Here is a 217,972-nt window from a genome sequence, read left to right as displayed (position 1 = left end):
AGGATAACAGTTTAGCTAACTATCCACTAAATAATGTCATCGAGAAAATAAGGTCTGTAGCATTTAACTACGCTAGGCTTGAGGCTTATAGAATCGATAGCGAAATCGACAAATGTACTCTATTCTTGGAAATATTCAACGAAACGTTCGATGCCAGGTGACATTTTTAGAGAAACAGACATACCTTAACCACAATAGCTCTTGCAGTGAACTTTAGCACTCAAAACAGAAGAAACGCGGGCTCCCAGGGATTCTAGGCCGTGAAAAGCGTACAATAGTGGCCTAGAAGTAAGTGTTACTTCTTGGCACACAGCTGCCCGCCCAAACCGGATCAAGCAGTACACGTCTCTGTGTAGCCAGCCTCACATCATTTCACTTATTCTCACCAGTGCTTTCCCAGACGAGCCGCAAGCCCATCATCTATTAGAAGCAGACACCGAGGCATCCCTGTGTTCGAGAGCTGGCATGAAGAGGGCCGACAGATAGAGCTCGACATTTTTGCCTTCTTATTATGTCTCCTTGACCCTGGCAGGAATACTTTTTGTCGACTGTCTGAGCACCACATGCAGCCAAGGAGATGATCAGGGTTCAAATCCATACCACGAAATCCACATATGGATCCACAATATGGATCCATGTCCATTCCATTCCATTCCACGTAGGCTTCAGCCTTTCCATATTCACGCCACAGAACCCCTTCCATATGTTCCATATGTGGAAATTGTGGATTGTTGTTGTTGTTGTATTTAACGCCATGGCGGCAAGGTTGGAACCCTTGTCGCAGACCTCCCGAAGGGTATGTGGCGTGGAGAGCCGTGGGCTAGGACTATGTACTTCATACATCGCCCTTCCTTTCGTCCTCCAAATCCTGCCTGATGGCTACTATGCCTTCTATCTGTCCCTGGTTCCCGCTGGTTCCCCAGTTTCATTGCTTCCCGTCTATTTCCCTTTAGGGGTTGAGTTGGCTGTCTAGATCCCGTGCCGAAGCCCGTTCCCTAGTAGCGTGGACAGATCTTCCGGAAGAAGTTTGTCACGTGCAGGAAGGCCTCAAAGCCTTTTGGGTCAGTCATTAGTCCCTTGAAGTATCGTTCAAGAGACCCCATAGGTCCTATGGGGTCGAGCGGACCAGTTGGGTAGAGGGTGGGCCACTGCTGCCTCCTCGCCAGGGTCGCTGGGCAGTAGACCAGATGATCTACTTCCTTTGCCTCCCCGCAGGAGCAGGTTAGCAAAGCTTCGGTGTGGTTAAAGCGTCGGTGATAGTGTTCAAAGTCCCCGTGGCCCGACCGGGCCGCTAAGAGGTGGTGAAGGGTGCTCCGTGGTAGGGCGAGTTCGGGAGGGCAGGAGAAGTGTAAGCTCAGTCCAAGCTGGGTGTAGCGTTCTGTCGCCTCTTTACCCCACCACTGTCTGTACTGGTTTCGCAATCGTTCTCTACCAAGCCTCTTGATCCCGGAGAGTGTAGCTAGTTGGCCTAGCGGGACTGGCAGCGCTGTGCCCTCCTTGGCTAGCCGGTCCGCCTCTTCGTTGCCCTTAATCCCCTCGTGCCCTGGCGCCCAGTGGGTGTGGATGTTGTATATCCTAGCAGCAGCTTGGATCTCGAGAACCGCTGCTTGCGAGGTGTCTGGGGCCTCGCCCCGTATTCCTTGGATGACACTGGTGTTGTCGATGCAGATGTGTATGGGTTGGCCTTGGGAGGTTAAGAGGGCCCGCCGGAGTCCTATCCTCGCCCCTTCAGCCTCAGCGTCGAACACCTCTGCTAGACCGAGTCGGCCGCAGCCCTGGGCCACGCGCCTGTTGCTGCGGTAGATGACAAACCCATATCCTGTGGCTCCGTTCGTCGCTTTGGAGCCATCGGAAAAGACAACCATGTGGCTGTCTGGTACGGTCTTTAGCCAGGCCTGGAAAGCTTTGGCTGCTTCTTTCTTAGTCTGCAGGACTATGAGGTCTTGTGAGCCTGGGAGGTGCTGCGGTTGGATGAGTGCTGGTCTCGGGCATTTTGGTGCAAGGTCTGCAGTCCGTTGGAGCTTCGTCTGCTGCCGCCCTCGTTGGGAGAGCCTCGGGACAAGAGGGTGTTGTAGATCGACCTTCTTTAGACGTGCTGCAAAGCGTAGGCGGACTCCTTCTAGAGCCACCTTGCTTGGTGGTAGTCCAGCATCCCTAAGGAGGCTGCGCGTTGGGGTTGTTTTCCAGGCCGGCAGGATAGCCCTTGCTGCCGTCGTGATGACCCTTTCGAGCTTGATTGCAAGACCCTTCTGGCCTGTAGTGACTTCATCTATCGGGAGAGAAACATTGCGGCCGCTATCGATGGCTCTGCCAGGGGCTGGCTTGGTCATGCCTCCATACCAGGTCTCAGCCCCGTAGAGGGCGATTGGCAGGACGCAGGAGATCACAGCCTTGCGTACAGCAGCGGCTGGGAGCCCGCCTTTTGTGTTTGTCAGGTGTCTAAGATGTTGGGCCGCCTTCGTCGCCGCAGCCAGCTTTGTTTCAACATGGTGTCGGAAAGAAAGCCTCTTGTCGAACCAGACCCCTAGCCAACGTATGGGCTTCGTTGATGCTACGATTCTAAGGTGTCTCGCCTTGATCTCTGGCAGATCTCTTTGCTGATTATGTTTCCTTGTGAAGTGGATAGCCTCGGACTTCTTTGGGTCAAAAGCGACCTTGTTCTCCGTTCCCCAGTCGAGGATACGTGTGATCTCTTGGCCGAGGCTCGCAGCATTACTCTCAAGGGAAGGGCCCATAGCCAGAAGGCCGATGTCGTCTGCGTACCCGAACCGAAGCTTCGGGTCTTCTGCTAAGATGTCTGCGATGTAAAGCAGGAAGAGAATAGGAGACAGCGGGGAGCCCTGGGGCAGCCCGCAAGCCAGGGGGAAGTCCTCTGTTGTTGCGTCCTCCAGCCTGACTCTGGCTGTTCGGTTTGAAGCAAAGTGGAATATCAGTTTGGCCAGGCTGTGAGGCCAGCCTTGTTGGCGTAGCCGGACAATCAGCCGGTTCCGAAGGACAGAGTCAAAAGCCCCTTGGACGTCCATCGTCACCAATGTAGCTGTGAGCCCTTTGTCAAGGGCCATTTCGATGTCGTGGGCGAGGCAGGTGGTTAGGTCAACCGCTGACCTGCCAAGTAGAGCCCCTATTTGTTGTGGGCTGGTCACCCCTTCTAGGATGGTAAGGTAGGACATTCTTCTGGCTATCAGCCTCTCGAGACCTTTCCCAAGACAAGATAGCAGGGCTATTGGCCGCCAAGATCCGGCTTTTGAGAAGTCTGCTTTCCCTACTTTCTGGATCATAGCGACCTCTGCTCTGCGGAAAGGCTGGGGGAAGTAACCCGTCTGTATGCAGGCCTGGAACAGTTGTCTGACAGGCTCGGATACAAGGTTCCAGCAAGCCTGAAGCAGCCGTGTTGTGATCCCGTCGATGCCAGGGGTCGTGGTCTTTGTCAGGGTAGCCTCCCTCAGCTCTTCTTTACTGATGGCATCATGCCAGGGTATCCGTCGTCGAGAGACCGTAGGGACGTCGAACGGGTCTCCGGGCAGGTCATCCTGTGCACTGAACCTCTGTAGGAGGGCTCTTCGGAGTGCCTGGGCCTTAGCCTGAGTGTCGTTGATCGTCTGGCCCTCCACTACCAGAGGGGGGGCTTTGAGCCCTAGGCTAGCCTTTCGCCAGCCCATAATCTTGTAGAGTTCTTGGTCCGAGGTAACTCCTTCGATCTTAGCAGCCCAGTAGGCCCGCTTAGCTTTCCTGACTGTACTCAAGAAGACCTTCTGCTCTTCGAGGGTAGCGAGACGTGGGGTCTGCTCTAGTTCTTGGGCTTGTCGGCAGCAGGCCTCGCGGTACGTTCGGTGGGCTTCTGCGCACTCTTGTGTCCACCAAGGGGCCCCCTTCCCATGCTTTCCTCGATTCTTTCCTACAGCCTGGACAGCCGTGGAGAGAAGGTCGACTAGTCGTTCCGCTTGGGTGTCCAACTCGGCAGGGGTAGGTGCGTTCTGGAGGGTAGGTAAGACTAAGACTCCTGCTCTGATCAGGTCTCTAAACCGGGGTAGGGCCGAGTCTGGGACTGATAGTGACCGTGGTTGATCTGTCTGTTGTTGTCGGTGCCTATGAAGCGGGATTGTTGAGACAATTGCTTGATGATCGGCCCCTGGGTGAAGGTGTGGGCTGACCACTGCGTGTGCGAGCGGAATGTTCGAGAAGGTAAGGTCAAGTACATGGCCTTGGGCATGGGTCGCAGTCCCTGTCTCGCCGATGAAAGACAGGCCGTGGCCATCTGCCCAGTCTGCTATGTCGTCCCCCCTATTCCTGTTCCTCGATCCGGGCTCCCAGGAGTAGTGATGAGCGTTCACGTCCCCTGCCACAAGGACTCTTTCTGGCGGCCTGTATCCTAGGAGGGTTGTGGTCGTGTGACTGTGGGGATCTCCTGGTTGCCTGTATACGTTAACCACAGTAATTTCGTTGTTAACTGTGATCCATAAGATGTCCCTTGTCTGTGCGGGCCTCTGCTGCTGGGCCTTCCACTTCCTCCCTTTCCGTATGTAGGTCATTACCCTAGGTCTGGTCTCCCTGTCCTTCCAGGAATCCACTGGGACGTAGGAATCGAACCCTGGGTGTGTGTTGATTTGCATTTTGTCAACATAGCCTATCCAGGGTTCCTGGACCAGTATAATGTCGATCAGCTCAGCCCAGCAGAGCTCCAGGAAAGCTGTATGTGCTGGCGACTGCTTCCCTACGTTGCACTGAGCTATGCGTAGCACCTGTGGAGAGGCCTGCTTCGGCCTACGTCTCCGAGTCGAGTTCCAGGTGGGTGTAGGCATTAGCAACGTTGTAATCCGGTTTCTGGGCTACCCTCTGACTCCTGCTCAAGAGAGGTAGGATAGCGCGGTTAGTCTGGTTAGTCTGGGGAGGACCCTCGGCATCCTCGGGCTCATCCTCACTCATGCTGCTACTATCGGTGTCCCTGTCCCCGAGGCACACAATTGAGCTCTCGGAAGGTGTCCTTTTGCGTGGCCGCTTGGAGCCGGGCGGTTGATCCTGGTCGGTGGGAGGGAGATCCCCAGGCTGTTGGGTGCTGTTCCGAGAGGCGCTTAGGCCGGCCTCATAGAGGGCGTCATAGGCCTTCTGTCCAACCTTGCGGATCCGAGCCCGCTCCTTCCGGTCTGGGAGGGCAGGGATGCCGTTCATCGTCATAGGCCTGGCTGGGCAATTCTTGTGGCTAGCCTGGAACGGGCCGCAACAGTTCGCACACTTCGGTTTAGCTGTACAGGGCCCAGTCTCGTGCGAGTCTGAAGGTCTGCTGCAGTTGTTGCAGAGCGGCTGTCGGTTGCAGTAGCTGTTTGAGTGGTAGCCCTGGCAGCCGGGGTCGTGTCTGATGAGCGTCTTCCTCTTCTGAATGAGTTGGGACCTGCTGCTTTGGTTGAACAGTCTGAAGGGCTGTACCTCTGTTAGGAATGAGATGACCCAAGAGACTTCGTTCGTAATGGGGTTCGGCCCAAGGCGGGATTGCCGGGCCCGGGTGGGCTTCAGTCTTGTCTGGGCAAAGACCTCGTCTTCGATCAAGGTGGCTGGGTCCAGGGCGTCCCCATCAACGCTCCACAGTTTGGCTGGGCAGCGCGGGACGACGTAGGTAAACCACTTTATCGGGGTCTCTATCTTGTAAGCCCCTAAGCAGCCCGCTAGTTTTTGCTTGTCCGCGAGGAGGCCTTGCTGGATCTGCTTGTTTGACGGCCTCAGTGAGTATCCGGTCGCAATGTGGTAGATATGAGGGATATCTGCCAGTTGGAGGTCGAAGGTTCGGCAAACTGTCTGGCGGAGGGCAAAGGGAGCGTTCTTTCGGGCAGCCGACAGGCCCTCCTCCGGGATGCGGGCGAAGACCCGGAGGTCCTCTTTCGGTTGAGGTTGGGGCTGGGGTGGGGCCTGGGATCTTGTCTGGGGTCTGGCCTGCGGGCGGGTCGGAGCCCGGTGGGGGTCTGGAGCTGTACCTGGTGCCGAGGCCGTGACGGCGGCCCAGCTCCGGCTCAGTGGCGGAGCATGTTCCTTGTTGATGAGCTTCTTTAGGGCTTGGATCACATAGGCCGTAGCCTCTTTCGCGATCTGCTTCCTGGGGCCCTCAAAGCTGGAGACGACATTATCAACAGACTGCGCGATGGTTAAGAAGACGTCCTTGCGGGCCTCATAGTGCCTGGCCTCCTCGTCCAGGGCGGACAAGACAGAGCCAGTGGCGGTCCTACCAGTGGCTGGAGTTGAGATCGGAGTCCCCTTTGCCGTTGGGGGGGCTGGATTGAAGGTGTTAGGCTGGCTTCCCGCGAGACTGGGCCGGAGTGGCTGAGTCTCGGTATTGCGGCGGCGTTTAGCCCTTGGTGGAGAGGTTGGCTCTGGAGGTGGCCCAGAGCCCCGATCGGGGCCGGCCGGTGAGGCCGGCAGCGGTCCGATGCCCGCCGGAGGCTGTGAGGCCATCGCGGAAGGGCTCCGGAGCAGAGAAGTGAAGAGTTTTCGGCTGTTAAGGATTCTAGTGGTTCATCACCTGATTCACTAACAGCGGATGCCAAGAAAAATTAGGCGAGAGAGAAGTTGTTGTGGAAATTGTGGAAATTGTGGAAAGGATTGAAGATTTAGGTGGGGGCTGAAAAAACCTGGATTTCCTTGTGAAATAGCGCATACCCCAAGTACTTTCTATCGCCAACGACAACGCAATAGCAACAATTTTCCACCCCGTTTTACCCGTACACGAAGTTCAAACAAGTCTATTCTAGGGGGGTTACTACTACTCACGCCCTTATTTCCCCAAATCGAAATGGCCGCCCTCCATCCTACCAAGTCAACCACACCCGTTCCAGAACGTACAGAAGAAGACAATCAACGACTCTTTCAGCTCTACAAAGGCTGGACCTTGACGGAGAGAGACGGCCAAGTGCGTCAATGGGTATATCAGTTCGGCTACGATATCCAGCATGCCCAGAAAGGGGAACGCCGATGGGTGTGTTGCCTTTGCATCAAGCAAAAGCGGCCGAGGCCAAAGAGTTATGCCATCAAAGGGTTGCAGAATGCGGAGGGTCACCTGTACGCGGACCACAATGGCATTATGGATCCGACAGGCAAGAGGCAAAAGCCTGCCAAGGCATCTGAGAAAGCACATCAGTCCATTGCAACAATTCTACAGTTGAACCCGAAGGAGCCGAAGGAACAAGATTTGATCAATACCTTGATCAAACGTTTTGACAAAACTGTATTCCAGCAGAAACTTGTCAACTGGATTGTCAATTCTAACCAATCCTTCTCGATCGTTAACGATCAAGATCTTCGAGACATCTTCAACTACCTCAATCCATCGGTGGAGATCACAAAAGCCAACATTACTGACGTGACCGTGCGTGCCATCGCAGAGCGAGAATTTACTAACAACATGGAAAGAGTGAAGGACGCTTTGCGAAAGAGTCCGGGACAGATCCATATCCAGTACGATGGCTGGAAGTCTGGTAACCGACACGCCTTATACGGCATCACATGTGTTTTTCGGGATTCAAACAATCGGCCACAGAAGTGTGTCCTCGGACTGCCTGAGCTTACAGAGAGGCACACAGGCGAGAATATCGCCGGGCAGATCATCGAGATCATTCGAGAGTACGAGATCAGCGATAAAGTCGGATATTTCACACTGGATAATGCCGGTAACAATAAAACTTCGATGGGGGAGCTTGGATTAGAATTCGGCTTCGAGTGGGAGAAGCGATGGGTTCGCTGCGTTGGTCACGTTGTCAACATAGTAGTGAAACAGATGCTGTATGGCAAGAACCCGGATGCTTTCGAGAAAGAGGTCTTCGAAGGACTTCATACGGCAGCGAAGGAGCATGAAGTCTGGAGGAGGCGAGGCTCTGTTGGAAAATGGCATAACTTTGCTGTTGTAGGTGGCTGAATCCCCGGCTTTATTTGTTATACTCACGAATACCTAGGAGGTGAGCAGATCGGACACGTGGACCGATATGCTCAAGAAGGTACAGGCTATCGAGAGCCAACTCTCTGATGACGCTCAGCTCAAGAAACACCGTCCAGTTGGAGTTGTGGTCGACAATGCTACCCGGTGGCTTTCTCAATTCTCGATGATTGAGCGCGCTCTCGTCTTAAGGCCATTTTATAATTCTTTTGTCCAGAGAGCGTCAAACGAGTGGGAGAAGGTCAACTTGACGAGAGCTGGCCACATCAAAAAGGGCTCCAAGCTGCCCTTCTTCCTGAAGGAAGAGAATCACATGACACCTGATGATTGGCATGTGCTCGGGACTCTTTACGACATTTTGCTTGACTTCCAGCTGGTTGTGAGAGGCCTTGAGGGTGATGGGCAGGGAAAACACCGGAGAAAGGTCGAGGAAAACGAGATCGACCCTCCACTGTCTGGTAAGCCTTAATTATACTTCTCAAAAGCGGCCCGATTCTTATTCTAACAGCTGATTTGTACAGGAACAAGCTGGGATCTTATTCACGCGTATGAATTTCTTCTCGAAACCCTCGAATCCGCGAAAAGAGCAGTCGCCAATTTTCCGGACGGCCATCACCTCGCTGTCAACATCAATCTGGGCTGGCTCAAATTGAACGAATACTACGAGCATCTGAACGATAGCCCCTTGATCTATGGCGCCGCAGTTCTTCATCCTGCCTACCGGTGGGCACTGTTTGACGATTTGTGGGGAGACGACGACGAAAGACAGTTATGGATTACCAAGGCGAAGGAGATGGTCCAGGATCTCTGGGAGAGAGAGTATAGGGACCTGGAGGTCGATGACCCAGAGATTGAGTTGCCTGCCAATAAGCGGCTGAAGACCTCAAGAAACAAGTTCACAGCGTGGCGCACAAAGAAGCGAGGACTGACGGCCGGGGGGGTTTCTGTTACCGAGTCGCCAATTCAATCCCCTGCTCAATCGCCTAGGTCCTCAGTTGGCGGTCTGGATCTTGATGAATACGGGCAGTGGCAGCGTGATATCGAGGATGCTGATGCTTCTGTCACAGATCCCTACGAATACTGGCACATGAGGCGGCTTAAATACCCCCGGTTGTCTAGGATGGCCTTGGATCTGCTTACTGTGCCACCAATGTCAGCCGAGTGCGAGAGGTTATTCTCGACCACTGGCCGCATGGTGACCAAGAGCCGCAATAGGCTAGATGCCAGCACAATTGGGCTTTGTCAGACACTACGGAGTTGGTTGCGTGCCGGTTTGATCGGGTCGCTAGATAGGATTCTGATGGACGAGTGACAATAACATCGACGTCACCAAGGCATGGATGCGGCCCACTAATTACCATTGTTAGACAAAGTAGGTTTCCATTCCACCCATTCCACAATATGGATCCATTTCCATAATGGATCCATTTCCACCCATTCCACATCGAAGTTATTAGTCAGCATCCATATCCACGCCATATTCACGAATGTGTCGTGGAGTGTCGTGGATTTGAACCCTGGAGATGATTCTGGCCACGCGACGGTGTCGTCACCTTCATTAACGTTTTGCTGCTCAAGCTCCGTTTACGCTTTCCTAATCTTATGCGGCTCTCCTAATATAAGCCGAAACTCATTGCCTTGGGCTACTTGGTGTTTGTTAATATAAGTCTAGGGCTGTGCCTAGCTTGGTAGTCTGACGAAGTCAATGGGTGCGGTCTTGCGAGCCAATCGCTCGAACACACCAATATCCACTGCTAGCTGATATCAGTCAAATATCCTTACATACAAGCTTAACAGATCGGACGCGATCATCTCTGGCAGGTGAGAAATAGCCGTGTTCAGACCGGTTCATGTGATTGTGTCCACTTGCTTGAGATTACTGCAGAATCATCTTGTCCAACTCCTGTAACGAAATACCTTGAAGACGCCCGTTTCCATGATAACCTCCGACAGAAGTAGTGCTCAGCTCCAAATCCTCTTCCAAGTTTCACTACAAAGGCTTGGTTGGATGATCAGTATCAAACCTAGGTTGGCTCTTGACAAATTAATCTTTGAGCCGGAACACGCTGCGAAGCAACTGTCGCTCAATAGGGGCCAATGATCACCTCATCGGCTCATGATCTGCCAAAATTCTTCAAAATCTTTTTTTCTGAAGATTCTCCTCCTTGAACAATTCACCTCCTTCTTCTTTTCTTTATTGTCCTTGCCCAGCCGTATCCCCAAGACGCAATCTTTCTGTGTGCCACGTCAGGATCCTTTTTAGACACTGATCTGTCTCTTGAACCATGAATCAACAATGTGCATCCTAATCTCTTAATCTGTCTGTTTTGAGACTGCCAAGACTTAGTTTCCTCCAAATAGTCACTCGAGGATATCAGGGGGGTTGCGGCGGAGTTACGGAGGTGTGATTCGGCCGGCAGCACAACAACAGCCGCCCAGGAATGCAAATAGGCTTGCGGCGAAGGTGCGGAGGTGCGACGGCAATGTGCCGACAGTCCAACAATAGTTGCTCCAAAAATGCAGGAGGAGTTGCGGCGGAGTTACGGAGGTGCGATGCAGACGTGTTAGCGGTGACTGGTGTCTAAGCCCCTGTGGGAGACGTACACTCAGCCAAGTCATCCATTCTCAGAAGGCCTTCTCCGCCACTTTGTATCGCACCGCAGTTATCATCTTTCTTTGGAGACCGGCTTGTGCTTTCCTTCTCTTCTTTGCCAAGATCTAGAGCAGAAGGGGTTCTGCGGAATTGCGGAAGTGCAATGCAAACGTGTCGGCAACTTCGCTGCTACTTTACCCAAGTTGGCCTATGGATTATCCACACTCAACCGGCCATCCGTTAGGCATACTGTCATTGAACACGTGATACGAACCGTGCTTCGGCGTCATACAGAGAAGTCACCTACAGAATAATGGTATATATATGCGTTGTATCATCCCCTCATTGAACGTAAGACATATGCAGCCTTCATCTTCTTCTGCATCATCGCAATTCCTCAGCACACTCTCCGAAAACTGAAAGTCTCGACCAGCTTTCCTATCCAACTATTTAGCATCATGGCATCTACAATCGAATCCCTCTCAACTGGCTTTACCTTTACAAAGACCATCCATACAGATCCATACCCTGAAATCTCGCCTTCCCGAGCAGAACTTTCTCAGGTGGGAAAATCAGTTCTCATCACAGGTGGTCATTCGGGGATTGGATTCGCAATCGCACGAGCTTTCGCTCAAGCCAACGCAAAAAGGATCATCCTCGTCGCACGACGCTCCAGCGTTGTTGCAGCGGCCGCTTCTCGCCTTGGAACCGAGTTCCCCAAGACAGAGGTTCTAGGACGAGAATGCGACGTGTCCGATCTAGCATCCGTTGAGGTTTTGTGGCAGGGTCTTGCCAAAGAAGACATCTTTGTCGACGTCGTTGTGCTGAATGCAGCGACGTCCTCGGTTCGACCTATTCTTGAAGCGGGCAGAGACACGGTCTGGGGTGAATATCTGCTCAATGCACGGGCAAACCTTGATTTCGCTGAGCGGCTCTATAAGCAGCCGAACTCCGACGGGCGCCAGAGGGTATGATTTCTGACGCAGATTCCATTGATCTTTCTAAGCTAACTGTCCACCAGGCCCTGGTTCAGTTGAGTACAATGGCCATTCATGACACTCGATTGACTGGCAACCAACCCAGTTATGGGTCAAGCAAGAGCGCCGGAACTATGCTTTTACAACGCATTGCCAAGGACATCTCGGCAGATGACCTACAGATTGTTAGCTACCACCCTGGCGGTGTCTACACTGATCTGGCGGCAAGCCTTGGCATCCCCAAGGATGCTTACCCGTGGGACGATGGTACGCTGCCGATCCCCTTTTTCAAGATGAAACTGTAGAGTCGGCTCTAATGACGACATAGAAAACCTGCCAGGCCAGTTTGCTGTCTGGGCTGCATCAAACGAGGCGAAATTTCTTCACGGCAGATTTGTGTGGGCAAAGTGGGATGTGACCGAGCTGCGTGAAGGCCCTATTCGGGAGCGCCTTGACAATGATGAACAGTTTCTCCGAGTCGGTGTCGTTGGCATTGAAAACTTCAAAAACTAGTAAAAGTGTAAAAAGGGACGGAATGAGGAGAGATACTGAATATGATTAAGACCTAGCCAAGACATAGGCAGCAATTGCCATTGAAGTCTAGTTCAAACACAACAAGGGTTTTGAATGAATGCATTGCATTTTTACTTCCTGACTCAGCGGACCCGGACTGATTGTGTTTCATGTATCAAGACTACATTTGTTGTGTATCAGCCACTTGATTGATTGTCCTCTACCTTATAGCAGGACGACGTCTATCGAAGACGAGACACGATGGCTTGATGAGATAAAATATATCCAACGCTGCAGTGACAACCCAAGTTGATACTGGGTGATTGATTTGATTAATGACATCATTCTGCAGGCAGCATCCCTGTCAATATCAGATAAGGAAATAAGGAGATAACATCACGGCCCAGCCACTCAAAGACACAGATACATATCTACTGCAAAGTTTTCATAACACACCTCCTGATGCACCAGTCTCAGAGCCACACGACCACCTGTACCATTCAATCCGGCTCCCTTCAATCAAGCCTGCCACACATATCTTATGCATATGCACATGTCAACCCATGCATCGTGAAGGCAACGACCCTGCAACTCCGCAGCGCCCCCACCCGGCCCCGCTGGACGATGCCACCGTCACGCCATCTCCATCGCGGCTCGGCCTCCTGCAGACTCCGCCGCGACGGCCCGGTCGGGGTCTCAAACGGGCTATGGAGGCAGAGGCCGAGGTCCCCGAGCACCACGAAGCAAACCCTCGTGGACTCCTCCAAACGCCGCCACTTCGTCCCCCGCGCCGTGCACGGTTTTCCACCGGACCCATCGACTTGACCACTGCTGGTACAGACGCAACGTCTGACGCAGACCGTCCCGTCTCGCGTAAAGAAGAGGCTCAAAGTCTTGCTTCTAATCCCCATCAGGGAGGGAAACATCATGGAGAGAGCGTGGATGATGACGGTGCAGTGGGGCGGGGTGAGAACACATTGGAGCACTTAGTTGAGAGCACAGAACAACTGCAGGACAACACCACGAACGGAAAATCTGATGGGTTTCAGGTAATAGATAGCAGCAAGAAGGAACAGAAGAAACAGTGTGAGAAGGAACAGAGAGATGAACATATTGCGCATGAGGTGGAGAATGGGGATAGGCACACTGATGACCCCGATCAGCTGCATTATGTGGACAATGAGACGTACGACGAGGATTCTTTGGAACACTTGTAACTTGTCGGCATTTACGAACCGGACAACTGTTACAGGTTGTATAAAAATGGCTGAAATATAGATGAACACAATCAGACGTATAACAGAGAACACTAGGACAAACGTAATTAAGAGGGCTCTAGACAGGCAATCTTGAAGTACTGAAAAGAAAGGGTTTTATTTTTACGCTAGTTTCCATCCTCGCGCACGCAAAGTCGTCCTTAGACTAACACCACGCATTCATAAACAACGCCAAAAAAAACTGTTAATTCCCATTCCTCCGGCTAGTCTGGGTGCCATTTGGGATGAGAAGCACAGGCCTTGACACGCAGCTAATCTTATTTTTGAAACGTCTTGCTATCTACTAAAACCTGGGCTCCTCCTAAATGTAGCAATACAACCTTTGTGGATAAGAAAACTATGAAGCCTCGCGCGCTGATTCTTTGTTATTTTCATCTTACAATAGTATCATTATAACAACTCTGACTTTATTCTCTATGCGTGGTAGTAAAAAGACTGTCTGCAGCCCTCCTTCTGCTCTTCTTACCTAGATGGAACCCACCAGCTCCCGCCCTAGCTTCTGCTAAAGAGACCATCGCAATCTTTCGAAATGAAGCCCGAGATAACCAGAAGATATATAGAATATCCACCAATCTTTACCCACCAACGCCTTTCGCCGTGTCCAAAGACGACATGACACAGGTTTGCGCGAGGTGAGAATAATTGGTAGCCACAAGGACACCATCGCGAGGGAAGAATCACCAAGTCCTAATACCCTTTTCCTAATGCAAGAAAGGGTCCTCAAGGCTTAGAATTCTTGTACTCCTGTACCCATACAGGAAGGACCCCTGAAGTCGAGACATCCTCTGCCTCAACCCAAGAAGGGACATTGAATTGGGGCTGAGCAGTACGATACAAGTGGAAGAAGGCATGTCTTTGATGATCTTAAGCGGCTAATTGCAGTATCCTTCTAATGGAACTACACGCTTCGGAGCTGTGGTAAAGAAAAAGGGCCTCTGGCTTGGATCTCAATAGTGATTAAGAAAGGGGCATGTTGTACGGTTTGTTGCCATCTTCGCTTGATTCTGTGGCCTTGAGAAGAATTACGCGGTTCAAGTGTAATTATCTCAGATAGCTGTTTAACTTGTTGTTTCTGCTCCATTGACTCCTAGTGTGATAAATTTCTGAGGTGTATGAATAAGTAGGGAGAGCAAATGTAAAGCGCATATTAGCATGGTCAGCGTCAGCGCACTCACCGCCATCACTCAATACAACAACAGTTGTAAAACAAGGAGATGACTAACATATGTATAGAGTAAGAGTAAGAATGAAATTGGGATCCGGAAACGGCGTTAGTCTGCACTCAAGGGGATTTTCCAGTGAGCCCTTGAACCTAATGGCGGTACAGACGTCTAAACATAGAACCGGGTGACTCCAGCAGTGCCCGGGGTTGCCCACTCTCTACCAACCTCCCTTGGTCCATCACAAAGACCAGATCAAAGTCTATTATAGTGTTCAGCCGGTGGACCACAGCTATTACAGTGTGCATCGAGAATGACTCCATCACTACTCGCATAATGACTTCTTCCGCAACAGAGTCCACTGACGAAGTAACCTCGTCCATAACCAAAAGCAATGCGCCCTCGTGGCGCCGAAGCACTGCCCTTGCCAACGCAAACAATTGCAGCTCTCCTCGAGAGAGCGACACGGAGGTTGATTGTGTCATCGTCGCGTCTAGGCCGCGCGGGGACGATAGAATGTGAGATAAACCAACACGGTCCAGCTCTTTCTTGATCTCGGCATCTGAGTGTCGACGTTGCGGGTCGAGGTTGTAGCGAATGCTTCCCGGGAACACGGTGGGATCTTGCGGCATGACTGTTACGGAACTTCGGATGTGGTCCCTCCGGGACAGGGCGATGTCGACGTTGTCGATGGTGATGCGTCCATCCAGGACCTCTGCAAGACGAAGAAGCGTTAGAAGCATGGTGCTTTTCCCACTGTAGTTGCAGTAGATCAGCATGGATAGCACAGTTCACTCTTGTTCTAATTAGTTGCAGCAACTCACCTCCCCGTTCGGCCACAAACTCCAACCTTCTGCCCTGGCGTGATATGAAATGTTACGCCATCCAAGATGATATCGGAGCAATCGCTAAATGTATGGTGAGCCTCAATTATCATCGCTGGAAGCCCTTCATCTCACCTATATGCCGACTTGACTCCGTCAAATCTTACGGATGCATGTGTCAAACCCCACCCAGGAGGCAGTTCTCTGTTTTCTGCGGGTTTGTTTTCAGATAGCGTCTGGTTGGTGAAATCCTGTATCCGTTGGATAGCTCCCATTGAAGTTTCCAGCTGTGCCCAACCCTGTATAACGTAGGTCAACGTGGCGCTAAACGTGACAATGTTTGTTAAAGACACGCCAAGCGCACCACCATCCGTCGTCCAGCTTGGCAGCTGCGTTACTAACGCCATTACAGTCACACCAACGCCTGCAACAACGAGGTCCAAGACGAGGTTCAGCCATCTTTGCAGGCAGTAAGTCATGTACAGCGCCCGCTGAGATCGGTCCAGTGCGTCGCGTTGGCGCTTCACCCAGTACCGCTGCCACCCGAACGCGCGAATAGTAGCCAGCCCTGCCAGCGTCTCGATGAAGTGTGACAACAGCGGGGAGCGGGCTTCGATCTCTAGGGTTCGGATCCGACGGGAGGTGCGCAAATAGACCTTCTGTAAAAGGTACAACACCCCGAGGAGTGGCGGGAACGAGAGCGCGGTTAAAGCGGAGGCGTATGCTATAAGGGATGCTTCGGCAACGATTGTGAAGAACCCGTCGATGGACTTCGCAAGGGCGAGAGTAAGTTGCAAGTCAACGATGGCCAAATCCTCACTGAACCGGTTGACAATGCTGCCGGATCCGGCGGCCACCAAGAAATAATAAGGAGCGGCGATGGTCGTGGAGAGCAAATCTTGATGCAACCTGGCTGCTGCCCGAGGAACAGCAACAAGTTTCAAGGACCACGAGAATGAGACCAGTACTATGAGGGCAACGGCAGCCAGGAGTACATACACCGTCATGTACAACGTAGTGTTGGTCTCCTGTTGGCGGCTCTCAGATTCGGTCCACCACTTCAACCATAGATCAGGAAACTTGAAACAAAACACGAAGGTGGCGCTCGAGGCAAATACCAAGAACGTGGACCCCCAGCCCATCGTCGAGAAGTAGTACTTGTATAAGGGTAAACCGGTACCGCTGGAAGTCTGCGTTGTAGGGGGTGTGGCTTCGACCGCCCCCACGACGCGCCCATCTCCACTCGGTCGACTCTCGTGTTCTGTCTCCTCTGCTGGATCTTTTTCCTTGTTCAAGTCGTGCTCTACAGTAAGTGATGGATTGTTCAATGAGTTTTCGGAGAGATTTCCCAGTTCCAAGACGAAAGTTGAGTCGAAATATGCGGCGTACTTAGTGTTGGGCGCTGCCATCATGACTGTGATGCCAAGTCGCCTGCAGAGGCCGTTTGGCCCTAACACGTTATGGGCCACCGCTCTTTCGGTAGACAAGTCCAGCCCACTGAGCACGTCGTCGAGAAGCAAAATCTTCTTCCGCGAGTAGAGTGCTCTTGCTAAGCTCACTCTCTGCTTCTGGCCGCCACTTAGCCGGGAACCATTACTTCCCACAAGCGTGTTTTCCCTCTGAGACAGCTGGGATATATCCCGACCTAGATCACAGGCCGCAATTACCTCGGACAGCCAGGTGTTGTCAAAGGTCGATGGTCCAGTGATGACATCACGAACAGAAAGGTTGGGCAGCCATGGCTCCTGTGTGCAAAAGGCGATGTCAAGGGACGGCTTTCGAAAGGTCGAACCTCGGCACTGGCGTAGCTCACCGAGAACAGAGAGCAGAAGCGAGCTTTTCCCGCTTCCTGTAGGACCGGAAACCAGCAGATATTTCCCCTGGCGAACTGTAAGGGAGATGTTATGGAGCACACTCGATGAGTCTGCCGAGAAAGCGAAGTCCGCATCCTCAATACGAACTAGCTCCCCAGCTGTATGGTCGGCCGCAAAAACTGGCGATGTTACGCCCCCGACTTCCATCCAGCCTAGCTTGGATGACTTGATGAAAGTGCCCTTGGGAAGAAGCGACTCCAGCTCGACTTGTTCACATTCGTTGGAGAAGGGTGTTCCAAATTCGCTTTCTGTCTCTTCATCCTCCTCGGACCACTGAACGTCCCGATCTTGACTTAGTATGTATGTTTGGATTCGATCGTAGCAGCCGATTGACCCTATGAACCTGGGTACGGCGAAGACGAAGTAGACGATTGGATAGCTGAGCAAGACGATTAGCGACAGCGAGGTAAAGGCTTTGGCTGGATCTAGACTTTCTCCGCCGCGTTGGTGTATCAGGAAGTAGTAAAGAAGGAAAGTAAGAACCGGCGTCAACACTAGGGTTGCATTACCCAAAGCCTGCTGTGCTGTATCGACTTTTCGGTATGCTCGAGAGTGGTCAATTTCCCTCTGTCGCTTTTTCTGAATATTCTCGGCCAGAGGCGCGGTCATTCCCATCATCTTGATCGATTTGATGTTGTTCAAAAGATGAGTTGTGTCCGCAACTCTCTCCTGGATTGACTCAATCCATATTTTTTGATATTTCGTCGCCAGTTTACCCAGATAAACACTTCCTATGGCGCATGCTGGAGTCAAATGAGTTGGATGAAATCCCCTTTTAAGACGCAGCAGACTTACCGATCGAGACTACCAGCGGAGGGAAGCAAGCCCAACCAAGCTCCCGACCCAGCATGATGATAGCCAGGCTTGCTTCGATTGGTGTTGCCCAAATAACATCCAACATCTCGATGCCCGCCATGATTCGGTCAACGTCGGTGCTCATGAGTGTAACCGCAGCAGTATCCTTTGCCGTGGCCAGGTCAAGCAGCAGTGAAGACTCATGAATGACACCTATCAAACCACTCCGAAATACGAGCATGGTTCTATAGATCATGTGCTTGTATGCCGCAGTAGAAAAGGCGATCCCAGCATAAATCAAAGCAGCTGCGCCTGTAAGAAGAACACCAGCGTCTCGCTTGTCAATGCCATCATCCCTGCTCAAGAGTTTCACGGCCGCATTGATGAGCAGCGGTTGTGAGAATTTACAGGCAATCAAGACAACACGGGCAGGTACAATGGCCAAGAACTGCCATCGGAAGCATGAAAAGGTTGCGAACAAGAGTGAATGCCCGCTTCTTGGTGGACGCCAGTCCTTCCAGACTTGAGCCAATCGAGTCTGTTGTCGTGCCACTGAGAGCTTGGGGTCTAGGCATGGAAGATGGTCGACCTCCAGGGAGACGCGGTAACCGCGCTGGATAGTCGGCGTAAGCCACAAAAACAAACTGCGGTTCACTATACCTCCAAGTGCCTCAGGCGAGGTTTGGCTGTAGGGGACCTCAAGATAGTCCCTCTTGCTCGTGGACTCTAGCAAGAAGACAATAGCCTTGGCAAGCAGGGCCGCTGCTCGTGCCAGCGGAACAAAAACGTTGTCTTGGCGTACCCACAGGGTTCGTAGTATCGGAATATCGCACAGGCCGGAACCCAAGAGGTATAACGTAACAACAGGTGATGGAGCAATGGAACGATCATGCTCTAGATAGGATAGAAAGCAAAGGCAAGTTGTAGCAGTGACTGCAGATAGTGATGCACTTAGAGATAGATAACTCGGCTCGTTGTCAAGTGATATCCACTGCAACAGGTGGACTGCTTGGAAGAAAGCCAGAGTACATATAGCGAGCTATTGGGAAATTAGCAGTAATTCTCATCGCTGTGTTCAGTTCAAAAAAACAAGCGTCTAGCACGTACAATCTTGACATACTGATAAATGACCGTGGTTGAGATTGATTGTGTCTTTCTCGATTGCCTCAATAGGTATGGAGTCCGATATAGCGTTGCCAGCGTCAATATGGCTGACGGCACAATCGTCAAGGCCAGGTCCTCAAAGACTAGAGTGAAATCATTGCCGTTCCGGCAAGGAGGTCGAACGAGAGGCCCCAAGTCGTTGTCAACACCAAGCGGACAGACACTATGAAACATTGACCTCATCCTTGGGAGGTGATAGCCCATGCTAAGTTTTGTGTAATACGCAAGTGAGGGGCGAGTGAAAAAGGCAGAATTGCAAGCTGCGGAGCAACGAAGAGACAGTTTGGCAGCCGTCACGTTCTTATGATAACTTTACGGCTGCGAATCGGAGAAGGGCCTTTTGTCTGCTCTAGGAAGGGAGTTCGTTGGGCAAAATACAGACTTAGACAGGAGAATGACTTGAGCTGTGCTAGGGCTAGATAAAGCCGTATGAGGCGGGTTTCCACTTGAGAACCCTAAGAATTCTGTCTGCCTAGAACCTTTCAATTGTGTGAAGCATGCAGGAAGTTTTAGTATGCAGGAAGCTTTGCCAGCTGGTTTGGCATTGCGCAAGGTTGGGCTGACTAGTCCTGCCCTTGCCAGATCGGAATGTTGACGCGTCCGAGAACTAGGTACGTGCGTGAGTATCTGGATGTACTGCTATTAAGTTACGCGTTGAACTGTTGGCTAAGTCCGTGAAAAAAGGGTGATTTTCGGCGATGAATCATCCCGTTACTCGCGCCACGCCCCCACTTATTCGGGTTCGATTTCACCTCACCCGCGTATGGTTGGGGCCCTTAAAGGTCAAGCGTGCATTAAGTTAAGTGTTGCCACACCTCTGCAAACCTACACTGCGGGAAAAATCATGAATGGAACTACGGTACAGATAGAGTCTTGAATGTTCTCCGAAAGCTTGGAGTGTTAAGAAGTAACCCTTGTTTGCGTACAATTTTGTGTATCTTTTTCTGTACCCACAAGAAGATAAACACGTGCCTGCAAACTGTAATGAACCACCATCGGAGCCCATTGGCAAACTCGCAATTTCACAAACTTTGATTTTGTCTCATGTAGGAGCTTAGAGACAGCTGTCAACCCCATTGTTTCGACTGCCCTGATCACAAGCTTTTGTTATCGCTGATCCTACCGGTAGGCAACATTTTCAAGGTTACCCAGCCACACGCAGCGACCAATGCCCGGAGTGATGGTGTCCTTTTTCTCAGGGCTCCTGGCATCCCCCTCAATTATCACTTTGTTGCAGTGCCAGACATGCTCGGGGCTGGCAGCTTTGTAATAGACCCCAACATCCCGCTTGCCTTCGGACAGCCGCTGCAACGCGCTCGCAGCAAGCCTCCACAAGTGCAGGCAATGCGCCCGGTGATATTCCCACACGGTGTGAAAACGAACGTTGTAGCCGTCTTCGCCATTCTCAAACGCGGCAAGCATGACATCTTCGAGAGTTGCCGGCTCGGTCATACCCTCGTCCCAGTAGACGGGAAACGTCGTCCTCCCTGTTGCGGAAGTATGTAGATCGCTGGAGTTGGATTCGGACTGCTCCGCAACCGCACGGTCGTAACATGCAGCGGGAAGCCAGCCACTTGTAGAAGTAGAGTTCTATTAGCGACATGTTTGCCAAGCTTGAAGACAAAACAAAAAACAAAAAAGGCTTGAAGTCAGCATAGGGTGGTTTACTTAACGTAAACATCAAAAGTACAGCCTATTGCACGAGCTTCCTCTGGCGAGGAACCGCACAGCGGGCTCGGTCCGTCGGAAGGGGGCAGATAAGAGCGGAGGTGATGTTGAGAGGTGAATTGGATTATGCAGACGCTGAGAATCAGGAGGATTGTGATCGAGTAGTAGAAGTGTGGTGACGTGTAAAAGCAGTGCAGTTTGTGGCGGCTTGCCTGCCAATCCTCTCCGGTAGTTACGGCATCGTCATCGTTCTGGAACCAAAAAGTGCGAGAGAGATGACTAGATATGTAAGGAGTTACAGGGTGACGTTTCTCTTCGTCCTCTGTTAAGTTGTTGTAGTCTGACATTTTTGATTTCTTTTGTCACGTAGGAGCAATCAACAACTACAGTGTAGTAAGGATCTTATATCCAATTGGTTGCTGTTTGTAATATCATGATTAAAGAACAGATCACAAGGATTACGCGGACGCCTTTATTACCTTCCGCTAAAAAAATCCTTTCTGTTAAGAAAGGTAACATTAGAGAATGCAAGCAACAGTGCTTGTCAGTCGGTTGGGCAGGCTCATCCAGGCTGCACCTATCCACACAAGTCATTCTTGCTCTTCGATTGACTTTTTTTCCCCTCAACTCGCCTCACTTACATCTTGACTGATCCTTGGTTCTGCAAGCGAAATCCCTAACAGCCACTGACCTGATTAGGTGAAGGAGAAGTCGGGCCTAGGTTTGAAAGGCACGCACAGTATATTTAAATTCAGAAGCAGCTTCTCCCTCACCACTTGGATATTTGAACGTCTTCTTTACCAGAATTAGCTAGCTGCAACATTAGACAAATGAAGATCTGTGTAGTCCAGACCTCGTACGAGGGATCTAACTCCCCTGTAGAAAAGGTGAACATTCGGTAGAGACCCCTTACGTATCTCATGCACAATCCTCTAATAATGCTGCTTTCACAATAGCTCGATCCGTTCTGCGATCCAGGCCGATATATCTCCACGGCAGTTCACCAGTTTGAGCATCGCTTCATCCGAAAGAGTTCGTTCAAAGAAGATATTGACCGAATTTGCGAGGATGAGACGTACGAAATGTATTTTAGCTGCTTGGTAGGTAACGTTCCCTCTCGCTGCATTTGGTCTTAAGTACCTACTGAGCTGACGTAGATTTTCTTCCCTTAGTGGGGAGGACCGCGAGACAACGTTGCAGGTCAAGACGCGGCGGCGTATCTCGAGAGCAAAGGGGTAGAAGTCTTGACCAACACAGCCAGTGCTATGCGACTATGCAATGACAAACTCGAATTCTACGCTAAAGTCGAGCCCGCCGGCATCCGAGTGCCCGGAAACGAATCAGGCTGCTTTCCTAAAATCGTGAAACTGAGAGACGGGGCCAACTCGGAGACATTGGATTTTGACTCCATCTGCCACGATGAACGCCAGCTGAAAAAAAGAGTAACTCTGGTGAAGACACTGAAGCCAGATGCGGAGTGTCTCGTTCAAGACTACATCGTTGGCAGCGAGGTCAACGTAGTTGTGGTTGAAATGGGTCATGCTGTGGTTGCTTTAGAGCCTGTCGAATATGTGTTCCCACCAGACACCCCGACGGGTCGGGCATTTCTAACGTTCGAAAACAAGTTTGCGAATGTTGGTAAAGGCGTTGTACGAACGAGGATAGTCATCGACGAGCCACGAAGGTCGCGCATTCGCGAAACGTCACAAAACGCTTTCAAGGCGGCCGGTATGCAAGGTGGCAGTGGTTGGTGCCGCGTCGACATGCGAATCGATGCAAAAACAGGCGAGATTTACGTCCTCGAGATAAACGCGTTCCCGACCGTCTTTTACCCCCGCGGGGCATTCACCAGCGACAAGGTTATAGAACGGACATATCCGGGAGGGCACGCAGCCCTCTTTGACATGCTTCTTGCCACGAAATTGATCCAGACCAAGGCCTACTGTCAAGCTCATAGGACCGTCAGCACTTTCTTTGACGATTTTTCCAAGAAATACGAGATTGCCTGGGAGATGCCTAGTATCAAGACGGTCCGCAATGTCATGGCTGTAGACTTTGATTGGGCGGGCAGCGTACTGGACCTTGCTTGCGGGTCTGGATTCCTCGGTAACGCGCTTTTTGATGCCGGTTGGACATCCTCAGTCGTGGTAGGCGTCGATATTTCCCCGGAGATGGCTGCTTCGGAGCGCACAAGAAAGTATTACAAACAACCCATCCATCTTGAGCCGATTGAAGAGTTCATCATGACCGCCGACCCATTCGACCATATAGCTTGTTTCAACGGCTTGCAGTACCTGTCGCCGGTATTGTTCACCGCCGTCTTATCCCGAATGTTCATGCTTGCTCGCAAGTCCGTCTCGTTTGAGGTGGATGACATGCCTCGGGAGCATGTCCAGAGCACTAACGAGAGGATTGGGTCCAGCGCTATTTACAACAATACGCAGACGATGGCTCGGTTCCCGACTCCACCGGACTGGAAGAGAGTGCTGGAGAAGAAGCAGTTCTTGTTCCGTTCCCCAAACACCAGTGTCGATGTGCAAGGCACTTTTTATCGTTTTGAGAAGATAGAGGATTGCTTGTGTGTGAACAGCTATGATAACAAAGCTTTCAATAGCTCTTGCAATGGATTTTTGTAGTAGATAAACAAGGGCTCAAGCAAGAGAGTCTTCAAAAGATACCTGCATTAAGTTACATAATAGTAGAAAGCTATTGTTGAAAGCCTTAGTGAGCTGCGACGATTGATGATGCGTAAAGATTGCGAACATTAGCACAACGAAGCGTCACCAAGGTTCCATACATAAACAAATTATGATACCCAAATTATCACATACGACCATACCTACTGGAAAACTCGGGATCCCGTCCGCTCTCCCATAGATAAGCCAGTGAGGGCCGGATTAGTAGTTGGGTCGGTGACGACCAGCGAATACCTGGTGTTGTATGTTCCCTTTTGCCTTTTTTTGCTTCTCATTACCAGGCTGTGCTGATTTTGGCTGGTAGGTGTGTGACAGAGACAACATGAAACGGTTCACCGGTTTCAATATATTGTAGTTAAAGGCAGTGGGTATAAGCAGCTGTGGGACTTTCTGTCTCCCTTGCCCTAGAGATGTTTTGTGACATCTTTGCTGACAGAGATGCGCTCCCATATCTTGTCACATGCATTGGGGAAGTGTTTGATATTTGAGAGTTGATGATGAGGGTGCACTAGTACCAAAAGGCCGCAACGCTGTGTTTAGCTTTCGAGAGAAACCGACTTCGAGTTCGTTGTTGTCTCTCCTGGCTTGAACATTTCAACGGACCACGAGAAGTGGATTGAGAAAGTAGTTGGGCACTCGGACTTCGCAGACATGCCGGCATTCCGCGTCATCTGGCCCATCTGCCCTAGGATCATCATTGATGGTGCAGCCCTCTTCTCGTGACTAGATGGGTTGCAATGGCACGCCATGATCGTCTGTCGTGTCTGGATGTACCTGTTTTGGAGCTGCAGCAATAGACTTGGAGCTTATCGGATTCATCCAGAACCCTTATCCTTACATAGGTACCTAAGTCGGAAGCATCCAGTGTCCTCGGAACCCCGACTTCATCCCAGGAAGCTTGGCACCCTCCACTTCAGTTAAACCATCCCTGTACCATACCTCGACACATCACCCCCTGCCCGGCATCGTATCGTACCGCACCACACCACACCACACCACAACCCGTTCGTCCTCGTGGACCGGGTCGAGAACGCCTTTGCCGACTTTGTCGACTCCCACAACCACGGTCTCGGGCAAATTCAACCACCTTCGTTGACCGCTTCTTCCAACTCGAAGAAGAGCTCGGCTGTCTCATTGACCCTGTTGGTTTTCTAGCACGGCTTCCAACGCCCATCCTCGATTCCATCAACCTCAGCTGCGACTCGAAACACGTTACTTCAGTCTGTCGACCTTCAGCCGTCTGCACCGCCCTACTTCAAACTGCCTCAAGGATCTAGGGCATATCGCCGTCCTTCTGCGTCTTCTCCCTCTACACTACACACCACGGCCGACCCTTCTTCGAAGCTCTGCCTAAGCTCGCTCACGCTTGTGCCCGCTGGAACACAACCAGGGACTCCGTCCGCGAGGCAGCCAATCGCTGCCGTTCTTCCGAAGACCATAGACCAGGCGTCAGCCAATTGCCCGGCATCGTAACCGGTGATCTCAACAAGGTCGTGAATGGCTATCGTTGCATGACACCTGCAACCAAACCGCAGCAACTATCGGAGAGTCCCCAGACGTTAAAAGTCGCTCAGCCATCCAGCCAGAGACAACGTCTCAGGACAGTCTCTAAGTCTTCAAAGTCTCATCCAGCCATGCCAGGAACATACCCTCAACCCATCGTGCCCAATGCGGCTGTCAAGAGTAGGCACCAACATCTACCCGACACAAACATCGCCAACGTTAGTGAGTCTCTGGACCTGTCTCAGCCAACAGTCGTCCCACCGTCCAATCCCACTGCTAACAATATTTGCTTTCAGGTCGAACAGGGAGACAACATGAACGACTCTTGCTACCTGAGCGGCGCTACCAAAGTTACTGAACTCACTGAAGGCTAGAAGCCATCTGAAACCGAGCAACGCTCCGCAGCTCCCATCAGCCAGCAGAGGGAGTTGCGGAAGAGAAGCAGTCTCCAGACCGAGACCGAGACCAAACCCTACGATTGTTGTGCAAAGAAGCTTCGTTTTTCCGAAACTTTACTAGAATAGGTGGTAAGCTTTGCCTTCGGGTTAGGTATTGCGCAAGGCTAGCCTGGCTAGCCCTGCCCTTGTCAGATCTAACTGGCGACATTTGTGAAAACCGAACAGAGGACGTCTGTGAGTAGCCAGATGTACTTGTACGATGTACTAAAGCTGTTAAGTGTAGCTGCACCTTTACAGTCTACCAACCCCACGAGGAAAACCTTTGCCTGCTACCACAGTAGGGAGCCCACTGTTCGGCCCTAGGCTACAGCTGGAGAGTCTCCTGCCCCAGAGTCGGGCTTGAGGCAACATGGTTTCTACGACTCTGTCTGCCCTGCGTAGCCTACACTATGATTCCGCCCTTGTTTTCAAAAGAATACTCCGACGGGGGGTGGAAACAAGACTGCCGTCGGAAAGCTTGGGTCCTGGTGGAATCGGTTCCGGAGGGCAGCGTCTTGTAATCATGCTCGCGTGTATCAGATCTCATTGGACTATACAGGTATCCGTGGCATATATCGAGAGAGGATGCGGGACACTTTGCAACTATGACTCCAAGAACGAGTCTGGCCCATCCCGGACGCAGCACTCGACCGGCCGTACACGAGACTGGAGGTAACGACTAGGTCACAACCCCTCCCGCAGGCAGCACAGCAGGACGGGGACAACGATTGTTGCATCGCTGTGCTTCTCCAGGTTTTCCACGCGCTTGCCGGTGTTCCCGTCCCGCGGTCGACTCACTGGTTTTTGTGGCAGCTCTTCCTTGCTTCCTTGCAGCGTTCCTCGATCATCCTGACCTTCATTTTCATTTTGGCGATAGCGTCGGGCGAGTTGATCCAATCTTGTTCGAGCTGAGTTCGCACCACAACCGTCTCCGGCACTAGCCATGGCGAATACATTCTCACATCCTACTCGGCCAACCTTTCGACGTGCAAGCTTCTCGGAAATGCGACTGGCCAATGACACCAAAGCGTGCGGGAGTCTGTCGCCTGGCTGGAGAACAAGCGCGAAGCTGCCAGTAAGAAGACCCTGGATGCAGTAGTCAAAGCTCGCTACCTGGTCAGTGGTGGCGTCAAGCGCCAAGGGAAAGATGATGACACGGCCCATATACTTGAGCAACGCATCGCGGCTATCCAAGCAGAGAACCATCGGCACAAGTATTTTTGCAATCGATAAACAGGCTGGCATTAGTGTGCCGCGAGCCTTTTGATGCTCAGAGACTTTGAGGTAGAGCCGGACCTCGTCGAGGGTTCCTTGTCTGAGAGTACAGAGAGTGAAGGCCGAGGATCTCACTGACGGACGGCCTTGGCCCAAATGGGAGCGGAAGTGAAGGACAGGCAGACTTTTGCCCCGGAATCCAACCTGCCATACCTTGCGGGAGTATGCTTACGCTCCATGATTAAACAGAAGTCCTAGACATTGACAATCAACATCCCTATGTTGGACACTTGTGGATTGCTTCGTAATATGTTCAACAGCAATGCTCAAGAATCATGACGTATTTTCTACTGCTGCCCAGAAAATGGTGGATTTTACCCGCGTTCTGGTCTCGATGAGTGCCATCGATACACTATAATACCGTTAGCCAGCATACTTATTCGATCTTGGCTGCTCACAGAGTCCGACTTGGTCACAGACTCAGATACGGCCTTGCGATATTTAGGTCGAGTACTAAGTGGTAACGGATGCCGTGCTGTTCCATCATGCACTAAATGCCCATCATCCGAGTCATTGCTTGGTGTTTCTCTCCCTTTTTGTGCTCGGCCCCGGTACTGCATTGGTTTCTGGTACTTTCCCCCATGATTCTGTATTGTTACCCCTCTGACGAGTAGCTCGTCCGCATCAAGCATTTTTGGAAAGCTGCAAGGGGCGGCAACTGAGGATGGGGCGCAGTTGAACGTCGCGTACGCACAACTGTCGGTGTCGTGTTAGGTGACTGAGGGCACTAGACGTTGTGGACCTATAGTCTTTACTGGGCGCCGTGTGAGTCGAGGGACCCAATGACCTTGTCCCAGCCGTACTGACTCATGGTGACGACATACACAAGCCCAGGCCGGCCTCATATGCCAGTTGTGACTGCCAGGCCGACTGGCGTCCGATATATCAGCTATTTCTCCAGACATCACGGCTCGTGGATGATGGATCATCACGGCTGCCATGTGCTCAAACGCGTCATGCTTACTGTAGAAGGGAGTCGCTTCGAGAAGGGGCACGATGAGCTTAAGGCACTACCGACCTCACTTGCGAACGGATTTATCTATGTCAAACCCAGTACCGCCAATTCAACGTCATGGTCACAGATAAGGATTATCAAGTGCTGCGACTTTGCCTTTGGCCAAGGTCTTCTCGCATCAGAACCCCAGGACTTTTTTTTTTCTTGGGAGTGTCATGCATAACATTGCAAGTTCAGGTCCAACCGCTTGCTGGAAATGCCAACTTACTCTGACCTCGGCACCTAAGCAAGAAGCAGGTACACAAGGTAAACGAAAACATAACATTCCCTTATGCCCTCCTTCAAACCTTTACAGATTCCTTCTGTCACTCTCTCGATCAAACTCAACGTGGCAACGCAGCTCCTTGCCTCTATTTTCCTTATCAACAATACGCTCGTTTCTTACATCATGTTGCCTGCCTCATGCCTTGGAAATCAGCAGACGAGGCTCAACGTGCAATGCCTGCCGAGTCCATCCTTAAGCCTCAGTCTGCTGGGTTGGCATGGTGCGTTATCATTGTCTATGTGGACGAAAGAGAGATATAAGAGACGACCTTTTGCATGCACGATCTGGGCAGGATGTCATCGGAGGGAATCGACGCCAAGAACGACCATGCAAGAACTTCAGCGCATGGAAAGCATTGAAACGGGGTGGCTCAAAGATAAGTCACTCAAGTGTGAATAACCTGACTAAGAGATTTAGACGCAAAAACAGGGCACCCATTTGTAGGTTAGTTACCTATCAAAGCTGCAAGCAGCGGCAGCACATTTTTGTGTATCTGATCGCAGGGCATATGTGCCTACCCAACCTTCCGCCACTGCATTTCAGTCAGTGGGCAACGCTATACAAAAAACAAAGTGTCAAAACATACAACACCAGGTATTCGCTGGTCGTCACCGACCCAACTACTAATCCGGCCCTCACTGGCTTATCTATGGGAGAGCGGACGGGATCCCGAGTTCTCCAGTGGGTATGGTCGTATGTGACAGAAACGTGCGCTGAAAATACTTATAATGGTATAATGGGGGAACGAAAAGAGTACAGTAGCTGATGCGCCCGCCGTCTGAGCCATGACTTCCGATGAACTTTCTTTCAAGTACACTGAACTCGTACAAGAAGCCGTGGTAGTGTTAAGGTCACTATTTTCATAGTAGGTGTGCGATCCATGTCAAGCACTTCGGCACGTCGGTACCCACGAGAGTTCTCAAGTAACACGTCGCCGGTCTCATTTCAGGCCAGGCAAGAATGACTCGAACTGCCCATCTTCATCATCCTACTAAGACCACTAACCATCAGGCAACTGATGAGGCTTTTCTGCTGGAACTGGACCGGTGGAGAGAAGGATGTTTGACGTTGGTATCAGCAGTGGTCTTCTGGCAGGCGTCCATGGCAAGAGGGGGTATTTGTGTGCGTGTGTGTGCGTAGGCGTTCAGGCGCAAGCGATTAAAACCAGCTAATACCCTCCTCGGTGGCTTCTCCTTCATGAGTCGCGACTCGTCCTCGGTCTTCATTAGTAAGTCCCAGTACGGTATGTACCCTCGTGACCTCCTTTCAGACTGGCTTTTAACCGACCAATGCAAGTTTCATCTTGGCAATGCGCTCTTCTGTTGGAACGGACTGTCGACAAGTACCAAGGGTATGATTATGAGGGAAACTGCGGTCTATTGCAGCCACGAACGGAACGGCGTGATTTGCTGGTGCGCGGTCGCTTTGTTCAAGTCTTCGAGGGGATGAACAAAAAGACGAGAAAATGTCTGGGTCAGCGTTTTTAGTGCTTGCAATTCGCAATTCCCCCGTATGCAGCAGCTAAAACCCGATCGGACTGTGCTTCAGAAAGGATGAGGGCCAGACGAGTCTGTGGCCGTTGATCAGATGTATTGGAACGTCCTTAAAGATACTATGCACTTTTTGCTTCCACATCCAACACGAGATGGGTTGCAAGGTGACTATACAAATGCTCTTTAGTTTTTGTCTTTTCCTATGCCGTGGAGGGCAGTCTGACTGCGCACATGTGCAGTGAACGCTCGGTGAAGCGTGTGGTAGCAGCGCAGGGGAATAGAGCATGTAATTTGTGTGGTTAATAACGGTTCAGTGCTGGCCCGGGCGCAAAGCTTGTGTGCTAATGTTCACTAGGCGCGGGCCGATCCGCTCTTCGCTGGCGGCTGTCTAGCCCTTAAGTGGACTTGAGCCTAGTGACTTTGTATCCAAACGTTCACCATCTTACGCCAGTGGAAGCCTCGAAAACAACGCCCAAGTCGACACTAATTTCAGACTACAATATCTAAGTTGTTGTTCAAAAGTTCTAATGTGACATTGGATAATAGAGGTTGAAAGTGTAGCAGACACCTCGCACTATGACTTGAATATGGAAATTCAGCGCCGCAGCGCTGTCTTCACATCATGTGGCTAACAGGCCCAGGTTTCAAGCGCAAAGAGAATGTTAAAACAGAGAAACACCGACTACTAACAACATTCAACATGAGTAGGAAGGGCTAACCATTTGAATTCTCTCTCTGTATCTCTCTCTAGACCACTGGTGTGTGGAGCACAATGAATGGATCTGTCATGGTGCAGACTTGGCAACATTGTTGCCAACGGTCTGAACGACAAGACTTACAGTCTTACATCCAAGTAAAAGCGTCGTGTAATACCAATGGCTGCGATTCTTCCCAAACAGCAATTAGGGGTCGAGATATGAAATTGAACTTGTCAGTGGATTGGCGAGCATGAACACGGGAACGCGAAGAAGAATTATCACTCGTGTACACAAAATCGTGGGACTGGGCGGACGACCCAAACCGCATTCCCATTCCTCGTCCGACAAAGTGGAAATACAGGCGTAACAATGAGTTCTAACCAGTGACTTCAGCAGTAACAGACAGGACTAGTCTTTCTAGGTGTCTGGCTGCTGCCTCTGTGCGAAACGTGACTTTATGTGTTTCTCTCTTGGGGTTGAGAACGACACACAACTTAGGTAAGTAAATATCGTGTGTACGTTCTCTCTGAAGCTCTTAGCAAGCACCAACCCAACCTTGAACGCTGGGTCCAAGAATGGCTTCTATGCGGAGGGTCATTCCATTGTCACCTGGTATTTCCTTGCCAACCTTGAGAGATGAGCTGTTCTTAAAACACTTGTCCCCCAGCAACAGCCGTGGCTCAACCCGTCATGGCTCCTTAGAAGCAGAAGTTCGTTGCTCTGCCGACTTGGAGACGTCGGGCTGCTGCCAAGTACCGTCGTGACGCAAGTTTACGCTTCCATCAGGCTGTCCACCACTCGCAGGAATTGTTCAATCATAGTGCCAAGTTCGAGAAGGAGAAATCACATACGACCATACCCATCGGAGAACTCGGGATCCCGTCCGCTCTCCCATAGATAAGCCGATGAGGGCCGGATTAGTAGTTGGGTCGGTGACGACCAGCGAATACCTGGTGTTGTATGTCTTTTTGTCCAGTTAGTAAACTAGAGGCCTCTCAGTGCGATTGCAGGCATGTACTGGAACTGGTCATGTTGTCGTGACCAGCCAGTCGCGACCGATATTTTGGTTTGCGACTCTTAATTCACTAGAATCAAGAGAGAGTTTGGCTTGAGTTGATAGTGAACTAAACGCCTACCAGACTCCAGGTCATTCTATAGATTAAGGTCCCATTTTGCCATCTCCTATCTCCTGTTTGCTTTGCTAGCCCAAAAGCCTCACACAAATGACTACTATCCTGTGAGTCGGCTCTAACAAGGAGCTTGTTGTCTAGTGACGCAGCCTGGCTGTGGAGAATATCGTTAGTCACATCTCTAACCTGACCTGGCTCTGGAAACCGTTGTTGGGGAGAGAAGGCGAATGAAACTAGCGTTTGGCTTGCGGCGGATAGGCCCAATTCGCTTGGCGGGGATGTAGATGGATGGGATGGGCTGGATATTGCCTTCACCTGCGCTGCGCTTTGTCGAACTGAAGCTTTCCTAGGGCTGGCTAGAGGAAGCCCTTGGATAACTCGGCTACGTCCGTGGCTAATCACTCTTTTTGAGCTGCGACAAGGTGGAGATTGATTGCATCCCTTACAAAAAAGTGAGGCGAGAAGAGACGGACTGGCCACGGACGAGATAGATGTGGGTGGCGAAGACGGGCCAGTGGATGATGAAGAGATTGAAAGTCACGGGACTAGGCTTCACATACTGTTCCGAAGAGTGCATTGTTTCTCCCAAGTCCTATTTGTGGAAAATAGGGCCAGGTCCATAAGAATGTCATCGCATTCGCCAATGCATAGCGCTCCGAGATCGAGGTCCGGATGCCTTTTCCTGTGACACACTTCCATCGACGCGCGAGTCGTAACTATCCTCCCCCACCGATCGTCTCGTTGTCTAACGGCCGACGTCAACAATGCCTCTGTCCGAACGTTTGACACGCGTCATGGCTTCCAACGTGGCTGCTGCTCTCGGCGCAACCTCTCTCACAAACAGGTCCACCAATTCGGCCTTTGTCTTTGCAGACCTGTAGGCTACGTCGTGCGCTAGGAAAATGTTGCGAAGTTTCGGGACTGGGAGGCTGTTGGGGTCGAAGTCCGGTTGGAGATAGGAGACGTCATCCTCGATAGAAGGGATGTTCTTCAGCGCCTTGGCGGCACTGCTGTTTCTGTTGCTAGCCTTTCGCGCAACGATGATTGACTCTGTCTCGGATCCTGAAGGCGGATCATTATCCATCTCTGCGCCTATCACGCTGCTGTCGAACTCTGCCGCGTTCTTGTTGATGTGATGAGATGGATGAGTTCGGGCTTACGGGTTCTCTTGAGGGCGCTAATTTGCATCTGATGGAGAATCCGGTGAAGCTGAATGACTAACGTTCGCTCAGGGGGGGCGGGCAGAGCGACAGTTGATTCGGAGCGTCGTCCGGATGGGGCAATCCTAGCCAAAGGGAAAGCACGGAAAAACTATTATTCCAGAGCCGAAGCGATCGGATGGTTTCTGACGGTTTGTCAGGGTGGCCAGCGGAATATGCATATATAAGTGAGCAGAAAAGAGTGTCTATTTGTACTAAAGAGTGGATGGGATCACTATAGGCTTGTGGGCCTAATGCTATCCTAATAACTGTTCTAGAGCTAGGGCTAGGTGGAAATAACAGGCTAGCCTGTTTAAGTATAGTTAGACTATTCTAGATAGGTTATATCTATAACTTGCATAGAAGCATGCAAGGATTCTATTACACCCCCTTAGAGAGGTAACTATTAAAGTTGTATCTCTAGATAAAGTAGAGCTTTTAATAACTAAAGATTAGCAAGAGCAATAGAAGGTAGGGTAATATAGTATTAAAGACCTAAGATTAGGATTACCTTAAATTAAGTTGTGTAGTATTATAACTAATGCTATCTAGTCTGCAGATTACCTTACCTAAGCATCTATGCTGCCTAAGCTATCTTAGCTTCTTTAAGAGCCTTAACTTATTGCTTAATGTTTGCTATACCTAGCTAAGCTAGAAATTAGTAGTGCTTTTAAGCTAGCAGTGCTTTAGTAAGTCTATCTACAACTATCTTATTAGTTTTAATCTAGTTAAAGTTAATAAGACTATCCCTAACTTCCTAATAAAGCTAAAGATTAGTAATATTAATATAATAAAGCTTGCTAGTTACTTAAGGTCTTTTAGTAGTAAGAAGTCTTAAGGTTGCTTAGTTGTTGCACTAGAGAGAGTAGTTACTATCTAGATTAAGCTAAAGTTGTTTAACTAGTTAGATAGTAGCTTTATATTCCTTTATAGCTTAAGTAAGAGTAACTAGCTTAGCCTTAGTACTTAAGGTAATAATGCAACGTTGCTTAAATAACCTCTAGCTAATAGGGCTACTAAACATTATTATTATATACCCTTAGGTGCTTTTGTAAGTAGTAAGGTTGTTAGCAAAGAAGGCATTTAAGGTATAAAAGAGAGTTTTTAGTCCTTAAGAGTTATATTTAATTATAAGATAGTAAGTATAATTAAGGTATTTAAGGTAAGCGTTAGCTGCCTTCTTGTAATTAGCTAATAGGTTATTAAGGAATTTAGAGAGTTTAGATAAAGTTCTTAAGATGTCTAGTCTTCTAATAACTTCTGTATAGTTAAGGGATCTAATAAGTTGCTAGTAGTAATAGATTTCTGCTGTAGTTGCTTGCTAATTATTAGGAATAAGATTATTAGCAGCTATTAGCATCCTAGTTACCTTCTTCCTCTTGTTAGCTCTAAATTTGTTATAGATCTTAGTAATGTAGTTATTAAGGCTTAGCTAAAGCTTATTAGCCTTATAGTCTCTAATAACTTATATGCTTAGAAAGATGTTTATTTCTCCTATAATCTTTATCTTATAGATCTCTTAAAGTCTTTTAATAACTTACTTAGCTATCTTTTTGTTTTTCTTGCAATAAATTACAGCAATATTGTCTATAAAGAAGAAGACTAGGACTTTCTTACTAATAAGGATACAGTTATCCTTATTAAGGGGAGTAAGTCTAAGTTTCTTAAGAGTATTAGAGAGGCTCTTCTGCTACAAAAGGGGGCTTCTCTTTAGACTATAGAGTGCCTTACAAAGGATAAGGTAGGATCTTAGCCTGCTGTAGCCTAAAGGGAACTAGATATAAACTAGTTTATTAAGGGTAGCGTTAGTAAAGGTATTTACAGCATTAAGCTGCATTATCTTTAGGTTAAAACGTGCTATAAGGGCTATTACGCTGCAAAATAATCTTTTAGTAAGTATTAATGTATAGGTTTCTAGCCTATTAATTAGCTAAAGATCTCTTTTAATACAGATCCTTACTTTAAATTGCTTAAGAAATCTATGCTTGTTAAATTTATAGGTATATACCTACTTAAGAAAAAGAATTTAATAGATCTTCTAATTAACGTCTTTTAGTCTAGTAAGCTTAAAGGTGCTCTTCTTCTAGACTGTTTAATATTCTACGTTTATTACTACTAGCTACTTAGGCTAGAACTTATGCTCTTTTGCTTTAGAGTATTTCTAAGGAGGTAAGAGGAGGTCTCTGCAATAAATTTAACCTAAATTATAAGCAAAGTCGTCCTATCTATCCTTTTCCTTAGTTAAATCTATTAACTAAAAGAAGGAAGATCTAATTAATAAAGATCTATCCTTAAGTTAGCAAGAGGATCTTGTAGCTGCCTCTAGTTAGTAATTAGTTTAACTAATTAGCGTTTCCTAATTGTAAATAGGGTTATTGCAACTTCCTCTTAGTTGTCCTCTTAGTCTCCCTATACCTATAGTAGAAGGTAGAGCATCTAAAGAATTAGCAATGTAGATTGTTAACTTAGTAGTTGTAGCTAAGGATAATAATAAGGTAGAAGGTAAGCAATCCTAAATTGCAGTATCTAGAGTAGGTAACTCTTTATAGGTTGTTAACTTAAGAGTAGGAGGGTCCTAAATAAAAGGTTAATCTAAGTCTAAAGTTGTTTGTAGTAACAGTTACTAAGTTACTATCTCTTCTTCTAGGTCTATATAGGTTAAAACATGCTCTTCTACCCCCTTAACTAAAGGAGTATATAACTCCTAAAGTTGTATTCCTAGAGAACTAGTAGGAGTAGGCAGTTAAGGCTTTTGCTGTTAGTTAAAGCACTGTTCCCTAGCATCCCTTAATCTAACTGCAGCAGCTAAGTAATGCTAGAGATCTTTATTATTCTACAGTTGTAAATCTATAGGGAGATCTTTACTCTAAGGATTAGAAATTAGAATCTCTAGGATAGAGAAGACCCTCTCTAGCTCTGTTTAATAAAGGAGACTAGTATCCTCTTAGCTGGGGTTGTATAGCTTTGTTTTATTAAATGTAACATCTCTAGTCTTTATAACCTTATTAATAGCTAAAACCTAAATGCAATAGATGTTAGTACTATTATAACTATAGAGATACCTAATGTAGGCTTTAGGCTTAGTCTTATTTGCCTTCTCTTCCCCTCTAAGGTATGTTGCAGTAAGTAGGTAGGCTGTTACGGTCGGCTTTCCGTGGTAGTGTCTATTAGCAGAAGCTGAGGCCGCGAAGCTGGTGAACAGTGCTGTAAGTCGTGCTGAAAGGATCAGGTCGTTAGAGGATACGGTGATCAGTCGTACACTCAACAAGGGGTTGTAACGTTGGTCACTAGTGAAGGGTGCCGAGAGTATCCGAGGGGATAATCACAAAGTTGATTGCTGAAGAGCTATAGAAGGTAGTCTATCTATGTAGAATAAATGTCCTTATATCCTTAAGTGTTGTTGCTAGATTACTTCTTGCTGTTAGTAATCCTTAGTGTTAGGTTAGTTTAGTGGCTTACTGATCCTTAGTGTAGGATTATGTTGGATCACTAGTGATCCAAACTGATCTATTACGTAACCTTCCCTAGTTCTTCTGTTCCGTCGTTTGGCCTGCGCCGTGCGCCTGCATACATGAGTGTCCTTCTGCCCTGCTGTTCGCGCTGGGGGTTGTTCCAGGCTGCATTAGTCACCAACCAAATTCAGGTCGTAACATTAGGTCTCCTCTCCAAAGGTCTAAGTCCTGCAGACCGCTATAAGTAGGTTGTCTCTCCTAGGTTAGGGAGGCGTTAATTGTGCTTCCTTAATAATGCTAATACTATGTCTAGTTGCATAGTTAAACAAAAGGCAGATTCTAAAATCTCTTAGAAAACACGCAAGCGTTGTTCTCTTACTAAAGCAGTTAAGCGCCACAGAGTTAACATTATGCCTTACACTTATTGTTTTAAGTCTAATAAGTGTAACGGGCTGGGCCCGTATGAGGCCTTGCTGGATATCGCGGCCACGGGCGACCCCGGGTCAGGCCCACCACGGAATCCACGATGCCGACAATCCGATGGCCAGTGCGGCATGGGCCGCATGGCCCTGATCAGGCCGCTGCGAGGCGGAGATTTGTTGTTCTTCCCTTCTAATCCTCATCTGAGGATACTCGTAGTAGTCGCCATAGCCTGTTGCAAATACACACGCCTTGGACCGTTACAATAAGGTCTATAAAATAGCTAAAGAGTTGTTGCAATGCAGTAAGTGCATTTATACTAGTTGCAGCTAGTGCAATAGGAATAATGTTGCAAATGCCTATAAGTTTTTCTTTCCTAATTTTGTTGTTTTTAGCTAACTTCTGTAGTAAGTTGTTGTATGTTGGAGCAGCGCAAGATTAAGAAAGAGGAACGTAAGGTAGAGGAGGAAATAGAGGTTCTTTAGGTGCAGTTGTCTACTGCCCTAGGTTGTTTATCTTACTTGCAGAAGCAGAAGCAATTTCTAAAGGATTGTAGGTCTAAGTTAATTCATTAGGGTCTTTAATCCTTAGACAAGCTGGAGGCTCAGGATCAGGAGGTAGCAGAGGCTAAGGCTAGGGTCAAGCAGGATCTCATCTCCTAGGGTGCTAGTAAGGTATTTAACTAGAGTTCTCTAGGCGTAGGGTTGGATTTTGCAGAGCTAGGTCCCTTAAGTCCTTCTTGTAGTACTACTAAAGGGCCTGCTAGGAATATTAGAGGTTCTTAACTAGTTCCTATAAATTATCTTTATATCTATAGTTTTTCTATTTAATAAGGTACTGTTCTTATCTATCCTCTATTTAGTAGTTAATAATTCGTTTGACTTTGTATTCTGGTTCGTTAGGTTTAATGATGATGCAGTCTTTGGTGTGTGATCCGCGTGGTGCTGGTTCAAGAAGTGCGATGTAAAAGACTGGATGGATTTTCATTGTATTAGGTAGTTTTAGCTTGTAGTTAACTGCTAAAACTTTCTAAACGATTTCAAAAGGTCTAAGTTTTTTGTAGTCTAACTTATTACTTAGTTGCTTAGTCTTAATGTTTTGCTATATAAGATAGGCGCTATCTCCCTCTTCTAAGGATGGTCCTTTAATCCTTGAAGTGTTAGCGTATTTCTTTATTCTGTTCCTAACGAATTCTAAATCTTTGGAGACGTTGTCTTAGATTTTACGCATTTTGTTAATGTCTGCTACAGCTTTTAGGGCCTATGGTCCTTTGCGTGGTTCTCTGTGTGCTGTAGGTTTAAATCTGTAGTTTAGGTAGAATAGGGAGTAGAGAGTGCTTTCTCCAACTGCGCTGTTGTAGGCAAACTAGGCTGTAGGTAATAGTAGTACTTAGTTATCTTGGTTGTAGTTAACATAGCATTGTAGATACTGTTCTAGTATCTAGTTAATTTATTTAGTCTAACTATTAGTCTGTAGGTAAAAAGAGGTTAATAGTTTGTAGTCTGCACTAAGTTGCAAAATTAGTAATTTCTAAAACTTTAAAGTAAACAGCTTGTCTCTATCTAACATAATTTCGTTAGGTAGTCTGTAGTTGCTGATAATATACTTTAAAAACGTGTACGTAAGGTCTTCTACTGTGCTTGCTTCTAGGTATAGAATGAAGTAAGCGTATTTAGTAAGTCGGTCTACAATAACCAAAACGCTGTTGTAATAGACCTTTGTAAGTGGTTCTCTTAACTTTAGTAGTTTAATAATAAAGTCTAAAGAGATTAAGTGCTATGCTGCTAGAGGTGCTGGCAGTAGTTGAATTAGTCTGTAGGGCTTGTGTGGGCTGTTCTTGCTTTTCCTGCAGAGGTTATAATCCTGGATTGCGTCTGTTACGTCTTGTTGCGTTACTTGCTAGTTGTAGTATTGTTAAATTTGTTTCTAGGTCTTAGTAACTCCTTAGTGACTGTATGCTTAAGCACTGTAAATCTCTCTAATTATCTTATGCGTTATTTTGTTGGTTGTGCTAATTATAACTTGTCTAGCGATTATAAGTAGTTTCTGTGCTAGGATAAGGTCTCTGTTTTTGTCTGTTTTAAGGATAACTTATGTTTCCTCTAGGATAGGGACTTTGTGATCCGTCCTTTTGCTGAGAGCGTTAGCTCTGCTGTTGTCAGTTCCTTTCCTGTAGATAATCTAGAAGTTGTATTCTGAAAGGAATTCTAACTATCTGACTTGTCGTTTGTTTAGGTTCTTAGAGGTTGTGAAATGTGCTAGGTTCTTGTGGTCTGTGTACACAAGAACTTTGTGTTTTGTACTAGATAGTTGTAGTCTCCACTTATAGAATGCTTTAATAATTGCCATAAGTTCTTTGTTGTGGATCTAGTAGTTTAATTCTGGTCTGTGGAATGCTTTAGAGAAGAAGGCATAAGGGTGTAGTCTTCCTTCTTTGTTGCGTTGTCTAAGTTATCTGCCTATAGCGAAGTCTGAGGCGTTAGTCTTGACTTTGAAAGGTTTGCTTGGGTTGGGGATTTAAGTGACAGGTTCTAAGGTGACTTGTTGCTTGACTCCTTTGAATGCATTGTTGCGTTCTTTGGTCTATTTAAATAGGGTGTCTTTTTGTGTAAGGTTCTAGATGCACTAAACTTTTCCTGCGTAACCTTTAAGGAATTGTTGATAAAAGTTGATGAATCTTAGGAACAACTAGACGTCCTTGACGTTCTAGGGTGTAGGCTAGTCCTTAACTGCCTGTACTTTCTTTGCTTCTATCTTGATTTGTCCTAGTGTGATGGTGTATCCTAGAAAATCGACTTTCTTGCTGTGGAATTCACATTTCTCTGCTTCTACCAGTAGCTTAGCGTTTTAGAGCTTCTAAAGGACTTTGTGTATATGTTCCTTGTGTAGCTTGAGGGTAGGTAAGAAGATGAGGATGTTGTTAAGGTAGACAACAACAAAGATGTTAATAAATTTGCTAAGGATGTAGTTGATTATTGTCTGAAAGGTAGTAGGTACGTTAGTAAGTCTGAAGGGTATAATAAGGTACTTAAAAAGTCCTTTGCGTGTTTGGAACGCTGTTTTTTATTCTTTGCCTACCTTTATTCTAATTAAGTTGTAGGCTCCTTTAAGGTCTAGGGCTGTGAACTACATTGCTTTGTGTAGCAAATCTTAGAGTTCTAAGATAAGTAGTAGCAGGTAGCAATTTTTCTTTATAATGCTGTTAAGCTGTTAGTAGTTAACATATAGTTGTAGCTTGCTATTCTTTTTTAGTATAAACAGGATTAGATATCCTGCTAATAATTCAGAGGGTCTAATGTATTCCTTCTTAAGGTTCTCCTTAAGGTACTTGTTAAGTGCTTTGCGTTCTGTTTTATTAAGTCTATATATTAGATAGAACTTTAGGTAGGAGCCTTTAATAAGAGGGATCTTGTGATTATAAGGTCTATGTTCTAGTAAGCCTGTTTCTAACTCTAGGGCAAACAGCTTTTTGTACTTCTAGTACTCCTCTAGAATAGCTAGGAGTAGGTCTAATCCCTGATCTGACGCTGCTGGGGCTACTATCTTAGAAGGCTGTATCTCCTGGAGATAGGCAATGTATTGTGTTTGTCTCTATTGTAGTGTATTGTTAAGAGGTGCTCTAAAAGATTTATTTAAGGTCTAACTCTTGCAGTGCTGCTTAGTAACTAAATCTAACTATTAGAGTTAGCTAGTTCTCTAATCTATTTGTAGGTTGTGTTTTTGTAACTATATAATTCCTAGGATGATATTAATATCTCCTATCTCTGTAATGTTAAGTTGGAGTTCTTCTTTCTGGCTATGAACTTGCAAAGGGAGGTGCACTGTCTCCAAAACAATGAGTCTGCCGCCGTACTCAACTTGTTCTCCTTCGACCGTCTGTAACGCGTACGGGCGTTCCTTCTTTTGCCATGGTATCTGTCGTTCATTCACCAATCGGGGTGAGATGAAGTTTCCTTGGGCGCCGCTGTCAATGATTGCGCGCGTCCGTTGTCCTTGGATCTCGATGTCTAGGTCGAAATGTGCTGCGTCGTAGGTTGCGCATAGGGTCTTATGGGTTGTCGCCGTACGTTGCCCTTCTGTCGTAGGCGTCATTAGTTTTTTGACTGTTAAGCTTCTTTCTTTTGTGCCTTTCGCTAGGCCTTTGCCTTAGCTTTGGAGTAGATAAGGCATTCATTGTATTTGCATTCTTGCTATCCCTTGTCGTTGTTGTAGCACGACATAGGGTATTCAGGGTCTAAGGCAAAGGTTGCAATGTTTCCTTCCTTATAGTATTGCATTATCTAGAATAGGAGTTGTCTGCATAAGTAGACATCCTAAATAGGTTCTTTTGTGTATTGTTAAGGGTAGAAGTAGAACTTCTTCTTGCCCTTTCTGTGTGTCTTGCAGTTGTTGTCTAGACATTCTGCCTAAAAGAGGTCTGTGTAGTCCCTGTAGTTGGGGTTTAGTAGGGGGTAGTCTTTAGGTATAAGTAGTGTAGGTAGATAGTTCTTCTTATATGCTGTCCTATAGAACTAAACTAATTAGTTATCCTTCTTAGGGTAGATGATTTAGTATTCTAGTTGTTTTTAGGGTTCTAGGCTCTCTTCTTTAGAGCTGGATGCAATGTAGGTTTTGTAGTACTAACTAGGCATGATCCTGTAGTTAGGGGCTTCTTTAGAGTTGTAATCTAAGCCGTCTAGCCCTTTCAGGTAGTTGCTTGCAGCGCGTTCGTACGTTTTTCTCTGTTGGGGGGTCTATGTTTGTGGGTCTTGAGGGTTGTCTGCTGCGACTTGGTTGAGCGTGGTGATCTTAATCCCTCCTCCTGATGTTACTAGTCCTTAGAGTGCAGGTCTCTTAACTTCTTCAAGTTGTCCTGTCTGGAGCATTTTGTTGAGTTGCTTGTTGATTTTGCGTGTGAGCTTCTGACTAGGGCCCCTGCGCATTATCGCAAGGGTCTTTGGTTGTTCTTGGGTTTTCTTAGGGGTGTTGTCCTTCTTAAGTCCTTTCCTTGCATTAGGGATCTTTTAGTAAATAGCAATCCTGCAGGCTTGTTGTAGAACGTTAACACATTGTTGTTAGTATTCCTTAGGGGTTTTATATATCCTTATCTTCTTGTAGCCTAACTAGGTTATAGCTAGAGTCTAGGGGGTCTTAGGGTACTATCCTAATTGTTTTTTGCTATCTTAGTAAGTAAGGCAGTTGTTGTTGTAGCATGCAGTCTATAAGAGTAAGGCGTAGGGGATGTCTTTATTAGCAATATTAATTTATCAGCCTTTCTTAGGTACTAGTTAGAACTGCTGTTTCTTAGGTTGTCAGCATTCTCTAGCTATATATCCTAGCTTGTTGCAGTTGTAGCACTTGAAGTCTTATGCTTTGTTGTCTTTCTAGGCTACGCTAAGGTCTATTAGGCTACTGTAGTGTCTATAGGCAGTGCTGTTGCAATTCTGGTTGTTTTGCTAATAGTTTCCTCTAGGGCGCTCAGCTTGTCTGTTGCGCTAAGGGTAGTTCTGCTGGAATTGTTGTTAGGGTTGCTATTAGTACTTCTTAGCTAAGTTAGCTAGTGCTTGCCTCTTGCCTCTTTCTTTGCATTGTTTGTAGAGGCAGTTGTTAATCTTAATAGCAAGTTTGGCGTACTAGAGGAAGTCTTCTGGGCGATTAAGCTTAACGATCTTATCCTTGACTTCATCCTTTAAGTTGCTGTAGAACATAAAGATCTTAGTGTCTTCAGTAAGCTTAAGCTAAGTGCAGAGTCTTCTGAATTCTGCAGCGTAGGTAGTGGCAGACTTGGTCTAGTGTAGGTAAGCTAAGTCTCTTTCTGCTTATCGTAATTCATCAGGATCCTAGAATAGGGATTTTAAGGCGTCTTTAAATCCTTAGAAATTGGCAAATATGTCCCTGACTTTGCTGGAATAATAGTTAAGGGTCTTACTATTAAGGTATTCTTTTAGGAAAGGTTTAAACTATTAAAGGGCTTATCCTTACAAGAAGGTTGCAGCATGAATAACTCTTTTAGTTCTACTACAAAAGTTTCCTTAATAGAAATTCTAATAGTTCTTAACCTAGATAAGGAATCCCTTAAGTGTTCCTAGGGTTCTGTTATAGGTAATAGGTAAGTTAAGCTTGAGTTTCTTACGTCTATCTACAGGGGTCTAGATAATGTTGGCTATAGCTTGTAGGGTCTAAACCTCCTGCTAAAGGGATGTAGCCTAGTCTGCTTTGTTCTTTAGAATCTTAGTTTGTTCTATAAGTTTATTAATAAGTTTCTAAGTAGTGGCTAGGTTGTTGTCGTTTTGTCCTAGCTTGGCGCAAATCTGGTTGTAGACTTTGCTAGTAAGAGAGACTTCTCTGTTAGTGTCTAGCTGGAGTTTAGGCAGACGGAAGTCCTCTATAGTCTAGTTCTTGGCTAATTCCTAGGTGAGGTTCCTAGCCTGTTGCTAGCCCTAGGAGCTGGGGCTTGAAGAAGTGGGAGTGTGACAAGTGGCCATCTTGTTAATACTGTTTGTTAGCTTTGTAGGGTTAACTTACTGAACAGGAGCAATTAAAGTGTTACAGTCGGCTTTCTGTGGTAGTGTCTATTAGCAGAAGCTAAGGCCGCGAAGCTGGTGAACAGTGCTGTAAGTCGTGCTGAAAGGATCAGGTCGTCAGAGGATACAGTGATCAGTCGTACACTCAACAAGGGGTTGTAACGTTGGTCACTAGTAAAGGGTGCCAAGAGTATCCAAGGGGATAATCACAAAGTTGATTGCTGAAGAGCTATAGAAGGTAGTCTATCTATGTAGAATAAATATCCTTATATCCTTAAGTGTTGTTGCTAGATCACTTCTTGCTGTTAGTGATCCTTAGTGTTAGGTTAGTTTAGTGGCTTACTGATCCTTAGTGCAGGATCATGTTGGATCACTAGTGATCTAAACTAATCTATTACGTGACCTTCCCTAGTTCTTCTGTTCTGTCGTTTGGCCTGCGCCGTGCGCCTGCATACATGAGTGTCCTTCTGCCCTGCTGTTCGCGCCGGGGGTCGTTCCAGGCTGCATCAGTCACCAACCAAATTCGGGTCGTAACATAGGCTTTGCAGCTGTATTATTGTAGATAGGTAAGTTAAGGGAGCTTAGCTCTCTAATAAGTAGTCTAGGGCCTAGAGTTAAGCTAAGTATTAATTAATCCTTCTAGGGTTTACTAAGCATACCTCTTATAGGGTATTCTATTGCTAAGGTAATTTGCAGCTCTTATAAGTTTAGGGGCTAATTCCTCTAGGAATTGTAATTAATATTGTAGGGCCTTAGTAATCTTAAAAAGGATCTTACTAGCCTTCTCTGCTGGATTTTAAGCCCTAGTATAGGCTGCAGACCTCTTAATAAGCTTGCTGTTATCTGCTGCCTACATGTTAAAGGCATTTTAAAGAGCTATTTCCTAATTAAGGTAAAGGATTAAGAGTTTAAAGTAGTATTGTTGCTTAAGAAATGTAGCTATCTAAACAATTGCCTAAAGCCCCTCCTTATAAGACTTAAGGAATTAAACCTATGTAAATCTACTCTATTTGTTATGTATAAGCAGGACAATCTTCTCCCTATTGTATATCCTTTTTAGTGTAAAGAAGTCTATAGAGATGTAATCTCTTAGGGCAGTTAGGTTGTAGTTAGGCTTCCTTCTTAAGATTTTGCAAATTGCCTTGCTTATGCTGCAAGCCTTGTATTTAATAGTTGTTACCCTCTAAATCTTAATTCCTTAGCTAGTCTTTAGGAGATGCTTAAGGGCGTTAGCGCTTAGATAGCTAAGCCGTTTATACTAGATTACAGCTTCTGCCTTAGAGGCTGTAAGAGGATCTTTAGAATTAGGCTAACCTTACTTTACAGCAGGCTAGGCATCTAAAAGAATAAAGCTAACATGTTTATTAGGGGTTAAATTTATTAGGATTAACGTTAAGGTGTTATTATTATTAACGTACATGCATAGCAAGTGGCCTATCATAGCAAGTGGCCTACCTCTACCTACCCTCCAGCCATTTATATAAGTCAATTAAGCAGCATTGTATGAAATTAATTAAAACTACTTATTATCCTCTTCTTTAGAGGTCTCCTATACTACCTAACATGTTCGTACGTTATGTCTAGTCTTTCTGCAATTGCTACATTGCCAACTGCGCAATTCACCCCCCTCTATATAAGCCCCCTCCTAATGTGTATTTTTGCCTCTAGCATTAATAACCCCCTTCTCTACCTAGATTGCCTCTACTTTAGCTGCATTAAGGGACCCTCTAAGATGCAGTTAGGTTTTTTTAGCCCTCTAACGCTTGCTTAGTATCTTATTTGCTGTATAAAGCCTACAGCATTTAGCTTTAACAAGAGCTAGTTTGTGTGCTAACTTGCTAATACCTTTAGCTTGTAAGTTAACTACTTTATATAAATAGGTTAGTAAGCTATATTAATAACTAGTAATCCTTTTCTTAAGTAATGCAGAGCTTTATATAGCGTTATGTGCTGTAGTTAGTGTCTTTAGGTTTTAGGAGCCCTAGCTGCTTAGGCGTAAGTTAGATAGTGTTAGCGTCTTTAGCTTAAAATCTAGGCAGGAAATAACTACTTCTAGGTTAAAAGGGATAAGGCTAGCCTATCTAAAGCCAGCTTATACGTTTTCTTTACCTATTAAAGTAAAAAAGGCTGCCTTAAAGGCAGGAAAGAAGTCGTCCTTAGTAATGTGCGTAATCTGCATCTGCATCATTTTCTTAATTTCCTTGCTGTACAACGCCTTTAGCAGACTAAAACAGCTAACATTAAGAGGCTAGAGCTTGTGTAATAAATAGGGAGGTATGCAAAGAGCAATAATGCTGTGTTCCTTGCAGTAATTATTAAACTTAGTAGACTTATAGCTGTTGTAGTTATTAAGGATTAGGAGCTGCTTAACACCCTTTGTATAAGACTTTATATACTTTTTAAAATGCTGTAGCTAATTTAGGCTAATCTTGTTTGTAGTTTATCTATTTTTGCTAGGGTGGATGCGCTATTAGGGTAGGAATTAGCTATTAGTATACTATAAGAGGAGTTAATATTTGCCTTTAATAATAACATATAGAGGTAGCGCCTAGCTATCTGCATATACGCCCTAAATAATAGAAACCTATTTGCAATTATTAGGCTGCTTTATATAAAGCCTTCTACAGCAATTAGAGGTTGTAACAACCTTTGCGTGCAACAGCATTCCTATTAAGAAGCCTGTCTTATTAAAATTGTAGATATTATTATTATAGATTTTATACTTTGCGATTGTGTTTTATATAAGGGCAAACTAGGCCTGCATAATTGTAGGATCTTTAGCTAACGCCCTCTAATAGTTAATTCTACGTTAAAAACGCGTCTTTAGTTGTAGTTAGCGTTGTATAAAGTTCTCTGCCTATTAGGGTCTAACATGCGTTGCGTTGCGTTTGTTAAGGAGGCAATTAGCTATATCTTATATGTTGTTAAGTTGCAGTAGAAATCCTTAATTAATTAGGTTAATAACTTATTTAAGAATTACTATTTCTTCTAGCTTAGTTATCTTTATTAATTTTGTATAAGTCTTGTAGTGTAGTAATTATCTAGCGCATTAGTATTAAAGTGTTGTTCTTAAGACGTTGTAGATAGAGGCTGCTTTTTATACAAATAGATTTAGGTCTTTTTTAATAGCTTTAATTGCAAGGATAATACAACTTTTGTTTAAAGAAGAACTTATTATCGTATGTAGAGGAATGTTAATGTAAAGTTGAAGTTTAAGGAGGAAGGAGGAAGTAGGCCACTTGCTATAATAGGCCACTTGCTATGCATGTACGTTAAAGGATAAAGCTTAAGTAATAGTTAAGTTATAATTATAGTACTTTAGGAGATATTAACTATGTTTCTAAGGTGTGTAGTATAGGATCTCTTCTGTTTTAGTCTTAAGTCCTAGATAGTAAACTATAAAGATTAGGCCTTTCTCCTTTAGGGGCTTAGCTTTAATAAGGGTTATAGGGTAGTCTAGGTAATACTAGGCATCCTATACAATAAACCCTTTCTTCTTAAGACTACTTTAGTTAGGGTAGATCTTTATAGTCTTGCAAGCAATAGCTGTTATTCTTCCTCCTCTAGTAGTAAACTCTATTGACTAGCTGAAGTCTAGATCCTTTATTCTAGAGCAATTGTTGTAGATGTAGAATCTAGTTCTAAAGTTAATAATAATACTATTTTAGAGTAGAAAACTAGCATATAGACTTATTGCTAGAGCGCTGTTTAGGGTAGCATAGAAGGATAAGGAATTAGAGCTATATTTAGTATCCCTATTAGAGTCTAACTGCTCTTAGTTAAAGTAGGAAGAACTTTAACCTAAGTTCTCCTTATATAGTAGAGAGGAAGATTAAGTAGCTAGCTTATCTAATAAGGCTAATAAGGAGATTTTAGCGTTGTTAAGTTGCTTGTTACGACCCGAATTCGGTTGGTGACTGATGCAGCCTGGAACGACCCCTGGCGCGAACAGCAGGGCAGAAGGACACTCATGTATGCAGGCGCACGGCGCAGGTCGAACGACGGAACAGAAGAACTAGGGAAGGTCACGTGATGGATCAGTTTGGATCACTAGTGATCCAACATGATCCTGCACCAAGGATCAGTAAGCTACTAAACTAATCTAACACTAAGGATTACTAACAGCAAGAAGTAATCTAGTAATAACACTTAAGGATATAAGGACATTTATTCTATATAGATAAACTACCTTCTATAGCTCTTTAGCAATTAACTTTGTAATTATCCCCTTAGATACTCTTAGCACCCTTTACTAGTGACTAACGTTACAACCCCTTGTTGAGTATACAACTGATCACTGTATCCTCTGAAGACCTAATCCTTTTAGCACAACTTATAGCACTATTCCCTAGCTTCATTACCTCAGCTTCTGCTAATAGACACTACTACAGAAAGCTAACTGTAACACTTTAATTGCTCTTGTTTAGTAAGTTAACCCTACAAAGCTAACAAATAGTATTAACAAGATGGCCACTCGTCACACTCCCACTTCCAGCTCCAGCTCCTAAGGCTAGCAACAAGCCTAGAACCTTACCTAGGAGTTAGCAGAGAACTAGACTATAAAGGACTTCTATCTGCCTAAACTTTAACCTAACACTAACAGAGAAGTCTCTCTTACTAGCAAAGTCTATAACTAGATTTGCGCTAAGCTAGGATAAAACAACAACAACCTAGCTACTACTTAGAAACTTATTAACAAACTTATAAAACAAACTAAGATTCTAAAGAACAAAGCAGACCAAGCTACATCCCTTTAGCAGGAGGTCTAGACCCTCCAAGCTATAGCCAACATCATCCAGACTCTAGTAGATAGACGTAAGAAACTTAAGCTTAACTTACCTATCACCTATAATAGAACTCTAGGGACACTTAAGGGATTCCTTATCTAAGTTAAGAACTATTAGAATTTCTACTAGGGAAACTTTTGCAGTAGAACTAAAAGAGTCATCCATGCTGCAACCTTCTTGCAAGGATAAGCCCTTTAGTGGTTTAAACCCTTCCTTAAAGAATATCTCAACAATAAGACCCTTAACTATTGTTCCAGCAAAGTTAGGGACATATTTGCCAATTTCTAGGGATTTAAAGACGCCCTAAAATCCCTATTCTAGGATCCTAATAAATCACAACAAGCAGAAAGAGACTTAGCTTACCTACACTAGACTAAGTCTGCTACTACCTACGCAGCAGAATTTAGAAGACTTTACACCTAGCTTAAGCTTACTAAAGACACTAAGATCTTTATGTTCTACAGCAACTTAAAGGATGAAGTTAAGGACGAGATTGTTAAGCTTAATTACCTAGAAGACTTCCTCTAGTACGCTAAACTTGCTATTAAGATTAACAACTACCTCTACAAACAACGCAAAGAAAGAGGCAAGAGATAAGCACTAGCTAACTTAGCTAAGAAGTACTAATAGCAACCCTAACAACAATTCCAGCAGAACTACCCTTAGCGCAACAGACAAGCCAAGCGCCCTAGAGGAAACTACTAGCAGAACAACCAGAATTGCAACAGCACTGCCTATAGACACTACAGCAGGCCTATAGACCTTAGCGTAGCCTAGAAAGACAATAAGGCACAAGACTTCAAGTGCTACAATTACAACAGGCCAGGATATATAGCTAGAGAATGCTAATAACCTAAAAGACAGCAGTTCTAACTAGTACCTAAGAAAGGCTAACAAATTAATATTGCTAACAAAGACATCCCCTACACCTTACTCTTATAGACTGCATGCTACAACAACAACTACCTTACTTACTAAGATAGCAAAAAACAATTAGGATAGTACCCTAAGACCCCCTAGACTCTAGCTATAACCTAGTTAGGCTACAAGAAGACAGGGATATATAAAACCCCTAAGGAACACTAACAACAATGTATTAACATTCTATAACAAGCCTGCAGGATTGCTATTTACTAAAAGATCCCTAACGCAAGGAAAGGACTTAAGAAGGATGACACCCCTAAGAAAAAGGAAACCCTCTAAGAACAACTAAGAACCCTTGCTATAATACAAAGGGGCCCTAGTTAGAAGCTTACATGCAAAATCAATAAGCAACTTAACAAAATGCTCCAGACAGAACAACTTAAAGAAGTTAAGAGACCTATACTCTAAGGACTAGTAACACCAGGAGGAGGGATTAAGATCACTACGCTTAACCAAGTTGCAGCAGACGACCCTCAAGACCCACAAACATAGACCTCCTAACAGAGAAAAGCGTACGAACGCGCTGCAAGCGACTACCTGCAAGGGCCAGACGGCTTGAACTACAACTCTAAAGAAGCCCCTAACTACAGGATCATGCCTAGTTAGTACTACAAAACCTACATTGCATCCAGCTCTAAAGAAGAGAGCCTAAAACCCTAAAAACAACTAGAATACTAGATTATCTACCCTAAGGATAACAATTAGTTAGTCTAGTTTTATAGGACAGCATACAAGAAGAACTATCTACCTACACTACTTATACCTAGAGACTACCCCCTACTAAACCCTAACTATAAGGACTATGTAGACCTCTTTTAGGTAGAATGTCTAGACAACAACTGCAAAACATACAGAAAGGGTAAGAAGAAGTTCTACTTCTACCCTTAATAATACACTAAAGAACCTATTTAGGATGTCTACCTATGCAGACAACTCCTATTCTAGATAATGCAATACTACAAGGAAGGAAACATTGCAACCTTTACTTTAGACCCTAAATACCCTATATCGTGCTACAACAACAACAAGGGATAGCAAGAATGCAAACACAATAAATGCCTTATCCACTCCAAAGCTAAGGCAAAGGCCTGGCAGAAGGCACAGAAGAAAGGAACTCAACAGTCAAAAAACTAAAGACGCCTACAATAGAAGGGCAACGTACGGCGACAACCCATAAGACCCTATGTGCAACCTACAATGCAGCACATTTTGACCTAGACATCGAGATCCAAGGACGACGGACGCGCGCAATCATCGACAGCGGCGCCCAAGGAAACTTCATCTCGCCTAGATTAGTGAATAAACGACAGATACTATGGCAGAAGAAAGAACGCCTGTACGCGTTACGGACGGTCGAAGGAGAACAAGTCGAGTACAGTGGCGGACTCATTGTTTTAGAGACAGTGCACCTCCCTTTGCAAGTTCATAACCAGAAAGAAGAACTCTAATTTAACATTACAGAAATAGGAGACATTAACGTCATCCTAGGAATTACATAATTACAGAAGCACAACCTACAAATAGATTAGAGAACCAGCCAACTCCAATAGTCAGATTTAGTTACTAAGCAGCGCTACAAGAGTTAAGCCTTAAACAAATCCTTTAGAGCACCTCTTAATAACATAAGAAACACAAAGAACATACAATACATTACCTATCTTAGGGAGATACAGCCTCCTAAGACGGTAGCCCTAGCAGCATCAGATCAGGGATCAGATCCACTCCTAGCTATTCTAGAGGAGTACTAGAAGTACAAAAAGCTGTTTGCCCCAGAATTAGAAACAGGCTTACTAAAGCATAGACCTTACAATCACAAGATCTCTCTTATTAAAGGCTCCTACCTAAAGTTCTATCTAATATATAGACTTAACAAAATAGAACGTAAGGTACTTAACAAGTACCTTAATAAGAACCTTAAGAAAGGATACATTAGGCCCTCTAAGTTATTAGCAGGATACCCTATCCTGTTTGTGCTAAAAAAGAATAGCAAGCTACAACTATATATTGACTACTAACAGCTTAACAGCATTACAAAGAAGAATTGCTACCTGCTACTACTTATCTTAGAACTCCAAGATTTGCTACACAGAGCAATGTAGTTTACAGCCCTAGACCTTAAAAGAGCCTACAACTTAATCCAAATAAAGGCAGGCAAAGAATAGAAGACAGCATTCCAAATACGCAAAAGACTCTTTAAGTACCTTATTATGCCTTTTAGACTTACTAACGCACCTACCACCTTTTAGACAATAATTAACTACATTCTCAGCAAATTCATTAACATATTTATTATTATCTACCTCAACAATATCCTCATCTTCTCACCTACCCTTAAGCTACACAAGGAACACATACACAAAGTCCTTCAGAAGCTCTAAAATGCTAAGCTACTAGTAGAAGCAGAGAAATACAAATTCTACAGCAAGAAAGTCAATTTTCTAAGATACACTATTACACTAGGACAAATTAAGATAGAAGCAAAGAAAGTACAGGCAGTTAGGGACTAGCCTACACCCTAGAACGTCAAAGACATCTAGTTGTTCCTAGGATTTATTAATTTCTATTAACAATTCCTAAAAGGTTACGCAGGAAACGTGTAGTGCATCTAAAACCTTACACAAAAAGACACCCCATTCAAGTGGACAAAAGAACGCAACAACGCATTCAAGAAAGTCAAGCAATAGGTCAGCTTAGAACCTATTACTTAAATCCCTAACCTAAACAAACCTTTTAAAGTTAAGACTAATACCTTAGACTTTGCTATAGGCAAACAACTCAGACAACGCAACAAAGAAGGAAGACTACACCCTTATGCCTTCTTCTTAAAAGCATTTCACAGACCAGAATTAAACTACTAGATCTACAACAAAGAACTCATAGCAATTATTAAAGCATTCCATAAATAAAGACCACAACTATCCAGTATAAAACACAAAGTTCTTATGTATACAGATCATAAGAACCTTACACATTTCACAACCTCCAAGAACCTAAACAAACAATAAGTCAGATAGTCAGAATTCCTCTCAGAATACAACTTTTAGATTATCTACAGGAAAGGAACTAACAATAGCAGAGCTAACGCTCTTAGCAGAAGGACAGATCACAAAGTTCCTATCCCTAAGGAAACACAGGTCATCCTTAAAACAGATAAGAATAAAGACCTTATCCTAGTATAGAAACTACTTATAATCGCCAGACAAGTTATAGTTAGCACAACTAACAAAATGACGCATAAGATAATTAGAGAGATTCACAGTGCTTAAGCACACAGTTACTAAGGAGTTACTAAAACCTAGAAACAAATATAATAACACTACAACCAGCAAGTAATACAATAAGATGTAGCAGACGCAATCTAGGATTGCAACCTCTACAAGAAAAGCAAGAACAGCCTGCACAAACCTTACAGACTAATTCAACTATTGCCAGCACCTCTAGCAGCATGGCACTTAATCTCTTTAGACTTTATTATTAAACTACCTAAGTTAAGAGAACTACTTACAAAGGTTTATTACAACAGCGTTTTAGTTATTATAAACTAACTTACTAAATACGCTTACTTTATTCTATACCTAGAAGCAAGCACAGCAGAAGACCTTGCATATACGTTTTTAAAATACATTATTAGTAACTACAGACTACCTAACAAAATTGTGTTAGATAGAGATAAGCTGTTTACTTTAAAGTTTTAGAAATCTCTAATTTTGCAACTTAGTGCAGACTACAAACTATCTACCTCTTTCCACCTGCAAACCAATAGTCAGACTAAACAAATTAACTAGATACTTAAACAGTACCTACAATGCTATATCAACTACAACCAAAACAACTAGGTACTACTGTTACCTACAGCCTAGTTTGCCTACAACAGCGCAGTTAGAGAAAGCACTCTCTACTCCCTATTCTACTTAAACTACAGATTTAAACCTACAGCACATAGAGAACTACGCAAAGGACTACAGGCCCTAAAGGCTGTAGCTAAAATCAACAAAATACGCAAAATCTAGACAAACGTCTCCTAAGATTTAGAATTTGTTAGAAAACAAATAAAAAAGTATGCTAACACTTTAAGGATTAGAGGACCACCCTTAGAAAAGGGAGATAGCACCTACCTTATACAACAAAATATTAAAACCAAGCAACCTAGCAACAAATTAGACTACAAAAAACTTAGACCTTTTAAAGTTATCTAAAAGGTTTTAATAGTTAACTACAGACTTAAGCTACCTAATACAATAAAAATCCACCTAGTCTTTCACATTGCACTTCTTGAACTAGCACCACGCAGATCACACACTAAAGACTGCATTATTGTAGAACCTAACGAACTAGAGTATAAAGTCAAACAAATTATTAACTATAGGAACAAAGATAATTATAATAAATATCTTATTAAATAGAAAGGCTATAGCAACAAAGACAACTTATAGGAACTAGTCAAGAACCTCTAACATTCTTAGCAGGCCCTTTAGCAGTACTATAAGAAGGACTTAAGGGACCTAGCTCTGCAAAATCCAACCCTACGCCTAGAGAACTCTAGTTAAACACCTTACTAGCACCCCAGGAGACAAGATCCTGCTCAACCCTAGCCTTAGCCTCTGCTACCTCCTAATCCTAAGCCTCCAGCTCATCCAAGGATTAAAGACCCTAATAAATCAACTTAGACCTACAATCCTTTAGAAATTGCTTCTGCTTCTGCAAGCAAGATAAACAACCTAAGGCAGTAGACAACTGCACCTAAAGAACCTCTATTTCCTCCTCTGCCTTATGTTCCTTTTTCTTAATCTTACGCTGCTCCAACATACAACAACTTACTACAGAAGTTAGCTAAAGACAACAAAATCAGGAAAGAAAAACTTACAGGCGTTTGCAACATTATTCCTATTGCACTAGCTGCAACTAGTATAAATGCACTTACTGCATTGCAACAACTCTTTAGCTATTTTATAGACCTTATTAGACTTAAAACAATAAGTGTAAGGCATAATGTTAACTCTATAGCGCTTAACTGCTTTAGCAAGAGAACAACGCTTGCGTGTTTTCTAAGAGATTTTAGAATCTACCTTTTGTTTAACTACACAACCAAACATAGTATTAGCATTATTAAGGAAGCATAATTAACGCCTCCCTAACCTAGGAGAGACAACCTACTTATAGCAGTCTGCAGGACTTAGACCTTTAGAGAGGAGACCTGATGTTACAACCTGAATTCAGTTGGTGACTGATGCAGCCTGGAACAACCCCTGGCGCAAACAGCAGGGCAGAAGGACACTCATGTATGCAGGCGCACGGCGCAGGTCGAACAACAGAACAGAAGAACTAGGGAAGGTTACGTAATAGATCAGTTTAGATCACTAGTAATCCAACATAATCCTGCACCAAGGATCAGTAAGCTACTAAACTAATCTAATACTAAGGATTACTAACAGCAAGAAGTAATCTAGTAATAACACTTAAGGATATAAGGACATTTATTCTATATAGATAGACTACCTTCTATAGCTCTTTAGCAATTAACTTTATAATTATTTCCTTAAATACTCTTAGCACCCTTTACTAGTAACTAACGTTACAACCCCTTGTTAAGTATACAACTGATTACTGTATCCTCTGAAGACCTGATCCTTTTAGCACAACTTATAGCACTGTTCCCCAGCTTCGTTGCCTCAGCTTCTGCTAATAGACACTACCACAGAAAGCCGACCGTAACATTGCTTTTGTGCCCTTAGGTTCTTCTTAAGCTAGGCCTAACCTTATTTAATAGCCTTCTTGTTCTAAGGATAGTTTAGGTTGTAATTAGGCTTCCTCTTCTTTAGGTTAAAGTAAGGGTAGTTAATAACCTAGTGTTTTATAGGACTAAGGCAGGTAGGATACTTAGGAACTATTATCTTGTTTCCTTTCTCTTGTGACTCTATTAGATTGCCCTTCTTATCTTCTTCTTACTAAGTAGCAAAGCTGGATGCTTTAGCGTCTCTAAAGAGCTAGTTAGGATAGAAGGACCTAACCTATTAACAGAAGAAGTTAGCTTGTTGAATTCTAGTATATTTCTCTCCTATCTTAGGAGGCTTCTTTATGCTGTTTTAGTTAAAAGAGAAGGTAGCAGTTGTGTAATAGCTAGAAGTAAGTAGCTTAACTGCCTTAAGGAAGTTAGTAACTTAAGTAGTTAGGTTAAGAAGCGCTAGAAGTCTAACGTTAACAACCTTATCTATAATATTAATGTAGTTGCTAAGCTAATTAAATAGCTTAGACTGCTTAATTAAGCCTATATAAGCTTAGTAGCTATAAAGGATAAGTTGTTACCTTACGTAGTTATCTAGGGTAAGCTTGTCTTTAAGAGCAATAATTATTTCTTTAAGACTCTTTTTACTACTAATGTAGTTAATGTACTAGGCTTTAACTGTAGAGGTAACCTAAGAGAAGATAGCAATAATGCCTTTATTAGCCCTTTTGTAATCTTCTATTTAATTAGTATGCCTAGCCTTAGCTAAAGTAAGTTTGTTAGTAAAGTTTTTAGCTTTAAGGCTTAGTTTAGTAAGACAAAGCCTATTATTTACTAATTATTAGTCTAAATCTATATAGTTCTAGACCTTATAGATCCTAGCTACTAGCTTAAGGTTTCTATACTATTTAGTCTAATTAGCATTAGAAGTAAGCTTTTAAGTAACCTTAGATAACTCTATAGTTAAGGAGGAGGCAATTATAGCCTAGTAGGATTATATTAATATTATTAGGATTAATTAATTGCCTATAGAGAGGTAGAGTTGTTGCTTCTATTAAAGCTAAAGATCCTAGCCTTTGTAGCTGCAGGATTAGCGCTAGCTATAGGAGACTAAATAGTCCTAAGAGTTGCAATGCACTTAATTAATTAATGCTGTCTAACTAATAGGTCCTTACCTCTTAGCTAAAGGAATTAATTAAGACAATAGTTGCTAAAGTTAACTAGGCTTATAACTAATAGTTTGTTAGGGTGGCTAGCAGAATATGCATATATAAGTAAGCAGAAAAGAGTGTCTATTTGTACTAAAGAGTAGATAGGATCACTACAGGCTTGTAGGCCTAATGCTATCCTAATAACTGTTCTAGAGCTAGGGCTAGGTGGAAATAACAGGCTGGCCTGTTTAAGTACAGTTAGACCATTCTGGATAGGTTATGTCCATGACTCGCATAGAAGCATGCAAGGATTCTGTCAGTTTCCTTCTCAATCCGGAGTGGAGCCATGACGGTTGCAAGCAGGTTCCCGCATGGCACGGGTGTCTGTACAGTATTAATCACCGGCAACGCAGCACACTGATGCATTTCCCCATTCTCAGCGAACAAACCTACGATACCGCCGTCAGAAGTCTACTTCGCCGTGACAACGATCCTGCAGCTGAAGCAGTCTCCTCCGCTGACAGAAATTATAGGTTTCTCGCAGTGTCTTCTCATTGAACTGTCTTTTTTTGAGTGCAGTTATTGCGATTTTGGGTAGTCAACATTACGACTGGCATTGTCATAGAGCCAGCCGCAGCCACAGCCACAGCCACAGCTGAACTAGGGCCACACCCAGTTCCCCGATCGAGACACTGCAAAGCGGTGCTTGACCCCCACCCATCCCCACCCCTTCACCATCTCGTTCGAAACTCAGTTGATGCATAAAAATATCACTACAATGACCTGTGTTGATGTACGATGCCACTTTCTGCCCTCTTATCATCTTTCAATTCTTTGACCAATTCACCCCCACTACAGCGGCGATGGATATGACTTGGGCTCGGCAACGGCAGTGGCAGCGGCAACATCGTGAGCGGGATACCCAACTGGTGAAAGTCCCCTTACAGATACGTTGGCACCAAACAACCTGGTCACTGCACTGAAACTGCTCAACGGCCTCGCCCTTTAGCTGGTGAAGCCATCTATCTGAAGGGCTTGTAGGCGCATGCGGACTGGCTTCTGACCTCTGGGGCCACCTCGACGACATGGAAGACGAACTGCATCCCGTGCAGTGAACGGCTTCTACGCGCGACGTCAACGCGAAATGGTGGGTTGGCAAGAGAGACACCGCACACAGGTTCAAGCCACACGCGTCGATGTCAATGTGACGCGGACGCGGCTTAAACCCGCGCGTGTTACTGAAGCGAAGCTATTCGCCTTTCGCCAGCTCCTGCATTATATCCCAGTGCCACATACGCGCTGTTGGCTGCAACCTCGGGCGTTGACGCATAAGCAAGCATAAATTTGCACACTTCTGGAAGCACTGTAGCCTCCAATGCCAGGCAGGATCTTTGGTTTCCCAGGCCAATCTGTCTTTGACAGCGCAACATTATGCTCTCAAGCTCGATTTCAACTCCGTGACTCAGCCTTTTGGATCACGTTTGTTACAGTTCCAATACCTTTATCTCCAACAGATTCTACGACACCTTTGAAGTATGGATCTCTCCGTGTACCGTCAGACGATGATCGTCTTGCCGTATTGAAGGTTACCATCAGATAGGTGAATGACGATCTAGTTCAACTCAAGCTATCTGTAGCAAGGCGCAACAATCCTGAGTCTAACCCTTAAGTCAGTATTTTGATCTTCACTATGAAAAAGGTTTCAAGCTGGATTTTTGTTTCCACGTCACTGACGCATACGGACTCTCAAAATGTGCCATCTTGTGCGCCGTCAGCGTTCGTTTAGCCTGTCCTGACGACGCGATCAGTATTGGGGCTTGAATGCACGCCATGGCTTCGAGATGCGTTAGATATCTTCCGAGTTGCACCAGTAGGTGCTATTTGTGAAATGGTTATCGAACGTCTGATTGACGGAGTGTGCTATCTACGAAACGACGATATGACAAACCAGACACATTTTCAGATTTCAATAGTGGCATTTGACGGCCCAGGCAGAGGTAGCAGGTCTGGTCGATTGAGGGCTGTCAACCAAAATGGAAGACTTTGCCCGGTATGCCTCTGATAATAACCTTGAGTCCCGGGCAGGGCGAACAGCCAGTGCGTTCTCAACAAAAGTCTTTCGTTCTTCCTTGTCAACCCTGGACTTTGCATCGCTTTGTTTCTGGACGATATAGTCAGATTGTGATATGCATACCTGAGAATCTCTAATTGTAGGTGCAGCGACCAATAGACTCTGCTGCAAGTGATTAAAATGAATTGTTGTTTAATGAATCAAAATGTAGGCCAACTGCAACAAAAAAGATAGATTTCCTCTCCCTTCTCGTTGTTTTTGTTTCATCCAATCTATGCTTATAGCTCTGAATGACCAGCAAATCGACCTCATGAACTGATCCAACTTTGGCCAAGGCATCCTCTACTCAAAGCCCAAACCATCTCGAACCAGCAAGTTTTCTCTCAACCCTCTTATCACTCATCAACTTGTTGGTCGAAAAGTCTCAAGCAATGTGCCCCATTGCCACAGGGCAAAAACTGGATTGGCGCCAGCTTTTCCATAGTTCTCTTGCTTTTCTTTGGTTCTGAATCCCATTGCATAAAAGTTTGTTTAGTCAGAGAAACCGAGGATCGTCCAGGCGTGTGTTTACATCTACACCTGCTGGTTGAAAGCGATGTACGACCAGACGTTGAGGTTGCCGAGGTTGACGCACTTAGTACCGGTACCAATGACGGAGAACATGTAGCTGCCGCAGCCGCTGCCACTGTAATAGTTGACCTTGGGGGAATATCCAGCCGTGTTGCTGTAGACAATAGCTTGGCTTGCGCTGCATTGGAATGTTAGGTTTCTGTGACAACACGCCTCATTTCGGGGATACTGTACGCATAGATCGGTCTGAACATTGGTTAGCCCTGCTATTGTATAGATGAATTTGAAGAGTTCTTACACGCTGGTGTCGGAAAGACAAGCAGACTATGTCAGTATCGACTGTGTTGAGGAGGTTCTACTTCATGAAGGAATGGGGTGCCTACGTGCTGGGTGATGTTAGCGGAGCTTGGAAACTGCCCTGGGATTTCAAGAACTTACTCAAAACTGGAAAACACAGAGGGTTTGTGATTAGCGACAGTGTGATTAGTGGATTTCAAATTCAAGACAGTAAACTCACTCGTTAGGTTGCCTGATGCAAACTCGTTAGTAAGTTCGTTCAAATGCCACACGACTTTATTCCGACAGGAAATACGTACGTGATGCAAACGTCTCGGTTGATGGTTCTGGTTTGGCTTGGGCAAGATGACTTTCCGAAGCCGATTTTCCACTGGTTGCTGATGGTGCGCTCTTCGATGCCGCGAGCGGCCAGCTCTGGCTCCACGGTGACAGGGACGGTGCTGTAGCGCGACTCGTGCACCCAGACCAAGTTGTCTTCACGGTTAGCGACGGACCAAGATGCGTTGCCGAGGAAGTTCCAGGCGCCAATTGAGTAGTCTTGCGAGATATCGATGTCGACGGGGGGCGGCGCGGCGGCAGCAGCAATGTCCACGTCGAAGATGGCCTCGGTGGCGGCAGCGACGCTTGCAGGGGCTGCAAGAACGCTGACAGAGCCGAGGATAACGAGGGCAATTTGAGAATGCATTTTGATGTTCTGGGTTTAAGTTAATTTAGTCTAAAAGGTATTGAAGTTACTGGATGTTGCTGTCTAGTGCTGACGGAGGGCTGCTGGTGATCTAGTAGTGGTTCACCCTCCAAGTGCATTCACAAAGGTCTTATATGCTTTCCCTCTTCGTGCTCGCTCGCTCATTTGCCTGACAACGATGTATTCAACCCTACTGGTGTGTAGCTGAGAAGGCAGACTGCGAACTGAGACTTCTCCTGATACGACTTTGCTGAGGTGACTTACTGTACTCGTGCAGGAGCTCGTATTAGCTGATCCGCTATTGTTACCCCGTTCATGGTGACAAGAGCAGGTCTCAAGAAGTCCCGCTAGTTGAGATACATCAAATTGAAAACCGAGCCGAGTACAGTAGTCAGCCTGGTTAAGATACCTTCCCGTCTCGTACTAGGCCAAAGTCCAGCATCCGGGGCCTTTCAAAGCCTTCCTCGGCTACATGAGTCCCTTCTCGGCCTTCGTCCAAAGGTTGCGTCCCACGTTTTAAAAATAGGTGCGGTACAGTGGGCCGTGCCGCTGAGTAAGTACGAAACCCAAGCTTTTGTGCCTACTGCAAGGTTCGCTGAAGGGCGGACCGGCCCTCCCCGGCATGCATGCTGCAAACTAGATCAAGCTGAATTAGTAGCGGAATTCCGCTGGTATTGAACGACTCCGCTTTCAAATTTCTCTATCGGCAGAGGCCCTTCATCTAAAGATCCGTGCGAGGGAATAACTGAGTTCTTCGCATCAACTCACTAATCTATCATGTTCCATTGAGTAAATTCGACGCCATTTCTATAACCGAACAGCACAGGTAGTGTGATAGACTTTTCGTGGTCAGTCTCAGGAACTCAGTACCGAAACCTTTCCCATGATAAATACCTCCGCCATTTGAAAATTTGCACCTTGATTATCATTGCGATTTGGGACGATATGTGCACGGAATGGAACCTTATTCACAGTTATGTCTACCTTGTCAGGGAGGGCTCTGTGTAGCATACATATAGTCAGTCACATTTCTGGCCCTAACAACTAGCATCTCCTGTCAAATCATCTCTCAAAGTTCTACACCGTTGGTCTATTCAAGCAGCTTCATTGTTTTGCGCCAAGATGCAAACGTACATGGGTCAAAAGACCCTCCCAAAAGCTTTTAGTCTTGGTGTCCATCAACATCCAACATTTATCTCCTTTTCCAAGTCCTTGCCCAAAGAGTATTTGAAACTGCTCTAGCAGAGACCGACTTTGCCGCAGGTGTTGGTGACCCAGTTGAAGGTCAACTCGCCCTGGCTCACATCGTTGATGCCGGGATAGAAATAAGGAACACTGCCGCAGACCTTGCAGCTGTGCTCGGGGATAAAGTGCGCAAGACCTTTGATGTTCCGTCCGGGGGCGCCTCCAGTGTTTTGAAGGAAGGCGCAGATATTGGTGGAAGTGCACGCGATCTGCTGGCCATTATTGTACCAACGGTTTTCGTCGATGCCGTTGATCCATTTGGCCAACGAGGCGGCTTCATCCCCGCGGATGTTGCCGGGCTGGCCGTTGCCGCCGCATCTGACGCTTCCGCGGCAGTTGATTCCAAGTGCGGTGGCGGGCGAGGCCGCGGCGAGGACAATGGCGAAGAAGGAAGAAAACTGCATTTTGGGTTTGCTGGGATTGTGTTCTAACCAGGGCGGAGCAGAGTAACGTTAGAACACAGTCTCATAGAACATTGAGCTCGAGATCGTAACCACTGGAACTTACTCAGTATGTGTGTTTAAGGGACAGTTGGAGACTTGGACGAACTTGTTGCCGATGATGTATTGGTCTACAATCAGGAAAATGGCTCCAAGAGAGGCACGTCTCTCTTATAGTCCCCAGGCCGGACGAAACACACAAGTCAAAGATTGCAACAGCTCTTTCTAGTACAACTGCATTCGAAGCTACTGACCAACGAATGTGTTCTACGATGAACAGGGGGGGGGGGGGGGGTATGGGGACGGAAGGCCCAGGCTTTCCTGAATCGATTTCGCTGAGTGGAACCTAGGAGTGGAACTCACTCCGGAGGGCACTTACTCAGCGCCTTTAGGCCTCTTCTTCTGGGCGCGAGAGGAATAGAACTAGCTTTTTCTCGGTAAATCAAGCGGCCTCGGCCGGTCGGATGCCTTACGCACCGGTCCCAGTAAGCAACATTGGGCCTTCAAGGGTTTATGGTTCGTGAAGCTATCCACGTGCCGACTTGACATGTTGAATTAGGAAGGTGCCTGTGCCAATATGTACCAATTTTGCGGATCTAGCCGAGTCGGTTGAGCCCGAATTGCGCCAACGCGAGATGCAGGAGGAGGAGTAAACGGATCCATGCCCAATCGAGCAGACGGACGTACTCATGCGGGCCAATTTCCCACCTTTCTTGGACTGCTGTTTGTCACCCAGAGTGTCTAAGAAAGGAACGAACGATGCCCCGCAGCATCTTGAACATATGTGAAATACGAGGTCTAGTACGATATTAGGTGCGTTGCTTACGCATCGATCGCTTGTCCGGGAAGCTTGTTTATTGGACTCAATATCTAGATGGATTCTAGGTCTGCGTTTGGGTGCTTGCGGATCCTCGCCGCACCCAACCTTGGCACCAGCCTAAAGATGGCCAGAGAAGCCGGTGTTGCCCATCTTGTAGATCATTCCCGTACAGGAAGTATTACTGTCCCCCTGGTTATGTTCTGGTGTTTACTCACAACCTTCCAGAACACAGGTCTCGGCAAGAGCGCATCCTACACTCATTCATGCTGCATCTTACAAGGAATCAACTTTATCACAATTTCGAAAAATCTGTAGTTTAGGCAGCAAGCCAAAGTCGAAGTGAGGTTTAACAAACTATTGAAGCAACAAGACTAGTGACAACTTCAGTGTGCTTACACAGCGGCGCACATGTATTGTGGCGCAAGCCCTTGCATCTGTCAATGTAACGCATAGTGCTACGTCAAGACTTGTTTCCAATTTCAATCGACCGCCATACATCTAGTATGTTCTTGCATGCATTATGGACGGGTATCCAGCTGAGGGAACTGTGAAGAGCAAATTGTTAGCTTGCCCAATGGTTACGTCTTCTGCAACAGGCAACAAGGGTCTTCGTGTCACACCGCTTCCTCGACTTGCACTGTCTCGTCTGGCGCTCATTACTGAGTAAGTCAACATATATTTATAATTGGATGTTTTCCCAGCTCTGTAGATATTGCTGCTTCTCTGCTTAAGACACACACACACACACACACACACACAAACAGCAACATTTTTCAAGCTGCATCACCGCATCTCTCGGACCACATCTCACAATAAGACGAACATGGTTTCCACCAAATACTCTCTGCTTGCCGCCATTTTTGGCTCATCTGTCCTTGCGGCGGACTGCTATCCCAGCAACAAGCCCGATGGGCTTACGCTCGCTCAATATAGACAGGTTGCGAACCAGGTCTGCAACAGCGGACCAAGCGCCAGCGTTGTCTTTGACTACGGCTCATGGCCCAGTTACACCAAGAAAGTCATTGAAGCAAACTATAGCGGTAATGCTAAGCTTCACTGCAAGGTAAGCTTAACTCCCTGCTCTTCCCTAACGTCAAGGTCATCCAAAGTATCTAAACACCGACGGTCAACAGGAAGCATTCGACAACATTATTTCGCAATGTGTGAGTGGAAACAACAAGAACGGTGGATCTTGGACATGGAACTATAACGGCGTGAACGAGAAGTACTACATTCAAGGGTACCAAAGTTCTTGAGGCTGGAAGATGAGAGCCTAGCAATCGGCTTCTGATAGCAATATACTTGATCCCCCGACATCTATGGAACAGACTGCTCCATTATATCTAATCACCATGGGAAGTTCGTTTCTGAAGTAGAGCTTACTTTAGAGGCGCATTTGACTGGACTGAAGCAGGCACAAGCGACCTTCTCACAGCAGCGAGCCTCAATGCAGTGGCAAGTTGTCTCCATAAATCAGAACAATGATGATGACGAATATGCACGTGTAGCTCTCAGTGTTGTGGTGGATATGGGAGACTCAGGCCACGTACAAAATGGTCCCTCAAGGCGGTCAACATCTCACTCAAGTTCTTACTCCTCATAGCTTTGAAGATCGGCCACCAAATCGGGGAACATGACGCGTTTGGAATCTTAGTGCCGCATCCGATTATGCTCTCCACCAAGTGGACGTGGTCGAAGCACGAGCCGTAGTGAGCGGTCAGAAACGCTTCGGGCTCGCTTTTGTTCTTTTGTTTTCTTTTGCCTTTGGGGAACTTTGGAAAACTCGGTTCAATGCTTGGAATCCAGGAGGACCTGCGAAGGGGCTACTGCACAGCATGTTTTAGATATCGGCTGTGATATTTGTGAGAATTGATTAAAAGCGGCACTAGAAGTCATGTTGATTGTGGCCAAGAAGCTAATCGTCCAGATCTGTTTATTATCGTCACAGCTGGGTGTGTTGTTTGCCTGGGTCATCGTCATCAACCTTTCTTGCGTCTCAATATTTGTCTTGTTATAGGTCCACGGTGTTGGTTTCGATGTGAGCCATGAACGGGCATCAAAAACATGCCTGTACGCGTCAGTCAATCAGAAGCAGCACTGTTGCTCCACTCAACACATGGACAGGCGTGGGCGAACACGTGCGCAATGTCTCGTTCAACTACACCTTTCACACATATGCACTTACGCGGACGATTTCGACACCGTGGTGAAGGAGTGGCCAGTCGCTCTATGCACCGTGATCTGGACGACCCCGGACGGCCACGCACAAAGACAGGCCTGGTTTTGGAGATGGGACCGAGGTGGACGGGTGGCTGGCCGGTGTTAGCAAGGCAACGGAAGAGGTGGCCAAGCGATAGGAGTCAGAGAGGCAAGAGATATGAAAGTCGGATTGACGGGGAACAGTGAGCGAGCTTTTCTGCATCAGAAACTAGGTATAATGCAGTTGTAGGCCGCAGTTAGCACTTAGTCAGATATGATATTAGCCTCGATGTAAACATGAAGACGTTTGCAAATACGGAGACCTTGACAAGAGGGACGCTGAGGGCACGCGTGCTCTCGATTATCTCTCCGCTGCCAGCGATGGTTCGGACATCCGTGTTATTTTCCGCCTTCTCGTCTCGCAAGGCAGCGTCGTATGGCCTACTAGCCCCTTATCTCTAAAAATGCCGCCTCTCGTCGCTGAGGCTTGGAAATCACTTCCCAAGAAGCATCCCAACGTCGATTGAGATGGCAACACCTTACACATTCCTGCCAACTTTCAGAACAACTCATTGATTGAAGAACTGATGCGCGTCATGAAGACTCTTTGATCTTCAGCGTACCATACGAAATGAGCTGGGCTTCCAGTACAACCGAGCTCGCATGGATAGAGAAAATGACATGTAAGTAATTGTTATTGCTATACGCGGAAGTAAAGCTTGACATGAGGGTGACTGCCAAGAAGCAGCACTTTTATAGCATGGCTCTGGCTGTCATAAAAGACTAGGAAAATCCCCCTAGATAGGTCGTCTATCAAAATATATACAACAAGAGATTAGGCCTGCTTGGTTCAAGCTATGTGCTTGCGAATTTAGCAAATTCGCATCAGTTTGTGGCGAGGTCTAGCATGCCTTCAAGTAACGCTCACAACCACCATGCAGCACTGCACTCTCTGCCCGTTCTATGGTTTTATCGCGGCGCTCGTGATGTATGTATTCAACCACAAGCATTGTAGTTCGCAGTCAGCAAACGGCCACAACTCATGATGGCCTCCCCTGCTTCTCACGTAGCCTATGAAAGGCTACTCCGCCGAGGCTGCTCGGCACATCACCGCAAGACCTTGAGTCCGTGACTAGGTGGTCGCCGTGAAAACCCCTTTGGAAACTGATGAACGTCTGGTTATTCTTTTTTCGGAAATACTTGAATACAGTCAGTATCTTGTCGCAGCAAGAAATAAAGCTCCGGGAGAGAATTGACGATTGGGAGGGAGATTGTCAGGGCCGCTATACAGAGTGAAGAAGTCAACGACAAGATAGGGGAGACTTGGTGACAAAATTCATCTATACCCTCCCTCTTCCTAGCTATAGGAAGCTAGAGGCCTATATATAAGAATACCAATCCCCCAGACAGAGCTCCAAGGGAGCATCAGTGTCCTAAGGGCCTATCCTTAGGGGGCTGTCGAGGCCGTCCGTCGAGGGTGTCATCCACTCCGATAGCCGAATCCATCAAGATCTAGGCAACCGGCGGTACCCTCCTGAGCTCATGACAGAGATTCACTGACACTTGGAAAGTGTGTTGCTGCCAGATGAACTACGACAGTCTCCAGAGACGGTGATAAAAGGGAGTGATCAACAGCGTTTTATCTGTTTCTGTTGATCTAATCCACTCCAAGTACTTCCTTCTCGATCAGATCAGATAGGCTATGGCTTCTTTCCAGTACGGTCGCTGCCGCTTGGTGAGATTTGTTGGATCGAGAACCGGGAGACTCAGGGTCAGAGTGGCGCCGAGTGAGAACTAACGAGAATAAATATAAGACAAGGGATAGCAGTACGGGTTCCCAGGGATATCCCCGTTAACTCCGCTCCCGCTCCCCCGCCATTAACTCCGCGGCTCGCCCTCTTTAAGTATTACCTGAGGTGCCGCCGATTTGAAGGCGTCCTCAGATAACACATTAAAACCTCTTAAATCGAGACAACAGTCCCCTTCCCCAAAAGTCACTTCTTCAACGTTTTGCAACATGGCAGCAGTCAAGACCGCTTATAACCTGCCCGAAGATGCAGTGTGGTTTAGTAAGTGTCACTGAGCTCCTACCAAGCTGGCCACCTTTGCCCAACACTTCCTTGACTTACTCTTGAATCTTTGACTAACATACTCCGCTTTAGTCACCGGCTGTTCATCTGGCATCGGTTTGGCCTTGGCACAAATTGTTGCTTCAACGTCGACCCAGCGCGTAGTTGCCACAGCACGCAACGTATCCAAGTTGACCAGCAACCTTCCGAAAGACAGCCCTCGGGTTCACTTGACGAGCCTTGACGTCAGCAACACCGATTCTATCAAGGCAGCTTTTGACTCCGCGATCGCCAAATTTGGCCGCATCGATGTTGTTGTTAACAACGCAGGCTATGGCCTGATGGGTGACACAGAGTCATTTGTTACTAACGCTGAGGACATGGACAAAGCTCGCAAGATCGTTGAGACCAACTTTTGGGGCACTGCCCAGGTATCTGCGCACGCTGTACGCGTCTTTCGTGACGAGAACCCCAAATCAGGCCAAATTGGCGGTGTGGTCCTGAACGTCACGTCCATTGGTGGTTTCGCTGGATTCCCGGGCAGTGCTTTCTACCACGCTTCCAAGTTTGCTGTCGAAGGCTATACCGAATCTTTGAGTAAGGAAGTGCGACCTGAATGGAATAGTAAGTTTCAAGTTTCTTCACACTGTTTCGAAGCGTTAGTTCCTCTTCTACATACCCGAGGCTGACCCGTTTCCTCAAAAGTCCACTTTTGCATCATTGAACCCGGTGGCACAAAGACCAACTTTGCAGGCGACAGTATGTCGTGGCTCTCTCCACACCCCGCCTACACTGCGCCAGACACACCTACAAGGCTGCTTGAAGGCTACGTCAAGAGCCCAGATATGCAGTCGACCTGGGCTCCGAGCGAGCATGTTGCCGCTGCTATGTACGAGGTCGTTAGTCGAAAGCAGGCCATTCCCCTTCGATTTCCCACTGGCGCACCAGCGTGGACGGTAATCAAGACCGAATGTGAAGAGGTGGACAAGGCACTGCTTGAAATCAAGGAACTAAGCTTCTCAGTAGACGATGGCTCGATCAACAAGAGTGGCGACTTCTTGAAAGCTTTGTAAAGAAAAGACAGTGCGCCAGTTGTGTTCTAGCTATTGCAGCAGTATCCTCTACACTTTGATTAATGAGAAACAGGCGTTTAATGTTGCTACCATGCTATCTGCATCACCCCAGACTTTGTGGCTATTCAATTCAGTAAAGGCTACATCGAGTCGCTGCATGTCCCCTGTAACCCTGGCAAAGTCGGATTGGATGGTAGACAGGCTGGTGACTGGAACTTATGGCACGTAGAGTTATGTACTGTACTGTGTACTGACTTATACAAATCTCCCACCAGCTGTCGAAGAGTATAGCTGGTTTCAACCAATTAGTTTATGCATGCTTAACGTTATGGCCCAATTGAGCAATTCTAGAAGTGAATCCTACATCAGAGAAGTGTTCCAAGCCAGGAAGATCATTTTACGCGCTGCACAGCATGTATCTATGTCAACGTCAAGCAGTTGTGACGTCAATGGGGCCAGCAAACTGTTAGATCAACAATGGAGTTTACGGACATGTAAGCAGAAATGACCATGTTGAGAGACAGTGTCAGCCGCGGATTTTAATTTGCCTCCAACGGTGATGCAATTCTCATCAACGAAACCAAATAAATTCTCCCAAAGGATAATTGTATAGACTCATCAAAGTCTTCATCAACACGCCTCATCTTGACATTGTTGTCGGTTTCAGCGTCGAAATCTTGGGAGTTGTGTTTGTAAACTGCTCTGGAGCTTGAATACGCCACTGCCTTCGAACCCTCGGATATCGTCGAGTTAACTACACTATTGACTTTGACACGCCGCTCTTCGCCATCAAGGCCTGGGATGCCGCCCGGGATGGTCACTAAGAACCTCGACCACAAACATCCCGCTGCGTTATTAGCAAGCCCAATTGTCTTGGTTGAACAGGGGCGTGGAACCAAAGGTGTACCAACAAGTCTTAAACGCCCACGCACGGCGAAGCGTTACCGAACATATATAAACAAGCCACGATGTGGACGTTGGCGCGGCCTTTGCCTTTTCATGTTGGGTTTAATAGGGTTTGGTTTAATCCGATTCCGGGTCAGATCGTTCGCTCTCGGTCTCGGGGCTTCAAAAAAGTCCGCAGGCCGCACCTCTCCCTTGGGAGGTTTCACAATGATCTCGCAGGAGCCTTTCTGTGTACCCAGCGGTACATCCCAAGGCTAAAACCTCGCACTGGGAACCGTCCCCGCGGGTCTGTTGCCACACTCTAAATAACTTAGTTGCCGTCTAAGTTAAGGTTCTCCCTGTGGCTAATTTTTTCCCCTAAAGGCCTTGCTTGGAAGGTGTCAGCCTTCTGCCTTTCCACTTGGGGTTACGATCCTTTTGTGCAGCAACACAACCGATGCCTTGTCTTCAACCTCTCCAAAACTTGCTCTTGCTTGCAGCCAGAGGACCTGCTAGCTGCGTGGCTCTAGAGAATAATTGTGCTATTACCCTTTCCATCATTCATGCCCTCATGTTTCAATCGGCAATTCACTGGCAACCGCAAGTCAAGCTGTTGGCTGTCGAAGTACGGGACAAGTACTCTTCATGTACCTGATGTTTTGAATGTGAATGGGGAGTCCTTGTCCTGGCCTTCGGCTTGTGGGGTGAAGGTTGCACGTGTGCCCTTGGTATCAGCCCGGTTTAGCCGTCCCAGTTATGCTCTCGGGATTGCCTACCGCGTTGACAGCTGTCAATTGCAACCGTTTCAGCAGCCTTAGAGTACTCATTCATGACTGTTGTGATTAGTTCTGTGAAAGACTAGGCTGAAGCAGCTGGTCCCTGTCCTAGTACGTACAGATTAATTCAACATTCATGATTTACCTACACAAGAATAGCCACTGACCTGGCTTTCTCGCCTTCCCCTCCAAGAGCCTCGTCCTTGGTTGATTACGTACCCCGCGTTGTCTGCTGATCCCTACAAGGCTTCTGCTTGACTGCGGGCCTTGTTGCAACTCTCAAACATCCCAGCCAGAGTCTCTTGAAAAGCATGGTGGCCCCACTTAGGGAAGAGCCGAGTACACCGCAACAGCTGAACTACCCCTGACTTCTACATAAAGTTGAAACTCATTGCCTCGCTATCAACAGGGAACGCTTGTTACAAATGGGATAAGCGACTCTTGTAAACTTTAATTAACAGACTTGTGATGGGGAAATGTGGGAAATGTGGCTACGTGGAAAAGTGTATTTTAAAACCGCCTGAGATCGCCGTGGCGCCGTCGAAAAGCATGGTTTCTGAGACCATTCAAACCTTGTGTGATTGCCTGTTCAGTCTAACCAATACTCAGGAAACCAGGATGTTCATTGGCATGATCTCATGATGTTGCTCTGCACAATGAGATCAGATTAAGTTGAATACGTCAACAAAGTCAAACCGTGTTCAGATTTCCCTGCTAGTCAGTCCGCGCCACGGGCAGACTTCTACTGTAGTTGCAGGCAAAGATTTGCCTATAGATCGGATAAACTGGAGCTGAGCAGCCACACTTCACTCAGGGCCAGTACATCTAGCTACTTGCGCACTTAGTCAGTCGACTTCACAGCCGCGTTGCCGAAATCCGATCTGACAGAGACAAGGGCTTGTCAGCCTAACCCTGCGTAACACCTGAGCCGCAGGCGGCGCCTACAGCATACCACAATAGTCAGTGATCGGCAGGAAAAAGGGGTCTGTCTCAAAGGAACTAGGTGTTTCCTTACGAACAAAGCACGGCACTGCCGATTCAGCTGGCAAGGCGGACGGTTTGTGAATACGATCAGATGAACTCGAGCCGGTTTCTCTTTTTGGTCTCGCTCTAGGCCCGGTTGTGGCCAAGAGATGGAGCCCTCCGTCCAAACTTAGATCCAGATGCCGAGTTCCAGACCTAAGGACACCTTTTGTTGTATTCCCACAGTATCAGCTAGTCAGTTAATGCCCGCTCTTATCTCGGTTCTCAGACACTCTTATCCTGTAAATTATCAGTCTGAGATTGATAACACGAGGTGCAAAAGACAATACCAACTGGAAAATGGTGCAAAAGGTCGCGCCTGTTAGTATCTCTCGGCTCGTATGTTGCAATATCTGTTTCTCTCTTTCGGACCGTGACTGAATCTGAAATGGCACCGGTACGGCGCGCTCACGATGGCCTGGTCTTTGCCGCTATCACGGGCCGTCGCCTCGGGGGATTTTGCCTCGTCATGGCCGTGGTGCTCGCCGGACGAACCGGCGAGTTGCTGGCTGTTGTGCTGGGACAACACTGTGATCCGGCCGGGTTGGCAGGAGTCTGGAACACGTCGATCATCCGCTATAGCCACCTAGATATTGAAGAGGGTATATTGCATAAGACGTTATACGCCCCAAGAGCTGCACTGCCTGGGCCGCGTGTCATGTACATCAGGCAACCGGCAACGGAGAACTAGGCACACCGAGTGATCCGATGAACCCTTCGTTTGACTCTAATCCAACAGACCCGAACATACGATCCTTGGATGCCGAAAGTCGGCTTATGAGTCGAAATGTGGTTTCACCTTACCCCTTCATTTCATGCGTCGTTGATTAAAGAACTTTCCACTTTGGAACAGTATCTTGCTGATCATGGTCTTAGGCCGTATGCGAGACATCTAAACATACCGCACTTGAGTGCCTAGCTAGGTCTCATGACTACCAACATCGCTTAACAAAGTTCGAACTAGGGGCCTGGTGTTGATCTTTCTCACGCTCATCATGAAGAGACTCATGCCTAAAAATACGACCTGTAGTCGCTTCAGAGTGAAGGGCAAAAGATTATAAATACCCTCTCTTTCTTCTTCAGGATTCCAACTCTTCTCCTCATCACTCTCAACAACATCTTCATTCAAACATCTTCAGTTCATTACCTTCCAGCTCCAACGCTCTTTTTCTCCAACTTCAATTTCCAACTCCAACTTCCAACTCACCGCAACAATGCAGTTCACTACCATCCTCATTGCTCTCCTTCCGGCACTGGCTGCCGCCCAGAACCCGCTTTCTAATACTGCATGCCCTGCCGGTCAGCGCGATACCTGCCCTCAGAGCAGCGATGGCGTCAAGCGATGCGCAGTACTGTAAGCTGTTCCATTCAAGGCCAACATGCAAGAAGTGATACTAACATACTGTTTGAATTGTAGGAACGGGGCAAACCTTTGCGTTATTGACTGCCAGTCGCAGTCTGTCTGCCGCACCCAGTGCCAGCAGCAGGGCCATGTTAACGGATTCTGCACCACCGGGTATGTATGGTTTCTTCTAGTTAGACATTCAATGATCTAACCTTTGGTACCTTTTTAGCGACAACCCTTGCATCTGCAGCGACATCGACCCTGGCTTCTAAGCCAACCATTGGCGCCAACGGCCCTTACTCAGTTTGGGCTATCCCTATATCTGGGATAGGCAAATCAAGGGACCTTAGGCTTTTTTTTTTTTTTGGGGATATTTTACCTGTTGTTTCATTTTGTCTGCTGCTGTACAGAGGAGGTTTTTGGAACTTTGGCTAGCCCTAACTTATCAAGCTTCTAGATGCAGGGGTCGACGCCTGAAGCCCCTGCCACTGTTAGTCTTGCAAGGTTTTAACAGCTTCCTTTAGTTGTAGACAATAAGAACAGTTCACTTTAACATGACCCTAGCCTAAACACATGATGCTAATCAAAGGCTGAATTCTATTGGAGTCCTTAATTGCACGCATCTCTAAGCGTTTGCTTTACATCAGCAGAGTGTAGTAGCTCCCTAGTCCCTATAAAAAGGTAACCCGGTGGCAGCAGTCATTGACAGTGATTTAGATGAGAGGTCGCTTAGCAATAATCAAGGCTTGCACCTTAATAATAAGGGATTTAAAAGGCGCTAAGTAGGCTGGAGATACAAAATTAATAGGATGTTAGTCGTTGCATACAAGGAGTTATATAACTACTCCTTAGACAGTGTAGATTACAACTAGCTGCTACTAATCTCGCCTAATATAGTTAAGTCTATGCCTTTTTAAGGGTAAGCTAGCTCTGTAAAAGCATAGCAAGGCCTTTTATCTATAGGATAGAATCTTACAGAGTTGTATACTTACTACTTATTTCAGTTTCTATTGCAAGTTTGTAACTACTAGCGACAGCTCCTAGATACCTAGCAGTGGTTGAATGCAATGGATCTAATTTGCAAACGTACCTAATTTGTCTCAAAAAACAGCGGCCTTGCAGGCTAAGGTGTTGTCCTACTCAAGTCGGCCGAATTACAAACGTAGTTCCGTGTGCGCGCTGTCACTCAATCTCGCAGTCTATCGGCGGCATCATGATACCAATTGCTAGCAAGTTTCCATGAGCAGCAGGCATCGCGTAGGGAAGTGACAGCCGTCCACGGTTCTCTACCGTTGAACCGTAGGCAGCACGTCAGAATGGTTAATGTAACAGAAAGCGGCAATGGCCATCCGAATAACACTGAATCATTCATTTTGAGCCGTCACATCACGCTGCACTGTCAAATCTAGCAGTTCTTCAACCCGGTCTCCACCAATAGGATTCGGACGGTTTCTCTACGAGTCATTGTTGGACCCGTCCAGTCACACTAAGCAGTTTACCCGTCCAAAGTGTCCATACTGCAACAAAAGTCCCTACAGCCCCCAACAGCATTGGTCGATGGGCCCGTTGCCGTTGCCAGACTTGTTGTACGAGGTGGCCTCGCCATTTTGACATTGCCCGTAGCTGCCGCCCTCGTTTTTTCTCAACGGACAACTATTCGGGGCGTCTTCTCTCTTGCAACTCCCGCTGCGATTGCTATTGTTCCAGCCGACGCGCTTATAATACTGGCCATATGCCTGGGTGATTTGCAGCTTACCACTGTCGTCCTCGACATCTATCTACCCATTCTTCGTTGCGAAGGCACATTGGTTGTTGAGATTAATGGGCCCAAGATCACAATCACCACCATCCCGGTTGCCCTTGTTCCCAATTACCCTCTACTCCCACTTGCAAATGGACAGTAGATGTGTGAACATGCAAAACGCACAAGGCATGACCGTCGCTCTTGATCGTACCGGTCTCGAGGTCAACGGTGGGATTGAGCCACTGGAGCCCGGTAAAGGAGGGCTGCGTCGCTCACTCAGCGAGAGCTAGCTAACCATTGCAACTCCCACAGATTCGGGCTGATGTTGTTGTTAGTCTATCACGGGTTGCCAATCCAGAGGCTATGCTCATTCGAGTCAAGATCCACTCTGTATGTTGATATTAAAATTTGAAAGTTGATCATTTAGCTTCTATTCTTTCGAAACGGGGCCAACACTCTTCTACGCCATACCCACCACAACTCCGTATGGAGAAACTATTACTGGGTTGGCGGGACTCACTACTGCGGCCCCAGCCTCGTCCACGGTTCCGGCCGCTGTGGTCGCTTCCGCAGAGGAGATGATGCCGACTATCGATTCCCTTCTGGAGGTGAGTACTGTCGCCAGCGTCAACACCACCGAAGGCAAGAAGAAGACAAGGAGGCAGCGGAGGAGCTCTCCAGAAAACAAAAAAGACTCTCCACAGAATACGGTACAGAAGTTCGGCCCGCATGCCACGGGGATGTCCCCTGATTGTCCTGCGTACCAGTACTCTGGGCTCTTCAAGCTTCTCTACCAGAAGGTCGACCGTGACAAGAAGGACCCAAGTGGCTTTGATATCAACGGCCGCAGGCACTCGGCGAACAATCACGGCATTGGTCTTAAGTAGCAGCTAGACAAATTCTGAGACATCTTGCGTGACTCCGGAGAAGTCGATACTTACTTAAGTTCAAGTAAGCGATTTCTTGACCTGGAACCCTAGTCGTGTCGATCTCAAGGACTGCAAGCTTGAGCGAGGAAACAGCTAGCTGTTGATTCAAGCGACAATCCTTATTGGCCGATACTAGACCAGTGAGTAGTCTCTTTTTTACATTCTCTGTTTCTTTCTGTTTTGGTGATATCTTTACTGGTCAATGAAGAATCCGTGGCGAATATGCAAAACAGCCTAGAAAAGTTGTTCATGTTGTCACGACCGTGACAATGAACCACAATAGGGGCCGAGAAAACGACAGCAGTAAATTACTAAACCTTGTGAGTCCAAACTGTCTGTAAAACATAGCTAATTGATTGACACACTTGCTCCGCGAGTCTCTGAGCACTTGAAGCAAACTTGACATATTTGTTTTACAAGCCACGGTTCACTTTCATGTGATCCTTGTTCGGCGTGTGGTCGGGGGCACACATCTCAAATACATGTATGGTTCGATCGCGAAAAGCTACAGTCAGTTTATACAACAGGCCGTCATGAGAAAAACTCAAGTAATAGTAAAATAGTGTATTTATCCTATGCTAGATTCGTTATTAGGTTCCTGCGTCATTGGCTGGAGAGAGGGGACATTTGACCGTGGGCGTCGTCCTCTCTTAGCCTTGGGGCGTTGCACACTACTCGTAGCGTCAACTGGCGATTCCTCTCTGGTACTCCTAGAAACCTTGGTTAGCGCAGTTCGTGTTTACTGGAAGAAAGCGGTGCAGGGCGACTTGCTCTTTATCCTTGAAGCGCCGTCGTTTGATCATTTGCAAGGCCTCCTTCCGCATATTACAAGAGAAGTGCTCGTTGAAATCAAGAGTGATAAGCTCCCACATACAGTGGCGCTTGGTATGCCGGTAGTGATCGAGGAGAAAGAACAGATACTCTTCTTGGTCCTGGCGTTTGGCGTTAGCACTCACGCTAGGTACGGAGCGGTCCGGGACCTGTTGGGCGTTGGCATGACTCGGAGTGAAGTAGCCCAGGCAATGGATGCCCATGCGTGAGCAATTTTGGCCTGCTCGGTTGGTCAGCACCCCGGGAGTCAGGAGATTGGATGAGCTTGAGGCGGCGAAGGCGCCCATGAGACAGCGAAACCAGACTCACATGAGGGACGACCTTCGTCACATGGCATTTTGCGGATCTGACATGTCTTGCAGCCAGGTTCATTGTGTTGGGTGTGAGGAGTATGCAGCTGAGGCCGTGTGGTCATGACCACATGAGAAGGATTCGGACGCGCCACAAAGGCAGGCGTCTCGAGCGGATCCGAAGCTGGAGAGATGGGAGCGGATGCTGTCGTGGTGGGGGCGTTGAGGGCATCAAGATTAGGTGGTGTGGGTGGGTGACTAGAGCGCGACGAAGTCATGATTACGTCGTCGTCCGGGTCGCACAAGACATTTTGCAGGGCCATGACGGAACAGCGGCCGGGCTGAGAAGTGTCGGGGCGCGGTGCTGATGTGGCGGCAAAGCTGTTGTTGGTGCTGGCGAAGCTTGAACTGCTGTGGTTCCTCTCATGGCTGGCGAGGTTGTTGAAGGTGTTGGGATGTGACGGAGTGGGTGAAGGCGACGGAGGTAATCTAAACACGCCATGACGAGCGGCGGAAGATGCGGCGGCTGAAGGTGGTGCCGGGCCTTGAGTTAGGTTTGGAGAAGGTTTTGGAGCCGAAGCTGGACCTGGTATGAGACCGGGACCGTGACCGGGACCCGGACCGGGACCCGGACCTGGAGCCGCAGCCAACCGGCGGTAGTAGGTTGGCGGCGGCGGCGGGTGTTGTTGGGTAGTAAATGAATAAGGTTCGAGACGGCCAGCAGCTAGGGCGGCGTCATGGCGCGACAAGCGAGACAACGTCAACGGCATGGACGGGACTGACGTAGGAGGCGGAGGAGGAGGAGGAGCAGGAAGAGAAGAAGGAGGAGGAAGCGCAGCAGCGAGGGAAGCAGAAGTGGCGGAAGCAGGCCGATGAGCCTCGGAAGGGGATGAAGAAACAAGAGCGGAATCGGCGACGGCGACGGCGACGGCGGCGGCGGTGGCGGCAGCCGGCCGGTTGTCGGCCGCAACGGTGACGGCGGCGGCGGCGACGGCGACGGTATTTTCGTTGGCGGGCATCCGCATCGTGTCTCACTTTCCAGTTCCAACAAGTCTACGTCGGGCACACTCTGCACTGCAGACTTCCGCAGGGTGCGCGAGCGGGCGAGTAAGGGGAAACCCAAGGGGGCGGAGACGAGACGGGATGACTTTTGACACGTGGAGGAGGCGGCTCCAGCCTCCCAACCTCTTCTAGGTAAAAAGCAAAGCAACGCCAGCAGGAAGTATTACTGCACACCCAGGAGGTAATTAAGCTAACTGTTGGCTGGGTAAGCTAAGCGCCCACTCGGCTCCTCTCTCTTCTGGGTCGCCTGGCCGCGCCTCGCCTCGCCTTGCTCACCTCTTCTTGTCTGAGCCATTTGTCCGCGCAAAGGGGAAAAAGGGACGGAACTTGACTGGACTGGAGCGGTGGTGTGGGTTCTGGAAACCATGAGAGCAAGGGGGGCGAGCCAACACACATGCACGCACCGAGCGGGAATGCAAGTAAACTCCTCAGCCCGTGTTGCTCTACACCCCCTCTGTTTTGTCAGCCAGTCCACAGTCTTTGGTGTGTGTGTGTGTATGTGTGTGTGTGATTTGTGTGAGACAGAGAGAAAGGGAGAGAGAGAGAGAGAGAGAGAGAGAGAGAAAGGGGCTGGAAGGGCGCGCGAAAAAGAGGGAGAGTGAATCCAGAGTAGCTAGCAGGACCCCTCTCTCTCCTCTCCGTCTCACACACAATCACACACTTTCTCACTTGCTCTCATCTCCTTCTCCCCTGGCCTAGACTAGCCTCCCTCCCTCTCTCTCTCTCTCTCTCTCTCTTTCTCTCCCTGCCTTGGTCATGGGTGGCCACTATAGGTAGGGCATGACGGTCTGGACGCGTCTTTCCTCCGTTTCTCTCCTCTCTAAACGAGGCAGGTCTCCAGAACTGAACCCACTCCCCGGTCATAAGGCCAGGGATTTCCCCCAATCACGTCAATGGCGGTTAGAACCCGTCCACTTTGCCACGGAGGACTCGGCTGTGATTGGGTTTCTGCCTCTGCCCATCTCGGCCAAGTCCAGCAACGGCCAATTATCCGTCATAACCCTGTCTCTTGTCTCTTAATCCTTGCAAAAACGAGGCTCTCCTATTTCCGTCCACGGCTCTTGTCTACCCTTCACGTGACGTATCAGTCTGTCTTTCTCCACCTGGTGGGGAGCAGCTCATTCCCGAACTCGGGAACCTCGGTCATCCACAACCGCCCAACGTGCCAATTTTTTATCTTGTTTTTCTTCCTCTGGTCCAACGCCTCTGCGCCTCTGCGCCGGCATGCTCTACCCACTTTGGGACCAACCGTGGAACAACGGGAGCGTTGTTAGGTTTAAGGTTAAATCCTGCTACCACTCACTGCTCGGGACAAAGTGCCAGGATTGAATTGCACCGTAAACAAGCCAACATGTTCCATCTTCGATGACCAAATAAATGCCATTGCTGCAAATGGATAACAGGGGGGCCCCGCCCAAAAGACTGCGTGCTTGAGATGATGCGGCTAATTGGTGTGACTTCCGCCCTGTCGCGCAGCCTTATCTACCATTCTCACAAATGGAATTGGTTCTGGTTGCAAGAATTATTGCATGTGCCTCACCCTGTCCTCCGACCAAGGCAGAAAATGGAAGAGACGCGCGAAAGTGGAGGAGACACGCGCAAGCAGTATATACAACCATCAGAATTGCGCTCAGTCTTGTTAAATAATCAACATAACCGTTGTATGAGCACACGCCCACAGTCAGACGCATGCAGCCTTCACTGTCCAAAGATGCTGCTGGTGACTCGCGAGCACGAGCATCTTTTTCCTAGATTGCATCAACTTTCTCCGAGGCCACGTTCTTTCGCCCATCGCCACTGCCTGTCATCTCGATGCCCGCTTCTTTCTCGGATATCGCAGCCCTGGCCTCCGCATCTTGCATCGAAGGTTGAACAAACTCTCTAAGCGTTTGCTTGTCAAGCTACGAGAAAAGTCAGCTGTTTGTTGCTCGGTTTCGCGAAGTGACCGCTTCGAGCCTTACCTTCCATACTGTCCACATGTATCCGAGCATGACGAAGCAGCAGACAATCATGACTATGCATCCCTTCCTCCAGTACGGGGCTTCGTCGGCCGAGTAGAAGACGATTCCCCAGAAGGTGTAGAGGGTCATAGAGCCGATGTTCATGCAATACACAGTGACGCTTCGCACTGCGTCGTCGCCAGTCCTCTGCAAGATAATACTCGCCCAGCCAAAGATGAGGGGATTGACCATGTAGGCAGTTCCAGAGAGATAGAAGGCAAAAAATGTGCCGGCGAAAGGAATGTCGGGGATGATGAGGACGATGGCACACACGAGCTGCAAAACGACGGCGAGTATTGCCATTGGGATGCGGGTTCCCGTGGCATCCATATGCCATGCTGCAAGCATGTTTGACACGATGCCAACGGCCTGAACTCCGAGAGGGTACGTGTTGATCTGGCTCTGCGTGAAGTGGCTCGACTGATACTTCAGCCAGATGAGAAAATTGTTCTGGACGGCCCAGGCTTCCAGAGTGGCGCAAACCGGAGACCAGAACAGGAGGATCCAGCTTAGGCAGTGTCAGCGGCGTATCCTTCTTCGAACAACGTGAAGCGCAAACTTACAATGTACGAGACAACAGCAGCCGCTTCATCAACGAGAGCGGGCTGATGCTGTGCCCCCCTTCCTTGATGGGTGGGAGGCGGCTGACTGCCAGCTTCTTCTCTGATTCGCTCAAGTAAGAGGCTTTTGTGCTTTCAGGGATGTCTGGGAAGTAGAAGAAGCCAAAAAACGCAATCGGCAACGTGATGATTCCGTCTAACGACATGTTTGTGTTAGTAAAACAAGCCCTCAGAGGAAACGGGATGATGGTGAAGGGACTCCGGTGAGACCGACCGACGAGGAACACCCATTGCCAACCACCGAGGCCCCCGAGTCCACCCATGCCCTTGTAGATCGCCGCCATCATGACGCCGGCAAACATGGTGCCTACTTGGCCCGACGCGGTGAAGATTGCCGTTCTCTTTGCAATCTCTCTTGGCTTATACCAGGAGCCAATGATGTAGATCGTCCCGGCATATGTGCTGGCTTCGGTGAGTCCGAGAAAGAAGCGTACGACGCATAGCTGGGTGACGGTTTTGACAGCAGCGCTGACCATCTGTTCCCAATTGTCAACACACCAGACACTACGTCGCATATAACTCAAGCCAATCGCAGACTCTGCAAGAAACTCACCGTGAGACAGGCCCAAACAACCACCATTGAAGGCAGCCAGATGCGCGGAGGTATTTTCTGGATGATCAGTCCATGAGGAATCTGACCAATGGCCATGCTTCACACCGACTTGTTTAGATACCAGGCGTTGCCATTGTCAATCTGCATTTGAATGCTCTTACCCTGCAGTGGTGACCGAAAGAACAGTGTTGTAGTCGTGGCCCGTCATATGGAGAGCCTCGCGAAGTCCAGCAACCTGTGACGAGAGCGTCAATACAAATCGAACAGGGCCATCAGGACCTCCACTCAGACTCACATAGGCGTTGGCAAAAGCTGCGCGGTCTGTTGTAACGTAGATGAATCAGACACACAGCTCAAGTAGACCAGGTAAATATGTCAAGTCAAGTCTGCACTCACCTAGAAAGTTGAAGAAGTAACTTAGACAGCAATATGTCTGGTAGTTACCTTTGTCAGCACGCTTGCTCAACTCGGCGAGAATGTGGTAGTTACCAGAATGAAGAAATCTAATCATGTCAGTCCCAGCTCGTGCCGGGTTTGCGTTCTTGACGTACCGATTTTCTGCACGAGGTGCCTTTCTTCCTTAGTTTTGGCTTCATCGCCAAGGAAGAAAACTGCCAGTCGCTCTGCGCGTCAGATCCAAAATTCAACCAAGCTATGATTGTGTGCCAGACTGTAATACATGCCTCTTATTTTCTCTCCAAAGTGGCTCCTATTGGCAGACATGGTGGGAAAGTGTTGACAGGCCGCTTTGCACAGGAGATTAGATGTTCCAGCTTATGCAGTGTGAAAAGAACAAGAAACAGTTTGTACGCAGAAGAAAATGAATGCGAGCGAGGCGGGAGCATTGTTATACCGTGCAGTAAACCGCCCACCCTCCTCCCCCCCCCGGTCTGGAAGATTATCTTGAAAATCTGATAAATCTCCTCGCTCTTTATCCCGCGGGGTCCACCCTCTGTGACCCTTACCAAGCTTTAAAGGTCTTAAGCGACCCCGAGGCTTTGGTCGTATCGTTCCCAAACTTCCTGTTTAGGGGAACTTGAGCGTAACCGAACTCCATGGGCCCATTATGGGGGGGCATGGCATCCCAGTCATTGCTGACTGAGGTCGAGTCATACGAAAGGTGGGTGTAGTTTACACTAGTGGCCCGAATAGCCGACTTTCGTCCTCGGCGACTAAGAAATCAGTCGAGCCTCTAGAGTGAGAGAGAGGCTTGAAGAGTTGTGAGAAGACCCGTAAAACAGAGTCCGACGTTCTCTAGGGCATCAATCGTAGCTCGTGTCTCCAGGTTTTATGGGAGCCGCTCGGTAGTAAAATGAAGTTTGACATTTGGTGTCGTGATAATTTTGAGAAACTGCCAAGAGCTCCATAAACGACCCAGCATGGGGAAACCTTAAGTTTGCCTGAAAGGCTGGGTGACAGGCTCCCCGGCCTTTTGGGCGTGCTGTTCCACATATGTCGGGACCTTTCATTGCACCGCTTCCATATACCTACCCACTCACCCACGATGTCCTGACTATGACAAATGCAGTCTGCAAGGTCACCGATTATCGGCGGTTGAAATAGCTGTCACAACTTTCTTAGACGGTCGGTTTGGAAGTGAGACCGGGCTTGGTATTTAGGCTTGTTTACATGGATAAACGTCCACATGAATCAGTAACAAAGAATAGGAGCTTTACTCACCCTTGTTGTGTTTATAGGCCCTCTCTCTTCTGTTACTAAGCCTAACAACTTTCTCTCAATCCAGGTCACGGCTACTCGAGGTAACTCTTTCAGGAACCCGGATTTGGCTGACCCTTCGTGGTACTGTATGACATTGCGCAATCCACGATCCACGATCTTCGTCAAGCACACACTGCTGGCCCAGTCCCTGGTTACAGGCGGATTACATCAAATGTTGACCTCACTCGCATCCAACATCATTCACGTCTCCAAACACAGCGACGTTGGAGAAGTCAACAACCTCATCCGCAAACGTTATCAGGGACAGGTTGATTTGGCGTGATCCCTCCCCGGGTATCGGCACCGGTCCCACAAGCGCATCGTTTCCGGTGTCTGACTCGGCCGTGCAGTTGACGGAACCGTCATTGACGTTGCCAAAGATTGAAATGCCGGATATGTCGATAACCTCGTCGGAAAAAGTAATGAGTGAGATGGAGATGGAATCGATCTGGCTCGTTGGTATGCCGAGATTGATAGGTCCAAGGATCGAGTTCGAAGCTTGACGACGAGACGGACTAAAGCCCACGACGACTCCTAAGGCATAGGAAAGAACAGCCAGGGTTTTAAAAGATTTCATCTTGATTTCTGAGTCTCTAAGAGATTCTGGTAACCGCTTTGAGTGTGGGTATTGAGAGGATGTGAGATGCTGAGGGTTGGCAAGTTGGAAAGCTATGCATAAGGGGGCTTCGGGCCGTCTTTATATGCTTGTTCTACCCGGTCTCTCAAGCCCTTATTCCTAATCTTCTCTGACAAATGTCACTCTCTGTATAGGAACAAATCGCGATCAAATTTCCTGATTGTTGACCGACTTACGAACTTGCCTAGCTGGGTTAATGCGTGCCAAGCTCCTAAGTTGAGAAGAGTTGACCAGGAAATCTGCTTCGAATGGTGACCAAGACACAAGAAGTGACAGGTCCTATGCCCTTTTCGGAACGTGATAGGTTTGGCAACCGCATTATCACGGGCAGTGCAACTAGATCTCATAGAAGAGTTGCATCCTAGAGCTGCAAGTAATCTAATCGCGATGAATCGACCTGCCTGTTTCTGCTTGAGTTCTGCCAAGACCTGAAATGGCGATGGCTCCCCATCGCCGAACCAAAATAGGGAAAAGCGCCGGCTATGCTTTTTGATTCAAGGTCTCGCTCGCGTTTGCTGAAGGCCGTAAACAGGGCAGGTTGTTGCCCAACGCCCGGCGAGACTATGTCGAGCGACCCCGTCGTGAACGACTGCAAGCTTCTCTTTGTCCCCGGTTCACGACGCCCGCGACATGGGCCATTCCTCAATCTCAGGCACAGACATACACGAGCAATCCTCTTAGAGCTCGCCGTATTTATACCGTGTAGGCTGGTTAGCATGTATCAGTAGACCGATCAACATGATGTACCTCTGATGCTTGCTTGTGCAGATTTGCTGGTAGTGGATGGAGCGTTTTAGCCCATTGACAGGTCTTTTCTTCTGTCTGAACCTATTTGTTCCTCAGGTTCAATCCTTACGGTAGTGAGCTATTTCTAGAACCGATAGATTACAGGACCAGCTGTTTTGTGACAGTGCATTCACGGTAGCAAGTAGTACCTAGGTGAAATGCAGCGAGCGCACGAAATCCATGTAATGTAGTCCGTGCTAATGACATGCCTTGCCGAACTTTCTCAGCCTGTGATAATTGTAAGGAAGAGGTGTAAGATAGCCAGCAGCCATGGATAACAGCGCAGCCAGCCAGAACGCAGGGTCATCGAGCTGGATGTTTCCCCCTGTCATGTGATAGTCTACAGCATTCTCGGCTGCTTCCATCGTGATCATGGATATCATGCTCATCCCCGCCGCAGTCTTGGCGGCGACCAGCCAGGGCAAGCGATCACGACCCAACCTGAGGAGGACAGTCTCCAGTAAAAGGGACGTGGAAAGTCCGCAAGCCACTGAGTACACAAGCTAGTCAGTCAAATTGCTGCATGAGAGAAGAGTGCAACAGATGATTACTCGTCAAGAGGGGGGAGATAAAGAGATGAGGAGAAATAAGAGAAATACGCAAAAAAAATGAAACAAAAAAGGGAAAAGAGGAGGAAACTCACTAGAGATTGCCATCACAGTCTCTACTCCCATCTGAGGATGGAAAGCTTGGAGGTACCACATTGCCGAAAAGTCGCCAAGGGTGCAACCCACAAGGCACCGCAATGTATTGACGCTTGAGCGACGCCAGGTCGTCCGTGAAGTCCAGAATTCGCGGGATAATACACCGGGAGGAATGACCTGGTCCTGTTGCTTCTTGTTGCAGCACGACGACTGTCGCCCCGTCTCCGTTGTGGTTGACTTGATTTGCCGGACGGGATGAGCTCCGAAAGACCGGGCCGGCAGGTTGAGACGTGATGGACGGGCTAAGTGTGGCCAGCATCCATAATGGCGCACCACGGAACTCGCCATGGGGGACTTCAAGGCCATTCTGGAGGTCCAGCACCTTGTCATAGCGGTTTCCAAAGGGGAGTGGGTGCCTTTCACAGGGGCTAGGATGCGAGGCAAAGCGCGCGTTGCATCTGCTCAGGTGCGGCGAGCGCTTTGTGTGGTAGAAATGCTTGGTTGCGTCGCGCCCGTTGTGAGTTGGACAACTGTGTCAACTGTGCGAAGGCCTGCGAAGGCCCCGCCACAAGGCCCTCTCTGTTACCTCTTTCCTGGGTGCCTAAGGTTATTCAACGGCCCGTGGCTTGCAGCATGCGGCTTGCGGCTAGCGGTCCGGGGCCTGGAGCCCGGAGCCATTCAGAGCTGCTCCAAAAGGCCTTTCTCTGCAAGCGCCGAGTCATATTTACCTAACCCCCCTCAGTCCAGCTAAAAGCTTCCACCATCATATTTGACCTACCGGTCCAAAGGAAAACCTGGACGCAAAAGTTGCCGGTGAGGGTGCATGACGTAGGAACCAAAAGTGGGGGGGGGGATTAGACTCTTAGAAAAGCAAAGTGCTTGCTTGCTTGCTTGCAAGCCTCCCCCTCCCCAGAGCTGTCGGTGCAAATGCGTGCGAAAACTCACCTTCCAAGACAATATGTTGCCACGGCGGGATTGGTGCCCTCCTTTCAGGGCCATGCGGATCTGGCTTGGCGCTCGGTGCTCCGCCTACCCCGAGATTTTTCCATATCGCTTTGCCGGGACATTTGGTGACGGGCAGCGTGCAACCGTTGCGGTGGGCTGCGGTGTAGCGTAGCGGCCCGCTCCTTAGCTAAGGTACAAGGGGGTAGATTGTCTCCTCGCGGCGGCTATTTAGTTACCAAGGTAGGTAGGTAGGTAGGTAGGTAGTTTGTTAGTTGGTTGCTGACTTACCCCTATACAGGTAAATAAGAGAAGATCTCTTCTGCTGTCGCGGTGCCTCAAGAGTACATAACTGCCGGTTGGGAAAACGGTCTCCATCTTGCCAGCTCCAGGTGTTCTCTAGGAGACTGTCCCCGCCATTTCAGTCTTCGCTGCATACAAATTTATCAGCACAATGAGAGCCATCAGCAGCGTGAGCTTGACTCTGGCGGCAACGCTCTTCTGTCATGCGGTCACAGCTCGCCTGACGACTGGGGAGAACGGAACCCATTTTACGCTGGCAAATGACCGGCTCTCCGTTGTTTTGGCCAAGTCAAACGGCCATATCGTCGATGTCGCTCTCGACGGCCAGGATCTCCTCGGGCCCTTGAACGGCAACAGGGGCAAGGGGCCCTATCTCGACTGCTCATGTATCCCCTCGGGGTTCTGGACGCCTGGAGGAACGGCCGAGTTGCAGCTCGTCAACGGCACCGACTCGTCTGGCGTCCCCTATGCCGGTCTCATCATGTCGGACAGGTTCGCACAAACGAACCAGACGCTCTCGCAGTATTTCTTTCTCCACGGCGAGGAAACGGGACTGCACGCCTTCTCCCGCCTCACCTACTTCAACGCCACCCTGCCTCTACTCCGCAGCCTGGGCGAGCTGCGGACTCTGTTCAGGCCCAACACGCCGCTCTGGACTCACTTCTCGACGAGCGATGGCAACTTCGGCCCCCTGCCCCTCGCCGACACCTTCACCCAGGCTCTGACCGTGCAGGACGCCACCTCGTACGTCGGCGGCAGCACCAACGACCCTTACACACAGCAGTACTCGGATTACTTCACGAAATACTCCCTGTCCGAGCCCTGGCGCAACCACGACGTGCATGGTCAGTTCAGCGACGGCTCAACCAGCGCCGACGGCAGCACCTTTGGCGCCTGGCTTGTACACAACACACGGGAGACGTATTATGGCGGCCCGCTCCACTCGGATCTGGTTGTCGACGGTATCGTCTACAACTACATGGTCTCTGGCCACCATGGTGCGCCGATGCCCAACATCACCCACGGGTTCGATCGCACGTTTGGGCCGCAGTTCTATTACTTCAACAAGGGGGCTCCCGGAGCGTCCGTTGGCGAGCTGAGAGCCGATGCTGCGCGGCACGCCGACCCAGAGTGGAACGCAGACTTCTACGACAGCATCTCCCATCACGTCCCAAACTACGTCCCATCGACGCGCCGCACCTCGTTCGAGGGCAAGGTCGAGCTTCCAAGAGGCGCCAAGCGGCCGATCATCGTCTTGTCCGAGAACAAGCAAGACTTCCAGCTCAACGTCTTCAACACCGCATCTCTTCAGTACTGGGCGGAGATCAGCGGGTGTGGCAAGTTCAAGATCCCCCGTGTCGTGGAGGGCAAGTACAGAGTCACCGTCTACGCTGACGGGGTGTTTGGGTGGTTCATCCAAGACGACGTCGAGATATCTCAGACCGCAAGCAGCCAGGCCCCGTGGACCTTCAAGTGGGACGAGGAAAGCGCAGGGCAGGAGGTCTGGCGCATCGGCATCCCCGACAAGTCCGCCGGCGAGTATCGACACGGGTACGCGCCCGACGTCTCGAAGCCTTTGCAGCCGGAACAGTACCGCATCTACTGGGGCAAGTATGATTTCCAGCAGGATTTCCCGGACGGCGTGCGGTTCGACGTGGGCAAGAGCCAAGAGGCGCAAGACCTTAACTACATCCACTGGTCGTTCATCCCCGCCAAGGGAAACCATCTGCGGCAGGAGAATTACTACACGAACGTGAACAACTGGACCATCGTCTTCGACCTCGACAAGGACCAGCTAGGCCAAAGCAAGACGGCCACATTCACCGTCCAGATTGCCGGAACCAAGACCGCCAACGGAAACTCCAAGTGGACTGTCACGGATCATCCGTACAGCAACCTCCCCTGGACTGTCAACTTCAACGGGCTCTACGAGTCCACCTGGAGAATCCCGTACTGGCGAAGCGGATCTTGCGGCGTAAGGAGTGCCGTCGCATGCCAGAACATTGAGAACAAATTCACCTTCTCATCTTCTATGCTTAAGGAAGGCCAGAACGAGCTCACCTTAAGCCTGCCGTTCAACGCCAGCAGCGTGGAGACGGCGCTGTTGCCGGATGCTCTCTACGTGCAGTATGACGCCCTGAGGCTTGAACTGGCGTAAGAGCAATCGCACAGCGTGTCAGAAAAAAACTAGCTAGAGATGTTAGCACTCGTAGGGGTTTGATAATACGAGACAAAATACCTACAATATTCAGACTTAGCCATTTCCTTCTGAAGCGGGAGCAGAAAAGAAGAAGGAAAACCTCCATCCCGTTCGCCCCGGATCACATCCGGAGGCGGCGCCGAATCGTTAGAATTGCAAGGCCAGTTTCTCCAACAACTTTTTTGAAAGAAAACTGGAGCTTGGGATTCGTAAATTCTGCTTGGAAAAGGGGCCAAAGGTGGAGATAGATAATGGACCTACTTTCCCCTTATTGGACAATGTTAGGGATCTATCTATATTGCCTAGTTTCTAGCACCATAGTCTCTTACTGGCCAAGGGGCATCAATAAAGGCCTTGGATCCCGTGCAAGTATCAGCAAGTGCTGCCTTTGCTTCCACGCTGTTGAATGGTACGCAAGGTACTCCCAAGTCCGCGTCCAAGCCATCACATATAACGACTGGCTTCCCACCACACGGACTTGTTACGTTGAAGTCCTTGAAGCGGATGTTGCTGCACAGACCGTCCTCGTTTGTTGAGCAACTCACGCGCGCAACGGCGCGGCCGCGCCTCCCGCTTGAGTAGCCCTGGAAGTTCTCGAACAGAACGTTGCTGACCTTCATCTTGGAGGGGAACTTGTTGCAAGTCTCCTCGTCGATGTTGAAGTAGCAAGAGTCGAGGAAGATGGGCCAGTCGTCGTTTGCCGAGTAGAAGTTGCGAAAGGTGATGTTGTCCACGAAGCCCGTCGCCACGTGCTCCCCAGCCCACACTTTGATGCGGGCCCCGTTGTTGCCGTTGAGCATCCAGATGTTCTCAATCACGACATCCTTGACGAAGACAAACTCTCCCTCGTACTGACCGAGGGAGCCGAGCGACTGTCCGTGGGAGTTGTTGCAGTACATGGTATCAACGTGCAGGTCGGTGTTGTTGGACTTTGGCGAAAAGCAGTCGTCGTCGGAGTCGACCCAAACGCGTTCAATCTTGATATGTTCAACATTCAGCGAGTTGAAGAAGTCTCCGTTCTTGGGCTCGACTGTGGCGTTGTTTGACTTGGCCTCAACGATGACGTCCCGGTAAGTGATATGCTTGGCTGGAACAGGCGAACGTGTGAGCAATATGCGCAACCTGCGGAATCCCAAGGCGGGTCGGGTCACCTACACTCAACGATGAAGTTGTGCCAAACCGGCGAGTCCTTCATCAGAATTCCCTCAACGTGCAAGTTCTCGGCGTGTTCGGCGTAGAACAGGATTGGTCGGAGATATGCGTTGTCCGGGTCCAGGATTCTGTTCCAACAGATCAGCTTTTTAAGTCCAGTGATGAACTGAGACCCATCGAGCTCCCTGAATGCTCGAGTGCGGCGGCCACATGTGACTTACTCTGCGCCAGAAAACTCGTTCCACCATCGCTGTCCCTGCCCGTCCAGCGTGCCTTCGCCAAATATCTTGATGTCCTTTCCGCCCCACTTCCAGAACATGAGGGAACGCTGGAACGGGTGGTAGAAGGCGTTCTTTTGCCAGTACGGGACATCGTTGGTGAACCTAATGGTTCCCTCGAGACGCACGTGAATGTCGTTCAGAAACGTGAGATCGAGGGGCTTGCCGATGACGAAAGTCTGCCCCTCGGGCAGATAGACCGTTCCGCCATTGTTTGCCTTCTTGATGGCATCCAAGAACTCGGCGGAAATGTCGTCGGTATCGTCACGGGAAGCCCGAGGCGTGAAGGTTTTGCGGCAATTGGGCGCCCGTTTCGCGACGGGATGTTTCTCGCGGAATTCCTGCACGTTGCGCGGAACATGAGAAAACGCGTCCACAGCCGCCGCCGCTGCGCCAGTGGCAGCGACGAGACTGACTAACAAAGCCGAGAATCTCATGGTGTGATTGTTGGTATGAATTCCCGACGAGAGTAAGGAGCTGATGGTCTCAGAACATCCATCAACCTGGATGTTTGGAACGCGAGGGTCTTTATAGTCGGCGATCTGAGCCCAAGACCTCAAGACTGTTAGTGTTCAACCAAACTCAATTCAAAATCCGTTGACCATTGATCTGGGTCAAGCAAGGGGCCTGGAGACTCGTCGTCGGTGTGTCGAGGCCAAGACATGTACAAAGGTGGAACCCGAAGCTAAATTGTCCCTTTCTGTTGTGGTGATTGATGGGATATCACGATGGCCAAGACGGATAAAAGTCTCCATGATAAGCCGCCAAACTCCCCACGCCGACAAAGAGCTTGTCCAGTCCATTGACCCCGCGTTGAGCCAACCCGAAATGCCAGTGCCGAGATGAGCATGACCCCAGATTCTTCTCAACGTCGGATAACCGGATGTCTGCCAATTCACCCAATTCCCCTCAGATGACGCGTTCAATAATACGTTTGAGCTGTTACCAGCTCCTTCCGAGGCTCTCTCTCTCTCTCTCTCTCTCTCACACACACACACACACGTTTGGTCTGCATCGGGCTGCCTGTTTGCAGTATGACAAACAACTCAAGCTACGACGACCAAGGACGCTGAGACCAAAGAACGCCGACGCCGACGCCGTTTTTTTCTATTCTTGAAGTTGGGAGATGCTACTTGAGGGTGTTTCCCAAGGAAGAGGGTTGAAAGAAATCCGCACTAAATACTGGCCTCCTGGTGTAACCGAATCTATGTCTACAGATATCGCTATGTCTCGCAACGGGTAAATGCCTGGGAAAGAATGACGGAAACAAGAGAGAGTGGCCAAAACCCAAAAAATTCGAAAAAGAAACTCATCGGTTCTCGAGAACGTCAAAGATTCCCTCATATACCACGGGCGGCGCGAGCGATGACGATTCGCCCTTGTAGTTACGCTCAAACGGATCCAGCGACATGTTGGCTGCCGAATCGATTCTACCAGGTGCCCCGAGCGAAACCGACCTCAACTGTCGCGGCTCCAGCATGCTCATCCCGATCTCCATTGCGCCAGAAGCCCCCCGTTCCACGTCGAGTGCCATGTCCAACCGGGAAGTGTGCCTTCGCAGGGGCCGCGACTCGGGCCAGTTGGGCGTCTGGTTCGGGTGTCTGGGATCTGCGGCGGGCAATCGGCGCTTCGGGAGGTGGAACGCGCAGGACGACGGGGAAGAGGATGAGCTGGGGGGAGATGAGGGTGGTGAGTTGGAGGATTGGTACTCGACTTCAAGGAGTTGTAGCAGGTCCACGACGGTGACACCTGCTGGAAGGTTGAAGTCTGGTCGAGGGATGCGTCTGTATGCGGGGCTTTCCCTTCTGTTCCTCTCGCTGGGTGGCCGTACACTACCTGCGTCGATGGCCTTCTCTATCAGCTGCCGTTTGCCCCGGTTGCTTCTTGGAGATACTTCGGCGTTGTCATGATAGATCGGGCCCCAACCGCCAGGCTTCACAACCGAGTCGTCGTGCGGCTCCGAAGGAGGAGAAGGAGGAAGAGGAGGGTGAGAACGAGGACTTTGGTCGTTTCTGGGCCTGCCCTCGGCGTCCGCGTCCGCGCCCAGATCCGGGTCGACCTGGCCTCCTCCTGGGCTATCGAGTCCTCTCTCTTGTAATCTTAGAGAGGGCACTCTCCGAAAAGCAGTCTGCAGGCGGAGTTTCCCTTGTTGCGACTTGGAGAGCCGCCGCTGCGGTGCTTGCATGGATTGCACAGAGGCTGGCGGAACCGGGCCTGCGAAGACCAAAGAGTTGGTGGGGGCTTGCGCCTCCAACGCCGACACTGCCTGGGACACAGGCACGTTGCGATGGCCGGTGTGGTTCATCTCCTGGATGAGATACTGCAGCTGGGTGTCGTCGAGGTCGGCCAGAACTTCGTATAGCGAGCCGAGTGAGGAGGATGATCCGACGTGCTTGTGGCGAGGCGGCTTGTTGCCGCCTCCTTGGCCAGTTGACGAGGTCTTCTGACCATCCATGACTGCTGGTCGTCGCGGAAGACGTTGTGTCGATCCTTGGTTAGGGATGGGTGTATCTAATACGACGCGGGTAGAAGAAGGAGACGAAGACGACAGAGAGAGAGGAAGAGAGAGACAACGGCTTGAAGAGTGGCTGAGTTCACATTGTCTGTGGAAGTTGGAACGAGAATTCTGTAGCTTCACTCGTTCGTGGGTTGCTGAGCTGATCCGATCCGATCCGGTCCGTCCGGGTCAACAGACCGTGACTGTGACCGTAACCGTGGCCGTGGCCGTGGCCGAGACCTTGATTGACCGTGACCTTGAGCGCGCAATGTGGCGATACGATATTCCAGCGTAGCTAGCCCTTTCAAACCTTGCTTGCTCGCTTGTTCGTCCAAACCTTGCCCGACAATGTGAGCTGGTAGGCAGCAGACTTGTATCCGTGATTGACTTGCAGTCAGTCGAGTCACTCACTCACTCATGACTTGTGAAAGGGGAATCAATCAAATCTTAATCCACCCAAGGGGGGGATAAAGAAAAAAGGGGGACCTGTTCTAGCCGAGAAGTGTGGCGCATGAATTATGTAATCATAACAGCAGCAGGGGGGGGGGGGGGGGGCACCTCTGGGTCTTTGTCTTGACTTGGTGCATCATGTATCCTTTGTCCATCTCCCCATCCTTTGTCTGTGCAGAAGAACACAAGGAAGACACGTTACTGTACCAGCTTCTATCTAACTAGTGGACTAGGTTTGCGCTTAGAATGCGCTGCAGTTGTTGTAAAGTGTCGATACTTATCGTAATGTTAACCACCTCCGTAGCCTCCAGGCCATTGGACGTGGCAACATCGGGATTAGGGTAGTACCAGCAAGCAATGGCGATGATTGCATACACAACCTTGGGGATCTGTCAGTAATGGGAAATCTCGCGGCTTTCTCAGTCATTGGTGGCAGGACCAACTCACCACGAGCAAAGCCCCCTCAAGCCAGTTTGACTCTCCGTCTCGCAGGAAGTTCCCGACGACAAGAATTGAGAGAACCAGCAGTGCAATCATGAAGATCTCAAAATTCAGGTCCATCGGCTTCCCAAGGGCCCAGCCGACAAGGACGACGAGTGGGCCGTTGAAAAGGGCGGTCTGGATCGAAGGAGCAAGGCAATGATACAGCGCGACGTTGATGACACCGTCTGGATGGAGAATGTGTGTCAGCATTTTTTGCAGCCAAGGTGTTTGGAACAATCGGGAACTAGAAATCATCAACTGGAATATGCAACTTACCCCAAGCCTCGTCGATGGCTGTCAGATGCTCTGCAGCTTTTTCTACGAGAGGGAGAAGAATCAGGCCCAAGAACTGGTCCGGGACACCGCTGTGCACGACATGTTCGATTCCTTGGACCAGAAAGACGAGAAGAAGCGTCACAACCGCCAAGGATATGACGAGGGCAATTGCAGTCTCGGTCAGGGTGAACTTGGGCTTCTCCATGTCGGCTTCACGGTCCGCGTCGCGGTGCTCGTCCAATTCGATGACCTCGTCAAAGATGCTGTGCTGGCTGCTGGCCTGGTACCAGATGTACAGCAGAAAGGCAACGATGAGAGCAATCGAGGTTGCGCGGCTGATGCTCAGGACATCGGCGTGGAGAGCACCCTCTGTGAGCTTCTCGTGCATCGCCCGCAAGCCAGGGATTGCCGGCACGGCCTCGGACTTGAGAGAGGAGTAGAAGGCACTGGGGATGAGAAGCCCAAAGGCGGCGACCAAAAGAAGCCCGGTGCCGACCTCGGACACAATGGCGTGGAACTTCTGGCTAGCATGGCGGATGCCGCCGAAGAAGAAGCACAGGCCGAGACAGAGCAGCAGATTCGTCAAGATGCTCCCGAGGATGGCGGCTTGGATGATGGGGACCAGGTTGCCCTCGTCGCCATTGTCCACGGCAGATGACGCATCGTGCTTCGCAATGAGTATGACGAAGAGGATGATCTCCACAATGGAGCCAAAGGTCGTCTCGATCAGGATGCCGGCGACCTTTGGCATCTTGCGGGCGAACTCCTGCCCGGCGAAGCCCAAGAGGTTGGCCGAGGGCACGACGGCCACGTAAGCGGCGGCGAACTTCCAAAGATGCAGGCCGGGGAGGAATTGGAGCACAATGGCAACCGGGACGACGGGCCAGAGCACGTTGACCAGCATGGAGGCGGTGCATGAGCTGCGCCATAGCACGACCAGGAAATGCCCGATATGAAATCCACTTCTGCCGCTTTCGCCCTCGTGCGCGATGCGGCTCGAGATGGATTCGTGGGCGACCCGGAACGCGGTCGTCGGGAGAAGCGGGGATGATTCGTGGGCGTGGCTATGCTCCGAGCGACCGTTGCCGGCCGCTGGCGATGTGCGGGCTCCGTGGTTGTCCGTCATGATGTGGGTGGGGTGGGGGAGGGTGTGGCCTCCGAGATGAGATGACTGCAGGGAATCGGGTTGGACTGATGGAGGAGGATGGATGCTGATGGAATGATGAGATCGGAGATAAGGGAGGCGCTGAGATGAAAGGGTTCGATGGATGATGAAGAAGAAAAAAACGAAAGCGAGTTCCGCCTGAGTTGAGTGAAGAGAGAGAGGAGGGGGAACGGGGATGAGACTCAACAGATGAACATTGACGCCAAAAAAGGCTTGGCATTGGTGAAAAACTTGGCACCGCTCGTGAAATGTTGCTCAACACCCATGTAAGTAAGTATGTATGTATGCATGTAAAGCTTGCACTTGGACGAACAGATAAGTATGTATATTTATGAATAATAGAGGTCAAGCGTCTAGGTGACTAACTACACTAGAGTAGTTAATTGCATGGTCGGGGCTGGAACGCTTCTAGTCCTATTCCGCCGCATGGGCAGCATGAGATTCTACTGTATCTCATTTTTATTCTTCGTCCTTCATCTCCAACGTCTATCGCCCCTGGTTTGTCTTACAAAGCCACCCACCACTAATTCCTTACGGTTCCATTACTTCGCTAACGGCGACGGGGATTCCCAGTGTACGACTCGATTCGACGATGGATGTCTGTTACCGTTCACCATTGTATTGTCAGACCTCAAGAAACATGCCCCGGGCCTCCGCGCCAACGTGTGAATAATTGTAATCTAGGGTCCCCAATCTGCCAAGACTGCCATCTCGAGTTTCTTGAACGCTCGCCCCAACCTGGCCGTGCAGTCGACGGAAAGCATAGTCGATTCAACCGCCATCGGGAAGGAGGTTTCTTCCACCTGGCCGGTCTCCCGCTTGATTTGTTCGGAACCGTTGTGATACACAAGCTGCTTACGTACGACGCCACCACCACGTGCATTGATGCCTGCGTCAAGATGGGGAGGGTTGAGGGGGGTCGCCGGTTAAGATCTGGGGGCCGAGCGCCGTTCTCTGACTCCTCCGCCTGACGCCGGCAGGTCTCGACGCCCGCATGCCGCGGGACTGGACACGCCCGTCGTCTCTCCACAGTCCGACCGCAGTGGAGCAGAAAGTCTCCTTTCCCCGCGTTTCTCTCCTCCTTCGGGAGGGTTGGCTTGTCATCAGGAAACGGCCAGACCGGCGGGCCAAGACTTTGCGCCCTCGCTGAGCCACTGCTGGCGCCACGTCGGACGAGGATAGGGGTCTTTTTGTCTTCCCTGATCGTTAGGCTTCGACCGATGACTGAAATACGCCAAGTGAAGGGGTGAGCCACGAGGGTGATACTTGATAGTCCTATGTAAGCAATGCGGCAGCATCTTAGATCTGGGTGGGGGCTTGTGCCATCCATCCACACGAATCATGTCACGCGGCATACTTTCTTCTTGCTTTTCACTGTTTCCAATAACGGGCATAAGGGGCGTCATAGTGGCCCCGAAACCTTAATCGATAGCGATCTGGCCATCGCTGTGGCGGCTGCACTGAGATACAACGTTATCCAACATCAGATGATGTTTGATGAGGAGGCGGATGCGAAACTCTGAACAAAGGGCGTGATCTTGTGATCAAGAACCCCGCCACGTTTCTTTTTTATCTCTTTCATTCCCAGTCTCGGGAATGTGACAAATGCTGGTCTTCCTTGGCCTGTTTACTCCTCCAACGTCGATATAAAGTCATTCTCGGCCCGCCGCCGTCTACAAGACCGATTGCACCAAGTCAAGCTACAAGTAAGGACTTTAGTCATTCAATCATCATATCATGGCTGCTGCAACTCCACTAACCGGCCGTCGCCAAGTCAATCGACAAGTAAATCTCGTCTTAACCCGGAAAACGTCTCCTCGCTGTTCCAATTTCGACACCACAATGTCAGAGAGTCCCACCACGCAGGCCCGAGGCCAAAGAGACCCCGGAAGCCCAACAATCACCGGCATTCCTTCTATCCTAACAGTTCTCCGCGAACCCGAATCTTTTTCCTCCAACGAGGACCGGCGAGCCCAACAATACCGCCAGCAGTCCCCTGAAACTGCTTCCAAGCTAGCACGCGAGACCTTGATAAGCATGTGCAAGACCATTGGCCTTGTTGGCGCCCAGCTTAACAACAGCACAAACGACTCCGACTTTCAGCTCAGGCAGCTCATTCATCTGGCACGCAACATCACTAAACGGCTAGACGGCCAAGAAACCAATGGATATCCAGGTCCCCCCCGCATGGAATGATAGGGCGTTGTTTAAGGAGATGAAACTTCAACAAATTGACCAAATTTATTTATTTTCTTCCTTCAGAGGAACCATAGCATACTGGAAAGACAATGACCCATGAGGCTTGTTGGGCAGTACAGCCTTTGGCGTAGAGTATCCAGCATTTGTGTGTATTCAAATAGTTGGAAAAATCTGAGGTTGTTTGCATATCATCTTCTTGTCCACGTGCTCTTACTTCCATGCCAGCTCAAGCCCCGTGCAAGAAATATTTCAGCATAATATGCGACAAGACTGGTAATATCGAAGTCTTTGCCCAGCCTCCGGGGAAGTAGAAACGTTCAAGTTCAGTATGGGATGACCGTAGTTTCGCTCAGATTACTTGGACGCTGTGTTACACATCTGGAGACCCCCCATTGACAGCTCGTCTCCATCCGTGACTCACATATTTCTGTCCTGGCATATTGACAATCTTTCATGATTTATTATCTTCATGGAGGTTAAGTAGTCAAGCAGAGATTGTCTATTCTTGCTGTTAGACCACACACGGCTTCGCTGGTTGTAATGCGTCCTACGTACATGTATACCACGCGGTGCTTTCAGTAGACTCGCCGAGTCTCTCGACTTCGCTCTCGGCGGTCCGACTAACACCTTCCATGGTGTCTCGTCAAACCTGTCTCGTCCGTGGTGTCTGTGACTGTGACTTGGTCGCAGGTCCTTTCAGACTGGCTCGACTTCTTCGCAGCCCGCTTACATTCGGGCTTGTGCGTAGGCACCAGAACGATGCTAAGTAGACAGCAAGGCATTGGCGCGGTCTAGGTTTCTCAAGCGGAGAGGATATCCAACATCGTGTTGTCATGCTGCTTCAGAGTGAGTCGATACCCATGCCTTCAAGAGTCGACGTAGACGTGAATGAGCGGCAAGATGCATGAGCTGGAGAGGGATATTCTGAGACCGCCTCTGTGGCTATGCCTCTCGAGGTGCCACAGAAAGCGAGAGATTGCATGATGCCAATAAATGCATGTTGCCCTAGCCTGCGTATGCTGTCAAAGCGCACATCAATTGGTCATCGTTATGTTGATTGAAATAAAGCGGTGTTTGCATGAAGATGGGTTGCCCAAAGTGAGGCGAATAGTCATAGCGTTGTGCATTCATTGCCGCATACCATCCCGCTGAGGTTTTCAAAGATTTGCGCTGCCTCTTAGTCGTCTACAAACTCTCAGCCATTAAGATAAAAATCATTGTGAAGTTTTCGGATGAACTGGGAAACAGGGATATGTTATTGATGGGGTGTACGCGTACTCTGATGTTTCTTCCCAATACGTCGTTCATGGCGTCTCAAATTTTCCATTCTTCAAGCTGAACGTACGGTAGGCATAAGCTACCATTCTCTATTCGGTGGTGGATTACGCGTTATCCTGCATGGTCTTCGCCCGATTCGAATCAGAAGGCATAGAGCAGCAGCCCAGCCAGCGTCCTAGCATTTGATGCTAGTCGCAGTTTTCGTGGAGGCATTATCCATTGTCGCATATTGGCAAAGTTTTCCGGGAAGTCAGAGATGGTAGGTAGGCTTGTTTATTTGGCCATTAGCCCGTATGACTGTTTAACCGCCCCCAACATCTTGGCCTATTCAAGCGGCGTGGAGCAGTCATTTCAGCCGCAAGTTTCGCGCGTCATGTCACTTGATAAGTTCGAACACCCAATGGTGTATTTGCTTACTCGCTCCTCCTCGAATCGTTAGACGTGTCTAGCAAGGCAACGAAGCTCTGCATTGTGTAGGCGAGCATTAAGATGTCGGTCTTGGATTTCATGCCTTGTGTAGCCTCATAACCCATCGCAAGTATTAGACCACAGCGTGTAGCTTTGGTCAGCAAGGCATTCTGTCCCTCGGAACGAATGATCAAGTTTCAACTGATTTCTATTATGGGCTCATGATCTGATCAAGACAGGAACATGACGAACGGCGACAGGTTTGCACTAGCAGACGTCGATAGAGGGATTCCTGGAGCAACAATTTTCTTGTCGATGCGCACACGGCTGATAGCCGTGTTTGCATGGAGGAAAAAATCCAGCTACTACTCCTCACAGGGTACGCAGTGCTTGTAGGTTTACGCAACCCGACTCATTCACAGAATGTGACAAAGCATGTCACTTGCTCCGAAATGGGAGTCTGCGACGTCCCACTGAAGTCACATCCAGGGTTCGTTATTGGCGGGCGACCCAACAAAGCTGTAGCTTGCCACTAGTGGTGGTGGTGGTGTTCGCCAAGTTGAAAGGAACCAGAGGGGTATCTCGTAAAGTTCATCGCTGACAAATGCTAAATTGGGACATTTGGTTGCGGCATCATTCAGCATCTCGTACAGGGTAATTCAGATTCCCGGCATAAGACATCTGGTACTTGGCCTAACCCGGTAGGTCTGCTTATTTTGCTTACAAGTTCCAAGGCATCAAGGAAACGATGACGCCGGTTGCCGTAGCCATGAATGTGACGAGAACCGCTGGAGAACCCTAATAAGACGCCAACTGGTGGAGGTGGTCATAGCTCCCAAGTAGCATAAACGGTTGTCATGGCATATCATTGAGTGATGCATTGCGACGAACCTGGAAGCGGTCATGGTGTTCATAATCTCTAGCACCAGCAGACATGTACCCCGGTCGTATGATTTGTACAGCCCCTTAGGAAAGTCAAGAAATACGTATGAGAAGAATTGCGAATCGTGTTCACCCCAACATGATCGTTTCTGGAGCTGTTTAAAGTTTTCATGGAACTAAAAGAGACGTTCCGACATTCTGGGAGGACCGCGAGGCCCTTGAGTCGGCGGCTTCACCTTGAGCGAGCTACAGTGCCAACAGCTGGTCCAGGCCACAGGGACGCAAATGCCAGAGTCTGGCCGGTTACCAGGAGTCTCAAGGGAAATAGGCTTCGTCGCATGCAAACAGCATGACAAAGTTTTGACAACACCAACCGTGGATGCTTGTCATCGTCGTTGGGAACGAACGGATGGAGATGGGCTCGCTGCCCGTAGAAGGCTGCCATTGCGTCGATGAGATAGACGGCAAGAAATAAATGATGGCATGGGACTCAACATTTGTGGTGCAAGCCGGCTTTCAAAGAATATTTATATGAGAACACACCGTCGGCCATCTGTCAGTTTCTTTTGGATCTACTTTCCAGCACATTCACCAAACATCACACTTCCTTCTTTTACTAGCATCACACAAGCGCCTTCAAGGCTCGCTTCTCAACCTCTCTCTCCCTACCTCTCTCTCATAAATCCAACAGGACAAGTGGTCAAGACTGAGCACGGCCATCAGGGCTTCAGTTTTACAAGATGCGTTTCTCCAAGTCTCTCATCGTCATGGTGGCTGCCTCCATGGGTGCCAACGGCGCCCCATCTGGCATGGACACTCGTGAGCAAAGGCATGTAGTTTGAGTGTCACCTTCAACTCATAGCGTCGTGCTAACATGGTAATTCTCAAAGGGCTTTGACTCAACCTACTTTGGTGGCCAGACAAGCGACCCCGGCTCTCCCGGCTGCTGCCCCCGCCGCCCCCGCCGCTCCCCCTTCAGTGCCCAAGGCAGACGATGACAAGAAGGGCGATGGCGATAATAAGGGTGATAAGAAGGGTGACAAGAAGGATGACGACGATAAGAAGGGTGATAAGAAGGGTGATAAGAAGGGTGACAAGAAGGATGACGACGATAAGAAGGGTGACAAGAAGGATGACGACGACAAGAAAGGTGATAAGAAGGGTGACAAGAAGGATGACGACGACAAGAAGGGTGACAAGAACGACGATGACAAGAAGGGTGACAAGAAGGGTGACGACGATAAGAAGGGCGACGGCGACAAGAAGGGCGATGGCGACAAGAAGGGCGACGGCGACCGCAACGGAGGCGGCCGTGATGGCAACCAGAACTGTGCCGAGGAAGACCGCGGCCGCGACAGAGACGGAAAGCGGTGTTGCGTCACCCGTGGCCGGGACGGCGATCGCAACGGAGGTGGTCGCGATGGAGACCTCAAGGTCATCCGCGTCGATCGCGATGGTGACCGTGAAGGTGAGCGTGGCGGTGACCGCGACGGTGACCGCGACGGTGACCGCAACAACGGTGGGCGCGACGGTAACCGGAATGGTGACCCGGAGTGCACCCGCGAAGGCGGCGAAGGCGGTCGCCGCGGCGGTGACGACGACGACGACGACGACGACAACGACAACAGACGTCCTCCCCCTCCGGCTCCTCTATTCCCTCCCTACCCCCCTCCTCCCGGCTTTCCCATCGCCCCGGCTTTCCCGGTTTACCCTCCTCTCGCCCCCGGTGGTCCTCGTAACCCAGACGGCCCTCGTCGTCCTGACGGTCCTGACGGCCCTGGTAGGCCCGACGGACCCAATAGGCCTGATGGCCCTGATAGGCCCGACGGACCAAATAGGCCTGATGGCCCGGATAGGCCCGACAGGCCTGACAGGCCCGACAGGCCCAATGGGCCCGATGGTCCCGATGGTCCTCGCCGTCCCGATGAGGACAAGAAGACAGCCTGAGTTGGCATCATCAAGCCTTGGAGCCATTTGCCATGCTCGCCTGCGGATGTCTGCAACGGGTTTATCGTTACTTAATGGGAGGGGAGCTTGTAACCTCGGCGAGACCGGGCACCTTCGTGTTTGATATTGGCTTTGTTTTCTTTTGATGGAACAACAGGGTTGGCACATCAGATCACGTCCTTTGGCCGAATCGTACGCTCTAGCGGGTGGCCTCTTCTATGAGAATCGGCGTGGAGACGGGAAACTGCATAGTTCGTTAATACAATATTGTTCTACCTGAAAACCATTGCTCCAGCTGTCCAAGGGCCATGCTATACGGACAGTCCTCTCCGGCATGAGCTGGTGGCATAGCAGCCGTGAGACCTTCACCGAACTCGCCATCAAGGCTATTTGAACCCTTTTTTTGAGCTCTATTCCACTAGCCGCCAGTGTCACACGGCATGGTGCTCGCAAAGTATTGAATTTTGGTCGGCAGAAAGGCCGTCGAGGCTTGACATGATAACTTGGCATGGCTTTCCTGATCAAATGCAGAACGGGAAACATTCGTTCTTGTCTGTCATGTGTAGTCTTACGAAATGGAATCAAAGTAGAGTTATTTGGTGCCAGACAAATGAGGCCAGTTCCCCTCGGAAAGAAGGAAACAACACAAGAAAAAGGCCTATGTATATAAGAATGTATCAGTCCCGTGATATATACTGGACTCTAATATTGACAAGAAAAAAGGCACCACAACACAACGGCTCTCCGTCATCACCGACACAACCACCACCTCAAACGGTAGGCCAGCCACCCGACCAGGAGATAACGTTCCAGCCGAACTGGGTTTGAGAGTCGGCGATTCCAATATCGGTGTTCACTACAATCTGTTAGGAGGCGTCACACAGGAGATACGCGCCGGAGTAGGAGAACTGACTGTAGTGGTAGTAGAGAACGGCGCCACGCTTGGGGTCGGCCAAGACACCCTGTCCGCCGGGAGCGTAGATCTTGTTGTGGCTGGCGAGGAGAAGAGTGCCGCCGCCGTTGGTGCAGCTCTTGCCGCTCTTGTCCGTGTACGGGCCGTTGACCGAGGACGCGCGGCAGACAAAGATCTTGTACTCGTTTCCGGGAGTAGGGCGGTTGCGGTCGAGGCCGCAGCAAGAGCCGGAGCTAAAGAAGGCCCAGAAGGTGCCGCTTCGCTCGTAGATGAAGGGACCCTCAACAGGCTGCGGGGCGGTGCCGTTGAAGATGATGTTGTACGGGTTACCGTTGGCCTTGGTGGCGGCGGCGTTCAGGGGGACCTGGAAGATGTTCTCCCAGAAGGAGCCGAAGTTGAGGTAGTAGGTGCTTCCGGACTTGACGAGCTGGGCGTCAATGGCGTTGTATCGGCTGCCGGCCTTGGAAGCGACACCGGTCGCGCCCTGGTCGGTCCAGGAGCCGAACTCCATGGTGGGCGAGGTAGCATAGCCGATGGCGGAGTTCTGAACACCGAAGGACGAAACGGTGTAGTAGAGGATGTACTGGTTGCCGACCTTGTTCACATCGGGGGCCTGGAAGAACGCATCAAAGTAAGCATGTAACACGTAAGAAACCGATGGCGATATATCTCATGTCCGTCTGTCTCAACCCTCACTTGCTCGTAAAAGGTTCCCGCAGGGGTGGTGAACGGGCTCGATTCATCCCATGTATCTGTTGACAGAAAGCAAAAGGTACGAGGGAAAAAAAGAACATACCCAGAGGTCATCGTTGCCCTTAAGGTTGATCTTGCTGCCGGCGGGCAGAGCGGCGCCCTGGTAGGTCCAGGGACCGACCAAGTCGGGAGCCTTCCAGATGCCGATCTTGCTGCCGGTTTCGAAACGGAAGTAGGTACCGTCATCGCGGCGAATAACAGAAGGATCGTGACTCCAGCACTGGCCCGAGCAGGCGCCGGGGTTGCCGTACGCCTCGACGGTGGCGCTCAGCAGCGCAGCTGCGAGGGAGAAGATGGAACCGAAACGCATGACGACGAACAAGAACGGGGAGGAAAGAGAGAAAAGTTGTCGGTGTGATGCTGGAAAGGAAGTGATGTTGTTCCCACTGCGGGAAAGAAACGGTTCATATAACAGAAGAACTCGAGATCAAACAGCAACTGGACTGGCTTGGCTCTCGGTAGTCAGGCTCCATAACGGAGGCTACCAGGCTCTAGGAGCTCGAAATGCCATGGGGGAAACTATCCACTCGAAGCCCCTATTGGAGGAAATTGGCCTAGTTGGATGGGACAGCCCCGGCCGGTGATGGCAAGACGGGGCAATATACTTGGGGCACACGCCAGGGGAGGCTCCATCAATGAGATGAAGGGCTGGTTCAAGACGTTGCAGCAGCCCGATCTTGCATATTGTGGCAGCGAGCGTAGTTAAGAGCTAGATCAAGACAAGGGCGAATAAGCAAGAAGGAACGGGTCAAGAGCATCGGTTGCTTGGGCCAAGGCGAGTCGAGAGGGTTCAATCAGGTTCCATCAGCAAGTTGACGGGAACTGTGGTGGTGGTGCTGCCGAGACGTCTTGGAGAGAGAGAGAGAGAGAGAGGGAGGGAGGGAGAAAGAGAGTTGCCCAACAGGGAGACGAGGAAGAGCAGTTGACAAGCAAATAAGTGGGCAACAGTTACGGCCCAGCCGGAAATGGAAGGGATTGCGAAACCTCGCCGTCCGAATGGCGCGCATAAGAAGAGGGGTCACCCGTGTAGAGTCAGTCGCATTGTAACTCAAGCTCAACGTGCCCGCGTGCGCAGGACGGAAGGCTCTGAGGGCGGAGACCATCCCACTGAGGCCGCTTCGACGGCGGCATTCGGTCACGTTGACCTTGCGAATCGGGGTCACGAAGTAATGGAAAAGTCGGGGTTTCCAAGTGCCGTATGCAGCCTGCAGCTCTGCGGGTGTTCTCTGCATGTGCATGAGAGGGGAGGGCAGAACCCGCTGTGTTGGGCAGTTATCCTCCTTCGCGTCTAGGCGGTCAAATCACTACCGGCGCCTGCGCCAGGTTTGAGGATCGGCAGAGCTGACGAGATGCCAGTGGTACGGATACTGGAACATCCTCTTGGCGAGCGAGCGTGAAAAGGGAGGGGGGCTGGAGAGTGCCTTGAAAAGCCCTCCAAAGACTTTAAAGAGCGACAGTCCCAAAGAAAAGACGAGTGCGTACTCCATCTGTAAGCCGCCATAAGCTCAAGCGCTCAAATCAGACGAGACGAACCCCGGGCGGTGCAAATTGGACGGGTTGTATTCCCGAGAGTTGAAACTCTTCCAAGAATCCTGTATTCCCGACTACGGGGTTTATAGCCCGTCTTACCCGTCTTGACCAAGTCCTCGTCCACTTGCAAGGGTTGGGCGTTCCGAATTCGCCATCGTCAAACAGACGCGCAGACAAGGGGGTGGGGGGAGAGAGTTTCCCCCCGTTGCGTTGCGGTGTCATTGCATCTGGGGCCCTGCCCTGAAAGGAGAGCATTCGTAGAGGAGTGGGAGGATCCCCGGACTTACTCGGGGTTGGGAAAAGGGGCGGCTGCGTGTAATTATCCGACAGTCGGTATCATGGGTCGGGTCCACGCCTTTGTCATCCCAACCTTTCATGTCTGTATGTTTCTAAGTTCTTGGGGATCACAAGCGAGCCGTCCGGCGTCGGTTGAAACTTGACGTGGTTCCTCACACGTTCGGTTGGTCGTCCGGATCAACGTGATCAACGCGATCAGCGATCATTGAGTGGGCGAGAGGAGACAATATAAGGCCTGTCGGTTTTCATCATTGCACGCTATTCAGTGGAGATTGGCCACGACATGGCCCGTGTGAAACTGGGGGGGGATTCTGCCCCAAGCAGGGAGGAGTAGTCCCTGGCTCGTGGCCCATTAGCATCTGTAATCCCGCGGCCGTCTGTATCGTGTCGGAACTGTCCTGTCCTGACTCAAAGCTCATCTGGAAGCTGGCTATGCCGGTGCGCGTGGTCTTATTGTTCGTCTGGCGCTCATCTGGTGTATATCGCAGTTAGAGAAGAGAGAGAGAGAGAGAGAGTGAGAGATCCAGAACGATGCGTGGTCACGCCAAACAAAGTAGGGCCCAAGGAAACAGAGAGTCTCGAGGGAAACCCAACATGCTTTTATCAGCCTTCCTTACTCATTCGTACCGAGTGAGCCACCAGTACACACAATATTGCAACCCCAGCAGAAAACACAATGTGTCCCTACCCGTGCGAATGAACAGTACGGTGGTGTACCACGCCGGTGGACCGCGACGCACTCCGCTGCCGGATTCGGACATGGGCTCTCGGGAGGAGAATCGGGAAATAGCATCGGAGACAAGTGGATCAAACGCGTGGGCATGAGTGGGAATAACGTGGCCACCGCGTGGGTTGAACGGAGGGAAATGACTTCCTCCCAAGAAGAGGGCGGGCGGGCCGTCGTCTGTCCGTAACGGCGATCGCTCAGGGATTCAGGGCGGCGGGCGTATTGGCCGCTGACGCCATCACCAGCGCCGTGCGTCCAGCCCCCGTCGGCCCAAAAGGGGGTCACATTGTCGCCGGACCTGGTGCCGAGATTGCGGCGGACCGCCTCTCTGATCGGGGCGTGCTCCTCTGTGGTCGGTTCCGGGCGTCGAGCCTGCCTCTCCTCGGTCTACCCTCGGTCCCCCTTCGGCCCCCCCAGTGCTTCCGGCGCCGATCTCCAGCCTCAAGGTGTGGCAAACTCCGAGCGATGTTGCTCCGTACAGAAGAAGCCTAAAAACCACATCACATTGCTGGGTGTCTACCGCCGACTGGAGCATGGATAACCAAGCAACCTCGAGACCCATGTAGAGCCAACGTTGATGATGAGAATGAGACGCAACGTGCGGGGAGAGGGAAGAGAAGGGGAAAGCCAAAATTGAGGGTATTCTTACTGCCGTCAAAGGGGAGCGGATGGAACGAGACGTGTCTAGACGGTCAAGCTGTTGCCCACCCCGTCGAGATGCGTCAGTTCTCAAGAGTCGAAACAAACATTTTTTGTGTTTGCGGAGGCGAGATTATGACGGGCAATGCGCAACACCGAGTTCGAACCATTGTTCCCAGTTGCCAAGCCCACAACGGCTACCACATGGAAATGAGCCATCAAGGGTTCAGTGAGTGACATTCCCAAAGGCCAAAGAGGTGTGGGGGGCCCGACGCTCTGGATTCATTACGTTACAAATTTCTGTCAATCCCATTGACCCTAGGCTCTTGTTTCTGCGCCTTATCTCGAGACCCCCTGGCATGCATGCAATGCAGCCGAGGATGGTTCCTGACCGGACGGAGTGCTTACGGCTTGCAGGAGAGTTTAAGAGTCCCTAGCAATACAGAGAGGGGTGCGCCAATGCAGGGAGGGAATTTGGAGCTTCTGGATGGAGGCAATGGAGCGATGCGGATGAGATTCGGCACAGATATGAAGACTGGCCACTCGGGCACTGATGCCATCCAGCCTTGGGCCGTTCAGGAAGTTGGGTAACGACCAGATGGAGGAAAAGGGGTGAATGAGTATCCCGATACATGTGGATCCGGAGAATATGGACCTTCGGCGCAGCAAGGCACAAGGACGCCTTTCATTGAAGTGAGATGAGGCTTGCCTCAAACAACGCAAGCCTGAGAAGATGGGACTGGGCCCATGAGTTCGTGAAATGGGGAGGATGATGGCCAAGCAAGCTCACCTGCATTAGTGCGGCTGCAAGGGGGGCTTCTGCTCCAGCTTGGTCGCTGATAAGAACTCTCGCTTGGGGTAGATCAGGCCTGATTTCTCTGCAGACTGCCGGGGATTTTGGAGTGGAGAGGGATGCTGAAGATGCAGAAGGCATAAGAAGAATAGGGCAGAGAGTGGGATGGTTTGAATATCGGCCAGCCGTTTCCGTCATGGATGCTTCTTGCGATTGTCATACAGTCGTCCATTGTTCACTGTCCTTCGGTTGGTTTGGCAGTGGAGGAGAGGGGTCTGCTTGCCTAAACCCACCCATGAACCCCATGGATCATGGACAAGGGAGCCGGGGCGGAACGCGGTCCCAGAGATTATGACCCAAAGGCTTGGGTTTAATGGGCGTGTTGTTGCATTGAAAAACATTATGCAGCGCAGCGTCGAGGTGGATGAATGAATGAATGGATGGATGGATGAAATGGATGAACGAACAAACGGAGACTTCGGATGATTGGATGGATGGGATGGTCATCTCCGAGGAAAGGGGATATCCACCGGAAACCAAAATAATTAGTTGATGATGACCAACGCTGGACCAAAGGCTAAAACCGAAGAGTTTACGGCCATGAGAAGATGCAATTTCGATACTCCACGATTGGCGCCCAAGTGAGAAAGTCAAAGTAAGTCGGATGGCCGGCCGGCCGGCCGTCCCTCTCCTCCGCCGCCTGAGTTGAGAACTTGCTGCGGTTCTAATTCCCCTCACTCCCCCCCTCCCCCCGGTCGATGATCAGCCATGTCACATCCATCAACTAATCAATCAATCAGTCAATCAATCAATCAACGAGACATGGCCGGCCGGCGGCGGCGCGTCTGGACAAGGGCCTGGATCCTCTGCTCCCCCGTCCCCTGTCTAGGCATCAGTGGCCTGCGCCGGGGAGGCAAAGACAAACAAAAGACTCCTCCGAGTAAACTTTGGGTTGAGGATCCCCGATGCTGATATTGATGTTGATGTTCCCACCGCAGGGGGGGAACCTCCTTCGTCTCCCTCGACCTCTCCGACCCCCGACCGTCTGGCATGGCCCTAACACAACCGGCGGTGCATTGTGTGAGGTCGATTCATCACGCCGCCCGCTGCCTCAACGAGGCAAAGAAGATGACAGCGGAAGAGTGGAGCCGAGCTCGGCCAGAAGAGAAGAGCACCGTCCAGGGGTCGGTCGTCCGCGGGCCAAGACATGATTGACCGAAAGGAAAGCAGTGTTGCCCGCCAGTCTCGCGTCTCCTCCCCAAGACTGAGTGCGGACAGGGACGACGGCTTTGGATGCCCGGTTCAGTAAGGGCTGGATTCTGAATGGTCCAAAAGGACCAATGTCTTGTGGTCTTATGAGGCAAGGTATCTCCGTACCGAGAGAGCAACGGGCGTTTTCTTAGGTTGGTCCAAGTCCTGGTCCTGATCCTGGTCGTCTGCTGTCGTACAGCAGCGCATTAGGGACTTGGAGAGGGGTGGATGACATTACCCAGGGGGCATGTCTCCTTTCATGATCCTTCCCACCTCTCCCATCATCATCATCGTCATCCTTTCTCTCTTTCTCCTTCGTCTTGTCCGACAGACACCTCCAGGACCTTTCTTTTCCAGTGATTTTCGTCGTCAGTTTCACTTTCCGAGGCATCAGTGAGAAACACGCTGGAGACACACTCGGGACGCCCAAGAGACGAAAAGAAAAACAAGACAGAAGAACCCCGAAAGAAGGAATAAAACAAAAACGCACGGCAACACCGGCCGCATCCGCCCATATCACAGCGGGCGCAACTAGACGCACCGGTCACCTAAAACGGGCCGTCGTTCGGGGGCACAGCAGCACTTAGCAGGCTAGCACCCACCCCACCCCTCCAAAGGGCCCATTGGTCCCCCGGAAGGAACACTCGACTCCCCCCGTCGTCCACTGTCGACGGTGTACCCCACATTTGCCGGCTGATCCGCATTTGTATTGGCTGGCCGCTCTTATCGGCTGGCCCCGCTTCCCTCCAATTGCCCGATTCGAATACGTACCGCGCGGGCTTCATTTTGGATTGGCCTATCTCTCATCTCACTCTCATCTCACTCTCACCTTCACCTTCAATTTTCACCTTTACCCTCGCCCCCATCCTCGCCTCTCAGTACACTACTGTCCTTGTTTTTCTCAATTCATCCTTCGATTTGCTCACTCACCTTCGTCTTGCCTCGTCAACGGGCGGCGTCGCTGCGTCACTCGCCAGACACCCTCAGCAGCACTAGCGGCAGCTCGTCTTTCACACCCGACAACACTCAACACTGCTGCAACTCAAGACAGCCGGCGATCCAGTGAGCGAGAGTCCCTTTTGCGCGTGATCGACTCCTTGTGAGCCACGCCTCGACTCGCCTCGACTAACCTCGACAACCGTCGCCGATACACCCTTCCTCCCCGCCCCGAGTCGCCGTCAACATGTCCGGCCGGAGCGCCTATGTGCGCAAGAAGATCACACAAACCGAAAAGGAAAAGGCAAGAGCCAGGTCAAATACTGGTGGCGTCGTGGGAGAACATGACGACTTCTCTATCCCCGAGTTCCCCTTGCCGCAGACGGGCGCGTCGTTGCCTGTCGGCACCGGCATCGGTACGACCAACGCGCGTTTCCTCAAGTTCTCAGAACCGCCCCGCGAGGTCAAGCCCGGTACCCCGAGCATAGGGAGCGGCAGCGGGAGCAGCGAGGGCGGCCGACGCGATGCGGCCTCCGGCCCGCTCGACGACTTCGCCTACGCCCGGGCTCGGAGACCCACCATCAAGACGGAGGATGTGTCCGGCATCGAGAGGTCGGGCCTCCGGAGCAGGCTGGACAAGAAGAGCGAGGACGTCAGGAGGGGGCTGGCCAAGACCTTTACCTTCAAGCGCAAGGACAAGGAACCCGAGTTCCGCCCCGAATCCGTGGCCACTGTTCGGCCCGGCCAGCACCAGACCTCTGGCCCGATATCCCCGTCCGAGGAATACACCTATGAACAGTTCAACGTCGAGTCCATGCAGCAGATGCAAATGCAAATGCAGATGCAGATGCAGATGCAACAAATGCAGCAGATGCAACAGATGCAACAAATGCAACAGATGCGCCACCAGGACGTCGACCTACCCACATCACCACCACCCGCATCCAAGCTGCCCCCCGTACCGACAACGCCGCCCATCAAGCGGTGGATTGGCGCCGGGAGGCCGGTCCAGAGATGGAACAAGCTGCGCAAGGACCCCGAGCTCTGGGACCCCAACGGCGACGTCCTCGTCTTCTTCGGCCACAAGGGCCAGGCACCGCGCCCGAACCCGTCCTTCAGGCTGTCGTCACACATCATCGAAGCGACCGAATCGAGATATCTCATCACGCTCCTCCGCGAGGGGACAACCGAGGAGGACATTTACATGCCGCCCTCGCCCCAGGGCGCCCCGCCTATGCTGCGCCCGCACATGCGCGGAGGCCAGCCGACACCGCCCATCTCGGAAGACCTCGGCGAGGCCGACGGGCAGATCTCGTACGAGATGTACTTCCCGACGCCCGCCAACATGACCAAGACGGAGCAGCTCCGAACCCACATCACGACGAGAAACATATTCGCCCTGCTCTACCATGCCTCCCTCGTCGGCCTGTCGCTCCACCAAGCCCTTTCCGACCTCCACATGCGGCTGGACGCCTACATGCCCCCTGACTCGGACAACGTCGGCATGATCCTGAACTACCTGTCCGCCCGCGGCATCGACGACGTCCGCAACGATCCGGAAACGGCTGTGAGCTTGCTGGCGTGGTCCGAGGGCTCCGCCGTTCGGTGGGAGGAGGGGTGGCGCGAGAGCTTCCTGCACTGCGCCGGCATGTACAGCCAGCTGGAGCAGTGCGCCGACTTCAAGGAACTGACCCCCATCACCCGCGCCTTGCTGGAGCGGGCCTGTCTGGAAACGCAGCTCCGCGTCCAGGCCGCCGAGGAACGGCTATCCGAGTTTCAGTACGGCGACATGTGGCCGGCCGGCGTCGGTGGGCCGGCCAAGGCGGCAGCGGACCGGCTGCAAAAGTTCCTCATGAACCACTACGTGCGGGCCCAGGGGTCGTGGCCCCCGGCGCAGACCGCGGGACTGCCGGACTCGGATGGCGAAGACATCTGGCTGACGAGGAACGTGGCCCAGTCGCTGCAAAGGGACTTTGGCGCGCTGTACGATTACCTCGTAAACCGCGACATTGTCTGGGACATGTCGGAGGCGCGGTCGGGACGCAAGTGGATGATGCAGAGCGAGAAGGACAAGGGCTTCGACGCCGACGTGGACATCCCCATGACGGACATGCTCGTCGAGTTCGACAACAAGCTGCGGTTCCCGCACATCCCGCACCCGTACCCCCTGGTGCCCGAGTCGATCCCCCCGGCACCGACGGCCAAGGAGAACTCCATGTTCAAGAAGAAGAACGGCGCGGCGGCCGCGGCGGCGGCTAACAACGGAAGCCGCGCCGGCGCGCTGGAACGGCGGGTGCAGCTGGCGTACACCGAGGCCACCAACATTTACATACTGGGCTCGGACTTTACGCAGTCGGACCTCATCGACGCGTTTGTCAAGTTCGAGAAGAGCGACGGCATCACCGAGGTGGACCCGGCCGTGGCCAGGCGGGGACGGTGGGTCCTGATCTACGGCATCCTGCAGACGCTGGCCAGCGTCTCGGTCGACGCGCCCAACGTGCGGTACCGCGACGATGTGCCGTACCACCTATCCCCGCGCCTGAAGGGCACCAGGGTACCACCCTGGAAGGGGTCGAGCGCGCACGACGAAGCCTCGCACGAGCTGTCGCACTGCTGGACGGCACCGCACTCGTGGAACACGCCGAACAACAGCGGGGCCGACAGCTCGGGCGGGTCGGGCGACGACAACAGCCCCGTCCACGGGCTCAACCGTCCGCACGGGTACCCGCGCGGGCCGCCCTCGACGACCTCGCGGGGCTCGGGATACCAGACGACGATCGGCACCCGGTCGGTCTACTCGGCGGGGTCTGCGCCGCCCTTCGGCTCGGGGTACAGCGTCGTCAGCGAGAGCGACACGGCGAGCAGCGTGCGCACGCCGGCCTCGAGCCGGGCGGGGAGCAACGTGCGACGAGTGCGGTCTCGGGATAACGTCAAGGGGGCGGCGGCGGTGGGCAGCGGGCCGGGCAGCATGCGGAGCACGGCGACGTTTGGGGGTACGGAGCGTGGCGGCGAGGGCATGGAGCTGCCGGTTCGCCGGCGGGACGTTGGCGCGCACAACGACGCGAACAACTCCCACGGAGGCTACGCGCGGTCCAACGCATCGAATGCGGACCCGTCGCTGCCTCTCCCGGGTGGCATTACGGGATCGGGTGGGTTCCTTGCGCTCGACGACATGGTGGAGAGGCGGAGCGCACGGAGCGGGCACGGTCGACGGATGCGGGATGGAGGCGGCTCCGAGGCGGACAGCACAGCGCCGCGAATCCGGGACTTTGACCTGGATGTTATCGACGACCACGAGCCCTGAGATGACGGCTCGTGGTTGGACGGAGTGTAGTAGTAGGTTGGGGGGGAGAGAGGGGGAGAGACAGTGTGTAAATGTGTGTGTGTGAAAAGCGGATGATGCACGATGGGACGACAGAACCATGTTTAAAAGATCACACGCATATGGGACCAGGCCGTGGCAAAAGCGGTCGGGTAAAAGACAAGCACGAAGCGATACATACGGGGACCACAGCAAGCGAGCGAGACATGAGACGGAATATCGGGTTTCTACCCTCTGATTACGCCTGGCGATGGAGGATATTTTGACACTGTAGAGAGCCATGAAAAGTTATCGGACGCAGCTGTATTGATCTAGAGAGATACCCGGCAAACTTTTGAATACTTGGGTCTGCGATTGACGAGACCGCTACGTATGATAACAGATGTTGTCGGCTGAGTGAGTGAGTGATGATCGATGATCCTGCCAGTGGCCACTTCGTCATTTGGGGGACTGGGTGTCAGGACGGGCTGAAATGTATCACAGGTATGAGACGAGATAGGATGAGATGAGATGGATACACAGCACAACAGGATGGCATTCGAGAGGGTCGGTTGACCTCGGAGACGGAGGCAGGGGCCGGCTTCCCTCGTCTTGCAGTGTCTTGCAGTGTCTGGTGGAGCCCCGAGTCCACGTGGGCCACGCCGCCGCCGCCGCCGGAAGCCGTCACGGCCGGCGATGTGGAGTCAGCTGAGGAAGGCAGGTTCGTCGGGGAGGTACGTATACGTACTGCCTACCTACCACAGGGGTAGGGATAGGATATAGGGATGTACCTAGCTAAGGACGAAAAGTATCCGTAGGTAGGACGGTAAGGTGCCTAGTTTTTCAGTTCTCTAGTTTTCCCAGCCACCTCATCGGCTGCTCCACTCCACTTGCATCTAATTTGGGTTCCCGGCGGTCGAACAAGTGTGGAAGGAAAGAAGAGAACGAAGAGAAAAGAAGAAGGGAATGATGGGTGTGGTGACCAGCCCCGCATATTCTAGCTTGGGAATGTACACGTGTGAGTAGAGCGGTCAATTTAGCAGTTGGGGCAGTTGGAGCAGTTGGAGCAGTTGAAGCTGGCCTCGCATTGGTTGCGAAGGATGCATCCTCCCACTCTTTTGTGATTTAGCCAGTTAGTGGTTGCCGGTTGCAGGTTCCGTCGAGTCTGGACTGGGCGCGCTTGCTGGGAAACGAGCTGGTGAAGAACGAGACATGGAGAAATGGGCAAGTGCGACTGCCTTACTGTATGTAGGTACGTTATGTAGGCAGGTACCTCTTTGATCGTACCGTCTCGTCGCCTCAATTCCTTCGCCTGGAGGGACCCTGAGCGACAAGCAAAGAAGGCTCCAGCTGGGTATCCAAGTACCCAAAATTTCCCACCTTCTACAAGTATCGCGACGCATCCTTCCTTGACGTGGCATTTCAACGGGTGCGGATCCTCGCCGTTGGGCTAAACACTAATCACCAAAGGTAGACCGGCTCCTCGAAACGGCGAGTAATACGTGTCTAGTTGCCATCTTTTTTAGGGCAGCAACCAAACTTGACAAGGAAAGGAGGACGCGACCGATTCATCCATCATGAGTATCTCAGATTGGTGGGATTGCCAGATGTAGACGCAGGGTGAACGAGCGACGATGAGCGCATCATCCGGGAGGTCTCCCACCAATTCGCAATCAACAGGCCACACACACACACAACACACACACACCTGTGAGATGACATGGACGGGAAAGGTAAGGGCTCAGTGTGTGTCGGGAGGTCAGCCAAGTTGGACGCAGCAACAGTCGCCGAAAAGAAAGAGACGGAAATGAGTGCCGATCGCCGACGTCATAGAGGCACAGCGTCTGTGCCACTGTTTGACGCCCGTTTGCTCGAGTGCCTATTTCCTTCTTTTTTTTTTTTAAAAACCCCCTCTCCCACGGCTGTTATCAAGGCACGTCCAGGTCGGTCTCCAAATGTCAGACCAGGCGAGACACCCGTCAGGCAAGGCCGTGCCCTGCAGACGGGGGCGGCAGAGGGAACCGCTGCACCGAGCTCTGCTCCTGCTGTGTCGTCACCGGACCTTGACACTCAAGACTTCAGTTGAGAGAGTGTGTGTAAGCACACACGCATACAGGTACACACTCACTCTCGTTTCTTTCTCTATCTTTTCCTTCCCTCGCTGCAGGGAAGTGTAAGTGAGAGGCGCACCGAGAAAGCAACCCAGAAAACTGGGAACCACCCCTGCCACCCTCTTTTTTTATTTCCTCCGACATGTTTCCTTCCCTCTCCTGGGATACCACTATCTTTAATATCCACGGTCGCCTCGCATCCCATCGCATCCCATCGTAGCACTGCTGAGAGAGAAAGAAAAAGCACTCGCTCGATAGGTAGGAGGGATTTAAGTGAGTCGTAAGTCCCCCCTGGGAAATACCACGCTGCGTCTCCTCGCTTCACCTCACCATCCATGGCCGTGATCCAACCCAACCACCCCCATTTGAGAGAATGACAGACAAGACTGGCACTCCCCCGTGCCACATCCACCCACCCATCCATCCATCCATCCCATCTTGACCGAATACCGCTTTGCATCTTGCAACCCTGGACCTGACCTGGGCTTGACTTGACGGCCTTTACCTTGCTTTTGCGCTGCCCAGTTTGTCATGGCTTGCTGCTGACCCGAGGGGGGCCAAACACACCCGACCTGCATTGGTTCCGTTTCTGCTGCCTTTTCCCGGCTGGCTCTCACTCACAAATCGCAACACTCTCACACGCAAACACGCGCCCACACCCACACCCACACCCGCACTCACTCACACCTCGTACCTTGTTTATTTAACTACCCTCGCCCGTCCCAACCACCCGCCGCGCCCTCGTTCCCCTCCCCCCCTTCCCCCTGGTCGACAACGGGTCTAGATGAAGAAGAAGAGAAAAGAAAAGGGCTAAAGAAGAAAAAAAGAACCTGTCTTCTTTTAATCCCTCTCAGTCCCCTCGGCGACTGCCTAGCTCAACCAGCCCACTCTTCAACTCTCACTCGTCTCTGGCAACAGCATCGCCATCGCAAAGCGCAATAATAACAGCAATAACAACATACAGGGCGCATACACAGATACCCTCCGTCGCATTCGTCGTATTCGCACTTACACTACACACTGCGCATCGCACAACCCACATCACACAACACACAACACACAACATACCACACGCATAACAACAACAAGTACACGGCACTTCCACAGCCAGCCGTCTAGGCTAACGTTCGCCCACGATGTTGTTCGCCGTCATGTTCGCGGCGACGCGGTTTCTGCAAATCGTCACCTTGGTAAGCTCAGCTCGGTTCTCCCTCTCCCTCTATATCTCATCTTCACCCCCCCCCCCCCCCCCCCCAAATACCTTCATGTAATCAAATGGCCCCCTCCTCTGACTAACCACCACGACCAGATCCCGATAATGGGCATGCTCGCCTGGTTCGTCGACGGCTTCGTCAAGCGCAACGTCATCGTGCCCGACTCGATCCTCGTCCTCTTCATCGTCTCCGTCCTCGCCCTCGCCTGGGCCATCTTCACCCTCTTCAGCTACCACCGCAGCAGCGCAAACGCCCTCTTCGTCGCCGTCGTCGACCTCGCCTTCGTCGGCGCCTTCATCGCCGCTGTCTGGTACCTGCGCGGCATCAACCACGTCGACTGCACCAACCTCGCCCGCGACGGCCGCTGGTCCGCCAACTTCCCCGGCCTCATCACCATCTCCGGCCCACGCTTCAACTTCTTCACCAACAAGCCCTGCGCCATGCTCAAGGCCTCGTGGGTCTTTGGCATCATCAACACCATCCTCTTCTTCTCCACCGCCGGCCTCGCCTGGCTGCACGGCGACCGCCTCTCCTCGAGCTACGAGCGCAAGTCCTACCACCACGGCCGTCACCGCCGTCACCGCAGCCACAGCCACGGCCATAGCCACGGCCACAGCCATCGCTCCCACAGCCGTCGCAGCTCCCACTCACACCGTCGTGTGTACGTCTGAGGGACCCCTCCCTGTCCGGAAACGGGGGTTGGGGGGGAACCGGGGGCCGCCGAATTACGACTTTGAGAAAGGAGAATGAATGAACACATTTATCTATACATATTTATCTTATATCCACAAACGAAAAGAGCTGAGAGAAAGATGAATTATGGAATGACACGATAAGGCCGAAAGGAACAAGGAGGGTTAGATACTTACAGGAAAGGGAATGGAGGGGTTTCTCTTGTCATGATTGTTTTTACTAGCGACCCAGCGCATGCATGTACGAGGCATGCAAGACTCGATAATGATGACGACGAAATCTTAACGATGTCGATTGAAAGAATAAACGTCTTGTTTTTCTTGATGAATTTGCTTTATTGTGTTTTTTTCGTTCTATTTTTCATTTTTTTTAGTTCTCGATTTATTTATTTTCCTCGTCCGTCTATTCATTCCCCTTGTGTCTAGCCGCGCGTGAGAGAGTATTTTGTCTCTTCGCGGCGCATCCGTCCGGTTGGTCCCGACCAAGCCAGCGTTGTCCCTCTTGTAAGACGCAGACCGCCTCCAGAATGGTGGGGGGCAAGGACATTGATCATAACCTTGGCATCCATCTTTCCAGCTTCTTCCCCCGGTATAGGTCCAATGCCATCCATCATCCATGTATCCTGTGCCATTCATTTTGAGATCCCTCCCACTACCGGTCCCATCCTGACCTGCTACGCTCTACTTTCGTCTTCGCCCACCGTGTAGCCGCGTGCAACGCCGCTCCGGCCCTCCTCGACGACGGTGCTGCTCTCCTCGTCGTAGTCCGTCCCAAGGCCCTGCCATGTCCTCTGCGACCGCAGGTACTCGGCGCCGGGACTCAGGACCCCGTTGATGGTGGCCACCTCGCCAGCCTCCCGCTTCACCAGAGCCGAATCTGCCGGCGTTGCCTTGCCGCTCTCGCTGCCGTCTCCGTCCCCGCCGCCGTCGATCCCGGTTTGCCCCTTGGCTGACCGAATGGGCATCCTCATCGGCCGGCTGGCCACGAGCTTGCCCGTGCGCAGGTCGTACTCGGGCGGCGCCGACTCGTCCTCGTCCAGCGCCTCGTCCTCCTCCTGCCGGGCGGCGTCGTGGTCCATTTTCTCGATGCCGCCCCACCACTCGAGACCCCATACGCGCTCGCTCTCGGGCTTCAGCGCCACCTCCATCTCGAACGGCGTGATGACGGGCTTGAAGAACCCGGCGTCCTCCTCGACAAGGCCGCTCTCCCAACAGCCCACGACGACCCAGCCGTCGACCTCGGCGAAGTTGGCCAGCTTGGCGGCGTTGAGCTTGCCCACCACCACCGTGTAGCTCTTCTTCCCGGCCTCGGCGATGCGCCGCCTCAAGAGGTCGATGCTGCCGAGGTAGTTGGACACGGAAAGCGTGTTGACCAGGATTCCCACGACGCCCGCCGTCGCGAGCGTCAGGACCCGCGCAAAGCGCCGCCGCAGCAGCGCGTTTGTTGTCCTCGTCGGGTCATCGGTCGCGAGGCTCGGCGTCGAGAGGACGTGCAGGGAGGCCATACGCGTCTGCAGGGCGAGGAGCAGCGCGGGGGGCGGCGCCGAGACGTGGAAGAGGGAGTATTGGGAGAGGTCGGCTTCGGGGGCCTCGGCCTCATGAGAGGACGATGAGTCGACCAGTTTGCGGTTCGGGATTGCACCGGCGGGGTCGTGCACGACTTCGGTGTGTAGCAGCCCTGTGTATCCGGCCGACCGCAGCCTGGCGGCCAAGGGGGCGACGTGGTCTTGGTATGTCACGTCGGCCATGACGACGATCTTCTTCTCCTTGTCGAGGAACTCTTTCTGGAAGGCCGCGACGGCTCGGTCGACGTCGAGGGTGTGTCGTGTGAAGACGTAGATGACGGGTAGCCTCGACGTCGGCGACAGACAGGATCGGCCGTAGTGGACGACGATCTGGGCGTCGGCGTGTTCGGCGGCGATCTCGTCCACGCAGCACGCGCTGTAGGACGTGTCGGCGAGGATGCAGACCCTGTGGCTTTCGCTGCCTCCCAGCGCCTTCGTCAACGCTTCGGCGACCCACGAGGCGTCGCGCAACATGGAGTCCGGGAACTGCAGGGCGACGCGCTTCCACCCGCCCTCGGTGATCTCGCGCGCCGTGCGCTCGATCTCGTAGACGGCAGCGAGTTCATCTTCGGTTCGCGACTCGGTCGGCGGGGGCGGAGGCGTAGGCGTCGGGTCTTCGAAGGTATGTTCTGCGGGCGTCGAGAGGACGGGCGCCGCCGAAAGTTCTGTCATGGCCGTAGAACTTTTGTGGGAAAACTTTTTTTTCTTTACTGACGCGAAGGGGGGGAAATGGGGGGCGAGCGAAAGAGAAGAAATGTTGGTCGATGGCGGGGTTGCGCCCATGGCGGGGTACCAAATTCCAGGTCAAGCCTGACTCACCGACCGGTGTGGGCTCGGTGTAGATGGATTGGCCGAGTCTCTCTCATTAGTGACTGATAACGAAACCAGGTTGATGCCATGACAGAGTGGTCGCAATGTTTCATTCAAAAATCAACGGGAAAGGCCGTATATCTACAAGGTACGCTCAAACACGTTGCACTTTGCTCGAACAGTTACTATGGCACGGAGCAGAAGGCAAGCGATTGTGAAATATTCTGGGGCGTCTCTCTCTGTGAGACGGGTATCGGGGGGTCTGGCATTACTTTGTACGGTTCTATATGTTTTGTACAAGTCGGCCTCCATGTCTGATCATCATCGTCAACATGGCCGTGGTCATTATTGTCCTTTTCTTTTCGTCTTCCTACAGCCTCATGTCTTCGCTAAACCCTCCACCCAACCATGCCGTTGATCCTCTAGAACAGACCAAAGCAGTTGGCATAATATGTGACGGTAGCACTCCAGTCGGAGAAGACTCCCAAGACACCAACATCCTGGGCCAGGACGTTCAGCAGGTTGTAGACATCGCCATCGTTGTTGGTGACATTGGCGACCGAGGTGAAGTAGTATCCGCCCTTAGTGCCATCGCCCAAGAAACCCGAACGCTCGAGGGACCACGAGATGATGTTGAGGCCCAGCTCCTTGGCCTTGATGGCGTAACTGCTGGGCACGATCTTGCCGTCCTCGACGCTAACGAGATAGTACAGGGGGGGCGCCATGATCTTGACGCCTGCAGCGGCGTACTCGGTCAGGTTGCCGACGGCCAAGGGAAAGGTCTCGGGCGTATCTCCGTTCTCGTCGAGGAGGACGGCCTGCTTGCCGAACGTGGGCTCGGCCTTGAGCCAGTAGAGGACGTCGGGGTAGTGGAAGGACTGGGGCCAGACGCGCTCAGGCGCGACGCCGGCCTCCTTGTACTCGTCGATGAGCTGCTGGGCGTACTGCTCCTGGGTGTAGTCTCCCTCAAATGGCATCTCAACCTCGGGCAGCTTGAGCTCGGGGCTGAACTTCAGGCCCAAATCGTTGGTCATGGCGATATGCTCCTTGTGGGTCATGACGGTGCCGCAAGTGGCGTACAGGTCGGTGCGGTATCGAGGGGTTCCGAGCAGGAAGTCCTTGGGGTTGGTGGCCGAGGCGTTGAAGCCGTCCATCTTGCCGCAGAGCGTCTTGAACTCGGCGACGGTGATGTCCGACGTGCAGCACTTGGCGGTAGCCGCAGTTCCGTTGCCGGCCGGGGTGAAAGGGGTGGTGCACTTGGCGTTGAGCTCGGGGATGGCGACGATGTTGGTCGTCGTGTGCAAGTCGCACTGCGAGTGGCGGCAGACGAGCTCGCGATCCTTGGTGAAGGCGACGTCGCATTCGAGGACGCCAGCACCCATACGGGCCCCGGCAAGGTTGGACTCGACCGACTCCTCGGGGATCAACATCGTACCGCCGCCGCGGTGTCCAATGCTCCAATCGGAGGGCTTGATGGGCTGCTCGGAGCACGACTGCAGCTTCTCCTTGAGAGGGCCCTCGTCCATGTCGTTGACCAGCCAGTAGGGTCTCGGGCCCAATTGGATACTGGTGATGGGCTTGTAGGTCGGCGGCGGCTTGGGGCAAGGGGAGGCGCCGGCTTGCCGGGCAGCGGCGGCCACGAGACCGGAGACGACGACGGACTTGAAATGCATGTTGGCGGATGGGGGAAGGCGATCGACGGGAGAACAGACAAGATCCGCGCAACAACGAAGGGACACGGCGGTCAGCGAAGGGGTCGCTGGGAAAAGGGGGGAAGGGCCGAGGAGTGCAGAAGCTGGAGCAGAGAGCGGAAGGTTGGAGGCGCAAGAGGAGCCAGGTCGAGGAGGTCCTTGTCTTATGTAGCTCTCCGCTGGACCAAGATAGTCAATGTGACTTGGTTGGACAAGACGGCCGGCCAGCTCAGTTACCAGTAACAACCATGAGAAGTCCCTCCCCCCCCCACTGGCAAAGAATTACGTCGCCCGAGATAAACAAGGCATGGCTAAATCCCGGGGCAGCTAGATAGCCTTGAACGGTTCGCAGGATGGCTCCGATAGGACAATTCCCAGGGCAGCGTCGGCCAATATGCTTGTATTCGGCATGGCCGTTCTTATCCCGTCTCCGCCTAGCGACGAGAGAGCACGGCCATGGGCCATGGAGTGGGAAGTGGGCAGTGGACCGTAGAATGCGCAGATTAACAGCACGTGCGGTTGATGTTGGGTTACATTTGGAAGAAGTCAAGAACCTGGAAGGAGGAGCAGGGGGGAGAGGGAATATTGGCCGCGGTTGTCACCTGTGTATCTGTGTCCGGAGTGCAGTGTAGGGATGGAAATCTAAAAGAACCTCGGGTTGGGTCGGCCATCGAGGAGATTTGAAGCAAAAACCGATAATGGATGGATGGATACCTAGGCAATGTAGGTACGGATAGGTAGGTACGGATAGGCGACGGCCAAAAAGGTACGGGCTAGCGATTGGGGAGAGCGTGGGGTTGCGTTCCAGCGCTCTTCCAACAAAGCGGAGCAACTCCCGCCTTGTACCCGTTTCCCCCCGTTGGCGACCACCAGTGACCACTTGTTTCCCAAACAAAAATTAGAATTCTTGCTGGGAAACGAGCACCCGGGAGGGGTCAACAGCGGTACGTACCCACTAGAGGCTCTTGGCAGCTCCAATGCTGTCTGCGGAGAATGGCTGCGTGCCACCGGGGCGTCCCCTCATTCGCCAATTGACTGTCCCGAGCTCTCCAAAATCGGGCTCAACTGATAAGGAAGGCGCTGCTGCTGCTGCTGCTGCTGCTGATGCTGCTGGTGTCAGTCGCGTTCTTTACCCCATGCATTCGTGATGCTCCTGGGTTGCATCCGACGCACGTGTTCGACGGACCAGACCGAAGCGAAGGGACCGAGGTCGCCAACCTTTTTGTCCTTGGGGGGTTTTTTTTTTGTAACCCCTTCCACACCGAACAGCAGCAGCCCTACCGAGAGCCGCCCGCCCGCCCCTGGCGGCAGCCCGGCCCCGGCGAATCGGAATGCGGGCCCCGGCGTGTCCGGGCCATCGTAATCTCAGCAATCGCAGCATCCAAGCCAAAGCGGATGTCCGCCAAGGCTGCTAGATAAACATTGCGAGTCATGAAATTTTACCTTCGGCCTTAGGTAACCATCGTAGGTACCGTTTCCTGTCGCCGTTGTTTAATACTTCCTGTCGTTGTGTCGTCCAAGAACAAGAGCTACTACCAAAGCAGGATTAGAAAAGCTTTCTATCGTTTCGCGTTGTTGATCACATTGAACGGCATGTAGTATTGCCAGCGGACATGTGCGTAGCGCATCCAATCAGCGTCCTGGTCATGCCCGGCGACCAAAAACCCAGCAACGCAGTCCTAGTCACATAGGATTGAGAACATGTGTAGACACGTTGAATGTGCGCGAGTGAATGAACAAAATGTACAAGGCATTATTGCTGACTACTATCAAGGTGCAACCTTCCTGCACACGGTAGCAACTGAAAAACAATCCACACTTCTTCCCCTTTGACGCCAAGTATTTCCACAATACGAAAAAACAAAACCATAACACCGTTTCATACTCGAGGGGTATTTCCACGTCATTCCAAAGGCCGTTGAAAAGTAACCTGAACCGCTCATTCCCATCCATCGCCTCATTCCTTCATCCTCGTTTCTTCAGACGTTTGGCCTCCAACTTAAACACCGAATTAAGCACCAGGGTAGGTGTGGTAGGTCTTGGTGCTGTGGCCGCGCGATCGCATGGCCTCGAGGGTATCGAGGACGGTAAGGAAAGTGAAGATAGCCCAAATGAAGAAGGCAAACGCAACAGCGGCCTGAGAGGATGCACACCAGGAGCTGCCGCCGCAGCGAGGGACGCCAACGAAGACAGCGAGGGCAATGGCGCCGGCAAACCAAAAAATGGTGGTGATGACGAGCAAGCCGAGGGAGACAAGCTTGTGGAAGAAGCGGGTCAGGTACAGAGGTGTCAGACCGACATAAGCAAGGACCAGCAGAGACCAGACCGAGTTGAAGATGATGAAGTTAACGATATCAGGGGAGCGCGACCACCATCCGCTCCAGCCGTTGTATCCGTTGTACCCGCTAGCAACTGTGAAAGAGAAGGTTAGTCATGAAGCTATCATCGATACAGCCTCGAAAAGATCATACCATAGGAACTCAGACCAAGCTCGATTATGGAGAAGACAGCGGCCACAATGTGGGCGATAGGGACGAGGGAGACCATGATGTCTGTGGTATTGTAGCGATAGTTTGATTATGGTGGTAGTGTTGGTGGTGGTGGTGATGACAGTAGCAGGAGTAGGAATAGTATCAACGACAGCTATGCTTAATGGTGTGAGTGAATAGTAGGAAACAGACGAAGGTGGTTGGAGGAGGCGATCAAGTTGAATAAGTACTACCCGGTGGGCGAGTGATTCACAGGCTCCAGGATGGAAATTCTTGTTTGGGAAGATGGCGTCAGACGAAATGTACCTAAGTAGAGCCTCTCACTGCTTTCATGTCATGTCAAGCATGGAGAGAAAGAGGAGAAAAAGGGAAGGAGGAATAGGAAGCGCGTCACGAGGCGAAAGGGCGAAAGACAAGCCAAGGAAGCAAAGGGTTTCTTTGGCAGTACTTTGAACTACCTGGTCCCGCACTCAATGCAGGGCGCATGGCTGCAGGAGATGGTAGGTACAGCGCAAGTCCTGCTTCTTTCCTTTTTGCCAACTGCCGCCGGTACATTGGTCGCCACTTGGTTGGCCTGGTACGTCGGTCGCATCGCCCATTCTCCCAAGCATTCAATGAGTGGCTGTGGTTGTGGTGTTGGGTTGGCGATGCGTAATGCCTTCACGGCTGGGGGGTCACCGTGCAGCGGACAATGACGTGGTGTCCAGCTTGCATTGGGTCGTCTGCGCCAGGATGACCTCATTGCAGATGGCTCCCAGAGTCCCTGGCCAAGAACCGACAGGGATATGGACCAATGATATGATGCGCTAGCCAGAATCGCCGCTAATCTTCAGCCACTTTGTGCCTTTCAGCGCGGCGTGTGACCCGCTCGGGTGCCGTGGCTGCCGTGGCTGCCACCCCCGGCTTCCTAGCTAAGCGTCCCAAGTTGAATGGAACAGAACCTGAACCAGAGGCACCTCGCATCTTCCATCATTTCAATTTTTTAAACTCATCGGCCCGGCGATCAAATGAGACTGGCGCGGAGTGACGCGAACTGACATACACGACAAGACAAGACAGATGGAGAGCGATCGGTTCGCAGAGGCTGTCCGGGGGTTGTCAAGGCTTGGCTGGTTGGGATGACAGATTCGGGTTCTCCACGTTAAAGTTTTCTCACGTCTCCTCCCGTCCCAGGAACCATTCGGTGAAACTGGCACATCTTCCAAGCAAGGCCTGCCTTGCAGGGACAACACACAAACTATACCATCGCCGTCAGTCTGTCATTGGCCTCCGTCGTCCACACTCACAACACACACACACACACACGCGCGCACACATTCGGCCTAAACAAGCCACTGGCATCCAATCCTTCACCGCAACCTCTCCGCGACCCTGCATTCTTTGGCCAGTCGATGCAACAACATGGATGATGATACAGAACACTCGATGCAAGCCTGCATCCCAACCACCCAACTACCGGCGCTGGCACTACACTCGTCGAATCAAAACTACCGAGTCGAGTATCTCAAGAGGAACACAAAAATGAGGCAGACTCGCTACAGCCTAACGCCGGCAAACAGCGGGTCCTCCTGCCCCGTCTCGGCTCCGGCACACGACACCAAGACTTGGATGTGGATGCGTGGATGCGTGGGTAAAAGTCATCAATCATCTGGGCGGACGGCCAAGGGTCCAGAGCAAAAAGCGGCCAGGGATTGCTGGAAACCCTGATGACGTGTGCCCGACATCGTTGCAGACCGCCAAGTTTTCTCATCGCCGCCCCATCACCGTCTGCGTCCCCATCGTGCTATCGAAAACGGTCTGGTCCAGTCCGCCAGCCTCCTTCACCCCTTCGTTTGCAACACTGACCCTCATTATCCGGCCACTCCCCGTGCAACTCAGCCCTCGATTAAGCCTATCCTTACGCGTGTTTCCTCTTGGCTGTCCACCCCTTTCCCCCGAGTTGCCGTTTCTAAAACCGGGTACATCTATGGATTTACATTACCGCTCAGGACCTTGTATCGGACAATGGCCCTGTTGAACCCTGACAACCCCTGACGAACCCTGAGATCTTGTTGATCCAGTTCCGTCGCCCCTCCTCGCCCGAGAGATATTTCACTCGTGGTCTGCGGACTAGACCGTAACGGAGCGACGACCGACGCCCGGGGGGGAGGTTATTAGCTGGTCAGATGGCGTCCATCATTCCACATGACGCAAGTGTGGAGTGTGCAATGTTCGAACGGGACGAGGCCGCTCCGAGGCATGTTGACCAACAAGACGAATCGATGATTCGAGGTCGAACCATACAACTGCGCGCGTCTGAGCACGGGGACTAGTCGAGAGCGATCCTGTCCATTGGTGACAATGACCTAGCGGCACGATTACTGTACATAGTAGTTCGCGTAGACAGCGCTAGCGTAGTGCCGTAGGCCTTTTCTCGACGACATGCGCCGCCTTGCCTTAGTTGCAGGTCTACGAGAGGTCTGTGGTCACGGTCATGGCCATGTCACGCATGCCAGAACCCGCAGGAAATGGCCTCTGCAGAAGCCGTCGTGTCTCTGGTCTCCCGCCTCGGCACCACATGGCCAATCTGCCAACATTTCGGGCTACGATGACTCCTGACCAGCAAAACAGACACATAGATATCGCCAACCGATCCAAGACCCCCGAGGCGATCCCGGCGGAGGGCCCTTAACCAAAATGACAAAGCAGATCACTACAGCAGATCACCATAGCAGGGGGGGGGGGAAGGGAAAATAAGGTGCAAGCTAAATATGCCTGGAATAAGCTAGATCACCTGTCCCTTAAAACAGTCCTGTTTCCATATCATAACAGCCCCCAAGCTTCCCAATCCTTGTCAACTCTTCGATTCATCAACCCAACCCTTCAAGCTACATTCGCCGGCGCACGGTTGACACTAAGCGCAACCTGACAGTGAGTTGATTGTTCATGTTTCGCCAAAGGAGACATGGCAAAGCTTTGTTAGCTTTGCCCGGGGCTCACCTACAGCTCATCGGCCTCATGAGGACCAGGGCCCCAAGGACCCCAGGGACCCCAGGGACCCCAGGGACCACCACCTCCCCCTCTGCCCTTACGCTCTGCCAACCCTTTGTTGATGGCCTTAAGGCTGTTGTAGTCGGGGCCATCCTCACCCAGGCCCCAGGCAAAGACTCCGCCTAATCTCTTGTCGTCAACAAGGGCCGGGAACTTACGGAGGATGGCATCGGGAGTGTCATAGGTCCAAAACCATTTCTTAGCCCGGTCAAGGTAGTAGTAGCCACCGCCCTCCTTGTCGTACTTGCCCTCCTTTTGGGCTCTCTCGAAGGAGGCCTTGATGTCGTCCGGAACAGCATCGCTGTAACTGAAGCCCCCCGTCTGTCCCAGGTCCCTACCAGTTTTAGGATCCTCCATCAGGGGCGTAGGGCATCCGACCTCCTTTCCTTCGGGGCAATCGGTCGTGTTGAAATACTTGGTGTAGAAGGCGAAGCCGAGATTGATCTTGTGGGCCGGGACGCCTCTGTCCATGTAGTTGTTGACGGCGATTCTCGACAGTTCCAAGCCTGTGTGGTGCTTCGTGACGTTGTCTCGGCGGTTCATCATATCGTATGTCATGACATTGACGAAGTCAAGGTTGCGCACGATGCGAGGGACCGTCTCCTTGGTAAAGGCAATCATATCACGCTCGAGGCCGGGCGTCGCGGCGGAGATGAGCTTTTCCTTGGGCAGCTGCTTGCGGACTTCCTCTAGCAGCAGGGGGTAGGCGTCGATCTCCCACTTCTTTTCCTCGTTGGTGATATTCTTGTAATCCTCGCCATTACCGCTGGGCTGTCTGTCAGTGGCGAACCCATCTTGCAAACCCGGTGATGTCATTAAAGCTTACCCAGGGTATTCCCAGTCCATATCGATTCCTGAGATACATTAGCGACTCGTGACTCCCACCATATTCTGAATAAAAGGGTCCGTCCTACCATCAGCACCGGTAGCCTTGACCATGTTGGCGACATTTTTGGCCCACTTCCTCCGCGACTCTGGAGTGCGGGCGGCCGCGTCGAAGCCCTGGATGTCGCCCCAGCCGCCGATGGCGACCATTACCTTGGTGCCTGGCAGAAATTGGCTTCGGACTTTGTCAACGGTGGTGAAAAGGGGCCACTCGGTGACATCCTGATTGAAGGTGTTCGAGTTCATGAAAGCCAGTTCCACGTGTGTGACGTGAGAGACGAGTTCTTTGGAGGGCACGGTTGGGTGTTGCCTACGCCGAGGAATTAGCTTTGCGGCAGCGGCGACGCGAACCAGCTATGGGATGTATAATACCCGGTGAGGTACATGACACATTTGAGGCCGGAGCCTGGTCTGTCGGCGGACTCTTCGGCGAAGGACGCCGTGGCAGCGGTCTGCAAAAGGGTGAGCAGACCGGCCATAGCCACAGGAAGCAGCTTCATCATGTATCGACGAAGTTGGAAACGGGTGGTAGAAGGAGAGACGGCTCTGAGGTCATTCGTGAGTCGTGATGCCGAAAGGAGAAGAAACGACTTGTTCAACGGAAGAAACGACTGTGGAAGAAGGAAACGAAGGGGCCGAGATGCAAGCGAGACAGCGAAACGGTTGCAAGTCGGAAAAGCGGTCGAATCAGCGATCTGAGACGGGAATCCAGTGATTGCCGGGTAAGTTTCCTCAGCTTTCCTCTTTGGGTCGCGAGGGAAAGGAACTCCGCTGTGGCGGAAGGTTGTTGGGTGTTGGGTGTGCTTGTGCGGGAAGGAAAGAGGGGGCCCCGCATCAATTAACCTTGAGCGGCTCCTTAACCCCTGTATGCTATCTGATGCATGCCTACCTAGGTACTGTACCTACGTGTAATTACCTATCTATAGCTAAGGTAGGGAGGTATGGTACATAGTCGCAGCTCGTATATTTTTTAGATGCTCTCAAGGATGCATGACATTAGGTGACGATGAGGCTCAACATCTGAACATCAGATGCAAATATATCCTGAAGATCCCGAGGAAGAGAACTAGTACGTGAGAGAGAAAGAGAGAAATGCGAGGTACTTGCGAGATGTGCGTTAAGTATCTCACCAACCAAGTCTATGTGTTGAGATAATGTCTCCATCTGCAGCTCACGACGTTTGATCTAGGCAGAGACAACGAATAACTTTTGGGAGAAACAGGCGCTTGCTTCAGGTACAGGTGCGGAACAATAACACTCACACGTGCAACATACACACGTGCAGTGGGCTAGGTGCTCGGGTGTTTCTGGCTTCTTGTGCCGTGTTTACGTGCGGCGCCAAACATGCGAAAACCGGGTCCTGCCCGCGGCCTTTCCTTATATCCACTCAGCCTAGACACAGGTACGTACCTTATCTAGTGCTTGCACACCGCTCACCGAGAGCTCGGGTGGGGCAATCACCTTTCGGTGAGTTCCTGACCTTGAAAAATTTCCTCCGGCTTCTCGCTCTGGCTTCGGCCGGTTTCTGTTCCCAATTGTTAGCCAGGTTGTGCGTATTTTGGGCAGCCGCTGGAACCGACACATAGCTCGCCTTTTTTTTTCCCCCTTATACATTTGTCCAAAAAATTTTAAAAGAACCAACCCCCACGATTGACGCAGCAAACCATGTTCGAGAACCTTTGCACCCTGCCTCTGTCCGCCGAGGTCTTCGCCCAGGTCCTCCACCCCACCGAGCCGCTGCTGACCGTCGGACTGTCGACCGGTCATGTCGAGACCTTTCGTCTGCCTCCTCCCGTAGAGGACGTCTCAGATGCTTCCGGCGACGCTGATACTAGCGTCGCATCGAGCGGCCGGGGAGCCATTGACAGCGTCTGGCGCACGAGGCGGCACAAGGGCAGCTGCAGGGCCTTGGCCTACAACCACGATGGATCTGGTTAGTAGTCTTACAAAAGCAACACCACCGCGGTACACGCTGCCACAGCTAACCAAGTTGGCCCGTCAGCCCTCTACTCTGCTGGCACTGACGGCTTGATCAAGCATTTCTCCCCCGAAACCGGCAAGGTCATCTCCAAGGCCGTCATCCCCTCCTCGAACAAGCAGATCGACGCCCCGACGCTCATGTACGTCCTGAACCCCCAGAGCCTCTTGATCGCCTGCGACTCGGGCGCCATGCACATCTTTGACCTGCGAGACGGTGTCCCCTCGCCGAAGCCCGCGCAAACCCACTTCCCTCACTCCGATTACATCTCTGCCATCGTTCCCCTGCCGCCTTCCGCCGAGAGCACGTCCGGCTTCTCGAAGCAATGGGTCTCGACCGGTGGCACCACCCTCGCCGTCACCGACGTGCGGAGGGGCGTGCTAGTTCGTTCCGACGACCAAGAAGACGAGCTGCTGTCCGCGTGCTACGTCCCCGGGCTCGGGCCCAAGAACAACCGCAACAATGGCATTGTCGCTGTAGGATCCGGCTCTGGCATCGTCACGGTCTGGGATAGGGGCGCATGGGATGACCAGCAGGAGCGTATCGTCGTTGACGGTGGCAAGGGTGGCGGCGAGAGCCTAGACACCATGGCCCTCGTGCCTCAAGAACTGGGATTGGGAAAGAAGCTGGTTATTGGGCTCGGCGACGGTAGTCTGCGTGTCGTCGACTTGGTCACTCGCGAAGTCGACAAGTCGCTGAACCTCCGGCACGACGAGGTTGAGGGCGTCATCTCTGTCGCCTTTGACTCGCAGAACCGCCTGATCACAGCCGGCGGCAAGACGGTCAAGGTGTGGGAGGAGCTGTCAGAGCTCCAAGGCGAGGCCGAAGGTAGCGACGATGGCAGCGGCAGCGGCAGCGACAGCGACGACGAGCCCACTAGCAAGCGTCGCGCGGAAGATAGCGACAGCGACGATGACAGCGATAGCGACGACGACGGAAAGAGACGGAGCAAGCGCCAGAACACGGGAGCCGCGGCGGCGGCGAAGCTTGGCCCCATGGGTGCTCACGGCATCCTTGGGTTTGACGGATTGGACTAAATAGATGTACACAAAACTAATGATACCCTCCAGGGGGGAGGCCATCTGTAGGAAAGGATGAGCCACCCGAATGGAACCGATTCAACTCACAGTCTCTCTCACTCTCACTCTGACTTCATGGATACCTTCAACGGCCTAGGCGTTCCAGTCCATCAGGGAGCGGCGCTCGTACTTGGGCCGGGTGCGAAACTCGTATCGTTCGTTCTGCTTGACATCGGGGATGCAAACCATGATGCAGGCCGGTTGGCGATGAATCAGTTCATTCGCCACCATCCACTTCCCGACCGGCTAGTTGACTGCCGGGCGCTGCCGCCGGGTCCGAAAACCGGTCGGACCCCGCCCCCGCCGATGACACAACTAAGCACCTTGACCGGTGATTCTTGTCTCTGTCTTTTGTTTGCTTTTTTGGCAAACATCATTTCGGAGAAACCCAGCACGCACACGCATATATACAGATACTCACCCTGCACCTGCCCGTAATGGACACCATCAACCCGTTCGTCTTTGGCATCACCACGCCCAAGGTCTTTTTCGGCCCGGGCACAGTCAATGAACTGAGTGGCGAGCTTCGGGCTCGAGGCCTCTCGAAGCCGCTCATCATCTGCTCGCCATCGCGTGCGTCTCTCGCCCGAAGAATTCAGGACGGCCTGAGCGAGGCAGGATTCACCGACGTTGAGATCCTCGACACGGCCAAAGTGCACAACCCCAGCGACATCATCGGCCCTGCCGTGCGCCGTGCCGAGGATCGGGATGTGCTCGTCTCGGTCGGGGGCGGCAGTGCAGTCGGTCTAGGCAAATCGGTTGCGCTTCGCACCGGGATGCCGCAGGTGGCCATCCCGACGACATACTCCGGCTCGGAGATGACGCCCATCATCGGGGAGACCAAGGACGGCAAGAAGACGTCGACGACCGACCCCAGGATACTGCCCAAGGTCGTCATCTACGATGTCGAGCTGACCATGGACCTGCCCGCCAAAGTGGCCGCCCCGAGCGGCATCAACGCCATGGCGCATTCGTGTGAGTCCGTGGTGGCATCCGAAACCGACATCGCACATCGCTGACAATGAGGCCCAGTTGAGGCGCTGTACTCGCGGCAGGCCAGCCCGCTGACGGACCACTTCGCTCTCGAGTCCATCAGGGCCTTGTCGGGCGCCTTGCCCGCCATCGTCTCCAACCCCTTGTCGGTCGAGGCGCGCACGTCGGCCCTCTACGGCGCCTTCCTGGCCGGCATGATGGCGACGGCGACAGGGATTGCGTTGCAGCACAAGCTGGCCCACGCGGCGGGCGGCACTCTGGGCCTTCCTCACGCCGAGACGCATTCCATCTTTCTACCCCACAGCATCGCGTACAACGCGCAGTCGTTCTCCGGGGACACCAGGGCCAGGCTATCTTCCGCTCTCGCGCAGAGCACCGAGGACTCGGTCGAAGGCATTGTGGCTGGCCTCAACGAGCTGCTCCGCCTTCTGGAGATACCCGTCGGGCTCAAGAACATTGGGATGCAAGAGGCGGACATTGATCGCGTCGCAGACATCGCTTTGGACACTCCGTATTGGAACCCTCGGGCCCTTGAAAAGACCAAGATCCGCGAAATCATCCGCAGAGCGTGGGCTGGAGAGCAAGCTAGAGCTGATCTCTAAACCGGAGCGTGCGTTTCCCCTAACTTGTTTTGTTTCCTCTTATTCTTCTCATTTGACTTATCATTTGGCTTGCTTCCTCTACGTCTTGTACTTCTTCTACTTCTGTATACAAGCTCTACGCTCCGGGTCTCGAGTATTCCAGGTGTCTTACGCGCTTCCACGTCTCCCGCACAACTCTCTCTTGCGCTTCGCGTCCCGTCTCTGTGTCGGTGGGTCCCGCGGGCCTGGATGCTGTCAGCGGTGCTCATGGTTCGGTTCGGCGACTCGGCGTACCGGATGGCAAGATAGAGCCTGCCGCCCAGCTTCGCCTCGGGAATGATGCTCGTATCTTCTGGGGGGTTTGCCACCGTCACCAAACCCCCGGCCTCCTCGAGGATGGCGAATCCAGCAGCGACGTCCCTGTCGATACCGTCATTAGCATCCGGGCCCCTTTCTTTCCAGGCAAAAGTAGGCTGCACTTACCACTCCCAGCAACCACCCTCCCACCAGATATCGAAGGACCCCATGGCTGTGTAGGCCAGATCCAAAGTGGCACTGTCCGCCACGGTCAGCAAGTAGAACCCATGCGGACCTGGCGACTTCCGAGACTTACCTCCCCAGGCTCCTCATGCCGTGCACCATGCCGCCCTTTCCGCCTCTTCCCCCACGCTCAGCAGCCATGTTCATGAAGCTCTCGACCTTGCGGTGCATGTTGCCGTCGGGCGTGTCCCGGCGGTCCTTTCCCCACTCGCATGAGAAGACGCATCCGCTCGGCGCATTGGCCGGCAGCGGGCTCAGGACGAGAGGTAGTCTCTGTGTCTCGTTCATCCACGCGCCGTGTCCCTTGCAGGAGGAGAAGGTCTGGTTCAAAAAGGGCGCGTTGATGACGCCGATGACGGGCTTCCCTTTCACGGCGAAGCCAATGGAGACGCAGAACATGGGGAAGAGATGGGTGAAGTTGACGGTGCCGTCGAGGGGGTCGACGATCCAAGTCGGCCTGTCGTCGACGAGGTAGTCGCGAGATGCGCCGGCCGAATATGTTTCTTCGCCGAGGAAGCTGCAGGAGGTCAGATATGGAAAAGAGTTTATAGGGTGTACTTTGGATTCTGTAGACAGAGAGGCGGAGAGGCGGCGCAACGAGCACACAAGCACGTTGGCCAGGGCCGGGGTTTGACGTACTTGTGACCAGGGTACTTGTTTGCGACAGATGTGCGGATGAAGGCCTCGACTTCTGAGATGTGGATTGTAAACCGTCAGCGAACCAGCCAGCCATGAAGAGAACCACACCTGGGACCAAACAAAGCTCAAGACCCGGATGGTACAAACCTGTATCTGTCTTGGTCACCAAGTCCACCGAGTTGTCCTTCTCTGTAAAGGCCTGCTGCTGTCCTCCGGTCGCCCATCTCGACTTGGCGGCCGTCATGAGCAGGTCCCCGGCTTCTTTGCCCACTTGGACGGCAAAGTCGTAGATCTCGCGGAGCTCGGCGTCGCTGATTTCCGCCATTGTGACTGACGTTCTTCGGTCTTTGCGACAACCTTTCCTGGAGTGTGGTGTTGGAAAAAAAGACGTAAGATGTTTGTTTGTGTATGTGTGGGAGAGAGAGAGAGAGAGAGTGAGAGAGAGTGAGAGAGAGTGTGTGTGTGAGTGGGAGAGAGAGGAAACAGAGCCAGAAAGAAGGACTGAAACCAAAAAAGCATGAACCTGTCCGTTGTCGGGGCCGGGTTCAGTCTGGTTTATCAGGGAAACCGGGGGTGAGTCGACGGCTGGGCCGCCGCCAACCGAAGAATGGCGACCGCGGAAGCACTGCGGGCGACGTCCGGTCCCCTATCAGCGGGGCACCCCCGCATGACTCCCCGCCCCAAGGAGCCCTGAGAATTGTCACTGGGGACGATGGCGTGTCGCTAGAGGTTCCCTTAGTAATGGCCCGTGGGACTACGATTAGGGGGGTGGAAGCCTAAAGCTCGGAGCTTGTAGCTTAGAAGTTGAACTTGGAGCCTGAATCTCTTGACGTCTGGCACTTCTGGAACCAAGAGTTGCCGAGGAACACCATCCACGCGGGAGACCATCTCTACTAGGCAAAATGACTCTGAGAAAGGCTTTAACAATGGCTGTGTTCGGTCTCTCGGCCTGCAACAGGACTCATCCACTGATGTGGTTATTGAAGTTTGTGAATCACGACGGTCTCATCCATTTTAAGTTCAGGAGATATTGCAGTTGAAACATTTTTCCATAGTCATCTCAGCCATCAGCCGCCAAAAAGGTCTCTCGAATCCTCTTCGTCAAGAGTCTCCGTCTCATCCTGAGCGAACCTCTTGGGCACCCAGGAACCCAAGCCCAGGTCTGTGGATCAACCACGCTCGGTGACGTCTGTTGCTCGGCAGCTCTCACACTCGCTGGGAGACACTTAAAAGGTCAAGAAGGACGTGATGTTTGGAAGAGAATTAATTGATTGCTCAAAATATGTTAATACTATACAGTCGCTGTTGTAAACCAATTCGCCGTTCCACGCAAGTCGCTGCCAGGGGCACCGACTATAGTGACGCCGTCGCCGTTGTGGAGGACTCGTCCACTCTCAACTTCATGTCTCTCACGAGCTTCGCCCAGGCCACAGCACCTCTCCTCGCCAGCTCCTCGGGGACATCGTGGTCCTCCTCGGACATTCTCCTGTTGAAAAGCTCGAAGCTGACCCAGCCTTCGAATCCAAGACCCTGGAAGATGGCGGCGCAAATCTCCCGGACGGGGAGGTAAGCCCCCCTCGAGTACTCGCCGTAGAACAGACGGCAATTTCTGGACCACGACATACGTGATGGCTGTTCGGGGTTGTAGTAGGGGTGTGTCTCGCAGATGGGCTCGGCAAGGCGCTCCGCGTCGACGACCTGCACGTAGATGATCTTGGAGACATCGACCGTGGAGAGCAACCGCTGGATGGACTCCTTGACGGCCTGCTCGGCGTTCGGCACCTTTCCGGATGCCGCCGTAGGGTCGGCGAAGATACGGCCGGCGATGTTGAACGTGTCGAGGCACATGCCAAAGTTAGGCCGGTCGACCCGTTGGATGACCTCCCAGCAGCGCTCCCAGACATCAACTCTCGTTCCCCATGAGAGAGACTCGTACGAGAACCGGATGGGGGGGCTGGAAGCGGCGCCAATGTCTGCTACCTCGGCCAGGTCGGCGACGTGAAGGTCGAGATCCTCAGAGACCTGCTCTGCCGGCAAGACGTTGCTAGGGATCTGGATCAGATCTGTGCCAAGGACGTGGGCGAGCTGGATCCAAACACGCAGCTCTTCGACGCGGCGGGCGTGTTGTTCACGGTCGACAAGACCTTCGAAATGCTGAAAGGGTTGGAGGCAGAGGATCTCGATGTTGCGAGCGTCACACATCCTCTTAACAATACCGGCAGCGGCGAGCTGGTTCTCGAGCAGAGCAGCGCCGCCCGGCAACTGCTCAGCGACGTCCATCATGTCTTCGTGCCAGAGCTCGATGCCTTGGTAGCCATACTTGGCCGCCATGTCCATCTTGTGTTCAAAGCTGTGGCCGGCCCAGCATCGCCCGAGCGACATGGTGCTGATGGCTAAACGGGACGGCATGGTGGATAAGATGTGGTGGACTGTCAACGAAGAAAAACAAAAGGGGTATCTATCGAGCAAGAAGACGGCAACAAGGCGATATGTAGTTGTTTGCGGGACTGTATTGCGTGACGATGGTTGATGGTTGTGATATTGGTAAAAGCGGGAGGCGGTTTTAGATAGTGAGAAGAACCAGATGAAGAGATATTCGACATCAACGAGGGAGGTGGACGTTTGGCCGTACACTTACTTACATCTGCCCTCGGCAACGGGGGGGGGGGGCTGGAAGATTGTTTGCAGCACTGTGGTTCCGGCATCTCGTAGAAAGGTCATATCGGACCCATGTAACGACTCTGTTACAGATGATAGAGGCAGATGCAGCTTGCCCATTGGATATTGGATTCTATGCCGCCATCCTAACAGCGGGTTGCACCGGACGCCTCTTGAGGGGGGGGGGGGGGGGGGGGGCACGGGGGAGCAAAGCATTCACCCGCCGCCACCGACGCCCATCATGGCAAGTATGTTAACCTGGGGATTCTGGGGCGGCCGAAGATAACCGGACAGCCAGCCTGGATGACGCTCTTCCGCACGCCTTTGCGCCGCTGTTTGAGTGTGTGTGTAGTGGTGGGGGATGTGTGTGCGATGCGGATCACCAATGCCAGTGGTTGATGGTCGTTGGCTTGGCCGCCTGGTGGTGACGTTAGCCTCACGGGCGAAAGCAGTTGGCTTCTGGAAGAATGCTTCTCCGGGGATAAACATTCTCCAGGCTTGGCCCTCGGATGTGTGGGATGGCCAAATCCCCCCAAGCGACCAAGCAGCAGGGGTCAGCGTTTCTGTGTGTCGTAAGCCCACCATTCCCAAGTCCAGACTATCCGGCACTTCTCACTGGCCGCTATGCTGGAGAGTTCTTTGCCGGAGGGACCCCCCCCCCCCCCCCCCCCTCACCCCTCCTCGGACCATGTGCTGGCTGCTACACTTCGAGTTGCCGATGGGAAAAGTCCTGATGCGGTTTCTACCCGATCTGGCGAAGACGATCCCCTAAGCCCCGGACTTTTCCCCGTGTTCCGCAAGAACAAATAAATCAAACATTATTGGGTCCGAGGGGTTCCGGGCTGGGGAGACGGAAAGCTGAGGAGGGAGTAACAATACTCAGTTCAAAAAAAAACAAAAGGGGATAAGAGCGAAGAGTAAAAAGTGGCCTCTGCAGAGACATTTTCCCCGTTTCTGTTATTACTAGCAACTTGGCCACCGCTCTTGGTCCATAGAGCCACTTACTCACTTACTCACTCAATCGTCTATTTCTCATTTTTGCTCTTCTGCAATTCCACCTTCACAACATATCATAGTATTGTGCGTTACACTACTGTACATACACCATCTCATCAACCGTTCTTCGATTGCTTGCACAGAACTCCTGCAGATACCCCTTGGAGCAACCAACCAGAGACAAGAAAAAAGAAAGGAAAAAGTCTACCAGCTGACGGTGTTGAAACCTACCTCCGCCCCCCTCCCCTCCCCAAAGAGACTTCAGACACCCGCCATGGCCAGTGCATCTGCCGTCCAGCAAGTGGACGACCACATTGCCGTCAAAATCGAGCAGCTGGACCGCCATGGATACCTGTTTGGCCAGAAAATCACACATTCCCTGTCACCACTCCTGCACAGCACCATCTACGAAGGCATTGGCCTGAAATGGGAGCAGATGCGGCTCGACTCGGCCGACATGCCGCTGTTCCTGGAACTCATCAAGCACCCCAAGTTCTACGGCAGCTCCGTGACCATGCCCAACAAGGTCGCCATCATCCCGCACCTCGACGAGCTGACGGATGAGTGCCGTGACGTCGGCGCCTGCAACACCCTCTTCGTCAGAGAACGCGACGGCAAGAGGATATACTGCGGCACCAACACGGACGTCATTGGCGTCCGTGAGTCGTTCGTCCAGAATGTTGCCGACCCGGACGCCGTCTACCACAACAGGCCGGCCCTGGTCATCGGCGGCGGAGGCGCCGCACGCAGCGCCGTCTACGCCCTGCGCAAGTGGATGAAGGCGACGGACATCTACCTCGTCAACCGCGACAAGAGCGAGGTTGACGCCGTCATCGCCGAGTGCTCCGCGCGCGGGTACGGCGACAGGATGCACCACGTCTCCACCGTCGAGGAAGCCCGGGAGCTCGACGCCCCCGGCGCTATCGTCGCGTGCGTGCCCGACTTTCCTCCCAAAACCCCGGAGGAGATCGTGGCGCGCGAGGTCATCGTTGAGTTCCTGAACAAGGCTGCCAAGGGCGCCATTCTGGAGATGTGCTACAACCCCACGCCCTACACGGAAATCGCCGCCCTGGCAGAGGATGCTGGCTGGCAAGTCATCTTGGGCACCGAGGCCATGATCTACCAAGGTCTGGAACAGGTATGCAGACAGAAACGCGAGACGCGATCGAACCCCCCTTCAGTGCGTATGATATCTAACAGACAATACAGGACCGTTACTGGACCGGCAGAGAGGTCGATCAGTTGCCCGTGCAGCAGGTGAAGGAAGTGATTGCGGCGAAGCTGTCGCAGCACTCAAAACTGTAGACTTTACGAACTGTGTATGACTTTGCATAGCTACATTCTCAGCGACTGTTTTAACGAATTTATTATTATGGGAGTCACTCATTGCACTGATCAGAAAATGTGACTCGGAGGCGTTTCGCTTGGTCAGTGAGTCTTGGTGTTCAAAAAGTCCCGAGCAAAACTTCACTTCCCCAACCCGAAGTGAGTTTCCCAAGACGGCGCATATCGACAAGGTTGACGCTCGCCTGCTTCCTGTCGTTCAACTCCTCACTCAACTCGCCGTTCAACTGAAGCGTGGTCAACAGTATGACCCATGAATTGATGGATTCAAAGTGGATGGTCCGATGTCCCATGTTTGACGCCGCGGTCACATCCTAACATGTCAGGGGCTATGGTGCAGAGTGAAAAGACCAACAGAGTATAGGTATTTTCGTGTCACTTAACACAGCTCTGACCTCCTTTCCTCCAGGTTGGTCAAGGGTGCCCCTCTATGTAGCCAGTTAGAGCTTGATAAGATGTTGTTTTGGGTATGTATACTGGTTCTACACTGGTCCTCCTAAGACCGGTTTGCCCTCATTTTCTTTGGGGGGCCTCTGGTATCGTGGTGCCCTCAAAGCATCCATTCTTTGTCCTATCAACCTCTCTCTACTCGTGACACTACAGTTATTAAGGGTTGAGATGCTGACGTATTTTCATATCGTTGGGTTCTGCTATGTTAAGATGTCACCAACTTACCGGGGCATCTGATTATCTTGCCCGTCGTTCATAAAAGGAATAAAAATAACGTTCTTTTACTTGATCCGTTGGATAATAGACGGAGGAGGGCTAATATTGGCCTTGAAAATACATTCATCTCATCACTTGGTCATTTTTGTGTTCCGTCATCCTTCAAGAAGCTGGCTTATAAGTTTCTGTTTCTCGTCGATTCAACTTCTCTGCTAACGGAGAATCGACTGGAGACAAAAGATGTTACGCAGTACAATCAAATCAAAAAGGGAGTTTCACCATTCAAGCTGAAGTGTGTCCAGGGTTTGCACAGCATAGAAGCTGTTGTCTTCCAGTCACCATGTACGCAGTCTTTTCATAAATATAACAGGCATCCGTAATGACTGCCTAAGGGCCAGTACGCTCATGCCTCCCCTGCATTTTTTGCCACCACCCAAAGATCGCCGTGGTATGCGTGAAAGATGCATGAGATATTCCAGGAATTGTGCTAGGAGCCACGGGGCCAGCATGGGTTGGCACCCAAGTGGTTCGTGAGGCGACCCGCCATTTTCAAACGATGGAACCGGAGGTGCTAGCATTGAACGGGGCAAGGTAATCTTGAAAAAGCAAACGCTCATTGAGCCAGAAGACCAAACCTCATATTGTAAGAACATTTATCCAGCAGGGGTGGGTGTGCGAAGTACATGCTAGGCACAGCACGACCCCCTGGGAGTACTGCGATATTGGACCTTGGAAGGAAGTCTCATGCCAGACTCTAGGGGATACCTTGCTTCTTTGCAATGCTTACGAATTGTCCTTGTATTCTCGAGGAGTTCATGGGTGGTCGGTCACACGATTCCTTCAAACTGTGCTCTTCTACACAAGCTGGCTTGGCCTGGCTTGACTTAACATTATGTGATTTTCTAAGTCTACTGCCTCGACACAAACTTGTCTTCACTCCACAGGATCAGAACCCTTGACGCCTACCTGGGTGTTGTCAAGGGGCCCCCGGGGCGGGCTCATGTTCTGGCGTGGGATACTCCCAACAATCACCAGGTACTTTGTACATCGCTTGGTGCTAACTATTGTGACCATGCAGCACCTCCGCTGACCCTCGGCTGACACCCTCGCTCTGGTCATCTCTCTGTCTTCACTCTTCTCTTTTGGTATCTTTCTCCACACTGCTTTATACAGCCCGGCTTGTGCTTGTGCTTGTGCTTGTACTTAATCATCTCTTTTCTCGGGTTGTGATAAGGCGGTTTCTTTTATCACTCGATGAATCGGTTCGGGATTGAAGCATGTGAATTCCTTAAGATTGGAATCTTGGAATGTACACCTAATTGCTCTCTCTACCCATTCAAACGTCCTTCAATTCGTATTAGTAAACCGTGAACCCGTTCGTTAAGCGCTCTCCTTCCTCTCTACCTGGTTGATTTCCGCGTCATCAGACTTCTCGCCGAGCCCATCATCAGAGAACCTGAAGCTCTGCTCTTCTGCCAGCTCCGCCATGATGGTCTTGTTTGCTCTCCACACAGGCTTTATCTCGAACAGACGGTCCATCGTCTCCAAAGGCACGGACTTCGTCTCAGGCACGAGGAAGAAGATGAAGATGGCCGAACAAATCATGAGGGATGCGAAGAAGAAGTAGACTCCGTAGTCCCAGGCGTTGAACATCTGCGGGGTGAAACGAGAGATGATGAAGTTCCAGAACCAATTGTTGGCAGCCGCACTTGCTTGGCCGAGCGATCTGAGAACAGATGTCAGTGATTATACGCCCACCCCGGTTGCCTCGATTTCTCGACTTACCTGGTGTTCTGGTCGAACATCTCGGAATTGATTACCCAAGGGGTACCGTTCCATCTAGAACTCAGTGTCAGCACAAGATGCAATCATTTTCATCGAGCGACTCAGGGGCTATCATACGAGGGAGTGTAGAACCTGGTGGAGGTCATATTAGCTAATTTGTTTTTCCCATTTTTCTTGCTTAAACGTGGGGAGACAACTTACACTGTCCAGAGGTAGAAGAAAACCATGGCAGAGATACCGCCGCCGGAAAGACCGCCAGTGTTGCCAGAGGCCGGGTTAAGGGCGAGGTAACCGCCAATGTACCACATGCAAAGGGAACCGCCAATGGCGCCGATCATGAGGAGGTTGCGGCGGCCAAGGTGGTCGATAAGCCAGAGCAGCCAGACAAACGTGACAACAGTCTTGACAACGCCAAAGATGCCTGTTGTGAGGAAGCTGGTGTTGGTGCCGGTGATGCCGATGCTCCTGAAGACGGTCGGGCTGTAGTAGTTGATGGCGTTGATACTGGCAAAGCGTAGGGTTAGCGACAATGATGCGCAGAAACGCCGCTTCTGAGCGGACGGGTGTTCAGGGACTGCTTACCCAGAGCCGTTTTGCCACAAGAAGAGCATGCCACCAAGGAAGAAGCGCCACTGGACCTTGCGGTCCTTGAGCGATGCGAAAGGCTTCCAGAAACCAGCACCGACTTCGGTGCGGTATCGCTCGAGCTCGGCGTCAACGTAGCTCATCTCCTCAACAATGTACTTGTCATCAGGAGACAGATTTCTGCGAAAGATTGGGGTGTCAGTTTGATGTTTCGCCTACGGCCTTTGGGGGTTGCTTTTGACACATACCTCATCCAGCAAAGTGCCTTCAGTCCCTCCTCTCTCCTGTCCTTGGAGAAGAGCCAACGGGGGGACTCGGGAATGAAGAGGGCTCCGATCAACAGAAGGCCGGCGGGGATCAGCTGGACGGCGAAGGGAATCAGCCACTGAGAGTGACTGGGCTCCATGGTAGAGTCGACTCCGTAGTTGATCCAGAAGCCGACGAGACCGCCAATCTGCCAGCCCAGCTCGTAGATTCCGACGAGACGTCCACGAACGGCCGGGGGCGAAAGCTCGGAGATGTAGATGGGGGTCATGTTGGAGCAGCCACCCACACCGATGCCCGCGAGGACTCTGCCACCGAGGATGAGGCCGAGGCCACGCTCGCGGTTGGCACCAAGCATCATACCGGCGCCCAGAAGGAAGACGAGGGTGAAAACCATCAAACTCTTCTTGCGGCCGAGGAAGTAACTGCTGACATAGGCGAACAGACTTCCGAAGAAGGCGCCGGCCTGGTAGACGGAGACGATGTTGGACTTGAGGAGAGCCAAGCCATCCTTGCTGTAGGTCTCGAACTGGAATTCGGTAGTGAAGGATTCCAAAGCCAGCGTGGTTCCGATGAAGGCAGAGTCGTAGCCAATGGTGCAACTGGCAAAGGACGCGATGATTGCGCAGAAGTAGACGCGCCAGTTGTACACCGCCTTGGGCGTCGGGCGGTCCTCGACGAGTGCGAGGAGAGCCATGATGGTTTGATGTCGTCGAGGTTGTCTATCTGAGTTCGTCAAGGTTTGACCCGATTCGGTGCGTGTTGTAACGGTCTGAACTCTGAACTCTGAACTCCAAGGCAAAAGCTGGGGGTTGAAGAAGAAATCTTAAGGGGGGGAGACGGAAATCAGAACTCGACTGTCCAGGGGTTGCCGTTGTTATATGGATGTGTCAGAGCTCACGCTCCAGTCCCCGAGCTGGTAAAGGAACTGACAAGTGGCGTATCGGTGCGTCTGGGGTAAAGTCTGGGGGATTGGGAACTTTGCGGAGTTTGGTCATCCATCCCACGCACAAAGGGGAGGGAGTGTTCGAACGACTGGACGAATGGGATCTGGGGTAGAGTACACGACGCCGGTACACACAACACTCACACACGCGCACATTGGATGTTGACTCTCTGGGGTGAACGCTTCTCCCTTGAGCTAAGCCTGCCGTCCTGCGCCGTCTCCGAACCGGAGCAAATTCTGCATCCTGTGACTGACTCGTCCCCATAACGCGTGGGGCCCGGCAGACATATCCTTCTCCGCACTGATTGACGGTGACCTGTCTCATTCCGGGCTAGATCCGATGTTTTAGACCCCCAAATTCCGGAGAACCCTTGTCCAGACCGGGGGGTGTGGTTGAATGTTTATCCTCTCGGCGCTGGCGTATTTGGCATTCAGCTGTATCCGTAATCACAAACGCATTGCACGTGGAACATGGGGGGGAGTGTTTGCCAACTTGTAGCATCCCAGCCAAACAGAATGACAACAATGCTCGTGAACGAATGGTTCCCCGACTTTCTCTGCCCGTCCAAGTCGATCAACATGCGGGGGGGGGGGCATGCTTGGCTTACGAGGGACGTGCTGCCAACCTGTCGAGATGGAAAAAAAAGGCCAGAAGGAGGTTGGCTGCTTGGCTTTGGGAACACTGGAGTTGAGTATATCCGGTCGGAGAAGGCTAGCCAAGCAAGCCACTGCACCGCCCTAACATACAAGACTTGCCAGATGCCTACAAAGCACCACGTGAAGACTTTCCAAAGGGGACAGCCATTGGATGGAGCTCGTATAGAACATCTCCGACTTGTCGTGATGCCGATGATAAATGTTCTTACCCAGTGCTGGCCGTGTTCAGTCTCGAGTCCATTTGTGATGGTCACCATGGGGAAGGTGGGGTAACCAATATTTGCTCGGATTGCCCAACGCATACGAATCCCAAGTAATGTTTTAACCTGCATAGGCTTCATCGTCAGCTTCTGCGCGGAAGCCCTTCTAGCCATAACGGCGGGATTCGCTGTTCGGCGATAGCAGGCAACCGGGTCCAGGCCGCCACATGATGAGGCCGGGTGAGGCTTCTTGCGTCAGCATAATTAGATGACGGTACTAAAGGAAGGATGTCTTTGACCGAGATGCCATGCTTTCGTCCGGTGCTCTGCGGCCTGCGTGTCTGATGATTATAATTCCGACTCCGCCTCTTCCTCTTCGCTCTACCGGAATTAGCTCCCAAATACCGAAAGCTATTCGATATCAGACTCCATCCGCTTCTCGGCAAAGGAGTCTTGTCAGAAGCAAGAGAAATGGGCTTGCGGAAGTAACTAGGAACAGAAGACGAGAACGGTTAGCCAACCCAACCTTTTCAAATCATTGTCCTTGGCACTACGGATGAACACTCTTCTTCGACAACAAGGGTCAATTCGCTGGGGTTGGTCTGCTCGATAACGGGGACAACTCCGGATGGCATTTCAATTCAAACGGCGTCTTTAGTGTAGGGAATCGATGTTCATTGTCGACTAGTAAAGGTCATAATACATTATACTTCTCACATCCCACCATACTCCCCTCGGAGCATGTCCGTTAGGTCTGATCCTGGAGCGAAGCCAAGGTTGGCCATGAACTGCGGGTCGCTCTCCATGCTATCCGTGCAGTCGATGGAAGCGAGTTCATCCATGATGGCATCGTAATCAACGCCGTGAGCCCCTTGTCCCATTAGGTAGGATGCCTGGGCGGAGGGCAGGTGTCCCATGAAGCCCGAAGGGAACGTATCCAACTGGCTCCCGGGAGTGAAGGGCATCGTTCTCGCCGTCGAAGGACTAGCGGAAGAGGCCGTCTGTAGAAAGCCGCTGCTGTTGGAGTGGTAAGAGTCCGGGTTTATAGGAAACGGGTATTGGGAGTTTCGTCGAACAGAGGAAGCCTGCCGGGCAAGCTGCGGGGTTGCAGACTCGACGCGTGTTGGCGTTTGGTCGCTCTGGTCCGCGTCCATGGGAGAATGTTCCCTATTTGACGTCCGATCTTGCCAAACTGACATGAGATCTACCATCAGCGAGTTCCACCGGGTCTTGTCATCGTCCCGGAGAGCGCGGACGCAGGTTTTAGTACTAGCAATGCTCATGTAGGTGACGAGGAGCGGCGAGACGCCGGCTGCGCCAAAGTAAGAGATGGAGCTCTCCAGGACCTCCATCAGGCTCCATATCAGAGAGACTCGAGCATCGGCCATCAGAGTCAACGTTGCACTAAGGAAGGTGGCCTGTATCAGAAAGGCCGAGGGCAGTATGGGTATCGTCGAGGCTCCGAAGACTACGGAATTGCAAAACGAGAAACGGGGGTCGAGTGCTTGAACAAGGTTCGCGGCGCCGATCTTGGGGCCTGCACTCCCCGACTCAACGGCCTGATTCAGAGTGCGGAAGAACTGGTAGAGCTGATTGAACGAACTCAAGGACTGCACGGGCTGGGCGGCGCCCTCGGCATTCCCGGTTCCGAATCCAGCCCGGGGCACCCACGGAGCCCATTCCTCGGGTCCCGTCTCTTCTGTAGTCCTCTCCTTCATATCGTTTGTCCTCATGTGAGGTGTTTGGCCAAGCCTCAGAGATACTATGGTATCGAGCATGAGGCAGGTTTTCAGCACACGGTCCAGAGAGTTGGAATATGAATCATCCGTCGATGATGTCGAGTGGCCCGAAAAGGAGTCACGATGCCTGTCTCGGGCTTGTCTGTCCGTCAAGGCCATGCCGCCTCGGACGGCCAGACCTATGAGTAGAGAGGCTGCTCCGGCATTGTCCTGGCCCAACTTGACTAAGGACAATACAAGCAGGGCCTTCACATGGCCCAGAGCCATCTCGGTCTCGACCGGTATAAGGCTGCGCGCAGCTGCTAGTATCAGGCTGGGCCGGTCCGGAGGTTCGGGCCCCCCTGAGCTATATGACGAAGTTGCATCCTGGAAAGCCCCAACAGCAAGAGCACACCAGAGTTCAGCGTGTGCCGCACTGATGTTGGAGTCTTCTGGGTCAATATCGAAACCGTCGGGTGGATAGGAAGCCGCCGTGCTGTCGAGCGATTCCTTTGGGTTCAATATTGGAATCCAGCTGTGGGTATAGGAGTAATACACTGAGAGTAACCGAGGAAAGTTTCTTGGCAGCTTGAACCTTCGCCGAGATGTCGAGGCATGACGGTGCCTTGGGGCAGGTTCCGTTGGAGTGGCTTCTGGTTTCGGATCGGTGGCGGTCGGTTGAGGAGAGGGTTCGGTGCCGTCTGGGGGAGTGTCGCCGTTGCGCTTGTTGCGGGCGTCGACATCTGCGTCCGAGTCGTCGCCAGATGTGTCCTGACGTGGACTTACGCCGTCTTTGCCGGAGAGGAGTCGGTCAATGTCTTTGTGAACTCGACACCTCCTCCACCTCTTGTGAAGGCGATTACCGGCGTCGCTGTCTTTGTCCAGCAAGAGAGACTGTCCGCTCCCGCCTTCTTGAGCCAGCAGAGCGGCCAGCTTGTCTTCTGTTCCGGGAACCTGGTCAAACAGCCAGACAAGGGCGAGCTCCAGGGTCCGGATCAGGCCAGTCTGGACGCCGCGCTTCTTCGGGGCGACGTTGTAGGTGCACTGGCGCGACAAGGTCACGCAAGAGAAGCATTGAGGCTGGACACCGTCGCATTTCTCTCGAGCACTGCATGTTCAGTCAGCACATGTCGGATCAGGCGTATGGTTCGTAGAGATGGCCGCAGTGTCGCAGTGAAGAGAGCAACGCGCAGTCGGCATAGAGACAGGCGGCCATCCCGAGGCTCTCAGCACTAGACAGAACAGTACAGTACAGTACAGGGGTCTTGGCCATGAGGCATGTCCAACACGAGGACGCCGAGGCGAGGAATCAATCAAGAACTATAATGACAACAACAAAAGAACGCAAGAATGAGCGTTCCACAAAATTGCTTTGCTTGCCTTCTGCATTGGTCGCACGCTCGAGACACGCGCTGTCGCTTCGGCACAGCAGCCGGGGCGGTACTGTTTTCGGCATCGTGGGCCTTCCTCTTGGAGGGCATTCTTCAGTCGTTCGTTGCCTCGGGCGGCAGGGCGGCTCCAATGGCTCACGCCGTTGAAGACTGCATGAGGGCGTGTGCAAGAGAGGGCGCGAAGACGACGACGAGAGCTGTGCGAAGCGGAGAGAGAGCGGAGAGGGCGATGAGGGCGATGAGGGTGATAGAGCGCGCTGCGGGTGGTGGTTTGAATCGGCTGTGACCAGGGGTGTTGTTGGGGACAGGACGGCAAGACAAGGTATGATGACAGCGTCGGCAAGCCGCAATAGTTGATGATGGGGTTGACGTCTTTGCTTCTCCAAGTCTCTCTGTCTCGGGTGTCTCGCTCCCTCTTTCTTTGTCCCTCTTTCTCGCTTTGCACTGAATGAATGGATGGAGGTGGGGAAATCCTGGGGTAACCCTCACTGTCGGATGGCCACGGCCTCAAGGTTGTCGGGCAGTCAGTCAGTAGGTAGAGTAGATGTCGGGGTCAGCTGGCATTTCACCAGCCTTAATTGGTTGTTTTGGGGAAAGTACGGGCAATACGGCATGCGGGGTGTTAGTGAGGTACTTTGCTAGAAATGATGGTGCGTATTTCCTTCCCTCCCTAGGCAGGTACCTATAATGCTTACTACCCTGTGCCTGCTTACAGCCGTAAGGGACCTCTACTACCTGGATGTAGGTGCGGTTACCTACCTAGGTAGGTAGGGAGGCAGGCAAACATCCGGTTCAACTGGCAATAGCTGCTAAAACTCAGACGACTTATTATCCTACATGTCTAAGGGAAGCATGTATATTCCCCCGGCTGATCACATTGTTCTCTACCAGTCTTTTTCTCGGACGAACCAAGTGCATGCATGCTAGAGCACTTCAATTTCCTTCCCATCTTCCCTCTTCCCTCTTCCCTCTCTGTAGGTCAAGTAGCCTACTAACTGAACCTCTAAGGATAAACATTCACCAGAGTACCCGGCCCTAGCGCCAACCAAGGGAGAGGAGACACGGCGCGAGAAAGAGGGGCACGAATTCGGCACGCACCTCAGCAGGCGACGGCACTGGGATTGGGGAACGGCTTCCATGTTCCTTTACCACCCTGACCTGTCCATTTTGCCGTCTCGGTACTTGGGTAGTCTGACTGGACCGCGCGATTCGATGTCGACTGACCGACTGACTGTTGCTTGTCCTTGTTAAACGGTAACCACGGCTGCCTTTGCACACGAAACACAGTTAGGCGGCAAACACCACAACCAAGCGGCGTGCGCTCGCTGTCTCACTCTCTCCCTCCCAACCCTCTCTGCCTCTCTCAACTTTGGCACCGGCGTATGCGCTTCCATCCCCTGGTCTTCTTCGTCTACAACCCACCTGCGACTGCTCAGGCCAGGTCGACGAGCCAGCCAGGTCGAGGAGGTGAGCCATGGCGACGGCGGGCGTGAAGCGGTCCTACATGGCCACCGCCATGAACGATGACGAGGATCGCCACAACCAAAACCACCACAACCACCACCTCGAGAATCCCGCAAAGCTGGTTCGCCTCGACGCTCGCAATGTCCATTCGGCATCTCCAAGCCGGCCCCAGAGCCCCAGGACCAGCAGCAGCAGTAGATACTCCATCGCTGCGTGCTCGAGACCAGGAACGCCAGTGACGAGACCAGCGACTCCAATATCGCACCTACCCGGCGAAGTCCCGCCCTTCCCTGCCGATGCTTCCATTGTCCTCGCCGGCATCCGCGGAGCTGGAAAGTCTACGCTCGCCATCATTGCCTCGACAGCCATGGAGCGAAGGGCCGTCGACTGCGAAAAGGCCTTCCAACAAGTCACAGGCCTGTCGAGCTTCGCCTACAAGAGGGCACACGGCTCTGTCGAATGCCACCGCCGCCAGGCCGATGTGCTTCGGGACCTGCTCGAACAGAGCTCTAGGAACACTCTGATCGTCTGCAGCTGGATGGAACGCGGCGTCCAGACTCTCTTGAGAGACTTCTGTCGCACCCATCCCGTCATTCACATCGTACGAGACGTCAAGGCCATCCAGGAACACCTCAAGATCGAAGACGAAGAGAAAGCGAGGAATCTGCTGGCCGCGAGCAGCACCATCTTCCGCACCTGCAGCAACCTCGAGTTCTTCAACGTCTCCGAGACTGCAGATCCTTGGGTAGAAACGGACGCCGCCAGGATCGAGGCCCAGGCTGGAGGCCAGAAGCCGCCCGCCCCGTATCTGACCCTGAAGCGCGCCGAGAGGCACTTCCTGAAGTTCCTCAGCCTCATCATGCCCAAGGGCTCCATCCCTTTTATCGAGTCGGCCTTCCCGCTGGCCTCCATACCCACCGAAGACCGACGCTTCACCTACGCCATCTCCGTTTCCCTCTCTAGTTTGCTCGATAACGAGCTTGCCGTCGAGGAGCTGGAGACCGGCGCCGACGCCATCGAGATCGTCGTCGACGGCATTGCCGGCGCAACATCCCTCGAGTCCGAGAGAGCGGCAGACATTGCGAGAATGATCGGGTCAATACGGAGGAGCACCGTCATCCCTCTAATGTACCACGTCGTCCTCCCGGAGTCTTCAGAGTCCGTCTACATGGACTACATCCTGCACGGTTTGCGACTCTCGCCCGAGTACCTGACCGTTGACCTTCGTCTCAATGACTATCAGCTGTTGCACATAATCTCGATGAAGAGGCGCTCCAAGATCATCGGTCATTTGACGCCCGCTGCCGACTCCCCTTCCTGGGGAGACCCCTTCTGGATGTCGCATTATCACCGCGCTCGGCGCTTGGGCTGCGACATTGTCCGCCTCATCAAGCCTGTGACCTCGATCAAGGACAACTTCGACATCAACCACCTCAAGGCCCTCGTCGACGCTTCGCCCGGGCACAGGATCCCCCTCATCGCATACAACTCGGGCCCGCGCGGGCGGCACTCGGCCGCCATGAACCACGTTCTGACCAGCGTAGTGCCGGAGCCCATGGCATCGACGTACAACCCCAACCAGCCGTGCCTGACGGCCGTTCAAGCTACGCAGGCGCTCTACAACTCCTTCCTCTTCGACCCAATGAAGATCTACGTCGTCGGTGCCCACGTGTCGTATAGTCTGTCGCCGGCCATGCACAACGCCGCTCTCAAGGCCTGTGGCATCCCGCATCTCTACCGGCCATTCTCGACCCCGTCACTCAACGGCCTTCAAGAGCTCATAGAGGATCCCTATTTCGCTGGCGCCAGTGTCGGCCTGCCCTTCAAGGTGGAAATCATCACGCTCACTCATTCTCTCAGTCGCCATGCCCAAGCCATTGGCGCCGTCAACACACTTGTTCCCGTTCGCCGGTTGAATCCCGACGGGACCATCCCGGAAGACGAGAAGCTTTTCAACTGCAGAAATCGTGCTGGGCCAGTGAGGGCGCTCTACGGGGAGAACACGGACTGGATCGGTATCCGGGCCTGTATCAGAAGAGGACTCTCCCCTGCGAACGCCGTCCGAACGACGAGCTGCGGCCTCATCATCGGCGCCGGCGGCATGGCTCGCGCCGCGACGTACAGCATGCTGCAGCTTGGCGTCAAGAACATTGTCGTCTTCAACCGGACGGTAGCAAACGCCGAGAAGATGGTCAGCCACTTTACGCGCCTCCTGAAGCGGCGCGACCTGCCGCTCTTGAGCGCGACCTCGGACGTGGAGACGCGATTTCACATCATCAGATCACTGGATGAGCCATGGCCCGAGGATTTTAGGCCACCGACCATGATCGTATCCTGTATCCCAACGCACAGCATCGGCGACGTCCCGGCACCCAACTTCATGGCGCCCCAGGCATGGCTCAGCAGTCCAACCGGGGGCTGCCTCGTCGAGTTGGGCTACAAGACGCTCGACACACCAATCCTGAACCAAGCACGGCAGGTGTCGCATTTAGGCTGGGTAACCATGGACGGCTTGGATCTGCTGCCCGAACAGGGCTTCGCTCAGTTCGAGCTTTTCACCGGGAGACGAGCACCGCGCAGGCTGATGCGTGGGGAGGTTTTCCGCGCATATCCCGACGGACAGGACCGTTCCGCACTGGCAAAACTTCAGCCGCGACTGAATAACATTGTCGAGCAGGAGCCATGATTCTGGTTTTTGCTTACGTGGCGATTTAATGATGACACAAGATAAGATCCATGATATGAGAGAAGCATGTTTTGACTGCTAGCCTAGATACCACAGCATGCACGACTAATAAAACGAGTATAACATATTCATGGTTTCTGTGAAACCCATCCCTTCCCCTCTCGTCCCCCATTGTCCAGACACGTTTACATCACTACCGGTAGCCGCCCCTTTCTGGTGTTACTTGGTTCGACATGAAGGCAGCAAAGTCGGTGCCCGCGTAAGGAGACAGGGGAACCTCTCTCACATTCCCGTCGGCCTGTTTGGGGTCGTCAAACACCGGCCGCCTCGAGCGTAACGCCTCCTTGCCGACCCAGCTCAGATAGACCGTCTCGTGCACCTGGATGAGGTCGGTGCCGGCGCCGCTGGCCTCGGAGCTTCGACCGCTGGTCTCAGCCGGCTCGAACTCCGGCTTCTTCTCCACCACGAAGACACTGTGATCTTTCCTCTCGATGTAGCGTGCGACAAGGACGAAACCGTAGAACCAGGCGATGCCGATGCCGATGATGACCCATGAAACGGTGGGGACCAAGTACCACGGCTCGACTGTGGAAGACAGCGTCCCTGGGGGCACCCAGTTGGTGATGACCGGGTAGAGGCCCCCGCACATGTATACAAGGGCGCAGAAGACGGACAGGAAGGGACTGAACCGCTTTCCTGTCATTTCGGCCCAGGTCAGCGGCCGGGATTCCCGACCGTAGGTTGAGGCGTCGTCCTCGGCAACGGTCCTGGGCGGCCCGCGAAATCGCAGGATGAGGATGCCCAACCCCAGGAAAGTGCCTATGAAGGCGTTGATCACGTATGCGCTCAGAGATGTGAGCAAGACGTAGGCCGTGGTCGGCCTTATTCCGTACGTCGCGAAAAGGAGGATGACGCAACTGACGAAGTGAAGGAACAGAGCACCGACAGGCGTGCGCTCGCTGTGGTGTTCCGGGGAGAGCCATCGGATGCGGTGGAGCGAAACGAACCAGCCCTTCTTCTGGAACCATCGGATCAGACGGCCGATGCTCATGTCTGTATTTTGGGCAAAGAACTTTGGCCAAGGTAGGATTCCCTGTTTTTCGCAAGTTAGTTTCCGACTCCATCGGCGAGCTGGTGAAGAAATATTGTTCGGGGTCTTGTTTTCGGCCTTTTTATTCTTTTTTTGATTTGGGGGGGGTTTCCCTCCCTTCTTTTTCAACTCACCTCCTTGGCAATCTCCTGCTTTACTCGGGCAGCTGTGTATGTCTGCGGGATATTTAGCACTTGGTCAACCTGGCCTAGCGCCTGAAAGGGTTGACTGACCATGACAATGATGTTGCCCATGGAGGAGATGGCGAGAAAGGCGTTGAAAATTCGGACGCCCGTGTCACCGCCTGAGCCCAAGGTGCCAAAGGTAAGCTCGAAGAAGCGTTGGGCGACGTTGATCTCGATCTGTTCGTCCCTGGGTACGACTACCAACTATGCCCATGGGGTGTCAATGACTTCTCGTCCCTGTCAGAAAAAAAAAGACGGGATTCCCTTCCCACTTACGTAGCAAATATTGACGGCGAGGTATAGCATCACGACAACCCCAACACCAGTCCCCATGGCAATGGGGAACTTCTTCCTGGGCCGGCTGATCTCCCCAAGGACATAGTTGGGCTGCTCGAACCCGGAAAAGGTGAAGATGACGGCAAGAAAGGCCTGGGCATAGCCGTTGACTTCTTGGGACGCGTTTTTGAACGAGTTCTTTGGGGACGTGTTGGCGCCGATGACGTTTGTGGTTTCCGGGAAGCCCCCGGCGCCCACGACGATGGCGGCGATGATGATCAGCAGCATGATCATAATCTTCACGATGGCCAACGTGTTGTTGAGAAGGATGCCGAACCGACGGCTGAGGGCATGGACGCTGCACGCAAAGGTGGCAGCGGCGAGGGCAATGCCGCGGACCGGGCCGTTCTCGGGCTCCTCGACGCCGGCCGCTTCCAGAACGCGGAGCGCAAAGTGGATGCAGTTGCCGGCCATGTTGCCGAGAACGATGAAGCTGATGCCAAAGATACATGTCGACAAGAGGATGGTGTTCTTGCGGTAGGCAGGCCTGCGGAAGACGTACTGCAGGTAGACGAGATCGCCTCCGGACCGTGGCACCGAGCTCTCGACTCCGTCGATGATGTATCGAGGGACATTCAGGCCATACTCGATGTATACGTGCGTGCCACAAAGACAGTAGATGATGCCGGCGACCCATATGAGCAGGCTCGCGCCGACGCTTTTGGTGCCACGCATCACTCGCTGGGGAGACATGAAGATGCCAGTGCCTGTACCGGCGGGTTAGTATCTTATTTTTCTTTCTTCCATCTTCTTTTTTCCCCCCATTTTCTTTTCCCGTCTCTCATCTAGGTGCAGCGTTGGTAAGATGAGTAAACCAAGGTATCGGCGTCCTCTACACAAACCGATGCCTTGTGTCGTCGCATCCATTTCAGTCGAGCATAGACAAGCTTACCAATCATCCGGTTGATAACTAGACAGCTAACATCAAAGTAGCCCAGGCGGAAGCCCTCTTTAGGCGCATGCGTGACGATACCGTTGCCAATGCCGTCAATGACGACGTCAATGTCGCTGTGGGCCGAAGCATCGTCGGCGGCACGGGGTTCCTGGTAGAAGCCCGCCGAGTTTGGGAAGTCGTTCATCTTGGTGACGAGGAGATGCCGGCCCCCCTAGACGGCGAGGACGGTGTGTGGACGGACGGCTTGAGGTTGGAGGATAGCGGGATCCCCGCAGGAGGAGAAGCGACGTGAATTTTGTTCCACGCAGGAGGCTACATAATACAAACCGGCGCAGTGATGGGTGGCTTCATGGTTAATATGTATGGGTGGCATAGCCTGTCTTTACCGGGCAGGGCTATGACTGGCCGCTATGTGACGGAATGCGTGCATGTCAATCATGTCAGCGTGGTTCAGGTACAGGGGCGCCCACCGCGAACATGGTACGAGTAGGTAGGCGTCCAAGGCGTAGGACAGAGAGATCTCAGACGGGTAAAGCATGGCTATGGGATGGCAGCGGGGGGTGGCGGTTGATCAAGTCACTCGCTCGTCGACAGCCTCATCTTGGAAGTATGCCTTGCGAGGAGGTGGGTTTGGAGCGATGCTGCAGCAGACACTCGCCCGGCCGGTTGACATCTTGTTTGCGCGTCGAGGATGTCCGTTACTCCTTACCGCACTAGATTCTTAAGTCTAGAGTCTAGGCTCTATGTAGTTAGTTGGTGGCTGCAGGCAGCAGTTGAACTTGTGCCCCGATCCGGCCATGAGCTAGCAGATGGTCTCACCGGTCACAGTACGACGACGTCCAGATACTAGACGAGGTGTTTGATGGGCCTGGCAGGACAAGCACGAATGGGAAGAGACCCGGGGAAGTTTGGAGGTTGGGTTGGGGTGGGTGACACTCATCCAAACACTCCCTGACTGTCCTTGTGTTTGATTCACTGCCACCGCCACCAGCATTTCGCAGCTGGGCTGAGCTGAGTGACGATCTCCGGCAGCGTCTACGGTGTAGAGGCTTATGCAGTCGAGTCGCCTGGAGGAACCTTGCCCAAATACCGCCCCCAAATGAGAATTAACTCGATGCAGATAATGTGGATAAGCATATATACGACTGGTTCATCTCAAGTGCCCATCTACCTGGCACCTAATAGTGTTCCAAGAGCCAATGGCGGTGTTGTCAAGAGCTTATCTTGTTCATCTCGTGCCGCGCACATGCATGTCATTAACCGGGGGCATCAACACACACACACACACACTCAACGGGATTGGATGCGTCTGCGAGGGGGTGTCTCGGGTAGCCAAGACCGCGTGACAACCTTGTCGTCGTCGTCTTCTTCTGCTTGTTCTTCTTCCTCCTCCTCCTCCTCCTCCTCCAGGCTGCTCTCCTCGTTCCATGTATGTGTATGTACTGTGCTCTTCCCATGTTCATGCTTACCCCTCACCCCTCATCTAACCCCCCTTCACTCTCTCACTTCCTCTTTCCTCTCTGAAGTGAGATCTGGGCTTCATGGACCGGGTGGATCCGCACGTTGGCTGCTGTGTCTGTGTTAGAAACAATCGAGCTGATTCCAGTTCTGGAGTCGTGAAAGAGCCTTTTTACAATACAACATTCGGGCCCGCTTCCCATGAGTTCGACAGCAACCGACCATCCATCGTAATCACATCCATCCCCTTCAACTCTCGCCAAGACCAGCTCTCAATGCAGTGTGCTCCGCTTTCCATGAATACCACATCCGTGGCTCAACCCTACCTCTGTGTGTATCTTCCGTCCGTGTAGGCGCATGCAACCACGAGTCCAAGTATGACAGGCCCCCGATGACCTTCAGGCGAGCAGGGTGAATGCAGCAGTTGGCATGCCTTGTGCCCCCTGCTGCCTGTCTGCATTGCTTCCCACCCCCTGGGCCAGAAAAAGATGCTCACACGAGCTGGTCCGAAGGAACATGCCCATCAGCCTCACTTCCGTTCCATTTACCTCTCTCCCTCCCTCTCTCTCACTCACTCACTCATCCACACACACACACACATACACACACACTCACTCGCACCACATCAGTGAGGTCTTTACATTTCAACCCACTCCGTCCGCGTATTCCAACTGTGTGGCCCATCCCCCTGTCTTTGATGCAAATCTTGCGTTCCTAGCGGCGGCCACACCTGTCTGTCACTCGGTCACACACCCGTCGCGTCGTGTGCTGCCACCCCACGGCCGGGCTTTACTTGAAATCTGACCTCGCTCCCCCTCATCTGCGTCGCAGTCTTGGACGTGAAGTCCACTTTTTGTGAAAGTTCCCGTCTGTCATCGCTGCTAGACTTCGCTCATGACCTTTTAACACCGCCGCGCATCCAATGCCCATCATCTCATAAGGCGCCTTCGACAGAGGGTTTTTTGGTCGTCCTCCTTTCCCGCTTCCCCCAATGGCAGGTCCTATCCAGCTGGGGGATGTCATCAATTTCAGCAAGCTCGCCTGGGACGTCTATCGATTCGGTTGGGATAACGACTTCAACGCAAGTGAGTTTGGGCACTCGTCGTAAGAACGACACGTTCCCGAAACACCTCATTCCTTCGAGCCCCCCCTTCCTGATCATCAACTAACAACACTGCAGCAAGGCAATATTCTGAATTCGGCCGCGACGTACGAGGGCTTGCCGAGAACCTCGACATCCTCAGTCGCGTGGTGAACAAAGCGGACCAATCACTGCGCCAAGAAGGAGCCTTCAAGCCGTTGCGCTGGGATCGCTCGTCCCTCGACGACATCCTTGGAGACTACGAGGAAACCCTCACCGAATGCTTCCATCTGATTGAGAACAATCATCGTTATCGTCTCAGCAGTGGCCCACTCAAGAACATCGAGTGGAATGTTCTTGTAGCGCCTTCTGCAGATCGACTACGAGCGCGTATAGCACTACACAACTCGAAAGTCCTTCATGTGCTGAAGCCGTTTGAAATGTAAGTACGTCCTCCTTTATGGCCAGCTTTCTTCATAATACCTACTCACTACACCAGCGATCTGCTGTGCCGGGTCAGGGAGGACATACGCCTCGTACACCAGGATCTTGCCCAGCGCATCAACGCTGTGCATCTTGACTTGCACCGCCTCATTGGAGTTCTGGTCCCGGACCTCGAGCAAGCTCTTGCTCAGCAGGCTCATCGAGAGCTAGTTCAACTTGAGATACCAGTCACTGTTGCCGAGGGCTTCCAGCACTCGTGGACGGCAGAGAGGCCGGAGGATGGTTTGGATCCAGGCCTTCGGGAGATGGCAGATGCCTTCGTCCTCCACTACCACAGGTCCACGATAAACTTCACCGCCGGCATCCTCGTGGAGAATCGGATCCCCGAGCTTGAGCAGTATGTGAGCCTCTTGAAGTGTGTCTGGGTGATGCAGCGCATTCGCGAATCGCCCGAGCTACACCAATCGACCACGGGCTTGTCACACTGGCCTTCATACATCCAAGAGCTCGAAGATGTATGTGCCTTCACCGACGCTCTTACTAGGTGCAACTCAGAAAAGCTGACCGATGTAGGACCTCGGCTCTCAATGCGATCGCTTCAGGCAAGACCTCGTGGCACCAAGCTTGATCGGTTTGACGCCTGAGATGTTGGGCATCTGGCCTGAGAAAGAGCTGGCGCAGCTAGTGGATGTGGTGACAAGGGACGCGCTCATGGAACAAGTCTTGAACATGTAAGTCGAGTCCAGTACGGCCCGTAGGCAGGAGGCACCAGCATTGTAGGCAGACACTTACGCACGAGATGCTCAGACCAATGCAAGGAGCCGCCGCCAATGTCCAAAGAAAACTCCAACTGCTCCGCCGGATGGGTGCAGACGGGAAGCGCTTCCGTGTCAACATCTCCGGTGTGGAGCAAGGAGGCACGAGTAGGAATTCGCGTCGCCAAGGTATGCTTGCAGCACCCGAGAAGAGACGTCGATACACAACATCCCGCTGACATGTTTGCAGCCGAGACCATCGACTTCGACATCACGTCCGTCATCGTCAACCCATTATATGCCGTTCCGTCCAACTCCGGCGCATGGGACATGATCTTGCGGAAGGACGAGCGGGTCGCCAAGCTGGCTTTCATGCAGCTCAAGGACGCCGTCAAATTCCAGCAAGCTGTCACTGGCTTCAAGGCCTTTGATAATTATAGCCAGTAAGAGAGAAACGCCCCCACTCCCGCCGGATTCTTCAGCTCGTATGCTAAGCAGGATTGTCCTCAGGTATAAGGCCATGGTCAGCTTCGTCGTCTCAGGCAAGGGAGAACCGATTGTTGAGAACGCCTGCATACAGCTGTGGATTCCAAAGCAGCTCGACGGACAACTCGTCACAAACAACGAGTCTTTGGTCGAGAAAACCAATTCAACAAGGTCTGGATCCGTGTTATCTTCGGCAACCAACACAGCATCGAGACAGAACACCATTCGTGGGCCTTGGGACACCGCCAACCCCTTTGCGACCAGCCCGACTGATACGGTGTCCATGTGGAACAGTATGGGTTCGCCAACAGGATCTGCAGCGCAGAGCCCGTCGATTTCACCACCATCGGCGATGAACAACCCGGCAGGGGCTCGGTCTCCGATGGCTATCCCGCGCCGGCCGGTGGGTTCGGGAAGCAGACAGACGGCGGCGTCACCACCTAGTGGTAGCCGGCAAGCAACTACTTCGACATCGCCAACCAGTCCTCGGTCGTCGAGCTTGTTTCCGGGGTCGTGGCAATCGAGGGCGCCATCCGTATCAACAACCAACACGCGCGCCGACAGGACGTTCAGCATGTCGAGCAACATATCAACAACCACGTCGCCATCGAACAACAGTTCGAGTGGCAGCGAAGCGCGTACGGCGACTGTCAGCATCGGCGGACACACAACGGGGACCGTCCACCGGCGTCCACCCAAGCCCATGCTGGTGTTGTTCACACAGAATCCGCAGACGGGTGCGCTGACGATGGTGACGGTAGACATTGACGAAGACACTGAGGTCAATCCGGACCGGTGCAACTGCCGGCGGTCAGGACGGGACGGGTCATCGTGCCAGATCGCCGCCATCGAACAGAGCCGGGGTAAGGTGGAGATGTCGGTGCGACGGTTCGAAAGCCACGATGGCGACGTCGACTGGAATCTGGCCAAGCTGGCTCTCGGTCGGCGAGGGGAAAGGGAGCACGCCGCGGCTGCTTGGAAGGACGTCCGGCGCATCAGCATCATGTTCCCGACTGCTGAGGACAGAGCCAAATTTGGAGGAACGCCCAACAACTGTCAGTGCAGTACGAGAACGGAGGCGGAGCTGGGCCAGTGCCTCAAAAAGATGCACAAAGGATTCCTGGGACTCGTCAGGGAATCGGGTCGACAGCAGCTCAACGAGTACCATCGGACCAGATTCGGGTCGCAACATGATGTGGTTCGCGGGATGAGAGACGACTATTGATGACGGGCTAGGAGGGCGCGCTGTCCGGCTTGGCGTGAGTCTTTGATGAATGACAGGGCTGAATTGTATGAAAGCGATCCGGCATTGAGCGTTAGAACAGTGGTATGTATGTAGGTACGGATACATGATGAGGAACCGCTGTGGCGGCGTCAGGACTAGGGTGTGTAGACTGGATGAGCGATGATACCTAGAGCTGCCATAAACGACATGATGTTGTACGTACAGTATTGTGTGCCGCGTTTCCATACATTGGCCGACCATGCGAGACAGAGGTGAGCCGAAGTGTTTGCTGGTCATTGTACAACCGCCAACCGGCCGAGTCGGAGGCGACATCAGTCTTGTTGATGTGCAGGTTTCCTTGACGTCTCCGCGGCGAGCCCCTCGAAGTACGGCTCTGCGTCACGAGCGGAGTTCGCCGATGACAGATGGAGACTCGCCCGTGAGCATGTGAGATGGGAGACAGATGGAAGGCGGAAGTAAACCGGCTTTGCATTCGTCTGCTGCACCTCCGAATCGCAGACAGCAGGCTGGGCCAATGACGCCGGGTATTGGCAACCCCCCATCCTTGACTCTTTTCGGACGCGTTCTTATCTATGCGTGGCGTTGGCATGGGTTTTTAGATGGCCCTGTCTTTGTCTTATCTTTTGGGGAACCAACCGGGAGCCTGGGTCGGGAGGAAGAGGTGGGTGCTTCGGCCGTTCGAGAGCGTCGCGAACAGCTACGTCTGCCCATCCATTACCTTTCGATGTAAGGTGTGAAAAGGACGGTCGCGAAAGTGGCGTTGAGATAGCGAATTGCGATGGTAGTATTGGCGGTTGCTGTGAGGTGAAGGAAGAGCTCTAGGCAGTCTCTAGGTAGGCACTTACCTACCTGTACCTAGGAAGGAAGATAGGCACCTGTACTGTACCTGGTTGTCCGTAGGTGCACCTAACTCGATCTACCTGGGTACTGAAGCGAGTGAGAGCCTGAGGCAAATGGTACATCCAGGCGTGGTTGGCACTGGTGGTCAGCGGTTGCTCCCTGCGAACGACTCTTATCAATGTCGTCAACCTTTCAATCTCTCCCTAGAAAGCAGTCACTGCAATGGCCTAGTCGACTTCTCAAGGGAGCCTCCGCGTATGGTTTATTTTTCATTTTTAATATCTTTCCTTTTCCTTTTTGTTCTCTAATTTGTAGAAGAAAAACCGCCACCACAGGAATCTACGGGTAGCCCGACGAACGCCTCAAAGCCCGCAACTCGCAAGCTCCGTCGTCCCGTGACATCGGGGAGGCTCTCGATGAAATCAACGGGTGCTGCCGAAAGCCAAAAATGGTTGACAGTGGCTGTCTCGGGCTCCAAGTTCCCATGTCTGCCTTCTCGACCGAGACAACGGTCGACTCAGACTTGACTGGCCCAAGATCCGGCTACTGTGCATCACTCGCAGTTCGCCGCATCTTCCCCGTCAGTTGTAATTCTCGCCAGCAGGATGTGCCCGACGAGTGTGTGAGTGTGGGACGGGATGCTCCTGGTGTGCCACGCGGGAATGGAGATACGTACCGTACGTCCTCGGAGACCGGAGACGGCGCTCAGCTACCCACGCTACGGCCCCGCACCCCATTCCCATTTTTGGGAGGTTTTTTTTTGATATTCTAGTTCCGCCATTACCATCGCCAGCCATTCACGTCGCCCCAAGCTCCTTATCCCACTGATAGCGGACATGGTTGATTGCTCGAAACCATCAACTAAAAAGATCTCGCCCCCATGCCGACAAAGCTCGAGTCAGAATGAGGAATGATATATAAAAGCGAGATCCACAACCGCCGCTCTTGATGGCCGTCCACTTTGACTCGGTCGTTACCCATCGAGCCAAATAGAGACAACTTGCTCCTCTTGTTGTTTTGCTTGCCTTTGCTCTCCGCCGTCGTCGTCAGCAAACACAACCGCCACTTAGTATATTCCACTGACCACTCAGGCAAAGGGGGCCCACGACGTGAGACGACTTACCTGGAACTGCCCACAATGGACGAGGATCAGGGACCATCGCAAATCGTCCCGGAGACGCCTCCCAAGAGGACAATGGGACAACGCCTCCGCGGCGCCAGGAACCGCTTCTTCACCAAAGACGGCCTTGTTGGTGATTACGACTACGCCTTCCTGTTCCGCCCAAACCTGCCCTTCATGAGGAAGAGCCTGAGAGCCGCCCCCTTCTTCGGTCTCAACGACCGCATGCCCACACTGCTGGCCCTGCTGTTGGGCTTTCAGCATGCCCTCGCTATGTTGGCCGGCATCATCACGCCTCCCATCCTTCTGAGCGGTGCCGCCGGCGCCAACCTGACTGGCGAGATGCAACAGTACCTCGTGTCGACGGCCCTCATCGTCTCGGGCCTGCTGTCCACCATCCAGATCACCAGGTTCCACGTCCCAAAGACTTCGTAAGATTGCCTGCTTTCCAAACACCTCTTGTTGCCTTCTTGCAACTCACACGCCTCGCGCGTTTCTCTTACAGCTACTACGTCGGCACCGGGTTGATCTCCGTCGTCGGCATCTCCTTTGCCATCATCCCTGTCGCCCAGGGCGCTCTCGCCCAGATGTATGCCAACGGCTTCTGCCCAACAGACGCCGACGGGAACAAGCTCCCTTGTCCCGATGGCTACGGAGGTGCGTTCGTCCCTACCCATTTTCCTCGCGCCCGTTGTCTCCGTGCTCACTGACGTACCTATCGAAAGCCATCATCGGTTCCAGCGCTCTCTGCGCCCTTATTGAAATTGCCATCTCCTTCATGCCGCCCAAGGTCATGCTGCGTGTCTTCCCCCCTATTGTGACCGGCCCGACTGGTGAGTGACCATCTCCTGGCGCGGCCAACCGCAAGATAAAACATGATTCTGATCTCCAACACTCTCGTCCAGTCATGCTCATCGGCATTCACCTCGTCGAGAGCGGCTTCCAGAACTGGATGGGCGGCTCCGGCCCCTGCGCAAACCCGACCACCGACTTCTTCGCACGATGCCCCAACATCGCCGCCCCTCATGCTCTTCCCTGGGGCTCTGCAGAGTACCTGGGTTTGGGGTTCTCCGTCTTCATCACCATCATCCTCTGCGAGCGCTTCGGCGCCCCGATCATGAAGTCAACCTCTGTCGTCATCGGTCTGCTTGTTGGTAAGTTGCCCCTGAACCCTCTATCATCCACTAACTTCTCTCTCTCTCTTCTTAATCTGACGGTACATGTGAATAGGATGCATCATCGCCGCCGCCTGCGGGTACTTTGATCGCTCCGGTATTGACAGCGCCCCCGCCGTTTCTTTCGTCTGGGTACACACCTTCAAGCTCACTCTTTACGGACCACTCATCCTGTAAGCCCTTCCTCACCTCCCCGGGAGCCCATGCCATCAACCACCGGCAGAGCTGTCGAGCTGACCACACTCGAAAGACCTTTGCTCGCAGTGTACATCATCTGCGCCACCGAAGCCATCGGGGACATCACGGCCACCTGTGATGTCTCCCGTCTCGAGGTCGAGGGTCGTCTCTTCGAGTCACGCATCCAGGGCGGTGTGCTGGCCGATGGAATCAACGGTGTTCTCGCCGCTCTCATGACCATTACCCCCATGACCACCGTAAGCTCATTGCCCGCCGCATTTTCCGAACCCTTGCCGACGGACTGTGGCTTACACACAAGTGATAGTTCGCCCAAAACAATGGTGTCATTGCCCTCACTCGTTGCGCCAACCGTAGCGCTGGCTACTGCTGGTATGTTCTTCCGGATCGCCGTCTCTCTGGTTCCTCTTCCCGTCGGCTAACGACCTGAGAAGCTGCTTCTTCCTCGTCATCATGGGCATCTTCGCCAAGTTTGCCGCCTCGCTCGTTGCCATCCCCTCCTCCGTTTTGGGCGGCATGACCTCCTTCCTCTTCACCGCCGTCGCCGTCTCCGGCATGGCCATCATTACGAAGGGCGTACCCTTCAACCGCCGCAACCGCTTCATTCTCACCGCCGGCCTGACGCTCGGTTACGGCGCCACGCTCGTGCCGACTTACTTCGACAACGTCTTTACCTACGCCGGCGACAACCGCGGTCTCCGAGGCTTCCTCGATGCCATCGTGCTCATCATGGAGACGGGCTTCGCCATCACGGCCTTTGTCTGCATGCTCCTTAACCTCGTCCTCGCCGAGGAGATTGAGGACACTGAGGGCCATGACGTTGTCCCCATCGCCGGCAGTACCCCGTCCAAGGATGCCAATGGCGCAGATAGTGCCCGCGGGGCGGATTCTGAGGACATCCAGCCTGTTGGACACATTGGCGGTGCCAAAGGCGACGAGAAGCTGTCTTGAGATGGTGGAACGCGGGTCTGGACATTGGACTTGTTACAATTGATCAAACATGTTTTGGCTTTGCGAGTATCTCGAATATCCGTCGTGCAAAATACCCTCTCTTGGACTTTGTTGTCCTTTCAAGCCTTTAATAGTCTTACTTGCCTTGACTTGGTCTCTATCTAGGCTTGCTTGCTTACAGCCACTCGTCAGACGTGATGAATGATGAGGACCAATGAGCTTTTCACGTACCATCAATGCAACGGAACTGTCACGCGATTCAAACATCGCTCTACTGTTTTCATCTATGCCTCTTGAGCTTTTACCCCCTTCCAGATAGGGCTAGGGGGAACACGGGAATGTCTCTCAAGCCATTGTGGAAGAAACAAACGTGCCGACATGACTCAAAGCCTCGCAACACATCTCGCATGGCACATGTTAGCTGCATAAACGATGGTTAGGACGGTGCACAAGACAGTGATAGACCGCGGCAACCTAAGTTCTGGCATTGATCAAGGCCGCGGATGCAAGAATTATCTGCCGGGCAGAACGTCCAAAGCCCGGAAACGATGTACCCAAACGTAGCTAGGTAAGGTAAGGCAGGTATGAATAAACGAGCAACTCCCCCGAAATGCGCACCGCTTTAGCCCGGGACGCCTAAAACGTAGGTAGCCCCATCATCTTCTGGTATCAAAACCACCCAAGCTACTCTAAAACATGACCCTCTCTGCAGCTTCTCCCCCGGGAAAATACTAGACAAATTCACGACTCTTCCGGGCGAGGACGCGCACGTTGTCAACAAACGCATCGACCAGTTGTTGGTATTGGTGCGGCTCGTTTCTCATGGCACGGCGTTGTTGGTCAATGACGATATCTGGCGATAGCTCAACCTCAAGCTCGTGCTCTTTGTCGATCCGATGGGTGTTCTTTTGGCAGGTTAGCAAATTCCTCAATGCCATTTTGCTGCGAGCAACGACTTACTCCAGGACCAGGCATCGTCTGCGTCACCTGTGTCAAGTCAATCTGATAGTGATTCTGCTTGTAACTCAGGCGATCCTTGTTTCGGTCGGGAAACTTGTCCGCGTGCCCAACGGCCATGCTTTCCAGCTCCTCGACAGATCCATCCCATGCCATTTCGAGATTAATGCTGATACGACAGTCGAGCGGGCACGTCGGCAGGTGTATGTGAATATCGGCTACTCGGGCCTTGACAATCTTGGCCAGGACCTGTTGCGTCTTCTGGTCGTATGTGACGCGGACCTTGATGGACCGCCTGCCCGACAGGAGGGATCTAACGCAGCCAGGCAGGCGAGCCTGCAGCGCATTAGGCAGTTCGTAAAACTTGTCAATCTCCCGCCGATGTTTGTATTGTATCTGGACTCGGCCTCGGGCGTTGGGGTTTCGCGGGTCTGTCTGGACGACCATACTGTTCAGGAAATCATTGAGGCCTTTGTGCTGGGCCTGTGAAAAAGTGAGACGTTAGCCATGTGGACTTCCTTGGACGGGGCCTGCTATTGGGCGAAGGGGACGTACCTCCGTCATGCTGCTTCTGAAAGCAAGACGGCCGGTGTCATGCAGGACACATTCAGAGCCAATTGCCCTCTCGACACGATCGTTGGTATCTCTATCGATGAGCTGACCCATTTTAGCCTCGATCTCGAACTGCACGCCTCGCCCTAGGATCTCCCCAGAGTCGGGGTGGAGCGTGACATTCTTGAAGAGAAAATCAGCAATCGTTTTGGATAGCTCCTCGGACGGTCGAGTGCCGAGAATGCTCTCCTCCCACGGACCAAGCAGACTATCGGGCTTGGGCGGTTCCTGAACAGGTGGCGCAGTGGATCGCGCTGCCTCTGGCGAGGTGTGTCGACTGGTGCTGTCCTGCTTGGCAGGCTCGGGCTTGCCATTGATGCTGGGTGGTCCTCGTTTTTGGAGCTCAAAATTGGCCAGCTTGAGCTTTTTGTTTTCTCGGGCGTTCCATGCCTGAGCCCAGATGGGAGGCGTTGTGTGAATTTTCCTCTTTCGCTGGATAATAGGCGACCGAGAGAGCCTGGGGCCGCCGTTCACCTCGGCAGGCGGAGGCCTTGGCTCCTTCCGCTCGAGTTCTCGCGGGCTCAAATCTCTGTCGGCAAGCTTTCTCTTGGCGGGTGTCGTGGCGCGTTCGCGTTCGGGTTCCACCATGTTGGCGACACTCGGATGCGGCCGCGCCTCTGAATCTGTATGTCCACCGACGCTGCTCGGCAAACTCGGGATGCGGGTCTTGGGACTGACGCTAACACTTCTGTCGCGTTCGCTTTGTGACAATGATCTTCGTTCGTGGCCGCTGTGGGAGCTGGGGATGCGAGGTGGCGGTGGTGGAGGTGTGGCTTGAGCGAGGTGCGAGGCGGACAGTCTCTGTTGATAGGGACTTTGCGGATGCGCAAAGGTCGGTGCAGTGGAAGATTGTCGTGGCCCGGTCGGGGGCGGGCCCAGTGGGGTAGGAGGCTGCGAAAGCTGCCGAACGTACTCGGGCGGCGGATGCGCCGTCGCCACAGGACTGCCGTGAGGATATGCTTGACCGTGGAGCTGCTGCGGGTGTTGACTATGGGCAGAGGTAGGAGTAGGGGTTGAATGCGTTGATTGCGAGCGCTGGTGGAGGTACGGGTGTGCGCTGACAGGGGTGCCGATGGGCGGAGTTTGGGGCATGTGCTGAGGCGGAGGCGGCTGCTGCTGCTGAGTATATGGAGAAGGCGCCGTTGCACCAGATGGATGAGAATAACTCTCTCTCGAGGGATACGCGTTGGGTGGTGGGTATTGGTGTCGTTGCACAGGGCTGGCAACTTCCTGAGGCGGACCAGTGGGAGGGAAAGGATAGCCTCCGCCGGGTCCGCTCACTGAAGATGTTGGTGTGTGACGATACGGGGACGGCCCGGACATGGACGCACTCTGAGGAGACCGCGCATCGGCGTAAGGAGCGGCAACGCCTGCCTGAAGTGGCGGCGGTGCTGGTCGGCCGGGATAGGGGCCGGGAGTCTGATAAGGCGACTGTGGGGGATACGACGGAGTGGTGACCTGGGGATGGACAGTGTATTCTTGGGGAGCTGGCGGCTTCCCGGGGGACGAGTGCAAGGCGTGACTGTAGGCTGATTCTCTAAATGCGTAGGCCGTCGTGGCCTGCGAAGGCGTCGTCGGAGGCTGCTGTTGATAGGGCAGCTGCGGCGGCGGTTGGTGTTGCGGATGCGGATGCGATTGATGTTGCAGATGCGGTTGATGCTGCGGGTGCGGGTGCGGGTGCTGTTGTTGTGGTTGCTGCTGTTGCTGCTGCTTCGGCGCAAGAGGCTGAGAAGAAGCGTGAGCGCGAGCGTGTGCTTGGGCATGAGCAGGATGGCCCGGAGGAGGGCCAGCGGAGGCGGCGGTGGCAGCAGCGGAGGCGGCGGCGGCGGCGGCTGTGGCTCGAGGTCGGTCCCCGTCGTCTGACGTGTTCATCAAACTTCTCAGATCCATCGTGATTACCGCAGGCGTACGGTGATTTACCGAAATGCCTTGGATCTGGGTTCCTTTGTCTGGGCCAGCGCTCCGTCCAGCTTCAGCTCGGGTGCAAAGTTTCGGCTTCGCCCTTTCAATTCCAACGGCTCATGTGTGCGACGAAGGGGGAAACGGGGGCAGTACGGTGTCGGGACAGGTGTCGATGGCGACGTAGGGTTTGATATGCAAATTCGTCGCGATTCTAGTGGTTTGAGATGGATGCGCAATCGGCAATCATCACGTCGTCATGATCAGGAGGAAGAGCCGGTCGAGTGGGTGGTCGTCGTCGGTGTCGGTCTCGTCGTCGGTGTCGGGGTTCGAAGAGACCGGTAATGACTGGACTAGGCTGAACTGGACTGTATGGAGGAGCTACGACCAGGCAAAGCAAAGCATGCGCGGCAGGAAACGGCACGGTGGTGGTCCAAAAGGGGACCGAAGAGGACGGGAGCTGGAGCGCAACAACGGCAGAAGGGCGTGGATTGGGGTTGGCCGGAACGGGATTGAAACCAGGGGAGTGTGCGATATTCTCTCGAGTGGAGGAGGCGAGCGACGACAAGTTGCGGGCCGGAGGGGGGGCAAACGCAGGCAAATCCTCGGGGGAGGGGTCGTTGAGAGCTTGTTTGGACGATGCCTGATGGAGGTTGAGGCAGAGACGAAGTGGTCGCGATTCGAAACGTAGGGGTCGTGCGGACACAGGAAGACGAAGCGGCGGCGGCGGCGGCGGCGGCGGTGGAGGAAGAGGAGGAGGAACAACTGTCAAAGAGCGGGTCGATTGACAGATGTGACAGGTTAGAATGGCGTCGCGAAGTGCGAATGGGAGCGTTGGCGATGGGTGGAGAGTAGCAACAAGGGTCGATGTCTATATGTTGTGGTGGTTGGTGATTGTCGTCGCAGGTTGCTGCAGTAGAGACATCGGGGCTGTGGATATGTGGATGAGTGAATGGTGGTGGGTGGGTGTTACACCAAAGATGCTGGAGGCACCGGTTTAAGATGAGAACAGGAGTTGCGTAAAGCAAAATAAGAGACAAGAATCAGAATAAAAATTACAGACAGGTAGGCTCGACAACTCTCAGGAAAAAAAACATCTTGTCCTCTGTCGCGGCTGGGGGACGTGGAAGGAAGAGAGGGTGGGAAATTTGGAGCCAAAAAGAAAGGACGGAAATGGATTGATTGGTCGCGCGCCGATCGCACACATCTAGTAAGGGCCCCCGGCGCGCTGATGCGATGGCTCGATGCTGCCTACCTTACCTGATAAGGTGCAGCTGGTGGCTATGCTGCGGTCGAGGTGGTGTCGTGCTTGGTGTGTATGGAGCTCCTCCTGCTGGAGCTCACGCGAGAGCTTGTGTTAGGGGCTATCTACCTAGAGAGGTACTGTGTAGAGAGGGCAAGGATACAGCAGACAAGGGGGAAATCTGTACAGATAGATAGTGAGTGCTCAGATGTCGTTTAGCCCCCCAGCTTGTACTCTGTAAGCCCCAGACAATGTACATTATATCTAACTACCTGGTGCTTGAATTCTTATGCTTAGGTCAATAGAATCGTACAAAAATTAACAAGTCGCTGCTTCTAAACGCCGAGGACATGGGCGGCAACAACGAGTAGAAAGTGAGTGAGTAGTGAGCGCGCGCGCGCGCGCGAGTGAGAGAGAGAGAGAGCAATTGTTGCTTCAGTGAGTGTCCGTACCACCACCACCACCTAGCGTGCCAGCCTTGTGTGTGTCCAGCGTCCCACACCCACGGTGCGTTGCCCGAGCCCGACCTCTGTCGACCTGTCGGGGATTTTATTTGATTTTGTGTCCCCTGCCCTCCGCCAGCCAGTCCCACCTTGTCTCTCACTGAGTGTGTCGAAGGGGTAGGCCAAGACGGGACCTGCTCGGAATTTTTGATAATCCGCCTCTCGTCTGTACCCCCAGAAGCTCACATCTTACACTTAGCCGGAGCTCCTAATAGCCAGCTAGCCGGGATCGTGTTACGTCAGCATTCCACTGAAAGCGTCGCATCCAGCTTCAATCCATTTTCGGCCTGCTGATTCAGCACTCTCTGTGGGTGCATTGGGGAGGGAGGTCAGGCGAAGGAGGTACGTACCCTGAGCACTGAGTCGGCAGGACAGGACGAGGCAGGCAGACTTGCCTGACGTGGATACTGAAGCGTGCCCTGCGTTCGTTCATTCGCGCCTTCGCTTTCGACGTCCTTCTTCCATCATCAACGCCTCTTCGGAGCTTCCATCACCAACCAACAAAACTAAAAACATCCCAATACTCCGTCCCGTTCTGCACCGCCGCTTGACCTCTTCCACCTCGACCGAATTTTGATCCTCAATTCTATCTCGGCCGCGCAACGTCTCCTCCCACCCCCACACAGCTAAGCTCAGCTCCCGTCTCCGTGGTCGCCCTCCTCACCCCCGACAATGCCTGGCCTGGTCTCAGCTACCGGAGTCCTGGGCTTCCTGGCCGATGAGGAACACGACCTCAAGGTCTTCGCCCTCCAGACTCTTAACGATGACATCGACACAGTCTGGACCGAGGTCGCCGGCGCTCTGAGCCAGATGTAAGCTGCTCTCCTTCTCCCCCAACGTGTCTGCGAGTCCATCTATCTATTTGGGTATTGACAACCACAAAAGCGAGGCTCTCTACGAAGACGAATCCTTTCCCCAACGACAGCTGGCAGCCCTCGTGCTCGCCAAGGTCTACTATCATCTCCAGGCTTACAATGAGAGCATGACCTTTGCCCTCGCCGCAGGCGACCTTTTTAAGCTCGATGCTCCCGGTGAATTTGAGGATACCATCATTTCCAAGTGTATCGACCAGTACATCGCCACTTCCTCGGCCAAGCACACCGCCCCCACCTTGTCCCAGAACGACAACTCCCTGCCCGCTTTGGCAACCACTTTTGCGACCGGCCCCGCCGACGGGTCTGCCCTGATTTCCCCGACCACCCCCTTCTCTCAGACGACTCTCCCGTCCAAGTCTCTCCTGTCCCGCGTCTCGACCGACAACGCCATCCTCGATCCCACATTTCAGCCGGTGAAGGAGGGTCGCTCTGGCTCTATCGCCCCCATCAACGACCAGGCAACCCAGGCTGCGCTTCAGCGCATCGTCGAGCGTCTTTTCGAGGCTTGCCTCAAGGACGGCAGATATCGTCAGGTCGTCGGTATTGCCGTCGAGGCCAAGAACCTCGAGGTCCTTCGCCGTGTCATCAAACGCGCAAGCGATGATGAGAAGCGTTCCAAGACAAAGTCAACAGATGGTCAGGGTCCCGCCGAGGAGCTCATGGAGTATGCCTTGAGCATCTGTATGGACATCGTTCAGGAACGCGCTTTCCGTACCGAGATTCTGCGCTTGATTCTGGATCTCCTGAACGACATCCCGAACCCCGACTACTTCGCCATCGCCAAGTGTGTCGTCTATCTTAGCTCAGACGAGGAGGCGTCCCGTATGCTCAAGCAGTTGATCACAACCGGCGACCGCAACTCGATCGCCAATGCCTACCAGATCGCCTTCGACCTGTACGACAACGGAACCCAGGAGTTCTTGGGCAAGATTATCAACTCCCTGCCGTCCGGTGAGCCCGCCAAGGCACCAGCAAGCGATGCTACCGAGGAGGAGCCTCTTCTCGAGAATCAGGAGCCTTCTGGAGAGGAGCTCTCGGACGAGCTCTCTAAGGTCTATAAGAACATCCGCTCCATCCTCGATGGCAGCAAGACCATTCAGCTGAACCTCGAATTCCTCTACCGGAACAACCGCACCGACTTGAGCATCCTAAACAAGGTCCGCGATAGCTTGGAAGGTCGCAACTCCATCTTCCATACCGCCGTCACCTTCTGCAACGCCTTCATGAACCAGGGTACTACCAACGACAAGTTCTTCCGCGACAATCTCGAATGGCTCGGCAAGGCCGTCAACTGGTCCAAGTTTACCGCGACGGCCGCGCTCGGCGTCATCCACCGTGGCAACCTGACACAGTCCCGAAAGCTGCTTGAGCCCTACCTGCCGCGCCAAAGCGGCTTGAGCAGCGGCTCCATCTTCAGCCAGGGCGGTGCTCTCTACGCTTATGGTCTGATCCATGCCAACCATGGCGCTGATGCGCTCGATTACCTCAAGATCCAGTTCACATCCGCCGAGGAGGAGGTCATTCAGCACGGTGGTGCTTTGGGCCTGGGTATCGCCGGTATGGGCACCGGCTCCGAAGAAATCTTCGACAACCTCCGAACGGTTCTTTTTACCGACTCCGCCCTTAACGGAGAGGCCGTTGGCCTCGCCATGGGTCTCATCATGCTTGGCACCGGCAACGTGCGGGCGCTGGAGGACATGATCACCTACGCTCATGAGACGACTCACGAAAAGATTGTCCGTGGTCTGGCCATCGGTATGGCATTGATCATGTTTGGCCGCCAAGAGGGCGCCGACGCAATGATCGAAGGTCTTCTCAACGACCCTGATCCGACTCTGAGATACGGCGGTATCATGACTGTGGCTCTCGCTTACTGCGGTACCGGCAGCAACAAGGCTATTCGCAAGCTGCTGCACATTGCCGTCAGCGATGTCAATGACGACGTCCGCCGTGTCGCAGTCATGAGCTTGGGCTTCATCCTCTTCCGAAAGCCCGGCAGTGTTCCCCGCATGGTCGAGCTGCTTTCCGAATCGTACAACCCCCACGTGCGTTACGGGTCCGCCATGGCCCTGGGCATTTCTTGTGCCGGTACTGGCCTCGACGAGGCCATCGACCTGCTCGAGCCCATGATGAAAGATCCCACCGATTTTGTCCGCCAGGGTGCTCTCATCTCCCTGGCTATGATCATGATCCAGCAGAACGAGGTCATGAACCCCAAGGTTGCCGCAATCCGCAAGACCTTGAAGAAGGTTGTCGGTGATCGTCACGAGGATGCCATGACCAAGTTTGGTGCTTCGCTCGCCCTGGGCATCATTGACGCCGGCGGCCGCAACTGCACCATTGGCCTCCAGACGCAGACGGGTAACCTCAATATGGCTGGCATTGTTGGCATGGCTGTCTTTACCCAGTACTGGTACTGGTTCCCCTTCACCCACTTCCTTTCGCTCGCCTTCTCCCCCACCTCCATAATTGGTCTTGACCACGATCTCGAGATCCCCAGCTTCAAGTTCCATTGCGCCACCCGCCCCAGCCTGTTCGACTACCCTCCCGAGCAAGAGGTCAAGGCCGAGGAGGGCCCTACCATGGTCGCCACGGCTGTGCTGTCGACGACTGCCCAGGCGAAGCGAAGAGCCCAGAAGAAGGAGCGTGCTCAGCGTCGTGAGAGCATGGACATTGACTCCTCTGCCAAGCCTACCGTCTCCGACAAGATGGAGGTGGATGAGAAGAAGGAGGAGAGCAAAGACAAGAAGGAGGGCGAGGGTGGCGAGAAGGAGGCGTCTGTTGCCCCGGCTGACACCAAGAAGAAGGCCGAGAAGGAGAAGGTTGGCTACGAGATGGAGAACCTGTCGCGCGTGGTCCCTGGGCAGCTCAAGTTCATCAGCTTCCCCACTGGCCGTTACAAGCCGGTCAAGAAGGTATGAGCCATTCCACACCTAGCCATGGCTCGAGAAAGTGCTAACAGTGTTGAAAAGCCCACCGGAGGACCTCTTCTCCTGCAGGACACGCAACCAGACGAAGAGAAAACTCTCATCGAGGAAAAGCTAAAGAAGGTGACAACGGAGAAGGCCCCTGTCGCCGGCCAGAGCAACGCCGGTGGCTCATCGGCAGGCTTGACACCGCGCCAGCAGCAGAACCTCATTTCCCAGGCTCTCAGAGCCGGAAATGGCGGTGATCTCCGCTCATTGAACGAGCTCAGCGAGTTGCTCGGCCGTCAAAGGAGAGGCGACCTCGCTGGCGCGACCGACGAAGGAGGCGCGGCTGCCGCGGCCGGCGTTCTGACTGCTGTAGACGAGGATGGTGAAGGAGATGAGGAAGCTGATGTGCCGAGAGAATTTGAGTACTTTACGGACAACGAGGAAGATGAGGACGAGGAGTGAGGATTTTCGCGAGCAAGAAACCAAACCAAAGATTTTGGGGTCGGTGTGGGTGCCGTCTTTAGAGCATAGAAAGGAGGCGGCGTCAAGGTCAAGACGAGGGTGGATCGCCACTCTACAGGAGACAGTCGGTGGCAAGATGACCGACTTGCTGGGCTGTACAGTAGTGTAACAAACGAGTTCTCGGTTACAATTTCCAATGCTTTGGTCCCATGCAAGCTACGACAATATGCCAGCCGGGTGGTTCAAGTCGGGCATGATTGGGCGGGACATACATGGTGTGCGGTGGTTCCCGTGCATGTGTCGACGCAGCAGATGAGGGACGGGCCGATGACCCTAGGGACCATCCATCTTCCGTCGTGCCCAGTAACATCACCAGCCTTTTCGGCTCTCTTGTCCATGTACAGTCTCAATTGTCCATTATTGGAGAATGTATATAATATACTAAGGAAAATACTGGGGGGGCGGAGCAGACATGTTCGGCTTTTCCTCGACGATGGCGCGTGAGCCCGCAAAGGCCTTTTGCGAACAAGGGGCATGGTTTGGACGATTCTACCCACGACTCGTCTCTTTCGCTCATCCGTCAGGTAGTGAACGGGCCACTGTAGGATGGAACTTTACTAACCACCACCTGTGTGGCCGCCGGTCTTACAATACTTTGTCGTCGTCCGAGATGGCACGTGTCGCTGTCGTGTGCCCCTTTTCCGGCAACTTGGGGTCCTCGACATCGCTGCCACGACTTGTCGCCTCGATGTCGGCCCCGTCCTTCGTCCAGATCGTCCGCTCAACCAGCGTCTCCTTTGCGGGTGCAAGCCAGCTCAGGGTGGTGTATAGGAAGATTGACACGACGAAGCCAAAGAGCCAGTCGAAGCTGTACAGATGCTGTGCGCCCTCGGAAATCTGGACCGCCGGGTAGCCGCTGATGGCCAAAGCCATGCCGGGCAGGCTAGGGGCCACCGGCACGATGAAGGCGACGAAGGCCCGCCAGTTACACCCTGCTACGTATCTATAACGGCCATGAGGATCGTACAGGCCTGGCACACAGGGAAAGGACTCATCATCAGCACGTCTTCCTGTGATGCACAAAACGGGACCCCAGCTCGGGTGAGGTGGTACTTACCGGGCAGGTCGTATTTCTGACCTTTTACGATCCAGAAGTCGGCCGCGAGGATCCCACTGATCGGAGCCAGGAACACGGCATAGGCGCCCATGAAGTTGAGAAAGGTAGTGGCGCTGGCCAGGATCTTCCAAGGAACAAGGACCCAGCCTCCGATCACGGCTGCTATCAATGAACCCCGCTTGATATTGACATAGCGTGGGAACATGATTGTCAGGTCGTTGGCTGCGCTGATGGAGTTTGCCGTCACGTTGGTTCCCACCTGTGAGCCGGGGTACAGAGGTCAGCGTTGAACTCATATAAAAGGGAATAGAGATAGGGTGTTGCTCGGAGGGGGGACGCCGTCCGTCTACTCACCGTCGCGATGAACCATGCGAAAGCGGCGAAGAAAGCGGCGCAGCGCCCGCCGGAACCGTTCTCCAGCCAGAGACTGACGATATCAAGCGGGTTCCAAAGATACTCTCCGTGGAACGTCTTGGTCGCCGACGTCGTGATGATCCCCATGGTGCCGCACAGGGTGAAGACCAAAGGGACGAAGGGAAGTTGCACCAGCTGCCCATTGGGGCTCTTGCTGTAGCGCAGAAAGTCGGGGATGTTCACCCCCATGGTCGCCCACTGCCCCGTGACGCTCGACATGCAGCTCAGCCACAGCCAGGCGTATTGCGCCGTCCCCTTGGGGACCTCGGGCTGCAGCTTGAAGATCTCGCCGCCGCCGCCGGCCTTCTTGACCGCCCAGCCCAGTGTGCCGAGGACGACGGCCGGGGTGGCGATGAGTTTAACGTAGAAGAGCGGACGAAGCTTTGTCGGGTGTATGAGTAGCATCGGCAGCTGGAGTATCCAGAAGAGGAAGAAACTGGAGGAAGTAAGTCGTAGTGAGCAGGGAAAAAGAACAGCCAAGATGGGCACGACCGAAACGTCGTCGTCTTCTCAGGTGGGTCAACTCACGAGCACATCCCCATGGAAGTGATGCCGGCCGATTCGGGCAGCGTGTTGGGGATTCTTGCGTAAGAAGGAGCCCAGGCGCTCAGCATGATGGTGATGCAATACGAGCCGTTGGCACACTGGACGCCTAGCCAGAACATGGCGAGAACCGCCCGGCTCACAATCGCAAAGTACCGGAACCAGTAGCCAAAGGAGCCCGCTGCGATGACGCTGAAAGGCAGATGCAGCCTGCTGCCTATGGCACCGTTGAGGACCATGGCCACGGCGATGCAGGTCGTTCCCACAAACATGATGGGAATGCTCTCTCGCCACGACAGGCCCACCGCGAGGATTGAACCTGCCGTCTGCAACGTCGAAAGGTTCATGAGATCGCTGCTCCAGTAAGCGAGGATGGTCCAGATGCTCCAGGTTTGGTCCTCCGGCTTGACAGGGTCCATGTCCTCGTTCGTCTGAAGCAAAACATCAGTCCTGATCCTCATCCATCCCGTTCAAAGGGGGCTCGACGGCTCAACAATGCTTACCCATACTCCCTCAGGGGCGAGAGCACTACTAGAGTGCCGGGGAAGCTCCCATGCCTTGACCGAGGTACAACGTAGCCTCAACTCGTCTCGATTGAAACCCTTCATCTTTGTCGCAAGTCGGGTAACGGTTTCTCCTTGCGTAGGACACTTCTGGTGGTCCTTGGCCTCGGACGAATTGTCGTTGGGGACGTCTCTTGGGATAATAAATGTGCCAACGACCCTGCTGGGCTCAGCTGTGGAGGCTCAAGCCACACCAGACTCGGGGGGGTTGAGACATTATGTATTCGTCCGCAAGCAGACGACGCGGGCGTGGTGTAACCCATCGACCACCATCACTTCCCCACCGGCGGCCAGGTCCGCGGGCTGTAGCCAGCAACGTGGTCACAAACGACAGTTGCCTGTATCCATTCGGCCATGCCGGTCATTCGACAATGCCAACAGTGACTATTCGGGGTAGGCAGGTCAGGAAGATAGCGAGCCTGGGCGGTATCAGAGACTGATAAGGAAGAAGGATAGGGCGTGGAGGTTTATCAGGGTGTTTACTCAGACGCTCACATACACACAAACACACCCACGCGCGCATAGAAAGAGAGAGAGAGGGAGCGAGATAGAATGCAGGGGGTTCGACGCACCAAAGTGGGCGATGCGTCCAATCGCAGTCAGCCGCCTTATCAACTCCCTTCTGGTTCCCTCTACCACTCGTGCGAAGGCCGGGGGTTGGATAGAGATTGCGACGTTGTTAGGCTAACGAAGCTATGTACAAATACGTGCCGCGAATCTGCGATCCTCGACAAGCTGGATTTCGACTTTCCAACAACTCGACATACCGTTGTAGAGCGGGTGAGATGTAGTTATTTCTGTCGTCGTTGTGGTTTGAACTCATCCGATGCGCCTCTCAGCACCTCCTCTTATCACGCGATCGCATTTTCATCCGTTCAGAATGTGTCTGGCAACGTCATGGAAGACAAGGTAAGTCAGTAGTGGGCTCCTCGACATCATGGTTCATACAAGCTTAGTGAGGCTGGTACGGTAAGTAAGATTGGTCCAAAGACAAGGGACACTTTGAGCCAAGAAGATATATGTTCGAATTCAATATGTGCATGGGCACAAAATAAAAGGCATTCGCCCACTTAAACGAAGCGGTGCGCGAGCTCTTCGAGGGCATCCTGCTTGTCCGAAAAGATATTGATGGCCTGGATGAGCTTCTCCTCATACTTTCCGTTCCCGCTTCGAGTGAAGGCAATGCGCCACTGACTTTCATCCTTGAGAGCTGCCTCGAAGTCCTTGGCCCAGGGTTGGTCCGGGCCGGCCGCAAAATACTCGCCGACTTGCTCCGTCCAACTCGACGCCGACCGTGCAGCGAGAGCCCGAAGAAGAGGCGGCGATACGGTGACATGCTGGATGCCAGCCAGCTGCATCACCTCGGCAACGGATGTCAGACTGGCAGCGAGTACCTGCGTCTTGGCCTTCGTCTCGGCGTAGTAAAGTTGCGCCTGCCTGCAGAAATCAAAGGCCTTGTGGTCGTCCACGTATCTGGACGTCGTTCGTACATCAGCCTAAGCCTGGACGGAGGTCTTGGGCTAACTAGGTTGTTTAACTTACCCAGGGACAAAATGAACCTTGAGCTCGTTGACGTACGGGGCAATGTAGGTACATCCGGCATCGGCAGCCAATGCAGCTTGCTCCATACAGAACATTGTTGTTGCAAGGGTGTGGATGCCTTTCTTCTCAAGGACGCGGCAGGCGGAGATTCCCTCCCAGCTCGCGGGGATTTTGATGCAAATTCTTGCGGTGTCTAAGTTGGGCTCCAGCTTCTTGAATATGTCGACAATCCCTAGTTGGAGGAGGGGGACGGACGGTGAGGTAAGCCATATGGAACTACTATTGCTGGAGATCGGTATATCGGAACTTACTCTCGGCGTTCTTGCAGGTCTTTTCAACTGAGTACGACCACTGGGTGTTGGTCTGAATGTGAAAGTAGCCCGTCAAATACGGGATGAATTGAAGGGACAGCCGGACCATCTACAAGGGCGTCAGTGAGGCCCTAGACAACAGAACAGCGCGTATTTGAGTTTTCTACTAGGTACCATGATGTCGACTGCCAGGAGAATGGGGTCAATGTCTGGCCATGCGGCGTGAGCCCAGCCATGGGCGTCCTCTACGGAGTCTCGGATGAGCTTCTCGTGATGCAGCTTGCCGTCTGGGGTGGTCTTAGTGAGCTCATTGTATGCAATTGCTTGGTTGGACGTGTGGTCTCTGAAGGGACCCAGCTCCGCAGCGACTGTAGTTAAGTCAGTATTAATGTTGTATGCGATGGGCACCTGCGAAGTCAGTGTCTCGCGCTAGAGGAAAGGCCCGGCATACCATCAACGTCAAGAGTGTCACAGTCAACTTGGCTTACGGACCTCAGCACATCCAAGAGGGAGCCGTCTTGCGAAGTCATGGTGTGCGGATTCCGGGGTGATTGTTCTCCTCGGGGCAGGAGAAGGAAGCGGGTTCACGGGAAGCGAAATCGATTCCTTGCTGGAAGGAAACAATACAATCAGATACGAGGCAGTCTGGATCAGATGGAAGATGAAGAGGATGTAGCCACTACTGCGGGTTGCGAAAACAGGAGGCGGGAGCCAAATGTTACCTATTTACCTACATACCTACTTAGGTAACGTAGGTAAGGTAGGGAAAGACACTTCCCCGCCGACTCGAGCCACTGGGTGGATGCCAGCATTGCGTTGGACGGTAGCAGCGCAGCCCAAAACTCCGCACTTTTCTCCAGATGGGTATTGTGGGAGAAGCATGTTAATCTATACAAAGCGTTAACCCAAACTGTGGCCTGGAAGCCATGTATACGCCAACATGAAAGGGTTCACAGAACTATGGGCTATGGTAGTGTAGGACTTCCCTCCGTCGTCTGGCATGCCATGCATGCGCCTCCGCCTGTGTGGGAAACGCAAGCGCAGCTGTGGCCGGAAGCTTCTGGGTTCCTCAGAGCGAACCAACCCAGCCGCTGAACACCACGAACAGTTGTCAATTGTGTCTGCCGACGACAGAAGAAGTGGGCTTAGCTTTTTCTCTCTTTCCCTGCCCTCCTCGGGCCCGGTCCGGTCCCGTGGCTCCTTGTTCTCTTCCAGGAAAGGCGACGCGCAATGTGCGGAAAGCCTTTCACACCTTGACAATCCACTGTCCCTCGGTATGGTATCTTCATGTAAGGTGAGGTAGTTGGAGCGGAGCCCAGGTTAAGGCCAATCGATGGACATCGCAATCCGATACTCTACCCGGCAGGCTTCGTCATTAGCCAATTATCCCTTGTGTTCATTATGCAATCCGTAGGCTATTCTGCAGTCACTGTTGTGAGACGGACGTCAGTAAGGGGGCATAAAATGAAGAGAAAGCGATGATATTGTTGTACATTTGGGGTACCCAATTCAGGTACGGATAGGTACCGCCTAGGTATCCTACCACATACCTGAGGATTTTGTTTTTAGTACAGATGTACCTACCTTGGGTACCTCACATGAGGGCTGACTACCTAGGTACCTAGGTAAATAGCACTCCGGCCACCCGCACGTGACTGGCCATTGGCCAGACGGGGTGCCGTTCCAGATCAGTGGAAGGACGGATACGTACTTCCACCTTTCCGGATTGGAAACAATGCCTTTTGTCCCCTCGTTGTGTTGTTTGGTTGACTCGTCCGACGCCAGGATCCTATGTAGGTGTATGGCTGCTGCGACTCCCTCATCTTCCAGACTTAATCTCGGCGGTCAGCCGAGACTCTGAGGACGCCTTCTTCATGTCAGCCAACAAGAAGGCTATTAAGCCGTGTGTAACGGCCCGCATCAACGGTCCCTGGCCTCGTATGGGCTTCCAGGCGACGCCAACGTAAATCTCGGATCAAACAAACGCAGCATGGACAATGTAAAGAACACCAACTGATCCGTAATTTTGTCATATCCCCTGCCTCCTCGATCGTCCGGTTCTTTTTCTCTCCTTCTTGAAAGGACTGGCGACTCGTTTGCTTCTCTACTCTCCCTTGGGCCTGGCCGTTTCCGTACCTCCCTTTCAAGAGACAATAAGGATGTGGTGGTCACCATCACCAAAGACAGAGGCTTCTATCGACCTCCTCGGAAGAGGTCAAAGAATCGAATCCTCGAAACAAACACCATCCCTTGTTTCGTCCTCGTGAAAATAGCCTTACCCCGTTACTTGTCGCCAAGTCCCTGATATTAAAGCATCGTTTCTTAACAGCATTACCAGCACGACAGCACACGTCTCATATCAGTCGTCCTCGTTCCCCCTTCAACTTATGCCCCTGATCTCCAGGTCTCATCAGGCTACAAACAGATTTACAACCATTTGCACTTCCCAACAGCAACCATGGCAGAATCTAAACTGGGGGTTCCCGAACCTCAGGAACGATACAATGCTCTCATCAGGCCAAGCGACGACGACTGGAAGGCCGTTCACGACAATTTCAAGGATCTGCTTGCCCAGCCCACTCTGCGGACAGAAGACATACTGGGTTTGTACTTCACAACCCAGGAACGGAAGCTCTTCTTGACTGCCACAGAACCTCGGAGTCTGAGGGACTGCCAGGAAAGCAACACCAGGCGATACTGGAGCCTGATTGCTGGTAGATTCAAAGACTGCCATCTCTCGTTCGCGACGAAGCTCACAATGCTCTACTTTGGTCTGCCGGTTGAACCCATCATGTCTTTGCTGTTTCAGTATGCAAAGCCAGACTTTGACGTGGACGACGGGGATGAGATGTGTGACGTCGAGATTCGCCCTCCGTTACATTTCCTCACGGCCCACAATCATAGAAACTACGGACACGATCACATGAGAGGTTGGTGAACGGCTCGCGCATCATGGGCAGCTTGCTGATACTTCCTCTTTTCCTTTACAGGAGCTGAAGCTTCTTTCACCACCCTCGCGGTGCCGGATTCTCAGATGCCAGAAAACATCGCTACCCAAGGACTAAGCCTCCGAGGTGGAGGCTACGACGATGATGGCGATGACCTGGAGATGAGAGACGCGGGGTCTCTGTCGCATACCCGTACCTCTGCATTCGCTGGACAACGACAACTGCCCGAAATTGTCGAGGCACTTGACGACGATTTCGAAGAGGACGATGTCCGTGGCAATCTCACCATGACAGGTCTTGCACATCCCGATAGAGGGACTCGGGTCAGTGGACCTGGTGTTGGACACCAGCACCCAGCAGCCAGCTCGATACGCCAAACTCCAGGGCCGAGAGCGAACGTTGTCAGTGTGTCCGGGTCCACCGCGAGCAGGCCGACGATGAGGGCCAGATTTGATCAACAGCAAGCTGCAGCTCGTCGGGTGGATGAGTGTGTCCCCCTCTACGGCTACCAGGGTCGGATCATGTTCAAGCCCGACGACCTGTCCACGTTTGAAGCAGCTTCCAGGAAGCTCTTGTCTCTCCGACAATGTGATGCGTGTGATCTAGTGCTCGTCGAGTTCGACAGGAGCTCCAGACGGGTCACCAAGCACCTCAACGACAGCATCCCGCTCAAACCAAACGGTGCTGTGACGAACCGTATGAGACAACAAGCCAAGTCCGACCTCAACTGCGCCTGGTTCGTGCTTCGCGTCGGCGAGTCGAAACCAGCGGAATGGGAGCCCAAAGACTCCTGCTTCTCGACCTCGTTGATCAAGCTGCGCCAGGCCGACGACGAGGGACATGAGAATGTCTCGTATTGCAACATTCCGTCCCGGGAACTGTACTTTGACCCCAAGCCCACAGGCAGCAGATATCCTTCGCCAAAGCCCTGGGGCGTCAACCAGTACATGCCCTTCCTTACCACGGCGCAACAGGTCCTAGTGGGAACGCCAGACCGGCCGAGTGCAAACCATTTCGACATCATCATCTCTTCCGAACACGGAGGTACTGGGACATTTTCAACTCACTGGTACGGCGGTATCGAAGTGCACCGAAGGCTCTTGGATATGATGCATCCTGTTTTTGCCAAGGGGAAGCCATTTGAGGTTGAAACCCACCCCTTACCCGAGAACTCGGTCGTCTTCTACTTGCCCGGGGGCGTCACCAGCTCGGCTACCGCGCTCAAGGACCGAGAATGCCGTCGCCAGTCAGGCTCTGGGGACCATTACCCCAGTGCACTTGAAAAAGTCAATGTGATGACCAGAGGTCTAACGCTGCACCCAAACATCTCGTATCGCCTCTGGCGTGGAGTCGACTACTTCAACCCTATGATCAAGAATCCGTCGGGGGATCACAAGCCGGTTTCATGGAACCCTCGGGACTTCACCGTTCAGAACCACGCCCAACTTCAAGGGGCGCTTTCTAACTTCATCGCCAATTCTGTTGACAACAGGAGGGAGCCTTGTCGGCTCTTTGTCATTCAACCCTTCAATGGGAGTGGCGACACGTGCATTATAGAGACGCCGGACGAGAAGAATGGCTCAGCCGAGTTCCAGGTGAGCTCAGACACGATGGACAAGTTCAGAGCCAGGGTCCAGCTTCTGTACGAACACGACGCCAGGGTGCAGTTTGATCCCCAACAGGACAGCATACTCCTAGAGCCCATTTTCGAGAATGGCAGCTCCGGTCAATGGAACCCGGTTCACTTCGTCCTCCGACCGGATGCTCCCGACTGGGAGTTGGTCATGGTCCAGCGACTCTCTGTTGCTAAAACGATGCGTGTCACAATATGGAAGAACGATGAACTGAATTTTGGTATGTATATCACATCGTGCACCTGGAGTTCTCCATGACTTAGCCACTAACCAGTTGGACTGTAGTGAAAAGCGTCGCCAGCGAGCTGGATACCAGAAGCCAATGGGGCCCTCGGTATGGCCAAGTGACGCCGCTGCGTCCAGAATTGTCTCTCCCTACCATTGCTCAGCCTGTTTGGAGCCAACCAGTCGCCGCCCAGACGCGGCCGGGAGAGGCGAGCCGAGCGAAATCAAAGGCACCCGAAGAGGATCTTCGAAAAAGGAGTTGGGCCACACAGCCGAGCGTCTACGACAACGGCATCTACCATCCGTCCTTCCCGATCAACGCACCCCCTGTTGAGTCAATCTTGCGGACCGGGGGAAGCCGGGTGCCCATGATCACCAAGAATGTGCTCACGGCCACGGAGCAACACGAGATGCAGGGCACATTGTGGAACACCCGCAACTTAGTGTTGGATCGCATCTGCAAGTGCCCATATCAGGGGTGCAACGTCACCTACCGCATGGAAGAGGAGCAGAATCTTGTGAAGCATCTGGAAGAGAAGCACGCCGGGCAAAAGTGTCCCTGGTGTGACCTCCAGCTCTTCCAGTTCTGGTCTGGCAAACAAAAGGAAGAACACTACAAGAGCGCGCACGCGGAGCAGCTCCGCAAGATACTGGAACAACCCCAAAAACTAAGCTCGCGTCCCCAAACGTTACGAACCTCGACTCCTGGAAGACCACTCAAACATGCCGCGCCGTTGACGCCGCCGCTGTCTTCATTCAAGATCATGGAGCGGACTCGGTTCCCAGCCGGGCCTTTGCCTCGGCCAGGGCCGCCGCCCAAGGCCAACGAGAAGGAGTCGGACTACCGCTACTGCGATCGCTGCGGCCGCGATCACATTCAGCTCAGCAGCCGGACCGAGCGGGAGCATCACGACCGAGTTTGCGTGCCACTGGCCGAGGGGGCTGGCCTGTGTACCTTTTGTGAGGCGTGCGGGCATCGCGAATGGAAGACGGGGCAAGACGCAAAAGAATTCGCGCCCTTTGACGAGTATCCACACAAGTGCCGCGGCACCATTCACCAGAACAAGCCGCATTGCACCAAGTGTGGTCTTTCCCTGAAGAAGATGACAGACGAGTCCATTGACAGGCACCGGACGTACTGTGCAGGCTATTACGGTACGATGGGCTGCTTCTGCCCGTATTGCCAACACCACTTCGTCGAGGACAAGCGGCAGAAGCCAATCGACAGTGTCAAGAAGCACATTTTCGAGTGCGACAAGAGAGACCCCATGAAGGCGACTCCTTACGAAATCTATCCGGAGACGTACTGGGAAGACAAGGACGTGCTCACGGACCCTCTATACGTGGGACAGGGTGCGTCCACGGCGCTGGTCCGGAAACAGCGCCGGCCCAATGAGCCTACTCGCTACCTGAGCTATCCTCTGATGTGGCACGAGAGGCCGGGCCCGACACCGACGCAAGACCCGCCGTCTGAATGCAAACTGCCCGGCTGTCGCGAACCCCTTTTCGGTCTGACGCCGTCGGAGATCCTGGGGCATTTCGAGACGAACCACGGTGGCCGACCGCAGAGGAAATGCCCGCTCTGCCACCTCTCTTTCGAGAGGCCCGAGGATGGGCGCGAGGATAACCCTGAGTCCGGGGAGTGGGAGGACAGGAGAGACCAAGTCGCGCATATGGAATGCCACGTCTACCAGCTTTGGGACGTCTTGACCGAAAAGGGGCCGCCGCCGCCCATTGTAAACCGTGAGCCCTTCTACGCAGGCCACAGTCTTTGGGATCCTGACAACGAGAGAGCGTTGGATCGACGAGACAAGCGGTGCCCGCACTTTGACAAGTGTGGCGCCATGGTGGGCTTCATGAATCAGAAGCAATGGAACCAACACATGGAAATAGCGCATGCCGCCGAAGACTTTGAGCCGCGAGTGCCGCGCGACATAAAGATCGACCTACAGGCTGCCTTTGAGGAGCGGAAACAACAGAGAATACGCGAAGGAAAGCATCCCATGGTAGGACAGGTGCCCCCAGTGCTCAAGTCGAAGGGGTTGGAGCCGGGGCTGGGGCAGGGAGTAACGGCCGGGCAAAAGCCCGCGACTGCTGGTCCTGCCGTTCAGCCTCAGGGCCAAGCTGGAGCTAGAGGAGGCCTGGCCGGCGGCCAGGGACTCGACACTGTTCCCGGCCAGGGTCTTGATCCCGAGGGAACTCGGCCCAAAGAAGATGATGTTCCACGGGGTGTTCGTCCGGAGGGTGCTCATCCACAGGTGCGGCCCGAAACGCAGACGACCAGCGAACCGAAGCAAAAGAGTGGCACGGCCTTGAAGCCTAAAACCACCGTAGGTAAGATTGGGAAACATACGGGAAATACGGGGAAACCCCCAGGCAAGCCAGATAGCAAGCCGGCACCGGGCCAGAAGTCATTTTCTGGTACAAATCCAAAGATCAAGGCTCCCGCCCAAAGCTTTGATGCAGAGGACAACATGTACTGCTCACGTTGCTTTCGCAAGGCACCCAATCGAGTATCCAAGGCAAAGATCCCCGAAGGCGATCCCAGCAGGCAGGAGCAAATAGATGTGAGTACTTTAAGGCCCTTGGACACCGTTGTGATCGGCAAGCAGCTAGCTAACAGGGCCTTTCTTACCCCGTTTTGCAGGCTCACTCGGATCCGACGAGAAGCTGTCGAATCCGACCACAAGAGGGCCGTGTCAGGTTCAGTCGCGACGGAGAGCCTATTCTGCCAAGCAGGGTCGGGTGGATTCGAAAGGGCAATCTGAAGCTGAATGAAATCAGAGACGGCTTTGTCAGATCAAATCCCGAGCTCGAAAGAACAATGTGCCCAACAGATATGCACTGGAAACGCCCATGGTCAAGATGGGTGCACGATCCGAACAATGAAAACAATGACGACGTTTGGGGGATGCCATATAAACGTCAGAAAGACCGAGGGGATGATGACAGCGAAGAGGATGACGGAGAGGAAGACTATGTGGTGGTTGATAACGAAGAGGACGATGATGATGAAGAAACGGGCGAGGCGGAGGACGAGGACAAGGAGAAAGAAGAAGATGACGAAGAGGGTGATGATGGCGGTGATGGGGCCAAGGACAACTCGGGCACCATCCGCAAGAAGAAGCGCAAGCAGTTCCGGGGTTTCCAGCCCCACGATCCAACCTATCGTTACAGTGGAGACGAGGACAGCGTGAGTGAGGACGATCCAAGCGGGTTGGTGCCAGAAAGCGAAGGAGAGGGGGAGGGCAGCACTGGATCCGGCGGCGGGAAGCGGAAGCGTGATGCTACAGAACCATCGGGACAGGGGCAAGCCGGCAAGAAGAAAAAGAAGACCCAAGAACAGGAGCGGAAGAAGGCCGGGGGATCTGAGGAAGCTCAGGGCAGCAAGTCGTAGAGCGCGGTGCATTGCAGATGGCGATGTCGGTTAAGAACCAACCATGCCGTCAGGTTGACGTCGCTACAAACCACACAGAGTGTTGGTATAATCTCTTGACATTAGTTCTAGCCTAGCAACCCGCCACAAACAGTATAGTAAAACTTGCAAAAGTCTTGACATTTTCCTGGCATGACAAACTTCATCTCAAGAATACAAGGTAGTCAGTCGAGTCTGCTTCGTTAGACCGGCGGGTTCGGCTGGATACAGACGACACCAACTTCAAATAGAGTTGCGGGGGAGCAGACAACTAGGACACCATCCCCATCGCGTCGGCGACTAACAGGGACCAAGTCGATGGTCGAGACGTACCGGGGATCAGGCTCGGGTTCGGCCTGCAGCGGGCATTCGGCGTCCACGTGGCTGGACTCGCGGCTGTCATCGGTCTCCTCCGGGCAACACGTACCTACTGTGTAGGCGTCGTGTGACGACGCACGAATGCCATTGGTTTCGAGTTTACCGTCGGCTGTGAGAACCTGATGGCGAGGGTTGAGACCATAAGTGTTAAGTTGAGTTCCCGGTCAACGTGAAGAGGGTGGTTGCCGCAGGACGTAAGTAAGAAAGAAAAGACCCTTCCCATTCCTCTCTGTTTCTCTCTCCTCTCTTTCTCCCACGGTCTCTTTCCCCCTGTGTAGGACGGGCTACCTACACCGAGCACGGGCCCCTTTCAGCAGTACGTAGCGTTTGAGCATAAGACTTATGCACCAATATTATGCAAGATACACTGGCTTATGAAGACGACGTCTCCACTCCACCGACTTTTCTTCGCACAAAAAGGCCCATACAGTCAAAAAAGGCGTAATCACGCCATCGCCCCGGTCAGTCACATCATCGTCCAAGCTCCACACCAGAGCCGCGCTCTCAACGTCGTCGTCCACCAAAACGAAGCACCATCTCGCCCGATCCAGCCATTCACCTTGTCAATATTCTAAATGCAAGCGCCGCGGCGTCTGTTTAGCGGGCTTTTTCAGCTCTCGACCCGGCGGCCCGTCCCTTTGAGTCCTCCTGGCCTGCCCCTTCTCCGCCCTCCAACCGCCCTACACGCCTCTGCGACTGCTGGCCCCCTTCCTCCTCCTCCTCTTCCACTAGGATGCCGTCTCTTGCACGCCTCGGCTTGTTCGAGACACCCCTCTCGACCGACATCCGCGCCCTCCTCCTCTTGCTCGACGCGCTCGACCGATCACCGTGAGGGCCCTCGACACCCAGCAAGTACCCAGCGAGACGGCGGACGCGAGCCCCCACGCCGCAAGGGCCCGGCCACCGTTCACGCTCTCCTCGCTAGTGGCGGGCTCCTCTCCCTCTTTGTCGGCCTCTCGGAGCCCTTTCACCCCCACGAAGGTGATGTGGTGGATGCTTCCGGCCCGGCAGCCATCACCGACGACCGCGACCCGACCCTCCCCCGATTCGCCCTCTCCGAGGTCCGTAAGCACGATGCCAAGTCTCAGAGCCCATGGGTTACTCAGGGCGACAAGGTCTACGACATAACCGAATGGGTTGGAGCTCATCCCGGAGGTGATGTCATCCTCCGTGCTGCCGGAGGGAGCATCGATCCCTATTGGGACATCTTTACCATTCACAAATCGCCCCACGTGTACGAGATCCTGAACCAGTACCACATTGGCTTCATCGATCCCAATGACCTGGTCGATGGAAAGCCCGCCGCTGAGGAGATAGAGGACCCCTTCAAGCACGACCCAAGCCGTGACCCGAGGCTCATCACCCTGACGCCCAAGCCTCGCAATGCGGAAACGCCAGTGGAAGGCCTCGCTGACAGCTACCTGACCCCCAATGAGCTCTTTTACGTACGCAACCACATGTGGGTTCCTCAGGTCGAAGACACTTCCAACTACACCCTCAAGATTGAGCTTCTGGACGGATCCATCAAGGAGTACACCCTTGATGACCTCAAGACCAAGTTCAAGCCTGCGACCGTTGTGGCGGTGCTCCAGTGCTCCGGCAATCGACGAAGTGACATGACGCGCAATGCTCGGAAGACCAACGGGCTCCAGTGGAACGTAGGCGCCATCTCCTGCGCTGAATGGGAGGGCGTCAGGCTTTCCGACGTACTCGCCGACGCCGGCCTCCCTGTTCAGCAAGCTATGACGGGAGATTCGGAAGCAAAGCACGTTCAGTTCTCGGCTCTGGAGGCATATGGCGCATCCATCCCCATCGAGTCTGCCCTGGACCCCCGCGGCGACGTTCTGCTAGCCTACTCGATGAATGGCAAACCTTTGCCGCGAGATCATGGCTATCCCCTCCGTGCTCTTGTGCCCGGCCACGTCGCCGCTCGTTCCGTCAAGTGGTTGAGCCAGATCACCATTTCCGACGAGGAGAGTCACAGTCAGTGGCAGCGCAAAGACTACAAGTGCTTTGGTCCAAACGAGACAAGCCCCGACTGGGATCGCGCAGCGCCAATTCAAGAGATGCCCATCACTAGCGCCATTACAACCGTCCGGCTAGGTGACTGGAAGGAATCCACCAGGGACCCGGCGTCGGACGCGAAGACTAGCGACGCCCGCGAGGCCTCTCTTATGGGATATGCCTACTCTGGCGGCGGTCGCAGGATAGTGCGCGTCGATGTGAGCCTCGACAACGGCAAAACCTGGGACCAGGCTGAGCTTCTCGACGATAAGGAAACCCTTCCACCGAAGACCGGCCACAAGTCGTGGGCCTGGAAGCGCTGGAGGTATAAGGGCATCGTGCCTCTGGGTGAGCCCGGGGTAGGAAGCAAAAAATGCTCTACTCTTCTGGTCAAGGCGACAGACGATGCCTACAACTCGCAGCCTGAGAGCTATGAGGCCATTTACAACCAGCGAGGTAACCTTGCAAATGCTTGGCATCGCCTGAGGATTTGTTCCGAGTGCGCCAACCAACCACCATCGCTGCCAGCAGAGAAGGCCACACCATCCTGAAAGAGAGATACGGAAGAGGTGGGATCGAATTTATATTTACTTTGAGAACAGAAGTACGGCTTGTCCCTTTTGGCGGTGTGTCGGAGGTAGTAGGGGCGTGTCGAGGAGTTTACGCAGCGGGGTCGTATGGTCAACTTTTCCTTCTTCATTTCGTTCAGAGCCCGTGGCCGCGGCCAGGGCCAGCTTCACTTTAGCCTCATACCAACTTTGAATACAACTCATTTTGCACAGTTCGAATGGGTCATCCGGATTGTGAGAGAGACGGAAATAAATATGCTTATGTGTTCTCATGCTTGATCTCTTACTATGTCACGTCACCCGAATGAATGGCAAGGAGTGAACATGATGAAACTCGGTCGTAAATAATTATCAAAATGGTGGGTGGCCATGGCATAATAATATGTTTCCGGAGGCAGGGGTTGTACGGCCCAGCATGAACGCGTCACAGCCGGTACCAATATTGCTCACTGACCGCAGGGAGATTGTAGTGGTAACTTTCGAGACAGACTAAGGCAGTTAGTTGACTGGTTGGAGAATTCTGTTCGCAGCATGTAATCCTGATACCGGGTGGCAGCGGAGGCGAAGAGAAACCCAGTTGACTCTACTTCGTCACCACAACACGAGTCTGGGTCTTTGAAGTTAAAACAAGAGTGTTGAAGCTATATCCTGTGCTCTCATGCACGGGATTATACTTGATCCGAACTGTCTCAAACTGAAAGGTTGGGGAACATTGAAGGTATCGTTTTAAGGCACAATTCGAAGGCCAACTGTGTCATTTTTTAAGTGCGCTTAACTTATTACGCGTGTCCCTCTTTTACATGAACGCCGAGTAATATACAACCTTGCTCACTTCCCCGCGTGAAATACAACTTCGAGCCAACGAGCGAGCATCAGAAACCATGTTCCAGCGCTCGCGTCTAGTCATCATCGGTGTATCTGGGCCCACTTGCTGCCGGCGTCTCGGGCGCGCCATATGCTGCAGGTGTAGGCGCGCCGTAATAGGCAGATGACGAGGTGAAGCCACTGGCAGCGGGAGTAGGCGCACCTGCAGCAGGCGTCGGGGCCGAGTCGGCACCCCACCCGCCTTGCCATCCGCCGCCGGGGGTCGGGGCGCTCGCGGCCGCCGGGGTTGGCGCCGAGTAGGCACCAGGCGTGGGGGCATTGAGTGCGCCTGGCGTTGGCGCACCAAGAAGGGCTCCGCCGGGCGTCGGAGCATCGTAGCCAGACTGTCCGGGCGTGTATCCCCATGAGTCGCTTCCGCTGGCACCCGGCGTCGGTGCAGAGCCACCATATGCGGGTGTTTTGGAGCCAGAACCCCAGGCATCCCCTCCTCCGTATGCAGGTGTCTTCGATCCCAACCCGAAGGCATCATGAGCCGGTGTCTTGGCACCAGACTGCCATGCCGGCGTCCGCGATCCTCCGCCATACGCGGTACGGCTTCCATCGCCGTAGGCAGTTCGGGACCCATCGGCCCAGGCCGGTGTACGTGACCCGGAGTAATCCGGGCCGCTCGACTTCCAAGCCGGAGTACGGCCGCTAGTCGGCGCGGGGGCTTGTCTATGTTAGCAACACACTCAACGGAGGAAGTGGCGTTGGGCTTCTACTCACTTCTCGAACCCCAAGCGGGCGTTCTCTCGGAACTGCTGGAGGCGACTGGTGTTCTGCCTCCCTGCCAATCTCCATGTCCACCACGACCGCCCCCAGGAGGACCACTGTGGCCACCACGACCCCGGCCATTAATTTCGATCTTGGCACCCGTGATCTTGTCCTTGAAGCTGAGGTGATCCTTGGGCACAGTGATGGTTTTGCTCTTGGTGTGTAGCTCCACACGGGCGTGGGTATCCGTAGCGTCCTTCACGATGCCCAGGAGGCCCTTGTAACCACCCTTCCTGATGATGACGGTCTTGTCAATCGCACGATCTCGTCCTCCAAAACTTTTGGGCGGCGCCATTTTGCTCTCGGAGCCGTTAGGGTTGCGCTTCATGGCAGGGTTCATCTGATCCAGATTGGGGCCAGCCGAAAGTACGCGTCCACCCTTGGCGGCAATGGTGTTAACGTTGCCAGCCTTGGTGACGAAGACGCCGGCATTTTCGTTGCTGTCGTTGTTGTGCAAGAAAACGTAGGCGCGATGAATGTGAATGATCTTGCCCTGACGCTGTTGACCGCCATACTCTCGGACCACATCGTCGAGTCTGATCTCGGAGCCGTTCCTGTCAGCAGCAACGGCGATTTTCCGCTTGGGAAGTTTGTTGGCAATCTGCGACGGCATAACTTGCCGCGTATCTCCATTCTGGTCGAGCACGACCACCGATTCGCGATCAACCTTGACAATGCAACCGACCGTGGTGGGGTCCAACTGAACCAGGTCAAAGAGCTCATACTGGCCCAGCGAGCCCTGTCCACCAATGTCACTTGCTTCCCGCAAGTCCTTGCTAAAAACCGTGACTTCCGTGTTGGTCTGGTCTGTCAAGAAGGTAACTCTGTCTTCCGAGATCTTGACAACCATACCGACCTCGTCACGGAATCGGCTGCCGCTGGTGACCTTGACGTGATCTCCAACTCTGAACCGCTTCCTCAGACCCTTGGTGGGGACTTCGATGACCTGGCCCGCCAGCACTCCCTCCGTGACCTGCATCGTGACAATGTCACCCTGGACGTTGGTAGCTTTTCCGACAACGCCCTTCTGCTCGCCTTCATAGACCTCAATGATGTCGCCGGGCAGGTAAGTGACATTGATGTTGCTGTCTTTAAGGCTGGAAGCGAGGGCCTTGAGATCGAGGTTCTCGGTACCGTCCTCTGCACCAGAGGCAAATCTGGTGACTTCTTCCAGGGTCGGGTTGACGTCTGTGACCACTAGTTGCTGGATTTTGATATCCTTGACCTGGAAGCCATTCTCGAACTCGTCACCCATGTAGTTCCATACCTTGGTGGTCGGATTGCCTTGTATGTGCCTAGGGTGCCGCTTCCGAGCTTCAGTCTCATTGAAAAGACGCTGAGGGGGCCGCGGTCCGGCCATGCCAATGGGCCGTTTTCGTTTGCCATCGAGGGTGAGGGCGGAAGCGAGAGCGTCGTCTCTCATTCCGTAGTCAAGACGGGGGATGAAGCGGACTCTGGCCTCGAGGCCATTCTCGGTAACGTCGATGACTTGGGCAAGATCGCCGGCGTGCTTGGCAGGCTTCCGAAGTCTGACCCAGGCGCCAGGCTCAAGGGTGGGTGTCTTTGTGACACGGAGCAAGTCGGGCATATCCTTAATGTCGACCAGGATCATCTTGGAGCGGGGGTAGACGTTGAACATGCCATCAAGAGCCACCATGATATCGGTGGAACGGTTGGCTTCGACGTAGATGTAACCCTTCATAACGGAAGTTGGGCCACCGCGTTCGAAGGCCGAGATGATGGCCAGTTCGTCCTTCGTGCCCATCCTCTCCTCGACACGCTTCATGATGGAGAAAACGACCTCCCGCTCTTTCCCTTCCTTGCATCTGACGGCCCAAATAGTAGGATCATCGACACTGGGCATGAGCAAACGCTTGGGAACGACAGCCGAATCTCCAAACCCCTTGTTCGGGCGGCGGTTGCCGTAACGCTGACGAAGAATCTCGGCCTGCTTTTCAGCATCCATGCTCGCCTCCATCTCGCGACGACGATCGAGTTCTCTGTGACGTCTGTCATCATCGAGACCTCCGCTTTCGGCAATATCGTCGGGATGGGCGTTGTCGATGAAATCCTCTATCTCCTCACCGTCTTTCTCCTCATCCTCGCCATCCTCTTCGTCGTCGACCTCGGCTTCGATATCGAAGAAGGCAGCGCGGCGGTCCTTTCTGCGCTTGCGGCGATGTCCCTTGAGGTTGCAACGTCAGAATCAGTCCATACTCACACAGTTCGAGAGGTCTGAGTCGCGCCTGACTTGTAGCTAGGTTTTTCTGGTGCAATGCGGAAGGATACGCGGAAGCTATGAGACGGCGCAAACAGGAGAGTGAGCTTACCTGTTGTACATCGTCCTCGTCCTCATCATCCTCTTCTTCCTCGTCTTCTTCATCGTCATTTTGGATAGCATCATCTTCATCCTGTTCCTCGTCTTCGTCGTCGTCGTCTGGAATTCTCGACTTCGAAGGTGCAGGGGCTTCGTGGTCGTCGTCGGCAACGGGACTGCTTTCGCGTGCGTGCTTGTTGGTGGCGTCGTGGTCGGGTTCCTCGTCGGACAGATCGGCGGGGGCAGGGTTGAAGTCGTCCTCTTCCTCCGAGTCATCGTAGCGATTATGGTCGCTGGAGGCCATCTTGAAGACGTGGAGGTTTCAATTCGAGATTTGTTAGCAGTTGATGTCGGTCCGAGGCGAATCTGCCAGAGGGTGGAACAGCAAGCAAGGATATAAATAGGAATTCTTCTTGCGAGGGTTTGGCCAATAAGGTATAGACCCGAATTGATCAGTAGAAAGAAACCAAGATGTAAGGAGCCACGGGGGGGTTCCTTCCGCGTCGGAGGATTGATGAAGTGAGGTAAGATGGAGGATAGTCAGTAGAAAGCTTAGGATATGTATACAGGCAAGCCAAACCCACGACCAGAAGGCCAAGGTTAACGCGAAAGACGTCTGCATCAGGACTAGCGGCTCCAGCTTTGGCTGCCAACTGGCAACAGCTGGGTGTCCTCTACGGGGAGTGAATGGATGTAATGCCTGCTATTTTGGGTCTTGTTTCCTGTTTGTTTTTCGTTCTTTTCAGCAGAAGGCATAGAGTCAACCCCATCAACACTTGTCGTTAATCAAGAAATTCTGGTTTGCAGGTGGAAAGATATGGAGGATGTGAAATGGCACTGTATTGTCTTGCGGTGACAGCTAGACCACTGTTGCTCCAAACTTTGGATATCTAGCCGGCGAATGAATGCCTCGGCTCGTTCTAGCTGCACCATCAAAAACATGCTTCACCTGAGCTCTTCCCAAATTCCAGATATAGCCAGGGCCATCTGCTTTCGGGGGCCTCTGTCTCAAGTTGACTGTTGTTTTTCTTGAACACAGTAAAACTCACCGGTGTACTCCGATTCCCAGCCTTGGAAATGTCGGAACACAAGACGAGGGCAATCATCAAGCATAAATTCGTCACTGTGAGTCTTTGGTCCTTTCCTTCCCTGCAATAACTGGCTTCGTCGTAGTCTTTGTCAGTCCCTCCGGTTTCCATGATACATAACGTAAGGCGACAGGGCAGGGTGTTGTGTCTGGTTGACTTTGTTCATCAGCTATGTGCTTACCAACACCGTCAGGACCTGGATAAAATCAAAGTATCAGAGGTCGACCGGCCGATCCCCAATTCAGACGAGTACCTGATCCAAGTGAAGGCTGCGGGGGTGAACTTTGTAGATATTCTCTATGTGGGAGACGGCCAGTCTTTCTGTCAAACCTACAGCTCTAATGCCCACGACGTAGGTCAAAGGAAAACACCAGAACAACCGAGCCCTAGTGCGGCCGCCCTTCGTCCTAGGCCTGGAGTTCGCTGGCGTCATCCTTTCTGCTCCGCCGCATGCGCACTTCCTTGCCGGCGAAAGAGTCTTCGGAGCTTTCCCGGGGTCGTATAGCGAAGTGATATCTCTTCCCGCCTCGTCACCGCTGCACCGCATCCCGTCACATTAGACACTTCCCGAAGCCGCCGGAATAGCTGCCACGCTCCCTGTCTCTTACGCATCGCTGCTCCGGGCAGGGCTCAAGCCTGGCCAGACTGTTCTTGTGCACGCAGCCGCAGGTGGGCTCGGCCTAATGGCTGTCCAGGTTGCGACGGCCATGGGGTGCCGAGCCATCGGAACGGCAGGCTCCTGGGAAAAGTGCGCCGTAGCCGCAGAGTTCGGGGCCCAGCCCTGTTTGAACTACACCCAGGAACCGGCTTGGTGGGAGCGTGTACTGGAACTGACTGAACATAAAGGGGTCGACGTCGTCTTCGATCCCGTTGGCCTCGTCGATCGAAGCCTGAAGTGCATTGCTCACAGAGGCAAGGTTCTAGTCATAGGCTTTGCCGGTATAGACGACAAGATGGAGCATATCGCCATGAATAGAGTACTATTGAAACAGGCCTCACTCATTGGTTATGTAAGTCCTCGCCCTACCGGGCGCCGCCTCACTTGCTAAACCCCATTCTATCGACTAATCCTAGCCCGACAGCGGTACGGTGAGAGCCTGCGACGATACCCGGGCGAGCAAAAGATGATTTGGGATGAGTTGCACTCTCTGATAGAGAGCAACAAGATACAGCCTGCTATTTTTAGAACCAGCTATCACGGGCCCGACCAAGTCCCCCGTGCCCTCAAAGACATGGCAAACCGAAAGATATGGGGCAAAGCAGTCGTCACCCTGGACAGCAGCATGGAAGGCACATCTCGGGCAAGAATCTAGGACAACCACGCCCGAGCCAAATGCGGTGAATGCTTCGATAGGTCAGGGATGACAGATCCAGCCAGATAGATTAGACGCGGCACCAATAACACAGAACGATTGCGGCATTCCGTTACTCTTGTCTCCTTACTATTTCCATCGGATATAGCCATCCACCATCCCAGGTTTTTTTTCCCCTGTCACCGACCGAGGAACCCTATTGAGTCTCGGAGGGCGTTGAGTAACCCCCACCTCGACTACTCCACAGGACTCACAGATAGTTTTCTCCTACAGCCAGCCCGGGGACCCATCCCTAAACGCCAGGCTTCGCGATGCATATACCACAAGTAACTCGCCAGTTCTATGAACAGGGCAGCAAGACGGTCAGACGGATGCTGCTTGTCGTTCCCGGGGCCCCTCAGACACCGATCCGCCCACAAGTCTTAACGCCCCAAAGGCCTCTGCCTGCACTCACTCCTAGCCACTCCCCCTGGTCGTTGCTCGAGAGATGCGGGACCCACGCAAGGTTTCCGACCTCGTAATCGCACTGCCAGCTGGCATATGGGCTTCGCGTGTTATCCGGCTGGGCGGCACCGTTGGCAGGAGGGCCGCCGCTGAGCGAGTGGTTGTTATTATAGACGTCCCAAAGCAGCACCTGACAGTCGTCTGCTCCTGAGGCTAGAACTCCTCGCCTCGTAGGCGACCACTCAATGGAATTAAGAGAGCCTCCATGACCGCGCAGCTCGAGAAGTGCCTGCCCGGGATGCCTTACGTCGAGGATTCGAATAACGTTGGAATCTTGCGCGAACGTAGCCAGCAAATGGGTATCATGAGGAGAGGTTGCCAGTCTCAACAGGGGGGGAGGGTTCGACATGGTTTGTTGCGCGAGCGTGGGGCTGATGCGTCCACCATTGGCGTCTTGTAACACGAGGTTAGTTTAGAAGATCCGATATGGCGACATGGGGAGGGGCATACCTCGATCATCCTTGCCGGTAGGTTCGTAGATGATGGTGCTATGCTCGAGGCTGCGCAGATCAAACATACGGACGCTTCCATCTTGTCCACAGCTCACAAAAACATCGACACTATTGGCGCAAAAGCGCACATCGTACACTTCTTTATCGTGGGCAATCAATTGCGTCTTGGCTGTCAATGACGGAATGTCCCAGATCGTGCAAGTGGTGTCGATACTAGACGTGATTATCAAACTCGGGGAGACCGTATTCCAGTCCAGCGAAGTGAGCGGCGCCGTATGATCAGGCGTCTTCGAGTTGGAAAGTAGCGCGAGAGGCGTCAGTTTCGTGACAGCGGTATCTCTGCCCTGCCGGGTGATCGAGTTGCTCTGCGATACGGGGCTCTCGGAGGGGAGAGACCATAGGCGAAGGTGGTCGCCGGACGTCGCAAGAAGATCGGTTGACTGTTTCTGAGAAGAGGGTGGTTCCCAGAGCAGGCGAGTCACGGGATAAGAATGTGTGGCCTCTGCGACCTTTGAAAATTCAAGGTTGAACTTGGGGGTGCCTGGTTGGTAGACATCGTTGGGGGTCGGCACCATCTGGGTATCGAGGATTTGGATCTGGAAGCAGAGAGGGGTTAGCGGGGTCCAATAAGCAGCGGCATGTAGAAGGCATCATACGTAGTTGTGGCCGTCCTCTAGGTAACTGCCGACGGCGAGTTTCCCTGCACCGTGGCCTTGTGGGGGCCACTTGCACCAGTCAAACGCGTAGAGAGCCCAAGGAGCGAGGTAATTGCTGGTACCCGGCTGGGCGTTGGCGAGCTCGTAGGCGACGCTCCCCGGCACGCCATCAGACATGCTCGAATCGGCGCGGGGTCGGATATCGGCCAGGCCTAAGGGCGTGTTGGATATGTTTCGTTGCGAACCGGGAGCATTGTACTTTTGGTCTGGAGGAGACATGAACTGGGATCCTGAACCGCTTGGGGTGGTAGGGGTGTAGGGCGCAAAGGTCGAGGCACCTTCGTAGCCGGCAGCGGGGGAGGAGCGGGAGTAGCTGTGGGATAAGCTCAAGCTCGGGGGCTTCGAAGGCGTTTGGTAGTCTTGCGGCTGCTGGGGCTGCATTGTGGACAAGGTAGGCGCTGTGTTGGCGGTAAGGACTGGCGGGCGGTTACCGGGGCCGCCAGGTTGCAAGACGTTGGGCACCGACGATGTGTTTTGGTACTGGGGGACATTTGGCGATGCCTGGTCCAGCTTGATATGGGGAGCGGCGGGGGCGGTGGACGAGGATGAGTATTCGCGGGGCGACAGCTGACCATGCTGCATCATGCCCGCTGGCATGTGCAATTCTTCGTGCTGGGAGCTGTAGGTGCCGGCGCGCCGCGGGGTGCCGGATTGAAATTGTGGCGGCGACTGCTGCTGTTGCTGTTGTTGATTCATGGCAGCGGCAGCGGAAGAGGACGATGGGGATGGAGACGAGTGGTCCGGAAACAAGGCGATGGAGGGGGTAAGGCCCGGCGGCCCTGATGTCTCAGTCGCAGTGGAGCGTGCGGACAGCGAGTAGGTTGAGTCTCGGTGCGGCTGCAGGCCATGGGCCGGAAGCAGAGCGGCGGGAATGGAGGCACGCTGCTGCTGCTGAGAGTACGACTGGGATCGAAAATGAGCGCCGGTGTTGTTGGAGAAGTGAGAATGCGAGTGGGCGTACGAGTGCGAATGGGAATGGGAATAGGAATGGGCTTGGTGAGGCTGGAGGGAGCGGACGGAAGCGGAGTCGGTCGTGGCAGCGGCCGATAACGTGGCCGGGTTACTGTCTCTATCGGTGTCGTCCCTGTCCCTGGTGTTGTAGTACTCGTCGTCCCAGCGGAAGTTGGCGACGGGGGGTTCGTTGGGGAGCGATGACCCAGTCCCGGGTTTTGTCGCACTCGCGGCTCCTGGGGTGTACTGAAGAGACGAGGTTGGAGGAGAAGAAACGGGGCCAGAAGCAAGAGGAGGTTGGTTATGGTTGTGGTTGTGGTTGGGCTGGAAGTACCCAGACTGGCGGTGGTGCTGCCGCTGCTGCTGGGGAGAGGATGGCGAGGGCTGCGAGTACTGCGACGACGCCGACGACTGCTGAGACTGAGAGTGGGATGACACGGCAGACGACAAAGGCACCGGATTGGGCAGCAGCAGCGGGCGGGAAGAGTTTGAATTGGCAGTGGCAGCATCCGCCGGGAGGCTGGCACTGGCAGTGGCGGCGTTGGCAGTGGCGGCGGCAGTAGGGACGCCAATGGAGCCCAATGCCTGTGCCGCCTGGTACAGCGCCGACGACGCGCTTAGCCGGTGCTTGTGATGAGGCCGCCACTGCTGCTGCGGCTGTTGCTGCGTCTCTGGGTCGATGCTCTGCTGCGAGGCCGAGCGCCGGTGGCCCAGAAAGTGCATCATTCTTTCTTTGTGCCAAGGCTTCGGAGTGCACGGGTGACGGGACAGCGCGAGGAGACGAGACAACACAGCAGCACTCGTGGATGAGATGAGTTGGCTAAAGGTCAGACGAACAACGATGGGATGTTTAGATTGAGAAACAAAACACGAGAAGAAGAGGGTGGGGAGAGGAAGGGAGAGAATGGGGGAAGAAGGGTTCTAGAAAAAGAGAGGCGTGAGGATACGGGTGGAAACAAACGGCTCACGGAGGTCAAGGGAAGCGCGGTGCCGCCGGGAGATAGTTGACGTCGTCGTCGTTGTATCTTCCTTGACAGGGTCACTTGCAGCCTCTCCAATGCGGTAGAGAACGGCATACAGAGAAGCGAAGACGTCCGTGTGAAGGGAGTACGGCTTGACTTCTCTGTCTCCGGCTCTCGTGCTGTCTTGTCCCTCTGTATTGTTGTTGTTGATGTTGTTGTCTGCGGTCAACATGCCCCAAGTCTCCATCATACCTAAGAAAAACCACTCTAAAGCATTGTCCTGACTAATGGACACTAATCGACCAACTACTCTATGTCCAGCCAACCGGTTGATAGAGATGGGGATGGGGATGGGGACGTTAAGGGACTGTAACAAGGACTGGCTGGGTCTGGGACCGGGGACTGAGGGGAATTGGGACACGCGCGGACGTGGATCTGGGCAGGGACCGAGACGGAAACGCGGGTGCAAACGCGGCCGGGGATAAAGCATGGATACACGGGGCAGGACATGGGGCGGAGGAGGATAGGAAATAGCCGCCTGTCGTAGATGTCGGTTTTTTTGCAACAGGCAGCCTGAACTTGGCCTCGACACGATACACATCATCGCCAGCCACCTCAACCCACCACTACTAGTGTCGTGAGTGTATAAATACACACAGAAAGGCTCCGGCTATTGGCGGCAGAATCGTCGCTGTGCATTACGTACATACAAATACGTCCAGTTGGACCAAGTGAGTGTCCCGGCTAACACGATGTGGTGCGGTAGATCTTCAAAAGGAAGAAACGACTGGAATCTAAGTCAACCGCTGGGAATCAAGTAAGCCAAGGAACTGGCGACATGTTGCAGTATAATATAGAGAATGAGAATGAGAATGAGAAAGAGAAGAAGAAAAAGCAGGCACCTGTGTGTACGTTATACAGTAAACTGTCAATGAAAAAGGCTGTAGAATGCGTCTGTACCTGGTAAGTAGATAGCAGCTTCCAACCCTCCCCCCGCCTGGTGACGTCTGTCTCGCATTGGCCAGTTCTACCCCTACCCACCTAGGTAGATAGGTACACCAAAAGGTGCTGCCCCGTGCCGGCCGGCACATGCTCAAAGCTCGTGAGCTCTTAGTACTAAGTCTGCTGCGGTACCTGTGTACTTCCTGTCACCTTTACGTACCTACCAACCTAGGAGGAATCAGTTGCCTGCATCCATTTCTCACCTGGGTGTGCATCAATATCTCAACCGTTTTCTGTATCACCCTGCCACGCTGTATTCTTGTGCTCATCACTTATCTCGACGCCGTATCGTTAACCTTTTCCTCCCACAGCCGAACTCAACCTTATACCAGTGATCTATTCGCCAACCTCTTAGCTGACATTTGCTCACGTCCGCCTGCTATATCAGCGGCTCTGTCGCTTCCCGATGGCACCCAGCTCCCCTAGTTTTCTTGATCGATTCTCGCCCACACGTCAGCAAAACCCCATTCTTCCGTTACACACGCCTCACAGCCGACGCGCCGATGACTACGACCTCGACGACCTTTCCCCGAGACCCGATGAAACTCCGTTGCTGCCAGAATCGCCACACCCGCCCATCACCATGTCCAAACGACACTCTCCCTCTCCTACACATCCATGGGACGATGGCCCCTTCAGCCCAGAAGGCTCCGTCTCCAAGTTGAAGCCCAAGGCCTTGTTTGCAGGTCCGCCTCCTCCTATAGCTGCCTCCGTGTTGCTAAAGCCGTCTGCCTCGCAGAGCAGGCGCGGTACTCGGGCGCGAACAACAGATACCAGTTATAGCACCAAGGCGATGGCGGCCGGCCGGGTTACGCTTGGGAGCATTTTGTTCGACCGCGGGTCTCACGATTCAAGCGCATCTCGCGTGGACTCGGTTTGGCGCAGCTTGCAACATCGAGAACGGTCTCTTCAGAAGGAAGTCCAACTCTTGCTTGACATGCAGGCCACCGGGTTGGTCTCGGGCAGTGAATATATCGACTCCAGCGCTGGGGGTCCTGAAACATGGAGCGATTCCGGCAGTAGCACCCCAACAGGCACGTTTTACTCCACAGCAACTTCCAAATCACGAATGATGGCATCCCTAGACGTGCCAGCGCGCGCCACCTCTCGAGGCGACATCATACCTGTGCGACAGCCCAAGGCTCCAGGGCCGCAAGGTCTCCGTGCCGCCCGTAGCGGGCTGCGACGGGCGTTGGCGGCTCTAGCCGATCTCAAAGCCGAGGAGAACGAATACATCGAGTCGTCCCTCTTCCAGAGGAACAGGGCCCTTGCATACCTGGATCAATTGGATACTCGCAAGACTAGCATTTCGGCCGAACTCCACGGTTTGGCAGACGACGAAGAGGAGCCTCTGGCAAAGGAGCTCCGGGGCCTTAAGGAGCAACACAACGCCATCGCCCGGGATATCCGCGAGTTGGAGGAGAAGTTGGTTGGCATGCGGAACCGTCAACGGTGGCTCGAGCGAACAATGGAAGATGTCCGTAATCGCCGAGAGGCTGGTCTAAGCGGCTACAGGGGCGCTTTGAAAGAGGTTGAAGGAGAAGTTGAATCCCTCCTGCGCCGGCCTCCCATCGAGCCACTGGATCTAGGAATTATTGAAGCCGTCTCACGCAGCGAATCTGGAAAAGCTAATGGCACTAAGGACCCCCCTGGAGGAGTCGAGTTCTTCCGTATGATACCAGCGCGGCGTACTTTGGCCATGGCAAAGGACTGGTGGGAAAGCGAGGTAGACTTTTTGCAGAAGCGTAAGGCGCAGGTCGACAAGGATCACGATGCGCTCGACAAAGGTATGGAGCTATGGCGGGAAACGATCAAGCTTGTCACCGAATTTGAAGCCGATTTGCGCCGGACATTGAGCGGCGGCGGCGGCGGTCCCGCAACCGTGGGCAAGCAACCTCAGGTAGCACGGCAAGAAGGCGTACAGGCGCTGCTACCGCGGATGGGAAAGGTTATTCTGGAACTGAGGGAACATTTGAGGACTGCCGAGCGTAAGAGCTGGAATCTCTTGATTTGTGCCATTGGGGCCGAGCTCGAGGCTTTCCAAGAAGCCCAGAGTCTGCTTCGAGCGAGTCTGCCACAGCCCCAGGCAGCGGCTTCTATAGAAGATGTCGAAGAACCCTGGCACAACAGTGATGGTGAACCGCATTCGACGGCACAAGCGGAGCCTGGTGGCACAAGCATGGTGGAGAGCCATCACGACGAGAGTGACAATGAGGTTCCTGCCGATTTGCTAGTGTCGCGGCTGGAAGAGCAAAAGGATGGTCACTCCCATGTCGGGTATCTACAAACCTCATCGTCGAGACGGGACAGCTACAATGAGGTGCCGCCAGAGTTCTTGGCGGAGCACAACGAGCACTTCGTCGCATAGACTGACTAGCCCGGCAAATGCTGGTTCAGTGTAGGCAAATGCATCGCTGGCCGAGGTACCGCTGTTGTGGCAAGTTGCGCAGGTGGAAAGTATCGAGACTCTCATGGATTGGTAGGAGAGCATGGACAATGTGCTAGCGACTAAACGCGTGTTTGCATGGAAAATCTCAAGTCCGATGCATTGAAGGGTGGTATAGGAAAGTGGTACAGGAAAGTCACACGGCAAAGGCAGCTCAGGGATAGGATACCCCGCAGATAATCGGCGTCAATCGAAATTTACGATCAAATGCAGATCTGGCTTGTTCCCCACGTTGCAGTGACGGACGTCGTCGTGAGGGAAGCAATCAAAGGTATGTTGCCTGGAGCGCAAGGAAACTGTAACTGTGGCGCACTGAATTGGTCGGTAACCTCGGCTATGCCTATGTCTCGCGGAAGACGATCCCGAAAGTGGAGTCCAGAATCCCCGGTTGTACGGGTAGCACGCGGGGGAGACCGAGTTGTGGCCTATGCCGAAAAAAAGCTGCTGATAATGATAAAACCAATAGCTTGCCGGCTGGCGACTCTTGTTTCCTTTGTAATCCACAGAATGCAGCTACAGAATGTCCGAATTTCGCCCATAACGCCAATAGAGAATGAGAGAGCGAGAGCGAGACAGCGAGAGGTTCAAGAACGGCAATAGACCAACCCACGAGAGCCAGGCCACCCAACGTGCAAAGACGAAACACATCACACCGCCGAGCGGTGTCCTTATACCACATTCTTCCGAGCAGCCGCCAACAATTCCAGCATTGTATTGCGGCAAAGACCGAGGTTGACGTGTGCGGAGATAAGGGGAGGGGAGGGTTTCGAAAACGAATCGTCGCCATGAAAGGACGGAGGAATTCGTCAATCGGGGTATTGCATCAACGTCGATTTACCGCGTACGTTCAAACCAGCCGCTAGAGCCGGCGATGGCAACCGACTGATCCATCACCCACTCGCCAACGCCGAGGTACTTGTCGATCCACTTCGAAACGTCCTTGTTCTCGCCAGCAGCTCTGTCCGTCTTGAAACTGGGTCTGGTGATTCCCAGATTGGGCACATGTCAGCCGCGCTGTATCTTGTCTGTCTTGCATTCGAGGCCAAATCCGCATCGAGGAGCACGACAACTCACGTCAGGCCGGTCGATCGCTTCATTCCAGCGAGAAAGGCAGAGACTGGAGAGAGAATGGAGTGTTAGCCGACGGATCGATATGCGCACGATACAATACAGCAGCACGGAGAAAGAGGGTGAACCAACAGAGCACCGCATCGAATGCGTAATGTGTCAAACGTCCAATCTTCGACCACAGGCCCAAAGTCAGCAAATTAAGGAGCTAGGACGAGGTTAAGACTGCGCAAAGCAACGTCGGCGCTAAGTAGCGAGCGAGTGAAGCACAACAGCAGGCTCGCCAACAGCCGGGCGAGAGGAGGCTGGACCAACCATGGTGGAAGTCGACCAAGAAAGGTTTGTTCTGTCTTTTTCCTTTTCTGGTTTTCGTCCCGTGCAAGGGGATGCTATTTATCGATGAGTGGTTCGAAAGTGCGGCAGTATCGAAGAGACAATCGATCTCGTAGAGGCTAGGGTCGGAAAGTCGTTTGGGTATTGTCATGGAACAAGCTTGCCTGGACACGCGAGGTGAGGTGGGCACCGAAGGCTGAGGACCCCATGCCACGGACCACTGACAAGGAGCACCAGTGTGTGTGCAGCTGCCAGCAGCGGTCCAAGTGGACTGTGCACCCCTCCCTATCAAACCTCAGGCTGCCAGCGTGCCGCGAACAGCAGCAGGTCATCTCCGATAAGCGATAAGAAACGTTGGCAGGTGACTCTCTAAGTGGCTGAAATTCCGGTCTATCTACCTACCTTCTCACCTGCCTGGAGCAATAGCCTCAGTAGGAACCAAGCTTCAGCACTTAGCGGTTTGCCGTTGATCAAGCTTCGGATCCGAGTGGAAAAGGAGAGTACCAAATTCTTGCGAGCCTGGTATCCAATTTTGCTCATCCTTTGGAGCGGGAATAATACCTGAGCACTTACTTGGGATTGCGCCCCCCGACCCTTCGACCTGATAAGGCACAGAGGGCGGGAGGGATGGGGGATGTTAGAATTCGACTCGGGTCCAACTTATCGAGACAGTTTGATTCGCGTCACCAACAACTCGGATTGGCTTGCACCAACGCCAATTGTCAAGGGACTGGACGCACGGTGGACCACCACACTTTTCGCAACCCCACAATCGCTGGCTACATAGATACAGTACCTATGCTGGCTGGACTTTTGCTCCTCCGCGGCACGGGAGCTGGGAAGGGACGACATTACTTACCTATGGTGGTCCACCACTGCTTCATCAGCATTTTCATTCGCGACTATGTCAGATTAAGCGGTCGACTTTTGTGGGCGGGAGTCATGCACAAATGCACTGTTGCCATTTGCCGTTTTTGATGAGAGCACGCATGCCAAGTGGGCTAAGGGACCTCTCCACCCAACAGCAAACGCCCTTTTTTTCTTCCTTTTTTCTCCTTCTGTTCCGCGGGAGGAGGGTTTTCCTTCCCGTTCCCTTTCGGGGTTGGCGGTCCGGTTTGGCGCTACCATTCCATTGGCCTTGCGAAAGGCAAAGATTAAAACATGCAAGTTGTGCGTGTGTTCGAAGCATGACGTCTGGCTTGTTGAGCGTTTGGGACTTTAAAACCCGCCGAGCCCAAGGAACACGGCAGCTAGTCCGAGACTCCGTGTCAGAGAACCTACCTACCTACCTACCGTGGAGTGCAAGTGCATGACGAGATATAAGGAAGAGAGAAAGGGCGAAAAAAAGGACGGACTACATACATACCTTACCTTGATGAGGCAATTGATTGTTCGACGGAAGTCCTACATCCCTCCTCATTCGCACGGGCCAGCAGCTCCCATCCTTCACTTTATTGTCATCGGTACCTAATGTTGTCAAGGGAGAAACGGATATACCCCTTCCTCCCTCTCAATCGGCACGCTTCAGCATTGGAAAGGCAATAAATAGCTCGACTGAGCCAAGTAGATCAAACGGATGTCAGTGCTAGTTTGTGTTGCGTCGCGTCCACCCTTGCTGTTTCTGTTATTGTTCCCGGTTTCTCTCACAAGCTTCCATTTGTTCTGTCATTTCTCTGACCTGGCCGAGTGCTCCTGAGCTATGTTTCAAGATATCTTGGTGTACTTAAATGCATACATTCATGTATGTACCTTGTTTTGTTTTGGTATGCCTTGTGCGGCTTTGGTTATTTCCGTTGGTCGTCCGCTCCAGCTTGAAGCTGATGGATGTGCTTGGCGAAATTCGAGGTGAGTTGAATATTTCGTGATGCGATATCTCCTCCCTATCTCCCTGCCTCTGCCTCTGTCCCTCTTCCTCCTCATTCTCGTCATATGTGAGACGTGAGGTGAAGGTGAAGTGAGGTGAGGTAATGTGAGGAGCAATCGACGAGAGGTGTCCTCAGCACACTCACCTCATGCTGGTGGGGGCATGTCCCGCACCTGCCGCGGACTGGGATTGAGAACTCAGTCCAGACTGTGGATACCTCACCTTGACGCACAGACCGCTGTGTTGAATGGAGGGGCAAGGGCAACCACGTCCCCTCAGCAGCTTTCCCACCGCAGCAGGGAAGTTCAACGAGGGGCAAAGCGGCGGGTCACCAGGAGGAGGGTCGGAGAGAGAAACAGTGAAGAGAAAGAAACACCGACGCGACCGCCGAGAAGTGGGACGTACCACAGCCAGCGCGCCAGCGACCGCAGCTGCACCACCACCGGCACCGGCACCAAGACGTAGCTTCACCCGTTCGGACCAGGAGCAAATTGTTTCTCGTCCTCCCGCCTCGTGTCTTGGTCGTCAACAAATACCTGTCCGAGGCTTGCTGTCTCTGCATGAGTCCTACTTGAATTCGCTTGTCAGCCCCGTTGGTCGTTGGCTTTCTTGTTTTATTGGCGTGCGTATCTCTAATCTCTCCCTCTCTCCCTCCCATCTCTTATTAAATCTTCCCCATCTACCCATCTTTTCAACCTTACCTCTTCCACTCTCATTCTCTCTGCATCCCTTCTCAGCCACCCCACTCTCCCAGCAGGATTCAACAGCTGCAGTAGACCGACCCCTCCCCCTCCTTGTCCCGCCTCGTCCACCTCCAACAGTTAGGCAAAGAGAAAAAAAAAATCCCTCCCAAGCTCACGTTCTTCCTCCTAACGACAACCTTTTTCTTCCCTCTCCTCCTTTGCCATCTCCGCCAAACCACCAACACATTTCAGACATCCACAATGGCTGCCACTGCCAAGGACCACCTCGATGTCGGCGGCAAGATTGCCTGGCTTTCCAGCCTCGACACCGCCTACCAGCCTGAGAAGAACTACCGCCGTTCTTCCATCATCTGCACCATTGGCCCCAAGACCAACTCTGTTGAGGCCATTAACGGCCTGCGCAAGGCTGGTTTGAACGTTGTGCGCATGAACTTCTCGGTGAGGCCGATCCTATCATCCAAACCCAAAATCCCGCATTTCGTTGACCCTAGATCGTGCAGCACGGTAGCTACGAGTACCACCAGTCCGTTATCGACAATGCCCGCGCTGCCGAGAAGTCTCAGCCCGGCCGCCAGATTGCCATTGCCCTCGATACCAAGGGCCCCGAGATCCGCACCGGAAACACGAAGAATGATGAGGATCTCCCCATCGCCGCCGGCAAGGTGCTGAACTTCACTACCGACGAGAAGTACGCCGCGGCTTGCGACACCGACAACATGTAAATGAACCCCCCCCCCCCCCTGTCGTGCTGTCTGCCTCCCCCGCCTCGTACGCTAACCTCCCCTCGTTCACAGGTACGTTGACTACAAGAACATCACTAAGGTCATTGAGCCTGGCCGCATCATCTACGTCGATGACGGCGTTCTTGCCTTCGACGTCCTCAAGGTCAAGGATGACAAGACCGTCGAGGTCCGTGCTCGCAACAATGGCTTCATCTCCTCCAAGAAGGGTGTCAACTTGCCTAACACCGATGTTGACCTTCCTGCCCTCTCCGAGAAGGACCAGAACGACCTTCGCTTCGGCGTAAAGAACAACGTTGACATGGTCTTTGCCTCGTTTATTCGCCGTGGCCAGGACATTAAGGACATCCGCACCATTCTTGGCGAGGAGGGCAAGCACATTCAGATCATTGCCAAGATCGAGAACCGTCAAGGTCTCAACAACTTCGAGGAGATCCTCGCCGAGACGGACGGTGTCATGGTTGCCCGAGGCGATCTCGGTATCGAGATTCCTGCCGCCGAGGTATTCGCTGCCCAGAAGAAGATGATTGCCCTCTGCAACAGGGCCGGCAAGCCTGTCATCTGCGCCACTCAGATGCTCGAGTCCATGATCAAGAACCCCCGCCCCACCCGCGCCGAGATCAGCGACGTCGGTAACGCTATCACCGACGGCGCCGACTGTGTTATGCTGTCTGGTGAGACAGCCAAGGGTAGCTACCCCAACGAGGCTGTCTCTGAGATGCACGAGGCCTGCCTCAAGGCCGAGAACACCATTCCCTACGTCTCCCACTTCGAGGAGATGTGCACCCTTGTCAAGCGCCCCGTCAGCGTTGTTGAGTCTTGCGCCATGGCTGCTGTCAGGGCCTCTCTCGACCTCAACGCCGGCGGTATCATCGTTCTCTCCACCTCGGGAGAGTCCGCACGCCTGTTGTCCAAGTACCGCCCCGTTTGCCCCATCTTCATGGTCACAAGAAACGCCTCGGCATCTCGCTACGCTCACTTGTACCGCGGCGTATACCCCTTCCTGTTTCCCGAGGCCAAGCCCGATTTCAGCAAGGTCAACTGGCAGGAGGATGTCGATCGCCGCATCAAGTGGGGCGTCGAGCACGCCCTGGAGCTTAACGTCGTCAGCAAGGGTGACACTCTCGTCGTTGTCCAGGGCTGGAAGGGCGGCATGGGTAACACCAACACTCTGCGTATTGTCAAGGCTGACCCTGAGCACCTCGGCATCGGAACGTTGTAAATGAGCCGCAGTTCGTGGGTGAGTGGGAGAAAAAAAAAGACTGCCCGCAGGCATGTGGAAGATACCAAAGTACCTAGTTTAACTGTGATAGACGATGGCGGGCCCTTTGCCCAGGACACGAGTATGATTTGCACATGAATAAAATTGACATCATCTTAACAAAGAGTCGCTGGTGTGCTTGCGACAATTCAATTTAATTTGTTCGTCTGAAAATGAGTCGACGGGTATTGTTTGGACAGGAGATCAGGTCCGCCGCGTACAATGCGTATTGACAACTTGTTCTCCGAGCTTGAGACGAAACGTCTGGAACGAACGAATCATGGACGAACGACGGGCTCAGGCGCCCCCGCGGGGGGGGGGGGGGGGGGGGGGGGGGGGGGGGTTGAAAGTAGAAGTAAGGGATACAATTCGTACTATTCGCATTTTCGATGACTTCGAATACTGCTTCGGGCGCCTAGCCGCCCGGGGCGTTGGTCGATAATCCTGACGTTCTTGTCAGGAGGATGGTTTTTTTTGGGCTTTTTTGCTACATTGGACAGCATGCCTCGGTCTCGAATTAAACCCCTGGAGTAACCCCAACTTACATGTCAATTTCGCCGGCTCCCGGACCCGTACTCGCCGGTCCGACGAGCGAGTGGGTCGCGGATCCGGAGCTCAACTTGGCCTAGCACGGATGGTGGGTGGGATAATAAATATCGAACATCAAGAACAAAAAGAAAGAATAAGAGGGGGGAGGAAAAAAGGAGAAAACCGCCAACAAGGAAAGAGCAGACAGATGGACTAACTATGCGAACCGTTAACAACGATCGATTGATTGGTGGCCACAGATCTCTATCGGAGCTTATATGTTAAAGCAGAAACCCGCAAAAGTCTCGCCCTGTTCTACCGATAAGTATGCGGCCGGCTCTTTCTATTAATTCCTTGGGCACCATTGTCGAGGCAACTTGTGCCCTTGGGGGTGGCGACTTGTCCGAATGACTTCATCCGATTAGAAGCCATTGTGAGAACGGCCCACGATTGCAGAAGCGACGCTTAGACAGTCGGGATAGTTTATGCACACTGAGTTCCCACACAGTGCCTGACGCCTATTAACCTGAGGGAATGGAATGGAAGCGCGAAAACAAGAAAATTTTAGGAGAGAAACCCCGCGATGCCAACGTCGTCGCACAGTGCTGATCTTATCGTTGCAAGCCCCGCCAGGAATTTCTAAAAGTCTTGCTTCCTCAACCCCGCGTCATACGTCCATGATCCACGACAGCGCAATCGCGACCTCGTAACCACCTTGCCCACACCATTTCTCTGACGATTTTTTGTACAACCCTCCACCAACCAAAGCCCACGAGAACCAGGCATAATGGCGGCTCCCGTTCCCACCAACTTCGACGCCCAGGATGCAGACAACCTAGAGGATGTAAGCCATCACGCTACATGTTCCCCCCTGCCGGCCTCCCGCTATGGGCCGCCAACACAACGCGCTGACCCATCTGGCGTATAGATCGAGAAGCAGTTCGCCGTCAAGGGTGTGTATACTACGCTGTTGCTCGTCAAGTGCGGTATTTAGGACTCGGCTAGGAACTAATCAGCCTCATATTCTTGCAGTCGTCCAGCACATGGAGACCTACTGGAACATCTTGGAGAAGGTCAAAGGCTCCTCGCTGCGCCTGACCAAGATTGACGACGAGATCTACGAGCACCTGCAGAAGGACTTTCCTGAGTTTGACCCCGCCGCCACCATCAACGAGGACGAGATGAAGAGTAAGGACGGCAAGGAGCGCTGGCGCAAGTTTATGATGGCCTACGAGAAGAAAGTTGATGACTACAACTTCGGCACCATGGTGCGCGCCAACCCCAAGTTCGAATACGGCCAGAATGAGGTCATCTTCGGTTAGTCCTCCTCTCGCTTCTTTCATCCTTGGTTTTCTCCCTTGAAAGCGTCAACTGATTCCTGTCCTAGCCCCACGGATGCAGTTTTATGCCATCGAGATTGCCAGAAACCGCAAGGGTCTGAACGACTGGATTTACGAGAAGGCACAGGCTGCCAAGACTTCCAGCTAAACCGGTCCCGCTTGACTCGAGCCCTTCGTTTGTGTAACGACGACCTAAACAGCCCCGACTTGCGATGCAATTCACGTGCACCCTCGGCCAGAAAGTGCTTCGCCCGAGGTCGATCGATCATGAGCCATCGAGCCGACTCATGATCGACCGAATGGAGTGGCTCAGAACCCAGAGTCCAATATTCCGGGAAAGGGGTGTTCGGGTTTGGTCACCCTGTTGGCTGCATGGCACGACCCCACTGGCCTCGTTGTGCAGATGGTCCTCGTCTAAATGACAGGTCTCTAGCGCGTGCCGAGTGTGGGACTTCCCGGGCTTGGATGGCAGATAATATCATGTCGCTCCGATGGAGCATCACATCAGGCAACAAATCATACATAGGATGTATGTCGTCAGACCCACGACGCATGTGATGAATACTACAAATGTTACAGCACTCTTGTTCACGCAATGCCCCCTTGCTTACAATTCCCGGTTTTCCAGGGTCGAGAAGACCCTGTTGTGAGACTGCAGCTCGTGAAAAGTCCCCTCGCCTACCACGCGGCCAGCTTCTAGCACGACGATGCGTTGAGCTATACGCGTCATTTCTCTGCAGTGGGTCGCGACTACAACGCTCATCTCACAATCCTCCGCGCTTGCCAGCATATCGATGATCGTCCGTCTGATCAGGTCTGCCGATGCGCTGTCTAGAGCACTTGTCGGCTCATCTAGTATCATGAGCCGCGGTCGTGCTGCCAGTGCCCTCGCTATGCATACTCGTTGTGACTCTCCTCCCGAGAGACTCTGGCCACCGTCTCCGACGAGCGTATCATAGCCTTGCGAAAGGGATGTGATGAACTCATGGATTCCCGCCTCTCGGGCAGCCCTTATCAAGTTGGTGCTTTGGCGCCAAGGCGAAGTTTCTGGCAGTCCGTAGGCGATATTCTCTGCTATCGTTGCAGGGAAAAGGAATGGGGTCTGCGGCACATAGGAGATGTGCAAGCAGAGCTGCTCCTTGTTGATTTGATCTGTGAGCGTCGCGAGAAAGAGCACGCGAGTTGCGGCGGCTTGCGATGCCGATACTTGGGGGATCATTCCCATCAAAGCGGCCGTCTGGCCAACACAGAAGAGGAGCAGGTTCGCAACTTGCTGGAGATTGTTGGCTGACATCTCGAGTTCTTGCGCTGCCAAGTACATCCCGTACCGGCCAACGAGTGCAACTATGAAGAAGTCGATGGACTGGCTGAAGCCAAAGAGTGGCCCCAAGAATAGTCCCCTCTGCAGCCCGAGTCCGTATGTTGATTTTGCTGACTGCGCATGCCGCGCGCAGAAATATTTTTCAAGTGTAAAAGCTCTAGTGACCTGGATGTTGATGAGCGCCTCATGCGTGATAGACGCCGTCTCTGCTGCCTCTCGATTGCAGGCCGCCTCCCACTTGGTGCCGACAACCTAGAGAGCCGTAAGGGCAGCCATTACGACGGGAAGCTTGACAGGGCGACCAGTGTGAGTTTCCATGAGATGAACAGAGCCCATATTGTCGATATGGTGACTATGACGACAATCATGAGAAAGATGGGCACAAACCGTGACACCAAGTTCCTCATCTCTTACGCGTGTCTACCGTCTCAACAATTTGCCTTGTCGAGTTATCGGGCTCGTCAAACCATAGCCTTTGTTGTTGAAGAGTACGCTTCATCCCTTCCAAACGAAGGGTATTTGCCCAAGCCTGGCCAACATGCTCCATGAAATATCGTCCAAGGAACACAGATACACCACTGAGGACAGCAACCAGCATGAGACAGACGGCCCATTCTTGGCCGGCGGTAAATCGACCTCCAGTCGCCCAGAATACAGTAAGGAGTTGAGCGAAGCAGAACGATGACACAGGCGTACATTCACTAGCGACAGAGCAGAACACCAAGCCCATAACGAGCCTGGTTCCGTTCTCGCTAGCCAAGTTGGGCCACACGGTCTGGATGACAGCCCATGTAGACTTGGTGACGAGATATGGCGGTTCGTTCATCGGTTTCTTCTCCTCTAGCTTGCACGTATTGACTCTCTCGTCCACGTGGCCACCAACCTGCCACCGACGGCGTGTAGGTTTGTTTTGCCTGGTGCTCTGTACGATACGCCCTGCGGCCTGGATGGCTTCGAGACCTGTCCTTCCCCAAGACTCATGGGGCTCGGGTACCTGATTTGATTGTAACCCACCTTGACTTATGTGCTGAAAGGCCGGCTCCTCAGTTCTATAGCCAGTGTTCTGGCAGTCTTTGCTCTGCGCCCAAATGTCTGTCGAAAGGAGGGCTGCTCCGGGCGAAACCCCCAATGAGATTCGACGTCCTTCACCCGAGCGTGACTGATGTAGCATTGCGTTGGCTGTTTGGTCGACAAGTGAGTCGAGTGAGCAAAAGCTGGGGGGGTTGCCACAAACATCTTCGTCTGCTCTTTGTTGTCCGCCAGCTTCGTCTGAGCAAGCGATGAGACTTGCAAACTGGCCATCGAGATCTTTGGATATACCATCACGGGTGCCTTCTTGAATGACACGACCACGATCCATAACATACACGTAGTCGTCTTTCCCAATTTGAGAGACGTCATGCGTGATTTTGATTGTCGTCTTGCCTCTTCGCCAAGCCCGGACTGCGTCCATAACCAATAGCTTGCTTGCTTGGTCCAACCCACTCATGATTTCATCCAATATCAGAATCGGGGGGGTTCGCAGTATTGCCCTTGCGAGAGCAAGTCTTTGTACCTGCCCGCCGCTCATTCCGTGTCCAGCTGGGCCAATCCTGGTCTCTATCCCGAAGGGGAGTGATGTGAGGGTGGACTGTAGAAGTCACATGTCGCAAGCCGCTTTGACATCGTCCGTTGTTACTTGTTGGTCTAGGGTAATGTTCCAGAGCAAGGTATTGTTGAATACCATGCTATCTTGCTGGACGAGAGTTAGGTTCTTCCGCAGCCACTCCTTGTCCAGTGCCTCAAGTGGCCGTCCATCGATAAATATCTCGCCCAGTAAGGGCTCGTAAAAGTTGACCAGGAGACTACCCAACGTACTCTTTCCAGAACCGCTACTCCCCAGGACGAATCGCGTCTCGCCGGCAGGGAAGTGGAATGACGAACTCTTCAGAACCAGCTGGGCTGGTTCAGAGGGATATGCGAAGCTCACCTGACGATGTCAGCACGCCAGATCCTAGTAGTCTGAGGGTTACTCACTTGCTTCACTTGGACCTCGCCAACGCAAAATCCAGGGCCGAAAACGCCTGCAGACTTTCCCTGCGGGCCCTCGGCCAATGGCCCTTCCATCATCTGCATGAGTGTTTGGCCCGCAGACATGCCTTTGGCGAGCACAAGCCATTGTGGGAGCACATTGTAGATTGCCTCTAGAGCTGTCAGAGTTGGGTAGATCTACTCAGACCCCAGTCACAGACATCTGAATGGCGTTGCAGCGGGCTTGCACCAGGTACAGTTCCATAGAGGCATCTGTGAACTTGCTGTATATCCGCATCTCCTGGCTGAAACCGTGAAACACCTTGACTAGGTTGATTCCTGTGACGCAGGCGTGAACTAGCTTGGAAGCATCGGCAAGATGTTCTTTTTGCTGCATAATTGCAGGATGGAGTCCCCGACTGGTCAATGATAGAGCGACGGCGGCGAATGGGACCGAAGCAACGAGTACGAGTGTCAACTTCCAGGTGACACTCAAGGCCAGGGCGAGTGATGCAATCGAGGTAGCAATGTCGACCACAAGGAACCCAAAGACCTGGGACGTTGCTGTCTGGAGTTCCCGTATTTGCCTTTGCGGGTTAGAGGGAGAAAGCCAAGGGGCTAGAAATGGATGGCTCACGCTTCGGTTATTACTAGGAGGCCGGTAATTCCGTCCGTCCGCTTATCCTACCAGCTCATTTCGTGAGCGAGTAGCCTTGAAAACACACTCGTCCGCGCGCTTTTTGCTTGGAGTTCCCCGAATAATACCCAGCTAGATAAGACAACGGCGTTGCCTACAAGAATTCCAGCCCAGAGGCAGCAGATGGTAATACTCAACTGCGAGGCTTGGGTGATGGTGTTTGACGAGCCGGACACTTCACTGCCGTAGTTCGAAATGATCTGGAACATCTGGCCGATGACCACGGCAAACGCTGTTCGTAAAGCAGCACAGATACAGGCTGCAAAAATGCCGGCAACGAGGGTTGGGAGGTGATGGAGCTTCGAGAATGCGAAGAGACGTATCCATGATGGTTTTCGATGGGATACCGAATAATTAGATTTTCTCATGACGACAACTACTCTGTGATGGGATCGAGGAGCAGTCGGTACCAGAATTGGTTAAGGTGTAGAAACAGTGGAAGCCGTGTCTCCATTCACGAGCAGGTTGGCCTGTAAAGATGATCCAAGGCAGCGTGGGGATGAAGGAGAAACGGGACAGGTGTTCAAACAGCGTGACGTCGAGACTGATGCAAGGCCTGTGGTCAAGACGCTGTCCTGTGCTCGTCTTCGAGTAGTTACTGTGCCTCTTTGTCATGTAAAAGCTGCTTTGACATGCATACAGCGGACAGGAATAGAATGTTACCGACCGGAATAGCGCTGCGCAAGAGGGCCGGGGAACACTGGCAAGTCTTGCTGAGCCTGTAACCAGAATTGATTGCGCCATTTGCACGAGTCAAGCTCGGTTTGCCGGCATGCCCTTCGAAGCTGACGAAGAAACAAGAGAGGGATAAGATCTGGCCAAGTGCAACAAGGAGTCGAGGTTGAAAAGCTCCATTGAGTCGGTTTTGGGGTTCAAAGATAGTTGCGCCGTCCGAAAGAAGACGTAGGCAAGGTTCGACAGGCGTTTCTTGTCACACGTGTCTATATGCCAGAGACAATCAATCGAGTTGTTCTCGAGCGGTTCCCAAGGGCAGGTGATTAGGAAGTGCTGTCTGCAGATGGACGGGGTCTAGTAGTTCTGAGTGGCAGAGAGCTGCACTATCAGCACTGACTGGTCTTGCACGAGACACGTTCAACAGTCTCGGGGTATTAAGTCAGCCAAAACCAGACGTATCTCACGGGAAGTAAAGGGCGTCAACTGAGACTGATATTGCGATAGAAGGACAAGGGGACTTGTCGCAGGAGACCTGCCAGGCCGACCAACATCGTTACGTTCGTCTGTGATTGGACCAACTCAAACATCCTTCGGGGCAGGCCACGAGCTTCCTGGTAGGCGAAGAGAAAACCTAACTCATCACCAGTAAAGCCTCATGGAAGTCGAGTGAGTGAGTCTTGCTGCGGTTTGTGCTCGAAATCGTATGCAACTATTCGGGATAGGTGACGTGAAGGTGTTTGGAACTGGGACAGAGAGCCAGTGATGAGTTCGCTCATGAAAGGGGGAAATCGGCCAAGAGTATTTCAGCCTCTATGTTGAATACCTTGGCGAGTAGTTGACCTTGGTCAATGTAACGAAGCAAAAGATTACTCCGAGTTTGCTCTTCCCGATCAGCTTGACGGAGAGCAAGGGCCGGCTGGAGCAGGTGAGCATTGCTATGAAGCGGAATGGTAGGGGGCTTTCGGTGTGATATTCTCCATAACCTATGCATATACATATAGGTATGTGTAACAGAAAAACTCCTCCAGACCGTCAAAATATCCTTGTAGAACAATACAACGTACTGCTTGTGTACATTGTCAGTGTTTACCCGGGACGAAGAAGACAGGGGGGAAACAGGAACCTGCCGTGGAAGTTACGATCGCTATGCTCCTGCTTCCCGAATCGTGCCTGCCTTAAGTCGTGGTTTTTCATCCGACATCGACGTACTTTGCTCCCTCCTTGGCTGTTTACTTCCTGCCCAAGCCTCACTTGTGACTTGCTCATCTTCATACCTCTCTCTATTTTTCTTACTCGTCCATCTCCCTGGTCCTCGTCTCTTCTCGACCTTACCCAGACTTCCTTCTCTTACCTGTTTTCTACGTAAACTCCCCAGCCTCCCCCGTTGCTCTACATTTTGGGTTGGCAATCGCCCAGCTTGGCTGGCTGTCGCTTCTTCTTGCAGACACCGCCCTCTCGCCTGGGCCGAGCTTTCTCATGGCCTAAGAATTGAACCACGCCTCATCATTGTCAGGGCAGGCCGGCATTTCCAAACATCAACAGCGGCTTGACACCTGGGCTCCTGCCTCGTTTCTCACTATTCCAAACCTACCCCCAGCCTTATCCCTTTGTCAGTCGTGATCATGCAGCACCATGTCGTTCAGTACGACGACAGCGACAACGGCGATGACGACGGTGGATTCCCCGTTTCCTACGCCGTTGTTCGCTTCTCCCACGATGGTGGAACTTATGAGACGGGAGGTCCAGTCATATCTCGCGTCCCTCGCGTCTCTCGCGTCAAGACAGCTACTGGTGAGTCTGCCGTTGCCTCTTCGAAATCCAACTCCGAATGGCCATCTCTACTGACACTACATCTTAGTGACAATCACTGCCGCCGAGTCAACCCAGACGGCAAGCTTGACCACAATTTCGTCGTCGCTAACTACGGACACGGCCACCGTCACTGCCTCGTCCATGCTCCCCGTCATGCCATCGTCTGCCACTATAACATTGGTGACTTCTTCGACGCAGATCACCTCGCTGCCCACGTCGACTGATTCCGCCCCCGCGGCGGCCCAGGTCTCAGTTCCGGTCAATACTCTTATTGCCATCATCGCTGGCACTGTCGGTGGCCTCCTGCTCTTCGTCTTCGTGGTTGCTGTCATTCATGCCTTTGTGCGCCGCAGACGAATCGTTCACGACGAGACTCATAATTCTATCGGCGTTGATACCATTATCGAGAAGGGAGGCTCCTCCAGTGAGCGGCAGCAACACCATGAGAACAGCGGCAATGTCGGCAACAGAGGTATCTCCCAGCCATCCGATATCGCGCATCCGGAGCTTGGTATATCTCAGCAACACCCGACGGCAAACTACATGCCTGCTGGCGATATCCGCAGCCGGCCCACCGCGCACGATATATATCCAACACAGGTCATTGCCGAGCTTCCCGCCGGTCCGCACTTTGGCCAGTCACAGCACGATTAACGAGGTTGAGTTGGCCTGGAAAAGAAATGCTCGAGAGGGAAAGGTTGAATGAGACGAATAGACTGAGGAATGAGCAAAAAATGGAAGCAGGACTCAGGATTTACTTGAATCGTTGTGTGGAGCTACACAATTGGCTCTGAGCTGGCCTGTGCTCGGTCCGTTGAGTGTCTCTCGCCGCATCGCGTCGGTAGCAGTTCTGATGAATGAAGGACCACCCAAGCACCCGCGAGACCTGGGATGTCATCAGCTTGGTTGTATGGCGGTTGAATAGCGGTCAAGGGCTTCACGGGAATTGAACGGCAATGAACTTGATGCCAGCGCGGCCCCTGAGCATGTGCGACATGATTCATACAAGGCCCTGCCTGCTATGCTTGGGGCTTGATTGGTTGTTGTAAACCTTGGCAACTTTGCACGTGAGAGGGTAACCCGGCACGCTTTGGTCGAAATACACCAAGTTGGCGCACATCACTTGCGAGACTGGCCGTTGTTCATCCATCATAGACTCTCAGAGCTCCGTAAGTACTTACCGACGTTTATGGGAAGCAGCCTTTCTGGCGACTGATTCGCTGGAAATACAGTGAGAACTGTCACGAGACACGATGAGGAACTCCAGGCGAGCTTAACTAACGCCGTAAACTGGTTGGCGCTGTTAGCTAGGGAATGCACTAGCACGCTGTCAGTTGCCAGTGGGGGCGAACAGTTCGAGATCTGGCGGTATTTCCACATGTCTCCACGCACATCTTCGGGAATCACACGTTGCCCCCTGTTTCTTCAAGATCTCCGTCGTCGAAATGCACTATGAGATGAGACGCTTAGAGATATCGCAGTCCATGAGATGGGGCATCGATGCCCTCGTCTACGTCTTGTGACCAGACCCGCCCTTGCGTTTGATCTTGCGATCTTCTGGCATCGTATCGCATCTAAACCCGCAGTGCCCCTGCAACAGGGCACAGCCGCTGCAAATGCAACCGCCATGGGTCCTGCATCCAACATCGTTATTCCCGTTCGCAAATCCGGCCCTTGTACCGATCTTCCTCTTTTACTTACACACTGCTCTTGGGGTCACGCTTATTTATAGACAGCTCTCTCATTACAAGCCTCCATAATGCTCGTTTACTTCTGTTCACTCACTCTTCTTTACCCACCCGTGAGGTGGAGGCCATGGATCCTGCATCGACTTCAATCCGCACTCGGCCTGCAAATTTTGAGATCTCATCACGTTCTCGAACTTCCCAATCGTCTGCCCTTGTATATCAGTCATGGCAAACGTGGGCAGGGATACTGAAAAGACGCCCCGGACAACCGACCTCTTCTCGATTCCATGTGGCTGCCCCAAGCTTGTCGGGGTTGTGCCCCCTCTTGAGAACAATAGTGCCATCACATATCGATATTTGAGCTTCGATACGCTCCTTCCCGAACCGGCAGACATTATATTTCATGGCGCAGCCGGATCATCAACAAAGCCGACGGTCCCGGACCTGTCCAAATACACATCTCCTCTGCAATGGCCTCGCTCGCGCAAATCCTTGATGCTGGCGCTTTCGTGTATCGCCACCTTCCTCACTGCTTATACAGCCGGCTCGTACTCCCCGCCGTCGTATATCATGGCCAGTGACCTTGGTACTTCCCAGCTTTTGGTCTTGGTGGGAATAACAACCTTCTGCGTTGGGTTCGCTCTCTCGCCCATGGTCCTGGCGCCATTATCAGAAATATATGGCCGATATCCGGTTTTCGTCGTTTCTGGGGTAGTTTATGTGGCCTTTCAGGCCGTCTGCTCCGTTGCACCAACCCTGGCTGTCATGCTCATCGCGAGATTTCTTGTTGGCGTCGGCGGCTCCGTCTTCAGCTCCGTAATCGGCGGTGTCATCGCAGACCTGTGGCCAAAGGAGCAGAGAAATACGCCTATGGCCCTCTTCAGCGGTGCGGTGCTTGCGGGCACAGGGGCCGGCCCCTTAGTGGCGTCTCTTGTGGTGAAGCGCATGGGTGTCGAAAATGGGACGATGGCCTGGAAATGGATCTTCTGGCATCAGGTTATCATCGACACTGTACTTGTTGTTGCTCTTGCTGTCCTCTTCGAAGAGAGCCGGGGGTCGGTGATCCTGTCAAGAAAGGCCAAGGATCTGAACGACTGGTATCAGGCAAGCGAAGACTCGGGTTACTATACAATGTGGCCTGAAGACATGGAGGAGACCAGCGGGGACACAGACACGACTTCAGAGTCAGGCGACATCCGATGGTGCTCTTACTCTGGGTCGGCAAACCATGGTTCAGCTTGCGGCTCAAGTTGGTCATGTCCCGCGCCGTGCAGACCCAAGAGACTGCGGTGGCTAGTGAAAGATGATGAGAAACAAGCGTCTCTGGTAAAGCTCGTTTCCGTCTCCGTCTCGCGCCCGTTTCACTTGCTGTTCACGGAGCCCGTCGTCTTCTTCTTCTCCGTCTGGTGCGCCTTTGCGTGGGCTGTCCTCTACTGTACGTTCGGGAGCATTCCTTTGGTGCTGTCACGTACAAGAGGCATGGACATTGAACAGTCGGGGTATTTCTTCATTGCCATGATAGTTGGATCTGTGGTGGCTACTACCGTCGGCGTTTTTCAAGACAAACTGCTTCGACTGCCCCAGTGGCGGGCCGACAGCCCTCTCAATGAGCCGTCTCGCTTTTGGCTGTTCATGAGGCATTGGTTCCCTGTCGAGGCGCCCGAATCGCGACTATATTTCACCTGCATCACCGCGGTCTTATTACCAGTCGGGCTATTCATTTTCGGCTTTACTGCGAACCAAAGGTTCCATTGGGTTGCTCCAGCTTTCGGTGTCGGCCTGGCAACCTGGGGTATTTACTCGGTGTATTTGGCCACCTTTAACTATTTTGCTGATGTTTACCACATTTACGCGTCCTCCGCACTCGCTGCGCAGTCGTGTTGCCGGAACATACTCGGCGGGGTTTTCCCACTCGTCACCGGCGCCTTGTTTCGGAATCTTGGAGAGAAACACGCAGGTTCGCTCCTCGGCAGCATTGCAGCTGGACTAGCTATTATCCCTTGGGCACTCGTGTTCTTTGGCGAGAGGATTCGTAGGAGGAGTAAAATTAGTCTTAAAACTATTTAGTTAGCTACTTATACTAGTATAGTAAGTATTAATATATATCTTATACTTAGCTTAAAAGGCAGCCCTATCTACTAGTAGTAGAAGTTAACTTATGTTATAAATATTTTAAACCCTAATAAATATAGTAACTAGTACGTATATTATTTACTTTTAATATTTAATATAAGAAGTATATTAAAGTATGCTTCCTACTATACCTTTATTAACTTTTATAGAAATAAATATATATATAACGTACATACATAGTGAGTCAGCCATTATAGTAAGTCGGCTACTCCTCTTTACTTCTACACCTTTCCTCTTTATACTAAGTTTCCTTTACGTACAACTATAGAATCCTCCTTAAAAGAAAGCTGCATTATACTTACACTTTAAGCTATTAATAAAGACCTAAATCTTTCTGTACAAAAAGCAGCTACTATCTACAATATCCTAAAAACAACACTTTAGGACTAACGCGTCAGATAACTACTATAATAAGAAACGCAATTAAAATTAATAAAGATAACTAAGCTAGAAGAAATAGTAATTCTTAAATAAGTTATTAACCTAATTAATTAAGGATTTCTACTGCAACTTAACGACATATAAGATATAGCTAATTACCTCCTTAATAAACGCAATACAACGCATATTAGACCCTAATAGGTAGAGAACTTTATATAACGCTAACTACAACTAAAGATGCGTTTTTAATGTAGAATTAACTATTAGAGGGCATTAGCTAAAGATCCTATAATTATATAGGCTTAGTTTGCCTTTATATAAAATATAATTGTAAAGTATAAAATCTATAATAATAATATCTACAATTTTAATAAGATAGGCTTCTTAATAGGAATGCTGTTACACGCAAAAGTTGTTACAACCTCTAATTGCTGTAAAAGGCTTTATATAAAGCAGCCTAGTAATTGCAAATAGGTTTCTATTATTTAAGGTGTATATATAGATAGCTAGGTACTACCTTTATACATTATTATTAAAGGCAAATATTACCTCCTCTTATAGTATACTAATAGCTAATTCCTACCCTAATAGCGCATCTACTCTAGCAAAAATAAATAGACTATAAATAAAATTAGCCTAAATTAG

At 52.4% G+C, this 217,972-nt stretch overlaps 57 protein-coding genes across 57 annotated transcripts; 28 read left to right on the top strand and 29 right to left on the bottom strand.

Moving 5' to 3' along the window:
- Positions 1-10,963: 10,963 nt before the first annotated feature.
- On the top strand, positions 10,964-11,995 carry CDEST_12919 (Putative short-chain dehydrogenase/reductase SDR, NAD(P)-binding domain superfamily; the record flags this gene model as incomplete). The annotated part of the gene is made up of 3 exons (XM_062929075.1): positions 10,964-11,473; positions 11,527-11,749; positions 11,811-11,995. 3 exons carry the CDS (start codon positions 10,964-10,966, stop codon positions 11,993-11,995), a joined length of 918 nt encoding a protein of 305 aa, XP_062785126.1.
- A 448-nt stretch (positions 11,996-12,443) lies between these two features.
- CDEST_12918 (uncharacterized protein) lies at positions 12,444-13,336 on the top strand. The gene has a single exon (XM_062929074.1). It carries the CDS (start codon positions 12,559-12,561, stop codon positions 13,210-13,212), a length of 654 nt encoding a protein of 217 aa, XP_062785125.1. The 5' UTR covers positions 12,444-12,558; the 3' UTR covers positions 13,213-13,336.
- Positions 13,337-14,584: 1,248 nt separating this feature from the next.
- CDEST_12917 (Putative AAA+ ATPase domain, ABC transporter type 1, transmembrane domain-containing protein) lies at positions 14,585-19,293 on the bottom strand (the record flags this gene model as incomplete). The annotated part of the gene is made up of 5 exons (XM_062929073.1): positions 14,585-15,188; positions 15,257-15,340; positions 15,392-17,873; positions 17,926-18,964; positions 19,033-19,293. The coding sequence occupies 5 exons, from the start codon at positions 19,291-19,293 to the stop codon at positions 14,585-14,587; spliced, it is 4,470 nt and encodes a 1,489-aa protein (XP_062785124.1).
- A 915-nt stretch (positions 19,294-20,208) lies between these two features.
- CDEST_12916 (uncharacterized protein) lies at positions 20,209-21,104 on the bottom strand (the record flags this gene model as incomplete). Its single annotated transcript, XM_062929072.1, has 2 exons — positions 20,209-20,662; positions 20,758-21,104. 2 exons carry the CDS (start codon positions 21,102-21,104, stop codon positions 20,209-20,211), a joined length of 801 nt encoding a protein of 266 aa, XP_062785123.1.
- Positions 21,105-21,587: 483 nt separating this feature from the next.
- Positions 21,588-23,393, top strand: CDEST_12915 (Putative S-adenosyl-L-methionine-dependent methyltransferase superfamily; the record flags this gene model as incomplete). The annotated part of the gene is made up of 3 exons (XM_062929071.1): positions 21,588-21,644; positions 21,714-21,857; positions 21,930-23,393. The coding sequence occupies 3 exons, from the start codon at positions 21,588-21,590 to the stop codon at positions 23,391-23,393; spliced, it is 1,665 nt and encodes a 554-aa protein (XP_062785122.1).
- Positions 23,394-24,200: 807 nt separating this feature from the next.
- On the top strand, positions 24,201-25,330 carry CDEST_12914 (uncharacterized protein; the record flags this gene model as incomplete). The annotated part of the gene is made up of 3 exons (XM_062929070.1): positions 24,201-24,223; positions 24,319-24,673; positions 24,731-25,330. The coding sequence occupies 3 exons, from the start codon at positions 24,201-24,203 to the stop codon at positions 25,328-25,330; spliced, it is 978 nt and encodes a 325-aa protein (XP_062785121.1).
- A 6,503-nt stretch (positions 25,331-31,833) lies between these two features.
- On the bottom strand, positions 31,834-32,631 carry CDEST_12913 (Putative HeH/LEM domain-containing protein). Its single transcript, XM_062929069.1, has one exon. The coding sequence runs from the start codon at positions 32,351-32,353 to the stop codon at positions 32,015-32,017; it is 339 nt and encodes a 112-aa protein (XP_062785120.1). The 5' UTR covers positions 32,354-32,631; the 3' UTR covers positions 31,834-32,014.
- Positions 32,632-57,853: 25,222 nt separating this feature from the next.
- CDEST_12912 (uncharacterized protein) lies at positions 57,854-59,050 on the bottom strand (the record flags this gene model as incomplete). Its single annotated transcript, XM_062929068.1, has 3 exons — positions 57,854-58,246; positions 58,586-58,597; positions 58,665-59,050. The coding sequence occupies 3 exons, from the start codon at positions 59,048-59,050 to the stop codon at positions 58,072-58,074; spliced, it is 573 nt and encodes a 190-aa protein (XP_062785119.1). The 3' UTR covers positions 57,854-58,071.
- A 1,022-nt stretch (positions 59,051-60,072) lies between these two features.
- On the bottom strand, positions 60,073-60,854 carry CDEST_12911 (Putative killer toxin Kp4/SMK, killer toxin, Kp4). The gene is made up of 2 exons (XM_062929067.1): positions 60,803-60,854; positions 60,073-60,722 (listed from the first exon to the last, which is right to left on the bottom strand). Exon 2 carries the CDS (start codon positions 60,697-60,699, stop codon positions 60,289-60,291), a length of 411 nt encoding a protein of 136 aa, XP_062785118.1. The 5' UTR covers positions 60,700-60,722; positions 60,803-60,854; the 3' UTR covers positions 60,073-60,288.
- Positions 60,855-62,129: 1,275 nt separating this feature from the next.
- On the top strand, positions 62,130-62,811 carry CDEST_12910 (uncharacterized protein; the record flags this gene model as incomplete). Its single annotated transcript, XM_062929066.1, has 3 exons — positions 62,130-62,218; positions 62,288-62,618; positions 62,689-62,811. The coding sequence occupies 3 exons, from the start codon at positions 62,130-62,132 to the stop codon at positions 62,809-62,811; spliced, it is 543 nt and encodes a 180-aa protein (XP_062785117.1).
- Positions 62,812-65,703: 2,892 nt separating this feature from the next.
- On the top strand, positions 65,704-66,967 carry CDEST_12909 (Putative short-chain dehydrogenase/reductase SDR, NAD(P)-binding domain superfamily). Its single transcript, XM_062929065.1, has 3 exons — positions 65,704-65,823; positions 65,917-66,447; positions 66,529-66,967. Exons 1-3 carry the CDS (start codon positions 65,772-65,774, stop codon positions 66,894-66,896), a joined length of 951 nt encoding a protein of 316 aa, XP_062785116.1. The 5' UTR covers positions 65,704-65,771; the 3' UTR covers positions 66,897-66,967.
- A 3,690-nt stretch (positions 66,968-70,657) lies between these two features.
- On the top strand, positions 70,658-71,478 carry CDEST_12908 (uncharacterized protein). The gene is made up of 3 exons (XM_062929064.1): positions 70,658-70,934; positions 70,998-71,096; positions 71,155-71,478. The coding sequence occupies exons 1-3, from the start codon at positions 70,795-70,797 to the stop codon at positions 71,195-71,197; spliced, it is 282 nt and encodes a 93-aa protein (XP_062785115.1). The 5' UTR covers positions 70,658-70,794; the 3' UTR covers positions 71,198-71,478.
- Positions 71,479-73,250: 1,772 nt separating this feature from the next.
- On the top strand, positions 73,251-73,556 carry CDEST_12907 (uncharacterized protein; the record flags this gene model as incomplete). The annotated part of the gene is made up of 1 exon (XM_062929063.1): positions 73,251-73,556. One exon carries the CDS (start codon positions 73,251-73,253, stop codon positions 73,554-73,556), a length of 306 nt encoding a protein of 101 aa, XP_062785114.1.
- A 591-nt stretch (positions 73,557-74,147) lies between these two features.
- Positions 74,148-76,310, bottom strand: CDEST_12906 (Putative zn(2)Cys(6) fungal-type DNA-binding domain-containing protein). Its single transcript, XM_062929062.1, has 3 exons — positions 74,739-76,310; positions 74,370-74,649; positions 74,148-74,308 (listed from the first exon to the last, which is right to left on the bottom strand). The coding sequence occupies exons 1-3, from the start codon at positions 75,742-75,744 to the stop codon at positions 74,167-74,169; spliced, it is 1,428 nt and encodes a 475-aa protein (XP_062785113.1). The 5' UTR covers positions 75,745-76,310; the 3' UTR covers positions 74,148-74,166.
- Positions 76,311-77,231: 921 nt separating this feature from the next.
- CDEST_12905 (Putative major facilitator superfamily, MFS transporter superfamily) lies at positions 77,232-79,818 on the bottom strand. Its single transcript, XM_062929061.1, has 11 exons — positions 79,638-79,818; positions 79,506-79,565; positions 79,444-79,457; positions 79,351-79,387; positions 79,250-79,275; positions 79,116-79,189; positions 78,955-79,051; positions 78,616-78,877; positions 78,345-78,537; positions 77,743-78,289; positions 77,232-77,682 (listed from the first exon to the last, which is right to left on the bottom strand). Exons 1-11 carry the CDS (start codon positions 79,675-79,677, stop codon positions 77,530-77,532), a joined length of 1,503 nt encoding a protein of 500 aa, XP_062785112.1. The 5' UTR covers positions 79,678-79,818; the 3' UTR covers positions 77,232-77,529.
- Positions 79,819-80,854: 1,036 nt separating this feature from the next.
- CDEST_12904 (uncharacterized protein) lies at positions 80,855-81,250 on the bottom strand (the record flags this gene model as incomplete). The annotated part of the gene is made up of 1 exon (XM_062929060.1): positions 80,855-81,250. The coding sequence occupies one exon, from the start codon at positions 81,248-81,250 to the stop codon at positions 80,855-80,857; it is 396 nt and encodes a 131-aa protein (XP_062785111.1).
- An 860-nt stretch (positions 81,251-82,110) lies between these two features.
- Positions 82,111-83,519, bottom strand: CDEST_12903 (uncharacterized protein). The gene is made up of 2 exons (XM_062929059.1): positions 82,740-83,519; positions 82,111-82,586 (listed from the first exon to the last, which is right to left on the bottom strand). Exons 1-2 carry the CDS (start codon positions 83,128-83,130, stop codon positions 82,294-82,296), a joined length of 684 nt encoding a protein of 227 aa, XP_062785110.1. The 5' UTR covers positions 83,131-83,519; the 3' UTR covers positions 82,111-82,293.
- A 445-nt stretch (positions 83,520-83,964) lies between these two features.
- Positions 83,965-88,218, bottom strand: CDEST_12901 (Putative glycoside hydrolase, family 28, pectin lyase/virulence factor). The gene is made up of 3 exons (XM_062929057.1): positions 87,559-88,218; positions 87,341-87,465; positions 83,965-87,272 (listed from the first exon to the last, which is right to left on the bottom strand). The coding sequence occupies exons 1-3, from the start codon at positions 88,050-88,052 to the stop codon at positions 86,488-86,490; spliced, it is 1,404 nt and encodes a 467-aa protein (XP_062785108.1). The 5' UTR covers positions 88,053-88,218; the 3' UTR covers positions 83,965-86,487.
- Positions 83,972-86,144, top strand: CDEST_12902 (Putative Galactose-binding-like domain superfamily, galactose mutarotase-like domain superfamily). The gene has a single exon (XM_062929058.1). It carries the CDS (start codon positions 84,137-84,139, stop codon positions 86,141-86,143), a length of 2,007 nt encoding a protein of 668 aa, XP_062785109.1. The 5' UTR covers positions 83,972-84,136; the 3' UTR covers position 86,144.
- A 418-nt stretch (positions 88,219-88,636) lies between the features above and the next one.
- Positions 88,637-90,633, bottom strand: CDEST_12900 (uncharacterized protein). Its single transcript, XM_062929056.1, has one exon. The coding sequence runs from the start codon at positions 90,068-90,070 to the stop codon at positions 88,925-88,927; it is 1,146 nt and encodes a 381-aa protein (XP_062785107.1). The 5' UTR covers positions 90,071-90,633; the 3' UTR covers positions 88,637-88,924.
- A 150-nt stretch (positions 90,634-90,783) lies between these two features.
- Positions 90,784-92,447, bottom strand: CDEST_12899 (Putative calcium/proton exchanger, sodium/calcium exchanger membrane region; the record flags this gene model as incomplete). Its single annotated transcript, XM_062929055.1, has 3 exons — positions 90,784-90,942; positions 91,010-91,230; positions 91,322-92,447. The coding sequence occupies 3 exons, from the start codon at positions 92,445-92,447 to the stop codon at positions 90,784-90,786; spliced, it is 1,506 nt and encodes a 501-aa protein (XP_062785106.1).
- Positions 92,448-94,079: 1,632 nt separating this feature from the next.
- CDEST_12898 (uncharacterized protein) lies at positions 94,080-94,793 on the top strand. Its single transcript, XM_062929054.1, has 2 exons — positions 94,080-94,192; positions 94,261-94,793. Exon 2 carries the CDS (start codon positions 94,329-94,331, stop codon positions 94,680-94,682), a length of 354 nt encoding a protein of 117 aa, XP_062785105.1. The 5' UTR covers positions 94,080-94,192; positions 94,261-94,328; the 3' UTR covers positions 94,683-94,793.
- A 3,009-nt stretch (positions 94,794-97,802) lies between these two features.
- CDEST_12897 (uncharacterized protein) lies at positions 97,803-99,200 on the top strand (the record flags this gene model as incomplete). Its single annotated transcript, XM_062929053.1, has 2 exons — positions 97,803-98,082; positions 98,144-99,200. Exons 1-2 carry the CDS (start codon positions 97,994-97,996, stop codon positions 99,198-99,200), a joined length of 1,146 nt encoding a protein of 381 aa, XP_062785104.1. The 5' UTR covers positions 97,803-97,993.
- Positions 99,201-99,705: 505 nt separating this feature from the next.
- CDEST_12896 (Putative glycoside hydrolase, family 43) lies at positions 99,706-101,754 on the bottom strand. The gene is made up of 3 exons (XM_062929052.1): positions 100,910-101,754; positions 100,114-100,726; positions 99,706-100,056 (listed from the first exon to the last, which is right to left on the bottom strand). The coding sequence occupies exons 1-3, from the start codon at positions 101,174-101,176 to the stop codon at positions 99,971-99,973; spliced, it is 966 nt and encodes a 321-aa protein (XP_062785103.1). The 5' UTR covers positions 101,177-101,754; the 3' UTR covers positions 99,706-99,970.
- Positions 101,755-106,948: 5,194 nt separating this feature from the next.
- Positions 106,949-110,356, top strand: CDEST_12895 (uncharacterized protein). The gene has a single exon (XM_062929051.1). The coding sequence runs from the start codon at positions 107,287-107,289 to the stop codon at positions 110,341-110,343; it is 3,057 nt and encodes a 1,018-aa protein (XP_062785102.1). The 5' UTR covers positions 106,949-107,286; the 3' UTR covers positions 110,344-110,356.
- A 1,952-nt stretch (positions 110,357-112,308) lies between these two features.
- On the top strand, positions 112,309-115,029 carry CDEST_12894 (uncharacterized protein). The gene is made up of 2 exons (XM_062929050.1): positions 112,309-113,641; positions 113,761-115,029. The coding sequence occupies exons 1-2, from the start codon at positions 113,588-113,590 to the stop codon at positions 114,334-114,336; spliced, it is 630 nt and encodes a 209-aa protein (XP_062785101.1). The 5' UTR covers positions 112,309-113,587; the 3' UTR covers positions 114,337-115,029.
- A 2-nt stretch (positions 115,030-115,031) lies between these two features.
- CDEST_12893 (Putative diphthamide synthesis DPH1/DPH2) lies at positions 115,032-116,594 on the bottom strand (the record flags this gene model as incomplete). Its single annotated transcript, XM_062929049.1, has 1 exon — positions 115,032-116,594. The coding sequence occupies one exon, from the start codon at positions 116,592-116,594 to the stop codon at positions 115,032-115,034; it is 1,563 nt and encodes a 520-aa protein (XP_062785100.1).
- Positions 116,595-116,956: 362 nt separating this feature from the next.
- CDEST_12892 (Putative PLC-like phosphodiesterase, TIM beta/alpha-barrel domain superfamily) lies at positions 116,957-118,660 on the bottom strand. Its single transcript, XM_062929048.1, has one exon. It carries the CDS (start codon positions 118,403-118,405, stop codon positions 117,155-117,157), a length of 1,251 nt encoding a protein of 416 aa, XP_062785099.1. The 5' UTR covers positions 118,406-118,660; the 3' UTR covers positions 116,957-117,154.
- A 1,537-nt stretch (positions 118,661-120,197) lies between these two features.
- Positions 120,198-121,175, bottom strand: CDEST_12891 (Putative Marvel domain-containing protein). Its single transcript, XM_062929047.1, has 2 exons — positions 120,895-121,175; positions 120,198-120,835 (listed from the first exon to the last, which is right to left on the bottom strand). Exons 1-2 carry the CDS (start codon positions 120,968-120,970, stop codon positions 120,435-120,437), a joined length of 477 nt encoding a protein of 158 aa, XP_062785098.1. The 5' UTR covers positions 120,971-121,175; the 3' UTR covers positions 120,198-120,434.
- A 1,858-nt stretch (positions 121,176-123,033) lies between these two features.
- On the bottom strand, positions 123,034-125,624 carry CDEST_12890 (Putative glycoside hydrolase family 18, catalytic domain, glycoside hydrolase superfamily). The gene is made up of 4 exons (XM_062929046.1): positions 125,200-125,624; positions 124,857-125,137; positions 124,769-124,796; positions 123,034-124,708 (listed from the first exon to the last, which is right to left on the bottom strand). The coding sequence occupies exons 1-4, from the start codon at positions 125,328-125,330 to the stop codon at positions 123,892-123,894; spliced, it is 1,257 nt and encodes a 418-aa protein (XP_062785097.1). The 5' UTR covers positions 125,331-125,624; the 3' UTR covers positions 123,034-123,891.
- A 735-nt stretch (positions 125,625-126,359) lies between these two features.
- CDEST_12889 (Putative WD40/YVTN repeat-like-containing domain superfamily) lies at positions 126,360-127,923 on the top strand. Its single transcript, XM_062929045.1, has 2 exons — positions 126,360-126,760; positions 126,830-127,923. Exons 1-2 carry the CDS (start codon positions 126,493-126,495, stop codon positions 127,840-127,842), a joined length of 1,281 nt encoding a protein of 426 aa, XP_062785096.1. The 5' UTR covers positions 126,360-126,492; the 3' UTR covers positions 127,843-127,923.
- Positions 127,924-128,113: 190 nt separating this feature from the next.
- Positions 128,114-131,213, bottom strand: CDEST_12887 (Putative inositol monophosphatase). Its single transcript, XM_062929043.1, has 7 exons — positions 130,785-131,213; positions 130,638-130,689; positions 130,072-130,515; positions 129,942-130,013; positions 129,753-129,878; positions 128,917-129,703; positions 128,114-128,859 (listed from the first exon to the last, which is right to left on the bottom strand). Exons 1-6 carry the CDS (start codon positions 130,960-130,962, stop codon positions 129,595-129,597), a joined length of 981 nt encoding a protein of 326 aa, XP_062785094.1. The 5' UTR covers positions 130,963-131,213; the 3' UTR covers positions 128,114-128,859; positions 128,917-129,594.
- On the top strand, positions 128,251-129,481 carry CDEST_12888 (Putative alcohol dehydrogenase, iron-type/glycerol dehydrogenase GldA). The gene is made up of 2 exons (XM_062929044.1): positions 128,251-128,859; positions 128,917-129,481. Exons 1-2 carry the CDS (start codon positions 128,322-128,324, stop codon positions 129,477-129,479), a joined length of 1,101 nt encoding a protein of 366 aa, XP_062785095.1. The 5' UTR covers positions 128,251-128,321; the 3' UTR covers positions 129,480-129,481.
- A 701-nt stretch (positions 131,214-131,914) lies between the features above and the next one.
- Positions 131,915-133,461, bottom strand: CDEST_12886 (Putative xylose isomerase-like, TIM barrel domain, xylose isomerase-like superfamily). Its single transcript, XM_062929042.1, has one exon. It carries the CDS (start codon positions 133,044-133,046, stop codon positions 131,991-131,993), a length of 1,056 nt encoding a protein of 351 aa, XP_062785093.1. The 5' UTR covers positions 133,047-133,461; the 3' UTR covers positions 131,915-131,990.
- Positions 133,462-134,273: 812 nt separating this feature from the next.
- CDEST_12885 (Putative shikimate dehydrogenase substrate binding, NAD(P)-binding domain superfamily) lies at positions 134,274-135,665 on the top strand. Its single transcript, XM_062929041.1, has 2 exons — positions 134,274-135,429; positions 135,501-135,665. The coding sequence occupies exons 1-2, from the start codon at positions 134,566-134,568 to the stop codon at positions 135,594-135,596; spliced, it is 960 nt and encodes a 319-aa protein (XP_062785092.1). The 5' UTR covers positions 134,274-134,565; the 3' UTR covers positions 135,597-135,665.
- A 1,494-nt stretch (positions 135,666-137,159) lies between these two features.
- On the bottom strand, positions 137,160-140,135 carry CDEST_12884 (Putative major facilitator, sugar transporter, major facilitator superfamily). Its single transcript, XM_062929040.1, has 6 exons — positions 138,920-140,135; positions 138,669-138,851; positions 138,288-138,590; positions 138,204-138,218; positions 138,087-138,140; positions 137,160-138,027 (listed from the first exon to the last, which is right to left on the bottom strand). The coding sequence occupies exons 1-6, from the start codon at positions 139,630-139,632 to the stop codon at positions 137,682-137,684; spliced, it is 1,614 nt and encodes a 537-aa protein (XP_062785091.1). The 5' UTR covers positions 139,633-140,135; the 3' UTR covers positions 137,160-137,681.
- A 1,239-nt stretch (positions 140,136-141,374) lies between these two features.
- CDEST_12883 (uncharacterized protein) lies at positions 141,375-144,301 on the bottom strand. Its single transcript, XM_062929039.1, has 2 exons — positions 143,837-144,301; positions 141,375-143,564 (listed from the first exon to the last, which is right to left on the bottom strand). The coding sequence occupies exons 1-2, from the start codon at positions 143,935-143,937 to the stop codon at positions 141,452-141,454; spliced, it is 2,214 nt and encodes a 737-aa protein (XP_062785090.1). The 5' UTR covers positions 143,938-144,301; the 3' UTR covers positions 141,375-141,451.
- A 708-nt stretch (positions 144,302-145,009) lies between these two features.
- On the top strand, positions 145,010-148,165 carry CDEST_12882 (Putative 3-dehydroquinate dehydratase type I, shikimate dehydrogenase substrate binding protein). The gene has a single exon (XM_062929038.1). The coding sequence runs from the start codon at positions 145,322-145,324 to the stop codon at positions 147,995-147,997; it is 2,676 nt and encodes an 891-aa protein (XP_062785089.1). The 5' UTR covers positions 145,010-145,321; the 3' UTR covers positions 147,998-148,165.
- Positions 148,166-148,167: 2 nt separating this feature from the next.
- Positions 148,168-151,064, bottom strand: CDEST_12881 (Putative amino acid/polyamine transporter I). Its single transcript, XM_062929037.1, has 5 exons — positions 150,501-151,064; positions 149,549-150,315; positions 149,321-149,476; positions 149,222-149,263; positions 148,168-149,090 (listed from the first exon to the last, which is right to left on the bottom strand). Exons 1-5 carry the CDS (start codon positions 150,685-150,687, stop codon positions 148,191-148,193), a joined length of 2,052 nt encoding a protein of 683 aa, XP_062785088.1. The 5' UTR covers positions 150,688-151,064; the 3' UTR covers positions 148,168-148,190.
- Positions 151,065-151,693: 629 nt separating this feature from the next.
- CDEST_12880 (uncharacterized protein) lies at positions 151,694-156,454 on the top strand. The gene is made up of 8 exons (XM_062929036.1): positions 151,694-153,046; positions 153,142-153,484; positions 153,542-154,001; positions 154,060-154,217; positions 154,294-154,430; positions 154,492-154,684; positions 154,752-156,112; positions 156,178-156,454. The coding sequence occupies exons 1-7, from the start codon at positions 152,953-152,955 to the stop codon at positions 155,950-155,952; spliced, it is 2,586 nt and encodes an 861-aa protein (XP_062785087.1). The 5' UTR covers positions 151,694-152,952; the 3' UTR covers positions 155,953-156,112; positions 156,178-156,454.
- A 560-nt stretch (positions 156,455-157,014) lies between these two features.
- CDEST_12879 (Putative nucleobase cation symporter 2 family) lies at positions 157,015-160,460 on the top strand. The gene is made up of 8 exons (XM_062929035.1): positions 157,015-158,364; positions 158,439-158,590; positions 158,659-158,766; positions 158,839-159,087; positions 159,164-159,281; positions 159,359-159,542; positions 159,611-159,675; positions 159,738-160,460. Exons 1-8 carry the CDS (start codon positions 157,952-157,954, stop codon positions 160,252-160,254), a joined length of 1,806 nt encoding a protein of 601 aa, XP_062785086.1. The 5' UTR covers positions 157,015-157,951; the 3' UTR covers positions 160,255-160,460.
- A 204-nt stretch (positions 160,461-160,664) lies between these two features.
- Positions 160,665-164,977, bottom strand: CDEST_12878 (Putative mRNA triphosphatase Cet1, CYTH-like domain superfamily, RNA 5'-triphosphatase Cet1/Ctl1). Its single transcript, XM_062929034.1, has 3 exons — positions 161,767-164,977; positions 161,215-161,694; positions 160,665-161,159 (listed from the first exon to the last, which is right to left on the bottom strand). The coding sequence occupies exons 1-3, from the start codon at positions 163,711-163,713 to the stop codon at positions 160,986-160,988; spliced, it is 2,601 nt and encodes an 866-aa protein (XP_062785085.1). The 5' UTR covers positions 163,714-164,977; the 3' UTR covers positions 160,665-160,985.
- A 930-nt stretch (positions 164,978-165,907) lies between these two features.
- CDEST_12877 (Putative armadillo-like helical, 26S proteasome regulatory subunit RPN2) lies at positions 165,908-169,894 on the top strand. The gene is made up of 3 exons (XM_062929033.1): positions 165,908-166,280; positions 166,354-169,258; positions 169,316-169,894. Exons 1-3 carry the CDS (start codon positions 166,141-166,143, stop codon positions 169,718-169,720), a joined length of 3,450 nt encoding a protein of 1,149 aa, XP_062785084.1. The 5' UTR covers positions 165,908-166,140; the 3' UTR covers positions 169,721-169,894.
- Positions 169,895-170,123: 229 nt separating this feature from the next.
- On the bottom strand, positions 170,124-172,868 carry CDEST_12876 (Putative purine-cytosine permease). The gene is made up of 5 exons (XM_062929032.1): positions 172,298-172,868; positions 171,780-172,225; positions 171,192-171,687; positions 170,838-171,096; positions 170,124-170,751 (listed from the first exon to the last, which is right to left on the bottom strand). Exons 1-5 carry the CDS (start codon positions 172,400-172,402, stop codon positions 170,366-170,368), a joined length of 1,692 nt encoding a protein of 563 aa, XP_062785083.1. The 5' UTR covers positions 172,403-172,868; the 3' UTR covers positions 170,124-170,365.
- Positions 172,869-173,125: 257 nt separating this feature from the next.
- CDEST_12875 (Putative transaldolase/Fructose-6-phosphate aldolase, aldolase-type TIM barrel) lies at positions 173,126-174,985 on the bottom strand. The gene is made up of 5 exons (XM_062929031.1): positions 174,662-174,985; positions 174,385-174,578; positions 174,211-174,319; positions 173,900-174,131; positions 173,126-173,830 (listed from the first exon to the last, which is right to left on the bottom strand). Exons 1-5 carry the CDS (start codon positions 174,738-174,740, stop codon positions 173,428-173,430), a joined length of 1,017 nt encoding a protein of 338 aa, XP_062785082.1. The 5' UTR covers positions 174,741-174,985; the 3' UTR covers positions 173,126-173,427.
- A 961-nt stretch (positions 174,986-175,946) lies between these two features.
- CDEST_12874 (Putative Zinc finger C2H2-type) lies at positions 175,947-182,541 on the top strand. The gene is made up of 4 exons (XM_062929030.1): positions 175,947-177,140; positions 177,201-179,012; positions 179,078-181,584; positions 181,665-182,541. The coding sequence occupies exons 1-4, from the start codon at positions 176,669-176,671 to the stop codon at positions 182,412-182,414; spliced, it is 5,541 nt and encodes a 1,846-aa protein (XP_062785081.1). The 5' UTR covers positions 175,947-176,668; the 3' UTR covers positions 182,415-182,541.
- A 465-nt stretch (positions 182,542-183,006) lies between these two features.
- Positions 183,007-185,366, top strand: CDEST_12873 (Putative oxidoreductase, molybdopterin-binding domain, eukaryotic molybdopterin oxidoreductase). Its single transcript, XM_062929029.1, has one exon. It carries the CDS (start codon positions 183,386-183,388, stop codon positions 185,363-185,365), a length of 1,980 nt encoding a protein of 659 aa, XP_062785080.1. The 5' UTR covers positions 183,007-183,385; the 3' UTR covers position 185,366.
- Position 185,367: 1 nt separating this feature from the next.
- CDEST_12872 (Putative large ribosomal subunit protein uL2, domain 2) lies at positions 185,368-189,896 on the bottom strand. The gene is made up of 3 exons (XM_062929028.1): positions 189,352-189,896; positions 186,974-189,206; positions 185,368-186,917 (listed from the first exon to the last, which is right to left on the bottom strand). Exons 1-3 carry the CDS (start codon positions 189,640-189,642, stop codon positions 186,283-186,285), a joined length of 3,159 nt encoding a protein of 1,052 aa, XP_062785079.1. The 5' UTR covers positions 189,643-189,896; the 3' UTR covers positions 185,368-186,282.
- Positions 189,897-190,279: 383 nt separating this feature from the next.
- CDEST_12871 (Putative GroES-like superfamily, alcohol dehydrogenase-like, NAD(P)-binding domain superfamily) lies at positions 190,280-191,756 on the top strand. Its single transcript, XM_062929027.1, has 5 exons — positions 190,280-190,463; positions 190,620-190,727; positions 190,783-190,935; positions 190,987-191,436; positions 191,509-191,756. The coding sequence occupies exons 1-5, from the start codon at positions 190,416-190,418 to the stop codon at positions 191,737-191,739; spliced, it is 990 nt and encodes a 329-aa protein (XP_062785078.1). The 5' UTR covers positions 190,280-190,415; the 3' UTR covers positions 191,740-191,756.
- A 1-nt stretch (position 191,757) lies between these two features.
- CDEST_12870 (Putative WD repeat-containing protein DCAF7) lies at positions 191,758-195,635 on the bottom strand. The gene is made up of 3 exons (XM_062929026.1): positions 193,352-195,635; positions 192,694-193,291; positions 191,758-192,636 (listed from the first exon to the last, which is right to left on the bottom strand). The coding sequence occupies exons 1-3, from the start codon at positions 195,086-195,088 to the stop codon at positions 192,137-192,139; spliced, it is 2,835 nt and encodes a 944-aa protein (XP_062785077.1). The 5' UTR covers positions 195,089-195,635; the 3' UTR covers positions 191,758-192,136.
- An 830-nt stretch (positions 195,636-196,465) lies between these two features.
- CDEST_12869 (uncharacterized protein) lies at positions 196,466-198,705 on the top strand. The gene has a single exon (XM_062929025.1). The coding sequence runs from the start codon at positions 196,733-196,735 to the stop codon at positions 198,692-198,694; it is 1,962 nt and encodes a 653-aa protein (XP_062785076.1). The 5' UTR covers positions 196,466-196,732; the 3' UTR covers positions 198,695-198,705.
- Position 198,706: 1 nt separating this feature from the next.
- On the bottom strand, positions 198,707-200,360 carry CDEST_12868 (Putative mitofissin). Its single transcript, XM_062929024.1, has 4 exons — positions 200,156-200,360; positions 199,973-200,012; positions 199,847-199,889; positions 198,707-199,745 (listed from the first exon to the last, which is right to left on the bottom strand). Exons 1-4 carry the CDS (start codon positions 200,156-200,158, stop codon positions 199,607-199,609), a joined length of 225 nt encoding a protein of 74 aa, XP_062785075.1. The 5' UTR covers positions 200,159-200,360; the 3' UTR covers positions 198,707-199,606.
- A 456-nt stretch (positions 200,361-200,816) lies between these two features.
- CDEST_12867 (Putative pyruvate kinase) lies at positions 200,817-204,863 on the top strand. Its single transcript, XM_062929023.1, has 3 exons — positions 200,817-203,179; positions 203,242-203,459; positions 203,536-204,863. Exons 1-3 carry the CDS (start codon positions 202,982-202,984, stop codon positions 204,701-204,703), a joined length of 1,584 nt encoding a protein of 527 aa, XP_062785074.1. The 5' UTR covers positions 200,817-202,981; the 3' UTR covers positions 204,704-204,863.
- Positions 204,864-205,944: 1,081 nt separating this feature from the next.
- Positions 205,945-207,187, top strand: CDEST_12866 (uncharacterized protein). Its single transcript, XM_062929022.1, has 4 exons — positions 205,945-206,114; positions 206,199-206,223; positions 206,303-206,587; positions 206,658-207,187. Exons 1-4 carry the CDS (start codon positions 206,058-206,060, stop codon positions 206,756-206,758), a joined length of 468 nt encoding a protein of 155 aa, XP_062785073.1. The 5' UTR covers positions 205,945-206,057; the 3' UTR covers positions 206,759-207,187.
- Positions 207,188-207,217: 30 nt separating this feature from the next.
- CDEST_12865 (Putative Type 1 protein exporter) lies at positions 207,218-211,006 on the bottom strand (the record flags this gene model as incomplete). Its single annotated transcript, XM_062929021.1, has 6 exons — positions 207,218-208,183; positions 208,356-209,561; positions 209,655-209,900; positions 209,948-210,112; positions 210,159-210,528; positions 210,630-211,006. The coding sequence occupies 6 exons, from the start codon at positions 211,004-211,006 to the stop codon at positions 207,218-207,220; spliced, it is 3,330 nt and encodes a 1,109-aa protein (XP_062785072.1).
- A 1,383-nt stretch (positions 211,007-212,389) lies between these two features.
- On the top strand, positions 212,390-213,995 carry CDEST_12864 (uncharacterized protein). Its single transcript, XM_062929020.1, has 2 exons — positions 212,390-213,104; positions 213,172-213,995. The coding sequence occupies exons 1-2, from the start codon at positions 212,936-212,938 to the stop codon at positions 213,777-213,779; spliced, it is 777 nt and encodes a 258-aa protein (XP_062785071.1). The 5' UTR covers positions 212,390-212,935; the 3' UTR covers positions 213,780-213,995.
- A 588-nt stretch (positions 213,996-214,583) lies between these two features.
- Positions 214,584-216,888, top strand: CDEST_12863 (Putative major facilitator superfamily, MFS transporter superfamily). Its single transcript, XM_062929019.1, has one exon. It carries the CDS (start codon positions 215,039-215,041, stop codon positions 216,878-216,880), a length of 1,842 nt encoding a protein of 613 aa, XP_062785070.1. The 5' UTR covers positions 214,584-215,038; the 3' UTR covers positions 216,881-216,888.
- Positions 216,889-217,972: the final 1,084 nt, after the last annotated feature.

This window comes from Colletotrichum destructivum, chromosome 8 (genome assembly GCF_034447905.1).
Source record: "Colletotrichum destructivum chromosome 8, complete sequence".
NCBI lineage: Eukaryota > Fungi > Ascomycota > Sordariomycetes > Glomerellales > Glomerellaceae > Colletotrichum > Colletotrichum destructivum.
Note: the sequence above shows the minus strand (reverse complement) of the source record. Positions and strands in the feature narration are given on the sequence as shown.

Coding starts and splice junctions, on each gene's coding strand:
- CDEST_12918 (XM_062929074.1), top strand. CDS start 12,559: ATGCATCGTGAAGGCAACGACCCTGCAACTCCGCAGCGCCCCCACCCG.
- CDEST_12913 (XM_062929069.1), bottom strand. CDS start 32,353: ATGGATAATGATCCGCCTTCAGGATCCGAGACAGAGTCAATCATCGTT.
- CDEST_12911 (XM_062929067.1), bottom strand. CDS start 60,699: ATGCAGTTTTCTTCCTTCTTCGCCATTGTCCTCGCCGCGGCCTCGCCC.
- CDEST_12909 (XM_062929065.1), top strand. CDS start 65,772: ATGGCAGCAGTCAAGACCGCTTATAACCTGCCCGAAGATGCAGTGTGG. Junction 65,824..65,916: donor CGAAGATGCAGTGTGGTTTA/GTAAGTGTCACT, acceptor ACTCCGCTTTAG/TCACCGGCTGTTCATCTGGC. Junction 66,448..66,528: donor AGTGCGACCTGAATGGAATA/GTAAGTTTCAAG, acceptor TTTCCTCAAAAG/TCCACTTTTGCATCATTGAA.
- CDEST_12908 (XM_062929064.1), top strand. CDS start 70,795: ATGCAGTTCACTACCATCCTCATTGCTCTCCTTCCGGCACTGGCTGCC. Junction 70,935..70,997: donor GTCAAGCGATGCGCAGTACT/GTAAGCTGTTCC, acceptor TTTGAATTGTAG/GAACGGGGCAAACCTTTGCG. Junction 71,097..71,154: donor AACGGATTCTGCACCACCGG/GTATGTATGGTT, acceptor GTACCTTTTTAG/CGACAACCCTTGCATCTGCA.
- CDEST_12906 (XM_062929062.1), bottom strand. CDS start 75,744: ATGCGGATGCCCGCCAACGAAAATACCGTCGCCGTCGCCGCCGCCGCC. Junction 74,650..74,738: donor TGACGAAGGTCGTCCCTCAT/GTGAGTCTGGTT, acceptor CCAACCGAGCAG/GCCAAAATTGCTCACGCATG. Junction 74,309..74,369: donor CGGCGCTTCAAGGATAAAGA/GCAAGTCGCCCT, acceptor CAAGGTTTCTAG/GAGTACCAGAGAGGAATCGC.
- CDEST_12905 (XM_062929061.1), bottom strand. CDS start 79,677: ATGTCTGCCAATAGGAGCCACTTTGGAGAGAAAATAAGAG. Junction 79,566..79,637: donor CTTTGGAGAGAAAATAAGAG/GCATGTATTACA, acceptor AGCGACTGGCAG/TTTTCTTCCTTGGCGATGAA. Junction 79,190..79,249: donor CAGCTTTTGCCAACGCCTAT/GTGAGTCTGAGT, acceptor CTCTCGTCACAG/GTTGCTGGACTTCGCGAGGC.
- CDEST_12903 (XM_062929059.1), bottom strand. CDS start 83,130: ATGACAAGGTGCTGGACCTCCAGAATGGCCTTGAAGTCCCCCATGGCG. Junction 82,587..82,739: donor GACTGTGATGGCAATCTCTA/GTGAGTTTCCTC, acceptor TTGTGTACTCAG/TGGCTTGCGGACTTTCCACG.
- CDEST_12902 (XM_062929058.1), top strand. CDS start 84,137: ATGAGAGCCATCAGCAGCGTGAGCTTGACTCTGGCGGCAACGCTCTTC.
- CDEST_12901 (XM_062929057.1), bottom strand. CDS start 88,052: ATGAGATTCTCGGCTTTGTTAGTCAGTCTCGTCGCTGCCACTGGCGCA. Junction 87,466..87,558: donor AACGAGTTTTCTGGCGCAGA/GTAAGTCACATG, acceptor CTGTTGGAACAG/AATCCTGGACCCGGACAACG. Junction 87,273..87,340: donor GCACAACTTCATCGTTGAGT/GTAGGTGACCCG, acceptor CGCCTGTTCCAG/CCAAGCATATCACTTACCGG.
- CDEST_12900 (XM_062929056.1), bottom strand. CDS start 90,070: ATGGATGGTCAGAAGACCTCGTCAACTGGCCAAGGAGGCGGCAACAAG.
- CDEST_12898 (XM_062929054.1), top strand. CDS start 94,329: ATGTCAGAGAGTCCCACCACGCAGGCCCGAGGCCAAAGAGACCCCGGA.
- CDEST_12896 (XM_062929052.1), bottom strand. CDS start 101,176: ATGCGTTTCGGTTCCATCTTCTCCCTCGCAGCTGCGCTGCTGAGCGCC. Junction 100,727..100,909: donor AGGGCAACGATGACCTCTGG/GTATGTTCTTTT, acceptor GCGTTCTTCCAG/GCCCCCGATGTGAACAAGGT. Junction 100,057..100,113: donor CGTTCTCTACTACCACTACA/GTCAGTTCTCCT, acceptor AACAGATTGTAG/TGAACACCGATATTGGAATC.
- CDEST_12895 (XM_062929051.1), top strand. CDS start 107,287: ATGTCCGGCCGGAGCGCCTATGTGCGCAAGAAGATCACACAAACCGAA.
- CDEST_12894 (XM_062929050.1), top strand. CDS start 113,588: ATGTTGTTCGCCGTCATGTTCGCGGCGACGCGGTTTCTGCAAATCGTC. Junction 113,642..113,760: donor TTCTGCAAATCGTCACCTTG/GTAAGCTCAGCT, acceptor CACCACGACCAG/ATCCCGATAATGGGCATGCT.
- CDEST_12892 (XM_062929048.1), bottom strand. CDS start 118,405: ATGCATTTCAAGTCCGTCGTCGTCTCCGGTCTCGTGGCCGCCGCTGCC.
- CDEST_12891 (XM_062929047.1), bottom strand. CDS start 120,970: ATGGTCTCCCTCGTCCCTATCGCCCACATTGTGGCCGCTGTCTTCTCC. Junction 120,836..120,894: donor GCTTGGTCTGAGTTCCTATG/GTATGATCTTTT, acceptor TCTCTTTCACAG/TTGCTAGCGGGTACAACGGA.
- CDEST_12890 (XM_062929046.1), bottom strand. CDS start 125,330: ATGATGAAGCTGCTTCCTGTGGCTATGGCCGGTCTGCTCACCCTTTTG. Junction 125,138..125,199: donor TGTGTCATGTACCTCACCGG/GTATTATACATC, acceptor TCCTCGGCGTAG/GCAACACCCAACCGTGCCCT. Junction 124,797..124,856: donor CAAGGCTACCGGTGCTGATG/GTAGGACGGACC, acceptor AATGTATCTCAG/GAATCGATATGGACTGGGAA.
- CDEST_12889 (XM_062929045.1), top strand. CDS start 126,493: ATGTTCGAGAACCTTTGCACCCTGCCTCTGTCCGCCGAGGTCTTCGCC. Junction 126,761..126,829: donor CTACAACCACGATGGATCTG/GTTAGTAGTCTT, acceptor TTGGCCCGTCAG/CCCTCTACTCTGCTGGCACT.
- CDEST_12888 (XM_062929044.1), top strand. CDS start 128,322: ATGGACACCATCAACCCGTTCGTCTTTGGCATCACCACGCCCAAGGTC. Junction 128,860..128,916: donor CAACGCCATGGCGCATTCGT/GTGAGTCCGTGG, acceptor AATGAGGCCCAG/TTGAGGCGCTGTACTCGCGG.
- CDEST_12887 (XM_062929043.1), bottom strand. CDS start 130,962: ATGGCGGAAATCAGCGACGCCGAGCTCCGCGAGATCTACGACTTTGCC. Junction 130,516..130,637: donor AACAAGTACCCTGGTCACAA/GTACGTCAAACC, acceptor GACCTCCTGCAG/CTTCCTCGGCGAAGAAACAT. Junction 129,704..129,752: donor AGGCTCTATCTTGCCATCCG/GTACGCCGAGTC, acceptor GACAGCATCCAG/GCCCGCGGGACCCACCGACA.
- CDEST_12886 (XM_062929042.1), bottom strand. CDS start 133,046: ATGCCGTCCCGTTTAGCCATCAGCACCATGTCGCTCGGGCGATGCTGG.
- CDEST_12885 (XM_062929041.1), top strand. CDS start 134,566: ATGGCCAGTGCATCTGCCGTCCAGCAAGTGGACGACCACATTGCCGTC. Junction 135,430..135,500: donor TCTACCAAGGTCTGGAACAG/GTATGCAGACAG, acceptor CAGACAATACAG/GACCGTTACTGGACCGGCAG.
- CDEST_12884 (XM_062929040.1), bottom strand. CDS start 139,632: ATGGCTCTCCTCGCACTCGTCGAGGACCGCCCGACGCCCAAGGCGGTG. Junction 138,852..138,919: donor AAGGCACTTTGCTGGATGAG/GTATGTGTCAAA, acceptor AATCTTTCGCAG/AAATCTGTCTCCTGATGACA. Junction 138,028..138,086: donor ATGTTCGACCAGAACACCAG/GTAAGTCGAGAA, acceptor ATCTGTTCTCAG/ATCGCTCGGCCAAGCAAGTG.
- CDEST_12883 (XM_062929039.1), bottom strand. CDS start 143,937: ATGCCCTCCAAGAGGAAGGCCCACGATGCCGAAAACAGTACCGCCCCG. Junction 143,565..143,836: donor GCGTGCGACCAATGCAGAAG/GCAAGCAAAGCA, acceptor CTGAACATGCAG/TGCTCGAGAGAAATGCGACG.
- CDEST_12882 (XM_062929038.1), top strand. CDS start 145,322: ATGGCGACGGCGGGCGTGAAGCGGTCCTACATGGCCACCGCCATGAAC.
- CDEST_12881 (XM_062929037.1), bottom strand. CDS start 150,687: ATGAACGACTTCCCAAACTCGGCGGGCTTCTACCAGGAACCCCGTGCC. Junction 150,316..150,500: donor AGTTATCAACCGGATGATTG/GTAAGCTTGTCT, acceptor CCGCCGGTACAG/GCACTGGCATCTTCATGTCT. Junction 149,477..149,548: donor TCGCCGTCAATATTTGCTAC/GTAAGTGGGAAG, acceptor CCATGGGCATAG/TTGGTAGTCGTACCCAGGGA.
- CDEST_12880 (XM_062929036.1), top strand. CDS start 152,953: ATGGCAGGTCCTATCCAGCTGGGGGATGTCATCAATTTCAGCAAGCTC. Junction 154,218..154,293: donor ATGGAACAAGTCTTGAACAT/GTAAGTCGAGTC, acceptor CGAGATGCTCAG/ACCAATGCAAGGAGCCGCCG. Junction 154,431..154,491: donor TAGGAATTCGCGTCGCCAAG/GTATGCTTGCAG, acceptor ACATGTTTGCAG/CCGAGACCATCGACTTCGAC.
- CDEST_12879 (XM_062929035.1), top strand. CDS start 157,952: ATGGACGAGGATCAGGGACCATCGCAAATCGTCCCGGAGACGCCTCCC. Junction 158,767..158,838: donor TATTGTGACCGGCCCGACTG/GTGAGTGACCAT, acceptor ACTCTCGTCCAG/TCATGCTCATCGGCATTCAC. Junction 159,676..159,737: donor CGTAGCGCTGGCTACTGCTG/GTATGTTCTTCC, acceptor CGACCTGAGAAG/CTGCTTCTTCCTCGTCATCA.
- CDEST_12878 (XM_062929034.1), bottom strand. CDS start 163,713: ATGGATCTGAGAAGTTTGATGAACACGTCAGACGACGGGGACCGACCT. Junction 161,695..161,766: donor TCAGAAGCAGCATGACGGAG/GTACGTCCCCTT, acceptor ACTTTTTCACAG/GCCCAGCACAAAGGCCTCAA. Junction 161,160..161,214: donor AGACGATGCCTGGTCCTGGA/GTAAGTCGTTGC, acceptor ACCTGCCAAAAG/AACACCCATCGGATCGACAA.
- CDEST_12877 (XM_062929033.1), top strand. CDS start 166,141: ATGCCTGGCCTGGTCTCAGCTACCGGAGTCCTGGGCTTCCTGGCCGAT. Junction 166,281..166,353: donor GCCGGCGCTCTGAGCCAGAT/GTAAGCTGCTCT, acceptor CAACCACAAAAG/CGAGGCTCTCTACGAAGACG. Junction 169,259..169,315: donor GTTACAAGCCGGTCAAGAAG/GTATGAGCCATT, acceptor AGTGTTGAAAAG/CCCACCGGAGGACCTCTTCT.
- CDEST_12876 (XM_062929032.1), bottom strand. CDS start 172,402: ATGAAGGGTTTCAATCGAGACGAGTTGAGGCTACGTTGTACCTCGGTC. Junction 172,226..172,297: donor TCGCCCCTGAGGGAGTATGG/GTAAGCATTGTT, acceptor GTTTTGCTTCAG/ACGAACGAGGACATGGACCC. Junction 171,688..171,779: donor ACTTCCATGGGGATGTGCTC/GTGAGTTGACCC, acceptor TACTTCCTCCAG/TTTCTTCCTCTTCTGGATAC.
- CDEST_12875 (XM_062929031.1), bottom strand. CDS start 174,740: ATGACTTCGCAAGACGGCTCCCTCTTGGATGTGCTGAGGTCCGTAAGC. Junction 174,320..174,384: donor TCCTGGCAGTCGACATCATG/GTACCTAGTAGA, acceptor ACGCCCTTGTAG/ATGGTCCGGCTGTCCCTTCA. Junction 173,831..173,899: donor AAGGTTCATTTTGTCCCTGG/GTAAGTTAAACA, acceptor AACGACGTCCAG/ATACGTGGACGACCACAAGG.
- CDEST_12874 (XM_062929030.1), top strand. CDS start 176,669: ATGGCAGAATCTAAACTGGGGGTTCCCGAACCTCAGGAACGATACAAT. Junction 177,141..177,200: donor CGGACACGATCACATGAGAG/GTTGGTGAACGG, acceptor TTTCCTTTACAG/GAGCTGAAGCTTCTTTCACC. Junction 181,585..181,664: donor GCAGGCAGGAGCAAATAGAT/GTGAGTACTTTA, acceptor CCCGTTTTGCAG/GCTCACTCGGATCCGACGAG.
- CDEST_12873 (XM_062929029.1), top strand. CDS start 183,386: ATGCAAGCGCCGCGGCGTCTGTTTAGCGGGCTTTTTCAGCTCTCGACC.
- CDEST_12872 (XM_062929028.1), bottom strand. CDS start 189,642: ATGGCCTCCAGCGACCATAATCGCTACGATGACTCGGAGGAAGAGGAC. Junction 189,207..189,351: donor ACGAGGACGATGTACAACAG/GTAAGCTCACTC, acceptor TGCAACCTCAAG/GGACATCGCCGCAAGCGCAG. Junction 186,918..186,973: donor GCCCGCTTGGGGTTCGAGAA/GTGAGTAGAAGC, acceptor AACATAGACAAG/CCCCCGCGCCGACTAGCGGC.
- CDEST_12871 (XM_062929027.1), top strand. CDS start 190,416: ATGTCGGAACACAAGACGAGGGCAATCATCAAGCATAAATTCGTCACT. Junction 190,464..190,619: donor TCAAGCATAAATTCGTCACT/GTGAGTCTTTGG, acceptor CAACACCGTCAG/GACCTGGATAAAATCAAAGT. Junction 190,728..190,782: donor ACTTTGTAGATATTCTCTAT/GTGGGAGACGGC, acceptor CCCACGACGTAG/GTCAAAGGAAAACACCAGAA.
- CDEST_12870 (XM_062929026.1), bottom strand. CDS start 195,088: ATGATGCACTTTCTGGGCCACCGGCGCTCGGCCTCGCAGCAGAGCATC. Junction 193,292..193,351: donor TAGAGGACGGCCACAACTAC/GTATGATGCCTT, acceptor CTCTGCTTCCAG/ATCCAAATCCTCGATACCCA. Junction 192,637..192,693: donor TACCGGCAAGGATGATCGAG/GTATGCCCCTCC, acceptor TCGTGTTACAAG/ACGCCAATGGTGGACGCATC.
- CDEST_12869 (XM_062929025.1), top strand. CDS start 196,733: ATGGCACCCAGCTCCCCTAGTTTTCTTGATCGATTCTCGCCCACACGT.
- CDEST_12868 (XM_062929024.1), bottom strand. Junction 199,890..199,972: donor CGCATTCGATGCGGTGCTCT/GTTGGTTCACCC, acceptor TTCTCTCTCCAG/TCTCTGCCTTTCTCGCTGGA. Junction 199,746..199,846: donor AAGCGATCGACCGGCCTGAC/GTGAGTTGTCGT, acceptor CACCAGACCCAG/TTTCAAGACGGACAGAGCTG.
- CDEST_12867 (XM_062929023.1), top strand. CDS start 202,982: ATGGCTGCCACTGCCAAGGACCACCTCGATGTCGGCGGCAAGATTGCC. Junction 203,180..203,241: donor TTGTGCGCATGAACTTCTCG/GTGAGGCCGATC, acceptor TAGATCGTGCAG/CACGGTAGCTACGAGTACCA. Junction 203,460..203,535: donor GCTTGCGACACCGACAACAT/GTAAATGAACCC, acceptor CCTCGTTCACAG/GTACGTTGACTACAAGAACA.
- CDEST_12866 (XM_062929022.1), top strand. CDS start 206,058: ATGGCGGCTCCCGTTCCCACCAACTTCGACGCCCAGGATGCAGACAAC. Junction 206,115..206,198: donor ATGCAGACAACCTAGAGGAT/GTAAGCCATCAC, acceptor TCTGGCGTATAG/ATCGAGAAGCAGTTCGCCGT. Junction 206,588..206,657: donor CCAGAATGAGGTCATCTTCG/GTTAGTCCTCCT, acceptor TTCCTGTCCTAG/CCCCACGGATGCAGTTTTAT.
- CDEST_12864 (XM_062929020.1), top strand. CDS start 212,936: ATGCAGCACCATGTCGTTCAGTACGACGACAGCGACAACGGCGATGAC. Junction 213,105..213,171: donor TCGCGTCAAGACAGCTACTG/GTGAGTCTGCCG, acceptor ACTACATCTTAG/TGACAATCACTGCCGCCGAG.
- CDEST_12863 (XM_062929019.1), top strand. CDS start 215,039: ATGGCAAACGTGGGCAGGGATACTGAAAAGACGCCCCGGACAACCGAC.